Raw genomic sequence first — 288358 nt, 5'->3', positions numbered from 1 at the left:
TTACAGAGACAGAAGGAAACACTGCTGGTCTGACCTGTTCTAATCAGAGTGCATTGTGAGGAACAACCTCCAGTCCTGATTTCTGAGAAGCCAATAATAAACCACTCATTTATATTTCACATAGAGCAGTGCCATATTCCATCAGGATGCACAAAACGGTATTCTTAAGGAACAATAAGCATTTGGGATCGGATTTACAGCTGTTCAGTAGGCCTCAGTTTTGCAGGTAAACCACAATATCTGACTTGCTGGAAGGTTTAATGGCATATGATGCTGGCACTGAGGAATAAATGCCTCCTATTTTTCCCCTGTGATTTTTCCCGGTCTCTGGCATCAGGACTGAGGGAGACGGGAGCCACATCTCCACCCAGCTTCAAGAGGGACTGGGGGAACAAGCAAGATCCAGGAGAGAGGGAGAAGCCAGTGGGGAGCCAGGGCAGGACTGAGTCAGGAATTAATGAGGGTGGACAGAGAAAGGAGAGGGTGGGAAATGGCCTGGGGGAGGGATAATTGAGGGACACTGGGGCAGTTTGAAGCATGGGAAGAGAAGCAAGGACTGCTGGACAGATGCTTGGGGCAAGCAGACAACTGAAACTCAGGGAAAGCCAGGATGTAAGCTGGCAATGCTTGCGGCATCGCGGGGGGAGGGACTGACGGCCCCAGGCTGGGCTGAAATGGGGTCCTGGGCCAGGGGCAGTGTGGGGGGAGGCCCTGGGGCAAGGGAGCTGGGCAGCGTCCCCAGGGCTCTGGCAGCTCTGCTCCTTCTTTCTGCCCAGTAAACCCTTATTTTTCTCCATCCCACCTTTTGGCACCCCTTTACTTGCTTCACACCCTGCCAGACTTCCCTTATGGTCCTGCCCTTGCAGGGAGCCAGAGTGGTTGGAGTGGCCGATAAGAAGGTGAGGAAGAAGAGGGTGAAAAGTGCCTCCCTCTGCCTGAGGAGCCAGTCCAGCTGCCCTGGGCATACCTGGTCTTGGGGATAACATGGAATTTGACCACCTCAGCTGACAGGGGGTGGCTTCACCACTGCTCCAAGCATCCTGTGTGAGGTGTCGCGTGTTAAATACTCTTCTTCATTCACCATATCTGGAAAAAGTACCTCTGAGCACCCAGAAACAGCAGACATTTTGATGGAAGATGCCTGAGAAAGAATATTTTACAGAAAACAAGAAACACCTGTCTCTCTGGAAAATGAGCATTGGCGATCAAGAAATTACCAATAAAAATTTCTCATATTAGTGCTTTTTTTTCCCCTTGCTTGTCTTGGTGGAGAATCACATTTCATTTTCAAACCGCAGTTCTACATTTATCATCCCTGATTTAGTAAATTGCCTCTTGCAGAAGCAGTGCCTAACCTACCTTTATTTAAGACTTTGCAGGGTAATGTGTTTATGTTGGACTCGGAGAGGGTCACAAAAAAAGTGGCAGATGCTGCAAACATATTGAAATGGTGGTAATGTAAATGATTTTAGATTCAAAATATTCCTCCTTAAGTAACTTAACACTTTCAGAAAATATTGTATTGTCAGTGAGCCTCAAATCTAAAATCTTGAAGCAAGAGGAATTTTGTTGTCTTTCTCCTTTAATTTTTTCTTAACAGGGATCAAAATCAACCTTTCAATAAGCCTCTTTGTAGTCAAAATAGAAGGAAGTAAAGATACCTCCATAATGAGAGTTGGCTCAAGGCTTATCAGCAGGGTAGGCAAAATTTAATTTTGCAGCCCAAGGATTTTCTCTTCACCCTTGGGCAGGCAAAATTCAGCTGCGTGGCAGCAGCAGAGTGGGACCCTGCCGGGATGTGTTTCTCCTTTTGTACTCCCTTGATACCGCGCAGCTTGGGAGAGGAGCTGGACAGTTGGCCTGTGCCTGCTGCAGCTACAGCCATCCCCAGCTTTTCCTGCCCAGCCAAACCAGGCTGCTGGTTGCCCTTGGCAGGCTCCCTCTTTGGCGGCCGACAGCTTTGCTCGTGCCTCAAACCAGCCCTGTCGGTAATGAGGTAGAGAAACTCACATCTGCAAAACTGAGCCTGGAATCATTATCTTATAGCTGCAAATGTAGCCTCCCACTTAAATTAAAGGATGCAGATAATTGTGTTACCTTGTATAAAAGAAATTATTCTGCCCTATAAACTGTAGCCAGTACGCTTGGTGCATTCTCACTGTGCCAGACTGGAAAGGAGGGTGTTGGGAATGGCGGTGGCTTACTCACCCCAGGCAGGAGAGCACTCCTGTGCCCTTAGCACACACACCTAAATTTCAGTAGATCATGACATCCACACATATGACCTCTCTTCATTTGAGCTCCATGGGAATACACTCAAGGTGGTGATTTCCAATGAAACCAATAAGAAAGATAGAGGGCATCAACAAAATCATTAATAATTTCTCCCAATTATAATCTAGTTTCTTCAAATACAGCTGTTGCTGGAGCCTCCAGCCAGAATTAATGGTACAGAAAATCTGAAGGACAATAAACAGTATATTTGTGAGCTAGAGGGGTGTGAACAAACAGTAAACAAAAAGGAAAATGTCAAAGGGGTTAAATCTTTAATAAACTACTGCTCCAATATCGTTTGATAAGCTCTCCCTCAGATGTTTCACAAAAATTCTCCCTTGCTTTCAGAGTCAGCCTGGTCTTTTTCAAGCCAAACACATTTCACAAGACAAAATTGTAGAGGAACTGAAATGGGCCTTTAAAAGAGAAATAGATTGTAACCTTATTCTTACATTTTAAAGGCAATAACATGAACACAAGAGCATACATTCCTCGTAGCTGGGATTCCTCATTTCTCGTAGGTACACAGCCTGTCCTGTGCTCAGCCTGGAGCTCATTGGCGTTCAGTAATTTCTGCTGTTTATAAGGTAAATCAAGCAGGTGCATTTTGCAATTGTTAATACTAAGGGTAATAATGTACACACACATGCATCCACCCACTTAAGCACAGAAAGGTTAATATTGATCTAGATATATTTTGTATGGCAGAAAGAACACAAAAACATTGTCAGCAGAGTTGTAGGAAGACAGTAGCAGTTAATGGGACGTTTGTAGTCTTGGGCACATGAGTGCTCATCTGTCCAGCCTGGGTAAACACTGTACTTACCTCCTTTAAAGTACTTTATGAGGTGCTTTGGGATGAAAAAGGCCACAATCCCTGCATGTCTTAAATAAAGTATGCAGATGGAAAAGGCACATTTATGAAGCCAAGGAAGGAAAGGATCAGTTTTCTTAGGCCTGATTTCATGTCAGAGGTGCATATTTTTTTACTTTTGGTCTTGCCAAGAGTGACTCAAAATGCAGAATTCTAATCCCCCGAAGATACAGGGACAATCAATCACTGATGAAGGGGAAATGCTGAATTCCCAGTATCTAGCCTTCTCCAAGAAAGCTTGTCGGCTGTGTAATGCAAACTAATCTGTTCCAAGCATCAGCTTTTTTGTTTCTTGCCCTGGTTCACATATATACACACATCCAGTGGGGGGGAGAGAGAGAAAAAAAAAAAGAGAGGCGGGGGAAAAGAGAGAGGCCACATCCTCACATTTCCATGACTGTTGTAAGAAACTAGCTAATATGTGGAGCTGGAGTTGGGGAAAGGTGGGACTACTCTGCAGTTCTCTTGGTGAACTACAGTTGAGATCAGTCCAGAACTATCAGAAATAAAATACTGGGTGGAAGACAAAAATCAGGCCATGGTTTTAACTGTATGGGGGGGGAGGAATAGCTGTAGATTCTGGCTGGGAGAAGCAGATGGCAGTGAATTACGAGAACAGGGCACTGCTGCTGTTGCAGCCGTTGCTGCAACTGCCACAGATCAGCTCTTTTCCATCTGACAGAAGGGCCTCTGGGCAGCCAGAGATGACTCAGACTCCTGTGTGTCGTACAGGCATCTCTGGAGAACCCCAGTTTTTCCCTTTCATTTGTGTCATGCTGCTTCAGGGTTTGAAATGAATCACACAGCCCTTACATCCTACGAGCACCCTTTTCCCTCCCACTGTATCTTTCCTGGTAGCTGAGCTGCAGCCAGCCCCAGTGAGCACAGCAAGGCTGGGCGGCACCATGCAGGAGGCATTCCTACAGTCTCCAAGCAAGGGTGCCATTGCCATCCTCCAAGTGTTGCACTGACAGTCCTGGGCTAACACCAAGCTGAGGAGAAGCAGACATCAAGGCCACTCACATTGAAGCCACCTTGCTTGCACTCCTTAGGAAGACCTGCAGACTCCACCTGCAAACCCAACAATGTGCAGCAGTCACATTGGAAAGCTTCAGGATTTAGCAAACGCACTTAAACCTCCAGATTACACGTTATCGCTGATGAATAGTCCCCACTGGCTCTGGGAGACATCTCAGCCACTGACCAACACTGGGCCCAACCCCAACAGACAGTGGAAGCAGAAGGACAGCATTTTGAACTGGTGACTGGCCAAAACACATATAGAGTGTACCCCACCGCACAACAAACCGCCAGCTGCTTGCAGAAAATAAACTATGCCAGCAACGGCACCCTGGATTGCTCTTTTTATACAAGACTTAGCTGTTGGTTTGAAGCTGGTAAGCAGTTTCTTACCCTCAAAAGACTATTTAAAGCTCCACAGAGAGCAGTTGTTGAACAAGCTCTGCTAATTCAGAAAAGCAGCAGCAAACCTGTTTCACCTTCTTAGCTAATGCCTTCCCCTCCTAGAAAGTAGATTCTTGACGAAAGAAACAACCAGTGCTGACTCTGCCACCAAGCTCGACCTGAGCCGCCCTGCAGCAGGCTGCTTCCCCCAGTATGTGGGGAGGGGAAGGGGCACCTCTGGTGAACTGGTCTGCCCTCAAATACAGGGCTGCAGGCTGAGGGCTGTGCTAGAGGAGGGGAGATGAGCTGGATGAGGAATTATTGCTCTCTGTGCTTTGGTATCTTCTGGGAAAAAATTAGTGATACTTAGCTGCTGTCATACAAACATTTTATGCAAATCTTATCTTCATCTTCTGCATACTGGTACATAATTTGCATCTGATTATCAACTTTGGGTCTATTGTTTTATTCTAAACAGAATTCCTGCTGCTGAAAGGTGTTGGAGTGATAGTCCTGGTGAATAAAGTCATCCCTCTAACAAGAGGGTAGGAGAAAAGCTTCCCTCACAAGGCTCTGCCATTATTCCCCAGCCAGGGCCAGCAGCGAGGATGCAGCCCTTGTCCTCTTCTGAGCCTGCCAGATGATACAGAGTGGGGCTGTGAACGTGGAATCCCAGTGAACTTTCTACAAAGACAACATAAAATAATTAAAAAAGGAAGAGCTAGTCTGTTGGGTTGGATTCACATTTGTGCTACATGCGCAAAGGGTTCCAGTACCTAGCTGGCTCTGAAGTCACACCCAAGAATCATGATAAAGTTTACAAGGTGGGATCTTCACACCCAGAATGAAAGCCTTTATCCTCTTGACCTAGAAGAGAGGAGACTTTTGCTCTTTCTGGCACATGCACAAATATTGCCAGCTGGATATAGCCCCGTCTCCGGCAGCAGCAACATGCTGAGTCCTTTTCCTGACTGTAGTAGGGTGTCTTGCCTTGTGTTGCAAGGCAAAAAGATTTGTCTGGGGTTAAAGCAGCTCAAGTCCACTGGTATCAATGGCTTGACTTCAGTTTACCCTGAGTGGGAATTTGGCTCAGTTACACCACATTAGCAGAAACTTTTTGGGAAGCCCCTTGTAGAAGTCAAAGATAACCAGAGACCATGGTCTTTTATTTCTGCAACCTGTGGATCTTATCGGTTACCTCCTCTGTCTCTGGAAAGATACTTTTCTTTCATCTTGTGTGGGGGCACAGGGCCCTCCCTAGCGCTGGGGAAGCACAGGGAACTATTCATAGTAACTGCAGGATGAGATGGGGACTGAACTACCAACCTACCCTGCAACACAAGGCTGCTTCTGTCAAGCCAAAGGATGAGGACAAATGAATGTTAATCCTGATCCTTAGGCTTCAGCAGTCACAGCACTAAGCGGTATGAGTCTGTCCACTTGACTTGGGGATGGATGGCTGTTCTAGCTGTGTTTGTCCTGTCGATAAAATATTCAGCTCCAGTAATAGCTGCTTCTGTAAGAGTGCCAGATTAAGACAAATAATGCAGACTTAGTGCTCTTTACATGGATTGCATGGGCTGACCCTGCTGCAATATGCACACCCACAAATCTTCTCAGCTCATTACCTCATTGAACACGGCTGCTCTTTTGTAAGGACAGGAGCCGTGTGATACCTCAACAGAATTTGAACACAACATGCTAAGTCAGACCTGGAAACAGCTGACTGAGAGCTCTGGGCCTAGCCTGGCAGAGAGGTGGACCCCATCAGAAAAATGCAGCCTCAAGGGCACGTGGCAGGCTGGCTGGTCAGGACCCTTGGCTTTGCAGAGGAGGGTGCATAGCTTTCCTATCATTAAGCCATTCCTCATTATTTCTGCACTTTTTCTTTGCTAACAGCCCTTAGTATTTAACTTCTTTCATTCCCTGCACAGCCAGCTCTGGGATAAGAAAGCAGGAGTGTGCATTTTGTAAATAAAGTTTGTTGTTTTTCTTTGAAGTATGTGGGAGGGTTTTGAAAACCCAGCTGTAGCTGTTCCCGATAATCTCAACTTTCTGCTATATTTCTCTGGTTAACCTTGCTGACTCAAAACAACAAAAAGCATAGCCTGAAGGAAATAGTGCTCACTGCTTTCTTAACTTTCCAATGGCATTTTACCAGAGATAATTTCTTTTTGTTAAGATCTTTGAAGTCCATTCTCCTCTTTCTGTGTCAATTCCCATTGAGACCAAATGGCTCTTATCAGCCTGCTTCCCCAGGCATGGGGTAGGAAGCATGACTGCCTTCCCCAGGTTATAACAAGAAAGAAGAGTCAGTGAGGGGGCTGCTGAGATGCCAGCAGTAAACAAGTCAACACAGACACATGTTTCGTTTTCTTCCCAGAGGATGGTCAGAGCGAAGTCTTCCGTCACACGTGTGTCCCAATTACAGGGCCAAGATGTGATCTGTTAGGTCACCACTCTGTCCATCTAGTAAGACTGAACTGTTACTCCCTCCTTCATATTGCTTTGCAGTCAGCTCAAGAGGTCACCCTTGACTCAAGCAAACTTTCTTCCCCCACCCACACTTGCTTACCCCTACACCCCCACCCCCACCCCGCTGCATTTACAAAGTAAAGTAATTGCCTGGAGAAGGAAGCAATAGGAACTTTACATCAAGGCAGGCTCCTGCCAAGCTTTGCTAAGATACCTGCCTGGGTGAAGAGGGTGAAATCTACCAACAAGATCACTTGAGGAAAAGCAGACACCCTTCCTTATTCTCCTGCGATAGTACTCCTGGGCAAGAACCCATCTCTTCCCTCGTCTGGACCCAAAGGACTGTGGCGTGCTTGCCAGCCTCAAACACTTTTCTCAAGAAGGTCTTCTACACACTGGTCAGAAGCCTGTGGGACAATAATCCCATGCCTGCAAGGGTAGATATTTCTCCTGCTGAGGTACAAATCTTGAACATGAAGAATGTGGTGGAGAAGGGCATTTGTCACACTATGAAGCATGTACCACACCACCACACCATACAGCAGGCTGAAAATAGGAAAAAGGCACAGCTTGGAGATGTTGCTGCCAAGATTTTGTTGAAAGCCTATCCTATGGATAGCGCAACAGGGTTCATCCCAACCAAGTGAGCAGAATTTAATATCACTGCCCCCTGCCTGTGTCTCATCTCTAAGGAAATCTCTATTTCTTCAGGGGAAGATGAAGAAAAAAACATGTTCTGCATCCATAAACCCCAGCCCTTCCATCATAGATATGACAAATAAAGGGAGGGAGAGAGAACCCTATAAACAGGCCCCTCGAACATAATTTAAGAACCAGACTAATTTGGCTTGTCTTTATAACAGGCCAGAGCTGGGCACTAGACTTACCCACAACAGATAAAGATGATTAACTACATAATGAGGTTAAAATATTCATTAAGCTAATTGCATGTTAATTAAGTAAAGGATGCTATTAGGGATCCATTGAGCTCCATCTGTGTGTGCAAACAGGAGTGAGAATAATCACACCAGAAAGCAGGAGAAGAGATGGTGGGAGCTCTGGGGCTGCTGGCACATGGGAACCAGGGGTGGAAGGGACAACCAGTGGGGGCAGCTCCAGGTCTTGGGGGAGGTAGCAGCTGTGAAAAGGAGGGTGGTCTCATGAGAAGAGGCAGGGCTGGTACTGAGAAACTCTAGGCACTGTTGCCAGCAATCACACTGTGAATGGGCATATCATTTCCCCACACTCCATTTCCAGACAAGTAAAACAGGAACTATAGCTGTCTCCCAAGTGAGAAAATTAATGACAAAACTCAGGAAAGGGTCTAGCCAAACTCACCTTCACTATTGTATCTGTCAATCTTATCAGAATTGCTTGCAGGGGCAGAGATCCATCACCCCAGAAAGTGCTGTAGGACTCAAGCCAATATGCTGTAAGGCACTGGAAAGGTCCATTTTTGAAAATGGCCTACAAGAAGGCTAAAAATAAGGAGGCAGAAATTACTCTTTCATTTAAACTTCCTCTGTCAGCACCACGTAGGACAGTTTCTAATAAATACTTCTTCAAAAAGGAGAAAAAAATTCCATCTGACATAATTATAGCCAGTGTTCCATAAGGCAGAATAGGGAAAATGCCTACATATTTCATGTTAAAATTCATTAATAATGGAAGGCAAGGATTAAATTATATAACTGCCACCTTTAAGTTAAATAATATTTTCAGCAGAAGGAAAGGGAGATGGGACAACTCCATAACCAACACGTTTATTTCAGCACATGAATAATTTAGGCAAATAATACAACAGCTTTTTAAAGGGGAGATGATTTGACGAGGAGGTTGGGTAAGAAAGGACTTGCACTGCATTTGGAGATTTGAAGGACTGGGAGAATAATTCATATTCAATCATTCATTTGATTAATTTGTCCTTTCTTTCAGGCCATTAATGGGCAGATTGTTCCTTTCGCAAATGCACTTACAGTTTGAAGTTACTGGAATAAATCTGGTTCATGGTTCCCTTTGAGCAACCGGTTTCTTGCAAGGAGTCACTGCACAAAATGGAAGCAGGTTTGGATGGGGAGGTCATCTCCCACTGGGTTTCTGATCTCGGACCATTTCCTCAAGTACTCTTTGCAATGAATCTGAATCTAACATCTCCTTGTTCTCCTGCAATAATTGCTTAAAATTTCTGCTTCCCCAGGTAGAATTGCCAGCTCACCCTGCTCATCCTGCATGGGTACAAAACAGAGGGCAAAACTGGAGTGAACATGAATGAAGAAAATTCATTAAAAATTTCAGACCATTATTCATGAAAAATTAGTTTATTGTGTTAGCTTGTCCCCAGTGAAGCTGACATTGATCCAAACTACCCTTCTGATGAGTGGGAAGGAGAAGAACTGCCTAAGTCATTCATACTTCTGCAGTGAAACGTGATGGATGGCACTTCATCCAGGGGCTGATTATTGTCATGGGCAAAACAAAAAGTTCCCTGTAGATTCTGCTAAGTGCCCAAACATATGTGCTCGTCTCCCAGACACACTCCAGCTCATGAAAGACGCCCAGGAGAACTGGAACAGCCCTTCCCACAGGCTCCCAGATAAAACCAGCTGCAAAAATTAACCAGATGTCTCCGAGCAGCTGGAGCAGTTGACAAGAGCTCAGCGTGGGTCTTGGGATGCTGATCCCTGTGTAACAGCAGAGCACTGGCACCCAGAAATCATCGCTGTGACTGACTCAGCAGGAAGTCTTAATCCTGATAATTTTATGGCTCTTAGAGGCCTGTGCCTAATGATTTTTGTCTGTGGTGCCTGCCCATTTCCAGGTAGATAAATGTCTGCGTAGTGAAAACAGAAGTCCTGTTTGGCACTGAGGTGCCTGCCAAGCTAGGGATCTCAGCAGGCAGCCTCAGGGCTCAGTTCAGTCTCCACTCCACATCTAGAGAAGACTGTTTTACAGCAAAAGGGACAGACAGTAAAGGAAACACAAATACACATTGCCTCTGCTCTGTCTGTAGTAGGAACAAGCAAAGAACACCCGTCACAAAGGATGCTAATTAATTCTGCACCATATTCTCTTAATTTAAAGAAAAATTAGAAATAATAAAAACTTCTGAAAATATTTGCTGTAGACTTGAGATGCAAGTGAAATCCAGGGAGTTCCTATGTGTGTGTAAAAGGCAGAAGGAACAAGAATGAATGAGAGCAGGAAAGAGTGTTATTTTATCTGAACTGTTTTATGGGCTAGATGACCTAATAAGTCTTTTCCATCTCTAATTTCTCTGCTTCACCTATCCCTAGTTTATCATTAAGGAATCACTTATGCAAATTCAATTAAGTATTTAACATTTTCTTTCCTGCAACTCCCTGCCTCACTGACTCTTCATTCCATTTCAAATCTCAGCTGACAACATCTCTTACTTCTCTGGCTCCCATTTCTTTGCCCTTAGACTATTAACTCAGTAACTGTGTGATTTAATACACTGGAATATTTTGGGGTTTTGCTTTCCAACAAGGCTGTAGCATACTGCGTTAGCAAAGCCCAACTCACAGCTGCTGGGTGCACAATTGTATGCTGCAAGAACTTAGCATGCTGGCCTGGTAGCTCTGGTCACCCTAGTCCAGCACTGCATTAAGTCAGGAATGAAAATGACGTTTTCCTTTCCATTGTTTGTGTTCACTTACTAGGTATGACATACAGGCCTGATTTTAGCAGAATGCATTCATGAGCTCAGAATAGGAAGAAGCAGGCTGTGGCATAGGCCAGAAGAGGGGAAGAGCCATGTGTGAGGAGTTCAGGGCTGGAACGGCAAAAGGTGAAAGAGTTGCAGGATGTACAGCGGTGGTGTGTAAGTGCTGCACAGTCTTGGACAAGAGTTATGGCTCTTTTGGGTTTTGAGAAGGAAATTTTAACTGTTCAGCATCTTGGGTTTTATCCTCCTGTTCTTTCTGCCATTAGTCTTCTGGGTTTTTGCTCTCTTTGGCATATGCTATCCTCCCTTCCCACATACACGCTAATGTAATTGTATGTAAACTTGCTCAAGTTGAAAAGCAATGTTCTAGAAAGGCTCAGGAGCAAGTCCCAGCTAAGTGCATAATTATATAGTACTTGGAGTAATTTTCCTTTTCCTCTGAAAATGCACATTGGCTCTGATTTTCCTATCTGTAGATTGTAAGCCAAAATTAACAGTAAATTACTCACACAAGTGACAAATTTTGTGCTTTCAAGTAAACAGACAAAATACCCACAGTTTATAAATTGCCTCTTGGTGCTCCAGACACCTGGCTTTTCCTGCTCCCATCTATCCCTCTTAGAAGAGGGATATCCCTCTTCTAAGAGGGATAGATGGGATCAGAAAATGTCTCTTCAAGGAGCTTGGATGATGACATCAATTACTGAGTTACCACAAAAAGCTATAAAAGGCAACTGCTGAGTTAATTCTGGCCAGTCCCTGAGGATCGTGTGGCTTGGCTGGATGTGATCAGGAGAGCACGTGGCAGAGGAGTCTCAGGATCAGAGGGTCTCCCTGCAGTCATGTCTGCGGCCTGCCTACCCAGAGCATCTGAGGACATCAATAAACCTTGATGTAAGAACTGTAGAGGATATATCTGCCCCTCTCAAGCAAAGGGAAGCAATATGAAATAACACATGGTCTGGAAAGCTGCTGCAGAGCACTGGAGGAACGGGAACTTGCTGAGCTATTATGGAGCAAGGGCCAGGTTTAGTACTGGGGGTGGAATTAGCTTCTTAAAATCCAGTCTGGTCTTGGGCAATGCTGTATGGTGAAGCAATACCAATACAGTTTGTTAATTGCAGTTAAGCACATATTTAAATTGCACTGATAGCTGGATGTCTTGCTGGAGGGATAGCCCAGACAGAGTGGGTGGACTTCAGGACAAATGAGCCTATGATTTTCCAGTTTTGAGAGCCATCAGCTGAGAAATGGCTCCTGGAAGAAGCCCCAGAGATGGGTGCAGATGAATGGAAAATCACCTGTCCTGACTGGGCATCTGTCTGAGCCTCAGACAATGGCAATAGGCACATTCATCTGGTTAATGAGCAATATGTTTTCAGGGATCTGGCATGATGGTCATCAGTATCCCTACCACATAGCAAGAAGGTGTCCCAGAAAAAATTGCCACAGCAATTATCAGAGAGGTAGAGATGACAACAGAAAAGAATTTACTTCTGGGGTCAAAAGGTAGCTGTTTGGCAAGGTGTAAATACAAAAGAGGGATTATTGGCATGTGCAGTTAGGAGCAGAGGAACAGGAGGGAAATGTGAGGAGACAATGCTGGGTGAGGGAGATTGGTTGGGTCTAGAGTAACTTCCAAGAACCAGTGTGTGCAGTGGCAGGGTAAGCCCTGTTCCCTGAGCTGGGACACTGTATCAGATGATGCTGTGACAATGTAGGCATAAGCAAAGGCAAAAATGATGCCCTAATTTCGGCTTCATTGGAAATTTAGGGGTGGGGCCACACACACCACATAACCTACTCAGCAAGCAGAAAAGAACAAAAGAGGAAAGGAATTTAAAAAAAATTGAAATCAGAGGTTGTTGTTGGCCTAGTATCATAATCCTTTTGTTAGTACATGTCAATATATAAGGGATGTTTGCAGGGAAAAGGTAGGGTAGAACAATTAATCTACAGCATCCCTCCAAATAGAGGCAATTCTTTCCTACGTGTAATATTATGTGCATACATTAGAAACAGAACTGATCACAGAAGCATTCAGTCACATTTTTAAAATTGGACTGAAATTTTAAAAAATATAAATTTAGGAACACTCTAAGTCCTTGAGTAATAGTAGTTTGCACTTCTGTAGCAACTTCCTTCTGAAGGACTTAAATGACTTTACAAAAATGAATGAATTAAGTTTCTCCAACCTACTGTGAAGGAGATAGCTACTCTTGTGATACAAAGGGGAGGAGGGGAAACCGTAACAGAGAATAGTTAAGCGATTTGACAGAAGTTGCATAGTACATCTGATGGCCTGAATAAATTTCAGAATGAAGTTGCAAAGTTGCTACAGAAAGTACTCAGCCTGGCTGATACCAGATGTAAGGAGAATCAGGGGGTGGCAGATGTTGCAGCAGCCCTCTGAAGTAGGTGTCTGGGAAAGCAAAGCAGGGAGTGTTGGTTACCTGCGGTGGAAACAAGACTGGAATGACAAAATATCTGAAAGCTGCAGATATACAGGGACTCTGGAAGGGCATTAGCAAAGCCACTTCAATCTATTAGCACTCTTTGAATGTGTCAGCAAATATGGGACAAATGAAAATTGTCTGCCTGTTTTCAGTTGGATTTTTAAAACATTCTTGACAGGACCCAAACAAGAGGGTAGGCAATCAGGTACTCTATTAATGAGAACATCATGGCGCAGTAAGCAGACAAGCTGGCTAAGCATCTGGAAAAATAAATACGTAATTTAGCATCAAGTTTGGCATTTCCAACACAGCAAAATATTAGTAGCACTGTGTATCTAGTGCCTAGAAAGGTCTGTGTTGGTTTGTAGATTAATGGTCAATGTGGTAAATGCGAATAGTCAGTAAGGTGGCAATATTTGCAAATGATATTTTTCTTTGTCAAACCTAGACAAAGATGTGAGGAATCAACCATGGAACAATGTAAAGTTTCTTGGTAATAAATGCACCTTGGAAGGATTCATTTGAAGTATCCATATGTGTTCCCATGATCAAAATGAGAAAGATTTGATGTCCTCCTAGGCTGCAGTCTATATCCTTGTAGCACCATGCTCCTCTGCGGTCAAACAGTGCTCTCCATTTGTTGGGGATGCATATGGAATAGGGTAGAGTTTCTGACTCAGACTGGTGTGAGATCAGTATGTAAGTGCATTATGCCCAGAACATCGTGTTCAGTTGTGTATTCAAAGAAAATCATAGCAAAGATCAAAGCGGTCCAGAAATAGTCAACACAATTGTTTCAAGGCATAGCATGACTTCCATGTAGGAAGCAAATTAAATGGCAGGTGTATTTATTTTAGAAATCATATGAATAAAATAGGCATTCAAAGTAGTTAGAATAAATTATGTAGAAAAGCAAATTCAATGTTCCTATTTACCTTGTCTTTCACACTCCAGCACCAACGGCACATCTCATTAAACTGAGCGATAGGGAAAGTATTCCATCAAAGGGAATACTTTTCCTCAGGCATCCTCATTCACCTGTGGAAAACTCTGCTACAAGATATCTCTGATGTGCAGGGCATGGAAGGATTCAAATAAGGAGGAGATATTTGTGGATATTGAAATTTTCGAGATTTACAATAGAAGAAGTTAAGATACAAATGATGAATATAAAAGCTTCACACTATAGCATGTAAGCCAACCGCTAATGAGGGTGCTAGGGAAGATATTTCCCTAAGCAATGGTTGTACTTAACTGTCCAGCATGAGATCCTCTGAGTCTTCCTTTGTAGCTTCTGGTATTCGCCAGTATCAAAGACAAAATACCAAACACATGGATAATTGGCCAGATCAGACATGGTATTTCCCATGTTCTTGAACCTTCTCCTCTGTTTCTTTCTATCCTCAAGGCCACCCTTCCTGTCATCTAAAGTGCATAGAGGTAGTGCTGAATCATTTAACATTTGTATCAGTGTTTTTTTGGCTCTTTAAGCAACTGAACTCATGGTGCCCAGCTTCAGGCTCACTGCCAATTTTGACTTGACCTGGTCACAATTTCGCAAGCACTGTCAATGCCAGAGCGACAGCTGAGATAGAAATTTTAATGATGTTAATGAATAAAAGCTTAAGCTGTGCTTCCTGCACCTGGGAAGCAAAAGTGCATTTATAATTAGTTGCCAAACAAGCCTCCTGGCTGCATTCTATCTGCCCAAGGCAAGCTGTTAACTGAGGTTCTCTCCTTTCACCAAGATTATTTTTGAGTTAATATTTCTGCCAGTTAAAGCTGTTGGATTGACAGCTCTGGAGACTGAAGTCCTCTGTTACGTGACAGAAGTGAAAAAGTCTGTAACAACAGTTTTTATTAGGTCACCTAGTTCATCCCTCTGTCAACACAGGATTGTTCTCTATAATATATTCTTGAGTGTTTTTTCCCCCCATTTCCATCCCCTTACCCTCCCTGCTCTTAAATACAAATCTCTAGGTCTCTTCTGTTTTGCTGCACAGCTCTGATCCTTACTGTCCTTTCCATACTGACATTGTAGAAAAACCCCTCTGTGTGTGAAGATATGCATGTGCATCTTCCAGGCTCCAAGAGCTCATCAGAGAAGGGGCAACAGGAGAGTTTGGAAACAGCAGGGAAGATAATTTCTGTGGGCCAGTGTTTTTCCTCACAGATGCCTCCTGAAAGGAGACTCCAGATCAATCAAAGTTCTTTTCCTTGCCCTAGTGCTAATCCACTACTGGTATTGTTTGGATGGCCACCACCTTTTTACCAGCAGAACACCCTAAGAACTCATCATGGCAATATTGCCTTTGTTTAAAGGAAGAGGAAAGAGGCACAGTGGGATTAAGTGAGTTGTCCAAGGTCCCAGAGAGTGAAATGAGTCTAGATTCCTCCCTACCTTCTAGCACAATCCCTTAAAGCCTCTCTGAGGACTGGTTCGGTAAAACTCAACTACCAGTGAGTCTTTGACTGCATAACATGGTTGTGGTCCCATACCAGTACAGTAAGACTGGAGGAGCCCTGGGCTCAAAGAGTTCATCCAAGGAACACAAAGTCTCCTTTTAGCCCCTTCTCCCCTTGCATATTGCCAGAGTGCTGGATTTATTGCCCCAATATTGTAACATGATGGTATCTCTTCCAGGATAGGTCCTTCACTTGTGTCAAAGTTAAATCAACAAACAGATGAAAACTGGAGCCTGCTTAGCCTTGTGAGAAGAGCTCTGACAGCTGTTGCTATTTAGTATATGAATGGAAATGGGAGCAGAAACTACACTAGGGATGACCATTTTACAGAGATGCATTTTATCTCCATTCTGAAATCTTGTATTTACAAATCATTTCAACAACCAGCAGCAATTACCAGAAAGCCTTTCTTATCAGGCCCCCTTCCTGCTACTAGTTTTTGTGCTAGAACAGAACTTGGCTAGACAGTTTCCTCTAGAGAGGTACCCTGAGACCCCCTCAGCTTCAAAAGAGCATTATATCAATATATAAAATGGCCAAGACTACTATCTCAGACATTATCCAGTTTGATTATGATTTGGGTCCCTGCCATTTAATTTTATACATCAGGTTCATAAAAGAACCTTAGCTGGCTAGTGTTAAACAGTAACCAGGTATGCTCAGTAGGGGAATTACTACTGACTTATTCATTGCTGTGATAGTGCACATGGTTAGATCCTAGACTGTGTGCTCAAAAACACTGGGCATCTTCTGCCCTTACTTGCACTAGAGAGCATATCTCCATCATGCAGTGCAGCTCATGCAGAAATTTCCAGGCTCGCACGTCATGTGTGGTTTCACATCTCGCTCGCACATCTGTGGTTTCAAAGGCACAGGAGCTGCACTGTGTGGTGCTGGCTGTAGAGAGTTGGACCTGCTGGGAGCATTCTGCTGGCATTGCTATGCCACTTCCATGACCTGAGCTAATGTTTCCACACAGCACCCTGCTGCTGGGCTCTCTCGGTGCTCCAGCACAGCAGCGTGGTCTGCCATGTGGACTTGCCCTCAGGTCACTTGCCAAAGTTATTGAGTTTCTCCCAGCTCATGCCATGGCAACTATGCAGCATCCAGCGGCGTTTATTGAAAAAGAAGGCAATTACATGAGGATGCAACAGACAGTCTCTAGCAGCCTGAAGAGGAAAAGGGCTGGTTCAAGAAAGTCAAAGCATGAGCAGAGCTTAGAAAGAAGTCTGAGACTGGTGACAGCCTCTATGGGGATTTCACTGTGCAGGAGAAAGGTATGTGCATGGGCCAGTTTTAGCAAAGAAAGAGAGGACAGTGGCAGTGTATCTATGCTGAAAAAGAGTCAGCAAGGCACTTAAAAGAAGGTGAGAACCTGGGATGTAAATACTGGTTGTGTCAGATGTCTGGACCAAGCCTGGCCACCTGGCCTCCTTCTGTCTGATATCATTACTTTGCACTCAGCAGAACATGGGCTGGCCGGCGATGAAAAGACACCTGGAGGCTGACCTGGCCTGGAAGAGAGACACCTGGCTCCCAGCCACCCTCATGCACCACAGAGCAGCCAAGGACAGGACCTGCAAGGACCACCCTCAGGTCTTGTCCACACCATACCACAGCACTTATCCAGGATCACAGAATTTTGTGCCCTGGCACAATTCATGCCCTCCCTGAGTGAACAATTTTCAACGGAGTAACACAAGTGATTCATTCTGTCTGACAGTCTTTGACATGTAAATATTTTATATTCCTATTGAATATTTTTGGATGATTATGAATTCTTGATGTGATGAGGACCTTGCTATGTATGAGATGCAGACAGCAGCAAGGACTCAGCAAGGAGGAAAAGCGTCCAAGAATAAAAAATAAGATATCATTACAAGCTACAAATTAGACAGAGCTGGGATAAAAACATAGGCACATATCACTCTTCCTCCTTTGTCTGGACACTTTCAGAACCTGTCTGGAGCTCACATAAGGAGCTTTGCACGTGGATAGATGTGGAATTGGCTGCCTCTCTCTCCTGCCCTCCCTCTCTCTCTCACTTGATTTAGTTTTTGTTTCTTTGTTCCTGTTGAAAGATGCAATACCAACAGCCAAGGAGACCCAAGACTGAAATTACTCCAGAGTTTCTGCTCTGTCTTTTTTGACTCTGTTTCTGCAGTGCACTCAGAAACTAAGACTGTGCCTCCAAATTCACACAGTGAGTCTAGACTGGAAGTAGAGAATTTCTGCAAAATGTGAAAAGATTTGGACATGACAATGATTACTTTTATACCCCTGATATTGATAGTGGCAGTAGAAGCTTCCTGTACAAGTACCAAAATGTCTCAGAGTCAACAGGAGGGACGTTTGCTAGGTGGCAAGAGGCAAGCTTTGTCTCAATAATCCAGTTAGTCAGAAAGACTCGTACACATGCAGAATGAAGGAGTGAAAAATGGTAAGTCTCAGCCAGACTAGGATAGAGCTTCTCAGCAGAAGCATATCCTCTTGATTTGGACTGAAATAACTAAAGGTATGAAGTAAAATTAATGTTGTTTGTCCCTATGTAAGCTTTGCTTCTCTTCTAACAGTCCTCCCCATGTGCTAAGAAAAGTACTGCTACTGCCAATCCTCTTCATAGCGCCCTGACTGGCAGCAGAATGTCTATGTCTGTGGGTCACCACAAGCCAGCTGAGACCTCACCTGCTGGCCCAGATCTAAAAGTACCTGTGCCTAAGCCTATCCAAAGGGCATGCAGTTTCTGTTGTTGGTATATCTAGTGAGAATAGCAATAATAGTCTTTCCAAGGTTTCTCCAGGATCCTGTTTGCCCCTTGTCCCTGGGCCCAGCAATTGTACCTCCATAGAAGTCCAGTGACAAAGAGCCACATGGTTATCTGCAGAAGAACCATCTCTCAGAAACCTCATTTATGTGGTGACAGAAGAGAAACTAGCACTGGCTTTGCAAGAAAGGAAGCTAATTTAGACAGGTCTAAACTAAGAAATTAACACACAAAATGCTTAGCTGCCCCATGACCCATCTTCCAGACCTGTCCACCTCTGCTCATGCATCGCTAAGTAGCTGTCTGCAAGAACAGCCCCCCATGACCGTCTGCTTAACATGTTGCCTGCAAAGACAAATCATCCCTCTGTGCACCAGGGAAACATGGGCCACCAGCAAGGTGGAGGTCTCAGCTGAACAAGCCCAGATAAGGATTGCACAAAGGGCCCTAGTTATCTGTTTCGCTGGCATCAAAGTCCTGCACTGAGCATTAGGGTTTCCATGTGTCCCCAGGGTGCGGTACACAGACTTTGCTTGAAGTGCAATTTAAGATTGATGAATTCACAGGTTTTAAATCAACTGCAAGCATCCGGGCTGGCCCCTTGATGGAGGCTATTAACTTAATGAAACTGAAAGGCTGTGAAGTCAGATAACAGACATTAGAGTCTTTATTTACCTAGAGATTTAAGGAGACCTTTCTGAGGTAGCACATGACTTCTTTTTTGAAATGTGTAAGCTGCTGCCTAACAGCACTTCCCAGGCACATGTACACACACACACACACACACACACACGCGCACACACACACACTTGGGCTGCCAGGAAGGCAGTGTGTGCTGACCAGTGGTATGTTGAGACAGAAGAAGAAAGGTTTCTTTTAAAAGTACAGCTTCTGCTCCAGGTGCTGTCCAGTAGCAGAGGAAGGACACCCAGCGAGCATCATGGTCCCACATAGCCAGCCCCCCAAAAATGAAGCAGCCTGATGATTAATGGATGCTCTTGACTGGGTATATGCAAAGTCACTCATCAAGTCAGAAGCAGGGCCAAGGGCGGAGCCCAGCTCTCTCGACTGCTGCCCGGCTGTGCTGGGCACCGGGCACCACAGCTTTCCATCACGCACTTCAAAAGGATGAGCCAGAACAGGTCTCCAGCTGAGTGAGCCGAGATTTAGCAGCAGCTGGGATCCCCCTGCTCCTCACCTCCTGGTTAATGCATACAGTGTAGCATGTGCATGCTCATTCTGTGCACAAATGTTACCCATTTCAACTGCTATCCAAAGAAGTCTCCCTGATAAGCTCAAACCTTGTGTTTCCTGCCTTTCCCCCACTTCCATACACATCTACAGTGACAGGGTGCACGGTTCAAATGCCCCGGTGGCTGCGCACAAGATGGGAGAGGCTCAGCCATCTGGCTCACTGCTTTCGGGAGGGAGCGGGGAGCAGCAGAGCAAGCGCCCAGCACGTACAGCAATTCCCAGGCCCCCATTCACACAGAGGCGGTGCTGCAGCCCGCCCTGTGCAGCATCCCAGCATCATTGGCAGTACTGGGGAAAAAGCAAGGAGGACCGGAGCAGAGGACGGACAGCAAACAGATCTAGTTAACCCTCCCCAGCCCCTCACTTCCTTGGCAGTCAACTCAAGGAGGAGAGAGGGTGTTTGAAAAAAAAAAAATGCATGAGCTCCAAGACCCTTCCTTCACTGTAGCCAGCTTATGCAGGGCTGAAATCCCACCAGACTTAATGAAACACACAGGTTTGTGGTGAGAGCTGTTAGGGCTATGGAGTAGCCTCCTACAAGGCAGTAGGGATGTCCTGCTGCTTAGGTAATTTGGAAGAAAAATCTTAAGAGAACCACTGGTGGCTGGATGCGTTTGTAGTTATGCCTCCTTTGTTCAAAAACATCCCCCCGCTCACTTGCTGATGTGCAACAGGGCACATTTTTTATAGGTCACTCCAATCCTGGAAACCCCACTGCAGAGCCTGGCATATCTTGCTCAAATGTACTTGGACTTCTCCCAGCACCAGACAGAAGGACTCTCAGTAGCATGTGATAGAGGATTTAAGTGTCAAAATAACTAAGGAGTATTAGGGAATTTATCTCGGCTAAATGACATATGTTTCAATTTGCATGAGGCTGAGGACTATTCCATTTAAGCTCTTATGCAGATGATTTTTGCTCCTGTTCACCTAGATGTAATCATGTCTTTTCAGAGGAAGTGCAGAGGTCACTTTCTCAAACAGACTTTCTACTCAATTCTCTTCAGAAATAAAAAAAAAAAAGGAGCAGTTAAAGTTTACCTTTTAAACCCTTTCCTGTTTCCAGTTTTCTTCTCTTAGTGATGTAACAGCTTTTTGGATTTTCCTGTGGGCTGAATGCATTAGTTAGTCTGTAGCAAAAGGACTACATTTAAATTCCAGAATAATCTTCCATCTGCAGGAAGTTGGAATCAAATACTATACCCAAGTTCTTGTTTATGGGCACAGAGGAAACATGCACACACACATATATATATACATGCAGCCAAGAATTCGTTGTTAGTATAATTGAAATCTTAACAGTGTAATCCAAGAATAACAGTGCAGATCTGACTAACAGAAAAAGGAAGAGTACTCCTGTATAGGAAAAAAACCCTCAATAATAGTAAAACTGAATTTGAAATGGTTATGCACACACTTCGTAGTTTCCACCCCTTTTCCTGGTGTTAGGCTCACCCTTCCACTGCCCTTCTGGGTCTTGATGGTGGTGGTTTCTCTCTGATGGGAGGGGATGGGGGTTGTCGCAGTGTGTTGTCAGCATCTGAAGTTCTTCACCAGGAAGAATATGATGATGTTGATGGTTTCTTCTTCCTCACTCTGGGATCCTGTTTGGGTCTTTTTCATATGTCTGCTTTTACACTTTACTCTTTCTTCATCAGTCTGCAACTCCTCTTTACATTCGAATCTATTATGTATGGTGCATTTTACATATGCTAGATACTTGTTCTTTGTTCTCTTTGTTGCCCAGAGAAACTGTTTTTGTTCAGCTCCAGGACATTTGTCCAGCTACATTTCCTTAACTGACTGTTGCTGGGTTGTTTTATAGCCACGTGGCAATAAACTGTGCCCCATCTCTTGTCATTCCACACCTGTAGTCTCCTAAACCACATCCCATGCCCCCATTTCCCAAGACACGTTGTCAAACCAGACTTACATTTCTCTGTGCTATATGTCATGATGTTAGAGACAAAAACATGGTTATACCATGGAAAGATAAACAAAGGCAAAACAAACTAGCTGGAGCTACCTGGTCAGCTCTCAAAGCTGCTGTAACAGCTAAATCAAGTAAAACAAATCTGAAGGCAGGTCAAGAAAAGCTCAGGCAGAGCAGGCCTGACAAACCTCAGCCCTGAGGTCTCGCAGATGCAGTACAAAGCAGACTCAGCACACAGCCCGTGACCTGTTACTAGCAATGGCAATATCCTACCACAGGGCTACAGGTTTGCCCAAACTCTTTCTGGAAATTTTTATATAAAGTAACTGGACTTTCAACCAAAAGTGCAGAGCTTCATGCCTATGAAGCTGACAGAGATCCACCTGCTGCACAGCCCCGCTGGTGCCATCCGGGCATTTTTTCCTTAGTATCATACTTCACTGCCACAAAAATCTTGAAGTCTGAACACAAAGACAGGGACCTTTTTCTTTTAAATCCCTGTGTCTCTCATTCCTTCTACCTCTAATTAAAGTGCAAGGACCACGTCATGAGGATGGTGAAGCAGTATCCGGACTGCAAAATTTGTTTCCTGGCCCTGTCACCAACTTACCGGCTGACATCAGGCAAAAACACAGTCTGTACCCTTTGTTTTTCCCTTTGTAAGGAAAGGATGACATTGCTTATATATCTCTGTGGAACTTTTGGAGGAAGGACAGATAATGCATTGACCCAGATTTGCAGATGTGCTCCGACAACACAGGCAGTAGAGGATGTGGCTAAACCAGAGTAATTCTCTGACCAGTTCTTCACTGTTTGTGGTCCTGAGGTGGAGAACAGAAATCTTGGGGGTCAGCCAAGTCCTTGAGGGATTATCTCCCTGCAGAGGATGGTGAAAGCACAGTGACTACCCACTTTTCCTCCCCACATCCCTCACATGCACAGTGCCAGGGCTGGGCTGGGCTTGATGACCTAATCTGTGAGGCCTGTGCCAGCCGAGTATGGAGAACTCCTCAGCAGTCAGGTACCCATCCCCTCTGGCAGGACAACAGGACAGAGAAGGTCTGATAACCTTTCACGGAAGCAGTAATAACAGCAATAAGAGGAGCTGTCTCTCTTGCAGTCTGCCTCCCAGAGCGAGAATTTCTTGCTGAGGCTCTCACCCTAATTCACTGCTTCATGCCTCCCAGGCTGCAACTACAGAGGCATGATATTGTGCTCAAAAACATTTCTAGTGCACAACTGCTGGCTCCATTATTAGAAAATTGTGCATTATCCACTGGTGAGTGACTTGTGTGTTAAAAGTCACCCGTGGGGCCCCATCCCTTGTGCACACAGGTTGGTGCAGCCTTTGGTTACTAAGATCCAGCACTTTGCTTCAAGCCACTGCAGTCCATGTTTCCCCTCTATCACTGTATCATGCTGCCCACCGGACTCTAGGCATAACACTGTGGACTGGAGGGCTACTTCTGCTCATAGCTGTGCTGATGCAAATGGGCAGTAGTCTTGCTGGAGATTGATGGATATATTCCAGGGTGGGTGAATGCAGAATTCGGCCTTATTGTTCTCAGAAACATCTCCTGCAGCAAACGCAAAAAAAAAATATACTGTAATACAAGTAATTATGTCTCCTATGTCTTACCCTTCAGCATTAGGCATAATTAGGGACCTGGATGTAGTTCCATATCCTAAGTTAGGGTTGTAAATTTTGCCTTCTTAGCACAGCTGATAATACATTTTAGAAAAAAGAAACCCCACCACACAACAAAATTATAACCATTTCTGCCCTGATTCCCTGCTGGAGGCTTTTTCCCTTTTAGTTTTTGCAGAGCGAGAGAAATATTAGACTGACTGGCTATCACACTTATTCTTTGGCAACTGGCCCTCCAAAGGCAGCACCCTTTCCTTTTTCCTTTCTGGCTTGAGAGATTGCTCCTTCCCATGTCCTTATCAGCAGTTTTTGCCTTGCTTGGCAGAAGTAGCCAGTTGCCTGGCTACTGGAAACTGAAGGAGAACTCTGTAAAAGATAATAACCAAACTAAACCCATTATCATTTGTGAGAACAATAATCATCAAATCCACTGTGAACTACTCTAACCTACCCCTCCTTTCCCCAGTCAGCCTGGTTACGTGTCCTAGGGGCAGAAATGCAGCTGGAAACGGGCAGTCACCCCAAACTGAGATCAGCTGGAGTTACCTGCCATGTCTGTAGGAGCAGCTGGGGGGATAGCCTAGCACACAGGCAGCTGCCTTGGGACTACATCCAGCTGCTACAGAAGGTCAAGATCTTTGCCAGCTGCCCTGCCCAGATACCTTGGGCAAATTCAGCTTTTACCCTGTAATACCTGAGGCAGATTTTACAAGGTGTCACTTCTGGTTTGCCCAAGAACAAACCCAGAAAGCTAGCTACAAGTGAGCCCCAAAGAGGATCGCCTTCTCCCAGCTGTGAAGGAAAGGTCTGCACTGCCTGCTGCTCAGGCAGGCAGGGGAACAGCCACATAGGGACTGTGCAGCTACATACTCCTCAGAGCAGGGGAAGAACCCCAGCTTTTGGGTCTCTGAGCCGTTCACAGCCCTGCCCTGGCCGTGACTTCCACACCATCTCCACCCTTAGAGGGGAACTAGATAGTGCTTCTCCAGCCATGCTGGCCCTGCCCCATGTGTTTAGTCTTTTCAGACTGTCACAGCTGGATTAACCCTCCTGCTCAGCTGGACAAGCTGATTAGTTAAAGAACTTGTTTCATCCCTCTCTAGGGCTTTATTTTTCATCTGTCATTTTCTTCTTTATTACTACAGTAAGCGTCTGTCTCTTCAGCTCTTTCCACGCTTTCCGCTCACTGCCCTCTCCAATTCCCCTGCCACCAGCCCTTCCCAGCCTTTCCTAGCTGGGGTGTGGGAGTAGAGCCTTCTCATTTACCCTGGTGTGATATGCGCCCATATCCTTTCATCTCCTCCCTTCAGGCATTCCTTTTCACACAAGTTAATCTACAGTTTATTCCTCCAGCACTCTGCTTTCCTGCTCCCTTCTGTTTCACCTCCCCAGGGCCATGTTGGCCCCATGCACAGAACCATGCTTGTAGACCCTGGTGCTCCTGCAATGCAAGGGCAGTTGGAGGCAGCCCATCATCTTGGGGTCTGTCCTCACTGTGCATGGTAATCTTGGGTCAAGAGTCAAGGACGAAGGTGTATGCAGGTAGTTGCCCTATAGAAAGCTTGCACATCGGTGCTTGCTTCTGGCCACAGGTGCTTTGAATCATGAAATGGAGGCTCCAGGGCCTCACAGTCCATCAGGATGAGAGGGACTCACCCTGGCAGCCTTCCTCAGCTTTTTGCAGGGCCAGCAACATCAACCCCTTGTCTTCCTTACTCATCTCAGCAGTTTGAACATGGCCTTATTTCTCCTTCTTGGATCGGTTTGGATTGTTGGTTACCTGATCCTCACCATCACTCCCTCCTCCTGCCACCTCCTCGCTCTGCTGTTGTCCCTGCAAATGCCCCTGCACATCTTTCCCCATCTCTGAGCAATACAGACAAACTCTCCAAATGGTGGGCAAGTGAAATGTATCTTTAGAGGAAAAAAACACAAAAAGAGCCTATAATTATGCTGCCCCTGTGGTTGCCAGCAACAGCCCTGATCGTTCTGATTGTACATTGTGACCCCTTTTGCCACGCTCCATCTGTTTGTTTTTATCGTCTATGAATTTGCAGCAGCAAAAGGACATGTCTTCTTATTTGTATCTACAGGGTCCCCTGTGAAATCTGCCCCAGTTCTGACCAGGGCCTTGCTCTACAGGAGAGATAAGTAAGAATAACAATGAGGAGTGGGAGCTGCAGCCAGAGCACAGCCCTACTTTGGGAGCAGAACAAGACAATTAAGGAAAGGATTTTCAAATAATCCAAATGAAGAATACAAGGGAATAAATATTTAATACTCAGTCATGCTGCTTCATCCTCTCTAATAATCCCTTATGTTTCTACACTGTCTTTCAGAAGGATGCAGTGCATAAAGGGGAGGTAAAAAATATGGCTCCAACAGGCTAAGATTCCCCCCTCTTCCCCCAGTGGGATGGTGAGTGTGCAGAAACACAGGCGTGCAGACACGAGAGAGTCCTTTCAGTGGGCAGCCATATCCGTAACCCCATGGAGCCCTGCTGGAAGGATATATTCTGCTTAAGCAATAGTTGTGGCTATAGTTCCTAATCTTACTCCCCTTGACTCTGCGGGCAGGATCATGCAGAGATTATGGACATGTAATACAGTAATACTCTGTTTAAAATTAAATAAAACCGATTTGCACTTTTTGCAATGCAGTCCACGTTCCCCTCTGTCTGGGGGCTCAGCAAGTATTGTTAGGTGCATCCTACTCTTCATGTGGAGAGAGGCTGCACTGACCATAGCTCTCCTGCAAAAACTCTGCATCACCCAAACAATTCCTCTTCCCTCCTCTTCCCCAGGCACTTTCAGGCGCAAGGCTCCGCTCAGGAACGCCCAGCACACACCAGTGCCAGTATGATGAATATGGTGACCAGGCTGGGTCAAAGGGGCATTGAGAAGAGTGGGAAGGGACAGACAGATTGCTGGTGGGTTGACTGGCCAGAGAGAGAGAGGACAGGCAGAGAGGCTGTGTGTGCATCTTGGAGGATGCAGGAGCCAGTGCCTGGGATATGTGCAGGTGGAAGTGTTTTGTTTGTGTGTGTGGAGAAAGGAAAGGATTTTAACATTCTGTTTTTTAAACCTTTTTCCCCTTGTTTTATTATCAGTTGTGATTACAAGCCAAAATTAACAAGCCATGCTCACGCCGGGCAGGTAATATATATGCAGTAGGGAATGGACCACCTGCAGGGTGTCTACAGCCCTCTTCCCTCTCTAAGTGCAAGCTTGGTCTATTTTTCTTCTCAGTAATCTAGGGCTAACTGCAAGCAACCAGAGGCAGAGGGAAGAACTGTTACCAGCAGGCTGCATCCCTGTGTCTGAGATCACACGAGTGTATTTGGGTGAAAAGAAGTCCCAATGGCAAAGCATGGATCCAGAATAAAATCTCACTCTGGGATCTGAAATGTTTATCGGGCATGGTGTTAGCTCTCAGAGGCCTGGACAAAGAAACTGCTCTACCACATTCTCTTCACCAACTCTCTGCATTTTATAACCCTTTGCAATTGTCTGCAAAATCAAACATGCATATGGAGAAAGCACCTACTTTGTAAGGTGTTCTTAAGTTTTTTTCCACAACTCAGTTTCAGGTCCTGCATCGCAAGAGGAAGACAGGCTGGCATCTCAGAAAGGCATTTTACTTCAGCAGTTTCCATGTGACCATGAGTACAACACTGTGTAGTGGCAACCTTGGGAGGAAAAAGGAGCAAAATAAAGAATTGCTGAATAATCCAGGTTGGAAGTGACCTTCTCACTCCTGTTCATAGGATGGCTAACTTCAAAGCTGGTTGGGTTACTTAAGGCCTTGTGCAGCTAAGTTTTCAATATCTTCAAGGGTAGAGATCCCACAACCTCTCTGGGCACCTCTATCATGACCACCCTAATGGTGAAAAATTTCTTCCTTATGTCCCACTGGAATTTCCCATGCTTCAATTTGTGATGACTGCCTCGTGCTTTTTCACCTGTAGGAAGAACATCTTCACTATCAACCCTTTCAGGTACTACAAAACAGCGATTAGATCTCCCCTTTGCCATCACTACTTAAGACTAAACAGAGTTCCCTCAGCTTCTCTCTCTGCATCGTGTGCTGCAGCTCCCAACCCTCCTGGTGTCCCTGCACTGGACTCTCTCCACTTTGCCAAGTTCTTTGCTTTACTGAGAAATCGCAGACTGGACACTGAGCACCAGATTATGTCCTCATGAGTGCCAAATAGAGGGGAATAATCACTTCCCTCAGTTTGCTGGTCAGCTCAGCTTTCTGGATCTGCCCCTAATAAATCCGCATCCTGAATATGTCCTCTGCAGTTCTGTGCTATGCATTGCATACATGTCAGAAAAGGGAGAGTTTACTAGTGAATGTCAGGCAAAATTTCTTTTTATACTAAAAAAAGGAAAACATTTGAAATAATTAATGTTTGAGAATTACCAAGAGGGAAGAGATTTTAAATGTTCAGTAACATTTAAGGGCAAATTGTATGTGTATGTGTATGTGGGATGTGAGTGAGTAGGTGGCTGAGTGGGTGTCAGTGGCACTAGGAAGGAATTCTTGATGATTTTTAAAATAAAAAACATTAAGGAGCTAACAGTATGAAATAGCAATTATTATGAAGCGTGATCTCATTTCTGAATCTGGTATGAATTTCAGGCTCTGCAGTTATTACATTTTGAATAAATAGCAATTAACATCTGAGTCTTTTCTATTTCTTTCTTTTTAAAAAAAAAAGAACTCCTGGCTAACAGACAAACTTAAGCCATTCTAAAATTCAAATACCTCCAAAGAGAATGTCAAGACCCCTACATCACCACTAATGGGAAAAAAAAAATCCAAAGCATCTTGTCCAACTTTGAGTTTTTGCTGTAACTTCCTGGACTGACATGCACTGACCACTTGTGGGTTGTCACTTATTGCAGTGCAAAACCATGCAAATCTTGTACTGACTTTGCAGTTGGTTTGTATTTCAGCTTCTCATTCTAGTGCCTCACTGCCAAGTTTAGACTTTTTTTCCCTTGCTTGTACAATGAGACCTGTTTTGCAGACCATGTTCTACTCTCGGTAGCATCTGAGCAAGGGCACTTTGTGCAATCTGCTGCCAGTGACACATATGCATACACTAAGGCTCCAAATTGTGCCTGAAGCAGCAGATGTGGGATGCCCCCACCACCACTGGAACGTGCAAAAAGGCAGTGTGGAGATGAAGCATGGAGAGCTGGAGCTTCAGGTCACCCTTCCAGGGTTGTGTTGGTGCTGTAGGAAACCTAACACTGAAAACAAATGAAAATGTAGTTAGCGAGAAAAGAAACCTAACTCTCAGGTGGCAATATTCCCTTTCACTGGAAAACCCTTTCTGACCCATCTTCTTCCTCTAATGTCTCCAGTCAGGATGTCTAACAAATTCCTACAATTAGAAAAAAGCCTTGATGATGAGATGAAATGTCCACACCAATGAATGATACCATTTTTTCAGTCTTTGACCTCATTAAAAAAATTCCACTGTAAGTGTTATTTTTCTCCTGTAGAACAAATTTAAGACGACTGACCACACTCATGTTTCTTTGTTATCTGCAGGTCCTGTAGGCGCAGTCTGTGGACCCCCAGGAATCTGCAGAGCTCAGATTGAAAACCAGTGCAGTGGTGTATATGGAATAGATACACTGGCTGCAGAGCAGCAGTTGGACTGGTATTCAGCCAGGTATGAAAGCTTCCGAACAGACAAAATATTTCAGCATTAACCTCTGTTTAATAGAAAGTGCTATTGCTGGAGGACTGATACGAGTTTTACTTCTGAAGAACAAGAAGTACTACAGGCCACTTGATCCTGAAACATAATAACCTTACTAACCAAGTGGTGCAAATTGACTGAGACCATGTGCCAGCTGTTTTAAGATAAGCACAAAGGATTTCCCACCTCTTTGCTTGGGAGCTATTCCACAGCCAGAAGTATGCTCAATCAAGATTTGCCTTTAGACTGAATAATGCAGTTTGGTGTTCTTTTATCTCCCTGCTCCTGTTTTAGATATTGTCTCCATCTATACTTTTCAAACCCCCTCTGAAACATGCTGGGGTATGTGCAATACCCTCTCAGCATGATGTTAAGGCTCCAGTTGTCCCTCTTCCTGTATTCCCGCTTGACTCCCCATTACCCTCACCAGGCACAGTGGGGGATATGGACAGAAGAAGTTTCCTGGAAAGTTTCCTCTCTGCAAATGCAGGATTTTTCTCCACTGCTGCAGGGATGTACTCTCCATTGCGGTTTTCAGAGGGCAGAAGCAAGGAGGTGAGTGGCATTACTGAATCTCTAATTTGCTGCCATTAGCAGGGGTCACTTTCAAACACTTCTCCCTTAATGAAGTGCTGGCTCTTCCTTCCTGGAGTTTTATTAAAGTGCAAGCTGGAGCAAGCAAAGATGCACTGGAGTGAAAACAGGGAGAGAGGGGCCAAGCTGGAGCCCTCTGCCCTCCCTCAGCCCCTTCAACTTCCTGCAGCTGGACCCCTCCCCCAGCTCACAAAAGATTAAAGCAACTATTTTTTGTTTTGAGGGTTTTTGTTGTTGTTGTCATTGCCTTTTCCCAGTGCCGTGCCCATCGTTCCAAAGAGAGGAGTGAATATTTGATTGCAGTAATTAGTTAATCAGTAACTGGCATAATTTTTTCTCTGATTAACGCCTTGAATAATCATTGCAGCCCTATCTGTAGGCAGTCCTGTTATCAGAGTCACTTTGAAAACAGCTTTGAAAAGATAGATCTGCATCCTTACAGATAAAATTAGACAGGTCAGATACTCCACCCTCTGAAAACTGCTCCTTCACTGAAGTTGGTCAGGGGAAAAAAGAGATCAAAAATGTATTATCTTCTCCCAGCTCACTCACTTGCACTTCCCTGTAAGTACCATGCTGGAAGAACCTGGGGAATGAGTCCACATGGAAAATTTCAAGCTTACAGGGCAGATGGAGGCACAGGATGGGCCTTCCTGGAAATTAGGACCAGGAAAAATATTCATACATAGACTAATCTATCTCTGCCCCTAGAGCTGTTTTTATTGCTCCAAGGTAATGCTGAAACAGAGGAACCACATTCTCATCTCAGGGAAGGATAAGCTTAGTGTGGACCCTGTGTGTTTATATATATAGAGAGTACAAGTGTATATAGAAAATATATTGAAACTAACTATTAAAACATTAAAACAAACTATTAAAACATTAAAACTAACTTCATAGAAAGAAAAGGATGTGATCTCCTCTCTGCAGGACTAAGTCCAATTCCTAAAGCAGTGCTGAAGTTCAAAGTCAGCCTTGCTTTGGAGGGTTGAATAGCACTCACCTGGGATTGCTATAAACAGGCCCGGGTGGGAATTTTTCAACTCCAAAAATTTTTTGTAACAAATTATTAATTCCAAAAACCTGAAACTTTTCAGAAGAGCATCCCAGTCTCAGGAGCTGTCTATTTGCTCCTGGGTGGGATTTCTAAGAGAAATGTGAAAGAGATGGTACACGTGAATCTATGCAATGCTCAGAATGTTCAACAAGAGGCAGGGTTCAATGGGAAAGGTTCAATTTTCAAAACCATGGCCTCCCCAACTGTGTTTGAAAACCTGGACTCCTGTTTTACTCACCCGTGATCAGTGCTGTAGTCTCCTGCGCGTGAGCTATTCTGAGGGTCTGCTCCCTGACTGTCATCTCTCACCAAAAAAAATGAAAGACTGAAAGTTTTCACTTTTTTTCCCACTGCGAAGGGGGAATATCTCTGAAATTTGACAAACTGGGAGGATGGGATACCATTTCCTTACAGCTCCATCTGGGCCACCTTGCAGAAATTGAAACATCTGCAATGGACACATCAGTAGTTGTGTGATGGGTCCATCAGCAGCTGTGACTTTATCATCAGGTCACAAAACCCAGATCAAGAAGACAGACGGTATTTTCCCAAGGTACATTTCTGTTTATTTGACAGAATGCTATTGGTTTTTTATCAGCCACTGTAAGCTATCAACAACAGCCATGGGAGACTAGGGATCCTTGCTGGGTCTGTTACCAGTGGCTAGGTTAACAGATCATGACCTGCTGACATTTTTGCTAGAAGAAAAGAGTGCAATGTGTACAGCAGGTAGAAAAAAATGCCCCCTCTGTATCCAGGGCTATCACCACAAGGATGAGCTGGATAGGATAAAATAGAGACATACCCAAACATCCTTTCCCACATACAAGTTGAAACCCCAACTTGAGCCAGATCTCAGAAAACCACAGCATGGATATATATCAGGTGGAAATCAAAGGGATTTTTAGGTTAAAGAAAAAGAGAGAAACAGCAGATTTGTGTGTGAGGGCTGACACTATATCATTCAGAAGAGCTGGACCCAGTTACACTATGTGACCCCACAGACATTAGCAGGAAAGGGTTGAAGGAACCTCCTCTATGAGATGAGCATTTCCTGTAATATGTACAAAGTAATGTATTTACGAATCTTACGATGTGATACCACAAGTAAATCAGGAGCAATGGAATACAGTTACAATTGGACCATCTTAACTTTAGCTAAACTATGTCCTCAGTTATGTTATAACTTAAGTAATAAATTATATCTACTGGCTTCTTGGCAATAAGGCCATCTCTTCTGACCTTTTGCCCGTGGAAAGCCTCAAGTCATTTGTCTCACACCTCCAATATTTCCTGGACATTTAACTTCCACTTAGCTTACCTAATGCTGAGCTGACAAAAGCTGTCTTGGTAATGGGTACTCATATGTGCGAAACTACTACCCATACTCCTATCATATTCTGTCTCTAAAGATTATTGTATAATATTTCCTACTTTCTCTTATGCTTAATACTATACTTAGACCTACTAAAAGAGTCAGGATTAAATGACATGTGAACAGCTATCAAAACTGATAATACTATTCCCCTTGCGTCAGGAAGACTCTCAGAGTGATAGTCTGGCTGGCCAGTGCATTTGTAGTCATGAGAAACCAAACAGGCAGATGCCTCCTCATTTCTGTCTCTGGAGAAGAAAAAGCTTCTTAGATCTGCTTTCTGGCTGCTTAGCATGAATTGTCCACCTATAGGGGTGAAAAAAGTAGGACCCAGGCAGTGACTGTAGAGGAACCCTGGACACCTGTCTCATTGCTGGACTTGGAAGAGCCAGGTCGCTTTACTAGTAAAGCCAGCAAAAACTGTGAGATTCATTCTTGCTTATATGATTTCAGAAATAGCTCTCATCTTCCAAGGACTGTTTCTGCCTTAATAATTGACCTGGTCCTGCCAATATAGAGATATCTGCAGAGGGGAAAATATGATCATTTACTGATCTTTACTCACTCTCCTCCCAGTGGGGATGCACCAAAGACAGAGGTCATGGACTCCCTTGTCCATTTATTTAACTACAGCAGTTTGTGCCTGGAGCTGCCCAGCAAACCCAAGGATCCCAGACTGGGGAGAGCTAGGGCTGCTGTCCTGTGCCTGCTGGTGGCAACTCCACAGTCCCTGGAGACTTGGACTTCACTGCAAATGCAGGGAGCATAAGTGGTGTTAAATTTAGACCACATTCATTTCTGCTGTCTGAGGAAAGAGGGAGCAGCTGCCTGTGCCCACATCTCTCCCTCACGCTTGGATGCTTGGGCATGTGGAATATCTGGGAAAGGACTAGGGCTGGCAGCAGAGGCAGGAAAGCTGGAGGACCCCTACCCACTCTCATCCCCAGGGAGAATCTCCCCAGGCTTGGATGTATTTTTAATCTGTTCCATCAGCAATAACAAACACAGTCAGAAGAAGTAATAACGGGGATTTTGCTGTGTATGAACTTGTTATCACAAAATGTAATCTCCTGATCAAATTAGAGCAGTGTTCAGACATTCTCTTCACTGACCTTGGGCTCATCAAGAGAAAAATATTTCCTTCCAAAGGTGGCCTGTTCTTCACTCAGCCACCTAAGCACTTTCATCTTGTAACTATCTCTTTAATCTGTCAATGCCTAACCATACCTGCCTAACTCTGGGTGAGTCAACCAGTAAGGTCAAAGCAGCTTGAGATGTTTTCTTTAACATGAGATGTCCCATAAAAAACACAGTTGAGTCTGTTTGGTATCAGTGCTCTTGTTACTTCTGTGCCCAGGCCAAATTCCAAGCCAGAAGTGTTACAGTCCACCCCAGATTTATCCTATAGTTTAAGATGGCCAAGAGTACCTCTTCTTTTCATATTCTTAACTGAGGTGTACCTATGAACTGAAAAGCAACTGCTATAGTTCACAGTAGGACTAACTAAATTTCAGCGGTGGGCAGAGTAATACCAGTATGTATGACGTGTATTAAGTTGGTGAAGTTTGTAAGACATCTTGGGTGTTAGACATCTTGGGTGGAAGACACTCACTCATCATTTACCTAGGCATAACTCTTCAGCCAATCAGTTCAGGATGTCAGATGTCCTCCATCTCAGAGTGCCAGTGCTTAACAGCTCACAAGCAAACAGCTACTGTATCTGCTTGTTTGGCCAATGCTCCTTATGATGAACATTTCAGAGAATTCCCTCCTGACCCCTAAGGCTGATCAGACAATTCCCTGATGCAGTGTTCCAGCAGACTCATCCTACCGCACCCAGCAGAAGTTACAGGGCAGAGGTACCAAATGACCCTGTCCTATCCTTAACTTCCAGCATGCATAATTCATCATCCTCACATAACCTGCAGTCCTTCCACCCTTCTAGTGACTGTATCAGCATTTGCAATGCAGAGAACTCCTTTAATTTTATTTATTGAGGGACTGATTTGCACAGCAGGGCATCACTTCGTCTATTCTCCACTATCGTTGTTACCTTTAGTGAAGACAATGAAGAATTTAAAATAATAATTAAAAAATATATTCCCCTCAGTTACCGTGGCAACAAGCTGGAGCTTTTTAACACTGCCACATATGCCATCTGTTTCTTTCTTTTAAATGACAAAACAGCTTCTTCCCATACCAGCATTCCATGGAGAAGAGGAGGTTCTCAGGTGGAGGAAACAGAAATTCCAGCTAACAAACAGCTCACGTTACTATCCTGAAGAAAAGCCACATTCTAGTCATGAGTGTTTTCCTCCCACCAATGCTACCTAACAAGGATTTCTCTACACAAAAAGGGCACAGGTCTGTTAGCAGCCAAGCCGCCAGGACTTCTCTTACTCCTCCATCGCTGGGGCAATAGGTACAGTGGTGAATGTCTCCCTCCCTTACCTCCACCCCAAGCTAAACCAAACTATCAGCTTGGTGCAAGTCTAGACCTGGGTATGACTCAGACCAGTTTGGAAGGCAAAGAGCAAGAGCGTTCTTGTGATACTGAGAGAGATGTCACAACAAGGTTCTTTCCAATATATTTGAGGGGTGTGGTCAGGGGTAAATAAAATATCATAAAATTATTTTCTAGACTCAAAGCTTCCTTCACTACTCTCTCACCCATAGTTCCTGGGTGGACATTTTTCTCTTCCTTCTCTTTCTCAGACTCTGGTTTGGGGCTTACCCCAGCTTATCCCCATTCCCATAAATCTCTTAGATCTCTAAAATTAACTCTGGTCTTCTCTCTTCCCTTGCGCTCTTAGTTTTGCTGGCAGATAAACCCACTCCCCCTAAAGACTGGCTGTCTGCCACTGCTCAGATGTATGTCACACCTGCCTCCTGCTTAGCATCTGACTCACAGTTTAATCTGGAATCATTTGTTATATGAAGTCTCCATCTGCAAGATTTTGCTTTTGTATGGATGTAAAGCCAGAGCAATTCTCTCAGATTTAGAGGAGATATTCAACCTTTTATGCTTGCGTTACCAAGACCAGGACTATGCTCAAGTGTTCCCCTTTGTCTTGCAACTGGTGGTTCACAGAGGAACACCAATGGACAAAATGGAATGCTTAGAAAGAAAGCTTAGAAGTGACCTTACATGCACAGCAAAAGCAAGCCTTATCTTCAGAAGCATCATCAGAATCAAAGAGGCCGTGGTCTCTTTCCCTTTCTCTCCAGCTTCCAGGATTGGTGGGTTTTTTTTTCTCTATTATCTAAACATCTTCTGTAGTCTTCTGCCTTTCTTGGCAGTAGATTTTGCTTTTTTCGTCTTGTGCCCCAACGTTTCTCTCAGAGTCCAGTTTAACCACCCAGAATTTTAGTTTCAGACAGGCTGTGTAGTGTTTTGGGTTTTTGCGTCTTCTCATACAGTCAGTTTATTGGTTCCTTCTGTCCTTCCAAATAAACAGCAGATTGCAGCTGGGAGTGGAAAGCCTGTTGGCTCTTTCTCTCTGGGAAGCAATCTGAAAGCCCACCCAGTGATGGAGCAGCAACCAAGCCTGAAATGAGCATGAGCCCGAGCCCCTGGCCAGGAGAGGTTAATGCCTGTCACTTCTGTATATGTGGATCCTGGCTAGAGCACGGTTTCATCTTGATCGCCACTAATAGACACCAGAATACCACCATGACAGCAATGTCTGCTTTGGAAAGATTCAGGGCTGAACAGCAGAGAAATGGGACTGTCAATAGCAGGGGTGTAGCTGCAGAAAGCCTGGAGGTCACAGACTGGAGTAGAAGAAGGAACTGTCACCCTGAAGTTGCCTCAGGACATGACTAACAGGACAGGCACCTGGTGGAGTTGAAGGGACAACTGTATAGTGGCTGCAGTGCAGAGAACTGTGACAGAAGCAATAAGACCGGTGTGAGTGGAGAATGGATAGGAAGGTCTGGGTACGGCTATGCAAGAAAGAACAGCAGAAGAGCTATATGAACAGCAGATGTTGATGGTGCCAAAATGAGGAGGTGACGAGGATCACAGCATATCTACAGGTAGTTTCTCAAAAACCCAGAAAAACACTGGAAAAATAAAGGACAAACTAAAACAAGGGATACTTTTTTGTTGTTGTTTTGATCATCTCTGCTGTTCCAGCTCTGAAAAATGTCACTGCAGAGGCAGAAATACCATTAGCCTTCTTCTGCCACGCAGAGACTAAGGTGCTCCTACTCTCCTTCTTCTGCCCTCATCTTACCCCGCAAAAATCTCCAGAAATGCTGGAGATTCCTGGAGAAGACAGAGTTATGAGAACAGCAGGGATGTTTACCTCTAACCTTGATGAGCCATGCATCCAGGGCTGGGGAGTGGTGAAGCTTGTCTGCTGACCAGCCCAATGTGAGAAGCATGGTAGAGAGCTCCTAGGTGAAGCCAGAACTGGACACTGTTGGATGAGAACAAGAAGGGCTGTGTGGCCTTTTAACAAGGAGGATGGAAGAACTGCTCAATGAGTAGTAGAAGATGGAAAAACTGCTCATTTTGTGACACCTTGCCTTGGGATTTCGAAGGGCAACGTGCAGTCTCTGAATTATAAACTACCAGCAATGTGGTTGATATCAGCCTTAAGAGATGCTGTGATAAAATCTTTGAGGGCAGAAGGGGATCTATAACACCTTCTGTACTATCACATGTGTGAGCCAGGAGTCCTTGGGGGAGAAATGCCACCATCCTGCCTTGGGCCTGGTGTTTCACAATTGTCCATTACTGGGAATTTTACCCTTCACCCTGAGGTGTCCCTTTGTGTCCATTGCAATAAACAGGGTCCTGGAGCCAGATGGTCCCATTAGCAGTCCTGATGCTGGCAAGACAAGAGCACAGCACTTGGCGCTTTATTACCTCCTCCTTTACATTGTGTATAACTGATGGTTATGCTGCTAAAGAAGGACAAATGTGATAAATAACCATGGAAAAGAAATCTATGGAGATGGATATTCTACTGTAAACCATATGTCTCTGTCCGGGCCTACTGCACAGTCATTACTGAAAACAGCAGGGTAATAAAAAGCAAGTTTTCCTACATTTTCAATAATGTTTTCTGACTACCTGAAATATCAAGTATGGAGAGACTGGCCATAATTTCATCCCTGGAGGCCAGACAAAACCTCCTCATGTCATGCCTTCTGGGACCTTTTGCTAAGATGAGGGAACCTTTGCTGGCCAGCCCCTCCTCGTCCTGCTGGTGGTGAAGCCTCCAAAAGAAGCCAGTTTTCACTGCCATCCTGGTGATCATAAAGCTAAATGTATCAGCCCTTGGCATTAGCTGTACAAGGATGGAAAACTTACTCAGAGGAAGACTACATGCATAAATTGAGGAAAATACAGAATACTAGCCAGCAAAGAGTTAAATCCTCCATTTCCCAGGATCACTGATGACAGAACCAACCCATCAAATTCCTTTCTCACTCACTGATAAGGATGTCCTATAGGAACAGCTTCTGGACACCCATCTACCAAACTCCACTCATGGCTAGCCATATCAGTTCAGGTATTGCTTTGCAGGTCTTCCTCTAATCCCCACAAAATCACCTGGCTTCACCCTCTTAATCCAGCTAATTATTCACCACAATTAACATCCATACAGGGAGGATTTGTCATAGGCATTTCTACTCTAATAATGCCCTGACCATCATCTTTCACCTCAAAGTCTTCTGTGACAGTTGTCATTGTTAAGCTTTCAGTCTATGTTGGCTCTCTGAATTGGTTGACTTGTATCTTCTGCAGCAAATCCTTACAGGATGAAAGCTAGAAGTGCTTAGCAAAGCAGGGACTCAGACCAATGAAATCATGAGGAAACATAATATGCTCCAAGTCAGAAGCAGTGCTGTCCCTTTACCTGCATCCTGGGAGACATGGTGAGAGGGCAGTTAATTAACTGTTGCCCCCAAACACAAATGTCTCCTGCAATTCAAGAGAAATTATTTTTAATCTTGCAGATCTGAAATCCAAGGTTATAGTATTTTATTGCCTTGTCACACAGAGCACTATGTGTAGGGAACCCGTACAAATGGAAATAGTCAGAGTCATTTCCTCCTCTACCTGAGTCGATGGAATAAAGAGTCATTCCTCCATTGGAGCTCTGGCTGTTGGGCATTGGCAAGCTGGGAAGATTACCTTTTTATTAGCAACTACACATGTAATAGGGGTTTTCAGTTGGATTTCTGCCCCACTGGGTTCGTTGAAGTGAAGCATTACAGAAGAACATCTGCAGTCCCTCCTTCCAAGCCTTATAATCTTCTCCAAGCTGCTAAGAGGAGCCAAAGGATTTGTTCCCCTACCTGTCTTCCTTGAGCTATTTTTCATAGGGGACAGAGAAAGTCTCATATGTTACAGATGGCTGAAAATCTTGTGGCATCAGCATGGAATGGCTGTTTCTGTTCATGCTAATAGTCTGAAATGGACAGCAGCAGCAGCAACATGCCATTGTGAGCCTCGCTCTAGTCCCTTTAGTGTCAATCAATTGAAAAAAATGAACCAATGCACCTGATTTCAAATGGAGTCCAAGACCTTTTTGGCCCAAATTTCCCACTAAGGCTGCTTTGGCTCCCTCAGTGGTAGCAATGGAAAGTAAGAAGGCTTATCCAGACAGTTGCCAGCCTCGTTAATGCATTGTTTAGCAAAGCTGGACCTAAGTGACTGTATAAGATATTTGTGTGTTATGCATAGCAACGGAACTTTCAAAGCCTCTTATTGTGTTTGAGACTATTTGGCTACCAGGTCCCATTAACTCAGCTTTCTATGATAGCTGGAAGCCCACAGGTCAATGTCATATAACCTTTTCTTTTCTTCACTGTATGGTTTTGGAGCAGCATTAAAGGTGACTAGCATCTGACTGTCTAACTGCTTTCTGTCTGTTAACCAAAGCAGTAGATGAATGTGAAGCATCCTATACATGTGAACTTTTGGTTGGATAACTTAGTCTGGCCTTGTATAAGTCCTTCCACATACTCAGCCCGTTCATGCCCTGCCTCCTTTTTTTCTTACTTCCTCTTATAGCATGTAGCTGCCTCTGGTAGGTTGAGAAACCAGCTATATTATATGTCTGCAAAGCAAGATGATTGTTTTCATTCTCACATCAAGTAATAGCAGTAAATGCAGATACTTGGTGCAAAAGCACCTGTCACTGAAACCTATTACTGGAGCCCTCTGCTCCCCATCCTCCTCCATGCAAGATGGGTATTTGCGAGCAGACATTTGCAGCACATGTGTGTCCTCTCAAAGCCTTCTCTGTAGCAAAGTGTGTAATGAGGTGTTCAGCCAGGCCTGTGTTTGAATTGTTCATCTAACAACAGAATCACAGAAACATAGAATCATTAGTGAACATTAAAAAAACAAAAAAACAAAAAAAACAAAAAAAAACCCAACCAAACCAAACCAAACAAAAAAAGATGATCCAGTATATTAATACTTCAAGATATGCATTTATTGGAGACAGATTCCAGGGAATCCCACTGCTCCTGGGAAGTTGAGCTTGGCTAGTATTAAGTGACAGAACCTAAAACTCAGTTTCCATGTTTTTCTGCAGGTATGTTTTTAACACCAACCTTGATTATGCCTTGGACTGGCATCCTAGGAAAGCAGATGGGTTTTCCTGGCATCGGGTTTCCTGGGCTTTTGGCTGTTGGAGGCTACTGCATCCTGTTGTGAGGGGAATGTATTTTCCAGTGCCATCACGGGATTCTGTCTATTTCCAGATATAATGGTTCCCTACTAATTCTCAGGCATGAGGCACTGCCAGGCATGGTTCAGCCTGACACCATTTTACTACAATGCACATGTGAAAATAGCTTGATTTCTGCATTGAATCTCCAAGCCAGGCATTAATTGAGCCAAGAACAAATAAATAATTCCTTGTTTATTCCTCAGTTAAGTTTTGTTGCTGTTGTCAGTCCATTACAGGTTAGGGAGGAGAATTGCTCTCTGTGCCTCAAACGAAATATTACTCACTATTACAGAAAATTAATAAATGGCAGGACTCCAGAGTGGGAAAAGGGCTTGTCCTCCTCTTTGTAATTTACACTAGTGTTTAGTAATCTCTGCCCTTTAACTACAAGTGGTTGGACTATCACTACCACTTTTTAAAACTGGAAAATTTTAAGCCAGAAATCACAGAAAAGATAAGATGCAGACCTTCCCTGGAGCTTGCTCCCACCTCAGACACCACAGAAGTTCCCCCATGGAGAAGCTGTAGAGGTCACGCTCGGCTTTAAGGGCAAATCCAGGGACAACATGTATCGAAGCACTGAGCTTGTGAGCTGAACACATACATTTCTATGTGGAAACACCTGGGAGTTAGTGTTCAACAAAGCATCATTGCTTCAATAAAGCCATGGGATCCGAATCACACCCTCCTTCTGGAGCTCTTCTTCCTTTACCACCGCAGTAGGAGGCAACAGGAGTTGCTGGTAGCTGCAGCCCAATATGCTTTCTTCATTCATATATGCTTTTGAAAAGCTCCATAGCTTAGGATTCAGTTTCTGATCACCAGGAAGTTTACTCTTGGCTTTACAACTTGGATGAGAATCAATCTGAAGAGCAGGGACATTTCCTAGCAATGTGAACATGGTTTCTACATGGTGAGCCCTGAAAGGAGAGGTTTCCTGGGGGCTCAGCCTCCTCTGTTGCAGGCTTCTTTTCTCTGACAGCTGAGGAGAGTCTCCATGGTCTCTGTACATCATGGCAGAAGATGTGCAGCTTGGGAGCCTAGCTGTGTGCCACCAATGGAGACAAATGCACTTCTCGTGCCCGCCCCTGACTGGGCAGTAGTCTGTAGTTGTGTGCTTGACCTCGCTACACTACAGGGGCACTGCAAAGGTGCCTTCTTGGCTAAGATTTCTTTTAGGAACAGGCTAATTTAGAGGGGGCCCATAGGGACACACAAAAGTCCTGCTGCAGCAAGGGAGGTGCTCAGGCCACCTATCCCTCCTCAAGGATGCTCTGGATGCTCCTTTTCTTTGTGAGACAAGGGGCTGCATCTGGACTCTGCTCCATGCCTCTGCCAGCCCACCCTGCCCATAGTGTGTGGCTACTGTTACTGCAGTGGTTTTACCTTAATATTTTACATCTCTATTCTGCTTTTAGCTTTAACATTGTTTGATGAGCAATGAGACCCTTCCAGAGCAGCAGAAGGTACCACTGAAATAATTCAGAATTGGTAGAGCCTGCCTGTCTTTATGTAACACGTCATTTTCCCCCAGCCTTGAGATTAATAACTTGTGGAGAAGAACAAAGGGTTGTTTAGTGGTGTCCACTAAAATTATGCAAGAGTATAAGGCAAAAAGCAAAGTGAAAACCTGGACTCATCAGAAGTGTTAGGGAGACTTAAAGAGTAGGACTGTAATTAACCAGGCAGGAAACCCTGGTTAGTGCCCCACCCTCTTTAGGAAAGGACCTGAATTTTCTGTGAAAGTAAGGGATTTACCAGAATATTAAGAATATCCCCATCCCTATATGACAGTACATCCTTGGTACAAATAGAAAGGTATTGCTTGGCACCCATGTTCTATTGCCCTTGCTACTTAAAGACCCCAAGCACTTTGCATTTTGCCAGCCACTTAGAATATATATACTAGCTATAAAATGATACTTAAAGAGTTCCTGCACTTTGTACAAATGGCTATTTATGACCTGCCATCAATGTTGTTCTACAGAGAGGCATGGGGAGGGAGGATTGATGGAGCACTGAGCCTAATCCATCAGTCACTTTACTACAAACTCTAAACACATTTTAATTGTGAGGCCAGATTTAGTCCAGACATCCGTATAGCAAACATGTCTCCTCACTGAAATAGAGAAATACTTTATCCTGAATGCTCTTTTGCAATGTATATATTGTATCAATGTCAATAAAATATTTGTCACAGCAAAAATGTAAGCCTGTCTACTGCATAACAGAGAGCCCCAATGGAAGGCAACGCTCCCAGATTTAATACTGACTAAACTTCCCAGTTTCACAGGAAATAAATGGGGCTGGGGAAGAGCCTTGCAATTAGAGGAGCAGGGCTACAAATTCTTGCCTTGCTGTTGGCTTTATTGGAAAGATCTCAGTTATCTGAGCAGGACTGGGCTGATGGCTGGAACTGCTGGGAGCTTTTATTTCTCCTCAGAGCAAGAAAAATAAAGCCACTGGCACAACAAGCTTGCCTACGCCTCCATCTCCTGCTTTGCCAGAGCACCCCGGGTTGTTCCCCACCCAGAGCAGTGGATTTACTCCCTACAACCCCTTTAAACCATGGCATTACTGCTGAGACTGCCAACATGGGAGCCAATTAAGTAGTGCTACAAAGATGTTGATGCCTGTGGTCTGAGATCTATCAGCTCATCTCAAATATCCCCTGAACTGCCATGAAGTGGTAGCAGCTTTTAATCACTGCTGAGCTTGTCTCAGTTCAGACCATTTCCTTGAGCTATCCAGTCCTTTTGTCTGCTTCTCTTCCATGATGATTAAAACTATGTTTACTGCAAGAAGACACTTTCTTCTTTAAATTTTATTCCTTTCCTCATCACTAGCTATAACAGAATTTCTCCTGAAGATCCTTAGGTTAAGTGACTTTCATGTAACATGCCCTTCTCTAGTAGTAGACCCAGCCTGCCACCTCAGATCTCCACAGAGCCCAGCAGAGTTGCCATGCTCAAGACCTGGTATCCAGCCCTGCCACAGCTCAGCTCTCTGCTGCCTGGAGAGGCACTGAATTACGCCAGCCTTTCTGCATTACCTCAGACAGACCCCCTCTGCTGCTCACAGGTCTGCTTTAGACCAGGTAGAACAGTTTTTCTTTGCAATTCCTAATGCACCTGCTAATGACACGTAGTACAGAGTAAAACTGCCCAGCACAGCCTTGAAATCGTGTTTAGGCAGGAGAGGTTGGTCTCTGGGTCTTCTGGGAGGGCTGTGCAGGTGAGAAACACATTCCCCACAATCAACTGTCCAGTGCATGCAGGACTCACCTTTATCATCTGTGAAGGCACAAATCTTACCAGTCCCATTGCATCCACATTTGTATTTTTGTCCTGTGACATTGTGGGTACCACTCGTTCGCCTGTTGTGATTTTCAGTTATTCACACAGCTGATGGCACAGTTCTTTAGTCTAATTAACCTGAATGGATGCTGGCATGCTAAACATTGCATACTCTGATTTATAGAGGATACCTCAAACGATTATCCTTGCAAGTCTTTTCAGAATCCAATCTGCTTTTCACTTTCTGCTGTTTGCTAGTTCCTTGGAATTTCTCTCTGATGGACAATGAAAACAGATGCCTGGCTTTCACTTCAGTTTCTAGTCAGGTTTACTCTCTGAATTTTGTGCGCTAACAGAGTAACATTTGTGTTGCAAGCCTCCAAAGGGGATTTTTCCTTGTTTTTAAGAATGTTTCTTTCATGGGATTTTTTCAAATGAATTGCTGTGCAATAGTTTTATTGCTCTGTGGTATTTTTTGGGCAGGCTTATTTCCAGCAAAAGATGTACCAGGGTTAAGCCCGAGCCTTGGTGCTTCCCTTAAAATGGTGGCCCCTGGGCCATAGTTATATGAATCTAAAACATTCATCACAGGCTTCCTATGTGCATGAAGGAAAGAGCTGATATTGACAGTCTTTTATCTCTATTTCTGGCCAACCTTGCTTGGTATCAGGGCAGCTAGTTCTCAAATCACCAGACAAACCCAGACTTCTGCACCGTGTGATTCAGAAAGGTCTGCCAAAAGAAGAAAATAGTAGGTCAGCATTGGTCCTTCTGTTCTAACCTGGTGATGTTTGTTGCACAGGCAAGAGCCTCGTCTCCTGGGTGATATTGAACAACCCAGGAATGACTCCAAACTCCTCAGACTTTGCTCTCACTAGGCTGGCAGCACATTTTGCCCTTCTCCCATTAGTGGTGAAGTGAGACAAGGAATATATGGATGCAAAGATGAGAAGGGATCCCAGTGAGGCAGGCAATAGTTTGGCAGTTAAATTTACCATCAAAAACACTCTAATGTATTCTAGAGGCATTTTAAGTGCACTGCATTAAACACAACTGGTAATACAAAAACAGAGCAGAAATATGCCTTTGATTTCCTTGCCTGTGTTTTATTGCTCTAGTGTGTGCTCTGTAAACCATGTGAGCATTTGCATCCAGGATAAGGCATTAAGTGACAGTGCAATCCAGTGGGCAATGTTCCTGCCTCTAGGCAGGAAGGTTGGAGGTCTGGATTTTCCTTCAAGCTCATACCCGCTGGTACGACAGCATCAAAGGGCTGGAGGGATAAGCTACTTTTTGGCCCAAGCATTAAACACAGAAACATTGTGAGATGCAACAGGGTAAAAATGAGGATGCCCATCACTCCTTACAGAAACATTATAGCAGAGTATGTACATCTGACACATAACAAAACTTATGAAAATGACAGTACAAAGTCAAGCACTGAAAAATTAGGAAAAGGCAGGAATCTTCAGGCAACCATTAATTTGCTCCCTTATGCGTTAACTACATGGCTACACAGTGTTTTCCCTGCAGGGCCTGTTTTATTCACTGCGCAAGGTAGGCAACGCTAACTTAGTAAATAGCATTTCAGTATTTCCTTTCTCTTTGGTGTTCACTCTGCTGCCTGCACGGTTGGGTTCCTCATCTCCTGTGCCCCTCTCCCCTTTCTTGGTCCCTGTGCTCCCAGCCATGATCCCTGCCCTTGCTGGTGTCCCATGCTAGATCCTCTCCTCGGACTCAATACCGAGTCCTGCTGCCCCTTCCCATCAGTGCCTCCAAGACACCTTGTCCCATTAGTCTCAGCTCCCCAACATCCCGCTCAACCTGAATCCAAGGGTTGCCAGTGTCCCTGCAAGGTTCCACATTACCTCCCCACCCCCACCCAACCTCAGCCACTGAAGACTGGCCTTCCACAAGACCCTCACCCAAACCAGTCCCAGTCAACCACAGGGAAAGAGATGAACGGAAGGACCAAGGAGTCAGCACTGCATCCAGGGGCTGCAGGGGTTGGAGTGTGACATGGAGAGATGTCCTACAGAGGGTGGGCATGCCAGCCTGGACCCAGGGTTCTGCTATACAGGCACATCCTCAGTTCTCATCAGGCTCCTAAGGCTTAGAACACCCAGGGGATTCAACAGCTGATGTCTCTCCTGCAAGCTGTGAGCCTTGGCCCCATCTGATCAAATGCAGAGGTGTCCATCTGAGCTAATCATCTCGTGAGCCTTTTGTAGTCTAGGCAGAGAAAACACAGCAGTCCTGGGGCATGATTCATCCTAAGCAGACACTTACTATAGGTCAAATGAATCGTTCCCTATGAGTGCCACTGACTGTAAACAGAAATAGAGCATATGAAGCTATGCAAGATGAATGCCGCAATAGTGGCCAGGACGGGGAGATTACACCATCACCTAGACACAATCTCCCTCTCAACAACTGCAGTCTCAGCCTGACTCCCTGATCCCACTTCCCTCACCCAGACCATTTTCCAGGCCCAATCTCATCATGTCTCAGTCTTTCACCCTTCTCCAGAATCCAGCCCAGTTTTCCCATCCCTCTTGCTCTCACCAGCTCTCAGGTGAAGCTCCAACCCTCACCAGGCTCCTGCGCAAATCCACTCTCTGAGCATTCACTGAAATCTGGTTCCACATAGCAACAGCCCTTGTACAGCAAATTCTGTATAGCCTGGGGCAACAAACATGCCCAGGACAGAAGGACTCTTGGGGGAACATTGCTTCTGCAATCCAAGTAATGTCTAGTAGATATGTGCAAACTGCAGGTTTTAGAGGACAGATTTGGGGCAGGTTCATGAACAGATACCTCAATAGACACAACTCAGAGACCACCCAAGTGCTCAATTTCAAGTACTATTTCCACAGCGTTCAGATTACTGAACATTTAAAGAAAAAGGTCACCTTTATTTTTTAACATGGGCAAAGGTATGGTTTTTTTCTGGCTTCATTCTTGAAAACTGCTACATCATTTTGGATTAAATGGTCACAAATACATGTACCCCCAAAAGAAAGACTAAGTAACCATGAAGAATCTCTATCCAGTAAAGGCCTTACATAACTAAAAATAAGATCTTATGATGGGAAATGCTGGACAATCTTAATTACGTGTGAGGCTAACATCCTGCACATAAAGATGAGACACTCTCAGGAATTGATGTGTCAAAAGAAAAGATGCTAGAAAAAATGCATTACATTAAAGAGTTGTAAATCACCAGTCTCTGATGTCCCAGGTTAAAAAATTCTGAAGGCATCTAAGAAAGAAATTTTGAAGGAAAATACATAATTTCTTAATAAAATCAGTTAGACAGCTGCAAGATAACAAACATTGAGCCTACCATTTTCAGAAACACTAGGGTTACTCATCCCAGGAAACACAAATCAATACATCTGACTCTGATACACACGTTTTGTAATGAAAATTTAAAACATAATTACAGCGCCACTGATTGAGATACGTTAAGATCTAACAAGCAAATTTTCAACACAGCAAATCATGTTTCATTGGTTAATTGGACTCCTCTGGATAAAAAGGCAATGGAGAATTGGCTGCTACAGGCTACTGGATTCCTACTTAACTTTTGACAAAGTCTTTCTGATGACAGAATTGCATAAATTAAGTAGCCAGAGGCAAAGCAGACCCATAAACTAAGGTGAGGCTAGGAAGCAAAAGAAATTTAAGAGGAATAAATGGTCAATTTTCATTACAGTAAAACAGTAAGAGATACAGTAAGGTTTAGTATGAGGGGATCATATTATTTAACATAGTCATCGATGATCTTGAAATGGGAACAAGTAGTACGGCATCAAAAGAAGCCAATGAGGTCCTTTTATTTAGTCAAGGCTGTGTAAGACTGTGGGGCCTGATCTGGGTGCCCGGGCTACTCAAACCTCCAATTGGGCCACCACCACCAGCAGGCCAGAACTCAAGGCTATGAACCTCATTTAAAGCTGTATTTGCCTACAGTGCTTTCACAAGCCTGCAGCTGCTGTGTTGCATCTTTTCAGCTTTAATTCAAAGTAAAGCTGATCTTCAAAAACAAACACCTCCTTAAAAAATGTTTATATTACTTACAAAGCACAACATTCCCTCCCAGGAAGCTGAGCTGTCAAATACAACCCGCTCTTCACTTGCTCTGGACCGTGAGGATCAGCACTTGTACCAACAGATGTCTTTTTCTGGAAACCTTTGCTTTAAGCTCTAAAACTTCCAACACGTTTTCAAATACCATATCATTATGTATATTTATAGCATTATAAAAATTAAAGTAGTCTTTTTATTACCACCAGTCCACTTAATCAAGGGTCAAGCCAACTCAGGTCCTTTGTCCTGGCACATTTGGATAGAAGACTCCTTAAACTCCCTGCAGGGGCAGCCAAATTGAAGCCAGCTGCTCTGGAGAGTGGCTGCTTTAGTGTCTCACATGTTTCTGCTTTTGAACTCTCTGCTTAAAGTTGCTGAGGACAAGGCACTTCTAATCCCAGCAGCTGGGCATGCATCTATAGATCACAGCTCACATAGTCTTGGGCCTGAGCCCACCTTTTGCTCTGGCACAAACAAATCTCCTAGACTGTGCATATAGTGGGTAATAAACATGCCTTGTGCTCCCAGGTATGTATCACTGCTGAGTGTGGAGAGCCGATGAGGAGCCTCTGTTTCACTTGGCCTCAGAAAAGTTTCCCTGTTGTGATTTTCTTCTCTTCTCTGGTAGGTAGGAATTGCAACACCCAGGAGCTCTCAAAAGCTCTCCACCCACAGCAGCTCCCCACAGCACTGCAAAGGGGTATGTAGGGAAGGAGGGGAGGAGAAAGAGGAGACGACAAACTCATCAGGAAGCAGAGCCAGAAATGGGAATTGTTTCTAATCCCTCACCTGCAACACAATACTCAAAATGGTCAGACTAGTTTAGGTACTGTAGTTCTGTGATAAGGTTTGGAGGGTGCTTTGGATAGAGCTGGACAGTCCCCATCTTGGTCTCTCTGCAGTGTGACAGTAATATGCTCTATAGCTATTTTCCTCCAGGCAGTGCCAGCCACTGGGATGCACACTGCCTGCGCGCTCAGATGGGTCTGTGTGTTTTGGAGGTGCTGCTTTCCTCTCTCTGCACAGTCATTTCCTTCTTTGCACACAGTGTCCTACGATGCTCAAGTGGGGATTGTATGGATCTTGGTGATCTGTCTGCTCATAATAATAACTATCATTAACTGTGAGACTGCATTCACCTCCTTTCCCCCCTCTAACTCTCTTCCTTGCTGTATAAGCCACCAGTCTTTTCTCCTGTCTGTACAATCTGATACTTGAGCTCAGCTTTCCATATGGAAATTAATATTTTCCATGTTTGACTTCCACAAGGGCCCTCCCCCAATACCACCCTTTTAAGAAGTGACCATCAAATCAAGAATTTTTCCTAATCTCGGATAGCAGAAAAAAAAATATTTACTGTTCCTCCAGCTATTTACAAAGGCAGGTGGATGTTCCCCTGCCAGTGAAGGCAGGAGGTAGTTAAAACCAGACTTCAGGGGTCCTAAATAAAAGCAGCTGCGCAGAGTGGCCAGCTGAGCTGAGCTCCAGCACCACTCCTCTGTCCCCCTATTCCCTTCTCACTCCTTTCTCCAAGTCTCCAGCTGCAAAGCAGAAAGGCAGCGAATCTTCAAAGGTCAAACACTGGTGCTGTCTTGCTGGGGTGGGAGAGTTTGGTGTCTGACTTGCGATGTGAGGTCATTTTCCCTAGTGCCCAAGGCAGCATGACAGGCTGTTTTGAGGATGACAGCTCAAAAATAAGAAAGATATTTGGTGTCTGAATTGGATGACAGCTAACAGATTGAAAAGAATTGTAAGAGGATGGTCATGTGGCCCTGGCAGCCAGGGACCAGCCCCCTGATTAGTATCTTCACATGCAGGCTGGAAAGAAAGCCCTTCCCTCCTGTCCCCATATTTGACTGCCTCTGAGACTGGGGGAAGCGTTTTGTGAAACTCGTCTGGCAGAAGAGCACCCCTTTCAGCAAGGAAAAAATGGTCAAAAGCAGGGCAGCTCTGAGGCATGGTACACTCGGGTCTCCCTGGAGTGATGTGCAGAAGTGCACAGTTTAAAGAAACTCAGCTGCCTAAAAGAGAGACAGTGCGAAGAAAATAATGAAGCTTCTGTATTTGTGCCATGAGTTTTGGCAAGAGAGTCTACATCTGGCATCACATGTGCCCGTGACTTAGTACCTGCTGTAAATAGTTGAGGTACGGGGAAGAGAAAGAGGCCATCTTTCCCCATGCCAACTGAAGATTTTGCTAGCTAGACTCTACGGTAATTTGCAGGCAAGGGGAGGTGGCAGGGACTGCTGCAGCTTTCCATGCCAACCCGCTTGGCTGGATAGATGTGGGTCACGCAGCTGGCAGAGCACATCAGGATATCTGCAGTCCCCTGACAGCCAAGGCTAGGAAAAGCATCTGCGCTCTCCTGTACTTAGACCCAGGGTGGAATTGTGCCTGGCCATTGACACAGGCCTGAGGGTGTTTTGGTTCTGTGCATAAACCATCCCTGGGGGAAGGGAGGCGTTTCAAACACATTCTTGCCCAGGACAAGGGGATTAAGTTAGTGCATCTGGTGATATAAGCAGTTGAGACTGTTAGAAACTCAGGGCAATTCCCAGCACCTTTTTTTTTTTCTACTTTGTATTTTAAAAAACAGGGACTAAGAATCATTTTGGGATATTTTTGGATCTGATTTTCTGAGAGAATCACAGAATCACAGAATCCCAGGTTGGAAGGGACCTCAGGGATCATCTAGTCCAACCTTTCTAGGAAGAGCACAGACTAGACAAGATGGCCCAGCACCCTGTCCAGACGACTCTTGAAAGTGTCCAATGTGGCTGAGTCAACCACTTCCCTGGGGAGATTATTCCAGTGGTTGACTGTCCTCACTGTGAAAAATTTTCCTCTTGTGTCCAGTCAGAATCTCCCCAAGAGCAACTTGTGTCCATTCCCCCTTGTCCTCTCCATGTGACTCTGTAAAAAGGGAGTCTCCATCTCCTCTTAGCTACCCCTTAAGTACTGGTACACGGTGATGAGATCCCCTCTAAGCCTCCTTTTCTCAAGGCTGAACAAACCCAGCTCTCCCAGACTATCCTTGTATGGCAGGCTTCCCAGTCCTTTGACCATCTTGGTGGCCCTTCCCTGGACCCCTTCCAGCCTGTCCACATCCTTTTTGTAGAGCGGGGACCAGAACTGTACCCAGTACTCCAGGTGTGGCCTGACAAGTGCTGACTAGAGTAGGATAATGACTTCTTTCTCTCTGCTGGTGATGCCCTTTTTGATGCAACCCAGCATCCTGTTGGCCTTCTTGGCTGCAGCAGCCACTGTTCACTCATGTTGATCTTTCTGTCCGCCAGGACCCCCAGGTCCCTTTCCACAAAGCTGCTCTCCAGCCAGGTGGATCCCAGGCTGTGATGCACTCCCACATTATGTTTTCCCAGGTGCACGACCTTACACTTGTCCTTGTTGAACTTCATAAGGTTCTTGCTGGCCCACTCTTCCAGCCTATCCAGATCTTCCTGCAAAGCAGCTCTCCCTTCTGGAGTGCCTACTTCCCCACTCAATTTGGTGCCATCTGCAAACTTCATCAGGCTACACTTGATCCCGTTATCCAGATCACTTATGAAGATATTGAATAACATTGGGCCCAGTATTGATCCCTGGGGGAGTCCACTTGTGACAGGTTGCCAGTTTGAAAAAGAGCTATTTACCACCACCCTCTGGGTGCGGCCTGTCAGCCAGTTCCCCACCCGCTGCACAGACCACTTGTCTAGGCCATAATGCATTAATTTCTCCAGGAGGAGACTGTGGGGGACCGTATCAAAGGCCTTGGAGCAGTCCAGGTAGACAATGTCCACCACCTGCCCCATGTCAACCAGGCAAGTCCCTTTGTCATAGAAGGCCACCAGGTTTGTCAAGCACAATCTGCCCTTAATGAAGCCATGTTGGCTTTTCCCAATCACGTGCTTCATTTGACTTGTGATGGCCCCCAGGAAGATTTATTCATAACTTTCCATGGGATTGAAGTAAGGCTAATGGTTCTATAATTACCCAGATCCTCCGTCGAGCCTTTCTTGTAGATAGGGGTAACATTTGCCTTCCTCCAGTCCTCTGGGACATCCCCCATTCTCCACAACTTCTCAAAGATTATGGAGCGTGGCCTCGCAATGACATCAGCTAGCTGTCTCAACACCCTCGGGTAGATGGTGTCAGGGCCCATTGATTTGTAGGGGTCAAGCGCCTGTAATAATTCACATACTAACTCTTCCTTCACTGATGGTGGATCAGTGTTTGGATCAACCAGGAATTTCATTCCCAAAGCCTGGGACCCAACAGTGTTGGTAGGGACAGAGATGAAGAAAGTGTTGAGGACCTCTGCCTTTTCAGCATCGTTGGTGACTGACTCTCTTGTTCTGTTTAAAAGTAGGAGTATGTTTTCCTTCTGTTTCTGCTTGTGGTTGACATACCTAAAGGGCCCTTTCTTGTTATTTTTGACATCTATGACCAGTTTCAATTCAAGCTGGGCTTTTGCTTTTCTAACTGCATCTTTGCACACTCTGGCTATGCCCTTGTAGCTCTCAACGGATAATCTTCCACTTCTCCACCTCTGGTATGCTTCTCTTTTGGATTTGAGTAGACCCAGGAGTTCATGGTTGGGCCAAGGGGGCTTCTGGCTCTGCTTACTTCCCTTTCCTTTATAGGGGATAAGCTGGTTTTATGCTTCCAAGAGAGAGTTCTTGAAGAACTCCCAGCACTCACTAGCTCCTTTCTCTTCCATGGAAGCTTCCCATGGAATCCCTCCCAGCTGAGCTCTGAGTGATCTGAAGTTTGCTCTTCTAAAATCTAGGGCCCTTGTCTTAGTACTGACCTTCAGCATGCTCAGCAGGATCCCGAACTCCACCATATTATGGAAGTTCGTAAGTTTGTGGGGAAACCCAACAGCTAATGCAAAACTCCTCCAGTGCTCTGATGGGGCAAATACTGGGCCCCCACATGTGGTCAGGTAAAGATCATGAGCAGTGATTGTTTGACTTTCTTAACAGTGTCATGTGTCCCAATTAGCAACCTTGGGCATCTTTTTGAAGTGGTGGTGCACCTTTTCTTTTAGGGGTCAAGCTATCATCTTATCCTGTTTTAAGTAATACCCCAAGGGAACCGAAATAAAGTTCCAAGATAGGCTCTGTCAAGCTGCCTCCCCTTCAGCTAAGCTATTGGAGACACTCAGCCCCACAGCATAGCCACATACAACAGCTTTAGCTGGGCAAAATGTACTGAGGGGGAAGCTGTGAGGTTTATCATTTTATATACCATTTTGTCAATGGTTTTCTTTATTAGACTTTTTCTTCAATAGGAATAGTTTCCATTTAGACCCTTAGGGATAGTCTGTGCATAATTTTTCATACTGACTTAACTATATTAGCTTCAAAGCCAATGTAATTAAAGTAGTATTCCCTCCTCCTCCACAGTCACACTTTAACTGGTATAAAGGGACTTATAATGGCACCACTTACATGAAAATTAGCTGCATTAATTCTCCCTTCTCTGCACACCTGTATTACATATAGACAGCTGCAACATCACCAGGGAATGGACTGGGGTCAAAATACCGAAACCCTTCTGACGAAGTTAAATGGGTCCAAGTGTAGGCAGGCAATACGAAAAGGGCAGACCATCTTACACTCTGGTCTTATGCTTAGTGGGACAGACTATGAATCAGCATCAATGGGTGTGAGGAAACAGAATCCAAAAAGGTTTTATTTGGGGCACTATGTCCAGAAAGCTCCAGAATAAAGTGGAAATTACAGATTCTGGTCTCACACTAGCATTAGGATCTCCACTCCTGATGGCAAAGAACAACGTGGTGGTTTCAGCTATTTCCTCTATCTCCTCCTACCCACATCCCTATCAAGTCTCACGACTCCTTGTGTAGGTGCTGAAGTTTGCATCTGTCCCAATGCCCTCTCTGCCTTGCCTTTCCACCACCCCAACTCCAGGTCTCCTTCCAAAGGAACTAGCAGCACCCTGCATCAGGTGAGCACCTCTAAGTCACCGCAGTCATCTTCCTGTGCAGACGCCGAACAAAGTGCAACATAGTTTTGCATTTGTCACTTCCCCGGCAAGTCACTCCCTGATTTGTGATTTCTATTTCAGGAGCTCTGCAAAGGCGCTCCACTGATTAATCCTCCATCTATGAACTAAAAGTAGCTGTAATCCCAGGGCATGGGGGAGGGACCCTTAAACATCCCCGGTGGAAAGAGGCAGTATTAATTCTGGCATGGGAACTGCACTTAGCTTGCCTGCAGAATGACTTAATTTGTTTCTTAATGGACACGATGCTTTGCTGATAAAAGCCCTGAAGTGCCTTTTAAAAAAAATTAAGAAGATGATTGTTCATTCTATACCCATTGGAGATTTCATTTGTAATGTTTATGCTCCAGCCTGGAAAGCAGAAAAGGTTATGCTCCGGATGGGAAGTAAACACATGTGCAGGCTCAGGTACTTTGTTAACTTTGAAAGGGAAGGGAAGAGCCCACAGTTGAAGCAACTCAGAAAGCAGCTCCCTATAGGAATTGTTGTCCAGCCAGAGCTTCAAGGCAGGGCAGAAGGGATACCTAGATATCCAGAGAGATTTTTTACCTACAATTGTTCATGTTATAGGAAGAAGATAAAGGAGATTAAACCGTGCATCTAAATTTCTCTAAACTGGATAGTAAGGAAAGCCAGATACCTAAAAGCTGGCACCAAACTCCACTCCCTGGGCAGAGAGTGCTACCAGCCACTTGGCTTTTCCTTCTGATGCAGCCTTCAGGTTCTGATATTTCCTGATAATGGCTGATTTCTCAGGGAAGTGGAGGAGAAGAAATGGTAGGTCCTAGAGATGTGAAAAAGGAAGAGCTTTTTGGATTATATATGACATCAGAAAATCAACCAAATATCAGAAACTGAAAATCTTATCACTGCCCGGCTCTGGATCCTGGCCCAGCATTTTGTTTTGGCCATTTCTGCAGGCTGGATTAGTGTTGCTGACCACTGCCAGGGAGTCTAGCTCTGAGCTAGACAAACTATTTGTGTAATCTAACATGACAGTTCTTATGCTCCATAATGCATGATGTCTTTTAGATGTTTTAGGGGCCCCAGGCTTTCATCTTAGACCCAACACGCAGGTTTTGGTGCCCAGCCTCGAGCACTGGGGCTCCTGCTTGCACTCCTTGACACATTTGCCTGGAGTTGCTGGGCAAGTGCCAGCCCCAGAACTGCAATTTCTGCACACCTCCATGGCAAGCAAAGACTTTCTGGCATCCCCTTGGTATTTGCTATGTGCCAGGGATGGTGCTACAGTAGTGTTGTTTATGTTTCCTGGCAAGGTTAGTGGGTTATCCCCTTCCACGTTTACTGGTCTGGGATCCCTTATTTGGCTATTCTCACGCTGGACTTCTTGGAGATGCATGGCTGGCAGGACACTGTCTCCTCTTATGCCTGGAAGCCTCTTCTACTAGGACCAGGGAAGAGGGGAAAGGAGCCCCTCATCAGAGGTTCATCTCTCTCTCCAGGGTGAGGACAGCAGACTGGGTCAGAAATGGAGGACTTGAAGGTCAGAGCTACCCCACGCAGAGACCTTCCTCCCCGTCTAGGAGATGAGGATGGAGCAGAAGAGGTTCCAGGGATGGGGAACAAAGGAGATGAGAAGCCAGTGTAAAATGTTCCAGTTCACAGAGAAAACTTGATGATCCAGGAGTATCAGCAGGATAGGGGAAGATCTTGTAGAGATCAGCGCTATAAAGGGCAATAAAGCAAAAGAACATGACTACTAAAGAAAAACTTCTTGAGTCATACTGTATTAGCCCATTGACTTCAGCAGGAGAAAAATATCCTAAGTAATGAACAAAGCAACTAGGTACAGAAATGCTGGGCCAAAGCTGAAAGAGGGGGAAGGGGCTCAGGAGTCTCTGTTTTAGTATTGCCCTGTCATAGGCACTCAATGAGGTTCAAATACCAGTGAAAGCTGCATATCCTCCTGCCCCAGTAGGCAGAAGGGCACCCATCTGTCTGCAGAGCAGGAAGGATGAACATGAGAGAGATACAGGCAGTGGGCACCAGGAAAGGTGAAAGTCCCCTGACATTGGGCAAATCCACGCTGAAATCAGGAACCACTTTGGTCTCTTGGGCTTCCCTTCCTCTTCTTGCCTATCAGGTCAATATGCTGCTACTTGCTTGTGCAGAAGCCAGGAAAATGCCATTCCTAGATGGGATGTTCTCTGGCACTGAGCATCCAGCCCAAATCCTGATCTCACTTTTACAGGCATCAAGGCAGCATTAGCATCATCTAAACAACTTCAGACTTAGGGTGGTGTCACCATGATCAGAATCAGGCCTTCAGTCATTCTTGGCATGAGACTCTGTCTCCCTCCCCCTCTTCCGTCCCTTATTTTCTGCAGTCTGTAAGATAATTTGCTAAAAATATTGCAACGTGCTGTTTATTCTGGCTGCCTCTTCAAGACCTTCCTGTGTCTTCACCTCTTCCCCACCCCACTCTGTGAGAATTTCACAAACCACTGCAGGTTACACTCACCTAACTTGAGGACATGCATCACCTAAATACCCTCTTCACAAACTGCCTTTCACCTCAAGGACCATAAGAAAAGATGCTCCTGCTGGCTGGTCTGCTTCTTGCCTCGCAGAGAATGTGTGTGGAAAACTCCAGACGCAGCAGTATATTGATCTAAATTAAACACACACACACAATCTAATTGAACTGACAGGAAACTGGTGTTTAAAGGCAGAAAATTAAAGCTGTTAATATAATAATGAACAGTTGTGCTTACTGTCTGTGCCTCTGACATTTCATATTGTCATCTCACCAGCTAATCACCGCCTCTTCCCCTTTTGTGGGAGTTAATGTGTTTTCATCCATTCACCCAACAAGGTAGCTCTCCAATTGTTTGACAGTTACTAATATATCCTGCCTGCTAATGAGCCACTGAGCTGGAGCCGCGCAGGTGATGGAATAATAGCTGCCCACCACTCCTTAATAACCCTGGTCAGGCCACACACGGTGCATTACCTGCCCGCTTGCTGCTTGCCTCAGCCCCTGGGATGAGGTAAGCCCCCTGGTAGTCACTCTCTCCCCATCGGTGCTGGAGGAGGGCATCAGGAGTGACTCCACCTAAGCGGCGATGCTGCACTTCTGCAGGAGGGGGGGGAGAGCCACAGCTACTGCCTTTGGCCGGGGAGCTCCCTCCCCAGCTCAGGGCTGGGATGTCAGACCCTGCCCACGGATATGGACCCCAGCCCAAACTGCTGCACTGTCTGTGGCTTTGCAGGGCACTTGGCAGGTCTGCCCATGCAGCTATTCTCAGAACAAGTCCTGGAAGTTTTGGAGGCACTGTGCTGAACACTGGTTCTGGCTTCTGTAGCAGTTTGGTCCCTCTAATCTCCAACTGAGAGCTGTGAGGACTTCAGCCTGCAGCCAGTCAGGCTACTAGGATGGGCCATTTCAATCAATCTCTGCAAGTTTGCTGGCCAGCTGCCACCTGCCTGCTCGCCCACAGTTGGTGGCATGAGCACTGTGGCTTGACAGCTTTTTTCACTCAGGGAACTGCTCTCACCGGTAAGTAAATATGTCTGCTCCACAGACAGGGAGCCCAAGGGGAGGACATGAGGAAAGGCTCATTTGTGAGTCAGTGGCAGGACAGGGAATGGACCCTTTCCCTGGCTGCCAGAACTGCCAGTTTCCATTTCCAACAGTGGAAGAGGCAGAAGGAGAAAGAGGCTCATCGCCTTTAAAGATGACCCCCAAGCTGATTTCCTCTACTGATTTTCTAATAAACTTGTCTACATCGCTTGAGTGGATTCTTGACAGCCTCTTCATAACAGAAAGGTTACCTCACTCAGTGTGGTTGCCGCCACAGTAGCCGCCACGAGAGCTGCACAAGCTCAAGGCCTGTAGAATAAATGTTACATTACCTAGGCCAAATCCTGCTTTGCACTGCCCTCCAGTCATGTCCTAGGTGATGCGTAACTACCTTGTTAATGGCAGAGGGATGAGCTTGGAGTTGCCAAAGTGATTGTACCTATGGGTATTCATCATCGTGACTGGGAGATATCTTCTGCTTGCACAGCTGGTGTGTGCAGAGTCCTCTGCTCAGCTAGGATGGAGGAAGAAAGAAAGGAAAAGCCACCATTCTTCTGATCTGTCACCACGGGGCAAATGGACTATATGGGGTTAACGAGTGGGCTCTGAAGATGCTCACACTTAGGCCTCTGACTTGAAACACGGGGATGAGCAGGACCTTGAATTGGTGCTGTGGTCATGTCCTTACTGAGACTTCCAGGGGACAATGATAAAAATGCTGTAACAAATTTATAAAAGTGTGTGTCCTTTGGGGAAACTTTCTCCACCACCCATCTCATAGAAACTAGCTTCTGCCATGAAGCGTGGGGTTTTATTGTCCATCTCATAAAGATAAGGGTATTCCATTATCCATATTCATTCCTTTTTTTTTTTTTTTATTTTGGCCCCATTCTGTTTTTTGGGCACATTTATTTCCAACAGCAAGGGGTTCCACAGACCTAGAACTATGTATTACACTAAAACAATTTCCAAGCTTTTTACGTGCAGTTTTTCAATTTAATGACTCATCTCCCTGAACAAAAGTAATTAGGAGCATCCTTCTCTAACCCATCTGTTGTTTTATTCTTGTCTACCATGTTCCTTGCTATTTATCTTTTCTGTTTGATAAAGAGATCCAGTACTTTCTACCCCTTTTCCAAGGCTTTTCTGTCTGGTTACCAGTTCCTTTTACTTCTCCTACACCTAGACCTGAGTACAGCATTGCAGGTAAAAGCAAGCCATCTAGCAATATCATAGTATTGCCACATATTTGATCTCCTATCACATTTCCAGCTGTTCTTTGCTTTGCTTCACCACCTTCCCGCATGCTGGAGGGGTTTCACAGAGCCCTCTGTACTGGAAACCTTACTTTTTTCCTTCCCTTAAGTAAAGACAGAGCAATGTCATTGAATGGTTTAAATTATCTCTCCCTGCTCCTCACCCATGGCACCCACGGCACCCACGGCACCCACATCTTTAGGAAGCAATTTATTGGCTTTGTTCAGGTTAGCGGTTTCCCATTCCCCTGCATCTTTGTCCTTTTCACATCCTTTTTTATTTCTCTCTGTTTATGGGGCTGCATGAGTTGCCCTCCAGTCCCTGAGTTAGCCCCATGTATACAGACCCAGAGCAGCTGCTGGGAGCAGCGCTGGATGGAGATAGATAGAGACCTCTTCCCCTGCAGTTTGCCCTAAAATCTCCACTGAGGACCTGCAGGAAACCAGTCTCCAAGCCCAGTGTTCCCACTACCAGAGATGTGAAGACCAATATAAACCTCCATTCCCCCAAGGCGGGATCAGTACTCATGCATGACATTCAGGCTCCTGCAGGGAGCAACGAAGCAGTCAGCCCCCACTACTGCTGCTGTGCAGCTTTCCTGCAGCTCGAGCCAGGCTGGTTCGCTTCAGTGCTTGGGTTGACAAAATCCAGAGGACAGTCAGCAAAGGCCACTAAACAAGCAGGGGCAGCAGACATCTTTTTCAGAAGGAAAGGACAGCAAGGCAAAGTGGAGGGGGACTGTCCTGCTGAGCAGAGCTGACTCCACAGCCCACCACCACCACACTGCAGAGCATCAGTGCAGTGGTCCCTGGGGATTGCTGGCAATGAGGGGGATGCCTGGTGGAGATGCTTCATTTCTGGGCAGCCACGGCCGCTGGCACCACATGCTGCATGGCAGTCAGCACAGATGGGAAGTGTGGATGGGGATGATCAGAAAAGCCAAGATATGACAAGCTGTAGTGGTAAATCAGATTTTCCCCTGGCCCGGCCCAACCTCGCCCATGTGAAATGGCCAGTGGACATTGGGTGCAAATCGCAGCTACTACACCTGCCTTTCTCCACTGGGACTGAGGCTGGCCGCATCCCCCTACCAACAAACCCATCCTTTGACAGGTAGGGCACCCTAGCTTGTCCTGCAATTTGGCATTCAGAGGTTTCTCTTGGGGCATTTTGCTCCTTATCCACGCAACAGCACAACCAAGAGGAATGCAGTGTCACCTACCCCAGGGAAGGTTGTAATTTCCCATTGCCCAGGCATTAAAAGTATCTTTCCGGGTTTTATAGACACCTGCTTACAGGCTTTAAAAATAGGGGCCAATTTCCATTTTCATGGTGTTCCCTTATATAATATAAAGGAGCTTTAAATTGGAGTGATCTATATTCAACTCATGGTTTCTTTCTACTGCCAAAGTGCTGTAAAATCTGTTGTAGTGTAAATGAGAATCAGGTCCAAAGTGTTCCTCTACAGCACAGAACAGTACTGGCCCCTCCAAGGCTTTGAGCAAGGTACCTGGGAAGGGGGAGAGAAGGAGAAATCCCATAGTCAAGGAGGAAGGGAAGTAGGAGGCCAGAGAGGGAAACATGACCTTGAAAGGTACATTTGAGAAATAACCCTCTACCAGGTTGTGGCTGTGGACAGCTCTTGGGGATGTGAATGCTCAAAGAGGTCACGCATGGGTGAATTAATGTGGGTCTAGGCTTGTGAGAGAAATAGGCAACAAGTAGATAACACCTTTGATGACACTGTGTGTATGTGTCAAAATCTATATGTATATATACATGGCTATCCCTGCATTTTGGCAAATCTTTTCAAAATTGTTTCGAGTACCGCTGAGATCCAGTGGATTACTGATAAATTAGAGTTATCCTTCCTGTACAAGATAACCAGTTTCATACACAGTGTAAGCAAATATGTCAAGCAATTTCTTGGTTCACCCATCTGGAGCTGCCAGTCATGCTAGGATTTATGTATTAACTACATTGGATCAAATGTCGGCTCAAACGTTGGATAATTTGGGGAGGGAGGCCAGCATTTTTCCAACTGAAAAGAGAACCTGCTGGAAGATGAACAGGATTGTGAGCAATGGTATAGTTTTAATTTTTTAACCCCTGACAAATGCCGCAGGGAGCAAGGCTGATCGCCTCCCCTGTTAAAACTGGGAAGATGACTGTAGTTTTGGTGTATACCCAGCTTACGTGGAGGTAGCCACCGCCATGGGCAGTGCTCCCCTCTGACCTCTTCTGCTATGCCTGTGGGTGCAAAGTGATAGTTGTGACTCCTGGGCTTGGAGGAGGAGGTAGCACAGCTGCCAAGAGTCAGAGCACAGCAATTGCTCATCAACAGATTTCCCTAACAACTGCCAGCCTCCACAAAAAAACATCTTTTTCTTTCAGGGTGTCTGTTCAGCCTCTCCCCTCACTGCTCACGGATGGACAGCACAGCTAGGAGGCATTTAGATCCACAAAAGCTCCCAAGTTACTCTAGGCATTTATCCTCCAAAGAAATTGATATGGTGAGAGGAGGACAGCAGCGCCCCATCCCTTGGACCCACATTAAGCTCCAGGGAAACTTTCTGGCTTGAAGAAATTGCACTGAGTGAAGCCCTGGGACCTGCCCCAGGTCAGTGGCTGAATGTTGGCATGTCCCAAGGTCCCTCCAGAGGTGCTTTGAGGACTGCAGAAGGGACATCCTCTCTGATCCTTGTGCCTTTACTCTGACTGTGGTACCTCCTGCCCATCTAATTCCTGGAGGGACCCTGAAACTGCTGGGAAAACCAGTAGGTGGGCAAAGGGGAATCAGCTTTCACCTGATTGTCTCTCCCTTAAATCATCATGGAAAAAGTCAGGTAAGGGTTTCTGGGATATTGAAAGAGGAAGGAGGGAAGATGGGAGTTTCCCAACCCAGCAAGGGTTGTAGTTTGTGGGAGGCATCCTCCAGCCAGAAAGGAGGCTTTGTCTGAGGTTTCTGGTGCATTAAAGAGATGTGCAAAGTGCAAACACACTGGCCAATGCTTTGCAATAATGTCCTCTCACCATACAGTTACTGTCACTGGGTGACACAGCATTTGGTGTGAAAGATAGGACCATGTGAATGTCAATGGTATGGGTAACAGACCAGGAGACCCCATTAACTCTCTCTTCTCATGGATTTCTGCTCTAAAATAAATTAGAGTTTCAGGCTCCCCCTACAGAAAACAGCTTTCTGGTGTCCAGCTGGTGGTCTTCTCATTCTGTAAACATCTATTGCTCCTTACCATCTCACATTTTTCTTCAAAGAGAGTGGTCAGACATAGCCCAGAAGCTAGTGGAGCACTGCACATTTTCCAGCCAGAAAATGTGAAAACAGCTAAATGAAGTGAGTGAGTAAGAATTGGTCCAGGACACTGGTACCTTTTGTCCCAGGGAGAAAGACTGTGGCGTTTATCAGAGATCAAAGATATCACTAGCTGTACAGTTCCTCCAGGTCTTGCTGACTTTTTTGTTGAGCATGGATTCAAAGGGCAGAGCGTGGCTGTTCCCTGCAAACACAGACATACCAAAATACCAGTGCTATTTCCCTCAGCAGCTAAGTTTCCTATAGTGGGGTACTGATGCAGATTGCTGCTGCTCACCTTGCTGGACAGGCCAGAAGCAGAGCCCCAAATGACACCATGTGCTTGTCTTCTCCCTGTAACTTCCTGTTGAGACTGGACACATCTCCCTCCAGCCACCTTGGCAACATATCCCATGCAGAGAGATTGCTGTTGCCAGCTGAAGCAGACCCGACAAAAAAAAAAAAAATAAATCACAGCACTTGCCTCTTCCACAGCAAGACCTGTCCACAGCAAGCCAAGGGATGAGCAAGAGTCAAAAGTGACTCTTCCCAAACTCCCAGGCAAGGAGCTGCTCATGCCGGGTTGTGCTTCCCAGAAGACTTCTCTAGTTGGGATCGTTCCTCCAAGGCTCACTTTGCTTTTGCTATTTCCTAGCTCACATTTGACTAGTTAAAAGTTTTATCAGCCAGGGCTATAAATTACCATGACAGCTTCTAGGGAAACTCAGCCCTTTCGTCTCCTGCTCATTTCCTCTCTGTCCCTCGCCATTGATCAAACCTGCGGAGTTTTAGACTTTTCAAAAGCAGAAACAAAGAGAATTCCAACCCTGTCTAATTGAGACGTGGGTAAAGTTAAAAAGCAGCCGCCACGCATGTATTTGCCTCAATTAAATTTGCTCCTTGATATTTCTGATAATTCCTTTTTCTTGTTTCCTTATTTTTTCTTTTAAGTAGCTTTATGATTAATGGCCACTGTGATGTGCTGACATTTCAGCTTTTCGCATATCCCACGCCCCTGTTAAATGGTGGGGCCTCGAGCTCCTATTTGCAAGGATTGAGAGGACTGCAAGTTGTACTATTAATCAATGGGGTAATTCAGCTGGGGTGCAGAGGGAGAGCTCAGAGCCCAGGTCCTGACAAACATGATACCCCCCAGGAACCTTGAAAATGTTAGTATCCGATGTGCTCTGCACCTGAGAGCAAAGCGGCTTGGCTGAGTAGAGGATTCAAGGCTGTATCACTGCACTGCTTGAAGGTCATTAATTTGTGTCTGATGAGGAAGAAAAAAAGCGGTGAAAGCCAATGCTTTTCCAATGTGTGGATTGAGGGCTCTAACAGGCCCTGAAGAGCTAATGCTGGAGAGCTGGAGTTGTGTTTCAACCCATTAAGCTCTGGCCTGACTTCCAATGTCAAAAAGGAGATGGATGATGGTGCTGAGAGCACAGTTTCCTCGCACAGGAGTTTGGAGGCCATACAGTAATCCCTGAACTGGAGGGAGTGTGAGGAGTATCAGGCTTTTCTGGGGGCTGTCTCCATAATAAGTTTCAGACATTGTAACTGTCTCTGATCCTAAAGGCACTTCAACAGATATGGGTACAGGAATTGGTCGCTGTGCAGAAAAGGGAAGGGCAGCTGTTCCTGGAGGGAAATAGTCACAGCAGCATAAGACAGCACCACACACCAGGAAGGTAGAACTGATCCTTCCACTTAAAGGAAGCATCGAGAGTCCAAAAGCAATGAACTCAGGTAATGTTTAACCGTGCCCCTAAGAGTACATCCTAAGTTGCATGAGCTTGCCAAAAAGCCTCAAATTTCCATAAGGCAGGTTTCCTGGTGAGGTCTATTCTAGGCCAGTCATTCTGCAGCTGGGAAGATTGGATAAGGTCGTAGCCCAGGATAGCCGATTAGCTTCATGCACAAGCAGGGGAAAGCGCAGCTGAGGGATGGGCGATCAGGATTCTCCCTGTCTGCCCCTGGCGCAGCATTTCTGCCAGCCCAGCTTTCAGCATCTGAAGAACCATCAAAGCACTGAACACCCTTTCATCTGAACAGGAGCAGAATCAACTCCCTTGCTGTTGAAGGGGTAGTTGCACAATGTGGTGTGTTCAGCAGCAAACAAAAAGATACAGGTTAAAAATAATCCTTCCAGAAAAGGGCTGGAGAAGCTAACCTCGATCTTGTTATCAGTGCACAGCGTAGCCCTACAATCAGTGGTATCAGGACAACTGAGAAGGCTGCAAAATGAGGTACGAGGGCACGAATTTCTTAAGTCAGCTTTGCAAGCAAAGGAAATTTATGATGTAATTACACCCTGCGAGCAAGCACAGCAGCAGCAGGTCTCTATTGTTTCTGGCTTTCTGTTCCTCCCTAGATGGGTGTAGTTATAGTAAAAGTAATCCAGGCAATCCAAGCTACCCCACATAAAATAACAGCTGTGCAAACAACAGTTGAAAGCTTTGTCTGCCATGGCCATATGGGGCTTGTAATGATGTTCTCAGTCCTTGGAACAGGAAAGGCTTCTTAAGGAGATCTGGACACCTACGGTCACCATGTTGCCTAACTAGTGTGGAGATGGAGGGAGTTGTGCTTAGTCTTTGGGAAGACTCATAGAGCAGCAGCCCTCAGATAAAGCAGCAGTGCTGGTAATAAGCTGTTGCAGAGAGCACTCTGGTTCAGCACCACAACAGTAATTATCCCACACTGACTGGGAGGGGAGCAAATTCAGCAAAACAAAGAGGAGAAACCCCTGGTCTATCCTGCATCACCGCCTCTCTGAAGCACCAGAAGAGGCATACAAGAAGAGATGCAAGAGCCCATTCTTGGCCAAGGGGTGTCCAAACCCCCCATCTTTCCCGCTGCCCTGCCAAACACAACTCTGGGATGTACCAAACAAGCAGCCTCTAACCTAACTAAAACAAGGGATGAGCACCACGTGTTTTCCTGGAACTAGAGCAGCTTCCAGAACAGGTTTTGGGAGGCCTGGGAGGTCCAACAGAAAAGGATTTAAGGAGGCCTTGACAGTGCGCTCGGGGCCATGAGCTTCAGAAAGAGAAACACCAAAGGAACACATTGGCACAGCTCACCTTGCCTGGGGAGTTTCTGGTGTGGGTACATGTCTGCGGAGAGACCCAGCTCTAACTAACCCTGTTGGGGTAGGAGGATGGACCAGCAGATCTCATAAGGTCCTTTTTATTCCCATTTTCTGCAGCGTCTTTTTAATGAACTAAATCATCCTCTTAATTCTTTCACAACCAGAAAACATGCTTAAGCAGAGCAAATAGATTTAGATACAACACCCAAGAGACAGGCAGCTCCGTTGGAGGCTATAGCTTTATCCAGTAACCCCAGTCACTTCCTCCCTCCCCGCTGAATAATTGAGAGCTTCATTTTCTTATCTGCTCTGATCTGGGTTTGTACAAACCAGCCCTACTGTTAAGTAACATGCACAAGATAAAGAACAACAAGGCATCTTTGTGCAGGGAGAGCCTTAGCAGGCAAATATACCTTTTTTTCGTGCTGCCACACTCTGTGAGAGAGGATCTGGCATCTCTCCTCCACTCTGGCACATTCGCTTCCCTTCATTTTCTCTCCATGCTCCTTTCCCCACAAGGATTCAGTATGGGCCTAGGCTGGCCTCTACCTGGAGTGGGAAAAGCGAAGCAGCAATGCGGGAAAAAAAGAAACAACCCAAGCTCTGTAATAGACTTTTCATGATATTTACTAAATCTTTTAGAAGTTTTCCTCCTTTCTGCACTAAATATCAGTTGCTTAAGATAATCTGCGAACCTGTAGAACGGCCATTAGGAGCTCCCTGGTGACTAGGTTAATTCACAGTAAATTACAGTCACTGCCAGGGAGATTGCAGGGAGGTTAGGAGGAGATTGGAAGCGGCAGGCAGTAAAGCACTGTAGCATTTACGGAAAAAAGAAAATAGAACAATAATCAAAACTCTCCCTTGTAAGGAACAAGAAGGCTGGGCACTGAATGTATGTTGGAATATGGTCATTTCCAAACTCTGACAGATTCTGGTAAGTACTGGGATCAACACTGGGCAAGTTTTCTGAGTGACAGGCCAGCAGAAGCTGGTGTTACCATGCCTGGGAAGCATGAGGAGTAGCCACCAAGACCACCCTTTTTCCGACTCTTTTTTAACGCGGTAGCAACAAGAAGCGCCTTGCAAGAACCAAAAACTGGGCTACACCAGGCACAGTACTCATGGAAGGATGTTCTTCAGGCAGACAACAACCTTTTCCACCTTCCCCTCCTTTTCTCCTCACCAGCCTTCCTTCCTCTCCCATTTCGCTGTTAATATGATGGCACTGACCTTGTCACCAGCCCCATCACTGGTGTTGCAGTGAGTACCTGGGCTCTTTGATAGCCAAAATGTTTGCTAGTGTTCTGGGTGCACCACAGCTTGGAGGCAGGCAGTCTAGGTGCATGATCCTCATCCTGGTGATGACCAGGTAATTTTAAGCATTAAATGGGGGATGAGTTCCCTGGACAAGTCACATATTTCAGAGCCCACTCTGCCTCCTTTCTTCTGGCTCAGTTTGGATACCAAATCCTTCCCCTCTGTTTGGCCACCCTGATTTTAAGAATCAGTACATTTCCATAATCACACTTGAGAGGGGAAGAAGAAGGAAATGCCACAATCCAGGCAGTCCCCATATTACTGAACAGTAATTTGAGTCACATGCAACATCTAAGCTCTGTGACAAAATCATGCCTGGAGAGCTTTTGGAGAATGCCAGAGAGCAGTCTCCACTGTAGGACTGTCCCTAGCTAACTGGGGACTGCAGCTGGCCCACTGCAAACCTTCTCAGGGCTCCCAGAACAATTGTATGTATCAAGAAACTGCCAGAATTTCTTCACCATGGCTGCCAGACACAAAAGACTCCCTCAACACACTTTTACAGTGTCTGTACTGCTTCGAGACCAGTGCAGTGAGGACCAACCTGGCCCATAGCAGCAGTGTAGCCAAAAAGCAAAAGGACACGTGGCATGTGGTGCTATCCCGCTGCATCTTCTCTCCACCCTCCCACCCAAGATTCAATTCCCATCTCTTGATATTGCCAAGGTCTCTTGCTCCAGCTGCTGCTCTGGCTACTAGCCAATATTCTGATCCCTCTGATATTCTGTCTGTGGCTCTCTAGCATACAAAAGCCTGGTATTCAACAGAGTCCCACTAAGTTGGTAGTAGATCATCCTCCAAAGTACTGGGGTTTCCTGCACAATTCAGCTCAATTCCTTCCTCCACCACCTACCCCAGGAAGCTGCACCAGGCAGATGCTTTAAAAAGGTAATGCCCTGACTGCTGACAACCACCCTTTCTCTAAATTGGGCAACAAGCAACAGGCTATAGAGGCTCCAGGAAATTCAGTTATCATCTCTTCCTCCTCTCCCTTCCTCCTTTTCTTCCTCCCTCCATAGCAGCTTCTGAGATGCTGGTTCTTTTAATATGAACTTTCTGCTGCTAGGAGAATTTAACTGTACCAAAAACTAATTTGTGCCTTTTTGTTTTCTTCCTGAAAATATACATATTAACCTATTGGAAAGGCTTCCTTTCTTCTGCCAACCAGTATCAACAGTCAATCAGAATCTGTCAACATAGCAATTTTATCATCTCCAACTTGGGTAGCAATGCAGTCGTCATGGGAACGAAAATAGTAACTATGGAATAGCTGCCTTAGTAACAAAAACAACAACAAAACGTGTTGGCATAAAATTACATTTGTAGTAAATTTCAGTTAACACTTTAGAAATTAAACAGTCTCTGTGTGAATCCTGGAGTTTGTAAATCCAAGGGCCCTCTCCAGGGAAATTATGTCTTTTAAAGTTCCCCAAGACACAACCTCGTTGCTGGCCCCTTGTGTTACAAGTTGAAAGAGGAGGAACAGTGGCAAACATCTTTATTTTGATATGGGCATCCTTGTAATGTGAGATTAAGGATCCAGCAGCTTTATCCTGCTTGAAGAGGCAACATGCATTCCTTATGTACAGAGTTAAATTTGTGATGCTGGGGAGAACTACTAGCTACAGAGACTTTAAAGGCAGCTTGCTTTGGTCCATGTGAAGATCCCAAAGAACATGACCATGGGCAAACAGCAGGAAGGGAAACTTTGAAATTGCTGTACCAGAACAGACCTATGGCCCAGCACTCTGGGGCATATCCAAGTTTCAAAGGAAAATGTATATTCTCAAAATGCTTTTGGTCACATATGCACAGATATTCAGTTTTGCAGGACAGTGGGTCATTCCCTTAATCCATTTGGTGCTCACACTATAATCCCAAAAGCAAGAGAACAGAAAGGCAGAGTATGTCTAAGAGCACTTGCTGGGTTTTTCTTTCCAGAGGACAGGTTTAATACACTCAGTGCTTTTATCCCCTCCAGACCTCTGGTTTCTGTCCTATAACACCTTCAGAAATGGAAAAAGTCAATCCTAGCTTTACTTTGTACACCACCTCTAAAGATTCTGCCAGATCTCCTTGCATTGCGTAGACAAACATTCTCTCAACAGTGAAGATGAATAGCTAATTTCCAGGACAGCTTTTTTAATTCTCTGTCAAGGAGGTGACCTACTCAGCTGACCATAACACTATCCACAGCAGCAGATTCAAATCCCAGCACTGTCTTCTCTGCCCTGCATCTGCTTATGAAAGACAAATTGTATTCTCTACCACTGAAGTCAACAAGTAACTGGACAGTTGAGAGGGTTATAAAAGTCCCCAAAAGAATAATGAAGTTCCTTATGAAATGTCTTAGGGCTCTTTTTGAAATGACAGCACTATTTATTGCAGCTTGCCAACACTACCAAATATATAGAAACCACATCTGGTACTAGAAAGGTTGAGCCACAAGAGGTTGGAGGCTGGAGAAGATGCAGGAAAGTATCACTAGCTGCTTACACTGATCTTATATTCTTCCTGAAAGGTCCAATTTCTAGCTCCTGACAGATAAAAGATGCTGTGCTATATGTGTCTTTGACAGGCATGGTTTGGGTATTTTAATATTCTTCCATACGCATGCCCGGTTTGTTATTGGCCTCCACCCAAGGAACAGTTTTATTTAATCAGAGCTGTATTAAAATTGTGAAACCATTTTGACAAAAAGGGGCTGGATAGGTAGTTAATGTTTGTCTTTCTAGAATAAGAGGTTGTTTAAAAATGTGTGTAACTGTTGTGTCACAGGATTGCAGTCCATTCACTTTAGCACCAAGACACCCTTTCTTGGAAACAAGGCCATTGAGACTATCAACTTGTGACAAAGGCCAGTGACCCAACCTTCAACTTCCTGCTCCGGCAGATGATGTCCCGAAGTAAAACGCGCTCATTTAGAATGATATAAGTGGTGTACACAACTTCAGTGACCTTTTATCCAGATGAGTTTGTCCTAGTGACTAGTTACCTAGAGAAAGCATGTTCAGAAGACAGCAACGGTCAGAAAGGTCAAGAAAGCTTTCCACTCTTCCCCATTCTGAAATCTTTTTGTAAGCCAAAGAAGTGAGGATGCCTTGAGAGGCTCCAGAGAAATCAACAGGAAAACTCTGCTGGAGCAGTAACAAAATCTGCGTCATGTAAACTGAATTTAGACCTAAGGTTTAATGTCATTATCTTAAAAGGGCATCTGTCTACATTCTTCCCAGCACAGTGGAGAATAGCCAGAAAAGGTGTTTCTCAAGAGGAGATGTGAGTGCTGGCGGGTTTGGAGGATTAACCTTTCAGTTTTGGAGACAGGGCTCAAACATAGACTTTGGCATTACAGAAGTGGCTATGAGTAAGTGAGGGCTGCAAAGCTATCAGCATGGACAGAGCTGACAAGGTTACAAAACAGTTTGTGTGATTAGCCAGGAGCCACAGCAGAATCAGTGACAGAAGTGAAAACAGATTAGAAATTCTGCAGCTTTGAAGACAGAAACCAGGACATTGGCTGGAGAATAACGTTAGTTTGCTCAGAGGTGTTCTTGTGTTAATAAACAGGGACCAGGAGACTGGGGAGGGCTGTAAAGCTGCTCCAGGAGGCAGAACTGCAGATGAGAGAAGGACTGGCCTTGGAGGCATTAGCAGGTCTAGGGTGTCCCCATGCAAAAGAAGGTTGTAGCTATTATTTCCTTATTACACATATTTACCAGTTTCTCTCTATCACTTGCCCCTTCTCCCTTTCAATCTGAAATACACATCCACTTTTCCAAGCAAAGGTGGGGGTGAGGTGAGAAACCTTCACAGTCATACCACTCAGGAGAGCTGAGCACTAACTAGGGTGTTCACATGAAACTGTAAAGGACTAATGAACTTCACTGACTGTTTGCCAAACTCCTTGTGTTTTCCTGCAACTGTCAACCACACCCCTTCAGCCCCTGAAAGATGATTGCTACCATTCTTATTTCTAAAACATACAGGAGAATAATAATTCCTTTTTGCATCAGGAAGTCATGGGTTGATCCCAGTGTTAATGGTGCCTGGCTACTGCCTATACTGTTCTCATCTAATCCTTGAAAGGTTTCCGTATCCCACATATGCTAGAATTAATATATTTTATAGAGAGATTTAACTCAAAAAGAAGCAGGAATACTCCATAAACCCACTAAAATCTACTGGGATAAGGAAGGTTTTAGGAAGGGCAAAGGGAGAAAATAACGCTATTTCAGAAGACAAATGGGGCATAGCATAATATGTGCATGAAAGCCATTTTGTCACTGTCCCTCAGTGCCACCTCTGGCACAGGAGGTCCTATAGCTGCAGACCACAGGCAGCCAAGGACAGCGTACCAAGGAAGCATCATCACCTAATGGCTTATTTCTGGTGCTCTTCTCCAGGCAACAGCTGCTGCCAGAAACTGGATACTGTGCGAAGTGGCTCTTGGGTCTCACCCAGAGCAGCTGTTTGGATGGTTGCATCCTACATTCCTGGAAGGCAGCTCTGACTACCTGAGTGGAAAGGAAAGATCTCAGTCCAGGATGAAACACAGTGAGCAATTCAGAGCAGCTGTGCTCTAAAAGCATGTGCTTATCTTTCACACTTCCAAGCAAATGTTGCTGAAATCAGGTCCGCAAGTGCTGACCTATTTTTGCAGTTACAGAGCATGTGATTTTTGAGGAAAAGTGACCAATTGGTGCCAATTTTCCCTTATCTCAAAATAAGGAGCCAAAAAGGGAAGGTATCTCCAGCATGCCCTGCGTGGCTATGAGCAATATTCACTGTATTGCAGCAGCACTCAGGTGACAGAGCGGGGGGGCAAAGCCCTGCCTCAGCCACGTGCACATCCCAGCAAAGGCAAAGAGCCCAGATGCACTTGGATGAGGAGCTATCTGAATGCCACAGCAAAAGGAAACCCAGCCCTGAAATGGTCTCCCTGCCCAGCTTTGTGCAGCACCATAATTATCATTTGATGCAATTATGTCATTAACTAATTTGCAAATTTGAATAGAACCATTAATTTAATCTTTAAATAAATAGTATGGATTTAGCGTTGGTGAAAGCACTCCAGATTAACTGCTTGTCGAATGAAGCCCTCTGCTTATCTGTGAGACAGCAGCAGGACAAGCTTTATCCACACACTGCCCTGCCAGCACACTGCAACCTTGATTTGACAGATCATGCATCCCTTCATCTAAGGAGTTTGAGGAAGGAGTTCAGCTTCCCAGCTCAGGCACCTTGTAATCAGGGTCAGTCAGTGCACATCAGGGCAGAAAGTTTGCACAGAGGACAGCTGGCACTGAGACCCACCACAGTTCCTGCGCTTGATTCTCAGCATCCTTGGAGTTGAAGTGACTAGCAAGTTTTCATAGGGAGCCAGAATGGCCCCTCTACAAAATGAACCCTACATATATGTGAGCAGCCACAGAAGAATAACACTTTCACATGCTCTTCCTCTGTCTTATTGTCCTAGGCCACCCACCTCACTTAAGCTATTTATATCTTGCTCTACACAAGACGCTCACACCTCCTTAGAGACAGGGAAGACAGACAAGGCATCTGATGGTTACATTATGACAGCTCAACTGATTGGATTATCTTGACTGCCTGGAAGCTGCCCCCACAACCACTACTCTCTTGCAAGTCGCAGAGAGAGGCAGCAGTTGGGTTGAGGAGCGGCAGAAGATCCGTATGTACCTGCTTGGTTGTGGATGGAGCTGGATTCCCTCATCTGCCTGTCATAGCTGGGTGGACTGACAGATAACAGCCGTTCTCCCTTCGGCTGGAAAAAACACAGGGCCTACACTGCAAGAGGAGGATCCAGGCTCTTGCTCCACTGCCTTCGTGAAATCCCAGGACCGCAACATAACCATGACAACTACCGCTCTGCAATCAGGGGATTGAGTACTGAAAAATAGTTGTGGGCAGCCATGAGGAATGGGGGACAAAAATCAGAGGTAGAAAATTAACAGGAAGGGAGTGACTTTGCAGCATCCGATGTGAAAACAGACCCTGCTGCCTCACGCCACTGACAGGGAGGCATGCCCAGCGACCAGGCGCACCTGGACCAGCCGGTCGGCTCTCAGCTGATCTTGTTATTCTCTACAACCCTTCAGCATGACTCTTGACAGAAAAATTACCAAATGTAATGCACTTGTGACTTAGTTAATTTGCACCTGTATCTAATTTCAGACTTGCTAGAATAACAGAGCAGTTCCGTAATCAAAACAGGAGAAAAAAATAAAAAAAGCCAGATCTGCCACTCACTGTCAGCTGCAGGGGGAACTGCCCCCACTTCACACAGGGACCTGGTGCAAGAGCTTTGCACAAAGGTTGTGGCAGAATGCAGAGGTTTCCCAAAGTGAGACCCTGCATGCGGGACTCAAGAGCGAGCCCATGGCAGTTCACAGCAGCAGCTGACAGCACTACACTCCTCCCAGGTTTCCCAAGCAGGAATTGCTTCAGCTTCCTAAATACCTCCCTATTTTAATTTTGGGAGATTGTTCTGAGCAGTTTACAATTGCCTACTTGTGGCTAATGGCCATGACTTTCAGGATGCCAGAGGGTGCCACATTTCATCCTCAGAGAAAGCACTAATGAGACAAAGTCCCTCTGGCCCATGGTTGTGGCTCATTAGGGTACTAGTACGATGCCTCAGTTTCCCCTCCAGGCAGGGACCCACAGCAGTTAGAGTTCATGTGTCATTTTTAATTCTCTCCCTCAGTCTCTGCAAGGTTCTAGCTCCTTTGGGCATTCAAGTCCCAAAACAAGAGATTTAAGAAAGTTAAAAACGCTTTGCTTTTGGCAGGTCTCCCAGGAGCCTTACCCAACCTGGTGCTGGGGTGCTCAGCCCAGCCCACTCAGCACCTGGCTGCTGCATCATGCTGCCCACCAGCCCACAGACCTCTTCCGGGCTGCCCTATGGGACCTTGTGCTGGCCTCAGCCCTCCTGGCCAGGGCCAGCAGCCGCCTTTCTTTCAGTGCCCAGCACAGAACTGTGATGACAAAAATGTTCTTTCTGAAGGAAATCAACAAGGAAGAGCTTTGGTTTTCTCCTTGGACAACTTCTCTGTCCAGCCCTCCCCAAAGAGGTCCTATCTATCTGCCTTGATTTCTGCTGTCCCTTCTGTGCGTGGATCCCATTGCAGCATCTCCAGATACCCCTTGCACCCTGATATCACTTAATCCAGGTGCAACTCTACCCTGTCACACAAACCACTGTTACACTAAATCCTCTCAATCCATACACAGCCTTCTTCCTCCACCTTCTCTTGATGGCATCTGCTGTTCCTGTAGCACAATTACCCATCTCCTTCCCTGTCGAGAGTGGTGACTAACCCCAGCCATCTTCTCCCCATGGGAAGCTGGAGACAATACAGACACACATACAACACAGAGCAGCCTGCACTTTTCCCCTTTGAAAGACCATCAGTCTACGACAGAGCTGCATAGAGAAAGCAAATCAGGACAGAAAATATTTTGAGATCTTCAGATGAAAGGGGTTAGTACATCATTAATATAAATTTCTTTGGCTGAGACACATGTTAAGCACAGGACAGGGAATATGTACATCTGATGTTTTAACCTTGGCTTTCTCACTGACCCCACATCTCTAACCCTGGTCATGCATTTTAGTACCCTTGCCTCAATTTCTTGTCAACAAGGAGCCTGATCCTAACTACCCTGCCTTGCAAGGCTGCTGTCGTTCTGTAATTAGGCACAGCCTGTAGATCACTGTAAATGTAAAGAGGAATATGTAAACATTATCTGTTTATAATAGCCTCAAAACTCAGTGTCCTACAATAGCGGGTGTACCACAGCAACGCGCTTGCTGAGGAAATCTGTCCTTCCACCTCACAGCCTTGCTTCTCTCCATGTGGACGCAGGGGATGTCTACTCACTACAGCTGAAGCTGAAGGTTGAACCAAGAGGAAGGAATTTCGGATGCTGTCTCAGGATGTCCTCACACTGCAAAGGCATTTACCATGCTGTTACCCCAAAGGTCTTCTCTTCCTGAGAATACAGTCCCAGGAGGGGGTTGCTCACTCACCGAGGGAGAACAGTGCAAAGCCCAACCAATAAACCATGCTGATCTTCCCATCACTGCTGAAATTCCCTCCCAGCGATGCCCTGCAACAACACAGCTTGGAGAAAAGTCTGGGTGAAGGGTATACACATCTGCCCTCAAAGGGGCAGCTGAAGCCACCATTCTTGGCCTGCCACAGGAGAGCAAAGGTGGACCATGAGCAGACCATGTCAGGATTCACACCCGAACCACAAGAGAGAGAGACTATGGGGAGTGAGGCAAACTCAGGGCACTGGGTGGTGTCGAGGACTTTCTTCGTATAGCAATTGGTGCCAGCAAACCCCTCACTTTGGTCAGCTGAAGACCTGTTTCACATTCACTGTACCTGTGCAGAAATTCTTTCTTTTTGCTGTTTCTATGCCAAATAGCCTTTATATGATACACTTTTTACGTGTTTAGAACAAACAACTAGCTCGGAGATCCTGGAGTCCTCTCAAGCCATCGTGACTCATGAGTAGGTGATTACCTGCAGCTCTGCTCCTGTGAGACAAGCACCTACCTATCAGTTGGCATTTGTCACTCCTCTTACTTTCAGTCCCAGCAGAGAGGCCAAGCCCTGAATACACCAGGGAAGCCGAACATCTAATCCCTAGAGGTAGTGCCTCCAGGGCAAGGTTGAAGGCGTATTAGCGATACAGTGTGGGAGAGCTTTAGTTTATCTCAGGATCCAGAGCTATCAATCCAGCACTGTGGTGGGGAGATGCAAAATCTTTAATTATCTTTTGCGCGCTTGATTCCAGCACTGGTGGAGGTAGGTGGATGTGATTGTCGCTCAAGGGAGGATTCTCCCCTCCCCCTGCTTTTTAAATTCCCAGGCAATTAGTACTCTGTATAGAGCAACATAAATAGAGCTCCTCAAACCTGGAGGGTTTTGTTTGGTTTTGTTTTGCTGGGGTGGGTTTGCCCTCCTACCTGTTCTGTCAAATACCAAGCAATTTATGGACCACTTTACATGTGTTTGCACACCCTTTTTGCATCTTAACTGACAACCTACATGCTTTTTTAATTAAAATTTTATTGGCTTTTCCATAAGTGATATACCTACTATAAGTGAGCACAGTTCAGTACAGATAACGTGGTTTGTTTAGCTATCTTGCAGGAGATTATTTCTGTTATCATTGTAAGTTGATTATTGTAATTATTGAAAGAGAGAGGGCTCTGAGAGAGAGAGCATGCAGAAGGAAAATGGGGGGGGAGTTAAAAGATAATAACAAAAGATAATAACAGTCTCCTTTGTTCTTATTTCTTTCTCTTGACAACCTACTGTACATGCTAAATTCCAGTTTAATGTTAGAGTCAATCCCTCCTGTTGCTAACACACCCCCTTCAATAACACAAGGTCTTTAAACCCTAGATGCCTGCAATTAACTTCAGTACCAAAGAAAGCCAGGAATTGTCTCTCTTGTTAGTACTACCAGCACTGTGAGTATCTCAGAATGCTTCTTTTCACCTCTTTATTCTGAATTCACTTGGCATTTTTAACCCTCTTTAGAAAGTGTATGGATTAAACATATACAAAATTAAAGATAAGCATTATGTATGTGGGGGATATGTGTGTGCATAAAAAGGCTGGGGGAGAGAGATTATACACTGCACCGATAACCATGCTCTCCCGCCATTGCCTTGAGGCCGATGTGTGGGACAGGAAGGCGGAAACCCCTGAAAGCCGGTCTCGATGCTGTTGGTGATACACTGTGCTACTTGCTGTAGTTGGGAGGGACATATGCTCCAGAGGCAGTCAACATTCCCCACTTGTGTGAAGTACAAGACAATCTGCAGATGCTGGGCATTTCTGTAAGGAAAGTGCTAACCATCTGAGGTGAGGAGATTGTTTTCCACACTTCAGAGAGATACTGACCAATGCTTACAACAACAGAAGGAGGATATCAGAGAGCCACCTCTTCCCCTTCTTACTTTTTGTTGCAGTGGGAAATGGCAAGACTCTCGTATAATTCAGATGGTGCTGATAAGGTGACTTTTTCAGATACTTTGATCCAGGCTACTAAGGCTTTCAAGGACTGAGACACTGAATTGGACTACATATTCTCTTAAAACGTGAAAGGAGGGGATGGCACAGCCACCTTGAGCTCTTGAAGTGTTGTGGGCTGCATCAGTGTCTCCCAAACCCAGATGACTGTGCTCAGCTGGATCGGCAATAAAGATAAAAGCATAAGTCCTTGTGGGACAGCACCACAGCCAGGCATTAGCAGTAAGGGTGTATGCTCATGTGTCTACTCACTGGGTATGTCTCACCGAACCATTCCCACAGACTGCAACCCCCATCCTCAGTAGGGGCCAGCACGCCTTCATGTCAACAGAGTCAAACATTGCAGAGATATACAGTGGGAAATCTGTCCTCTAGCCATCAAAAGCAGAAGTGCCACTAAAGCAGTTTCATCTAATGCCCTGGCCTGACTCCAGCCAAAGCCCCGGAATGCCATTCCAGGAATACTGTGAACAGCAAACCTCGCTCAGGTTCGGGGGGTCAGTGCTGAAGCTATCCAGCTCTCGGCTATTCAGATGCTTCTCAGAAAATCCTCCCAACAGACCAATCCCCACGAAACCGACCTGAAAAATAAAACCCAAGAAATCAATGCTGTGCTCTTTACAGTTTCTTTGTGGTAAATAAATACTGCATTACCTACACCATGCTCACATTAAAGGATTTTCTTCACTATGGGTAGTTATTCACTTCAGCACATTCAGACATTCAGCATTTGCTCCCCCTCTTTGCCAGAGGACCTGATTTGTAATGTCGCATGAAACTTCAAAATGAACTGCAGCTCTCCATTTCTTCACACAGAAAAGGAGACTAACAAGCCGCATACCCTTGCCCACCTTTTCTGGGGAGGGAGAGCTACAGCCCATGTTATTGCTTTATAATGACATGACTATTTATGGTTGCAAAAGTTCTTGCCACGGTTCCTCTAGTGAGGACGAGAAAGGCCGGACTTAAGGCTTTGAAGGTGAAAACAAAATGGACAAATCAAGACAGTATTTCTTCCACTGGGGTGAGATGGGGAGAATAAGCCCCCTGAGATTATCTGTGAACACAAGAAAGCAGTAGGGATCAGAACAGGTGATTTTCATTTGAAGGGAAGAAATCTGCAGATCAGACTGAAAATATATTAAAGAATAACCAATTTTACCATGTCTTCATTATATAGCAGTGCCCATCCTGACCTGCACGTGGGGAGCAAAGAAATGAAAGGAACTGGAAGGAAAATATTTTTAAATTAACCCAGCTTTCTCAAACCACTTCAGATAAGCAAACAAACAAATAAAAAAGCCTGAACTGCCACTCACTTCTTGGATGCAAGCTCACGTCAACTTTTATTTTTCTGAATTGATTCGCTTGTTTGCACCACTTGCCATTTTTATTTTTTTGTCCCTGAAAATATTGTAAAAACAAACTAATAGGGGTACAAAATAGGAAGTTTTATGTGCATTGCAGAAACTTGTGTATGATGCAGTTTGTTAAGATCTCTGCCATTCCCCAGCTGCGCGTCAGGTTTGTCTTACCGCCGGCCCTTGAGTTACAGTTTTACGGTGCCGATTTATAGTGTTGTAAGTTTAATATAGTGGTGCATTGTAAAAGGGCTTTTTTTTTTTTTTCCCTCCCTTAATTAATATTTTAGACCGCAGGAAAACACCACAAGGGCACACAGCGGGAGCAGCGGGAAATGATTCGCGGAGAGCCAGGAGGGGAGCACGCAGGGGCGGGGCCGGGGCGGGGCCGGGGCGGGGCTCCCGCGGCGGGGCGGGGCTCCCGCGGCGGGGCGGGGCTCCCGCGGCGGTGCTGCCCCCTGCCGGCCGGCCTGCGCCCCGCGCCCGCCCCGCCCCCGCCGCCGGGCCCCGGGCGCCGCCGGGAATGGCCTGGCCCAGGATTCCGCGGGGAGCACGCCCGAGGTGGGGGCTGGGCCGTGGCGGGGAGGTGCGACAAGAGCTCCGTCTCCCACCCCCCGCCACGCCTTCGGGGTGCTGAGCGAGCATCCATAAAAAACGAATCATGACTTTAGGAAAAAATAGCACTCTCACTAACTGGGGGGGGACGGGACAACCAAACACCAACCACACCCAAGAATACGGCAACCCAAAAATAATTAAAAAATGAACAGACACAACCACTTAATTCCCTTTCATTGCTAACGTTAGCGTCAAGCTGCAGATAAGTGGCGCAAAAGATTTAGAATGGATATAAGGAAGAAATTTTTTACAATGAGGGTGGTGAAGTGCTGGAATGGGTTGCCCAGAGTGGTGGTGGAAGCCCCATCCCTAGAAATATTCAAGGTCAGGTTGGATGGGGCTCTGAGCAACCTGATCTAGCTAAAGATGTCCCTGCTCACTGCAGGGGAGTTGGACTAGATGACCTCTAAAAGTCCCTTCCAACCCACACCTTTCTATGATTCTATGAAAAGTCAAAACATGCCAGCTCTTGTGCACTGGAAGTGAAACACCAGCTCATGAGTTCTTTCCTGCACTTGTCTGATCCTCCTGGAAAGACCCTGCTGCAGCTGGGATGGTGCCACATGCCTGGGCCACCTCTTCAAGGTCTTCACCTCCCTGGAGCTCACCTGCAGCCTGACAGGTCTCCTCCAAGACACGTGGGAACGTCTGGGCAACTCAAGGAGAAGCAGCAGCATTGTTCTACATTTTAAGCCTTCGATTGCCATTCTCCAGTCATTCTTTTTCCCCACAGACTAGCCGGATCCTACAATATTGCCTGCAAAACCAAGCCATGTCTTACAACGGAGGTAGTGTTGCAAAGGGAAGTTACTTCAGGGACAGAGGAAAGAAGAGATGCTGTGGCTTTTACTGCAGCCCCTGTTCCATTGAGCCCCCTCTACTCCAAACAGCTGCTTGCCATCAGACGTGCCCATCACTGGAGCTGGCTCCTGCTTTAGTCCCAGCTCCTCTCTGTCACTCTTCTTTCATTCCCTAGAACACCAATTTGTCTGATTGTTTGCAATTAACTGTTGATTATTGTGCACAAAAGTCCAAAGAGGATAATTAAAAACAGCCAGCCAGCAGCAGTGGAAAGAGCCTGCTGCCGCAGAAGAGAGAATGGTACGCAGCAAGCACATCCCTGCTTACACTGAACTGACATGAGCTAGTGAGGACCGGCAAGGCATTTGTGCACGGTGGGCTGCAGGCAGGGCAGGGCAGGCTAGCGGCTGATGGTGATCTCAGAGAGCTAGGACAAAGCACTGCAGCTTGCTGTCCTGGCTCCAAGGGGCCCTCACGCTGCAGTAAGCACCCAGTAAGACCTGGAAGAGTGGTCCTTCCCCATCCCATTAACCAACTGGACCAGGAGTCCTGCAAGTACAACGTGCAGCCAGGCCCATGGCAGCAGCCATGAAGCCTTGAGCAAGTTCCTCAATAACTTTGCTGAATGGGCTGAAGAAACCCAGCTTTCTGCCTTCTTTAGTAGCATTTCTTTCTAGACAAATTGTCAGTTGAAAACCTTTCAAGAAACCACCTGGCTGTGAAATACACTTTTGTTGCTTGAAATAAAGGACACAGGCAAATGCTGGAGCTCATAATACAAAGTGCCCACTCAGTCCTGTGTCAACACAGATCATTTTTATACACAGCAATAGACAACATGGAGTGTTGAGGAGAAGCCCGAGCAGAAACAAAGTACAGGTGCTAAATTTAAAACTTGGATGACAAAGTGTGGGAAGTGGAGTTTTATTGAGGTTTTATTGAGGGGTTTTGCCTCCCCAGTTATACAAAAAAGAATTGCAGGTCGATTAGAATGAAGAAAAGTCTGCCCAGTTGTATGGCTAAGCTGGCTTTAAATGCAGACCTCAGACCCTCTCTCAGATGCCACCTTGTGAAAAGGAACACCCTGTGACTGTGCAAAGGGAAGGAGGGTGAATGGGAGAAAAGGGGTTTGCGGGGAGGACGGCTGTTTTTCTCTAATAGCATGTCAGAAATGAAGAAAATAGGTTTTCCACTTAAAAAAATGAACCATATATCCAGAAGGGGCCACTGAACTTGCTCCACCATGGGTGAAACCAGGTCTTGGTACATGGTCAGCTGCAGCAACACAGCTGCTTCTGCTGAAAGGAAGAGACCTTCTTCCTTTCCCCCTTGTCTGTCTTTACCTCTCCTTTCTCCTGGTCCTGTGGGCCTATCTTTTGCCTTGAGCCAGTTCTGGTTGCTCACCAAACCCTTCAGTGAACTACGTGAATCATCAACCTGGCAGGATATGATCCTATTTTCTGGGGTGGTTTTCAGCTATTTTAGTGAGTTAAAGCCACTCAGGGTATGACACATACAGGGTAGGAAGAGGCAGATGCAGCTGGCAGAAATAATAAATCTTTCTTCAAAGAGAAACAGCAGCATGTCAAAGCTGGTGAAATGGTTTGATATTTTATAAGGAATAGGCCTTGAGTAAATCCTAACCTTGAACTGCATTTGGGTAACCGTCTTCTACTCCAGATACAACCAGCAATGCAGATATAGGTAAAAATGAAGACTAAAAAGAATAATTGAACTGCTTTCATTTTCAAAGGGAGGGTCAGGACAGCCCAACTGTGAATATAATGAGCATCTTTTGTTTCCTTCATAGGAGACCTGTAGGGATACAGTTCCCATAAAGATACGGGCTCAACAAACTGATAAGACATGATTACAGGAACTGTGCCATGCTGCTACAATAAAGCATACTTTGAGACACATATAAAGTATTTTCTCTGAAAAAGGTGGAGATAATTGCAAATTCTCTTGGTTTTGCTGAAATCTGCTTCTTGGCTTCATTTCATAAAGCCTGAGCCAAGGAAATGTGAACAGCTGGGATACCAGAGGCAGAGTGGAAAGGAGCAGGAATTCTGTGCAGGAGAAAATGCAAAAATCCAACCTGAATGAGGCTTAATCCATCAGGGATGAACTTGGCTTTGACTTGTTTTTTTAATAACACCCCACAGCCTGAAGACACAATGCTAGATGCTGTAAGAAAATAGCTCTCTTCTGAAGCCTGATGTTTCAAAAGAATCAAGGCTTAAAAACCCATTAGATGTTTGTTTAAGGGCTAACACATTTAGCAGCTGTAAAACCTAACTATAATGTCTTGCTGTTTGTCCACTAAATCACATTACACTCTAGCAGTGGATGTATACTCTGTTTTGCTGACCTGCCTGTCCCCAAAATGAGGGTTTTCTCACTGAATGCGCCACTAGCATTGTATGGTTCTTGTTCTAGACCTTGTCTTTAGGTCTGGTCAAGAGGGATGTGAGAAACATCTTTGAAAGAGCTGACGTGATACCAGGCAGCTCAGGAGCAAAAAGGAAGGACTTAAGCTGAGGTAAAAAAGGAACAATTTTTCTTCTGTAAGAATTCAAGAAGCAAAGGGTAACTCCTGAAATACACAGCTGTGAGACACTCACTGATTCCAGTGACGCAGTGTCTTCCCCACAGGTTACTGCTGTCACCACCGTGGGATGATGGACAGGTCTGAGGGAATGAGGGTTCCTCTCATGGCAGGCACTGGCCTGAAACAAAGCAGGCTGCCTATGTTTCATTTACAATTTCATCAGGAGTTTTGGTCTCCTGAACCCAGCCTGCTTTGGTCCATGCATCCTTTCCAGTGAAGACTAATGCATGTTTCACAGATGCTCATCTACTCACTGAATCAGTGCTTGGGTGGACAGGTAAGTCCCAGCATCCTGGCATTTGGGCTGCTAAAATGTGACAACTTGAAGCCTCAAGTCTTCAGGTCAAGCTTCTCGTTTTTCCCAGTCACTGACAGGCTTTCATCCCATTCAGAAAAGCTGCTCTGAGTGCTTAGAAAATCATCCTTGCAGCCCAATCTAGCCTCTCCACTGAGCCTCATAGCCCATTGGCAATTTTATTGCTCTCTCCCCTGCTGTGCATGTGCCAGGCCCAGAACTGATAATCCTCAGTACTTGAATCTATAAATGGTGCCCCAAAGTCATGAGCTTTGTCCAAAGGTTGTAAGCTGAAATAGATTACTTAGGGATGGTTGAAATTTGCCTTAGTCCGTATTTCCCTATGAGTAGTTGGTTGGAGATTTGGGGGTTTTTTAGGAAGAAGGAAAGAAAAAAGGCATTAATTCCTTGTAATCACCCAGCTCCAGGAGACAGACCTGCAAGACATCAGAGATCTGGTAAAACCCTGAGCTGGCAACACCCCAACCCTGGGGCCTCTAAAGAGCCGCTGGGTGAAACCAGGCTTCATAGCTCATCAGCATGGAGCAAATACAAACTTTATTGTGTGATCATTGTCACTGGAAGAATTATCTATTCTTTATCTCAGTAAGAGCGAGAGAGATTACGTTTGGAAGCCTATTAGCCACCACTGAAATGCCATCGTTATCATTCACTGTTAATCATCACATCCAGCTCTCAGGCACTTAATCAGAGCAGCTGACACTTGGGCTCTAAATGAAAGTCTGCCAAGCAGGAGAGAGGAGGAAAACACCCATGGCTGTTGCATGGAGCTGGCATCTTCTGCTCATGGCAGCTTTTGAGTCAAATAAACACCCCAGCAGCAGGGTGGGAACTCCTGGAAGATTTTTCCCGATCCCTAACTGATTACAGCTGGTCTTGGCAATACATTTAAATGGCATGGGGAAGTTAGCAGAAAGGCCCCCTGCCTCGAAACATCCAACACAGGACAAACAGACACATTGAGGGAGCCAGTCCCTGGTCAGGGAAAATGCTTCTTGGGGTCTTTTTGGAAACTCCTGCCTGCCAGCTGTTAATGGATGGGGCTGAACAGCAGCCTGAATGTTAATGAGCCTATTATGAACAGCACTTTATCTTGTGACAAAAGGTGGATTTAATGGAGTTGAAAGGTTTCCCAGAGTAAATTTCAAAATGTCCTAATAATGCAATGAAGACTCCATTAGTGTATTTATTAATAACAATGGAAGCAAGTTTCAGCAAGGCTGTTTCAGTAACCTAGGGTGTGAATCTCCCAGCAGAGGAAGCTCACACGGACATGTCCTGCAACCTGAAGATGAGAATGTGCGGGGCCACGTCATAGAACAAAGGAGCTTATTGTGGTTCTGGGCCTTATGGAGGACTGTTATAGCAAAATATCAACTCCAAATATAGCTTGAAACATTTTGCTGCAGCAGAGCAAGCCAGAGGGTGGAAAAGCCCGCTCTATCCTACACAGACATAGAATCATAGAATCATTAAGGTTGGAAAAGACCTCTAGGATCATCAAGTCCAGCTGTCGACATGTGGAATCCAGGCCAAAAGAGACCACTGATAGGGCAGTCTGACCTTGTAGAAGTCCCTAACATGATGCTTCTTATCTCATCTTGCACCTTTACTTCCACTCTGTTTTATTTTGTGATAATTCTTGCCTTGATGTCTATCAGGAGCTCCAGGTGCTTATCATCCAAATGCTTCCAAACACCTCCTCAGCTTATCTGTCACTGATACAGTCCTGGTGCCTCTTCTGTAGGTTTGTAGGTTAGGGCCGTATCTCACTGATCCCTAGCTTTCTCTGGGCTATTTTGATGAGGCCTTTGCCTCTACCATGAATTCTCCAGCAAAAGTGACAGTCATGTCAGCTTCTCCAGTGCCTGCTTTTACAAGCTACTGTGACATGTACCAATTCTTATTCTTCACACGCCTGGGCTCAGATCTTTTAAAGTTCAGGTCAATCTCGAGGCGAAGATGAATCCCTTTGTCTCAGGATTGATGCTGTCCTTTTGACCCTGCTGGTCAGAGGCCTCTTCTGTCTTAGATGCTCTTGCCAGGTTTCCATGAAGATTGTCCAGAGGAGATAGGGACCATGTTCATTGTTTTACAGCACTGACAGATAGAGGACATCTTTCTTTGTCTTTCAGCTTATGGTTTGGCTTAATAGATAAGTGTGAAAGACTACAGGTTTTCTGTGGGTTTGCTAGAGTCAAGCTTTTGAACTCTTTCTTCTCCTAGGAACTAGCACATTCAGAGGCGAGGAAAACAAGGTATGCAATTAACATAAAATTCTGGCACAATATCATGATTCACAGTATCACCTGGGTTTTCTTTTCTGTGCTCATCACCTCTGTCTCTTATTGAATGCCCTCCGTGCACAGAATACCTATGTTGTCAAGCTGTAATCCACATCTCATTCAGCAACCATACACCTGTTAAAAAAAAACCCGCAAAAAACCAACAACTTACAACTTTTCACTGACAAGGAGAATGTGATCTTTCCTATCTCCACCGAAATCTCCAGTTGAACAACTTGCTGTGAAAGGAGCTGCACTGATCTGTAGGAGACGCTCTCCTTCACACCAATTGGCTCATTAGGCATTTTAAAGGAAGGGTTTAGAAGTCTATTTCAGTTGAAAAAGATAGTCTCCTTCAACCCAGTTTCACTCCAAGCTCTCACCTGCATTGTAATTACCTTTACTATCTCCAGCAATTGAAGAGCATCTTCAGTCAAAATAAGAAATAGTACTTCTTCTATAGTACTTTCTGTCCAAGACTGCTAATATCCCTGAATTATTTACCATATCATCCTACTGCCTATTGCCTTCTTTTTGCTATTGGAAGATTACTCAAGGTGCTATGAAGCAGCTTGTCTCTGCTGACAACTAACAATGGTGGGACAGAAAGACTCCATGTTGCTGGCCCTGACTCACTTCCCATTCCTACACACTCATGCTGTCTCATTTCAAGACACTATGAAAGAGGCCATGCTGTGTTAGCCCTATTTTGTGACAAGCACATCTCACTAAGTAATTCCAGATCCCAACAGAGGTCTAGCAAGTATTACTGCTGTATCCAGAAAAAAAAAATGGCTGCATTTTGGTCTCCTAACAGGAAGAAAGGTATGGTCATTCCATCCTTTACAGCAAAGAAGATATTGCTTTGAACATGGAAAGGGCCCTGGTCAGATCATCTGGACCACTCTCTGACTCACATGCCATAGTGCAGTCTGTGAACTTCAACATCACTGCAGAAGGGTATAATTAAAGAAAGAGATCCCGGTTAACACAGGTATCCACACACCTCTGAGAAACAAAAAGACTATGACAGATCTAGGAATCTCTGTTTTACACACTGCTCCAGGGGTAAATCGCAGGAGTCTTGGCAGACATGATGAAGGAAACTATCAGCTTCTTGATGTTTGTCATGAGTGACCAGAGCAGCACATAAAACCACAAATAAAGCCATTTGTATTGCTAAATGAGTCCTGAATATGGTGTTTTTTTCTAGTAAATGCAAATAATAGAAATTAATTTGTCAGCCCGTGTTTAGGCCTCAGCCTGTTCCACAGCAAAACATCGAGGAAAGCTGGTTGAAATAATTATTCTCGACTTATGCAATCATTCTTTTTATTTCTGAAGTCTAATGGAGTGAAAACACGTTTTCCAGACCTTTGCTAATGACAGAGTGAGAAATAATGATCAGGGACCCTTATGTTCCTCTCATAATGAGGAAAGCAACACAAAATGATAGGGATGCAAGTCCTCAACAATCACTTGTTCTTTATTTAAAAGGCAAATGGAGCATTCAGATGAGTTCTTTAGGTTAATGGAGCCACAAATAAGGTTTTGGGGCAAAGATTTTTCATTGATAATGCAACATGGGCAACACCTTCTCTGGAGGACAGAAATATTTACAGATGTTGAGATTTCACTGACACGGAGAGGCAACCTAAAAGCCAACACTGTGGGGTAAGCCAAATCCATCCTTTACTTCTCATCCCCAATAAGGTCCCAACCTGGGTTTTAGGTGCTGGAGTGGTGCAGGAAGGTCACAGGCAATGTGAGCCCCAAAACAGCTTCAGAGAAGGGGCCACAGCAGATTTGAAAACTACTCATGTGGCTGTCACCTAACCCTCATGTCCTCCTGCCATGCACTTTCCTACTCCATAGCCTTGCCGGTGGCAGCAACCCAGCCTGCACAAGACTCCCAGCAAAATGAAATGACCCAGTGACTCCTGCTCCATTGCTGTTTGCTGGGGGTTGTGTGTCTGGACAGGCCAAGGCCAGGCTGGGCCAGGAGGTTGCTCAGAGGAGCCCCAAGCAGCAGCTCAGGAAGTTTTACCCCAAGGCCAGGAGAAGACAGAGGAAGTGGTCCACAAGACATTAAGCTTCCCTGCACGCAACAGCTACAGAAGGAAGGGGCAGAGTGTGGGAAGTCCCCCAGGCACCTTGTAATGGTCAGATGCGATAAATCTGCTACAAACAACTGGAAGGAGAAGTGAGAGCCTGGGAAGACTTCTGCCCTGCGAAGTCCTTCTTGCCAAAGGAGATTTATACCTGTTGCTTTCCCACAGGCTGATGAAGGCAGCAGCAGAGTGGAGCTCCCCTAACCTTGGGATGGCCATTTAGGTCCACGTCTCTGGAGGGATCTGTTTTTTTCACCACATCACCATGTGAAGCAGGTTCGTGTTTCCCTCCTGGTTCTTGTCATACTCATCAGATCTCCGGTAAATAGATCTGACACAACAGCTGTAGGCTGTGGACTTTCAGAGAGAGGGACCTTAACTCCTTTGTCACTAGCACCACATACATTAATTTCACACCACTGCTTTCATTTCTACTGCAGCAAGAGGACAGCCAGGCTTAGGCACGATCTCTGTCATACAGACCTGAGTCACTGCTCTCTCTGTAGAAACACAGGAGGGAATACAAAGTCCCTCCTTCACTCTTAGCAAAGCCTACCCTGCAAAGGGAGGATCCTCTTAGTCCTTCTCAGGCTGCTGGTTCAGATGGTTAAAAAGAACCCAAATGCAGGTATACCCATATCATTGATTACTCAGAAGTAGGAGGCAGTACATAATCCACCAAATAAGTTCTGAAAGATGCATAATTACGACAATTAACAGTCTCTTATTCCTTTCAATATAAGACCACCACAGGGGAGAAAAATTTTCTAACGACCACTGTGATATTTATAACTTGGTATGTATCATGAAGCAGTCTCCTGGGAAGAAAGAGATAATAGTTCACAGATATGTTTGGGTTTTGTCAAAGCCTGCTCAGCATTTATACATTAGAAAAATAAATTTAAATCTGTTGATCTGTCAGGGTTAATGACAAGAGAAACAAATTTGAGAAACTGGTTCAATTCTCAGGTCCCTATTTTAATAAAGCTAACTGTTTTCCTAGGTTGTGATCTCATCAACTCTCACAAGCTTAGTGGCCAGAGCTTTGTCAACATGTTCAGTGGGAGCCCATGAGGGTGTAGAGAAGCACTTTGAAGTAATGGAGGAAATCTGCCTGGTCCTGCAAGTCAGGACTGGAGCCCAGCACCCTAGCTGATGTATGCCTGGTATAGTCATCTGTGAAAAGAGATGTAGAGACAACATCCTCAAAATCTGTGACCATCAAAGATTCCACAAAACTGTGGGTTTACATTAGGGTAAGTGTTGTTTGTTTGGCTTTGAGGGGCAAAAAAAGCTACTAAAATAGAGCATTTATCAGTGGATACATCTTCACATGTAAGTTTTTTGACGTTCACTTGAGTCAAGTGAAATCAAGATATTACTAATATTTAACTGGAAATAGACTCCCCTTCTATTGTCTTTACATCATTCTATAGAAATATGAGTGTCTGATGCTGTAAAGCAAGCACCAGCTGGAGAAATTCTGCTACTACGACTTTGTCTCCTTACTCTGACCAAGACAGTATGAGATGCTAATCACCCTTCAAATCTCACAGCATGAAGACTGACTTTTGAGATTCTATTAATGAAGACCCAGCTGTAGTAAGCTGGGCTCATGGTTTGGACAGATGGTACAAGAATGCCCAAATAATGAACTGGCAAGGGCAGTTGTCCAAGAAAGTACTTCACGTAACTTTAAATGCACATTTGACTATGTGTAATTTATCAGCCAATGCTTGAATCTTTAGTCACAAGCACAGCACCAAGCTCAGGGAAGATACAAGCCACTTTAATCAGCTTGCCCCTGGGCAGAAAAAGCACACAAGGAGAAGGGTAGTATCAGTAGCAGAGTGACACGTGCTTAGCATAGAATAGGTCTTAACAGTCACCTACACCCCCACCAAGTTTGATTCACTCACTGCTGGTACAACACTGTCACTCTCACCTGTAAGAGACTAACACTAACATACGCAACCAGCTAAAAACAGCCTGTGCTGGCAAAAACCATTGGCAAAACAGTCAGTGATAAGATCCAAATGTATTACCCTCATGTAACAGATATTTCAAGAGGAAAAAGAAAAAAAGAAAAAAAATCTGTTAGGGCTGCAATGAATAAGAGTCGACCAGATCAGAAGAGTTCCTTGTTCCTGCAATCCAGGTGAATGACTTGACATTTGGACACATTAAAAAGCATTTTATTGAAACGGGCACCGCAGACTGCACCATCCTATCTCTCTGTGTAACTACTCTGTTCCAATCATTACTGGCTACTTCGTCAGTTTGTGTGTCATCCTCAGATTTTACCAGCAGCAATTTTATGTTTATTTCCAGATCACCAATAGAGAAATTGAAATAACACCAGACACAGACTATTTTATAAAAACCTCACTCCCGTCAGTCAGCATTCCCCACCTCTTTTGACTTAAGACAAAATATTGCGTTGGGCCATGCTGAACACATTGCAAAAGCATATTATCTCTCTGCAGTTTCTGTCAACAACTAAATTTGTAATCACATACAAAATGAAAGTTGTTCTGTTTAGCAGGTTCTACCTGCTTGAAAGCTATGTTGCCTGATATTAATTATATTTCTAATTAACAACTGAATCTCATATTTCCCTGTGCATTATTTTGCCAGATATTGACTTCAGGTTGGTCAGTTTCTAATTATCTTAACTGCTCCTCACACTCGTCTGAAGTACAGGCGAAACCTAAGACCTTTGCAGTCATCTGTAATATTGCCAGCATGCCCAGGTTCATTAAAACCAGATGTTTCCTGAGCAAACTCTCTTAAGATTCTTCGGTATATGTTACCCTACTAGATGACGTTTAGAAGACTTTTCAGTTACTTCTTCCTGGAAGTAATCATCCTTATCTAAGGCCATATGCTGCAGCTTTTAAAATACAGAGTGGAAATCATGATATAATGTCTTTGATTCCCTGGTCCCATTATAATATCTCTAATTATCTCTGCCTGATAATGCCAGCATTCCTATTGATCCCAAACCTACAGAAATTCCTCATTGCCTCTACCTCCTCTCACTAAACCAGAAGGTTTATGTGGTGCATTTAGCTGTTCCCCACTCCAGCAACTCCTTTTCTGCTGCCCCTTTCCAACACTGAAGGGGTGTTGTGGACAAGGAACAGTAAGCAAGTCCTGGAGGAGGATCAGGAAGGATCTCAACAACTGCCTAGGGGTTCAGAGGCTTTCTGCAATTCATCTAAAGGTTAACAGGGCCAAAAGTCCTGCCTTCTATTAGGGGAAAATTGTGTGAGGAGGAAAATTTGCCCCCATCTTCAGGGTCTCCAGGCTGTTGTCGTACAGGGCTTCTCTCTGTCCAGAAAAGGTCAGAAAAGTAAAGTAGTAGTTGGCACAGAGCCCATAACAAAGACAGGGACAGAAGTCACTGCTCTAAACTATTAATTTTGTGTCTTTTTCCCATTCCACTCCATCTTTTTTCCAAATTACCTGCACCATCTTGTCTTCACTGCCACACGCACAACTGAACTAAAAGCTTTGCACTCAGAATAAATATCTACTACAAGGAGAAGCTTGTTATAGTAATAACACATTTACTGCACACACACTGCATTCTAATAACTGCAGTCGTGTAGAGAAATCCTCTTAAATTAAAGAAATACCGCAACGAATAATGAGAATGTTCAACAAAACTCTCTGAAGCAAACAGGGAAATAGAAAGATTGTTTGACCTTTTAATACTGTAAATACATCTGCAGTGCCCAAGGAATGGCTGCATCCCACAGCCTCCTGAACAAATAGCTGCTGCCTCTAATAATACCATTTTCCTGCACATCTCTATAACAGCTGCATGGCTCCTCTTAGCAGCAGGACAAGACAGCTGGGATTAATATGGAGCAACATTTCCCAGGTGTTTTGGGTTGTTATTTTTTAGATCCAGGAACTGTGTCCATTGAGTAGGCTAGGTCATCAAATGCAGCATCCATTTCTTCTCGATAGCGTTAGGCAGTAGCAGAATACTAGAGATCTGCACGTGTGGCCGGTCAAGGGCTGCTTTATTAGTCATGACAACCAGAAGAACCAGCTGCAATGAAACACATGTCCCACTGGACAAGCCACGCTTCACTAGGAGAAGTAGGATGAACACCTGATCTGAGCGGTCTCACAGTCCTGAAGAAGCCATGAGGGTCAGAGGGGGATTTTGATGAGTGCCTGAGGCAATGGCATCCAGCACCTCTTCAGTATCTCCCTTGGCTGACAAGGGAAACAGCCTCCATAGGTTTTGGGGTTCACCCCATGCAGAAGTGGTTGCAGGAAGAAGTCTCCTCATTGTCTGAGATTGGGGGCAAGCCTATACGTTCCCCAAAGTGCTTTCTATGAGCTTCCGAACGGCAGTGATGGGAACAAAGCATAATCTTCTCTGCTTCCTTTGCACAGGGCAAAGACCATCAAGTTAATTCTGCTCTAATTATCTCCCAAACTGGAAGAGGAATAGCTGTGAAGCTGCTTTGCTGTACAAGAGGGCTAATTTGCTGGGCATTGAAAGGTCTACTGGATCTCTAGAAGATGAGCTATTATCTGCACAGAGCCGCACTGTGCCATGAAGACTCACCAACTTGTTAAGAGGTGCTACTGCACAGCCCTGGGTCAGGTTTCCAAAAAGGTTCAGTTCAGTCTGTGTTAGGTGTGTGAAACTCTAGTCCCAGGTATGAGTACTGATCTGTTTGGAAGATCAAGCCCTAAGCTCTTGAAATCTGCCCTTTCTCATGCTCTTTCCATTACTACTGATCTCCTCATTTAAAAGCCTGGTAGTGCTGAGGGGTGGCGTGATCAGTGGGGTAATAGAAGCAGGGTTTTGGAATCTGCAGAGCTACCTCTGGTTGGAATGTTTCAGCCATTCTTCTTTGAAGGTAGCATTAAGAATGGGAGGAAAATAGTAGCAGAGTGTTTGAAATGATACCCACAGAAAGCAAAACTCTTTCACTAATCTCTTACAATTCTCTGGCCATGTCAAAGGAAAGCCATGACTTACTCAGACTGCCAAAACACTTCTGAACAAACATCTGTGATTCTGTGATGGCAAAAAAGAGAAAGTCTAGGAATTAAGACAGTATAAGGTAAAATATTTTCTGTATGAAACTTTAACAAAGAGAAAAGAAGCGAAGAAGTGAAGAATCAAATGGCCTGTTTTCACCCTGGCAAATGTCATATGCCTCAAGGCTCCACCCTGGATCCCGCGCTGTCTAATTTGCTTGTGTGTATGAAAGATCTAGAAAGGGATGGAACTAAAATAGCAAAAATGGCACCAGCCACAAATTTTTAGGTGGGTCAGTATTGGGAACAATTATGATGACATTCAGGAGGACCTTAGGCAACGAGATGACTGGCCCACGTAATCAAATTCCAGTGCTGCAACACCAAAGATATGTAATGCTGGAAAGTGGAAAAAAAAAATGCTTGCACAAAATGCAGGTGGGCAAGTTTTTCTTTACCAAGAAATTTTTGCTTTACACCCATCCCATGCTCTGTGCCCCCAGACTGCTGATGCCCCTCATTGCTGCACAGTGCATCCCCACAGCAGGCACGGGCCCAGCGCCTCTGGCACTGAATTTCACCGTGGCACTGAGTGGCAATTGCCCCTCTCCCACCATGGGAGAGACTGTGTCCCACAGCAGCCCAACACCTCCCCTGCCTGCTTCCCTCCCCCCGCTCACAGCATGGGGCGCTGCCAGTTCATGCAGGCAGGTCCTCCTCTGCCTTCTCTTGCCCACCAAACACAAATAAACACATGGGTTCCTCAGGTGCCCCTTGGCCTCTGTCTCAGCGAGGAGCACCAAGCAGGAGAGCATAGAAGGACAGAGGATGCAACAGGAAACAGAAAGAGGCTGTGATGTTATAAGGAGTAGGAGAAGAAAGGACAGAGACTGAGCGGGGAGGAGGAATGGTCAAGAGATGGAGCACTGGAGAGGGTGCTGCACTGCAGGAGGTACAAAGATACAATGCAGGTGATGCAATGAAGTAGTCCCGGAAAGCGCTGTAGATATATTCATGCAGATTCAATATGTGTATAAATGATAAGAGAGCCAAAATTAATTAGAAATTAAATGCTGAAAAATGTTTGAGTAACTTCATGTAAGCACTACAAACCCAGCTGAAATGCTATACATAACGTCTCTTTGTAGGCTCTAAAAACTTCCTCAGAGATACTGCACAAGTTAAATGGGTTATGAGATGCAACAGGGAGGAAAAATAAATAAAAAATTCCTGTTAAAGCAAGATATTACAAAGACATCCTAGGGAAAGAGCAGCAGACAAGGCTAATGGCTAGGGTTAGGGTTAAAAATGACAATAATAAAAGAGCTACAGATGGAGAGGGGCAGACAAACGGGTGCCAAAGGAGTACGGAGGCTGCAAATGCGTTCTGCACTGACAGCCTTTCCGCCTCCAGGATGCCTGAGGGTCTTGGGTAAGGCTGTGCTGACAAATAGGGCAAGCGAGGGGGTTAGGGTTAGTGTTAGGAGAGAGACAAAAGCTAATGCTCCAGCTGGAGTAGGGCAGGGATGGGGCTGCCAAGGGATAGACTGTTTGCAAATATAGCTCTCCTATGAGATCTTGCTCATCCTAGCTACAACTGGGAGATATGGGACAAAAGCCAGCCAAGGTCAGCAATTTGGACTAAGGCGTGGATTAGGGTTTATGTTGGGAGACATGCAAAGCCTATCTCTATTTTTGAGTGAGGCTGGAAACCGGCTGCAAAACCAATGCTTATGCTGCTGAAAGAATTCATCCCCTGAGACCTTTTGTACAATAATGTGATGAAGGAACATGTAATCTTTAGAGTATACTCACTGTATCCCTACTTCTTACTTTATAATGTCAGGAAAAGAGACATGCAGTGAAAAAAAATCACAGGGAAATCACCATAGATAAAAAGAAATATTAAATACCTTTTGCAAACAGGTATTTAAGCCTATGCACTCATTGCTATAGAAGACCAAGGACACAGGATGATTCAAAATGAAAAGCTATTTGTCTATGAATAACATTAGTTTCCAGAGTCATGGGAGTTAATGATAAAAACAATTTTTAGAGTCTATTAAATGCCATACTTCAAGGCTTAATCCAACCTGTAACTATTTAGGGATCAGGATGAGATCTAATGGGGCTTGAGAACAAGGTTGAAAGGATTGATTATCCTGCATCTGCCTGCTGTGAGGTTCTTACATCTTCCTCTGAAGCGTGTAGTGCTGGCCAGGGTCAGAGGCAGGGTGCTAGATGGGAAGCCACCCTGGATTAGCTTGTTTGTACTCCCTCTGCTCTGCCCTGGCTGCAAGCTATGCAAGGTTTTATGTCTGTAATCCACAGCTCTCCTTGAGGAACACAGAGGGCCTCTGAAATGCTAAACAATCCAGGAAAAGAAGCTTACCTGAAGCCATGAGTAAACCCAGCAGTCAAACCTCTGGCATAGATTTTGGCTTCTTCCTCTTCTAAATGGCTCAAGGTTTGGATGTCTTTGTTTTCAGCCCTGTATCTGAAAGATAAAGGAATTAGCAGGATTTCTTTAATCTTTGTGTTCTCCCAGATAAGTGTATTAGAGGAATTTTGTAGGTTATGGAAATATTTATTTTGAATTAAAATTAAAGCTGCACCATGCTGTGTGTTATTGTATCTTAGTGTAGGGCAAAGCTGAGCCATGCAGCCTCCTGTACCTGACTGCAGAAACATCATTCCTTTTGCCCAGACCTGGATAAATGAAACAACAATGCTCTCTTTTCAGTGAAACCCAGTTTATATCTGTTGGACACAGAACACATGGGGTCCAAAAAGTCTTCTTAAATATGTAATTTATTTTCAAAATTTCATTGGGAAATTGATTTTGGCTTTGAAAAAGCAAAGAACTAGAAGTGTAACCTAGGGCATTATGGAGCCAGTATGCCAAGTTATTGACAGAGGAAACCGATAATTGTACTTCTGTGTAAACTTCTTTTCATGAATATAAGAACCTCTCAACTGGCTTTACCTGAGCTCTCTCCAGCCAGTTTCCTCTAATTTAATGAGAGGGAAGGTTGCCACTACTGTCTAAGATAAATAAGAAAATAGAAGAAGTGATAGACAACTAACAGGCAGATATGCTTCCTCACTATGAGCAGAGTTGTTGCTGGTGTCTACAGAATTTCCTTCCCACCTCCAAAGAAAATATAGTATTCAGAAAAGATCAAGTCCAGAACACACTCTAAATCTCACAGGCAAAGGTTTGTGAACAAAGTAAATGTATTTCTCAGGCACAGTGCCTGGACAGAGGGTTATAGGGGAAGGTGGGAAGCACAGTATGAACCCTTCCCATCTCTGCAGCTATGGGCCTCTCTGTTTCCTCCTCATGACTGTGTGAAGCCCTCCCTGAATGTAGCAGCCCATCAAGCAGCATAGCTCCAGCACCAGCTGAACTACTTTCTTACCCACATCCCAGCAACTCTGTTGCAGCCTTCAGCAAACCTCCTTCACTCTTAGCCCTGGCCCAGTCAACACTCAGGGAAATGCAGTTTTATTAACCCTTTCTCACAAGAACTACATTCAAGTACAACATCCAGATGCACTAATGTTGGCTCAGATCCTATTGTCTCAGTTTCTCCTGCCACTCCTTTTTTTTCTTCCCTTCTGCCTTCAGTAAGCTCTTTAGATTCAAGCACTAACCTCAGGCCGATTTTTTATTTAAAGCTGGATTACTGCCTTAACTCCCTTTCCCTATTTTTCTACCACTTATCTCAATGCTCTCTGACTGTGAGGATGTAACACAGCAACAAAGGACCAGGAAAAAGACAAGGGATTAAAGTATAAATGGATCTAAATACTTAATAGCTGGAAGGAAGAAAAGTGTGACCTTCACTAATCAGAGGCATAATAGTGACAATAATGTTTTATTTATTTATTTTTAAGATACCAGGTAGCAAGAAAACATGCTTGAAAAAGTTTCATTCAAACGTGGATTCAGGAGTGATTTGGAAGTTTTCTATACTTTGTAAATAAACAGACAGCATTTGAGGGAAAAAAATAGAATTCACCTTTATGAGAACTGGCACTCCAGACGAGATAGTCAAGAGTTGCAGATTGAACCCTCCTGTGTGTAAATTACTGAGGTTTCTGTTTAATTTCACCATGAGGATCTTTGTGCCAGTTCTTGAAACTTATCCACATGCCTTTCAAACTGCAGCTTAAAACTCCAAGGTCCTGGAGTCAAGAAAAGATATGAGAGTCTTAGCTTCCATCACAAATAAAATTGAGGCCTGACTTGTGATTGTGAATATAATGTTGAATGTTAACAAGGTTCCAATATCAGGGGGGAAAACCCCGCCCTATTCTATCATTTTTGATTTAACATTTTTAAGGCAAACTCATAAGGATGGTGCACCAACTTGTCTTCTGAATTGCTGGAGTAAGCAGTGCAGTAAACATGGGGCTGTTGTAAGTATGCAGATCCCTCATGGCTGTTGGATGCATCCTTTATTTCTCACTCCAGCTGCCACTGGGAGAAAAGACAGACAATGCAAATGGCCAGTGCAAACAGCTAGGCTTGTGTCATCCGCTGCTTTATAGGAAGTCTGGGAAGAAGACTTGCTCTGCTGAGACCTCTTGACCTGGTCAAAACAGGGTGTGTCTTTGGGGTCCTGGAGCATGAAGCAATGAGCAGCTGAGAGTGATGCATTCATAGCTTCAACCTATACCTTATCTGCTACTCTCTTCTGAAACCCTATGGCTTGACTCGTTGACTGTACTCTTGTCTCAGCAGCCTCTCAAGCTCTGAGCTGGATTGGGTTTCCTTTAACAAATCAGCCTCCTAGCCCCCATTTTAACATTAATTGATTGGAGATGCTTTTAACTGTTCCTTCTGGGTGTATTAATTTTTTACAGATTGAATTTGGTTTGATGAGGCAGGAAACCTGAAACTATTCCTGGCATCTCCTGCATACTCAGAATAACCTCTCTAATGCATTCAGAGAAGCACACAGCAGCAGGGTGGTAACAGAGCAGGCTGGGGAGGGGGGAAGCAGAAGGAGGGTAGCAGGGGGAGCCCAGGTAGTCACCTATCCATTTCCAAAAGACATCAGTAAGTGATTGCTTACCCGTGTCATCTTTTATATTAAACATTTTTCCCAGCAATGCAGGTATTTCGATCAGGTTGGGGCTGCTGTCATTAACAGATATTAAATACACTCAGGAGAAATATGATCAAATGTTTGAAGTGTCTAGTAAATGTGCTGTAAGCCGCCCTCCCAGGGAGGCTTAGTGAAAGCTATTGTGTTTTGCTGAGTGAGAGAAAGGCTGGAATATTAGACAAGGAATCCAAAGGCAATTTTATCAGCAGTGTTATGCAGGCCTGGAACACATTGCTAAAGGATTGGAAGCTTTTCTATCACAGCCATCAAATTACTTGCTATTCTTAAACATTGAAATGCCATTTTGCATTTTAAACCCTCCAAGTTGGCACCTGTAAAGGATTGCTATGCTCAGCACAACACCTCCTTATTCTGATACTGTGGCAAGGCTCCGGGCAGGGCCGGGTTTTGACACCCTATTAGACCAGACAAAGGTTTCATCCTTCCTGCTCACCCAAACAGGAGTGGGAGGTACACTTGGCAAAGATCCTTTCTCACATAACCCTGCTCAGCTCAGCACGTTTAACCCATATATGAGGTTGACTGATTCCATTCCTAGTGAGATGTCCTGGATCATCAAATAGGCCTTATCCATCTCAAAGAGCATTCATTTCTTCCTCCAATAAGATTTGCTATCTTTTTACTTCCAGAGATGTACTACCAGCAAACCCCATCATTACAGCTCAGCTACTCTGCTTGTGGAGCAGAGAAAATAACAGATGTGAAGGCAATTGGCAGAGGAGGAAGGGGGATGGCTATACTGGAAGTTATGTGAAAGAACATCAGGAAAAAAGACTGGGAGAACATCCTCCCTGAAAGTACATTTCTGCACTGTAGCTATTTCTCCTCTGTTTTTCAGCTTTTGGTTTCATGAGAAGGACCTTGGGTCTGTCTATCCTCTTGGCCCATCAGGGATACTGTGTCTAAGCCTGTGAGACCTCTGTTAGATTGGGTAATGTAAACACTCCCTTGCAGAGTTTTCCTCATCCTTAAAACAGCCTCTTGATCCTGCAGGACTCTTGTATATGGTCATAAAAAGAAACCAAACAAAAGCTAAAGACTACTTTCTTTGGTAAAAGGTCAGGTTACCCTAGGGAAAAACCATTGTAGATCACAGAAGACAACCCTTTTATTACTAATAAGTAATTTACATTGATTAATGACATACATAGTACTTTTCTATCCTGGAAAGCATCCTCATTCCTTTAAGACTTCCCAATATATCCAAATAATCCAAATACAGCCATGTCTGGACTAGATACAACACCTCAAAATACTCCTCTCCAGCCAAAATGGCTTTCAGTTCAATTCAGCTAATCTGAAGGACGAGATTATTTTTTTTATTTATTAAAAAAAGCAAATGCCATGTTTCTAGGGTACATCCACATCTTACCTTAGGTGGTCTGTCCCAGGAGCAGGCTGAAGCCTAGGGCACTCCTAAGACCCAGGGCTACATATCCACAGCACCTTTGTAGATTATCTTAATTCAGCCTGATCTCATCCTACACACAAATATTGCTGCCTTTCCAACACGCAATGTTAGTGCCCTGCTAGGAAGGACTCGGACCATCTCATCTGTCCAAACAATTATGTGATGTTGCTACACAGCAAACAAGATACACAAGGACAGCAGGGCCATGCATCGCACACTGGGGTTTCCAGGCCCACTCACCCTTTAGCACCTGTACAGCACTGTGTCCCCTTTCTCCCTCCTCCCTATAACCTTGGGCTGAACAGCTGGATTAGCCCAGAAGTACCCCAAGGCAGTGATTCAACAGGCTAGACAGTCAGTGCAGTTGTCTTTAGTCAAAGCTTTGAGACTAGTCATTAATCAGTCATGATGGTCAAAAAGTAACTGGCCAATGCATTGCAGAGGATTTTAACCCACCGTTCATGTACTGGGTACCAAGAGGTGATGGCTTCAGTGAGCCAGGGGTCTCATTTAGCAAAGCAAGCCCCAGGCCTTCCTGTTTGTTAGAGTAGCATGGTTATTTTAAATTCAAACCTGCTGTCTTTTTTCTACTCTTCTTTTTTCTATTGCTAAAAATGGTTTTATGACAGATCTTGATGGATATGAATTGTCTGCCATATGTTGTTTCCTTTCCTGACTGTTATCTCCATATGTCAAATGTACTTGGATCTGATGATCTCCATACAAATGATAACAAAACAAACAGACAAGGAGAGGCCAGACTACAGGGGAAACAGAATCCCAATCAGAGAACTGAAATACCAGCAGACAGCCTTTCTACTTGAGACAGTACCATTTACGTGCTGTCACTCAAAAACAGTGACTAGCTACTCCTTCCAGGCACTCTCACACATTAGTTGCTCTCTGACTGCTAAGAAAGGATGTGTTTGAGGGGAAATTCCCTGGGGATCCCCCACCCTGGTTAGGATATACAGTCTAGCGAAAGACCTTGTGAGTAAGCTTTTTATATCATATTTTTTCCTGTTAAATTGGGTAAATTATCAGAAGTGCCTCAAGTGACTTCAATTTACCAGAGATTTGATCTCCTAAGTCCCTTAGACACTTACAAAAATTGGATCCCTTCTCTCTTACAGTCGTTGCTTTTCTCTTTCATTTTCTCCTTACCACATTCCCATTTTCTTCTGTATCTTTGAGGTTTCTCTCATTCTCCAAGAGATCCAAAAGCAAGGAGTAATTAACAAGCAAAAGATCATAAATATCTGATAATCCAAGACAGTGTAAGGTGGGAATCCTACCACGTTGCTACTAAGTACTTTTTCCCTATTTGTCCCAGTTTTGTTTTGCAAACCAGATATGGGAATTCCTGGTCATGCTTCAGGCCATTCCTTCCTGCAATGAGCATCTGTGAACACAGGAGTGCTTGGCCTGGCCAAACTCTCCTTTTCAAGTCTGTTGCAAAGAGGAAAGTCTACTCCCAGGGAGGGTGGTGACACTGAGGGCAGGTGAAGCTGTGCTCCACAGCACTCTCATCTCTGTGGTGGGAGCTTTCTTTGAGGCAATGCAGGTCCAAAGTCACATTGTGCAGCCCCTGTGACCACATTGCATTGCTGCAAAGGAATCATCTTTGCAATGACAAGCATATGTGCAGCCCTGCTCCCTTCCTCCTGTGCCCAAACGTTCCGCATGAGAGGAAGGCACGGTACCTTTCATCCTGGCTGAATCCATGAAGAATGAAATTCTTCCTTATGGACCAAGGTAAATTTGTGCAGTTCCTGAGAAAGAACCCACAGCAACGTAAAAGTTAAAAAACACATTTTAGGTGTGATAGTTTCTGACTTCTTTAAGTTCTACTTCTCTGAATCCTTCTTTTCCTCCTTTCCCTCACAGTTATTGCCCTGCTGAGCTGCTCAAGAAATGAAGCAAAGTGTTGGAATAGAGACATTTGCAAGGTTAAAGAAGACACCTTTCACTTTAACAAATGACGGCCTCCATCTGTTTAACATCCCTCTCATGTGTCTGTAACAGATACAGGCAGAATTGATTATCTTTACTTCAGTCCTACTAATTAAAGCCCTCCTCTGAGGTAATGGTACCAGTAAAATTTCCACTTGGGTCATCTGTGTTTTTCTGTGGATCCTATCTTTTTTTTTTAGGACAGAGAAGATAACAATTAAGGTGGTAAATTTTTTAAGGGAGACCAGACAGAGAAGAAATGAAAGGAGCTGATAAGTCAAAACAATCTACATGAAGGAGTTCTAAGAGGTAGAATAATTCAGGCTGGAAGTGATTTTAGGAGTCCGTCTAATGCAAGCACAAGCTCAAAGTCAGATTCAAAAGTAGATCAAGTTGCTGAGGGCCTTGTCTAGAAGTTTTTAAGATCCCCACAGATAGCAATGCCACAGCCTGTCTGGAGACTTGTCCCAGTGCTTGGCTGCTGAACTTGCAGGCTAACACAGAAACCTAATAAAGAGATATGGCTGGTATCTGTCTTGAGCTATCCTTTCAAGGCAAAACATGGAAAGCAGGGCTGGGTGTGGCCAGTATTTGCTTGGGGCTCAGCATCTACCCAAGAAAACTCTATGGCGCACAAAAGGAGCCAGTGATTTGGTGTTTCAAGCCTTTGTTCAGCTACAAAACACATCAAGGATGTGTATGTCCCTAGGCAAGCGTAAGTCAACTTGAACATCCATTTGGTGGGCAGTGCTGAGAGAAAAAGGTCTGTAACACAATTCCCCTTGAAGAGCCACTGATATGAGTCCAGCACTTCCCAGAGCATCCCTCATCAGGGGACTGGCCACACTGCACTTGAAAAACAAGACTCCTTTATCACCTATGATGCTACCACTGTTTTTATTAGTCTTATAGTGTCACACACACTTGATTTGCTAGAAAACACAGCTGCAGCAGATTTCCCACCATCACCACCATTATCTCTTCAGGATCTTACTGAGTGGTCCAGGTACACAATACACCCAAGGGGGCAGTCAGTTTGAGTACAAAGGCAGCAACGAGCAGCAAAGAGCAATCCAGGTCAGAGGACTACAGACCAGGTTATGCCAGCTTCAGTGCCAAAGTCAGTGTGTTGAAACTGTGGCCTGAGTGCTGAGCCACTGCTGGAAGAAATCTCACTGGAAAGAGTGCTGATGCTTATATGAGCAGTCAGGCACAGGAGAGGGACTTAACCCTTCAAAAAAGACCTCTTTCAGGAAGGCAAGTTACAACCTCCTAGTCTTGAGTGTAGTTAACGGAGGTCGGAGGTTCCCCATAACTCTCAAGGCCAGTCCCCCACTTCATAAACCTTGCTGCCATTTTGCTGGCTTTTTTGACTATGGTGGCCCCTTGGACCCTTCCCACAGAAAGAAAGAAGAGAGGCACAGGCTGCAGCAGACCTTTGAGTGTACAGGGAAAGCTGAGATTTTTCTGAGAAGTTGCAATACATGTGTAGTTTATTTGTCAAATTAGTAATGCCTGAGATAACATAAAGCTTCTGCTTCTCCAAAGAAATAAAAATTTAGCTGTTGGATCAGGCCAGTACTATAGCAGACTGGTTGGGTTGCCTCTGTTCTAAATGATGGTTCTTACTAAATATGTGTTTAGAATATTTTTTTTAAATGAATGTGATTCATCCTTCTGAGCTAACTGAAACAATGAGTTAATCCAGACAGAGTGAATAGACAGTACAACATGCTTCCACACACTGAAGTTTTTCTTTGTTCAATCAATTCTAGCACCAACCAAGCCTAAGATTTCAGTATTTAGCAGTAAAGTTCACTAGTTAAAATTCAAATCTTCTAGGTCACATGCTCATTAGCCAAAAAAGTGCCCTGCTTGGAAGTGCAATATAAATAAATAAAGAATAATGTATGTAATTCAATTTCAATTCAAGCAAAATGAACGTGGAGGGTTTTTCTTAAAGTCGTTCAGCTTTCCGGGACTCTGATCTTCTGATCATGCTTTAACAACTGCTGTTAAAGAAACAAGCAGTTTAGCAAGAGGCATTGGGATATGGGAAGCGTTGAGGACCAGGAAAAGATCAGTTTGGGTGGACTATGACCACCTCAGCATTAACACTGAAAGAAAGCAACAATTTCAGACTCTCCTCCACCACAGTTCCAGTTACCAGAAGTCTGTCTCTAAGGATTTACATAGTAAATAACTCCTAGCTTTGTCTCTTGTACATCTCTGGCCATTAAGTACCAGTGTTATTGCCCTTGGGGAGCACTTAATGTCTCCATCTACTTTAATTTCATATCATTTTGCACTGGTCCTTTAGAAATACAATTGCACGCATGGCTTTGTTTCAGTCAATACCACCTAGACAGCTTGAAGTTGGTACACAAACTCCTTAAAGATAATAATGCCCTGAAATGAAAATAAAATATTTGAATACTTCATAAATTTGAATAGGAAGGAATTGAAAGGACCACTACCAACATCAGACAAGCTCTGCATTTAATTTTATATTTTAAGAGTCAGATTACATTTTGTTGTCAAACTCGTGCAGTTCAATTCAGTACAGTTTTTACCAACATACAGAGCACTTCAAAGCTGCTAGTGCAATTGTTTCTGTTTAGGTGGTGCCCTTTAATCAACATAAGATCTAGCATTACAGACAGCACATATGTAGAACTCACAGAAAGCCTTGCCAAATCCGAGCTCATGAACCTTAACCAGCTCTAAAAAACCGGCCTATCTGTGACTGGAAAACAGTAGAAATCTTAAAGCTTCCCCAATTAGTGCATTCAGTTTTGGTGCCATCTAAAGCCTGAAGCACGTAAGTCTCCATGTTTAAAATTAATTCTACAAGACAGAGAGGAATCTCAGTAGTGCACAATCAGAGCCAGAACAGGTGACAGAGGAGGAACTGGAACAGCAAAACGACTGTGGCACTAATGATTATGGCGAATGACAAGATGTTGCAAGAACTAAATCGTCCAGAGTGAGTGAGTGTGTGCGCTCGCATGCACGTGCATGGAGCTAGAATCAAAGAGATGAACTGCTAAACCTCAGGGGAGTTGAGCAAATTATTTAATATAAATAACTTCCTGAATGAAGTTTATCTTTTAGCCTATTTACTTTTCACAAAATATATGTTCACTGATTTGAGATTTTTTTCTAAAATTAATTCAATATTTGAAATTGTATCTGGAAACCTGTTAATTAATTCAAATGATCTACAGTTCATTGATGAGGTGTTTGTTGCAAAAATTTGGTACTAAAATTGTGCTGGCTTTGTCTAGATTTCTAGATGAGTTAATATGCTTGTCTGTCCCTAATTGCTGTCCCCCATTAATTGCTAATACTGTTTTCAAAGGCAAATTCTATTACAAATTCAAAATTCACTCTCTGAAAAAAAATTCACACACCATCTAAAATTCCTGGTAAACTGTAAGCAAGGAAATTTTACCTTTTTACAAAATTTCTGCTTGCACACGTGCTCCTGGTGACTCTGGCTTCCAGCTCCTCTGGGAGGAACATTGCAGGGACAACAACCAAGTCCCACAGAAAGGGAGGGATCGCAAATGTCACAGCAAAGGACTAGAGAAATCAAAATGAAGGATACATTTGTGGGGAGAGCAGCAGTTTGAGCTTACATCTCTTAACATGGGAGACTTTTCAGATAGATGTTTTGGATAAGCTGAAGAGACAACCTGAGCAAAGACAATCCCAGTGAATTCATTTGAAACCACAAATGTTCATGGCAAGTTGATTAAAGGAATCCCTTAAATGGTTGATTTTGCTCTGGTGTTAACGACTGGACAGATCTTGAATTTCAATAGCACATTTCTTTGTAAAAGAGAAGAATGGTCAGATCCCATTCCACTAATGCAGCAAACCTTTAGAGATTTAACTGCTGATGTTGGATTTTTTTAAGTGACACCTAAGGAGGACAAAATAACTTCATGCACATATTTGTAGATCATATATAGCAGAGTTGAAAAGGGCCAGTGTAAATGGTACCTAAATATAACAATATGTCTGTATTGTGCTAAGCCAAATGAGTCAGTGAATCCAGCTGTGACACAGTGAGGACTCAGGCATGTCATACGTTTTAACTACATTACAGGTGAGTTCCCTGATTCAGCTGCTTAGATGGGCTGTAAAAATAAAGTACTGAAATCCTACAGAGGATATCTAATGTGAGGTATCATGAAAACAAAAAGCTTGTAATAGTGATATCTGCCAAGCCAAGAGAAGAATCGCAAGAGAAGGGGTAGGAAACACATTTCTAAGACACAGACATTGTTTGATAGCTGCTCTGCACAGAGCCAGCTAGAGGGATGCTGAGCTGGTCTTTTCCATGTATAGTTACGATTTTCTAGCAGCCAGTGCTAGAAAAAAAAGAAACTTCCCTTTTCCTGAGGGTAAAACAATATACTATTTTGAATTCCCTTTCTATGGCAACATTAATGACTCCCAGTGAATGGGGGAAATGTTCCCCACTCCTGTTAATGTCTCTTCCTCAGACCACCTTCCCCATGCTCAGCACCTCTTTTTGGTACTTATCTTGTCAATGATAAATGTACATCCATCACTGCTGCTACAGGTTATGGTATCAGGTTGGACTCCCAAATCCATGGAGGCAGGACTAGCAACAGGCAAAAATTTAAATTAATTGAGATTTCCCTCCTCATTCGGAAATAACTCAGGGAAAACATAAACCTTGTCACATCTGAAGGACGGCTTAATACTACACTCCTAAATGAAATGTGACTGAGTCTTAATCCCACTGAGTGAAACTTGACTAGTTCGTATTAATAGTTTATTATTATCTCTGATAGTTTCCCCCACTCCAAATCCTTTGTGCATCATTTACATGGGATTTTTAAACAGTAAAGCAAAATCCATTTGGAGAGACATTTTCCCATTTTAATAACATTTTCACACACATCAGCTAAGTCAGTCACTGTTGCAAGCTCAGCCTCCCTTTTTCTGCAGTGATCAAAATTAAATGCCAGCTGATCTCCAGGGAGGCTACAGACTGAGGCGAGCACAGCAAGCTCCTGTGGTAGATTCTGATGCTTTTGGTGAATCCCATCGCTACTTATTCATGTGTTTAGCAGTAACTCAACACCATGTTTTTGCACAAATCACAGGATCCCAGCCCAGCCATTTTTGCTGAGGGAGTTTCTCCATAACCTGAGACTGGTCTTCAAGCTGCCTCACTCCAGCCTCACCATTTCTCAGTGCCAAGTTAAACCCTGTCTCCACGCTGGGTCGGGTGAAGAAGTGGCCCTGAGGTTAACACAGGAGCTTAGAGACAAGTATGGGGGTTCTTTCAGGAACCTAGGAAGCAGGTGTCAAATTCAGGCTTTGCTGTTGTGTGGGCATACTTGATTAGAAAGCTTCTGTTTTTTCAAGAAGGAGCAGAATATAACTCCCTTTGTTTCTCCATCCCACAGAACAAATCTCTGTCTGTCTCTGCTGTGAGAAGCTGAAAGGAGAACTAGTAAAACCAGCATGCAATCTCCCTAATAGTCATAGCCAGCACCAGCTGGGGTAACCACAGCTGGCTAGGGTTCATCCAAAAAAGAAGCACTAGAAACAGTTAGCACCAACCATGTCTTTTTACAGGTAAGATCCTTCTTCCTAAATGCTGTGATCACATAGAACATGCTCATTTTCCTATGAATAATAACCGACAACAACAAACAATTCTAGAACCTCCAGATTCAAGACCTCCAGATTTGGACTGGCAGATGTCCTTCTGAGGACACCAGAGGGAGATAACCTCACTTGCAGAAGTAAGAAATATACACATTTCAGGGGTTCTTCCACAACTACTACCTCCTCTTGTCCCCCAGCAATATCTCTCTTTTTAACAATCTGAGCCCCAACCCATACGCAGTTACAACAAAGAGCACTCGCTTTGAAAGTAATTCTTAAGGGAGGGCATGCTGCTGTGCTGCAGCTGAAGTGCTGCAGCACTTTCATCACCCAGAATATTTTGCAGGACTAAAAACCATTTGGAAAAACAAAACCCACAAATGTGTAGGGCCACTGTATAATAAAAAAAAATTTCATTCCATTTGAGGTATGAAATGGATCAGATATAGCAGGTGTTCTAATTGTGGGTACATACAGAATCCTTTGCCATCCATTCTGGGCTGCAGTTATAGGTGATCATAGGACACCTGAAAATTATTGAGGGTACAAACTGGCAATGTTATCATTCCTATACAGGCTCAGATTTTGAAAAATTTAATTTTATTTGCAGGCTGCAAGTGAACAAGGCCATGGGAAGTGGTGTTTTATACCTAGTAGCTTTCTAACTTCATGCCGTTTTTGTAGGGTGCAGATTGTGCTCAGCCTCAGCGATCCTGTTTTCAGACAAGAGGAAGAAGAACTAAGGAAACGTGCTACCATGTTTTAGCATTTGCTAGTAACATTCTGTGATTGGGACTATTGTAGCATCTGAGCTAGTCTTGCTTTGCACCTTGCACAGGCATTCATGCCTGAACAAAGAACGTACAAAATGCTACTCTTCGGATTTGGCAGTGTGTTATAAGCATTTGGCACAAGCATACATTTCAGTGTAAAGTGCAAGGCAACAAAGAATCCAATCCCATTCACTTCACAAAGAAAAGAGAAAAAAATGAAGAGTATTTTGCACTTACCTAATGACAAAATTTGCCAGGTCTGAAGAGTCCTTTTTTTTAATGTTCCTATCAGCCGTGTTTTTAAAACAGGAAGAATGGTAGCTGAGGGCAACTAATAGCTTACAGGGTCAATCTCAGCATTAGGATTTGAATGAAGAGATGAAAGAGGTCTAAAGGGAATGAAATCCCCAGACACGGAACTATGATCCTTTTGGGAATCGTTCCCATGGGGCCACTTAGCAACAGGCCACCATCCAAGCACAACACCCCTGAGAGCAGAAGGAAAACTTTCTTCTTTGTATTTTGCCCTCTCTGTTGAAAATACTGTTTTCAGCTTATTCCCTGGGGAGTCAGTGCCTCATCAGGAAGAAATAAAGCTGGCCAGTCTGAGAGTGATTGTGTCTCATGCTCTGCAAAGGCACACATTTCTCTTATCCCCAGGAAGAAAATTGCCTCATTTTATATTCAGAATCAAATGTGCTGAAATTATAAGCAGTGAAATAATTACGTTCAACATGACACACTAGATCTGACCTTAATAAGACAGCCTGGTGGCCTTAACTGTTATGGGACCGGCTCCTTCCATTTGTAGACCTGGGGATCATTTCCACATTCTCCCTCCCGTAAAAATAAGCTATGTGCTTCTTGCGTCATGTCCATGTGCTCTGTGTAACCCTGGGGGCTAAAGCAGTAACTCATTCAGTTCTGCTGCACTTGGCCAGTGCCACAAACCAGAAACAAAGAAAGTAAACATTTACTTAGAGAGAGGAATAGACACAGCCGTGGAGTTATTTTTAACCTTTAATTGTTTGATATTGAATTTTAGCAATTCTAGAAGTAACTGTGGCTCCTCTGACAGAACAAATTTGCCCTGAGTGTTGATGGCTCCAATGCAGCAAGGACATATCTTTTTGACAAAGGTATTTGGTAATCAAAATCTGTCACACACCCAAATCTGCCAGCTTCTTCACTTCTGACCTCCAGGCCACATTGGTATTCCCGCGCCACCCACTCACATCTCTGCCACTGCTGCTCAGTCATGACCTACACCCCCTACTATTACAGCACTGAGCTTCCCACACGATGTAGGCAACACATTTTTCTGATGGAATAAGTAAGACACAAAACCATCACACAAGTTGGAATCATTTGCCTTTGCTCTGAAACCTCCCCGCTCTTAGAGGATGGAAAGTTGCAGGATGTGGGGGGGGCGGAAGAACAGATCTGTTCATGACATATTCTTGGGAGCCTGCAGATGTGGTTTTTAATCCCTGTTTTCCTTGGGGTCAGTTAATCAAAAGCACATAAAAGATGAAAATCAACATCCCACCTTTCTGCTGAGTAACAGCTGCAGCTGGAGAGAAACGTTTGGATATAACTGAGATCTACCAACTATGTGCAAACTCTGCTCTCCAGAGAGGTGCAAGCATGACGGTTTGGTTGAGAGTTTGCCCCCCCTCCCCTAGCAGAGGAATTATTAAGGTTTCTGCAACTAAATATCAAAAAACATATTATTACAGTGGTTTCTTCTGGAACTTATACAACTATTGCTTATTGTGAGTTCAGCTTCCTATTTAATCTCAGATTTCTTCAAACTAAAGGCATGAGACACACCTTAGACCCTGCATTGCTATTTCTTAGGTGTAGAAGAGGCACTCTAGTAGGGGTACTGGAAGGATAACAGTGCAAATGCTTGGAAGGAGTTAGAGGCTGTGGGTATAAATGTGGTACACTATAAGGACATGCAAAAAGAACTGACTCATGTCTTTATCAAGAAATTGCATGTGTAGGGGTTAGACCAGGAGACTTGGAGAAAGGAGATCTGTGTTATTTTCCCAAGTTTGTCCTTGGCCTTCTAGGTGATACTAGAAAAAGCACTTTTCTTCTCAGTACATCCATTTCCCCAGCCAGAGTATGGGAACAGTACTACTGACGTTACAACGCAGGAGATCAGGAAAGCTGAATTCACTCACATGCAGAATGCTTCACGATTTGCATCACAGATCGTGGATAAGAATTGTCATTGTCCTGGTGCAACCCCAGTGCAGCTGATTCTGAGCCTCTCATATTCCAGTGCTAAAGCAAGAAAAGCAAAAGTCATTCTTGCTTTAACCAGCCTTGAGCAAACCCTGCCTGTGTTTTCTGATACACACCTTGGAAAATGATGACATGGCATGTTGTAGCCCATGAGTCAAGGACAACTGCACAACATGCCTCTGCATTGGTGACAAGTGATAGTACCTCTTGCATGAAGCCCCATCCCTGTTCAATGAGCTCTGCAAAACAAACCATAAGCAAAAACAAAGGCTGCAAGAGAACCCGAAAACTCCATTGTACCTTTGTCCTCCAGAGCTTCCCTGGCTCACCTGGCAGAGCCTCTGATCTGCCTCTGAGAGCCTGGCAGGGCAGCAGACACCTCATGGCAGTTTGTCACTCAATGTTGCTGCTCAGGGACTTGTGTTCCCTCCCCTGCAGAAAGCCTCTGGCAGGAATTTTCCAAGATTTAGTGTATCCTTTGTCTCTGAGGAAGATCCATAATCTGAAGTCGGAGAGAGTCTCCTACATGGCAGGAACTGGTCCGTGCCTGGCTGCTTCCCAGTGACAGGGGTTCTGCTCCTTGTCTTATTTTGTATGGCCTCAGTGTTTATGGTCTGTAGCTGTCTATACACCCTGCTCTTTGCAGTGCCACCATGGAAATGTCTGTATAAATGTGAATTTCAATAGCCATTATACTCCCAGCAGCAGCAATCTGTGTTTGGTACCTCAGAGCCTGTTAATCTGTAGTAGTCATAAGGCTACTTATCTCCTGCTCTTTTCAAATACCTTGGCAGTGGATACAAAAGGGAAATGGTAGGAGTTATTCTCCAGAGTCTGAGAGGTTTTTTCTCTTTTTCTTTCTTTTTTTTTTTTTTTATTTTATGCTGTACTGTTGCTACATTACCAAATGTCACATTCAAAACCGATGGCAAAGTTTGTAAGAGAGATCAAAGATGGCAATCTCCCAAGTTTCTGCTAGTGTAAGACTCTTGGCCCAGGAAAGCAGCTAGTTGCAGGGTGACGTTGTAAGGGCCCAGAGTGCTTAGCTGTCTGTTAGCTAATTAAAGCACCATGATCTGAAAGCTTTGAAGGATTTAGTTCAGATCTTCCTTGGGGTCATTTTTCGTTCTACTACCTATTTTCTGATGAATCCTCAGCTCCAGCCTACAGGAGCTGTTGAGCTACAAAAGGATGTTTGGAGAGGGATGCTTGTATGCCATGGACATAGGCTTTGTTAAAAGACAAAGAGAGATGTGGCTCCAGAGGAACTTCTAGTGAGGATAACGAGAGCTAAAAATGTGCAAAGGAAATAAGTTATGAAAGAAAATTATCATCTGGATTGGATTTGAGCTGCTGCCTCTAGGGCTGTTACGGTGAAAAATTTGGAATGTTGATTCACTTAACCTCTACCACTGCTGACATCCAAAGCTGAAGCCATTTCAGCATCCAAAATCTGACAAGAGCTCTCCCTGAGAACCAGCCCTCATCCCTTTTTATCTCCACAGGTGGAGTGTTGCTGAGCAATAGAGCACATTGCCCAGCCCTGGGAGATCTCACCATGTGGCCAAGTGTGACTAAAACAAGGCCACAAAAAGAGCATTAAGGCACAAGCTCCACGATTAACCAGGTAGGTAAGTTGGACACACTATGTTTAATGAGTGATAGAAGAAAATTCTCTGCTGTGGGATAAAGTGTCCCAGATGAGAGCAGAGGTCTGCTAGATGCTAGCTAGGGAAATCCAGCTGTGGGGCTGGGTTTGCAAAAATAAAGGGAGGTGCTGGACTTACATGTCCAAGCACTCCTGAGCAGAGCTGGGTCCTGCAATTGGAGAATGATTGTGCCAGCTAAGGCAGGACACAGAGTATTGCAGATGTGAGGGAATGAAGAGGATGCTGAAGGTGCTTAGCAAAGAGCCCCAAAAGATGGAGGTGATCTGGTTCTTGTGAGGAGATGGTAATAATACAACTTTATTTTCTACATGTAGCGATTAAGATACTTAACAGTTCTTCCAGTTCAATTTTAATAATTTAGTAACCAAGAGACCCTCAGTCAAGACACAAAAGGCCAAGAATGAAATCTTCATATTTATTGTCCAACACCCAGTCCTTACTCTGCTTTTCTGGCTTATTATATCACAAGGTGTTGGTGAAAACAGCTGGCTCACTGGCCACAGTGGAATAAGGTTCAGGAGTGCATGCCAAGAACACCAGTACAAAGAGGGACGTGTGCAACTTTCTGCTTGGAGCTGCAGCAGTATTTCAATACTGGCAGATCACCTTCAATCTTTTTCTGCTCCTCCACTCTAGAAATAAACCCTTAGGTCTTTCTCCACCCAAATGCTTTTTCTAACTGTCATGAAGGTAAATGGATATCCCATCACCACCAGCTAAGGAGATCAACTACTAATACAGAGGGACTGGAAATCTCCTGGATCTAGAGGCTTGGAAGAGCTGATTTACTGAGGCAGAGGAAAAGAAGGGGCCAAGGACAGTCAGTTTATAGTGTAACAGCAGGCAACCTTCCTACACTGCCTGACACAAGCTCAAATGCTGCTGTCTTCTCTTGCTGCCACCCTTTACACATCCCTGAAAAACTTTCTCATCCTGGAACTTTTGCTGGAAGGTTCAGTACTAGAAATAAATCCTAGCTTAGCAAACTGGGAAGCTCTTCAAATTCTGATCATTGGAGGTTGAGGAGGTGAACCAGACAAGGCATAGGTGTTCTCTTCATACATTTACACTGAAGCATCCACCACTGCCACTCTCAGACAGACTGCAGGGCTGAATGGACTTTTGATGAGATGCATTATGGCTCTTTCCTCAGTTGTTCTTTATAGAAGTGGTCAATGAATAAATTTGTTTGAAGAGTGAATAGCTTGAACTTTAATTCAAATTTGCCTTGCTAAGGCAGCTAATAATAAATTTAGCTTTTAAGCAGGAAAGCAAGCTTGTAAGCCTCTTCTAATTAGAGGAAGCTCAAGGAACATTGTTGCTACCAACTAATCCAGTCTGCAAATCCAAACAAGAATTCTGGCTTTCATAAGCAGGGGTCCATATAGACTGATATATTCATAAAGCCTCACTGATCTTTATTTTGTTAAAGCCATCCTTCACTGCTGCCACTTCCACAACTCTACCAATGGCAGCAACAGTGGCAGGGCTAGGACAGACTGAGCAGCAGTGCTGCCTCTGTCACATTATCACAGCATTTGGGCCCTCACAAATCAATTTTAGGTCATATTGCAGTGTAAATGTCAGCAGCCAGGGATATACTGTTGGGAAATAGTCATAGTCTCTGCTTAGTCAGGCTGGCATTTTATACTAGAGTCAAGGAACAAGGGGATAGCACAGGATTTTCTCCTTTTCTGCTGCCCAGGGTCCAAGAAAATTCAGTGAAGGACAATGCTGGGCTCCTTGGAAGGTACCTTTAATTCCTATCGAATTTCTGCAGGCACAGCCATATATAACAATAATCAAGACAAGACGAAATAAAAGCAAAGAGCAAGGCCTAGCAACCTAAGATAAACCGTGCTCCTTTTGCTATTGATCACCTTGACTCTGTGCTTTTGTTCCTAGTCAAATCTGATCAACACATTGGAGGAGAAACAGCTCAAGGATTTCTGAGAAAATAGGCCAAATGCTGTATACCTGAAGAAAATCTATCTGGAAAGCTGTGGGCCAGAAGCAAAGGAATGAAGCTGAATCAAAATTTGGCTTTCTCCCCCACCCCCTACCACTTACCTCTCTTCCACAGCCCCACCAAGCTAAGTTTCCACCATCACCTGCTTGTGGAAAGGCAAAGGCTTCAGGCACCCTCCTTTCTCTGTGCTAGCATCATTGTAATTCCATGAGCAACCACCAGTGCAGTAAAGGGGTCTTGTATTTTCTTCAGCAAGTCTGCCTGTTTGTCCAACCTGGAAGGAAGGTACTTGCGGTCCCTTTCCTTGTGCATCCACATGCACAGCCCACCGCAACTTGGCTGTTATTTGCTTTTCCTGCCTCATGGGGATAGATATTCAGGAGGAAGAATGTAAATGAAAGAGTGCCCAAAGTGCCTCAAAACATGATTTGGTTTGCCTACTGAATTATTGCTGCCAGAAGCTAATGAGCATTTCTCCCCAGACTTTCTCTCACAAGGACACAAAACTCACTTGGTTTAACAAGATTTTCCACATGCCTGTTGCTGTGGGTACAGGCTATGCAAGCCAGAAATGAGAAATATTTTCTTAGTTTGGGGCAGCCGCACAAAAGCAAGAGAAGCTTTTATAGAAATCAGGAGATGCAACAAATGAGCTCAGATTTGCATTCAAACTTAATCTCAAATCCTCACAGGTAGAGAAATTTGAGGTGACTGTTTCAGCATGTTTCCTTGATGTCTGATGGAGGTTCAAGTGCATGAATCCAATTTTGCGGTGTATGTTTGGGTGTTTGTGTACCTGCTGATTATTTATGTGATCTCTGGCATGTGTGTTTATACGTTCATTCAGGGCTCACTCCAATGCATTTGGCAATATCATTAAACCTATTTTCCAGCGTTTACCTAAGCAAAGGAATAATCCTGTTGTACTTACAGCACTTTGCAGCCAGGACACTTGGGGCACTGCAGAACAACAATAGAAGCATTTCAGAACCCAATACAAACACAGTATTAAAATCATCTTACAATTCAAATAAAACATGCTGAGTTCCTGAAAGGCAGAGCAATGGAGATGTCAGAAAGGAATAAATATGTGGTTACAATGGTTTTGTTTCAAAGCACACCGTGATAAAAGTGTGGTTTAGATGGATTTAGCAGGGAAGTGGCGGTGGGATGAGTTCCTAGCACTTGAGCCCTCTCTGACAAAGACTCACTGTGAAAGCTGAGCTCTGTCTGGCGCTGACACACAGTCAATTAAATTAAGCCTGAAGGAAGCAAGTCTGGGATATTGCAAGGATCGGCACCGTAAAGGGCTTTCAACCAGCAGTATGAGCGTGTGACTGTCGGTGTGCCCCAGAGGAGGCAGCCGTCATGCTGAACGCAGGGCATGTGAAATTTAGTCAGTGCTGTTTTCACCTACTAGTGGGGATTGAGGCAGTGACCTGCTAACTGATGTGGGACCCATGTGAAGTGGAAGGGAATGACACCTGTGACTCCCAAAGGTGAGTGTTTTTTCACCAAACAGCAAAACCCGTGTTTTGTACCTGTGGTCTATCCCAGGTACAAAATAGACACCCCCACCCTCCTCTTTTATTACACTTGGCCCTTACCTTCCCACAGATTTACCCAGAGGAACACAGGTCAGCCCACTGGGAATGCCAGCTCCCCAGCTTGCCTGCTCAGCTGTGGAAGGGTCTCCAGTGAATGCTGACAGAGCTGTTGTTATTCCTCATGTGCAGTATCTCTGAGCACAGCACAGAGATATAAAGCCAACAGAAGCCTTGCAGACAAGAGCCTCATGATTTGTTGAGAGCCTTCTCCAAGGCTAGTGCTACGTAAAGGGAGCTGCATCTGGTGATAAGTGAGTAGCTCCAAGGCTACTGAAAGCTAAATAAACCGATGTTTGTTGTGTGGCAAGCAGAGCTCTAAGCTGGATGCTGCCTGGTACCTTCCCCATGTGAATCAGGGAGCTCCTGCTCAGATGCCAAATGTTAGAGCTGCCTTTGAGTGCCTGACATTGATTTCAATGGGACGCAATTGCTGGAGCTTGGTTCTCACTGAACAAAATGAAAGAACTCAAGCAAAGTCGTGCCTGGTGGATCAGAGTTTGGTGTAGCAAGAGGAAGGCTGAACACTGCCCTCTGCCTTTTCAGCTCTATGCAGTAGGCATTTTTTCACTCCCAAACTCCCATAGTATTCCAGGAAAAATGCCAGGAAGCTCTCAAGGAGTTGGGGGGTCAGGGTTGAGCCCTGCTGGTGGTGTGCACAGTGAACTTGAAATACTGGTGGGAGGGAAGAGTACTGGAGGGGGAAAGAGCGGTAACAAGGAAAGCACCAGCACTGCATTGGAACAGAGTCATTCAGTACCAGCTTGCTTGGGGAGGTACTGGGAGGCCATGGATCATGCTGGCTGTCCTGCAGAAGTCCAGAAGTCCCAGTGCCATCGCAGAAAAAGACCCCACAGCAACCTCTCTGGCTGTCTTGGCAACTATGTGTCAGAGTTCCGCAGTGTGTGAGACCTGATGTAGTGTGAAAATAAACTCAATACTCTAATATAATCCCACTGACAAAAACACAATCACGAACTTCACATGCCAATTCAATCATGAATGTGACATCCATATTTTCCTTCTAATTTAAAGAACATCAGATGATCTTGGTCCAAACTTTAATTTAATATAACCAAGTAGGGAAAGAGCCTTCAGTGTATAAACAAAATTACTTGTTTGCTTTATCAGAATAGCGTAGAATACAAACTAGTTACCAATATTTGTACAGTGCTTAGACGGTGACTGAGTGCTTGGACTCTTCGAGCATCCTCTAGAGAAAAGGAGGTAAAAGACACTGTCCTACCATCTTTCTGTTCCCTCCAGCAGCTGCCCCTGTGGGATGGGTAGGAAATCCATCTGGCTGGCAGGGGTCATACTGGAATTTCTTCTGTTCTGCAACGACCTTACCCCCAAATGTCTAATTGTTACATGAAAGTGCAGGGTGCTGTGTATCTCAGGTACAGTGCTTAGAATTGGTACTCCCAATGAAGCCATTGGTGGCTGAGAGGACAAGAACATAAGGTAGTATTGAGTCAGGAACCACAAAAGCTTAAAATGTATAGTATCGGGGTCATTATGGATCTTCTCCAGCCTGTGCTTTAGCTGGAAAAGTTTCTGTGGCAATAAAACCAGCATCCCTGCAAGACTCCGGCAAAGCCTGAGACTCCAAGCTGACCCACTCTAGTCTTAATTTATTAGGCAGGGCCACGCAAGAACAGCTACAGCAGCTCTGTCATTTCAAGGTTAAATGTTTGAAATGATCTATTATATCAAAGAAAGTGAAACATCAGGATAAATTGGGCCAATTGGTGTAATCGGCCCCCAAAGGAGGACTGAATTCCACCTGTCCAGAATCCCTTAAGTGCTGCCTTTCTCTCCAAAGACCTCCCATTATGCTGCCTCATGTATTATTAGTGACATTAGACCTGTATCTATGGCCTCTCTCCCTGTCACAGTTCCCACACATCAGATGCTGACATTGTCCTTTCCTCCTAGCTTTCATAAGGAATGACATTTTTGACATCTCCCTATGAGCAAGAAGTAAAGAAGCAGCAAAGCAGCAAGCTATTCCAGGATGAAAATGCACAGATCCACCTAGTTAGCGATCTGAGAGTTTAGCAGGCAGGTGATGTCTCCTGTAGGTTTCTTCTCTTGATAGAAGGAAAAAGGACACATGGAGGACAGAGTATCACAGTCCAGGGCTCCTGGTGAGAAAGTGACTGAGAGTGTTCAGAAACTTCCAGAGATTGTTTCATTCTTTTAGGGCACACTTATGCTTTCAGGTATTTGAATTAAACAACCTCCCGGGGCTTCCTTGCTCATTTTGAGAAACTCCTTTCTTATGTGAAACACCTCCCTTTGGGCATTTGGGCATGAGGAAATGTAGCAAATGTGCAGCCTGGGAAAGAAGCCTGGAAATGCCAGCTATTCTAGGAAGAGGCGTGAAGATGCTGAAAGAGACCATTTACGTCTCACTGCAGACACTTCTGCCTTCCTCTGCTTTTATTCTCTTCTTTCCCCTCCATTTTTCCTGAAAAGAACTAAAGGATAATAATCATCAGTAACACAAATATCACAAAATTACAGATACCTAGAAACTAATAAAGGAGATGCTCTTCTGGGATTTGTCTGGAGTCCATAACAGTGTTGCAAGTCACTGCAGAACCTGACTGCTACATTGCTCCAATCTCTCTGTGTCAGTTTCTCACTTTATCTTTCCATGGTGTCAGCATTATATCTATACAGCAGTGTTCTATGTAAAGGAACAAACAAAGCATTTAGTGCTGCCCAGTTTTCTGAGGTTGTAGCTCAGTTTTGACTCAGTCTTTCCTCAAGCTCCTTCTGGAGAAAGAGCTGAATCAGGATTTAAATAAGGAGCATGTAAACTGGAAATGGATAAACAAAGTATGAAATGTTTCTCCTGGATTTTTATTCATTCTTCAGCCATTACCCTCCATTTATGTACAAACAGGTGAAAGGATGAGTACAAGTATGTTCCAGACTAGACAAAATAAAGTTGATGGAGGCTACAGATGCCAGAGCAAATCAGATCTCTGAGGGCTTGGAAAGAAACTCGCTGACATATCCACTCAATATTCACTGAAATGAGCTCAGGGAACTTTGCTCAATTAAAGCCTGGCTGCGGGGGAAAGCGGATCCAAGCTGAACTCGGAAGAAGTGGTTATCTGGACCTGTGAGATCTAGGTCAGAAGAGATATAATTAGCCAAGGCGTGCAGTATGTTATAATGACACCTTCCAGAATCAGTGTTTTGGAGCACTCTGACTTAATGATGCTCACCTCTCATAGTTACACCAGTGATGCAGTGTTAAAACCTCTATAGCTAGCTTAGTAGCACAGCTATACCCATAAATGCAGAATCCCACAAACAAAGGGGACTTTCAACCCTGGTAGTCAGTGAATAACAATTAGGACAGATTCTGGTCCTAGTGGCAGTAATTCTGGAATAAATCCACTGAATTCATTGAAACTTTGGTAGATTTACAGTAGCAGAGACTGTTTTCATATATTCAATGTGGTACTGCAGATTTACATTGATACAATCATATATCTTGTGTCCGTTTCATTTGGAGAGAGGAAACTACAGATGACTAGAGTCAGCATTACTCATCACCTCCCCAGACTCCCCATAAAAGCTCCAGAACAGGCATGACTTCACCAATGAAGGTTAAGCAAATCTGCACTGTCGTTCTAAACAATGCCTCCCCACATGGTACTGAGCCGTATCGGTGCAGTCAATTACAATAACTTCTTACATTTCTGTAGTACCGTTCAGCCCAAAGGAACCAGTGAGTGATACAGTTTAGAGGTTTTGTTGGAATGCTTCGACCCTCCTTTGCTGCATGGGACTTTTTCAAAATCAGCACTTGCAGCCTTGTTCTGCTTTCCACTGCTGTGGAGCCCCTTCCTGCAGCCTACGCAGCTCAGTCTGAAGTTCTGGACAGCAATATCACCCACTGACCACCCAGCAAACACCTCCAACTGAAGCTGTGAATGAACATGAGAAGTCAGAGAAGTCCCACACTGTGCAGGTGACAGTCAGACAAATCTCACTGCTTGCGCTACACTGTGAGGCGTAAGGTGGGTCATGAATCTCAAAACAATGGTTAATGCTGTGACCTATCGGATATGAAATTGGAAGAAGCATACTCAGAGACCCAGCCTAAGAGAGGATCTAGGTCAGATGGAGGCCAGGCAAAAGCTGTGCATTTTCAACATGTTGCATTTTCAGATTACGCTGTGAATATCTAACATGGACAGTCAAATCTTCCATGTAGGATCTGATGCTCCTCTGCCTCCATTTTTGGTAATAGCTCTCATGGCAACGAAGGCAGAATATTATTTAAGTGAATTTGATAACTAACCCTGGAAATGAGGGAATTAGAGCCATTAGTAAATCTTTTCACCTCAGAATCTAGACAAACAACATCAAATTTCTATCTAGTGTAATCTAATTGAATTCCATGGATTTACAACCACAGACAAATTTTAGCCAATACAGAGAAGAATATAAATGTTTTATTCTGACATTTGTGACATCATAAAGTTAATATAGCTGTGCAATGAAGGGAAGATTTTCTGAGCACATTTGTCTAATTTAAGTCTCATTTATAATAGAAAGTAATTAAATACATTCCATGAAATTGGAAAGAGCAGAAAAGAATGCTGAGAAATGTCACTTCATTTGTGGGAGAGGGACATACTTTGTTGTTTCCTGCTGTTTATCTTTTGCTCTGCAAGCAGGAGTTCCCATTTATGCGCAGCTATCAGCTGCCAACCTAGAGCCCACTGGAAGATGCATGTTATTTCCAGAAGGATCTTAATAAACACCATCAGTGGAGAGACGTTTCACACTTGGAAGTTCATCTGTCAGAGCAAGAGATAACTTCAAATTATTTCCATGACCATTCTTGCAGTATTTGTGGAAGGAGGCTAACACCAATAAGATAACACTTAGGGAAGACACAAGTTAGGGAGGACTCACTGGCTTCATTAGGAGAAAGCACAGTTCACTGGGTGCAGGGAAAACACTCATCTTACTGTTGATTTGCTACAACAGGTACATCAGGCCACTTGAAGAAAATGGAAATAACAACATTAACTTGCAATGAATGGCACAGTGCTACTAATGGCATCCCATGGCTCTGGGGTGCCACTGCCAAACCTCTCTTAACCGTGTTGTGAAGGGCAGAGCATCTGCAGGGGGAGATAGGACCTAGGCTTGCATTGCCCTGAGAAGTTACGAGGGCATCCCTCAGCCTCCACAGGATCCTGCCTTTGTGGCAGTGCCAGGGTGATAGTCGTCTTCTGCTTCACTAAGAAGCTCTGGAAGTTGCTGAAGATGCTCCAGCTTATGAATAAGGCCATGTGGCATACATGAGCCAAGTGGGAAATGTGGTAGCACTCACCCAAGTGCTGCCCATGCTCCTCTGGACTGTGCTCCCACTGCATTTTTTATCAGGCAATGCTCCCCATTTTCCCATCTCTCCATCACCTTCCTCCATTTCTTGGATAAAAGGGAGAATGAGATGATAGTGAATTGGGAAAACAGGATGCCTGACTCACAAGCGGGCAGCAGAAACTGAGGTAAGTATGGGTGTCTTGCAGTCCCTTCCCAGGGGAGAGGCAAAGGAACAAGGAAAGGCATGCATACAGAGAGTCCCAGGAAAGGTGTGCATATAAGCAGTGTATCTAAGGAAAGGTGTGACTGAGAGGCTCTTTCTCCTGAAGCCATCTGGCAGAAGCTCCTGGCAGCTTTCCCTGCGGCATAGCACTCCTTCAGCAGCTTTCCCCGCAGCGTGGCAGTGCAACCTGCGCAGGCTCAGGCACGGCAGCTGCCTTCACTTGGGACCATGTACTGCAGCCCGAGGCAGCTGCTCTGAATTTTGGTTCTGGTGCTGGGGAGTAGAGATGAGAGCAGGGAGAGGAGCAGAGTGCTGGCCCAGCTTGGCTCCCCTCCCACAGTGGGTTTATTCTTTGCGTGTGTTTCTTGCATTTGAGTTTGTTTGCACATGGGGCCCAGCAGTCCTGAGTGGAGTGTCAGTGTATCTAACAGTGTTGCCCTGGTTTTAGCTAAATTAAATAAGTGAGTCCTCTCTGTCAAGGATTTGTCTTTATGAAGGACTTGATGTTGAGAATGGAAGAAAGGAGTCCACTTTTATTCTCTGCAGACACATAATTTTGGTTTGGGAAGTAGGGTGGCTGGGATGTTTTTTCACACCTTATTCTTTGCTCACAACCCTTGCCAGTGTAACTGCTCCAAGCACACCATGTCCGCTCACCCAGCTTTCTTCTCAGTGCACCCGCAGCACTGCAAGGCTGTAGCAGTTCTTGCAAAATATGAGCTCCATAATTCTGGACATATATCCCGGGGGGTTCATTCCTTCTCCCTTTGTGCCCACTGATGTCACTACATCATTACACTGAAAGTTCACCTCTCCCAGGTACTACCAGCTGGTAACTACCTGGTTACGGGCTGCTGCTGGTGTCGCTGTCAGGGAAGCTATGGCAATGGTGCTGGAAGTCCAGGGCAGGCATCTGGGTGATGCACAGGTTTCTGACAGGTTTGCACAGCTAAGCTTTCTGATTGCAGCTGATGATTCCTCCCTTACCCTCACATACTCACACACACACACACACGCACGCACATGCACACACACAGAGCAGCAGCAAGACTTCACCCAAAAAAGAAATTAAGGGCCTGGTTAATCTCTGGTGAAGGTCTGCCCATATTTATATGGTGTGACCAGCAGGGATCTAGGATGCTGGGGCCTATTTCATCTAATGACAAATGTAGCTCTTCTCACTCCAACAACACTTTGACAGCAAGGGTGTTGTGACTTTTTTCTCTTCTAAGAAAACAATCTGCCCATCAGCATCCCAGCTCATTAAACTTTTTTCCTGGGAACTTCTGTAAGACCTGCTCCATTCTACCAAGAGTTCCTGTGGAATGTGTATGAAATATGTATTTGGAAGGCTGATGAAGGTATGACAAAGCTGGAGGCTACTGACCAATATCTGCTCCTGTGAAATGTGAACCTACTGTATTTTCTGCCCCATGGCTAAAACTAGCCCCAAGCCTCACTGTCTCTTAGAAAGGTGAAGTGCAGGGTCTTTGAACATGTTACGGTCAGCAAACTGCAATAAATCATGGCTCAAAGGTGAGGGTGGTTTTGCATTCCTTCTTTAAAGCTAGGTGCTAACCTTGCTGAAATACAACATTATTATGCAGCCTGGCAAGATTTCAGTGATTTTATTGAAAGGGCATTTTGTTATGTTTATTAGATTTGTCAAAAAGGCATTTTATGATGTTTATGAGATAGCATAGAAATTTATGAAACTTCAACATTTTTGTCAAAAATAGCCTTTACTGAAAATCAAATAATGCAAGCAGTAAAACCTCCTTTCAGACAAATCCAGGCAAAATTTTCCATCAAGCAAGGCGCAGACCCATCCACAGAACAATCTGTGAAATATTGTCAATGAGACGTGCACAGTAAAGCAGTAGAATAGCTGCTGGGTGCATGCAGTAATGCTGCAATTCTCCCAGGCGGGTATAGATGTGTTTGATGTCCTTGCCTGACTACAAGTGTGAGAGTTGCAGGGCATCTGCTGGTTTTGCTGCCCTAGCTTTGCAGTAGGAAGGAAAGAACTTCTGGCTTGTGTTTTGGCAAGTGTACTGCTGGCCTTGCTCCTCTGGGCTCCAGAGCACGACTGGCTGGGGTTGACGTACTGCACAGGAATGAGCCACAGCTCTCCGCTTCTGTCTCTACTCCAGAGACACTTCTGCATGTTTTTTCCTTTGTTGCTGTTGTTGCTTTTCATTTTTGCTGTTCATTTCTGTCTTCTCTCCCCCACCATCAAGTAAAAAACTGCCTTATATTTCTGCTCAGAGATGTCCCTTCTGCTCCTCATTTTTTCCTTTGTTCATACTTTGCAATACCATCAAGATGATGTGAAACACTTGATCTGTCCCCTTTTCTTTCTTACTTAGGAGGTTAGTGTGGCACTCTGCAGTTGATACTCTTCCCCTTCTTGGAGACTATGATGTGGCAGCAAGGCAGGCTGTGTTGAGGCAGACTGTCCTTATGCTGGAGGAGTTCGCCCTGGCATGAATAAGGCCCTGAAGGGCGGAGAAGGGAGCTATTTGAAAAGCAGATGACAGACAAGGGAGATGTGGTCACTTCAAGTGTCAGAACAGTCCTCCCACAGGTGTAGCACCACTTCACCAACCTTCCTGGACCTCTCTGTCTTGCACTCTTGGTGAGAAGCTGCAGCACTGCCTTTGCTTGCTATTCTCCCTTATTTCACCAGGGGACATATTCAAAGCTCAGTGCCAAGCAGGGTGCTGCGATAACCTTACTAGACCTAAGCTCTGATGATGCCAAGAGTATGACTGTGACTGTGACCAGCAAAGGGGTATTTAATCTCCTTACATTTCCACATGTTTTGTTAGGGGAAATGTACCTCATAAAATGCCATGGGAGCTGAAAGCTGATAGTGTCCATCAAATAGCAAAGTGCCTTGTTCATTGTCCAAAATTTCCCTAGCTGAAGTATCGGTAGACTTGGATGCCTCTATTAAGTATTTACCTATTCAAAAGTGCTGCACCATCATTAGTTGGATCAGGGTGGAGGCATGTACTGCAGCAATTGGCCTCGATAGTATGAAAATGCAAAAGGCTGGAGAAAGGGGATGGTGAGTAAGTGATGGTGTGCAATTACTATGCAAATTTTAAGGGAATAATCATCACCAAACAAAACTTCCCTGGTATGATGCTGCTTTCAGCAAACATAGCATCAAAATGAGAGTTACAAGCCAAACATTGGAGAAATTTCCTAACTCTTGTTGGCCTAAAATAACACCAACTGCAGGGCTTGCAGAACACGTTTGTATGCCCTCCCTCATCATCCCTCTCTCTATAACCCCAGGATACACCTTAACATAGAGTCTGCTACCACCATCTTGAAAACCCTCTTACTGCAGTGATACAGCAAGTTTATGCTGTTTTTATGGAGCATCTTTGTCTGGGTCTGCCCTGGCTTTTGCACAGGGAAAAGATCCTGGATTTACAGGAATTTTCCATCCTCTCAGCTCTGGTTAAGTTAGGTCAAGTCTCCTCTTTGTCACCAGCACAGGCCACAGCTCACACAACACCTTATGCGTTAAGTGTGAGTCCCAAAGCTTGGGAGAAGAAATAGGTACATGGAACATTGCCAGAGACCTTGTTTAAGCCTTGGGTTTCTTTCCCTCATTTTTGCCAGAGTTTCATTCCTTCGTTGTTGCAATGAGCTATATTCTAAGTAGATCCTTCTCCACTCATTCATTTTAGTATATACTCCTATATTTCCAGGTCACTCCAGGCACACTGAACAGCCTGCTTTCCCATGGTGTATGATGACCTACAACTTCAGGATGACCCCTCATATGCTGGGCAAGGATGTTGCAAGGCATGACATAGTATATGAGATTTTGAGAATATATATTCACAGACTACTTTTGGGTACACATACCATTAGCTGAATCCCATTAGCTTGACCCTTGATCCAGTGAGAGCCTACAGGTAAGCAGATGAATCAACCCTGGCATGAAGCAATATCATATGGGACATCAGCAAGAAGCCAGCAGACAAGTTCAAAGTATGTGTCCACACAAAACTTAATACAGTATAGCTCATCCAAAGATTTTCACATAAGCCATTTTCTAAATGAATCCAGTCTATGAAAAGTGAACATTGACTTGCAGTAGTTCACTGTGTGAATTCAAAGTGTTTCAGGTTTGTAAGAAGAGGGTAGTACAAAAGGACAAATAGAATAAGCTGGCCATTAGGTAGCGTTTGTCATGTGGCTGCGAATAACTGAGGAAAGTGTGTGAGCAGCACATTCAAGAGCATCACAAAAGAAAGGAGGATCAGAAGGAATGTCTGAGCTTCTTCCTCTTAAGAATTTATTTAACCCCCTGACCTCTTGTTTGTTTAATTCAAAATAAAAGATCAGTGAAAGGCCTCCATGATTCCTGAGGATACCTTAACTCAGCACTTTGGGATGGTACCCTTTGGGCTGAATGTCGTCTTGGCATAATAACAGTACCTTTTGCCAAGATGTACCACATTGCCACAGTACTGATTTTGCCATCTCTTGTTGAGGCCACATAACTGCGCTCGGCAGTTATGAAGGAAATGCATGAAATAGAAATGAAATAGAAAGAAAGGTATGACTAAAGCTTCATTAATTTTATTCCAGTCTGAATGAACTTAGAAAGCTTGCTAGGCAAGGTTTTGAAGTGAGGGAATATTAAGCCACCATTTTTTAAAATCTATCAACACTGACCCTGATTTAATATTTTCCATATCACTTCAAACACCAGGATTCGTAGTTGGTCTGACAGGATTTTTAGAGGAGGCTGTCCAAGAACTTCAAGGTCACAAAGGTCTTGGAAACCAGATGTCCTTAATATCTGAGCATTGTTAACAGTTCAGAAGAGTTTCTGGTCTACTGGCAATCTCACTTTGTCTGTGGTAACCTGATATTGATTACCTTACCAAAAAGAATTTGCTTCAGACATTGATGTGGCTATTGCTGTAACTGGTGAAGACCTGAGATCCACCAATGTTTGGAGCATTGTTTACTGTGGGAGCAACTCTACTGCACTGTGCTTTAGGGCCCTTAGAAACAAATCAAGAGGGGTGGAGAAAAATAAATGCTCAGGAGGGGGTGTCAATCAGCCCCCCCCCCCCCAATGCATGCCTCAGGATGGGAGTATGTGTTGGCTCAGTCCCACTTTCCCCTTCCTTCTGCCTGTGCTGCCCCAGATACTTCTGCATCCTTTCTACCTAGTCTGTTGAATCCTCTGTCTTTATAACATGACACCCTTGATGGTCCTGTAAAATATGCAGAATGAGTAAGTGAGGGACTGGATGGGGTCCTAACTCCTCCCTGGACCGGCAGCTTGAAGCAGAGCAGCTTGTAGCTGAACACACAGCAGCGTTCAAAATACCTGGGCTCCCTGGAGCCAGGGGCTTAAGTCCCAGCAGGACAAATTCAGCTAGCTATACCCAGTTGCTTAACGGCAGTCCACATATCTTCCTGTCTCTAATGCTCTAGTTGAGACCTTCACATCCTGAGGCTGTGCCTGGTTAGTATGCCTGCAATAGGTTTTGTAGCACTCTTGGTGAAAGCTGGGTTTTCCCTGGTGGTTTTGGGTAATGTTTGCACCAGGAATGATCCAAGTATCTAACTGGCAGGAATCCTAGACCTTTTGGGGAGTAAATTGCCTAGGGAGGTATGCAATAGATAAGTTATTCTGCCACGTATATATCAATATTTACAATTTATAGGACCAAACCTGAAGTCTCTTAGTAAATAATTATAAGAACTCACACATATTTTGACAGTGCTAAGTAAGCACTTTGGGCCTTGATGCTAATTTATGATGTGCTTTGGGATTAAAAATGTCCTCTAAATGTAAGATTATTATTAATAACAATATCATTCCAAGTCCCAAAACAGTGAGCTAGGAACAGATACAGGGTATTCTGCATGTTTGTTAAACTAAACATAACAACTACAGGAGACCTAGTTGTTCCTGCCTTTTACTAGAATGAAGCAGAGAAGCAATATGAACAAATAAGATTAAAAAGACCCTCTGGATTAAACGTACCCCTAATTGCTCTTGCAAGCCAGATATCAAGTTTTGTGCTGTTTTCTAGAGGTTGATTTTTACTCTACAGTCTTCAACAGGTTTCACAGTCAGCATTACTTCAAGCTTATTACATTTGTAACAGGATACAAATACAGCACATTTAATTTAATTTTATTTACATTTCAGAGTTATTCAGCTGGAATAAATTGAACACAATTTGATTGAAACTGTCCTGCAGGACTGGCTTTAAGCACATTTAACAAAAGTGCATTATAAATAATGGCAGCATTTAGTACACAAAAGACACCTTCTTGGACTGAAGGATTTGCAGGAGTCATTAGCAGATGAGAGAAAAGCAACATTGCCAAGAACAGAGCTAAGCTGAACACCTCTGCTTTGGAGCCCACTTTTCACTACCTGCATCTTCAGAAGAGACCTCTGCTTGCAGAGCATGATGACCTTCCACGTACAAGCTCTGTCTGTGACCTACAGAAACCAGTGGCTCAGGTAAACTGTTCAAGTAATCCTTGATGGAAAAGGAATGAGGAATATCAGAGTTTGTTTTGCAGTGGCTCTTAGAAATCCTAGTTGATGATGGAGAAGCTGCTCTAAATACACTTCGCAAGAACAGAAAGACAATCCCTACCTTCCAGATGTGAGTAGTGGATCTACCTGGGCAGACAGGGCAGTGGATAGGATGAATGGACTCCTGTTTGTCAGTATGATGGAAAGTGGCCAAACCACTGTCAAGCTCTTCACAGGCAGTGTAGTGAAGGTGGGCTTTCAACAGAGATTTGGAAAGATAATGAGGGTCTTTCCCCAAACTTTACCAAGACTCCTCCCAGTAACAGCAAGGAAAAAAGCACAGGAACATTTCTATTAAAATGTTAACAAGTGAGAAATAGAGACTGACAGAATGATGAGAAGGGAAACAACACTGTCATAGCAAAGGAGAGCTCTTTGGCAGGGTGGGAAGGGCCTTGACAGGAAAGATAAATAGCTTGTGTTTGATGGGGTAAAGAAGAGGAATGTAGTAGAGAGGAGCAAAGAATGTGTAAAATCCCCAAGGTGATGGATTAGGAGGATGATCTTTACAGCAGTATTTTGCAGTGATGTGCACAGACTGAAATTGCACTTGGCAAGACCAGAGAGAAGGGTGTTTCAGTGTCCAAAATGCAAGACAATTGAATTTTAGTCAGGTTAGATAAGGCCTTCTGATGTTTTTAAATGGAAAGGCTAGGCTACTACCAGCATCTTTCCTATCTTGCCTGGAAAAGAAAGGAAAAGTTCTGAAGCATTTTTTTCCCTTCTGATTGTGATCATTTCATTTTTGCCTGAATGTATGTTGTTCCAACTTCTGACAGCCTGCAGCATCCATGAGAGAGTACCGTTCACATGTGTAGGAGGACGCGCCCTCAAAAGCTGTAGGCTGCGGGGTCTTCGGTGCCCTGCCACCTCTCTGTGTGTCTGTCTCCTGTAAGCTCTGTAGGAGAGTTTGAAGGTGTCACTGTTAGGACAGATAAGTGAGATTTGTTAGCGCCTATCTGGTGGTGCCTAATAGGTGGGTACTCCAGGTCAACCCCCTTACGGAGCTAGCAGAAAAAAAAAGGGATTTTGTTTCAGACCATTGGGATTTGTGTGATCTGTCACAGTGAGATGTCTGATTATGAAGAAATGGAATTGCCATGCCGTACCAAACAAATGGATCATATATTTTAATAATTCTGCTGTGATAGTGCCTGGTGAAATGCTTCAGATTAAGCACAGGGAACCTAGCAGAAGACAATTAGGGAATGACTTGCCAACAGGGGAAGTTTCTTTTTAATTCTTATCAGTTAGTAACTAGCCTAGGCCCTGAAGCAAGAGGGTTTATATCCTTTCATAACAAAAAAAAATATGTATTCTATTTAATGAGAACATCCCCAATTACATTATCCATATAAATGTCTAATCCTGTTTTTAAATCCTACTAATCTCTTAGGCTTAATGTTATCTTATGGGAATGAGCTAATTAGGCATTGTATAAAATGCATTTCCCGTTAACAGTTTTATATTTGCTGCCTTTTATTTCCATTGAACATCCCCTTGTCCTTGTATTCTGGGAGGGTGAATAGGACCATCTATTTTTCCTTCTTTCTACCACCCACATTTTCCACATCCCAGTCAGGGACCTTCTCTCTGACATACAACTTTCAGTGTTTCCAGACCTTCTCCATTAGAATGCCATATTCACATAATTTTGCAATTTCTGCCTCTTGTAGTCGAGAGCCTTATTCAGCTTCCTTACCAAAACAGGAAACCAGAGCAGGGCAAGCGATTGTGCCACTGACTTAAACAAGGCCATTACCATGACTACAGACTGATTTGCCCCATACTCCAGGAAGACTGACATTATTTGCATATTTGATCACCCCATTATGCCTTGAGCCAGAGAATCCACTGCGCTCTCCCTTGCAGCACACCGGTTGCCTTGCTGAGGAGTTACAGCTCAGGCAAAACCTGGTGAGGTGCCTGGGTGCACTCTGTCACCCCTTCTGGAGGCACTGCCCTGTGCCTGCCAGTGTGGGAACGGACCCACCGCCACCGCCTGCCATTGCTCCATCTCTTGCAGACGGGAGGAGACTCCACAGCAGTGTCATATCCACCTCTTACACCTCACTCTCCCTTCCCTTTCCCAAACAGTCAAACAGTGGCCACAGCAGGGATTGAGGAGGTATCTTGCTACTAATCTTTATCAACCTAAAAACTGATCACTTACTCCTATATTTTGTTTCCAACCCTTTTGCAGGTGTTTGATGGCTCCTCCTCTCTCCTTTTACCCACCTTGCCTTCTATCAGTGTCTTGGTAGGGGGTTTTAATATGACAAATAAAATTTGACAATTTGTTCACATCCTGTATAACCCTGCAGTGTTCCTGGAGTAATGATAGTAAAGCTTAGTTCTTGCTAGAATATAAAGAGCCTGTATGGAGCAGAATATAGAAATTGTGAAGGATTTCTATATTCTGGATTCAGTACAGCATTTCTTCTGGCTCTCATACAAGCTTCACCACATTGATTTTTTTTTTTTTTTCAGATCTTGTACAGGAAGCTAAACAACCTTTCCATTGAACCCAGAAGTAAACTGATCACAAGCCAAAGATGAGCCCCCTCTCTGCAGTTATGTGAACCATTACAGCAGCATTTGTTGAGTGTGCCTTTATTTTTCTTGTTTTAATCTGCGGTGCGCTGACAGCCCCAGAAAGATCCTTCTTAATGGACTTTAATAGCAATGCAGCACTAAACTTATATAGCACCTGCCACACCAAGGCATCCCAGTAGACTTCCCAAATAATAGAGTTTAAAGCTTCTGCTTTCACAAGCCAAAGGCAAGGCTCAAGAGAGCAAAATTAAGTTTGGGTTTTAAAATATTGGCAATCTTGACATTATTAATTTCAAGAGGGGAATTCATCACTGCTGGAATGGATTGCAGAGGAGAAACCAGAGGAGGATCAGCAGAGACAGCATTGATCAACTTACAACCACACACCTGGATGGGAACCTTTCAAACCCCAGGAATGAAAACCGTTGTTAACATGCAACAATTGCATGTTTACAGCTGCTTAACCCACTGTACTTAAAATAAGTCATCCAGAAAAGTGACAGGAAGTCTGAAGTCGGGCTCGCTGTATGTAATTTTGAGCTTTCATGCAGTACCTTCTATACAATGGTCTCAAAGCATTCTACAACTATTAATGGGTCATGCCTCCCTGGTAGCAAAAGCATTATAGCTATTGCAAACCAAGATACATGAAGATTAAATGATCTGTGCAAATGAATTCATAGTAGTACCAATTCCAGAAACCCAGGAGCTCTGGTTCTCAGATTCCTCATCTACCCCTTAGAAAATGAAGCCTTCTGAAACTCCAAGAGGCTGATGTGTCACATGCATGACCTCTTTCACTTTGGTCCTAATCCTAGAATGGTTATATATATGCTATTAAGGCTACTATAGTGTTAATAACTGTAGCCTTTAACTGGTGTGAAGCAGGTGTCATTTCCTTTCATCAATAGGATTTCATGCTTTTAAAGCCAAAGAAGCAGGAGAAGAAACAAACCTTGTGTTTCCTGAGCTGTCCAGTCTTTCAGCAATACGTGAAACAAGCTGGAAACATCTTGCAGACCACCTGAAACAAGAATACATGGGGATGGTGAAATGCTTAGAATATTTATGAACATGGTTTAACAGATCCTGGTAAGAGATTTTACCTCTTTTCAGTGAAATAGGAAACCCACATTTTAGCTATCCACGTGAGCTGATAAAGGCTGCTTCTGAAATGTGGCAGCAAAGTTCAAGACAGGTCACACTTTCCAATAGGAAATAGAGCACATGCTTTCTGAACATTACAACCAGTATATACTTTTTGGTTCCATATCTTTCAAAGTTAACTGCATCTTCAAATGATTACAGCTGTCTTCTTATTCTCAAATTACTTATCACATGTCTAATAAATCTGTGAGCACCAATCAGTGCACTAAGCTACAAGTTCCCATTTGAAACTCCTAAAATATTTTTTTTTATAATGGCAATAAATGATTTTGATTCAGACAGTATAAGTAACTGCAGCTTATAGATATTATGCAGAACTGAGCTTGGAAATAAGGCATTTTTATTTCTCTTCTGTATGATTGCCCTCCTTGATTTTCAAACCATTCTCAGGCATTTTGATGCCAGGCAAGAGGTGACGTGTAGAATAAGTTGTTGGAAGGAAAGTGTATGACTGAGCAAAAAGTATGCACAAAAAAAAGGCCAATGAGCTTTTCTCTGAAAGAGAAAGATTATAACCAAGCTTAAGCAGTGGAAAAAAACTGGTCTGGGGATTCAAACTATTCTTATCATCCAGTATATGAACTTCGCCCTTCCCAAGGTCATTCCCTCCTTCTGCCTCCTAAGAATCCCATTTACAATCCTTTAAGTGACTTTTGAAGATGTGAGGAGGGGCATAGCTCTGACTGAGCTCTGTCTGCCTGGGAACCAATTAGTGCCCTGCACCTAACCCACAAATTTGCAGCATGACTTCTTTTCACCTATGGACAGAGCATCTGACTCTGTAAACCAAAATGCTGAACCATTGCCCTTGGGCTTTGCTACGGTTGTTTGGTGTCAGGAAAATCCAGCTGGGTAAATCGGATAACAGATACCAAAGGCTCAGTTCTGTCACTTTAAGAAAATATAGGACCACAGTCAGTGGTGTCCAACGAAGAGGATACTTCTTTGGGTTAAACAGACCCAAAATATGAAGTATTAGTGCTAGTTCCTTCCAGCATTCAGATGGGGAAATGATGAAGAGATGTGTTATCCTAAATACCTAAGCACCACAGAGGCACAGCATAAAACATGAGGCACACCGCATGGCAGAGCTCCCCTTGGTTCATGCATCAGCCTGCACGAGCGATAAACAGGCAGTAAAAAAAAGCAACTGCTATCTTTTCTGTCATCACATCCAAAGCTGGTGCAAACAGCCATCAAGAACAGCTGATGCTGATACTTGGCAAAGGACGAAATCAGTCTAGGAAGGTCACGGACACCCAAAAGGATCAGACAGCAGACGGGACAAAGAAAACTCGTAGGTATTTTATAGGACTGACATGTTGAATTGGGTGGCCCTTCCTAGACATGCTGCCATCCGGGCAGGGGGTTTGGCGGGGAACTGAGAAGCAGCTTTTGCACCTCGCAGCTTGAGGGAGGAAAATGGATGCTCACAGATTCTCTGGGGAACAGTGGAGCTTTTTGTCAGGTTTTTCCCAGGGTTGGCGCAGCATGGGAGGGCAAGAGAAGGGAGAGGGAGTTTAATAAGTGGGTCCTTTATCCTGCATTTTTAGTGGTTTTATACATGTAGAGGATTTTATGTTTTTCATTCAGGAACCCAGTACTGCTAGGCACTGTCAAAACATAAAGCACCAAGGCAGTTTTGCCTTGATAAAATTACCACCCAGGAAGAGGGAGCACAGAACAGATCAATATATAATGTGGGAGTCATCAGCAAACCACCTGCTTAACCAGTGTCTAACAGCCTGTCTCCAGAAATAGACTACAAGAGACAAACATGGGTGTAAGAGACTCTGCAGTAAATAATTATGGATTAAGCTACGGCTAACTGCTGATAGTTTGTCTCTCACCTGTTTTTGTACTGCCTCACCTATAGCTGCAGTTGTCATATGTTTTACTTCAAACTTTATTTTCGTCCTCCTGAAAAAAGCTAGCCATAGACATCTTGCAGGGGTATAAATTAGAGCCTAGGTTTCAGTGTAAGCTGAACCCAAACTGCACACAGCTGAAACCTAGAGAGCAGAGTGTAATTTTAGTAGTCCTTCAATGCCACTGCAGTCTCCTAAGCCTGTATTTTCCAGCCTCTTTTGCCCCTCCTTTTCCTCCAGCTTACTAGAAGCCGCCTGCTTGTTTCTAGCAAAGCTGAAACCCAAAATATCACAACATGCTCTGTTCCGTCACCGTTCAGCTCTCTTCAACAGCCTGAAAAGATACTACCTGAATAGGCTGCTCGCTGGACTGAGTGCTCAGCCCCGGATGCTCACTGGTGAGAAAAGGGGAAAGCACATGGTTTGGGGAGACACACTGACACCTGCATGAAAACAGCCATGGGAGGCTGGCAAATGAAAGGCTCAGGCAGATAGACATCCTGTATTGGAGTAGATTAAATATAATTAGACCATCTCACTGTCTGCTTTACAAGGCGAAGTACTGCAACAGCAAGAGCAGTCACGTGGTTGTCCCACAGCAAGGTGGCTGACAAGGCACATGGTAAAGTGTTGATACGAGGTCAAAGAGAGAACAGAGTACCTTGGGAGAGACCTTGGCAACAGGAGGACCAAAAAAGCAGGAACAGACCTTGGGACAGATTGTGTGATTAAGTGGAGCTGGAGATAATTGTATTTTAAAGATCTCCTGGGGAATGGGCTCAGAATAGAAGCAGCAGCAGGGCTGGATCTGTAGCTATGTAGATAGATATCACTGCATTTGTTAGCATGGAGAAGGAAACAGAGAGCAGTGGCCTACATGGGGAAATTTCTTTTTAGCAGGTCAGTGCAGTGTTAGACACATGTGCCAATACTAGTGGTATAACACTGTCCCACACAGGCTGTTATAAGTCCATGGGCTATACTAAATGAAACTGTTGACAGGAATACTAGTCTCCAGAGGTTATTTGTTCACAGCCTGCTATTTGGGAATAATGAAGGAAGCTGGAGAAGAGATAATTTGTTAACCATCTTCTGGTATCTCAGTTCAGCACCACCTGGATGTTCACCCCAGTTATTCCTTATTCCTGACTGAATGCTTCCCATTTTTTTACAGAGGAGAGACTTTCTGCTAGCTGTGATATTCATAAGCAGGATAAATGTCCAACAGCTGCCAGCTAGCTCTCCCCATTCATTCATATGATGATCAGTCTACAGGTGCTGAAATCCCCGCTCTGAATAGGTAGATGGTTTCCTATCAAAAGCCCAAGAAAAGTTATCCACTCTCTTGTTTAGGGTTCTACACGAAAATGTAGTTCTCACAGAGTTACCCTGGGCTGGAGAACTGGTAGAACAGCAGTGGAAGTGGGCCCTACGTCTGATTGCCTTAACATTTCAAGCTACTCCGCTTGTCTTTTTCCCCTTAATTTGTTTAACAAAAATATTTGAAACCATGACAATAGCATAGGTGTGGCTACTGCTGGCAACCAGGCTACTAATATCTTTTGAACAGGCTAAGCAATTAAATAAAGGCATGTCTAGTAAGCAGAAACACTAACTTGTGGCCATGCCATGCTGTAGGGTTTAATACAGGATTTTCTTTCTCTGGACAGAAAAACAATATGCTCTTTCATTGTTTTGATAGGACTTACCACCTCAGCACAGCTAAGGCAGCTGTCCTGACCTTTTGTCAAGAGACGTGTGATGCAGGGAGAGAGATGCAAAAGAACACAGAGGGAGCAAGGTGCAAGGAAAGTCCAGCGGCTTTGTACATGTGCCTGAGTACCAGGAGGCAGAGAGGGACAGGGAGAGAGGAGACAAGAGCAGGGGGAGTGGGAACAGGCAGGTACACAGTACAAAGGGTGTGAAGAGAGGGAACACAACAGAAATGAGCAGCCAAAGTTTGAATGGCTCATCATTTAAATGGCCATCAAGTAAAAACCCCAGCTACAGCACTTGTGACAGTACACCTCCCACCGTAGCAACCAAGCAACCTCCACATCCTGTGAAGCACCTAAGAGTGGTTGATGCTTATGGTGAACTCCCCTAACATGGGCAAAAGTCCCTATTCACTGCCCTGTACACTCTCTCACAACAGGAGCAGACCAGGCACGTGCAAACCCAGTGAAACACAACTTGGTGTCGTGGGTCCTTTCACACCAGTGCACTCTTCTGCTTCATTCTTGGTGGCACATACTGCTTACTGGCTGTCATGGTTTAGCCCCAGTCAGCAACCAAACACCACGCAGCCACTTGCTCACTCCCCCCTGGTGGGATGGGGGAGAAAATCGGAAGAGTAAAAGTGAGGTAACTCATGGTTTGAGATAAAGACAGTTTAATAGGTAAAGCAGAAACTGCACGTGGAAGCAAAGCAAAACAAGGAATTCATTCACTACTTCCCACGGGCAGGCAGGTGTTCAGCCATCTCCAGGAAAGCAGGGCTCCATCACGCATAACGGTTACTTGGGAAGACAAACGCCATCACTCCCAATGTCCCCCCTTCCTTCTTTCCCCAGCTTTATATGCTGAGCATGACGTCATATGGTATGGAATATCCCATTGGCCAGTTTGGGTCAGCTGTCCTGGCTGTGTCCCCTCCCAGCTTCTTGTGCACCCGGCAGAGCACGGGGAGCTGAAGAAGTCCTTGACCAGTGTAAGAGCTACTTAGCAACAACTAAAACATCTCCACATTATCACCGCTGTTTCCAGCAAAAAATCCAAAACATAGTCCCCTACTAGCTACTACAAAGAAATTTAACTCTATCCCAGCTGAAACCAGGACACTGGCAGCTGTGAAGATTTTCAGTATCACATTTGTTATTTTAAAACTTTGTTATGCCTACATAAATTGGTTAGATTGGACAGTAGATCTGCACATATACGTGGGAGAAAGAAGCAAAAATAAGGAAGTTGTACCCAAAGCTTGTAATGAAACATCACTCTTTTATTAGTCTATAAATAAGGGTAATGTCTTCCTCTGTCCTTGACAGCTGTACGCAGCATCACATCCCCCCATCACAGAATCGCGGAGGCCACCCTGTGATGTTGATCGTGAGAACACAGGTCACCCTGTTGTCACTCTGGACCAGCCACAACATGGATGAGTGCATATGTGCAAACCAGCCACGCTTTCAAACACTCACTGGAGAGCTCTCATGATCTTCTCACAGATGTTTTCCAGATGCATTTTACTGCAGTAAATATGAGCTGCATCCAGTGGGCTTTGCAGGCAGCATGGCCATGCCTTTAGTGCATCGGACGTGTGATAGGGCCAGCTCAGCATATATAAATCGCCTGCTCCCAGTGCTTTGGTTTTGGCATTTAACTTCTTGAACCAGAGAAGTGCAGTCTGGTTTTCTTTAAAAAGGGATACTCAACTTGCTGTATATATAACACAGAGTGCCTTGCCTAGTTGCTGTAGCCCTTTTTCCTGGCACGGCCAAGGACCGGGTGAAAGACCCTGGGTTTGAAAGCAGCTATCTCCCTCTCTGCAATAAATCAGCGTGGCCAGAAAGTGCTGGGGTAGAAGCGAGAGTGTCACAGTGTGTGGCCTTCCCTCAGGGCCCGAAGTAGGAAGGTGATGTGCCTATCCCAGAATGCAGAGAGCCACCACTGAGAATGCGTAATGGCTATCAACACCTACTTCCAATCATGCTGTCTGGAGGACTTGTGTCACCTCCTGATCACACATGTGAATGAGCTCACCTTAAGGAGACCTTCCTACTAATTGCAGGTAAAAACAGTACTTCACCAATAAGCACAGTCAGTTCACACCTCAGAGCTGTTGTCTATAAATTGCCTTTGAAAGCTAGTAGAAATTCCTGGATAGGGGTTTTTCAAGCTTTTCTTTGAAATCGGGAAAGCAGAAAGCTTTCTTCCCTGGAGAACTGATTAGAAATAGGCCTACACTGACATGGTCTTAATCCAGCCTTGACTATGAATAACAGAATAGGAAAACAAAGCAGTTTGTCCCAGATCCCATTTCAAGGTGTTAAAGAGAAACTGTCGTATCACTTCAGAAATAGATGTTGTTACAGACAAAATCACTGTGCCAGCTTTTCCCTTGGCCTTCTCAAACCTCTCATGTCCCTGTTAACCACTGCTGAGGGGTTTAGTAAAGGAATGAGTAAACTCAGCAGGCAACACAAGTGACAGTCCCAGCAACAGCAACCAGCTTCAGGAGGCTAATTGAGACAGTAAGGGCTTAAAGATCCCTGCTCAGAAGTCTCTCAGCTTTTGTATTGCTTCCCAAGAACTCACTGATACCTCCTCTTTTCCTACCCTCCTGTTACTCTTCTCCATTGCTATGGTTTCCTCCTGTGGTATTTCACTGAACTATTTTCAGCTTGTTAACCATTGACCTGTCCCCATGTTCCACCTCCTCCTGTCTCCTCCTGTCAGCAGCCTTCAAGATGTACCCTGTGACCTGTCCCTCTGTTGAAAAGTTGTCTGCAAAATGCAATAATCCTCCTGAAACCCATTTGTAAACCCAAATAGTGACTCATCCTCTCTCTCCTACATGGGATAGAGGTGGTTAGACATACATGATCACCCAGTGTTTCGTTCCTGTGCCAGCACTTGGCTGCAAACCTGAGTGTGGGTATTTGTACTGGTCTTCTGGTCAGACTCTTACTCCACTCACATTCTCATTTGTCCTATGAATCCACATATTTGCAGCCCATACAGTCCAGACTTACTGCTGAAGTCAAAGATGGGTTTGGGAAGCTGCAGGGGTGATTGCACCTTAAGAAAGTGAAGTTAAGAAGCTGCAGTGAGACTGTTTCCATCTCCCCTCCCCGCTCCAGGACCTTTACACCCCCCACCCGTACTCAAACACTTGCAGCCACTTTCCCTCCCACATGCTCATAAGAATTTCTCCCTCTCACAGAAGTGACTCCCGGACCACCTTTGTACTTGGGGTGTGTGTTATATGCTATGCAATCTGGGATGGAGAGTCCCAAAGACTTTGAGACAAGGCTTGCCATGCCTGCTGCTGCGGAAAGGAAAAGGAGGGCTGCTGCTTGTGCTACGGGGAGATATCAGCCTCCCCAGCAGCAGCCCCACAACATACAGTACATCCCCCTTTCTGAACCATCAACAGAGCTGTGCAGGAACAAGATGAGGACCATCAGCTGGAGTCTCGTGGCTGCTCACACTGTGGTCGTGCAGCTCAGGAGCTGCAGCTTTTCTCTCATCCAGTCTTGCATTTTCTGTCACATCTACAAATACAATGTTGTTGTGCACCTCAATTTCTTTCTCTTGCAACTGAGCCAAGGTTTCTCCCCATGGCTGCTATCTTGCCAGAAGCTTCTCCCTAACCACTGCTTCACTTCCACATTCCTTGTCCTAACTCTCCCAGTTTCCTGGAAACTGTTCTTTCACAGCTTGCTGCTCTGGCTTCTTATCTGCTGCTTTCTCTCTAGGTTCTCCTCAAGTTTCTTGCTGGACTCTGAAACAAAATGGAGTATCCTGGTTTCAGTGGTAGCCTGCTAAAGTGAAATGCTTTGCAGCTTGACAGAGGGAGATAAAGAGATTCCCTGCTGCATTTCTAAGGAAAATTCAAGCCCTCATCATTCTCCTTACCACCTTCAAAGAGCACCATCTCCTCACCCTCCAGCACGTACCCAAGATCCTCTAAACTGGAGTTGCAGCTCCCCCCTCCAGGTAAAACACTTTCAGATCTCAGCATTTCCAGCCAGGAGAGAGGAGAGCCGAGCACACCGTAGTGGGTTTGTTACTGCACGAGGTAGGACGGCACTCTCCAGCAGCCCCTTACAGACTCGTCTCCTCTTCCTCCCCCTTCAGTGTCTGTCCAAGGCTGGTGGCTGCTGCCCTGGCCCGGGTAGGACCAAGCTGCTCAGGGCCCTCCAACCTCTCCTGCTTGCATTCTGCCATCACCTTGACGCAACAGGCAGAGTGGGAAGCACTGGGGCTCTCTGGCAGGATGGAGGTGTGGCTCCCAGGCCGGGCACAGATTTAATGGGGTGGGGCAGCAGGTTTGAGCACCACCAAAAGCACTGGTCAGCCCGGCAGATGCTCCTGCATGGCGTGACAGTTGTGGTTAGCTGCACAGCATCTCTGCCCACCAGCCTGCAAGTCCACCTGGAGTCTGCCCAGCCATTTGTAGCCAACAGCTGGGGAAACATTTCTCAGAGGAGTTGATCTGAAAGGCAAGGGAACTGAGCACAAATGTGGCAGCTCAGTTGTACGGCATAAAGGAAAGCCGTCAGCGTGCACGCAGCAGGGGAACTGTGCCATGGGTACAACTGTTAACACTTTAAACTTGTTTTATAACAGCGTCAGACAAATTTGAAACAGCTGCTCTGTATGCTCTTCATTTCCAGCGGCAATGTCTTTTTTTTTTTAACTTGCTATAAAAGAAATTGGTGCTGCTGCTGTTTACAAAATTACCCAAGCTACACTTATGACTTCTAACTTCTGATCTTGCTGTGATCACATGGATACCATAAGATTAGGGTTTTCTGAGCTGAAGTTGGTGCCACAGCCCCAAAAAAGCTAAATGATGGATACATTATGGAGGGGTGCAGGCAGGGGCAGCAAGGGAGAACTGAAGGCTCCCATTTCACATTCTCTTAAGACCTTTTGTCATTGAACTACCAAGCGCTTTCTCATGCCACTGAGCAATTAAGCCTCCCTGACACTGGAGCGTTTATGAGGGAATTACCGCTCATCTCAGCCATGCTCAGAAACACCAGGTCAGAAGTCAGAGAATTGATAAACCTATTGAGGTGCCTGGAAATACATTCAGCTGCTGAGTCCCCAGTCTGACACCTTCAGAGCAGCAGAGGAAAGAGCAGAAATAGCTTATATTCAAACAGATTGCCAGGGGCAGGCACCTTCCAGTCTAAAGAAGGCTGGACTGTTTTATATTTATACAAACGAGGGTTTTATTATGCTTGTTTATCTGTGCTGCAGTAGGACCCAGAAGACCAAGGTGCAGACAAAGTCCCTTTGCACTAGGCATCATGAAAATGCTGAAGAGAAGCCAGGTAAAGAAAACAGAGAAAACGTACTAAAATCATTGATCTTTTACCTTCCCATTTAACCATACTCTTTTGGCCTAGGCTCCTGTTTTAAATGAAAGGACATGTATAGTGATTTATTTATTTTTATCTCCTTAATTTATAAACCAAGGAGTCGCATCGGAGATGATTTGGGACACCACTGTTAAGTGAACCCTGGGGCACAGGAGGCAGGTCTTGGGGGTTGCTACAGGAGCACCCAAGGCACGAGTTCTGGAAGAGGGCACAGACCCTACACCGGTTGCTGTATTGGGAGTTGAGTGATATGAATGCTATTACTAGATCTGCAGGTGCCTTCTTGTGTGACCCCGGGGCAGCTGGTTTCACTTTTGAAGGCTGCTTTCCTCCAGGTAAAATTGCTGTAACTGTTTACCTTTTTTTAAAAAAGTGCTTGGAGATCATTTGCTAAAAAGGGCGTTCAAAGGCTAAGAACGGTCTTTGCTGAGTCTGCTATCCATCATCAGGAAATGCCTAGCACAATGTGATCATCATTACACATTCATAATTCTCACGGTTTATAATGATAATAAAAGCCTTAGCTTATATAGAACATCTGCAGGTTTATTTTTCTGTGAGTGATTTCAGTATTACTCACTGTCACCCCTGTGTGGGGTCACTACCCATTTGTTTTCTAGGCATCCTCTCTCCTTTTATTAAATCATGTGTATTGTTTTGATTTTTTAAAATTTTAAATATTTTATCTGGCAGCTTTACACTAGCCTAGAATGTTCATTTAGTTGCACTCCAATTTTTTTGCATTTGTGCATTTCTCAAAGTGCCCTGTATTATGTAAGGGACAGGAAGTGGAAGTAATACATATGTGAAATAAATAAAAGTATTATTAATAATAATTGCCTCTGGGTTAGTCATATCCATGTAAATTGCAACTGGCTGTGTTAAGAGTTTTCTCTTTCACCTTGGACCCTCCATCCAGCCATTAATTGCAAAGAAATGGCACCTGTTAGTCACAGTAATAATAACAGCAGCAATTCCTCATTTCTAAAAATGCCATCCAATAAAGATTCATTTACCAGACTGCCCATGAGATTATTATTGTTTCCATTTCAGAAAATGAAACTGAGGCACAAAGGGACTTAAAATAACCAGGAGAAGAATGTCAAAGTCCTGACTCCAAATTCTGTGCTGTAACTATTTAAACTTGTCCTTTAGTTTCAAACATATGTTTTATGTTTTAAAAAGACATAGCTATGAAAACCTTCTAATCTACATGACTCATAAACTGATAATTCACGGCTGGTTAATTTTTTGGTTGGTTGTTTTTTTTGTCAACACAAGCAAATCTTGAGGCATTCAGCTGGATCACACCCTGGTATGCCAGGTACCTACAAAAACCAGAATATGATTTTCAAATGTAGAAAATGAGATGAGCTATGCATTGAAGAGAAGGCTTTCGAAAGCCTGGCAGCCTTGGTCCCGATTCATCCAGTCTTGGGCAGGGTTCAGTCACCTTTTCTGGGGTTGCATCTGTGTTGCTGACTTGCTGTAGGTTAATGTCTTCATGGTCTGTAGCCTATGCTCCGGGCTGTAGCGAATCATTGTAATTGTTCTCCTTATCGTTAGCTATGACTATACCTCAGGCATGTCCTCTCCGCTGCCCTTTCCCACATGCTCATTTTATTTTTCAGCCTCAATACAGGGTTTAACAGGAATGATCTTCCAAAAGAAAAGATTTCACCAAGAATATCTGCCTACTGGAGAGGAATAAAAAGTGGTGATTATTTCAATCAGTTCAAGAGTCTCTAGCAGATTGGCACCACATGAGTCACTTTTATCATTTTATGATAATTTAGATCTCAGGATGAGAAGGAAGATGTACAATACTTGTGACATTATCTACCTGCTCCGCTTTAACTTGTGCACATGTCTCTCTATCAGGCAATCATATTTATACTAAAATAAACAACCCCTAAATGTACTGATTATATACAGGTACAACCTTTTCTAGTATATCTGAAAAAAAGGAGCACTTGAGAAACATGGTATTTAATTGTCACTTCTAAATCTTGTGGGGTTTTGCCTCCTGAGCCTGTGAGGTCCGTTACCTTGTCTAATCCTGCAACGGGGCCCTGCTGACAATGAGCAAGAAGCGCCTCAGTGAGAGGTAAAAATCAGACCTCACCAGTTTCCGTGTATGTCCTAAGCATTTCTCCCCTTAGAGACATCTCTTTTACATCTCTTACCAAACTCTGTGTGTCCTGCTTGCAAATACATTCCATTTTTGTATATAACTTTAAACATGAATGTGTGGTTATGATCTCTCTCCAAACGCAATTGTTCCTTGGCCAAACTGTAAACATTAGATTTTTTAAGTATTTCAGTATCTGCAGGCTGTATTTTGGTTGTTCGTCCCTGCATTCTCTCTGATTTGTCTGCAAAAAGATCCCTGAAGAAGAGCTGCAGGGCCACTAGAGTCCCATTAGGATTACCACCTTTCCCATCTATTTCATGCATCCGGATATGCAGAACTAAAATTACATCAGCTGTTTCTGTTGTCATATAGTTAAACTGTTGCTCACTAGTCCTCTTCTGGCATTACTGTTTTTCAAGTTAACTTCCCTATCACTAAGTTAGGCTTCCCCCCACCTAGCGCACGTTTACAATGCATATTTGCTTCCCCAGGTTGAAACATGCTTTGTTGTATCTGGACCAGGTGATGACTTTCTGCATATGAATATTCCCAGCCCTACCCAACTAGTATGCTGCATATCCTTGCATAAGCTTCCTCAGTGCTGTATATCCATTTGTCTCTGGATGCTTACACATTAGTTGAGAAAGCATCCAGGGCTTGGACTCTTTGGGTGAAAAAAAGGCTAGAGAAAATGTCAGTTAGCACTGAAACTCCTCAGGGAGTAAGAGGCCTGGCTCAACAGGAGATCTGCTGGAGGAAGAGCCCACACCCTCATCAGAGGTTGTGATGCCCTGTTCACGACTGCGTTCATTTTAGATCAGCTGAATCAATTTTCTCCCTGCCAGCCTCTGAAAAAGCATCGCACACTGGTACTTCCCCTTGCTGTCACGTTGCACCACAAAAAACACACTTTCTGGTGGTTGCAAATGGATGGATAGGATTAGAAGAAACATGACACGAATCAAAACATTAAAGGGTTTAGAAAAGCAGGTATAGATTAAGATTAACGCACTAAATTTTCAGGAAACAATGATGAACTGATATATCAGTAATTTAAATTTTGTGTTGTTTAAACAAAGTAGGAACTACCATGATTATATAAAACCAGTGTTGCAAAAGTCATACTTAAAAAAAACCAAACAAAACCCAATATATTATTACAAACATATGACAACATGAAAGTGCACATGCTCCTCCTGCTCCATCCCATAGTATTCAACTGTACTGTAATCCTCAAGATTTTCCCCCCACAGATTATTCCTCCTTAGGACATTAGTAGCAGGCAGAGTTACAGTCATTCAGGTGTCATCATCATCATGCTTAATGTGTACTTGCTTTGTGTAATAACATTACCCCTAAACTCATGTTTTTCTTGTGTTTAACTTTGGAGTGAATTACCACACCACTGTAGGGTTTTTAAAAATCTGAATTGCTTGGGGAACTAGAATGTTGCTATTAGCCCAACATAACTGTAAAAAATCATGGAAGTTTTATTTGAAATGACACAAGAGTACCAAGCAGAGAGAATGCTTCTCCACATTTGTAGTAGAATCAGAGAAAGGTTTGGGTTGGAAAGGACTTTTAGAGGTCATCTAGTCCAACCCCCCTCGAAGGCTATACGTGAAAGCTAACTCAACATGAGCTCACTTAATAGCAAGTAAGGACATAACTATCAAATCATCTTTAAAAGCCAGCATGTACTCCTTATCTGAGGGGAATTTACGGCCTCTAGTAGTAGTACAGGTAGCCAGTACGTAAGAGACAACTTTAATTTTCAGTTGACTTACTGGCTTAAAGGGCTGAGTTAATGAGGCCAGAGCTATTTTGCTCAGGTGCTCACTCCTTTTGATGCATTCCGCAGTGCTGCCTCAGCAGCTAGACTCCTCAGGAAGATGTGCCAAGAGGAAGCTCTCATGCTTGGGTGCACAGGGTGGCATGGACCCACAGACACTTTAAAGAGGGCTGTCAGTTGGACCAGTTAATGTGTCAATGAAAATTCTCAACACACGTCCCACCTCCATCATACATGTCAGTCGTACACTCAATAATGTTATTGCATTCAAGGTTGCAGCTGAGGAAAAGCAGCGACTGGTTGAGCTATTGAAGCATTAATGACCTGCTTGATGTATCAACAGGGAGTCAGGTAACCCCAGACTCAACAGTTAGATAAAACAACCATTACTAGTAAATTCTGTTGCAAACCAGTCTCTTCAAAAGTCGTCTGTTTATATGATTTCAATTAAATTCCAACTTTTTTAAGAAAAAGTTTTAAGCACATGTGCATATGTATTTCGATACTACTTTTTTCTCTGCCATGGATTAATTTGATAAAAAAGTCATTAAGAAGGTTAACATTCAAGTCAAAAGGTCATTGGCAGAATTAGTTAGTTGTTCACAAAGACCTAAATGCTTTGGACTTTGTTATGAATATTTATTATTTTCAATGTTAAATAACCTTGGTTTTAAGTGCAAAGCAAAAATCGAAGTATAATAGCACCTCAGGAATATATCAAAGTTCCACTTTCATTACTGTCATGCCAGTACTTTTCCACATAGCATTTCTCACTCTTATCAAAAAGCAATTTCTAGCAGGGGATCAGGAATATCTCCACAGACAAAACACAAGGTACAGCGAGTGCAAAACTTGCGCAAGGCCACCTGCTAAACCTGTACCAGGAGAACAATCTCCATTACTCAGCCCTCAGGTCTAGATGCTGGAAATTCCCCTCTCCTTTCCTGTCCCTCGAAGGGTAGCAGCTGGCCATCGCCTACGAACCCTGCCGCTGGAGGCTTCCCTGCTTGCCATGCCTGACCTCTCACAGGTCCCTTTCTCTGGGGTCAAAACACGAGGGCCAAGGCGTTTGAAGCCCTTCTCCCGGCTTCAGTCAGCCCGCAGCTTAGTATCCTCAGGCAGTGAGTGTCGTTTACCGTCGGGAAAGAAACCCCCACGTACTTCAGACACCTAAACGATTTTATCTCCTACTGAGGGAAACCGAGGACGAACGTCTACAGAACAATGAGGAAAGAGAAGACAGCACATCGTCCTCGGGGCCCTACCCCGGCCTCCCTCCGAGCTCGCGGCCGAGTCCTGGCACGGCAGCGAACAAGGCCCGGTCCACCCCACCCCCTCCATCGGGGTCCCTCAGAGGCGCCTGCCCGGGAGAGGCCCCCAGTGGGCACTGACCGCCCTCCTCCCGGCAGACCGGGCTGGCGGCGCCCCGCCCCGGCGGAGCAGCCCCTGGCCGAAAGCCCGATCCCGATCCCGATCCCAGCCCCGGCCCCGGCCCCGGTGGGCAGGGGGTGCGGGCCCGCCCGAACCCCAGCCCCGGGCGGCGCGAGGGAAGCCCCCGGGGACCCTCTCGCCGCCGACCAACTTCCGCGTCGAAAGCTCTCCGCGCATGCGCGGCCAACGCCGGCACACCCCACCCTCCCCCCACCCCCTGGTCTGCCCTGGCTGTACCACTCTGGCCCTAGCGTGTGGGTAGAGGAAAGAGAAGGCGGCAGCTCAGGGTAGATCTGCAGGCCTCAGCTCCCCTTAAGCCTCCTCGCAGAGAAACTTGTTCCCTTTTCGAGCCTATAGGTGCCTTCCAAACCTGCGTCTCTCCTCGTTACCACCCTCGATCTAACCCAGCTTCCCCCGGGGATGGGCTATGGTATATGCCACTCCCAGCTGATCCGGTGGCTTGGCGAAACCATCCCGCTCAGGACAGGGGGAGGCAAGAGGCCGGGGTGGGGGGGGGCGGGGGCGGACACAGGCATTGTTGAGTCAGGGGCCGAGCGGCGGGGGAGGGCGATCGCGCCCCACTGCGACAGCGGGGTCGTCACAGGAGCCGGCGGGCGGGAGGGGCTGCCGCAGCGAGTCCCACGCCGCCGCCCCACTTCCCTGCCGGCCCGGCCGGTAGGGCGCGGCCGCCCCCCCCCCCCCCGCGCCCTCCCCTCCATCGCCTCCCCAGTGGTCGCGCCCGGCTCCAGCTGACCGGCCTGGAATCCCGGCCGGGAGCCCCGCGCTCCCCCCCCCCTCCCCCCCCGCTGCCGCCGCCGCCCCGCGCACCGGCCCCGCCATGGGAGACGCCGGTAGCGAGCGCAGCAAGGCGCCCAGCCTGCCACCGCGCTGCCCCTGCGGCTTCTGGGGGTAAGCAGGGCCCCGGGCCGGGGAGGGGGGCTGGGCTGGAGCTCGTCCGCGCGGGGACGAGGGGGGGCGAGGTGGCGGGGGGCCACGGCCGGGCGGGGGCAGGGCCCGGGCTTGGCGGCCAGAGCGGGCAGGGCGCCGGGCCAGGTCGCAGTCCTGGGCTCGGGCCTGTCACGGGGGCCCAGCACGCAGCTAGCCCTGGGGCGGGGGTGGTCGCTGGCCCCTGCCGGGCGGCCCGGGGGGGCTGCCCGGGGGGTGAGAGGGGTGTCCCCCTGCCTACCGGCGTGAGGCGGGGTGTGCCGTGGTCTCGGGGGGCCCGGGCGGGGGGCGGCGGCTCTGGGCTTGCAGGCAGCGGGTGACCCGGGCGGGGGAGGCGGCGGCGCTGCCCCCGGGCGTGGGGGGGGAAAGGGGGGGGCCGGCCTTCCCTGCCGCCCGGGTACTGCGGAGGCCTTCCCGGCGGCTCGGCTGGGGGAGGCCTGCTCCCCTCCCCCAGACGCTCCGGTTTGGGGGCCCTGTGGGGGGGCTGCCTGTAGTTCCCGGCAGGCGCGGGTGAGCGGTGCGGGTCCCCGGCTGCCCGGCCCGGTGTCCGCGCGCCCTCGCCCCCGGGAGCGGGGCTCTCGCCGCTCTCCGCGCAGGTCGGCGCGGGGCACGGTAACGAATGAAGGAAGAAGGCTAAGGACAAAAATACACATCTTTCTCCCCCTTAGGAAGACAGGGAGGTTCATAATAGGTAAGGACCTTGTTGGCTGTTGGCCGATCCCCTTTTAGAAGAAAGGAAGTAGGGTCATTTCTGTTTGGCAGAGGTGGAAAAAAAAGTAATCCTCTTCCTTGCTGAACTCCTCTCACCTCTAGGGTCATATCTACTGAGGGTGTTTCCGTTACTGATTTTTTGTTTTTTCTTTTTTTTTTTTTAAAAGATCATATGTATCGTGGCAGATGGTATGCTGACAGATACACATGGTCATAAAGCACCTTTAATGTATATCACAGAAGCATTAGTCCCTAATGTTCTTATTTATGGAAAGTTCAAAGAATATGTGACTAAATAGACTTTTGAGGGCCCACTGGAGATTTATTCATGTCTGTGATTGTACCTTCTTGGGATTTATGTCATACAATTTAAGGTACTCTGGGGGAGTGGAGGCTGCGAGGAAGGAGATGCAATAAGGGTGATTTAGTGATGCTACTCTACATTTAGTTGGTTTATTGGAGTGGCAGGATTTTAAATGAAATCCCATTTTTGAGTTATGACAGAAGCCTGAACTGCAACAAATGCCATGGCCCTGCTGGGAGTGATCTTGCAAGACAGATTATAAATATGCAGTAAATTATTTTGTTTATTTTTGTTTTGTTAGGCTCTCATAGTTGGGCCTGATGCATTTTGTAATGTAGTGGAAGGCAAGTTGCTGCTATCTCTACTGTAGCATGCTGAGTTCTGCAACATGATATGGATGTGAAAGGAGAATTGCAGAAAGTTGGAAGTGAACTTTTTCATTGGGCTGAACTTCTTGGCTAGCTCAGTGTGTTGTGATAATGAGAAGAAAATCTGGTGCTTTGTGATCAAGGATCTACTTAACGGTGACAGGAGGCTCCCAAGAAAACTCACTCCCTTTAAAGCTGCTGCTACTTTTTTTTTTTTTAAATGTACGTTTGGCACAATGGGTTTTTTGGCCCTCCCCCCACCCTGCCCTGGGTGTCATCCGTGCAGTAGTGTTTCTTGTGAGATATTTTTGAAAAACAGCATTGTGAAAAATGAGCTCACTTTTTCCACCAATACAGTGAAGAGATTAATCTGTTTTTCAGTTTCTTTAAGTGTCTGCCAGGTACATTTCAATATACAGTGGCAAACTACAGACCTATTTTTTCACTTAAAAAACCCAAACAAAACCCAACAAAAAACAAAACTGTGCTGGCAGCTTCCAGAGTTTGGTGGTGGTTGTACTACTCAGGCTGAAGAAACTTAAGTGTCCTCTTGTCCTTATTTACCTAGGCCTTGCTAGCACTTTGAAAGATGGGTAAATCTGTGTAGATGTGCCCATCTAGTGAAGTTGGGTTGGCAGGAGCACTTAAGGAGTCACAGTATTTTACCAGTTTTCTGAAGAAAGTAAATTATGATAGCAAAAAGACTTACATGCATCTGAAGTTGGAATTCTGCTGCTCTAGATGTTGGCTAGGGTTACTACCAGCAACATGTCTTAAGACAGTCTTATCTTGTGACTTTCATGTCACTTATATATGTCTGTCAAGTCACATTTTGGAATAATGGAGCCATATTTGCCCTTTATCTGCAGGACATTCAAGGCTATGAGAAGTTCTGAAACTTGTAGTTTAATGTAGTAATTTATGTGAAATTTGTAAATAAAGTAACGTAGAGGAGTACCAATGCTTTATGTTTCCTGGTCCCCATCTGTCCAGTGATTGAGAATCCTTTCATGGTGGTTCTTCAGTGAGCCTGACCCATGTAGGTAGTAGAGCAATTCAGTGTCAGTGGGTCAAATGATAGGGTCTAGATTTTGCCAAGTATAAAAGATGGTGATTTTTTTTTGTTTGATATTATGTAATGCTTAGCCAGGACTGTTTGCAGTAAGATGCACACTTTCTGCAGTAATCCACAAGGATGGGAAACATTAAGGAAAATATTGAAAGAAGCATTAAAATTGAAGTACACTGTGGGTTTCTGGGCAAAATTTGCCTGTTGCTGAACAGTGACAGAAGGAGGTCCTGAGGTGCATGTTGATAGTGGTGGCATGCAAAGAGATTACAGGAGAAGATTCATATGTGCTGTTACATTAAAGTTGGAGGGGTTCTTCTTTTAAACTGCTCGGTTTTATATTAGAAATTCAGATCCTGTAGTTTTCAAGAATCTCTAGTGACTGGAAAACTACTGAACTCTTGATGTTTCAGGATCTAAGAGACTAAAAAATGAACAGCTGAAAGAAGGGAGTTGAGTGAGATTCTTCAGAACTTATGAAACATCTGCTTAAGGTCAATGGCTGATGTTTGCTTACCTTTTGCTGAAGATCACGGAATCCATCCTTAAATCTTCTGCAGATCTGCCCTTCTTTTTAGAATGTCCAGTCTGTCATTTCTGCTCAAATAAAGTTCAAATGGAGCACTGAGATAGATGATAATTGTATTTTACAAAATAATTTCAGTTACCCAGATAATCTTAACTGTGAAACCTCATCTGTATTCATGCTGTTTATAAAAAAATCACACAACTTATTGTTTGGAAATATTTTGCTTCCCTTTCTTCCTATTTTTATATCTTAAACTTCAGCCAGTTGCAACTATCTCACTGTTTATTGGAATAGTCTTAGTGTACAAAGGTTGGAAAGGGTGCAGTATGCAAGTTGTTGTTTTGGCTTGCTTCATCTAGAGTTTATGCTATGCCTAACGTCTCATTCTTATGATCTGGAAAAATTCCTTTTTCTCTTCCTGATTAACAGACCGTGCAATGTTGGGTTTTTTTTCTTAGATTCGTGGATTTCAGAAACCTCTTTCACTTCATGGCGTGTATAAAACCTTCAACTCTGAAGTTAATAAATACACAAAAATATTACTATGTATATATATCAGTTAAGTAACTTTGCTTATTAGCGATGAGGCATGATCCTGTAATGAACTGCATGTTGGCAGTTTCCCATTGGCTTTTAAAGGACTCCACGAAGGTTTCACTTGTGTATAGCTCATCAAAGGGCTGGGTTTTTTACTATTAAACGGTTATCTGCATAGATGAGACTTGTAAGCTAAAATACTCCTTGACTACCATGAAGCATGTACTGTGAAGAACTATGTCAGAGAGGGTAATACTTTTACAATTCTATTTGTACTGAAGTAACTCCTGCTTATTTTTCTTATGGCCCAGACTGATGCCATACCATTGCCTTCAGTGCCTTAGAACCAGAAAGAAGGAAATATGTTAATAGGCATAAAACAAATGAATTCCATTCTTGAAATGGTGGCAGCCAGCAGGAAGTTGATTGAAAACACAGTATGATTAGTTTCATCTCATCTTATTTCTGGCAACTCTAAGGTACTGTAGTCAGCTAAAACTGATGGCAGTATTGTTTGAGAACATGCCAGCAGGGGTTTTGCAGGATGTTACCATTTGTTCTGCCTTTCTCTGACACTGCATGCATCATATGTATGATGAGACATTGTGCCCCAAGCATTCTGTGCAGGCCCAATCCAGAGTTTATTTCTGAGTCTGGATTTTCCAGGCACTTATGTATCATCAGGTCCCTGCCATGCCAATCTAACTCTTTTCTCAATTTTGTTTACTAAAATTTAACATTTGATCAAATGGTGAATCATTTAACATAAGCATGATTAGTTTGTGACTGTATATCACCAAAGCTTGGTTTTAGCTTCTAAACAAATAATGACTCTTTCTGTCTCTTGTAATGTGCCATTAAGAAGCCTCTTTTCTGACTAGTCTTTTCCTTCCTGTTTTTGGTGATTACAGCTGCTCATTCCATATGAACTCTCAGTGACTGCCCTCTTAATAAATACTTTCTAACCTCATAGGTTGTGTAGGTCATTGTGAATGCATAATACTTTCATAAACCTAATTTTGCTTTAACCACTCTTGAAACCTGACATAGATGTTCCTAAATGAGGCTTGAGTAAGATGTTGAAACTGTACTTTTCCCACTGAGAATTAGCTTTCCCTGGGCCTTGTGTCAAGCAGTTCCTGAACTAGCCTTTCACTTATTGGAGCTTGGGATCAGATGCTGGAATAAGCAATGAATTTGTCAGTTTATGCAAGACAAGGTATGTGCTACCAAATAGGTTATTGTGTATTAGAACTCAGTATTAACTGAGGTCTTTCAGTGAATAGTGAGTGGTGAGGATCGAATAAGGTGCTTTGGGGTAGTTGTGTATGGGTAGTTCTGTGTGAGGGGCAGGGTTCCTCTGTAGTTGTTGATGATCAGAAATATGAGTTCTTACTTCTAGAGTGATAAATTGATTTAAATCAATACATTAATGACGCTTGTGTTTTAGGAAGTAATTCTTACTACCTTGTGCAAGACCTAAACAATTTGTAAGATAAAAGCTTGTTTGCTTTTATTTATTACAAAAGTTTATAGGCCATCTATCACAAGAAACTGTAGGTGGTTGGAATCCAGTAATTAATTTGCGTGCCATGGTCCTCATACTCTGTTTTGGTGTTAGATTAAGACTAAAAATATTTGAATATTGTATTTTTTTCCTTATGCGTGAACTTATTTAATGCTCTGTCAAATCCTTGGGTAAAAGAACTTGAAGCAGTTTGTAGTTAAAGCCATTGTTAAACACAACTACTGGTGTGTTATACAAATAGAAGCGACAAATTATTTAACTGACAGAAACAGTCTGATGAGGACTTCATTTGTTTACAAGTTTTCCCGGGAAGTGCTGCAGAGGATGATAACAGCAATTGGAGAGAGACTGAAATTCTTTGCTTGGATCTTAATTTTAGAAGATATTGAGAATTATGAGACATAGAGAAGTATCTGTCTGAGAGAGCAGTGATGGGGGTGGGGGAATTGAACTTTGTTGTCTTCCCTGCTTGAATAAGAATATGCAGAATAAAGAATGATAAACTGTGAGGTTCTTTTGACTTCCCTCAGTCACAATACAACTAGAAGAACATCTCAGCTGAAGTCGAGAGAGGCTTTTTCCCCCCACTTTTTTATGCAGTGAGCAACTGACTTGTGCAACCACAGTTGCAAGGTACCACGTTTTGGATCAGGGCTAAATTTTCTATTTGCTGCAGAAGCTTACCTTTAGGAATAGGTGTTATTGGCACTCAAAGTAAAAGCAGATGAACTGGATTTAATACTTTAACTGTAATATGCTCTTTTCTAGGAATGTGAAAACAATGTTTTCTTTTGCAGTACTTAATAGAATAGACAAAACAGAAAGGAGATTTAGTTATTTAATGAAAAACAGCTGTTCTGGATCAGACCAAAGATGCATCCAGCCCTGTTTCTGATTTGAGTGATAAGTGATGCTGAGGGAATAAGCGTAAGGACAGAGCAAGCATGCAGTAATGCTTACCTTGGTATACCTCTTTTGCTTCTGGCATTCTGTCGTAGGGTTGTCCTCTGTTTTATAGGTTTATGGCTTAGTAAGTCTTCGCTATTTTTTTATGAATTTGCGTAATGACTTGGTGAATCCATATGTACTCTTGACCCTCACAACATCCTGCAGCAAGTAGTTCCATAATTTAACCTTTCTCTTTATAGAGGAAAAAGAATAGGTAATTGAGTTTGTTTCCTTTAATCTTGTTGTGTGATAATTCTAAGGAGTGAATAAATTCAAACAGCTGGTGTATGAGGGCGTTTCATTTAAGAAGATCCAAAAATAGTCCTGCTTGATTAAAAATGTCTGTTCACTTCTTCAGTGAAGCCAGAATTTGAGAAAGCAAACACTTGCCTAAACCATTAATTTATTCAAAATCTTTATATCAAATGTTTTAGAAATATTTTCTAATTGTGGAGGGATGCAGTGCTAATTATAGACAGATGTATCCAGCACCTTTTAATCGAACCATAACTTCCTCAGCAGTCAGAATGAAATTCAGTGTCACAGCTGCTGTTCCTACAAGTGGAACAAACAAGAAAGTAGATTGTGTCCTGCTTTTTGAAGCACGGAGGAGTTAGAAGTTACTGTGTCTAGGTCACCTCCCAGGTTCCTTTCTGTCTTCCTGTCAGTCAGTACCTTCTTCATGTCTTCTGTAAACTGATTAGTTGAAGGTATTGTGATTTGGGCAATGCTAATGATTATTCCATATTTAGTGCTGCAAAATATCTGTCTTAACGCTAATTAGTAAAATGTTCAACTGTTGTATGGTAGCATAGGTACGTTGTTTTGTATATTGCTTCATTTTATTGAACATGCTTTAGGTTCTCAAAAGTTTCTCATGGCTAAGTCCAGTCTGTTAGAGGGTTATAACATAGGTGTCCGTTTTAAGGAAATAGTTCTGGTTTTAAATGTGTAAATTTTAACTACTTCAACATCAAACTTCCATAAATAGTGGTAATGCTGTTGCTGCATGTTGGGCTTGGAGAGCTGCTGAAGTCTCGAATTGATGGAAGCATCACAACCCAGTATTTAATTTAAGGTGTTTAAATCAGTGATGCAAAGCATTAACTTGAGAGAATGAGCCTTGATTGATATATTCATTGGAGATGTTTGGTTTTGACTTGAATATTTTCACCAACATGCTATGCCAATTATTACTGGATTTTAAAGTTATTTTAAATTAGAAGTTTGTGCATATAAATAGACAGGCTTCTTTAGAGGCAGTTTGTAGGAATGATGAATATGATATATTTTCTCAGCAAAATATTAGTTATATTCTTTGAGGTTTAAGATGTTACTGTGTTCCTGTATCTCCTCAAATATGCAACCTTGACTGACGCACTTTGTATCATAAAGTGTTATCACAAGTGTCTTGTGAAAGTTTTTGGGCAGTGTTTGACCTTGATTATGTTGAAATCCTTATTTGGGTCTCAGAGATAAACTTAATTTTCAGTGTAGGCCGGTAAATTACATTGACCTGTTTTTTTTCTCTCTTCTTTTGTTCAAATGGCAAAAAGCCTTCCTGTTAATTCAGTATAGTCAGGGCTTACTAGCATGGAGTCCCTTCTCTGGTTTTGGAAGAAGAATTAAAAATCAAGCAATAGCTGCAGCATGTATTGACTTCTTTAGACATCAGATTTCTGAAGGAGCTTCGCAAATGAGTCAGAGTAGTTGCAGATATTAGAAAGGCATCTTCTCGGGACACTTAGAAGGCCACTTAAGAAGGTCCTGTTGAGGACATTATATGCAGCAAATGCAAAATTATTCTGAAAAACCCTTTCTGAAAATGAAACCTTTGTGTGGATGACTACGATCAATGGTTTCAGACCACAGAGATGACGTTAACATACAGTTAGAAGTGGGTTGGTATTTTCAGGTTCTGCAAAAATGTTCATCCATTATTTTCCAATTTAAGATTTTGATGTAACACAGTTTTGGTTGTTTTTTTGTGTGTGTGTTTAATAATAAGGATGGATCTTTTATTCAAATTGGTGAGAATTTTATATGCTTAAGGAGTGTGGTGTTTTTTCTCCAAACACATATTTTGAAATCTTGTAACTTGGAAGTCTAGCAGTGTATCGTAATACATAGCTCCATTCACGCTAAATTATTCTTTACCCAAACTCAGAAAAATGTATTAATTGAAGAGTTACAGTATTCCATGAGCTGGAGAAGGAAGACATTTGCATTTGTGTGTTCAATTTCTCTGTTAATAGCATCTGAGTAGTAGCATTGCGTAAGTACAGTACTTGCTGGTACAGAGAAGTTGTATTAGGAAATTGTTGATGGATTTTTACATTTAATCTGTTCTCTGGGGTCTTCCCTGCAGCGGGGACCGCTGCCCTACGTTATTTATGAAAGAATTGTAGGCATCCTGTTCACTTCCTGCTGTTTAACCTGGCCACCATATGCATGCTCTGAACTTGAACAATGTAGGTCAATGGGAGGAAGATAAATTTCAGTTTCTAAATGTTGTAGTATTTTTAGTAGTGGTTTAAGGGAATTTGTTTTTTAAATGGCTTTCATTGGCATTATGTCCTTTAATATACTTTGGCTACTGCTGGATTTCCAATGTTTATTTGGTGTAAATTTAAGAGAGTAACTGAAAGTAATGAAAATTTTTGAATGGGGATAAAAATTGGTTTTCCTAAAACATTTTTAATAAGGAGTCAGATAAACTGATACAAGAATAGGAGATTGATTGATTACTCTTTAGTTTCTAGCTTTTTAGTGTGTCTATTATCTGATGCTGTGTGAGTTGTTAAATTTGAGGGTCTGTTAACTTCTGCTTGTTTGAATGTAGAAGTTCTATTTAATTCCTAAGCACCTAAGGAAGGGGGAGAAGTAGGGGGTGCAACACTAGGTTGGAAGCAATGTTTTAAAAAAATAAAAAAAGGCAGGCTGGTTCCATGATAACCTCCGAATTGTGCACTTAGAAAAGCAGAATCCAAAGTCGTGTCCTCATTGACTTAATTGCTAAAACACAACCGGCCTTCACAGTATGACTGTTACTGAGATCAGCCCTGTCGCCATAACAGCAGGATTTTGATCTCTAATTATATGTTGTTAGAGGTGTCTCAGAGGAAGTTGCGTATGTAAAGTAGGGAAAATACTGTCATTTAGCAAGAGTCCCTCACTATTGGAAATAGTATTGTCATTCTAACTGTTGATTAGATGCTATTTTGGTCCAAGATACTGTCAATAATAAAGAGTCTAGGTTTTTTGATAAATAGATTCGTCATTGAAACTTTTCTTTAACAAATATCCAATATTGCTCAATGAAATGCATTTTTAGCTGGAGAAAGGTGAATCTTCGGTCAGGTATTGCTGCCACCAGTTTGCAAGAAGAGGCATTCGTGTCAGATGCAGTAATGCTTGTTCATTGCTTAATGTCCTAGTATTGCCCTTTTTTTTTTTTTGTAGTAATCTCCTTCAGTGAACTAATGGACAATAATGGTTTCTAAAATTGTCCATGTGTTAACAAATGTTTGCTTATTCACACAATAGGTTTCAAGTGTTCCTCTGAATTGTTAACTTATTAAGCAATTTAAAATTAATAATTTTTATTTTTAGAATCAACTTTTGCCTGTGTACTTCTGTACAGTAAAGTACAGGGTGAGTGCAAGCATTTTTAACATTGGATGTTTCCATAACAAATGTGCTCTCCAATTTTATTTTGCAAGCAAGTTAGTGTAATAATTCAGTTTTAACAGGAAAAAAAATTGATAGGAAAGCATCTCAATTTGACTTTTAAAAATGCTCAAAATTTTAGAAGATTTAAAGTACAGTAGTTCTTTGAAGCAGCTGAAATATTTTTTTATTTTTACACAGATGTGTGGATGAACAGTCAGCTGTGCTATAACTGATAAACAGCTTTTAGGGTTAATCCATATATACTCAGTAACTTCTCTAGGTGTAAACTCATTTTTGAGCTTTCAAAAGAAAGCAATTAACAATAGCATTTGAACGTTTGAGATATATTTTCTTGGCATTGGGTGTTTGATTAATACTTAATTGTAAAGTAACATAAATTAAACTTGCCTGGGAAATAATAGTTAACTTAAGATGGAGCAAGTTGATTCCTCATTTGATTTAAGGAAGTGGACCAACTCTGCAGCTTGTAACTCCTGGTGTTGTCAAATATATGGGGTGTTTGTGATACATCTAACATGCTTATTTTAGTATATTATTTTTTTTCCGGAATTAGAGATTAGAAATGCAAGTGCTGAATGTCACTATATATTCTTCTCTTCTTTTGCCTGTAGCTTGTTAGCAGTTGGCTTTATTTTGGACACTGGGCACGCTCCTGTTTGAACTTTCTGCTTGGGTACTGCGATTCCAAATACATAGTTGTTGTTCCTCCAAGGCTGATTTTTTATTTTATACATCTTATATTTATTACAAGAGTTTAGAGACCATAAACCCATAAAGAGAAGGATAGTAGAATGTTCCTTTTTTTAATAAAAGTCCCCTTCTTGGCATTTAACTTTGGAAAGGATTTATTATTACTTCTGCCACTGATGCACTGTGTGGCAGCTGGTCCATGCTTTTCCCTTTGCATGTTTTGCTTCATTAGCAAATCATATCTCACTCTTAATTTAATTCCACAGTGCTTTAGGAGCTTGAACGAGAGACTTGGTAGCAAGTAGTATTTACAGCTTATCCAGCTCTGTCCTCTTTTAGAGGTGTTTGTTTTAAATCGGAACTTGCTCTAGGACAATATTGACCCATTGACATGTTGTTTCCAAGGATGTTCATGTAGAAGGAAGTGTTTGTGGTGGGTGGAGGAAGTTCCTTTCAATCAGAAAGGTTGCTATGCAATTAGAAGAGCAAGAACCACCTGCATTACACATCTGCAAGTCTCAGGTGGTTTTGCAGCACTCTCTTGATGAAGATAGGACCCCATTATTATCCATTACTCCGTGATGCAGTCTCTCCTTTGACTATTAATGTTCTCATGTGACTAATTCAGGAAAGACCAGAAATCTTTCTGGTGAATAATTAACACTTCCTGTCCTGCTGAAGTGGCTTGTAAAGACAGATTCAAAAGGTAAAAGAAAAACAGTCATGTATATCATTACACCGTAAACTAAACTGATGTGTTATATTGTTCTTTCAAAATAAACTAAAATACTGGAAATTCCACCACTTATTGGCATAATGAGAACTCTAGCATTACAGGTCAGAATTCATTTGCTTGAGCTGACATGTCTTCTGAAGTGTATCTGAAATTCAGATAACTGAAATTACTGGTTGCTTTTGAAACTGCTGTAATTGGAAACCCAAACTAAACAGAACTAGGCCAGGGCTTTGAGAAACTTAAGCCTATAGCTGTCAGAGGCTGCTATAATTTTCAGTTTCTTTTTTTTGTTTCCTTCCAACCCCCCCCTTCAGATCAGGTTCCCAGCACATTGCTACATGCTGTTCAGATGGAAAGTGATTTAGCTGCTTTCCTATTTGCATTCTTTCTGTCCTTATTTCAGTTTGCTGATTTAGTAGCGGGTTTCTGACTTCCATGAGCAACATGTTTGTTGCAAACTTTAACACAGAGGTGCTTTTAAGTAGTCTTTATATTGTGGTTGGAAATGTTGAAATTGTGTGAGGATTTTTTTCTCTATATATACACTCACATAACTTTAATTTCTTTGCAACTTTTGATATAAAATTATAGAAACTGGAATGGCTTCTTCTGAAGCACTCATGTAGATGGATTGTGTAGCTAATGACTTACTGTAGCACAGAAGAATAGTCATGTGTTTATCAATTTTCAGGATGAAAACAGCTGTAAAAGAAACATTTTCTGTTTAAACACAACTTTTGACTATTCTTAATAGTATTTTTCCTGATATGAATGTCATAAAAATAAAATTAGAGATTATCTTTTTTTATTATTTTTTGAGGACTACTTAAGGCCACTCAACCAGTGAATGCTTTAGTCAATTTATAGTCCATGTGGGTTTGTACTCTTAAGGTTATATAGTAAGATTATGACACAAACGGGAGCTCCAAAGACTTGTATTCTTTGGGTGTCTGTGAAGGCAGTTAGAGAAAGGGGGTAAGGGAAACGGTGTAGATGATCCTCATCTTGGGATTTATTACTAGCTGGTTACTCTTCTGCTTAACTTCTTGTCCCTCACCATCTATGCAGGAGAAATTCTGAAGTTAGATGTTATATTTTTAGTATCATAACTGAGTACCTGGTTTGGAAAAGTAGGCCATCTTTTGGAGACTTGGGCTTTAATATATGGGGAAGCTAATCTACTTTTTCTAAGTATATACCTACATAGAACCTCTGCCCTCAAAATTAATCTTGCCTATATCCTTAGGTCATCACGGCTGCAACAAAACTAGTACTAGGACATGAAAGACCAGTGTCTTCTACCAGCTAGCTGGACAGGTGGCCTGAGTTAATGTTTCTGCATGTTTGTTTTCAGCTGTTTACTTGTGCATATTGTTCAGAAACCACTGTTTCTGCTAAAATCATGTAGCATGATATGCTGCAAACATGGAATGTGGTATTATCCTTACCACAAAAGATCCAAGCTACTAGTTCAATTTGTACCACCTAAAGATAGCTACAGATGTGTTTAATTCACTTTGATTCTGGTTGAATTAGTGTAAACATTTTCTTTGAAAGGGTATAAATAGCATTTTAACTTCCTGTAACAGAACAAAAACATCTATATAAATTGACTTGAGAAAAACGATGCTTAGAGTTAAAAATCCAAAGTTTTCATCTGCCAGTCTATTGTTTGCGGGGAGTAGGGTGTTAGTAAAAGTATTGGGAAGTAAGAGGACAACAAAACAATGTACATGAAGTTCATAGTTTACTTACTTGCTATTCATTAGATTCATAGTTGGAGACACCATCTTTTTAAAATTCTTTTTACCTGCCACTTAATTTCCCAGACTGCTGTGGTGCTTTGGTGAAAGTGGAGAGAAAGAGAGAGAGAAGGTTGTGTGGTCTCCTTTGAGAAGGGGCCTTCCATGAGTAAAGGATGCAGCTGAAGAAGTTGCAGAGATGTGTGATTAAAAGCTTAAAGTCAAGCAGAAGAATTGAAACATTAATTTTTCTTTTTTTTATTTTTCTTGGAGACTAGAGATGATGGAGGAGTTATGGGCTGATACTGCTGCTTGCTTAATTTTTAAAACTGAGTTTAACTCCTGCTTCTGTTGAGGATTCAACATCACTTTGACATAGTTAATGAAGCAGTAGAGTTGCATTTTGCAGCTGCAGCCCGTCATAGTGGTTAGGTAGTTAAAACTTGCTTGTTTTCCTTGTGTACTGAGAAGGCTACACATAGCTTGGATGAGAGTTCAGGATGAGGTACTGTTACAGTGCTCGTTTTTATTACCTACTGGTAATGATCACTTTGTGCTTGGTTACCATGCCTTTGCCTGATATTGCCTTCAGAAATGCATAAAAAGCTGACCTACTGAAAGAGCCTTTGCTGTTTGCTTTGTACACATGCGAATGAAATACGTAACTTGGCCCTGATTTCCCACTGTCTAAATTAGGTTAAATAAGTATACTGATGGTGATTTATCCCTTCAGTCTTGATTAGTAGAGGAAAAATAAGTTGAGGCTTGCTCCCACACTTTCTCCATGTTATTTCAAAATAGGAAAATGAGAGGAGAACATAATGGTTTCTGCGAGTGCTGTGATACCCTTGTTTTTGTTTATGTAAATAAATCTAGGCTGTCTACTTTAAACACTTACAAAATAGTAAAAGCTACCTCATGAAAATGACAACTGTGAAGATTACAGTTGGTGTTTGCATTAATCTGGATCACCTAAGATGGAAAAGCCAAAATACCAGTCTGTGTAAAGGGTTCCTTATCCTGTCATGGGGTGAAGGATGTGGAATGAAGGATTGTTTTTTCACTAGATGTTTAAAACCCTTGAACTTTAAAGCAAAATGTGCACGCTGAATTCTTTCTACCCTGGTAATTGAAATGCAATTGCCTGAGACTAGGGAATTGTGCTGTGTGAAACAGAAGGGCACAATGCGTTATGTAGGGGGTCTCATCCCAACCTTGCATCTGGCACCCTTTCTGGAAAGTGCTGTTCCCTGCTGTCATCCACTGAAGGGCACGTGCAGCAGCTCATTGCTCATGGCTTGATGACCAGTACTAACTTGGTGGAGAAGAGTGAGCTATCTTTACAGCTGGTCCTTGTTGCAGTCTTCCTTAGGGGTCTTTCATCTCAACAGCGGTGGAATAAGAGCCCTCGACAGTGAGCTTTCAAGGCAGAGCATGAGAAGGGCTATCACAGATGTCTGTACTTAGGAATTAATTTAGACTGTGACAAAACTTTGAAGGGGGGGAGGGTAAAGCATGTTCACATTTTGATTATTCCTTTAGTTTCCTTGTTACCTTTTTTCCAAGTCCCCACAAGTAGAAAAGAAAAATTAGGTATTTTTATTTTTGTCAGAGAACGAAACTTAACAGTTTTGGGTGACCTTATTCTCTCTGTCCTCCAGCCATTAGATTTTAGATCTGCTGTACTTGCATAAAGGCTTTAGTTATAAATTTGTAAGGAAAATGTCAAGTGGCTAGGTACAAAATTTGATCTAGCTTGTTAATTATACTGCAAACCTCTAAACGTACTGCTTAAAACTCTGTCTCTTTAGGAAAAAAACCTCACTGCTTATGTGCAATTGTATTATGACAAAGCAAGGTACACATTATAGAATGATAAATACCAATGCTCTCTACAATTTTACTTTAGATGTTGAGGGAGTAGACAGCATATTGAAGGGTAATGTTTAAGATGTTTGAGAGATCCTGATAATTTATTTACTTAAAACAGGCTGCTAATGGGCTTTATGTAGTTCAGAAGAGTAAGATAGTGCTTGTGTTGAATTAATTGTAAGAATTAACAGAACTTGCATGTTTAAAATGCAGAAGCGGACCGATGTAGATCAAGCTAGTTAAATTTGGGAGCTTAGCTTTGTGGGTCACTGATTAACTCAACAGATTGGTTATGTCAAAGTTGTTTCCAAACAAGACTTACTGCTGTTGATAGCATGTTTGATTATTAAGCTAAACACTTAACTAACCCCCTTGTGATTTAGCATGCATAGTGTTTACTTAGTTGCATTTCTCATTAGTTAGATGCTGAGAGGAGATGAGATTAGCAGGTTTTATTTATGTTTTGGCAGATTATTACATAACACTTTCTTGTACTGCTGCGCTGCTAGGACTATAAAATGAATAGGAAATGCCTTTTTTTAAAAAAAAAACCTTTCTACTTGTTTCTTCGAGCTTTACATGATTTATTATTTCTAAGTGCTAGCCATGTGTACCCTGCTTTGCAGAGCTGCCACAGGGAGACTGAAGCATAAGATAAATACATTTTTCATTAAGACTTTGATTTTACTACACATTTGGAACAGCAATCATATGAAAATATTTATTTGTACTTTAGAGACACAAAGAGCACCCTAAACTGGAAAAAATAATGTATCAAGTTGACATTATGTGAAATTGTCAACTGTTAAAAAGATCAGTTTTCTGTGCTAGAATAGTTTGAAATCCTAAAATGGAATTGCTTCCCAAAGTAATTGGGTAAAAGAGGAGCAGTGTGATGCAACATAGACCAGGAAATACCTGAGGTCAGTAGATGTAACAATGAGTTCAGCTACAAAAGTGTAGTTATAAAGTTGAGGAAAGTACGTAGGAGATTGAAAACCCAGTTATTTATCTTACTGCAAACATAAAGGGAGTTATACGAATGGAAGGTGTATATGGGGAATGCTGAATGCTCTGCCCTGGGTATGTCACTTGCTACTTACAAGAGTAAAATTTGAACGGTGACTGGGTGAGAGCAGAGGGCAGGGTTGCTTATACACTGTCCAACTCATGGGTAGTCATTTGAACTGAATTCCAGAGGAAGCGCAGCTTTTTGTTGCAGTGGATTGGGTACTATCTAGCTAGCTAACTACGAGTACTATCAAACTCCAGCTTTGGGGGACAAACAGCAAGAAAGGAATCTAACTTGATTTTACCTATCATATGTAATTAAGAGGAGTGCGGATGATAGTGGAATGCATAAGTCTGAAAGAGATATGTGAGAAAAATAACTAAAACTTGTTTCTACACCTTGGAGCATGAAAATGAAAAAAATTAAGTTACATCGGTACAGATCATGAATCAATGGACATTTTCAGCCTGGAGGGTATTACAATCTCAGCTTGCTGGGTTTCTTTTGCTGAGATTGTTTAGCCTTTTTGTACACTTTCAAATATTGAAAAACTTAATACCGAGATAAACCTACCTGAATTCTGATCATGTGACATAGTCTAATGTGTTTTTTTTCCTTGTGAAAGTTGAGTTTGGATTCATATACCCTAGTTAGAGAAGCCCTGAAAGTAACACAATTGGGTTAAAACCAAAAAGAACGCTTTATCTTTCACGGGTAACAAGGCAAACATAGTTCTTGTAACCGAGTGTCCTTCACTGAAAGTCCAAATATAATAAATGATTTCAAAGCATCTAAATGACTTGTGTGTCAAATCCCATTGACACTCAGGAGCCTTTGAAAATGTTATGTTACCATCCATACTTACACGGTGTGATCAAACAGTGATTGTAGGCTTGTAGGACTGAATCCAGAGCCAAAAATGTGGTGAATATCTTAGCGGGTGATATGGTTCAGTAGTGGAGTCAGCATTTGATAGGCTTGTGCATGGCTGCTTAAGTGCATTTAAAATGTAGTTGTGTAGTCCTTTTATAAAGCATGTATACGTTTAATATTGGAGCAGTTTTTAACACCTTTGAGTTGTTACATGTTGGAATAAATATTAGAGTTTTACATTCTAATGTTTTCCCCAACTGGCAGGATAACAGCAAAAACTGTTTGATCTTTAATCTGCATTCAGTCTTGTAGTAAAATTTGAGAACATTCAAATGAAGGAATGCCATAAAACAGGGTAACTAACCATAGCTCTGTCCATAGTTTGCACATGTGAAAATAAGTCATAAATACGTGGTGACTTATTAGTGTTTTAATATGAAATGTTTTTCTATGGCTGTGGACAGAAATGTAATTATTTTCATTGTAGATGTACAATATTTAATTTCATAAGGGTATTTCTTGGACTTCTGGTTACTCTTTTGTGTGTTTAATTACTGGCAGAAATCATCCTGTATGTTTATTGGGGAAAAAATATGTTTTAATAAGATGCATTGCTCCACGGTAATTTATTATCATTTCTGCTCACAAACCGCTTTGCGAGAAATACGTTTGCAGCATTATGCTCACATTCCGTTTTTGACTATTTCTTCAACAGACTGTGTAGCAGTATATCTGATTTTTGTGTCATTTGACCTATTTCTAAGCAGTTTTGAGTTGGAAATGACTTGAGGTAGTTGTGCTGCAGATTTGTTGTATGAGTCTCTTTAGAGCCTGCAAAATGGTCTACAAATTTGAGGGAAAAATTTGGAAATCCTAAATTGAGTAGGTCTTTTCTCCTGTTGCATTTTAACTCCTGTACAAGTTTCTCTGCAGCCTCATTGTACAATATGTTTAAGTATCTCATGGAAACTTTCTCCTATCCTTAACCCCTTCCATTGTGCCTCAGACTGCAGACTGTAACAGCGTGTGGGTAGCAATAGTCTTTTTTCCTGAACAGGGGAATCAAGTAAATTGCTTGAAGTAGGGAACAAGACAGGATTACTGAACACATTGACTAGTGTAGGGGGAACAATTTAGTTGATAGTAAGAGGGGAAAAGTGTCTGAAATACAACTGAAGTTCAGGTATCCTGAATCGGCAGGTTCTCAAATTCACATACTTCCCTGTTAAAATTAGAGAAGACGTGGCAGGGCAAAGAGGGAAGGGCAATAGCTGTCATTAGTGTGGATGGCTAACATTTGATGCTATGAATCTAAAAGTAGTTTGGAATATTTATATTTTGACCACAAGTCTTTGCCATGATAAACAGTTGATACATGCACCCAGAAAAGCCCGTTTAGTTTCAGTGAGATGCGGATGCCTGCAGAGTGAGAAATAGTCCCTTAGTCCAGACAAGCTGGAAGCTCTAACATTCCAGGGTGTGATGTTTGATACAGTACACTTTCAATGGAAGATGAGTCAGTGATGACGAAAAAACATTATTGCAGCCACAGAAATTCTGCTTTTGTAATTACATGCAATATTGATAGAATATAAAGCTTTCATACAACATAGCTTTTTTAGAGGAAGTTGATGTTTTTAGGTGTTCTGCTTTCCCTTAACCAACCTTTGAATTATTTGAGGCACTTCTGTAAAATCATACAGCTTTTTTTTTTTTTTATTGTATACTATAAATGCCAGAGATACAACCACAATCACTGACCTTCAGCTGTATAATGGTAAGATAAACATTTTCAAAACCTTTGGGTCTGGTATATAAAGGGCATCACTTTGTACATCAGGGAAACCTCACTTAAGAGTGAAGACCAGAGTATTCATCTGGTTAGTCCAATTCATAGGTGCTTTTTTTTTATTAAACCATGTAATACTTTTTTGTTCCAACTGAAAGTAATGACTCAAAATAAGATGCTCACCTTCAAGGAACAGGAGGTAGTACAAAGACAGACAGATATGACAGTCTGTCTCATTGGTAGCTGAGAGGAAAGAGGCAGTTTGTTCAAATACTCTTCTTTTTTTTTCTTTGGACCATTCTGGCACTGTTATTGAGGAGGCATCTGGACCTTCTCATGTGCTCTGGGATGAAATGTTCACGGGGTATTACAGAAACAAACCCTGCCTGCATTGTGTGACCAGTTTTAGTATAGGTGTTACACTGCAGTAGCTTTCATTTTTCCTTTATACCTGTGGTTCTTTTGCATGGTAGGAAAAATACAAGAATTAACATTTGTTCCTCTGAAACTGCTAACTGCTATTGCTGCAGCTAGTGGGTAAGCTGTGATAGGTGAATTAGTTAAATGCAAGCTATAATTGTATTTGTGTCTTTAAGCTTTTGGAAAGTGTTGGCCACTGATTTGCAACTAGTAAGAAAATATGCTTTTAATAGCAATGGTAGTGTGAAATTGCTGGAGAGATGGAGGGATTTGGGTTTTTTCCTTTGTTTTCATTTTTCCCCAGAAAGTGTTTTGTAACAGGAAAGAAATTTGTTTCATGATGCTAAGGCATTTAATTGCAAATGTGAGGGTTTAAAGAACCATGTGGTTCTTGAGCGTGTTTAGAAAGTTGTCGAGAGAAAGTTACTATTAAGCAATATATCTTTACAGTATTTTGTACTCTCATGTTACTAAAACCAAGAGCTGACTGGGTGAGCTTGACTGCTGCAGTGTGATATCTCTTGTACCATTTCTAGTCAGTTTAGGGTTTCCAGAGAACCTGTTTCACAAGCCATAAATTGATACGAACAATATCCTGTAATCTATAAATATACTTTATATAGATCACTTACATTGAAGTAATGGGCCTTAATACTTTCTTATTAACTCAAACTTTTAATCTGTAGAGTTCACGGCACTAAAGAAGCTGTGTTATCTTTTTCAAACTTTGGGATACAGGGAAACAAAATTTGGTCATTTCTTGTGTGATGTATAGAAAATTAAAAGCTTTATCAGTGTTTAACAATTCAGATAATTCTAATTTTCAGATGACCCATGAATTAAATGTTGAGGAAAATTTAATCCTGAAGTCTGAAGCTAGTTGAAAAGTCTGAGGTCTTCACTTCATGATTTTATAAAGGGGCTGCTAAAAGAAAGTGTCTCTTGCCTTTTTTTTAATTTTCCTGCTGTTGTTTTAACCTTTATAGAGACACTTAAAGGCGTTTAAATTTGTTCTATCATTAGCGCTGCTGGGACTGTCAAAAGACTTCTTTGCTTCTGTTGAATTTAATGAAGTCACAAGAGCAGAAGTGGGAGCTCTTGCAAACCTTTACGGAGGGAGCAGGAAGTGAGTTGAAATATACGGTATTGTTCACTTCAGCATTGCTCAAGCATTTTGTGAATGCCTTTCTTATTCTATTTAAATAGACTAAATATTCATGTTCGGTTTCCTGGATATTTTTTTTTTGTGATAAAACCTCCCAATGTGTTCGTTCTCCCACCTTCTGATTTGCTAGTTCTTATGCTGAAAAGAGAAGCAGGAAAAAATAGCCGACAACTCTTGTAACGTAGTGTAGAAAGGAGGCAAACGTACATTTTTGTGTAGATTACTCATATTTTATTTACTGGAGAAATTTTCTGGATTGTTTTGCGTATGTGATACTGAATCCTGTAATAAATTACAAGATTTATCCTGTTTCTCTTAATATAGTATTCAGCATTTCCCCTTCTATGAATAATGTACAAGGCCACCACATCACTAAATGTATTTGGTTGCTATGTACTACTGATAGGCTCTTAATAGCACAGTCCAATTTCTGTGAGTGGTATTTGTTCCCTACAGATTTATTTGCAGGCTGAATTATCATATAGTAGTGCCCACTGCAGCTGGCATTCACTGCAGCCTTGCAATACAAATGTAAGCAGGCTGTGATTTAACTGGGATTTTGCAGAGGTGAGGGGCAATCTTCTGAACTTTGTGTAAGTCCTACTGTGACTCATCTATTGGTACTAAAGTGTGGTAACCTGTTTCTGTAATACATTTCCTTTATGCAGTAAATTCTCATTAGTGTTTCTAGTAGTTCAGCTGATTCAGTGTTTACAACAGCAGGAACCCTTTTGTGCTGATAGTTTGAGGTATAAAATGTTTCACAGATGTTAGAGTACCTAGAGAATTATAAATACTCAGTGCAAACTGGCAGAGACGCACAGAGTGCAGATTTTGTAAAAGAGCAGAAAGGCAGTATGCTAAATTCTGTCCTGGGTGGGTACTTTTCTGTGATGCCCCATCATCTTAGGGGTCATGGGTACAACCTGTAGGTAGGTGATTAATACCTATGGTGTATTTGAAAGTGTATTGCGTCATCAGAGTTCTTTATTGAATAAACAGTCAATTTTCTGACTGGCTATGTGTGAAGGCCAAGGGGAAGTGAGCACCACGTAATATAAGATGAGCAGTCTCTCCCCTGACTTTTTTTGCCACTTTTGTATTGCCATGTCTGATTATTTTTTTTAAAGTGTTCTGCAGACTTTTTAAGCCAAGAGCTAAACTGAGATTTGGAGTCCAGGCCGCTTTCTCTGAGACGGTCAATTTGACATTGGAACAATTTGCCAGTTCTTCATAGGATGTGCTCAAAAAATGACAGGTGGAAAATTTGCTATTAAATAACCTCCTGTATTAGTGAAGAACATTGTGGGACACAGATGGTCCATCTTAGAAACCCTTTCAGTTTAACCCGTACGTAGCTCTTCATCCTGTTTTTGAAGCAGCTATACTAATACTTAGTTGTTCTGTACTTGAACTAAATTGTATTGTTACAATTACAGAAAGACAAGTAGCTAGACCTGTGGGCTAACTGTAGTTGCTGAGAAGATTGAAGATATTAACTTAGTATTTGCTGTTAGATTGGAGATTAGCAGGTTTGAAATCTGTATTTTGCAAGTAACTCTCCCCCCCCAAATTGGGGTGGAGCGTTTAAGATGCTTTTTCTTCCTGAAAAAAAACTTGAGTACTACTACTTCTACTCTATTTGATCTTGGAGATCAAGGCATTTGCATTCAGAATGCTTAAAAAAGTAAGATGTTGACACTATGGAGCATTACATAATTTTAAAGGTGCTTCTTATTTTATGCCACATACATTCTGGTTACTATGGCTGAAGTGATTTGGGCTCAGGATGTTTATTACAGTGATGCTATACTTTAATGTATAGCGATTAAATGTATTTGAAGCCTTTTTGTATTCAAAGTAAAATTGAGAAGAGTTTTGAAATAACTTATCTGGACAAAGTACAAAGTTGAGGCAGCTGTTCCTCTTGGGCACATGAGTCATAGGGTTTGAGGGAAGCAGCACATTTACTTGCAGTCCAGTTGCTGAACTCTACCACATCATTGAGTCATTAACTTTCCAGCATCCTGTACTCAGAGAGAGAATGGAGTTGACCAGTGTACTCCGAGTCAAGCTTAGGCCTCAGAAATCACACTGAAAATGCAGGGGGCAATTGAGGTTTTCAGACATTAAAATCCTTTGAACACTTTAATCATGGCCTAACCCCTTCCACACACCCCCACCCCCCCACCCCCACCCCAAAAAAACCCAAACAAACAAAACAACAACAAAAAAACCCCCAATCAAAACCCAGACGCCCCAAACCCTAAAGAAAAATATCCTTTCAGTATCATGAAGAATATGTTGAGTGTATGGTTCACAAGTGATAGGGGAGGCAGCGATTCTTCTCAGGAGTAGCTGGAAGAGAAAAAAGCATAATGATGTACTGCATGCGCTCTTGTGAAATGGTTCAAAACTTATGTGGTTTGCAATGTTTCCTCTGATACTCGGTCTTTCAAGCACTTATATTTCATTCTGGATTTCTTAACTGTGCAGACTTTTGTTACCCCCCACTTTGGCATTTGTCTTTTAATAGGATGGTTTGGGATGGTTTATAGAGCATGTCACTCGTAACAAGTGAAGGGTCTGAGGGCTGAAGGTAGTTCGTATGGCCAGCATCCACTGTGTCTTAGAGGCTTCTTAGAAAGCAACTTTACACCGTACACTTACCTGAAAAGAAGATGCTGCTCTGATATAAGCTATCAATGGAGCTGTGGTTAACAACTTATCCTAAGTCATCTTTCACTGACCTGATGATGCTTAGCGTATAGCTTCTTTTGTATTTCTTTACTTGTGTTTGTGCCTAGGTGCACATTCGTGGGGAGAAAAAAAATTCCCACCCTCTTCTAAGTTCAGATTAATACCTTGCTTTGTGTAAGTCTTTGTTTGCTATTATCAGCCTAACTCTTGCTTGTAGGGTTGGGTTTTTTGTTTGGTTAGTTTTTTTTTTTGAGGGCTTGTTGCTTTTTTTTAAAGCAGTGTTGCCAAACGTTTATTTGTATTGTTTTTTTCCATTGAACTCTTCTTATAAATTTTACCTGACTTATTTAATCTTTTTCAGACACTTCAGAAGTTGAATGTTTAACACAAACATCTTGAGGGAATTGTTTATAAGCAGTTTTATGCTGGTAGAAATGCTATGTTCCTTGGAATTATGCAGAGCTCTGGCTTTGTTACGTAACAGAAGTACGTATGAGAGATCTCAAGTTTAAATATCCAAGGTGGTGTTCTGGGCAAAAACTTTGTGTAAGATGTTAGTGGAAATATTATTTTATAACATCGCTGAAGTATAGCAAGCGAGTCACACTCTGGGTGTTTTTTTGAGGCTGGGAGTCTCTGCTCATTGCCTGAGAGATGCAAAAATCTAGTACAGACTTCTGCCTGAGGGCTATTAGGAAGTTGACCAAAATTTCTGGGTGACTAAGATAAGCATTCAACCCTGCTTGTGCTACCAGCAGGATAGTTCTGCATCATTGAAATACAGCTGACAGAATTCTGCCACAAAGAACCTTACTGTTTTTTCACATGGATTATCATGAGTTAATCATGGTTTATTTTGCTTCTAAAAGTGACTTTCTCTGTATTTTTTTTCTATTTTTCCTTACGCTCTTTTTTTTTTCCTCCCTCATTGTACCACCAGGGTTAAAATGCTTTCTGTCAATATAGGAGGATCTGCTTTTAGGGATGTTTTGTTTAAATAGTTAACTGGCACATTGCTCCTAGTGCAGACATACCCCTGATGTGATTAATTTCAAATTACTGAAGAAAGAGCTGAAGTACTCGTGTTCTCTAGAAACAGTATTATGAGATGTGGCTACAATTTCCCACCTGGGAACAGAAAATGACTGTGTGTCGTCAGGCGTAAAAGCAGCACTGACCGAAGTAAGAGCCGTGTTGCTTCCTGACTGTACAATTGGGTACAAGGGTAGCTGGAATAGAAGAAACTGAATTTTCCACATCTTCCAGCTCGCCTTTTGAAGACTTTAAAACAAGTTTCAGTAAAAGAGGAAGAAAAAATGCCTACTAACTTACATGCTGGTAGCTTTTTAGATGTGTGCTTGTGAATAGTGTAATAAGATAGGATTGCAGGCACCTTGTCAAAATTCTTCAACTGCTTTTCAAGAAGTGCTACAATTATACCATGCCATGTGATTCCAGATGGGTTTGATAAGCAAGGAATGCAAAGGACTCTAAAACTGAGATTGTCACTCATTCACGCAAATACACTGTTATTTTGCTGCTTTTTGGGGTGGCTTAGTGAGGTCTAGATAAGTGAGGTATCCTGCTGGACAACCTGCTCATTACTGAGTAGGATGTAGCTGCTTACTAGTCCTGGAGCAGTGATGCTTTTGTGCTTTGTCCAAGGGATACTCTTTCCTCTTCTTTCTGGCTGCTTTATTTCTGAACCTAGCTTTCTGTGCTTTAACTCATAGAAATGAATATTCAAAATTTATAATTCTCAGGGTTCCGACTCCTCCTGTCACATCTGTGTTTACTGCACCTTCAAGTGCTTTATCTGTCCGTAGTCGGGTTGGTCAACACTTTAAACTCCTTTTTGTAATGTTTGACCTGTTAGACATTAAAAATAGATCTTTACAACAAAGGAGTTTATCTTACAATTTTGATATCTTGCTAGCTTTTGGGTGAATTCTTATGGTACAGTACTTAATCAAGTCTTTGTTAGTGCGTTTTGTTAATGTTTGCAACAGCATTTTTTTTTTTAACTGGTTTATATAAGTTGTCCCTGTAGATGTTGTTTAACATGCAACAGGCAAGGTCTTTGAAATACTTTGAAAGGCTGCCTCTTTTTTTTGTTTATTTGTTTTGTGTCATTCAAAAGTTCTAACCCTTCCAGGCCATTAGCATGCCAGGCATTTTAAAGTATTTGTTTTTGCCCGATTTTGATTAAAAAAAGAAATGCTTTTCTCTGCTTTTGCATAGAGAAGAGACAAACTGAGCTTAAATTGAGAATTAAAGCTTTTCCTGTTTTCTAAGGTAAACCTAGTTGTTCAGGTCAGGAAGTGTTAGAATAGGTTTCCTAGGGAGATTTGAGATGAAGCTAGCCATGCCTTTAAGTCAGGGGACAAAATGGATACTTTCTTGAGGTTTCTTCCAGCTTCTTTTTTCTTAGAATGTTTTACTATTTAGTATCTATTACTGACCTGTGGTAAAAGGAATAACACAAATGGAACAGGCTTTTGAACGCTGATCTGAAGCAAAATATAAGGTTGATATGATTTCATATTGTAAATCTGAAGATGATGATTGTGTTGTCATAGGGCAATGTTCATTATTACCTGCAATGCATATAAATAATAATGTCCTTGAGGAATTGGTGGAAGGGTGGTAGAGCAGAACTTTCACATTTTATTCCTACTTTTCTATTAAAGGCCTCTTGGACTCTATTAATACTTTGTATTTCAACCTTTTTAGTGTCCTTTAAATAGTAGGCTACATATCTCTGTGAAAAAAAATTTTGAAGACTTGCAGAGGAATATTTGGTGTACAATTTCGCTGCTGATATTTCTTTTTTAAGAAAGTGTAGAGGCATGTATTTATGGGAGTATGAAGCATTCAGCTTTGACTGGAGGACAACTACTTTATAAGCTCAGCTAGAAGCCCAATTGAATCTGATCTAAGTTCTTACAGCCTGTCTTACCTGGTTTAGAGGCACTGGATTCTTTGCAGTTTATTGTATGAATTGTTGGAGAAGGCTTTAAATTGAAACTATCAGTGCTTTTGTGTCAGAGCACATGGTATGCTTTGTAAGAGTAAGGAGATACTTTGTTGCTCTGTATTCTCCCCATTTCCCCCTCTTGCTCTTGTGTATTTGTGCTCTTCTCTGGCCTTATTGTCAACAAAGCACTTCAGTGTCTTTATATATTTACAATATAAAAAGTGCTTCAGCCATAGAGATTTAAAAGAATGCTTTAGTGTAGCCATTGAAAAAAAAAAATCAGGGTACAGCTACTTCATTGGGATGCATCAGCATATCTTCTGAGTGTGGAAAGCTGCCAGAAAGGCATTGCACTAGTACACTGTGCATAAAGTTTACCCTCCCTTTCATTTCAAATTGAGGTCAGAATGATGAGGTCCTTATGAATGTGTGATTCACTAACTGAAGCATCATTTTCAGCAGCTTACCAAAAATCTTGAAATGATAAGCAACACTTAAATTGTTTGTGGTGAAAATGAGGAGTCCAAAACCAGAACACACATGTATTTTCCAAGCAAAAAACCATGTAGTAGTAGCAATAATAATAAATTCTTGTTGTTAACACTTTTTAAATTGAACTAGAGTTCTTATCACTGAGTGTGTGGATATAGAACACCATGATGAATAAGATGACATTGACTGCGTTTGTGGGATATTTCATTTCGGATTTTATTTCACTTAAAAATCTGTTCCTGAGCGTATGTGAATATTTCTGGTTGCCAAGTTCTCTGTAGGTCCACCTGCATTTGACATGCTCCACTTGTGTTCTTTTATTTGAAAATAATTTGGCATACATAATTCTTGAAGAATAACTGAGCTGCCCTAGTCTAAAAATATGAATAATTGTTTAAACTGTTCAAAAAACCTTGCCTGTATCCCATTAGCAAGACCATAAATTAAGAAGGAACTATAAATATCAAATATGCAGCATATATGAAATCAATGAGGTGACTTCTGATTTAGAAGAGTAAAATGGCTTTCTTCAGAAGCTAGTGTACAGGATATATAGAACTTTCAAAGGACGACTGAGGGTCTTATTAACACAATCTAATTAACCTGCTTCCTGTACAAGGTGAAGTGTTATACGCCCTGAGCAAATGTTGAAAGTGAATGTTGAGAAGTGTAAGAGAAATACAGAACTGGATCAATTTTCTTTTAATGATAAATAATCATTCTAGTCTGGTTGGATGAAAGTAAACATATGTGGGCTATGGTTTTGCTTTTTGCTGTGTGCCAGGACTCAGCTCGGAGTGATTTCTTCGGTAGAGTTATAAACCTTTGAAAATTGCTTTATAATGGAAATGGTGACAGGCCATTAACTACAGTAGCATAAATGCACTGATGTAACATATGTGTAGTTGTCCTGAGTTGCCAAATACATGAAACAGTATGAGCTGAATGTATGGGGAGGAAGCTTCTTTGTTGTTTCAACAAATTAATGACATGATTCATATTATGTTAATGTTTCTCAAACATACGGCTGCCCCTGACAATATTGGACAGGTATCATTCAGGGGCTAAGATATATTTGTACTGTACTGACACTGTGATCCCAGTCTAATTGCTCTACTGGAAGGGGACCAAGAAGCATTTAACATGATGCATTTAATCACCAAAGCAATTGTAGTGCCACTGAAGCAGACAGCTTTTCCTACTACCAAGTAATAGGAACTTCTGAATCATAAAGAATCATTACTAGATATGCTGGAAAACCTTGTTCCCAACAAAAATGCAGAATCTGGGATTTTGCAATCATTTAATTGGCATCTCTGGCCTAAATATCTTTAAAATTAAATACCTTTTGCATACATGCTATATGAAAGCATTTTTTTCCAAATTCCTTATTCTTCCATCCTCAAAAGACAACCGAACAAAAATTATTTTCAAGAATGACTGTTATTCTGGTGTTATTTTTCAAGCATTGAGAAGATACACATATGCTAGAATCGTTGTTTATTTTTACTCTGGTACAGCTGCATGATTCTTGCTATTGGTGGGCACTTGCATGATTAACGCTAGTTCACTATTAACTTAAAGTGTAGGAGACCTAATATTGATGAAAATGAGCATTTCGTATTGCCCTTTGGTGCTTGTGTGGATTTAAGCTAGCATTAGTTTTTAACATTTCTGGGTTGGTTTGTTTGTTTGCTTGTTTATTTTTTTTTTATCTTAAAGATGGGAACAGAGAAGCTAGGAAGTGCCTGACAATCTGCTGGAAATTGTAGGCTTTTGTTACCAAACCTTCGGCATTTATTAGGTATGCCTACATAAATTTCTTGGCAGAAAATTGTTTTAATTAGGGAGGCTGAGATGAGACAAATTTCTGTGTACCTCTCTCTAACTCTCTTCAAATGTGCAAAATTTCCACACGTAATTTGTTCCTGAACCATCAGATTGACCTTTGTCTTTTTTAGATTCTGGCTATTCTGATCAACTACTGTACATCTAACAGTCTTTTCTTGAGATTTATGGCTAGGATATCAGCCTCATTCTCTAGATGTGGTTTCGAACTGATAAAATAATTTACTGGGAGAGGGGGAAGTAAAAACAAACTTTTGGCAAAGACAGAATAGAATGCGCATTGATTTGAATGGTACCTCGCAATGGTGTACTGCCAAATGGCAAGAAAGAAAAGGAAGAATTAGTAGAATAGGGCATAAATTTGAGTAAATAATTTTTATTGCTTTTAGGGGAGTAGATAAGGCCACACCTTCAGAAGAATGTATTGGAAGTAATGTATGAAAATGGAGTCAGGGAAGCAAGCAAAGGGGCTGAATAAGAATCTTAATTTCATTTATAAGTTATGTATCAATACACAGGATTTGATGTTTGTTATTTTTGATACTTAGAGCCTCTTATTGGGCCTTACTGTATTTTATTAATCTTTAACCGGAGATGCAGATGTTGATCTTACTGAAGCTAAGAACCTACAGTGGTCTGGATGTGAATCTGGAGGCTCAAATAGTTGCTTTTGCTAGGGAGATTTGTAGGCACAACAGTGCAAGTAGGGGATGCTGGTTTGAATAGCCTCAGAAGGGCTCTCTCTTTTTGTCCTACATGTGATATTATTTATTGCTTAAAGTATAAATATGTTATACGTTCCAGGATTCCCCACTTCTGTAAATTTCTTCCTCTTTCAAATTCCCTGTGTCATTATTACTACTTTCATGGCTGTGTTGTTAAGGGAGTGTTGTTGGTTGGTTTTTTTTAATACCTACACTCGTTTCAGACCAAGTCCTGGGGAGTTGTTGCATGCAATCGTTCTGTAGCCTCTGGGGTTTTCCAGCTGGCTTGAAGTATCCTCTGCCTTTAACTTGCTCTGTCATCTGACCTTCCGAGCTTGCTTCACCTTGTGGTTTCCAATCTACATAATAATTTGTGTCACCCTTTAGTTAAATGGTTTCTTTTTGACAGATGGAAGTACCTTGAAGTAGGGTTTAACTTTATGTTCTGCCTCGGAGATAATACCATTCTATTTGACTTGATTTATTCATAAATATGGATGTCTTTCTGAATACCAGCTTAAATTATGTAAAAGCGGAGATTGTAAATTACCAGTATAGAACTGGCTTTCTTGATATTGTACATATAAAATGTATACGGCAGTAATGCTGGATTAGGTGCTGTTAAGCATGACGCTGACTTCTGTGTGGGAAATCTGGGAATTACCTTAATATGCCCAGCTGAAAACTGTGGTGATTTGATAACTGGTTCACAAGCATGTAGAATATCCCTGACCTAACTGCAACAGAAGGATATAGAAATGTTGGATGTCGGCCTAAAAACTTGCAGTCTAAAACATGCGATTCTCATTGCCAGGACTGACTTTGAATTTTAGCTTCACTGTGCCTTATTCAGCTTTACGCTCATGATTTTACTGTACATCCCTACAAATTTGAAATGTATTGCATTCTCTACAAATCACCTGCTCTAAGTAGAGTTGGCCACTGTGACCATCTCTTTCCTGTGAAGTGGAAGGAAAGGAGGCTGTGCTGTGGCCAGGATTGTTCGATGCTTTAGAGCTTTGAGTGTTTCAAATGAAATTACCTCAAGAAATAACAGATATTACAGATGTACGATATATTAGAAAAGGCTATCAGGAGCAAAGAAAACTTATAATTTGTTGTTCCTGACTGGCAGTATGAGTTTCTGGTGAATGCTGGAGTCACTGGGAAGTATTTAATGTGAAACAGTGATGTGGTTAACAGGATTTACTTCATAGAGAAAACAGCAATGTGCAGGTTTGCTCAATTTTAAGAGTCTGGTAAGAGAGCCCTTGCCTGCTGTAAAGAGGAAATCCTAGCAATGAGAGGAGGGATTTGCAGTGTAACAAAGAGCTGTCAAACATATATTTTACTTGACAGGCATTGACATGACTCTCAGATAATACCTAGTAAGTTTGATGTACATAAACTGCTTAACGCATTTTCTTTGTAAAGGTTTTGGTCTAGTTAAATATTGCACTTTCAAAAAGGGGCTCATTGTTGGTCAACACTGTTACTCTGTCTCTAATAAAAAATGCCATTTTCTTAGTTCTAGTTTAATGTTGATGGATCTGGAGTGACATAAGTTATTGTGTAAAAGAAACTAAAAGACAGAAAAAAACCACTCAAAATTTAGGTTCTCATCTTACGTAACAGCCTCAGACAGACTTGCATGCCTTAAAAAGCATATCAAAGGATCAGAGAGAAAGTGATCCTTGGAACTGTAACAGTGAACTGAAGTTATTTAGCTCACAAGGTCACTTGTCCAATAGCATCGTCCTTTCAGAAAATCTGTTTTCTTTTGTGTGAGAATAAATGGCAGCCTTTTTTCACTTAGCTGTATGTTGTGTGTGCGTGTTTTCCATTGTTGGTGTGCTGATAAGTAAATATTATATGAGGCTTTGGATTGATATTTAACAGCTGAGATGGTTGACTATACCACTGAAAACATTTGTCGTTGCCCGTTCCAATGTCATCAATATGAACCATCTGAACTCTGCCTTTCTTTTTCTTTGCTGCCCCTGGGGTTTAATGGCTTTGCAGAGAAGCTCCTGCCTGGCATATTGAGCTGCTCCAGAAGGTCTAACCCATAAGCAGTGAGTACTGAACTGCAGCACACTAATGCTGTAGGTGTTGACTCACCATGCTGTTTTTAATTGCAGTTCTTCTGAAGGTAGATAATCTGTTCAGACTGTCAACATAGATATTGAATCTTTGGGTATATACCAATTTGATGATGTATTTGTATGGCTACAAATGCTGTTCCGCTTTTCTTTTCCTGGGAATTAACTCTTCTCCTGTGCACATACTGTTTGCATTTAAAACTAGCTTTCATGTGTCTGTGGCTCTTGCTATAGCTGGCAAATGCTTATGTCTCATATCTGCAGTGAACTGTGTTCTAGAATTCTTGAGCCTGATGTAAACCAGCTTTCAAATGTGCATGAATTGAAAAGCATCTGTAATGTTTTGATGTGACTAATACTAAGATATGATTGACCAAGTCTGGATTTACTTTGTTACTGGAAAGTCATTCAAAATATCCGTCTGCAAACTTGGGGTGGGAGAATTCTATAATTCTTGTAGGTGTGTTCTTTTGTGATATAATTGCTTTGAAAAAACTGTCAATATTTTTGTCTTGAGATGATCAGTTTTGATTTTTGTGATTTGTATGTTGTAAGATGCAGATCTCATCTCAAAATTCCATCCACGTTCGGCTGGAAATAGAAAACAACTGTCTTGGTAGTCTTGGTTGGTTTTGTGTATGCATTTTTCTGAAGATCAAGGTGCAATTCTATGAATTAATTTGGCTAAATGACATGTTCCAGCTAGAGGCTGCCCTGAGGAGGCAAAGAAGCCTTGTGGGCATGGACAGTTTTGGCACAACCTTGCCTGTCAGTACATACATTCAGACCTGCTCAAAACTGTGTTAATGCTTATACATAATGACAGAGCTGATTCAGGAATACTGAACAAATCAAGTATTGGGCAGTGTGCACAGAAACTGGCTTGCTCTTACCTAAAGACACTTAAATATGTGGAGAGCTTTTGATAGTGTGTTCCAGCTCACTTTGTAAAAGAGTAGTTGTGACGTTAGAAAAGAACTTTTTGCAAACTGGGAGAAACTTTGTTCTCCCATAGTATATTGCTTTGGGTAGTTTCATGGTAGCACTAGAGAGGTCTATAGCCTCTTTTTTTTTTTTTTTTTTTTTTGGCCTACTGACTTCCTGTATGAGGGTGAACACTTGCAGCATAATTGCACAAACTCTTCGGAGACATCTGGAAAGCTTAAGATGTTGCTGTCATTCTCCAGCTGTTTTTCTTTCAGCTGAAGGTTACTGCCCTTGAAGTTGAGCCATGCTAATGGATCCTAGTCCATGTCAGTGCAAAGTCAGCCAGGTTATTTTAAATTACTGCTGGATGCAGCTGAGGGTAGTAATGAACAGCTTGAGGTAATAACTTCTTAAGCTATTCCAGCTAGGCTTCCAAGAGCACATCTGTATGTGTCCTTATAAGTGCAATACTTTAAACTCTCTTTTGCTGTGCTGTAGTCAGGATTTGTCAGGACTGCAAAGCTGTGGCCAAGGAGAGTCTAATATTCAAGTGGAATGTATTGGCTCTTCCTGTCTATCATTATTATCATATTGTGATAGAAAGTTTTGAATGATGAGTGTATATACATTGAATGGTAAAGTAAGCTTATTTTTAAATATGAGGTAAATGTGTGGAAATCATGTTTTGGAAGCTCTTGAAATTGGAAAGAGGTTGCCATATGAAGTATCTTCCCCCTGTCCCTAGTTCAGCCACTTATCTTTGATTCCTAGTCATTTAAGTTCCTACCCTCTCTGTACCATTGCTTCATTCCCAAAAAAACCTTCCCTGGATTGATTAGAATGATAATGAATTTTTTAGCTCTATTTTTTTTTTTTATTTTTGCCCCAGGTCCAGCAAGACTATGAATCTCTGTTCCAAATGCTTTGCTGGTAAGTGCAGTAAAAGGTTTTGTGTTTTTGTTAGATTATGGAAACCACACTGTTGGCATCTCCTTCAGGATTTGTGCATGGGTTTTTCTTCCTTCAGTGTGCATATGTAATCAGATTTTCCTCACTTTGGTGCTTCATTTATTTGCTAATTGAGAACTTCTTGTGTAAATGTACCAATGAATCCTTGTTCCTGAATTTTATGGAATTCTGGAAAACCCTTGAACTAGAGAGCTCTGCTGTCAGCACAGATCCTATATGGATGACAGCTTTCAAAATGCATAAGTCTGAATTGTAATTTGGAATTGTGTAGGGTTTATTTTGTAATCTCTGAAATACAGTATGGATAAAAAATGAAACGGGAAAGTTGGTATAGAAAACTTCTTGTTCCATTTCTTTTTAACTTGCAGGCCTTGAACGTTAAATCATCAGAAGCTCATCAGTAGGCTAACTCTAATTGCTACGTATTATTTTCTTATTGCAAGGTCATTTCTATTGTGTAAAATGTTAGGAATTGCTGTTGAACCTTTCCTGTTAGTGTTTTCTAGCTTTGCCTTTCTGAATTTTTTTTGGTGGTACTTAGTATTGTGAACTTATTTTTAATTGTAATAAGAGTGCTGTCATAGTTCATTATTTTTAATTTCTCTTGGGGGAACAGATACAATATTAAAAAGTTAAGAATTTTTTTAAAACTTTCAGTTATTGGCTGGTCTATGAAACATTAATATTGAGCTTGCAGAAATTTTATTAAGGTCATTGGTTTCCAAGGCGAAATCTAGAATATTTGAAAATTACGGCAAAATGGATGAGGAAAAAAAAATTTTTAAAGCTTTTTCTGAGTTTTTTTTACAAAAAATAAATTTTGACTTGTAGATCTCACATCTTGGATTCAGCAACAAACACAAGGGAAAGAAAGGTTGTCAAAGGCTGTTCAGCAAAATGATACATATATTTCCCTGGTTGTTTTCCAAAGCCATGGATCACTGGAAGAGGGTATAGTGAAGGATGCAGTAGTCCCTTCTTGTACTCTTTCCCTACTGACGGCTGTCAGAAACAAGCTACTAAGTCTTTGATTTGACTCAGTACAACTGTTATGTTCCTGTTAGCACTGTAAACAACTTCTGTTTGCATACCTCAGAAATGTGTATTTTCTGATTCTAAGATATCAAAATGGCTTATCCTTCGTATTCTGCATTTAACAGAGTACCCAAAACTTCACAGCCAGCAGGCCAGGCATTAAGTAAAGCATCTTTTATTTTGGTTTTACTGTGTTTTTTTTATTTTGTTTTGATTTGTGTGTTTTTAATAAGAAGGAAGAGTCTTGGATTCTGTTCTGTAATTCTCCTGAAAAGCCATTGCCTCTGGTCAAATTCATTTTTCTGTTGTTGAGATATGATCTTGTAATTTTACATCTGTGTGATTTGGGGGGGGGGGGGGGGGGTGGTGGGGGAGGGGTAGAAGCTTACCTTTTAAAGTTTTCAAGACTTTCTTTACAGCCTGTTTATTTTAATGAAATAAGACTTGAAGAGTTTGAGTAACTTAAAAAGCTACTGCTAGTTGGAACACGACCAAGTATTGTAGATAAATGCAAATTTACTCTATCTTCTAGATTTTTTTTAAACTATGATTTCTTCAACAAGTAGCATTGAAATAAGCAGTCCTGTTTTAGTAATTCAAAACTGTCAATGTCATCAGTCCCACATAACACTCTTTTTTTTCTTTTTTTTTTAATATTAGTGAAACATTTTTAGGGTTGTGGTTTTTTATTCTCTGTTTCCAACCACAGTATTAAAATAGAAAGATGTATACTTCTGTTTCTGTAAATTTAACCATCACAGATAACAAGGTTTTAGGCAAGTAAGCTGTTGAGGATGTTTTTCACTATTCCAGGCACTCCAAAGATACAATGTGAAAAAAGTTCCTCTTGTTTCTATGGCAAGTTATTAACTCAAATGTACTGAAGCCGATGTATATGCAAGGGAAAATTGGGAATTATTATTTCACTTGACCATCATTTCCTTTCTCTTCTGTTTTAGAAAAAAGAAATCCACACAACGAAAAAGGTTAGTAACTTTGTTAAATGGAGTTTGTTTGGTTGTTTGTGGGGTTTTTTGGTTTATGTTTTTTTTTTTAGGGAATCCAGTCTTCCTGTTATTTTAACTTATTTCCGTACACAGAGCAGCAAAGCCCTTTGCATTTATATAAGCGCTTATCTTTTTATATAAATCAGGGTAGATGGGCAACAAGTCAGCAAAAGATGAAAACATTGTTGCGTTTACATTGCAATATGAATTATTACGTGGAACCTTCCTATCTTTACTGGTCTTTTAGACCTTCTAAACTATGTACAAGTTTGTATAGTACATGATCATGAGCTCTTCTTTGCTTCTGCCCTTCCTCTCCTCTGCGTCCCTGGTCATAGTTTGATGTCTGTGATGGTTAATTAGCACAGAAATCACAGAATCACAGGTTGGAAGGGACCTCAGGGATCATCTAGTCCAACCTTTCTAGGAAGAGCAAAGGGCAATGGTCGGGGGCTGTAAGTTTGCCTTCTTGTTTGACCAAATACTTGTGATTTCTAAATTTATTATCAAGATAAACTCACTGAATTTTCACTCCCATTTGTCCCCAGATTAAACAAACAGCAAAAGCAGCAAGATTATATAGCAAGGAGAGTGGAATTCCTTGTTTTGGCTATCTTTGTACAGTTTTTTAATATTAAACACAGGAATACTTTTCACAGATTATTATAGAGATTAGGCTGTTCAGCTGTTTACGGCAAGAGTGAGCTGGATACTGCACAGATATGTGCAACCCTCTGCCTTGAAGAGCCCAGTGTGTTGACCTAAATCTAGGAGGCTCACTAAGCTCTTCTGTACAACCACAAATCTGGTGTTCATTTGCCACAGACTAGTTCTTGGCTTGCACATAAATGTTGATAAATACTGGAGAGAAACTTGAAGTTAGCTATCCTCTTCACCCCTCTTTGCCTCCTCTTCACCCCATCTGTCTGTTCCAAGAAGGAATATCTGACTCCTTTTATTTAAGTCCTGTAGAAGCAGCAGACTCTGAAATGTTCAAGAGCCTCTCTGAAATGATTTCAAGTTAATTGTACTTCTGAAAACTACTTTACAACATTCTGTCTCCAATTCAGTGCTGACCACGTGCTATCAATGCCTCAAAGTCTCCAGATACAGTACAAGTGTAATCCTACGTATTAAATTGCTTCAAATAAATTTGCTCTTCAGATGGTTAAAGCATAGCTGCTTCAGACATCTTGCGCATCCAGAATACAAATGCAAACAATTGTGGGTTTTTTCTTAATCAGAATATAGGCTGGTAAGTGAAAAAATGCAAATTACGGCCAGAGTATCTCCCTTAGTGACACCACATCTTTTGCTAATACTGCAACCTCTCTTCTTTCACTATGGTAAACTGAGAAATCTGAATGGTTAAAATACAGGACAGTGATGAGTGAAATTTTTCAGAAGTATCCTCTATTAATCTATCTTTGCTCCCATTAGGTTTATGGAAGTTTTAATATGAATTTCAGGAAGAGACATTATTTGAGTACTTTTCAAAAGCCACTTTTGCAAAGTAGGGTCTTTCAGGCACAAGTTCTACAAACATTCATGAAAACAACACCTGGTACCTGAAGAACTCAATTTTAATTGGAACCTCTGGGAACAGTCACAGAACAAACTATTACAGAGTAAGAACAAATATTTAAATACAGAAAACTATAAAACTAGATTTTCTACTTAAATCGCCCCAAAAATGCAGGCTGCCTTTAATCCGTTTGACTGTGAGTCTAGCAAGTTTGTGTTATGTCGCATTCGTCATTGGAAGGAGGGGTGCAGGCAGTGGATTTCAGCTTGTTCAGTAGTATGTGATGCTAAAGGTAAGTGCAGCATTAGATGGTTTGGTGGAGAGATGCGCTTGGAAAATTGGAAGAAGAAATGATGATTAGAGTATTAATGGATTTGTGAATCAATTTCATAGCCCTTCTGTCTGAAGGTGTAATTGAAATTGAAACTTCTAGAGGTGGGTGTCCATTTCTTTTCTTAATCCAGCTATGCGATGTTAGTGTGTTCTGTGAAGTGCGAGATCAGCATCACTGAATTTGAGAAAATACTTCAGCCATATAACACAAGAATTCTGACTTTTAAGCAGCTTGAATCTCAGATCCATTTTATTTTTGATTTGAAACATTTTTTTTTTACATACTGGTATCTTGATGAATGAAAATTATAGATTTTTAATCTCAGTCTATCAAGTAAGAAATTGGTATTGCTGGAACCACACAGGTATTGCCAATACATATGCTTGGCTCTATGCCAGTTTTGATTATGAAATTTTGCAACTTCAGTAGTATATCTTATTCTTCTGAATGTGAAAGATCTGATAAGAGGGGGAAGAATAAAAATAGACACTAACATCTTGTATGTATCATCCAATTCTAGTACTATCAGATTATTTGCTATTCTTTATTTCCTGAACTCACTCAAACGTCTGACTGTGTAGAGTTATTTCTTGGCTTTGTGCATCTTAACCCTTCTGCTTTGTTGAGCAGACCTTTATCTTGTCGTGCTTAAGTCACACACAATTTTTGGAGCTTACAAAATTGCAGGTTTTATGTGACTCAGTCACTTGAATAACACAGTTTTCTCTCAGTCTTTGTAAATCCTGGGAGCTATTTAGAATGCTTCCTTGTCTGGCAGTAATAACACCTACTGTAAGTATGAGCTGGCAAAAGTCAGCGTTCCTGCCTAAATAGATTTTGCTGTTAATCAGCTGCTAACCTGATCCTCAGTCAGGCTTTGAGCTTGCTTACTGGAAACCTTTTCAACAGGTGCCTCTTGCATGTCGCTAGCTCAAATTTTATCTTTGCTGTATCATGTTGTATGATAAAGTATGCTTTACTCAGCCTTTTTCTTATTCATAAAGTTTTCATCCCTAAATGAATGATTAAAAATCTGTTCTGTTTGCATTTTCCAGATCCTTGTAATTTCTGATGTGTATCCACATGTTTTAGTACTTTGCTGGAAAAGCAGCAAGCATTTTCAGAAATTTACAACAGTGCTAAGTACTAGTTTTGTTTACCTGTACACGAAACATTTCTTTAGCAGTATGGCGTTCCCTTTGTTGGCTCTTACTGGAAACCGGTGCCTCAATTTGTTGCTTCATTAGGCTAGAATTTGTTGTTCCATTCATGTCTGTCTTTGTATTTTGAAGTACATGGACTGCTCACTACAAAAAACAGCGCTTTCTGGCTGGCACATGAGAGTGGTCAAGTTTGATCTTCAACTTCTATTACACAATCAGGCTGGAAGCTAAACAATACTTTGGAAAATTGTATATATGGTTACAGTGGCACCACAGATACTTCTGATTTCTAGAGCACCTACTAAAAACTAATTATAACATTCCATATATAAGCATAGATTATTTTTTTTGGCATACATTTAATTTCTTTTACTCTATACCCAAATAATTTTTAAAAGGGGGAAGCTGGTAGGGAAAAGATGCCTAGCATGATTAGTAAATTTGTGAGATGTATACTAAACTTGAGAAAGACATCACCATGAGATAGAATTATGAAAAAGATTTGGATAAATTACTTCAGTTGGGCTTCACCTATTTATAAGCTTAATTTGCACTGCTGACCCTGAAGATTTTTTTTTTTTTTTACTCTGTTAGTATGGATTATTCTGTGACTTCAAAGAAATGTAAAGATCTGAGTAATAGCTCTTTTTGGGTTGTTAGAACAGTGAAATATTTTGTGGAAGGATTGGGAAAGGATTTATATGTTTTCAGTTTACTCCTTTTCCCCTAACCTGTCTTAAAGTTGTGGAGGGGAAATATAAGTTAATAGAAAATTAGTTTGTTCAAGTATAGTTGTTATCTGAGCTTAGAATTAATAGTTTTACTTCTGTTAAAAATAGTACCATCATGCAAATTATCCAGCATATTTATTCCACATGAAATGTTGCTAGTCCTCAATATATACAGGAGAACTGGAAATATGGGAAAGAAGGATACTTGAAGCTTTCTATGCTTGCTGGAGTTTTAACAGTTAAATAGAGATCACATTTTGAGTGAAGTTAGTATAACATTACTTGAGAGGTCCACTTTTTTCCCCGTGTCTCTACTATCATGCCATGGAAATTGTGGAGTACAGGGCTCCTATGTTGCTTTGTGGCAATGTGGATATGATTTTGCTATCCATTATATAGAATGGCGTTAAAGATGCTGTGTGGGAGAGACAACCCTCGTCTGCCTGGGACCTGGCTATGTGAAGGCGTTGCGTGCACAATAGGGCCAATGGCTCAGCTGCTGGTTTGATTTGCTCAATTATTTTCTCCTTTTTCCTCCTCTTCCATCTTCTCCCATATAAAATAACGGGAAGGGGCAAGCACTGATGGAGAACAGACCCATGAAGTATTTCTATTTCTGCACAATTGTCACTGGAAGAAAGAGAATTTCTTCCACAGCTGGCACTTGAATGTTGTGTGTTTGGACAGGTTTGTAGGACAGGTTTTCTTTTTCTCTTTTCTTCTTTCTGGTTACTGCTAACTTCAAGTTAGTAGGGCTTTTTCCAGTCATTTGAAAGTATCTTTTCACCTACACAGTCAGGGAAAATTGAATACCTTTTAATTAAGGACTGCAACATTATACAGTCAATCAATCCTATCAGAGAACTACCCTGTAGGACTTTAGTGGCTGTTTCATTGGATTGCATCTTGCTAAATTCACAGTCTAGTAATCTGGGACTCATTTGTTAAAAATATAAATTACACTTAAACCAAAATACATCCTCCTCTCAGTACTGGCTACCTAAATTAAGACTATTTGGCAGTCTTTTCAATTTTTCCCTCTGTCTTGACAAGACATCACTGACATTTTCCATGTGTTATCTTTTTCTTATCTCAGGCGATTGCCAGTCCCATCGTACAGGTTGATCTATGAGCAGAGAAAAGAGCTCAGCCCTTTTTCTTCAGACTTGCATTATTTTTAGTTTTTCATAGCTCTGGTTACTAGTATGTTTTCTTCTTTACAGTAAAGCGAGCTTTTTCTATTTTGTTAATATCTTGTTCACCTTCTAACTTGTAACCTTTCAAAATGACTCGTTGAAACACTAGCTGTAATTTAGTCTCTTGTGTATAGGTTCTCTGCTGTTAAAAAAAAAAAGTTTAGAAATATGACTTAATTGCCGTGATGTTTGCACATTGCCAGCATGAAAGCAGAGTTACCGATTTAGACTGTGCAACCCACAGGTTTAATTTATTAAACTTTCTTGTAACTCTATTCTCCTATAAATGCGTGCATAAGGCAGGAGAGGGAATGCTTTTCTCTTTTTTCCCCCCATTTAGCAATTTGCTTGAGTTATAGAAAAGTCTGTGCTCTGTTTTGTGTATTTGCGTGTTTGGAAACCTTCTATAGTTTATAGAGACACTAGTGATTTGTTCCTTAGCCTCCCTGTGGAGTTTGTTCCATATTACAATCTAATTCCATGTCCGTGTTGTGCACTCCTGAGCTGTTAATTTGTACATTTCGATGCAGTTTGTTTCATCGTGTTTTTGTAATCCAAACTGAATGTAATGAGCTATGTGCTTTGGGGACCCAGCCTTGCCTTGCCAATTAGAACAAGTGGTTACTGAGAGAGAGCATGTTTTAAATAAAACATGGCACCTCTGCCTGGAACCAGCAGCCTTTGGGGAATAAAAGAGGATATTTAACTCTTTCCCTCTGAGAAGAGAGGTCAGTATCAGTGAGCACATTTTAGGAACATTTAACTCATTCCTTTGAAAAGTATGATGCAGATTCATGTTTCATCTTGCAAATAAAATTTAGTTTGTCATTGGAGAGGTGTTATACAGTACTGCATGCTGAGTATTTTGGAACGCACAAGGATGGTGGCTGAGTTGACTGCATGTTTTCTAGGATTCTAATTGCTAGTGTCACACAAACACTGTACAGGACTAGCAGTCAACCTTTCCCTTTCCCCTTGTACTGCTACCCAAGAGGCTGAGGTAGGACAGGAGGGGTGCCAGGTAAAGAGCTAGTTTCAAAACACATTTTATAGGTGGAGGAATCTAGAAGTACTCCTTAGTACTCCTAAGTGTTGTTCTTAGGATATGTGCTAGGTGACCCTGAGGAAGGGATCATTTATTCTACCATTTCGAGGTAACTGGCAAAGGGTATCTCTATGACTGGATTGTTGTAGAAATTATCCAGCATTCTACTGGTCTTTAAATAAACTTCCTGGTGAATTCAAACAAGACACAACAGCAGTTTTAAAACTTAACTCTACTTTGCAATTATTTTATGCATTCCAGCCCCAACACTTCCTTTCCTCTCTCTTCACTCTAACTTGCGTGTGTTTGTGCATCTTTAAAGGGAAGAAATTACTGTCCACCAACAACTTTTAGCTAAGGACACGGAGAAAGAATGTAGGTGAACAGTCATAGCAATTGACTCAGGCAACATTTCAACAGTCCTTGCATACAAAAGCAAGGTAAGACCAAGAAAAACCTCCCTTGTGAAAACCTTTTAGCTCAGCGTGTAGGTATAAGGGAACTATAGCTGTTCAGCAGGTGATTTAAGCTGTTAAGTAAGCAGGTGTACAGGACAAATGTGATCTGGATAACAGAACAAAATGTAACATGACTTTTCAATTGTCTATCCATTTTATATGAAAGTAATGTGGTCTAGCAGCTAGACAGCTGGCTAGGAACTTGTGATCTTATTTCCTTCGCACCGTCAATGAGCATTTCTTTGTGACATTAGACAAGTCACTGTTTTGGTCTTCCACTTCTGTTCCGCATTAGTAACTAAGAGATGATAATGTTATTTCCCTGCTTCACTGGAATGTTTGTGAAGATAAAATATATATGAAGTTCAGTAGAGTAACGGTGGTCATCTGAGGAGCTGAGATAAATCTAGAGCTCTGTCTTCAGAAACAAAAGGTCATTTTGAGGAACAGTATCTGTATCTTCCAAATCAGCTTGAAGTAAGCATGGCATTAGCACATATTAGATTAAAACGCAAACTGGCTGTCTTCAAAGTCAGTCAAGTCCCTCAGGCTGAGTAAATTACCAAACTCGGGGGTAGAAGCTTGATCCTTTATATGTGTGTATATATATGTATGTATTTATATGTGTATATATATGTATATATCCTTTATATGTATATATATGTATATGTATGTTATGTAATGCAGATTCACACCCACCTCAACTCTAGCATGGTGTTAGTGATAGTGCAGGAAATTAGTGTAATAAGTTAGTGTCAGATATTATGGAGGAGGGAGGCAATTTTCTCTAACAAAATCTGTAATTAGGTTGGTTTTGTCTGTTTATGCTTTCACACCCGTATACACACAAGCCCCAAGATGCATGTCCAAGTAGTCTGGCCAACATCACCTGTGTGCAACACAGAGAACAAGGAGTTCTGGCTGTTGAGCCCTCACTATGACAACAAGCTGATTTTGGACTTACATTCTATACCCTTGACGAATGGACCCTGTGAGGGACCTTTTGCTTCTTTATTTTGTCTTAGCCCTTGTAAGTCTTAGGCAAAATTCTGGAATTTCAGTTGTCATCTTTCCCATATGTGGTTATTCTACAGTTGCAGTTCTTTTCTTCCTCTTCTTGACACTTTATCTTCAGTTTGTTTCTCTTCTTAATTTGAATGAAATCATACTGTGCTTTGCAATTAATGCATACCATTTCTTTTAACCCTTTTAATGCTATTTCTTGTGGAGCCTGCAAACATTCCAGTCATTCTTTATTCATACCAGTATATGCCTATTACAAATCTTGTATGTTCTCATGAAGTTAGTCACCAGAGGGCAAACTGCTCATGCAGATTTAGTCAATACAACTACAACTATGCCTTTTTTTTTTTAAATTGTCTATGAATGAGTTTACATGTAGTATTAGATGGAAAGTGAAAAGTATAATAACTATCTTCAGAGATGTAGAAATTAGTGTTGTATGTTGAATGGAGAGAATTTTAAAAAGTTAACATTCAAACTGTTGGACTAATTTGCATACTTTGGGGAAAAATATCCCCCTTTAGATGAAATTTTTTCTTGTGATCACATTAAAATATCACCTAATTATTAGTCAGGGAGAATAATAGTAGGTTAAAACAGTTTTCGGCAGGAATCCGGCTTTAACCTGAATTATGAGTAGATGAATCTCCATAAAGAGGGGGGGCGGAATCTTATGCTGGAGATCTCTAAACCTGCAGGACTGTAGATAAGGCCTTTCTTGAAAAGGTAGCTGAAATACTGCATTTCTAGTAACTGAATGTGTAAGATTTTGTTCCGTACTTTGTAGGAAGCATAGACTGACTGAATCTGGCACTGAAGATTTAGGAAATGACGAGACAGGTTATAGTGCCATAATAATTAATCTAACCTGTGTGTATGCATTATAACTGTCTTTAATTATGCTAAAAGGATCAAAGAGTATAAGAAAGCATAAGATTACTGGCCTAATCTCCTGGTTTAAATCGCAGGATATTAAATATCATCTAGGTAAGCTTTGTTTGCTGAAAATAACTCCGTTAAACAGATAACCTGTCATGATGTGAAGACACTGGGAGTTCGCATGCTGCACAGGCACTAGTATTTCTAATGAGTAACCTCCCTAACTATTAAGTAAGAAAAGGTACACATTTTTAATTGCAACACTATAGGGATACTTCCACAGAATTGTACTGTCATTTACTGTACTGAATAGGTGCAATATAAGACATTCTGCCGTGCTCTGTATCTTCTTATTATAGCATTTGCACATTGACCTGAATGGAGAATAATTATTTTCTTTATAGAATTTCTTTAGAGAACTAATTAACCCCCTAGTACTTCAAGTAAATAAGTAATTCACCATCTTGACATTTCTGTGAGTCGAGCTGGTGGTATTCTTCACTATACATATATAAGAATCTAAAGCAGAGATATCAAACATCCACAGATATTGGACATCAACTTGAGAAGCCTTGGGACTGTAGTTCTTTCTTAATCTCCCTCCCCCAAACATACAATTTTATGATGCTTTAAACATTGAAAGTACAGATCTTCCTACCTTTATAGAACTGCAAGGGTATTGAATACTTCTACTAGTGGGGACCCAAGAATACTTACCTGAACATCCTGAATATAAATGAGTAGGAAAAGCTTACCGAAGTCACATAGGAGTTTTGTGGCAGAGACAGTGAGTAGATTTAGTTCTCTGATTTATCTCCAGAATTTTCATGGGGGTTAAAAAGAAGTCAAGAGTCTAGCAGAAAGGAGCTTTGCTTTCTGTAAAATTCTGATTGCATGTTTTGACCTTCTTTCATTCCCAGTAAGCAAGTTAAGGGTCCTCTAAAAGAGAGGAGTTATGTGATTGTTTGCATGCGTTATAAAAATAATTTAAAATTAAATGAAGAGGTCAGATCACAAGTGTACAAAAGTTATTAGTTCAGACACTTCTCGATATCAGACTGCTTGACTTTTCAAGCTTAATGTAGGATTTTGCTGTCCTGTAATGCCACCTCCCATCCTTCTGCTTAAAGAAATTCGGTTATGTGGAGCTGTGGCTGTTACTGGGCCAAAGCACTTGGAAACCATGAGTCACGAGCATTGACACCATTGATTCTGAGCTGTTGGGCTGCAATCAGGTTACAAGTTGGACCCAAATGTTCTGTCTCACTTGTAATCGGAAGTGCTGAAGCTGCATGAGCAGCCTAGTGGTAGTCTTCTATAGAGACCACCTTCTAAGGCTGCTGTTTTCTTGTTGCAGCAAGAAAAGAGCAAAATAACTCTAGTAATAGTGTTCAGAGCATAATGCAAGATTTTTCCCTCTCCTTTGCATTAAGACTTGTCATGGGACAAATTTGGAGGGAGACTGTGGTTTGTATATTTTTAAATGCTAATGTTACCCACAGCATAGCTGTTTCTTACTTGAATAAGTGAACACAAATTTTGTGTTGAACCAAGGTCAATGAACTTAGTGTATAAGGGGGAGATCTTGGAGCTTTCTAAACTTTTTGTATTTATGTACATTTATATACATTATTAGTTCAGCAAAAATGGTAGCATTTTTATTTGATCTCCATTCTTAAATAACAGGAATTTTTATATTTTGGGATTGGGGTATTTCTGTCCAACTCTGTGGGAAAGGTTCTATGTAAATGGAGATCAAGTTACAAACAGCCAACGGATGTCTTGGGGGGTTGTAAGCATTAGAAATGACCAAAATTAGACTTGTATATCTCAAATACTCTAGGATTACTCGAAGTCGGTTTGGTATTCACTTCCTTCTGCTTAAATTCTCTTTATCTGAGGTGAAAGTTGTTTGCAGTAGGCTAAATCAGCAATAAAGGATGCACTTCTTTGTTGGTAATTGTATAAGTTACAGGCTTTGCTCTCTTAACAGAAGATGGTGGTTTTTTGCCTTCTGTTTTTTTGCTTCAGACTAGGAAGAAAAACCTCCAACTCTTTAGATGGTGTCTGTGGAGGTAGATACCAGAGTCTGGCTCATTCCTAAGCTGAAAATGAAACATGTGCTATCTACCATTGTGCATTAGCAATGTTTAGTATAGTGTTACTGTTTTAAGAGACAAGCTTTTGTTCACCTCTGACATGTCCTGCTCTGAAATGTATGAAGAAATAGAAAGATGATCACTCTTACACTATGATATTTTCTGTGCATCAGCAAAGTCTGTGCGTTGCTTCAAGTCCTCAGTGGAACTGCTGTCTGCTGAAGAGCTTTAAGCAGCAATTTAAAAGCTAGTATTTTGACAATGTGGGCTGCTTTTTTTAATGAGACCCACTAGTATCTAGAGAACTCTGATAGATGTAAATAATCGTAGAAATGCAGAAGCCTGTAATGGATGTTCACATCTACCCAGTTGACAAAGGTAAGTTAATGTTTAGAAATACCTCAAATATTAATTTTTATTCTGCATGGTTTCTGTTATTGACTGTAATTATTACTATTTTAAAAGAGTTAAAAGAGTTAAAATTATTGTATAACTGGAAACTTTTAACTCTAAGCGTTTAAGATAGTCATAGCAGTTCCTTGTTTTGATAAATCGGCACATGAAGATCAAGGCTGATGCATGACTGCTGCTAGTCAGAAGTAACTGGACAGGTTCCAATATAAATAACTTATTTTAATTTGGATCTTGAATCTATGAACAACTGAAGTGAAAAAAAGAGTGTCTCTGAATCCAAAATCAAGGTGGCTGCCAATATTCTCCAAATGAATATATCTGGTAGCTGTGGATCGCAGTAGGTCTCCAGTGCATTTCAGTCTTTCAGTCCATTTTTTTTTCTTACTTTTCTTTCATTGAAAGGGTCTTGGTGTGCCTCAGTTGGGGGAAAATATATAGCAATATTCATCAAACAGGTTTAGAAATGCAGAGCGCTGGAATCTTTTGTAACAGAACCTGCTTTTCTTGGTGGTAACCAAAAGAGCTTTTTTGATATAAAGGTCAGATTTCATGTATTTGTTCCCACTTGAACTCCTTTTGACAGAATGGAAGCTATTTTGCTCTTGATTTATAAGATATATTTACTGAGAGTTAGTACTGCATAAACATCTGACATGAGCAGCTCTACGTTTTGCTGACCATGCCCTAGTAAATGGTGAAAGGAATTTTAAGATACTTATTGGGGCCTTTTTTGTAGGTACTGTAGCAAAGTACAGAATGCCCATTTACAGGAGAAGTAATTGTTTTGTTTTTAACTTGAAACAGTTTTCCCTTCTGCACAGCAAGCTTCAATGGGTAACTCCCTGTAGAGAGAGAATGAAGAGTTGATACTCTTTCCATATACACACCTGAGCCTGAGAAATTAAATCGTGCCTTAACCTACAGGAAAGGAAAACTTACAGCTCACTCAACTTCTGAAGGTGGTGTCAGTGGTACTTGAGTGTATCTCCTTTTAAGGGACCTCAGAAAATAATCAAAGTACTAAAGCTTGTATGCTATTATGGCAGCTTGTTCTATAGTTAGCTTACCAAGGTATTAAAATAAAGTCTAGCTGCTTTAAATAAAAAAAAAAATAAAATAAGCAGATAATCTTATTGGTGTGATGACACATAGTTTATACAAATGCAAGTTAAAGATAATTTCTGTGAAGATCAAGAACAGTTTGTATCCCTTTCTGCACTTCAGTAAAATTGTTCAGATTCCATTTAATGGATTTTAGAAGGGTTTAGTTAAGAAGAAAACTTTGAAACCATTCTAGAGGCTTCAAAATTTGAAACAAACTTTTAATATGTGTACCCATAAAAATGTGTGTGGTGTGAGGGTGGCATTTCAAGGCTTGTGTTATCAAGCAGAAGTCTTGCATCTTCTTTAGATTATGCTTGAGTAACGGCAGATTAACTGTTCCTGTCTGCATAGGTTTTTCAATATTCTTCAGTGCATAGAAAAATATTGAAGTTCTTTACCATGTTCTGTACCATGTTGTTCCATGACAGTCAGGAATAAAGTCCAGATTAAGAGATCTTTACCATATTTTTTGTGTCTAAATATTTAGTGGGGAAACGAGCTGAAATGTTGGTCTGTGTTTATATAAACTTATACACCTGTACATACACATTCTTTATTTTTATAACCATAAACATTCTTTTTAGATATGAGCTCTATATTTTATGTAAATGCTCTGAAGTGGCTTTTTACTCCAAACTGCATGTTCTGCTCCATGACCTTTCCTGGCACTGAGGTCAGGCAAGTTATGTTCAAATGTGACAGTGACTTAGAATCAGTCTTTAAACTCTGATCATGAATTTATGAAACATTTTGGTTGAAATCAGTCTTTTGTAAAACAGGATTAGAATAACACTAGGTTTAAAATCTGACAGTTCTTTCTAGAGCTGCCAGTTTAGAACCAGTTTCTTCTGTTTCCTTTCCTAGTGAAATTCTGAGAAATTTGGGATCTGAAAACTGAAGAAAAGTATGAACTAGTGTGAGATGGTATTATTGAGGTGAAGAAATCCCGTGTTTTGTTCCACATTCTTCACCAAGTCTGAGGCTGAATAGCTGTAGAACCTGTGTCAGCATCTAACTGCAAGGGTTGAGTTGTTTGCTGGTTTCTACCCAACCTTCCTTCTTTTTGCTTAGCCGTCAGGAATTCACTGTGCCCTTGGCTTTGAGACTCTCAGCGGAAGCCCTTTAGCATGCAGCTTGGCATAAGCCTGGGTCATCTTCTGCCGCCTTTGGTTCCCTGTTCTCTGAAAGGGTAAGGTGTGGGGAGAAGTTAGAGTGGCGAGGCGTTTACTGTGTCCAAGACCTTGACCTTTTTTTTCTGCCTTGTGTCGGGAAACTCTTCCCTTTTACATTGTGCTTTATATTGCATACAGCAAAAGGCTGTACTCCAATAAGGATGTGGGCACCTTTACTAAACACTAATTCATGCATAACTGAGTTAATGAAGGGAAAGTTTCCTGAGTTCTGACTGTACTGCAGCTTCCAGTTGGAGGGTGGTTAAGTGAAACTAGTAGCGAATTACTGTCATGGCTTTTTTTGGCCTGGGCTGTTTTGGCTCACTACTTGGAACTTTTTTTGCTAAAACCTTTCTATGGTCCTACTTAGTATCATTTATTAAATAGGGGCTTGATATGGAGTTGAATTTGTGGTTAACTAAAACCGATTTTCTGCCATTTGCTCAAGGGAAAGCAAGTAGGAGGCTTCCTGCCTTCCTTCTCCCAGTTTTACTTCTTGCTCTTCTCCCAGTTTTACTGATGATTAGGGAAACTGAGACTACAAAAGTTGGCTTTTTTCCTGCTATATAAGTTTGTGCAGCAAAGTATTAACAATCTTTCAGTTGCGCCCTGGTCTATTAGCAGGATTATACAGTGGTACAAGAATGAATTTGAAAATTTTATGCCTCCATGACCTATTGTAGAACAGTACCCCCCTGCTGCAGTGTTGTGTCATTTTTCATCTCCTCTTATATTAACATTGATGTTCTATTACTAGATTTGTTCTTGTCTTCAGATTGGAACATAAAGGAAAAATCTTGATGCTGCAATATGAAAATTAATTTTGTTAAGCAGTACCTTGCTTGAAGCAGAATTCTGGAAAGATTATAATGTAAGATCAATCTCTGCTTTAGATTTGCTTTCATATATGAAAATGTGGGTTTGGAGCATTCAGAGCATCAGGAGAATGCAGGAGATAAGGATGAGCTGAAATCACCATGAGAAAGGGCAAACTGCAGAAGAAGAGATAACAGTGTCCATCCTTGCTGGTATTGCAAGGAATAGTAACTCTTCGGAGAGTTCTGCCTTTAGTAAGCATTATAATGCCTTTTCAATAACTGCCTTGTGACACTGTTTGCTATTTGCTGATGTGAATTTCATGTGATGTACAGAGAGGTGGGAAGGCTGTTTGAAATTAAATGTCAGTCTTGGTAGTTGTGTTTGTGGGTTTTCTGTTTGTTTGCTTTGAAAAGAGCCTTTTTGCAAAACCAGGGTGCAAGGTTTGGAACTGGCATTTTACAAATGCTTTCCATATAGATTTTTCCCTCTGATTCAACTTGGGTCAACCCTAACTAGCAGGTGTTGATAAAGAACTCCTGTTTGCCTGTGGAAGACAAACTGCCTTTATAATCCAATTTCCATTTAATACTTTTATCAAAAATTCAGAATACTCCAGATGAAGTGTTTGCTTTTAACTTTAGCAAAGAAGTAGATCCATAGAGATAGAACTAGGTTGCTCAGCATAACCAGTAAGATGTTGCAGTTGGGGAAGTAGAAATAATTTTTTTTTTTTCTTAAGAGAATTTTACCAACCTACTTGGAAACTTAGTCCTTCAGACAAAGCTTTGGCATAAATGTAGGTGACCTGGTATTTGACAGAAGTGGTGTAGTAAAGATTTCTGCCAAGAGGGATGACTCGTGCAAGGAAAACAGTCAACACTTTCACAACAAACAAAAAGTGAGTGGCAAATAATTAACTAACAGCCCTGGACAGAGCATTCAGTTTTCTGAGAGAGAACCTGTTATATTCATTAGGCAAGTGATTATTTTTTTTCCTGGTGGGATGGCCAGTCACATGTGATAGCTGAGGAAGAAGAAAATTATCTTCAGTTTGTTTTGTGGGACAACTGTGTCTTCCCAGGAGTTTTTCTAGTGTCTTATCTTCTACTTGTTGCCTTGCAGAGTGGCAGCAGAATGTAATAGGGTATATATTTTTAACACATTGGGGTAAATTTAATGTCTTCAAATTATGTTCATCTGGATCAGATATAAAACCAATGTAAAGTAAACTTCAATAGTATTATGCCTAAAACATTTTAAATTGCTGTGAATTGGAGTCATGCACTGGCTGGAAAGGTACGTTGAGGTATGAAAGTTAGGGTTAGAGTTAGCCTCTTTCTTCTGACCCATGTTGCTGAAATTTAGGTCATGAAAGGGATAGTTGGAAACTTCTCTGCCAGAAGTCAGAATTGTGTGGTCATCTGGTGGGACTGACTACTGCTGTAATGGCATTTATGAAGGAGAAATCTTTGGTTTGTCGGAGGCCATAAACTAGTGAAGTAAAACCAGGTTGATCACCTAGTCCATCTGCAGACAATACAGCATTTCCGATCTACCTTTGACATGTGATGTGGGCTGCAGAAATTGCTTTGAGAATAAAAGGCAAATAGGGCAATGGAATTGCTTCATGGTTACAAAGAACAAAGAAAATGCTCATTTCCCCAGTGTCTACCAAATGAGATACCAAGAGAGAGGACTTGAAATACGTATACTTAAAATCTGAATGTTGCTCTGCAAGAAAATAGCATTTTTCCTTTATTTTCATGTCAAACACCATGATATTTTTGCACTTGAGCTAGATTTGGTCCTAGAGGCTTTTAGAGAGTTTATAAAATAAAAACGTTAGATTTGTATATATGTTAGTGTACCAAAAAGTACAAGACACGAGTGAGAGATTTGTAGAGTTAAAATAAGTGAGGGTAACACTGATTTGTTTTTTTTCTTTAAATCTTCCTTCTGTCCTTCTGAGAAGTGAAACTAAAGAATCTAATGTGCACCTTACTTTGGAGCTGCCTTTTTTCAAATATTCTTATAGCGCTGTCCATCTAACTTAGCTTTTTCTGACTTGGCCTCATAAGCTACAGCTCCTGCTGTAGGCAGAGCGTACTCATGATTAGTCCTAACTCAGAATGGATCATTGTTGGTTTTTGTTATTTCTTTTAAGATTTGTATGAAAGTTTAAATTATTCAGTCTGATGTACAGAAATGCTCAGAAGAAAATGGCGGATGTACTTAAACAGAACATTCATTAAATGAGGGGCTGAGTTTGGGATCTCTGTGTTCCAGATGCTAGTGGTTTCTGCTGCCACCCACCAGGTCTACATGTGTCTGCTGGAAACAGCTCCCTTATGCTAGATGGTTCTTGTCATGTCCCTGTTCCCCACATTTTTTTGTTTTCTGGTTGCATTCAGATGATGAGTGAAAGATATGCATCTGTTAGTGTTGTAATACCTTACAGAATGTAGTACAGAAGGTTAAGGGAAAGCATCTGTATCTCTGATAGCTTTCTGAGAAGCAGTTTTAATCCCTAGGGTGATACATTGCCTGTCTTTTGTGATCAGTGGTAAGTGTTCCTTACAAATCAGGTGTTCCGTGGCAAATTCTTGAAATCAAACCGAAAGTGTTCCAGAATTGTAAAACCAATATTATGAAGCTTCTCTAAGAAGCAGATATGCATTAAAATGTTAAGCAGCATGCTCCTAGTGTTTTTCACTGAGATAAAATAGTGAAACATAAACAGTTTTTGTTATTTGTTAACAGGATAAGTAATTTGTGATAATTTTTCTCCCTTCCCCTGTCACCTTCTCTGTAGGTATAAATGGTAAATGTGAGCTGCATTTTTGAAGGTGTTTTCTGCATCTGTGGTGTCTGGTGTTTAAATTGATTGGGCCTTTTAACTGTTATAATGAGGTTTTAAAGCTGTTTTAGTTTCTGATCAGGGCTTTCGGATATGTTCATGCTTGAAATGTACTGGGCAATGAGTAGAGTAAGTATTTTTTCTGCACGTATGCTTATTACTTTTCCAAAGGAATTGAAAATTAGTCTTAACCCTAACCTGGCAATATTGTATGTGTGTGATATTGGACTCTTCCATGATTAAAAATTTAGGGTAAGGTTAAGTTACTAGCTACTGGCAGGCAAATTGTAAAAGGTGTAGTAGCTAACTGGAAGAGAATCTATGGAGAAACTATGCTTAGTTTGGAAAATTTTTAATACTTAATTTTTCTTTTGTTCAGTAGCTTGTATCTGGCTCCTGGTACAGTTCATAAAATCATAGAAACATTAAGGTTGGAAAAGACCTATAAGATCATCAAGTCCAACCATCAACCCAGTGCCATGCTGCCATGCCTCCTAAACCATGTCCCAAAGTGCCACATCTACATGGTTTTTTTTTTTTTAAACACCTCCAGGGATGGTGACTCCGCCACCTCTCTGGGCAGCCTCTTCCAGTCCTTGACCACTCTTTCAGTAAAGAGACTTTTTCCTAATATCCAATCTAAACCTCCCCTGACGCAGCTTGAGGCCATTTCTTCTTGTCCTATCGCTAGTGACTTGGGGGAATCACAGCTGTAGCTACTCTTCTGCCAGTAGCTGGTGAAATGGATATGCAGAGCTCCATCTGTAGGGCAGAAGAGATGAGAAAAGTGGGTAAAATAAAAATAAGTTTGAGAATTCATATTGAATCTTAGGATTCAGTCTAAACATCCTAACAAAAATCTGAGTTGCTGTTTATTTCTAGTATGCCAGTATGTCACGCCACTACTGTCAAATTTCTTGAAAGCACTAAACAATAGTGCTACACTCACTTATGTAGGGTTGGCAGCTGGGTTGGAAAATCACACTATTCTGGAACCCATCAAAGCTATTCAGTAATTAGTAAATTTATAGATAATTGAGTCTGCATGAGTTGGTGGTACCATGTGATGCCACTGGCGATGAAAAGTTACTAGCAAGCCTGAAAAAATTCTTTACTCCCTAGTGCTCTAGTCACCATAATAAATCTTCTAGATGATCTTCAGTAAAAACAATAAAAACTGGATGCTAAATTAAATTTCATTTTACAACAACAGTAGTGCTTGTGGAATTGTGTTGTGTGGATTTTCTACTATTTAGACGACTGACTTTGTAATTTTCATGTGGTTCAGTTAAATATAGAACTGTGTACTGCACAAATAAAAGTGGTGATTCAAAGTCTGAGCTCAAGTGCAACAGCTAGGAGGAGATGGACAGTGTGCTGGGGAGGGAGAGGCCACTGGTAGGAGGAACACAGAAACAGGGTTCTTACAGTGGGAAAAGTCCTGTACTTTTTGAAATCCTTTGTTCAATGTTAGTGGGAAAAAATTCCATGCATAATAAATTGTGATGCGCTTTGAGTTGAACTTTTAAATTTTTTAGTTAATATATTTAAATAACTAATAAATCAAAGCTACATTTACATTTTTGGTGGAAAACATTTGTGTAAGAAATTTTTCCCTAGCCCTTGTCTGCTGTGGAACCTAAGTAACTGAATTATGTTTGCTTTTGGGATTCAGAGGCACAAAGTAGGTCTCCTCAACATTGAAAGGGGGAGAGGGGACGAGTGCAGAGCTCAGTCTGTGGAGTCACCTTGCTTACAGACTGTTCTTTTCATTGGCATATTTCAGCAACCATTGATCTTCTCGTAGGCTGTGATCCTGAACAAGTAGCATGGGGAAGGCACGTGCATAACTGAATAGACTGTGTGGAAAGAGAAGATTTTTGATGGGGGTTTTTTGGTTTCGTTTGTTGAAGGATGAGTTCTGTTTCTTCCTCTCAAGGTGGAGAGTTTATGTGGGCTTTTAAGGGGAATTTCCTGCATGGTGCAGGAGAGCACGATGAGTTTTGATCACAAATGCATGCTTGGTTTGGAATACCACCTTACAGAGAACTGCCTCTTTATAAATGGAGGTAGCATTTTCTTTCATCCTTTTCAACTTCTGCTGGCATACAGAGGAAAAGTCTACAAAAAATGTGAGTGCAGGTTAAGGCAAAGCACAGAACTCATTGCAGACTTTGTAATGGACACAGGATTTTTACTCATGAGGCAAAACCTGGCATCTTGTGAGAACAAGAAGTCGGCTAATGTTCCTGAAGTATATAGGCATGTACACATCAGATTTTTTTCTTTTTCTTGATCAGATGTCCCCATATATAGTATATTTTAGATTCATTAAAGTAAGCTGCTTTAAAAAGAAATGTTCCTTTACTTGCTTTCTGAAGAGTAGGTCTTTTGGTAAGTGTTCAGATTTTCTTACATTCACCAAAGCAAAGAATTGTCAGAGAAGTGGAAATGCAGGATGCAGTATAGGTGGCACTGGGGAAGGGTGCTCTGCCTGAGGCTGTAGAAGCCATGCTTGTCCTGTGAAATTATGTGGATTGTAATAGCTTCCATAATAGTTTCCATAGAAATAAGTGACAATTATTCCAGTTTCAGTAGAAAGAGGAAATATTCCTCACTTCACGTTTAATTTCTTCATTGAAGACACTCTTCTTCCTAGGAGTAAGTACTGGAATATTTTCTTCTTGTTACCTATCATTGTGCTTTGCAGTAATGAGAATGTTTTATCAGTAAAATAATTTTAATCTGCTTTCTAACTTTTGTCATATATGTGTTGGAAATAATTGACAAAATAACGTGATGTATTTATACTTCAACTATTAATGGAATTCTGGATGGACTTTTGCAAGAGGATGTGCTCTAATTTATGCATATTTCATGCCATACAAAAATACAATTTTTTTCCCCTGGGAAAAGTCTCATCAAACATGTTTGTATGTCATGCAGCCCTTTAAAAAGGGAGGGGAAAATGTGTTGAGCATAGCCTGAAATGTGTCCTCTACTACTACAACAGTTCTAAGTAAAAAATGTCTCTCTTGCTGTTAGAGAAATAAGAATTGATCAGCTACATTGGATGTGACAGTGAATGAATGGGAGAATGAGAGGTGAAAACAGAAAAGCGAAGGTGACAACATCATAATGCTGGAGATATTTGTAAAAGAATATTAGGTCTATCGATACACTGTCCTGTGTCAGGGCCGTAGTGGAAGCTATTGACTCTTGCACAGATTCCATTAACCAGATTTTTCTCAATTTAGGAAGCTTCTTAACAAATTAAATTTCTACTAACCTGACACAGACCTTTCCCTTTGCCTCTGTTGAATTGGTGTAAGGAAATTAATTAGTATCAGATGCTTCATTCAGAGTTTTAGTTCAAGTTCTTGGAAATAAATCTCCATTTCAATTGCCTTAGGCAAATAAAACTAAAAATTTCTGCAGTGAGTTCTGTTTGGTGCTATCTCTAGCATGCATTTATTCTGCTGTGTGTGAATGTACATCCTACCTGCTAACAGGTTTTCTCTTCTGGAAGGCATGATTCAGATGTGGAATGGAGAAAATGTAGCTTCCAGAATTGTTTAGTGAAACAGTAAAGAGAAGAAAAAAACCCAATTCCTATTTGCATAAGAATGTCAACCTAAAATATTAAGTTGGACTTCCTTTCTCCTTTAGGAAAAATTACTCTCTGCATACATAAATAGGCACAGTTCACAGCAGTTTTCCTATTATGATAGTATTACAATTAAAACTGTACATTTTATTTTTTGTTTTTGAGCAGCAGATTAAAAGATAAACTTACACTACTTTCATAGCATTTAAATCTATTTCATAATACTTAAATATTCTCATATACACAGTATCCATTTGTTTTTTTGCATCCTCCTTTTACTCTGCCATGAATTTCTCATTAAAATCATCTATCATTTTTTCTTCAGTTCACATATGGCACTTGTCTTTGCTATACTGATTGCACAATACAAAAATTTTAACAGATAGAATTGGTAAAAGAAGCTAAGAATTACTAAAACTGTATGGTTATAAAGTGTTTTTCCAAAAGTGAAATTTTCATTAGTGGAAAGATGAGAATAGTGGTGAGGAAGATGGTATCGGCCATTGTCATCACAGGTGCAATAAAACCCAAAGCAAGACAGTAGCTCCAAAGAATATAATGGAGTTGAGCCTTGCTATTAGGTGTGCTAAACAAAATGAATGTGTGGGTAATGTTAGGTATATCTATGAAATATTTTCTATGTGAAGAGACAAAAAAAAAGTTTTTCTTCCTTTTTGAAGACCAGAGATTCTCATACATACATCTGCTTTAATTTTTCAGTTGCCGTACCCTAGTATTGAATATAGAATATGGGATAGAATACCTTTTGTTGTGAAGTGTAAAGATGCAAATAATTCGGTTTGGTGAAAGCCTTAGAATCTGACACACTCCACATACTTTTAGTGCTTGTCAATATTACAAAACAAAAATGAGAGTTATTTTTTGGTATAATGGATGTGAAACAAAAAAACCCAACAAAAAATTCTGTTTTAACAGGGGAATGTTTGTAAACAAAAGCTGAACAAGTTAAAATTCATGAGAGAGAGATTAAACAATATTACATGGTGTCTGAGAAAAAAATCAGACATTCTTTGAACTCTGTCAATACTGAATTATTTGGATTTTTTTTTTGGTGCTGTCATCTTTTATTATGGAATATTGTAAGAATTACAAACGCTCTCACCTGAAGTGTTTAAAGTGTGTCTATCTGTAAATATCTACAGAATAGTTCTTCCAAGTCATTGGCAGCCCATCATGTTAATGTTCTATACAGCAAGAGCACAGGTTCTCTCTTAATTCTCTGTAGCATTGCATGATCTTTTTGAGGATATTGTGCTCCAGCATAGCTACTTGTCTGCCTCAAACATAGTGTTTTCATACTGTCCTGGACTGCTGATTGTGTTGGCTCAAATGTGGCATTTTTCTAATCAATTTACCTCCTTGGTATGTGTTTTTCTTTCATATATAGTTCTTATTGTAATGCCTGAAACTAATTGAGAAATGTGATTAACATCTGTTAGGAGTGGTTTCTTTGTTCTTTTCCCAAGGTAAATCCTGTAGGGCTGTTATTAAATATGTTATTTTATTCTCTGTTCTATATTTATGTTAGTCAAAGCCAGATCACCGATGTATACCTTGCCTTTAGAGAAGATAGTGATAATATTTGCAGTGGTTTTAGTTTCTATGGGAATTCATTGACTGTGGGAAGAGTCTGTGCTATGCAGGTGAGTTTCACCCTTGCTTTAGGCAATTTGTGGTGTGTTGGTTCACTGCAGAGTTCTCTTCAGATGCCTTCTAGTACCATGTTGGCAGAAAATTGGGTTTCACAAAGATAAGATCTGAGATTCCACCTGAATCTCCCCTCCGAGAAGCCAGTATGGAGGTATGGACAGGTTTCACGTGCTCTCTCAGTGTGATGACGACTGCTATATTCAGTGCTAGTTGTAGTTCCCTGAAGGGGTTTGGGCTATCAGCGTTGCTGTAGAGTATCCAGGGTATAGAACGCTAAATGAAGTTGAGGGCAGATCATCACAATCAGGTGGGATGCAGCTTCCCCTAATGGAGCCATTTCTTAGAGATCGTATTTACTTGTAGGTGCTGGTATATAGATCATCGTCTCCTGTAAGTTGGTAATAAGAGATTATCCATGATTTTCATGGGTGCTGTTGATTTGATGTTCTACATGCTGTCCAAATCTTTTCTTTCTATTCTCAAACAGTAGCATCAGGAATACAGCCTTAATACTGCCAGATAGGTCTTTCAGCAATTAATGAGAACTGCTTTGCACAGAGAGGGATTCTTTGGTCAGACTGCTGCATATTTCACAGAATCTCAGGAAGGTTGAGGTTGGAAGGGACCTCTGGAGGTCACCTGATCCAACCCCTTCTGCTCAGGTGGGGCCACCTAGAGCTGGTTGCCCAGGACTGCGTCCAGACAACTTTTGAATATCTCCAGGGATGGAGACTTTGCAACCTGCCTGGGCAACCTGTGCCAGTGCTCGGTCATCGTCACAGTGAAAAAGTGTTTCCTGATATTCAGATGGAGCCTCCTGTGTTTCAGTTTGTGCCTGTTGCCTGTTTTTGAAGGAATGTGGTTGTCAGGTAAGGAACAGGACGCACAAATGGTCTAAGTAAGTATACTTGCTATTCCAGAATAAATATTTGTGAAGAAGAAGGAAGAGTATAGTTAGATTTTTAATCATTCAGGTGTTGTTTCGCGGAATATTTATTGCCTCCTTGTGCTGTTGTACGTTGAAGCCATTACATGGAAAGAACAATGTTTTAAGAGGTCTGTTTGCTTTGACACGGTCGTATGTCTAAATGCATAATGTATACCAACGAAATACATCCCTGAATCTTCTTTCTATTCTGCATAGCAGTATTCTTTTTCACCTAGCTTTCTGTGTCTTAGACCTCAGTCAACCAAAAGTATAGTTCCTGGTTGGTGAAAAGTTTGTAATTTCTTGAGCGTTCAGGTATTAAAGGCCACATGATAGGAAGCACAGGAGAGTTTGTCTTCATACCTCCCAAAATGCAGTGATTTGATGCAGGAGTAGTTTTACTTGAGGTTTTAATAATGAACAGCTTTTCATCCTCTATACAATTTACAGGGTTCTGAATACATTAAATCAAATAATTAGGCTAGCTGTAATGATAGATTTCAGAAGTCACCTTAATTTACGTACCGTTATTGTGATATACATAGTTAATAAGTTGTAGCTTGCCATAAGGCAAGCGATTACTTTGGGTAAAATCAGTATTTGATCAAGTTCTCAGTATTAATTTTCCCAGGCAGAGGATTAAAACCAGTGGCCCACCATTGTGTATTGCAATTTCCAGGAACTATTGAAGCATGTTTATAAGAAGACACAGAAGTTCTGTAAATTGCTTACAACAGGCACAGACGGCAACAGTGGAAAACAGTACTTCAGCCTTTTTCTCTCTTCCTTGTGCTGACCAGGACTTTCAATTCCTGGCTTCACACGACTGTTTTATAGTACCTTAATCTGTCACTGTGCTTTTTCCTAGTACCCATTAACGCCATGGTGTTTGTCATAAAGAAACAATAAGGTGTATGACTGGCACTCTCCAGCTCACCTACTAAAGATGTAACTGTAAAATTTGACACTAGAAGAACAGCTAATAGCGTTTTAGCTTTGTTTTTGAATCGCTTTGAGCAGGAATGTATCATGCCTTCGAGAAAGGTCAAGTTAATCCTCTGCGTTGTGGGTACTAAGTAATTTATATAGTGTTTCCAGTAGAAAAGCAGTTTAATGGACCTGCAGGTAATGTTTAATAACTGAGAATGTAAGTTAAATTGACCATCTGTTACATGTCTCTGCACTTGCTGAAACGGCATGTGAGATGGTGGAGAAATTTCACACTCCTTTTAGTTCAGATTGTTCTAATTGTTTCTTTTTCATGCAAAGCATGAAAAGGCTCTTGCAATTAAGAGAATGCCCTCTCCAAATTAAATTTAAACCCAGAGATTTAATCGAACTAATTTCCAAAGTACATTCACTCCTCTTCAGTGATATGCCTTGAAGGGACGGTATGTAACTTCATAACTGAGTTGAAACAGGCCTTCATCGCAAATGGTGCCTCTGAGGTGCCTACTGAGTTGCCTCTCTCTCATTTTATGACTGATTTGCATTGGTTAGCAGACTAGTTTGTCCTGGATTGTTTTACTTTGGATAGTTTTATAATCACTTGCATAGTTTTTCAAAATCCTTTAAATGTGAATTTTGGTCCTGTGTTTGAAGTCACAGGGCTAGCTAGAGATTCTCAGGAAGAAAGCACCAGGAAATGGAATTCAGAAGAATTTTGTCCTTATACAAAATATGGTGATGAAGGTGTTCATTTTGGGGAGTCTAAATAATTATGAAGTGGTACCATCCCTTGGTAACTCTTGTATTCCTCAGTGGACAGCGGAAAGGCTGCACTGTATGCTAATGGAATAAATAGCGCTTTCTCATTGTGAGGTGTAGCATCTCAGGGTCAGCTAATTTGAAAAATGGCCAGAATGAAGTCATGCACCATAAATGAGGGCCCTCTTGAGAAGGTGATTGCTAACTGTAACACAAGAACACTTTTTAAAAATCAAAGTTACTTCAGGGATCAACATGTTGGTTGAAAAGTGCCCTCAAGCTGACTAGTATTGGAGGGGAAATCAATGTTTTAGCTGCAAAGTCTCTTTGGAAGTATTACAATCAAAATAGTGTTCATTTCCTCAGTGTACCTAGAATTAAATGGAAACCTGTCCATATATATATATGCTGTGGGCATAGTTTGTCTTATCCAGCGTTGAACCTGAGCTATTAATGGTTCAAACGCATGCAAGTGAACTATATAAGGGATTGGTATGTACAGAAACTAGCCTTGACATAAATGTGAATTGAATTTTCAGTAATGAGGTTTTTTAAACTATCCACATGGTTTTAAGTGCTTTGTAACTGAGAAAATAATGTTTTCTTAGGCACTAAGCATATATTCTGTGTTTTTCTATATCAAGGAATTAGGAGGGGGAAAACAACAAAAAATCAAAGTCTACATTCTTGGTTGAAGTATTAAATAATTCTTATGACTTCTTTTAACCTAGTGGTAAGTTGGTCAGATGAGTGAACTGGCTGTATGATACAGAAAACTGCTCCCAGATCAGTCAGATGTCATCAGTATTTGGTTCAGAAACACTGACATTGCAAGAAGGAAATATTTTTAAAGCATCTTCCTGGTTTTGGGTAAGGAAAATAAAGGTACTCTTCATTTAAACACATGTAGTGATTGACATCCTTAAAAAGCATAATTTTATTGTCATCTCTCCTTCCCTGACCCCCACCACAACAGCCTATCCACATGATGAGAGGCTGAAGTCATAATCTTTTGCTACCTTGATATGTAGCTTCAAAAACATTAAATTCTGGCTACTGTGCCTTACATACTGCGAGGTACTTCAAGCAGTGCAGGGTAGCTGTGCCACTAAATGACCACTGATTGTAGGTGGTGTGAAGTATTAGCCTTGTCTGTTTGTAATGGAAAGCTGACACGGAGTTGGCTGTTTTCCAGAGGAGCTGATGATTGGATTAAGAATAATAAAATCACCTTCTTCCTGTAGGAGGAATAGCGAGTGTTTCTGCTGGTTCAAAGGATGTGCCAAGTTCTGTGAGTGGGGAAGCCCATACTACATTTATTAAGCTGGACTCTGATGGTGTATTTGTTCAGTTGCCTACTTTGTCTTCTGACTTAGCAGGATTATAGCACAAAAGCATCTTTCATTTATTGGACTTAAATACTTCCATTCTTTAAATATTTTATCAAGAAGTTCAAATAACATCTGTCAATCCTTTATTTTGAATTTTCTTTTTTGTGGAAAGTGATAGGAACAAATTCTCAGATGTGTCTGCATTTTTTTTTTTGCCCTTATGGAAGATAATTAAGTGCTCCAAGAGCTGCCTTTTACAGGTTTCTATAAGAATGAAGCGTTGCTTATACTGCTTGATTTACTAGAGCAAAAATTATCAGGCCCTTAGGTAAATTGCTATTGTTTCACACTTGTTATTGGAAGTTTTCTTCACTGTACATTAATGCCATACTAACAGAAATGAGTGGAAAAGTAGCTGCAACTGTGCCTTCCAGAACAATGAACAACCATCACAGGCTATGGCAATTCTTATTGGTCATTTGAAGGTCTCTTATATAATGCCATAGGAAAAATACTTGCTAATGTCCAGTGTGCAAATGACAGAAGCAGCATCCTATGTAATCTCTCTTGGACACATTAGTATTTGTTAGTTATAGGTGAAATTTCACAATCCATCTCTGTGGAGTGGTATCCTTTCCAAAACACAGCCATGTATCTGTTAAGAATGGTATTTATCTCCCAGCTCACCAAATGCAACACAAATACACTGCAATTTATAATAACAGGTGAAACAATATACCATTTTAAAATCTCTATTTTCTATCTGTTGATTTTGCAGCAACCTGCCAAAGCAGGTTTCTATGCTTTGGGACCTCTGTTGTGGTCCCATAAAGTTGTAATTCCATTTAGGAAACCCCAGCTTTCTCATCCGTCACCATGCTTCCTACTACTAATGTGTTAAATATTTGGACGGTTAATAAAGGCTTGTAAGCTGCACTGCTTTCCTTACCTGAATTTTTAATTTTGCATTGTGCTGGTTGCCAATACATTACACCAACTATGAATAACAACGAATCCTAGAACTGCTATCACTGATATTTATTGAACATACATAAACTTATACACGTTCTTTTTCAAACATGTGTCCTGTGTACTTTCTGTCCCAAAGTTTTTTCCTAGAAACATAGTTTGTAACTTGAGAGACAGCCAGGACTAGTCTTTGTTCTAGTATACTAATTAGTATGCATATGGTCAAGAGATTATCCTGTTGTTTTCACAATTAGCTGCTAATTCTCTTCTCTTCTGTCTTCTCATGGCTTTTTCTTGCTCTTGGACGCTGTGGGAGCCACAATGACTTTCCAGTTAAGGAGCTGAGATGGGTATCTTGGGTTCTGCTGTAGTCTGCACAGTGTTACACCTCTTAATTCCCACTACTCTGCCATAGTGGTTTAAAAATGCTTTTTGTTGGCCATATTTGTTAGACTTTTCATTGATACTTGGAAGCATGGTTTGAGTCTTTCCATTCTGACTTGCAACAGCCAGGGTTGTTTGTTGAGCTCAGATGAAAACAATAATTGTAATAACAGAAGTACTGCACCATACCCAGTGAGGACATGCCTGGGTATCCCAGGTTACTCTTCAGACAATTAAATGAGGACTGCAGCTGTGGCTTATAGCTCATGTGGACATGGGAAAAACAGGAGGAGGTCGTTCTCGCTGCTCTGGATATAAGGAAAATAAAAAGCAAATGTTTGCTATAGTGCTCCTAAATCTAAAGAAATATGTTTTATTCAGGTTCAGAACAGTTCAACAATTGTGACTTTATTTTTAGGACAGTGGGTAACACTTTCTAAAGCAACCAAAACAATAGGGTACTTTTTGAGAAATACAATCCACATCATTGGCTTCGTAGATGAAATAATTCTGGAGCTTCACTTATGCAAGTTTGTGTATATTAGCTTTCAATATGATAAATTAGAGGGCAAATAGAGACTTCTGTTGTGGGTTTTGTGGACAAGCAAATAGGAGTAATGGGAAAATAAGCTGTTTTTCCCACTCAGCATTCATTTAGTTAGGCTGTCTTTCCATTATAGAGCTACTTCAGCTGGTATGTGAAGTTAGTTATTAGTGTGCCCAGCCAGCCATGTATTCAGTGCTTTTAAAATACGGCCTGAAAGCTTGATCTGCTTAGTTCCACTATATCAGATTCCTGTTTTTGAAAACACTGACCTGCCTCTCTTGACTTTGTGCATACAGGGATTCCAGATAAATTCTGAAATGTATATTTATTCTTAAAGCTTTTTCTACTGTCTCTTAAAAATGTGGAAGCAGTAAGAGGAAAATAAAATTCCACATCTTTGTAGCTATCGCCTAACCTGAAGGGAAGAACAGAAAATCACATAACCTTTCAGAAGCTGTGGAGTTCACTGCTCAGATTTCTCCTAGTGTTGTCCTTTGAGTTGTAGAGATGATGGGATACAGATTTCTCAGCAGACAAAGTGACACTATGATGTGTTCAATTTTTTTATCTCAAAGATAAACCCATCCCCTAGAGATCTAATGTTATGTTTTAGGTTACTGCTTTTTCTGTAAGTCACTTTTAGAAGGCCTATACTGTCTACTGATTTAATACTGCTTTTATCTAGTACCTTTCCACTCTAAACTTAATTTGTCTAATTTTGTTTTCATTTTGGACTTCATCTTATGTGTCATGTAGAATTAAAGATGGTTGTCTAGAGTGCTTTGTTAGACTTTATGTATTTCATTGCTCTTTCCCATTCTTACATGCTGAACAGTAAGTGTTTCAGTTATTCTGTCTGAGTCCTGACGCAAAGAAGTGCTTAAGCTATTGAGTTGTCCAGTTTGCCAGATTTGTCAGCCTTGTTCTTATTTTGTCAAGTTTGTCTATATTTGAACCAGTCTTGCTCCCCATCTCAGCCTGGTTCCAGGCTCAGTGTTGGGAAGTTTCAGTGAAGCTGCACATGATTAAGCTTTCTGTGTTTAGGTGATTGAAGTCAGGCTAGCTCAAATTAAACTGAAAATTTAAGTTACACTTTATAGAGTTTCACGAGCAATATGAACTGGTATAGGTAAACCAAATTAGCAAGCCTGACTCACTGTTTCCCTCTGCTGGTGTGGCTGTTTTGCCGCACAGCAGACTGAGCTAGGGGAAAAACAATCCGTCAAAATGCAAACACCTGGATAAGTTCTGTATTTCAGTATATTTTACCACCTCACAAACAGCTCTGAGACCACAAGGGAGAGGGCAATTACACGTGAGTCAGAATGGATGGGTAGTAGAAATTAATAAGCTAATTACAAACTAAGGATATATTGTGAAATCGTCTGAAAGTCAATTTAGGGATAACTAGAGATGTCTTGATTTTGTCATCTCTGCATCCTAGAAAATAGGAATCGGCACTAATGACATGTTCTAACATGGTTCCTTCGTTATTGATGAGAGAAATACAGGAATATAATGTAAAATACTCCATTGACTTGGATTGCATTCAGAACCTTGTCTGCAGTAGGAGGTATCCAGGACTTTTACTAAGAAAAGGAGAAATTATTTAGAGCACAAAATGTACAACCATCTAATAACTGATAGCAAAGGGAGACTTATTTCTGACCCTTGCTGGCAACTGATTTCCCTCTGGAGCAGGAGAGTTTCATTTTTAATTTATTTATTCTTTGAGATAGAAGCATTGACAATGTTGGCTCTTTTAAATCTTTCTAAAATGCTGGCTCCCATGATACGTCTGCCAAAGACATTCATGGTTACAAAGAAAGGAATTTTGTCCTTTAGTTAAAAAAAATGGAGGAAGAGGTATTTGTGGAAGACATGTGGCTGATTTTTAGACTGCTTGGTACAAATAATTAACTGTCAGTGAGACAGTAATACTTGCTTATGGTTTGTAGAGTTACTTCTACATGAAAAGTACATTGAAAGTCTTATTTGAGACTGTCATGCCAAAGCATAAAGGCTTTCTCAGGTTTTGCTATTAGAAAGTTGACTGAGCTGCATGGAGGGGGGGAAGGTGAAGAGTAGTGACATAGTATCTCCAAGTTATAGCACTGCTCATGGATATTAAAATGTGTATGCCTCTACATGAATAGGGTTTAATTTAAGAAAACTTTCCCATAAAGCTACTGAAGCAAAGATAACTAGTTACTGTATTTCACAAACAGCTTCAAACACTCAGAACATGACTGCTGTGAAAATTGTGGCAGTGCTTACTCTACAGATACATGAAACTAAAACCAGGGTTTCAAGTATGTTTGTTATGCGATTGATAGTTTCAAGGACTCTCTGTTGTTTGTTCCCTCCTCAGTGTTGCCTCCCGCCCTGGTACTGTTGTGTAACTGGGCTGGGAACTACATGATGCTGACCAGAGGAAAAAAAAAATTGTCAATGAAAATTCCCTTGTTGTGGTGTGTGAGGCTCTGTGGAATGAGAGGAGGTGGTGTACTTTTTCCAAATTCAGATCAGTTTTCTGGTGTGGTTCATCACACCGTAATACCAGCACAGCTGAGGGCATGGTGTCGGGCAGTCAACTGAGGAACGTGCAGGGAAAGCTGCTTAAAATGCCGCAGCTGTTAGAAGAAATGTTTTCTGTACTGTGGTGTGTTTCTCTCTTCAAGATGAGATTTTTAAATGATGCAGTCATCTTGTTTTGGACACATTTTGGTTGGAAAGTGCTTAGGGTATTTTTTGCACTGGACAAAATTTCAGACTTTTGGCTCATACAGATAATTGGGTGGGATAGGTTTAGGGGTGGTTTGGGTTTTTTTTTCTCCAGTTTGATGAATAAAATAATCCTCAATTAGAGATGAGATGAACTGTATTTGAAAAATGACTTTTAAAAAGCAAAGGGAGGTTTATTTTTGCTAATGGTAAAAACTTTTTTTATTATTGCAGCATGTAAAATGTTCGGGGGGTTCCCCCCTCCCTTAAAGTTATGTAAGAAGGGAGGACGGCAAGGCTTACCATCAACTGCGTAATTCTAAAACTTCAGGGAATGCTGGCTATTTATACCATTATAATATTTGAGGGTTTATACACTTTTCTAGGTCTTGCTATACAGATAGCTCAAAGAGAAGATCTGGAGGAAGAGAGTGAGTAGTGGATTTACAGGTCACTTCAGGATTGTGTTTTGTGTTGGGAAGTCTCAGATCCCAGAACACAGAGGCCTGATATTTTTCTCATTTCTAATTATTGCAGAGGATTCACGGACTTGAAATTTCATTACTCTGCAATAACAAGCATGCTCTCAGTGCCACAGAAAGTTGCTTAAAAATACTAATTAACAGGATGATTACCCTTTATACTAGATCATAAACTAATGTAGTTTGATCTTTTATCTTAGTCACCACAAAGGGGGAATCCCACAGAAGTGTTACAGAAGACTTTGAACTTGTAATTTCACTACAATATTTGAAGTACACTGTAATATCCCAAATATACTTTCTGCGGTCTTGCCTCTGGATGTTTGCTTTTGTTTACATTGTACCCTGTATGGTAGAGCAGCAGCCCTGCCCTGTTTGAGCTGCTGGTTATTACTGCAGCATGAATAGTTAAAAAATTGTTTTTTTTCTTATTTAAGCATGATGTACGGGTTTTGGTTTTGGTGTTTTTAATCATTGTTGGTAGGCCTTTCACAGTATTTCCCAATGCTAGTAGTTGGCATAAGTCAATATACTGGTTTTCTTTTCTGTCAGTAATTGCAATAGGTTTGACAGTGGTTGGGGTTTGAGTTTTTGAAATAGTCATAATCTAAGAGAGAGAGACTATCATTTCTATTACTGCCACGTTCTGAAGTGTCTGAAGAAAACATGATATGGTGGCAGTGTTATTAACATTAAAACCTCCTTTTAACTCAAGCAAGTCTGTGACATGCTCTATCCAGGGAGCTTACAGATCTGTACAAAAGCATTTGCTTTGCAAAGCAGAGGCGAGGGTTTGTGCACTGAAGCAACAAGGCTGAATAAAATGACATGTGAAATTAAAGACTGCCATCTCTTTGAAGAAATGTGTCTTCTCGTTTTCCCTCTCCCAACCTTTACACACTCTTATATTGTCCAGATTGCTGTGGGTCGGTTTCTTAAATGAGCTTTGTATCTCTCAGTTAATTTTCTGCCAGTACCATTTTAGGCTGACGACTGTGGATGTTTGTGTATCCATTAAGCACACTGCCAGGACATCCACCACTTGCCACCTCTCCCATTAAATGGTTGTCAGCAGGTTTACAGAGCTGCTTTTTGCTTTGCATTAATTGCTGCAACTCACTAGTTGCAGTCAAAAGCAGCTATAAAGAGAGAACTCAGTTTGCCTTGAAATTTCTGATGGTAAATGGAAATGCCATGAGCAGTTAAGTCAGATTTCATATATAGTCATACCGTTATGATTAGCAGGAAAGAAGTGTCACTTCTTTTTAAATTTTCTTTTTCAACTAACCTTTCTCCTTGAGCTCCCACCCCCATAAGGAAAATACTGCAAATCTAAGCAAGTGCATGTCAGCAGATTCTTAGATGACACTGTTTCATTGAACTTGTATATAATCCCATGCTGAGATTTACAATTGGTTCTGAAATGAAAATCTGTTAGAATTAGATCAAATGTTACCCTAGCTGAGGTAAGCAGTGTGGGGAAGATTAATGATTTGTTCATGAAAGTCACTATATAGTAGGGTTATTGGTGTAAGGCTTTCCAAGAGCTGTACTAAAATGGAGGAGCGCTAGGTGAATTTGATGGGCTGTAGCTAGTTCGCTGCATATTAATATGGTCTATCTTTGCAGAACAGGAAATTCTGATTCTAGTTCTTAAGAGAAAGAAGCTTTTCTTGAATGGAAATGTCTTTGTACTGCTTGAAGCAGTAAAAGCAATAATAAATAGTTAAGTAGTAAAGCAGTAATGTTGGATATCTAGGCTTTTATTAAAGCATTCAGTTTAGAAATCTACTAGTGAACTTGTATAGAAAGGCAATGCAAGGCATGGGAAAACATAAGTGTTGACTGGAGGTGTGAAGTTGAACTGTAAGATGTGATCTCTGAGATATTTATGTGAGGCTTTACTACACTTGGATTTAATGCTGTCTGACTTCAGACTTAATTAATTTTCATTTGAGTTAGCTTTCCTGAGCATCCTTCATAGGTGAATTCTGGGAGCAAATCATTGTGCTTATGAGTTTGCAAGCTGATTTGATGAGCCCAGCATACAGAAGAAGTGGAAAGAGACTCAGCCAAAGTAGTTTTTGCAAGAGCACCCAGAAAGACAGTGTTGGAGAGCAGAATAGCTCCTAAGTGCTTTGAAACAGATACGTATCCTATACACTGGATGCTGCACTTTTCTAAAAATTACGGCAATAAAAATTCTTCTATTCACTCTTCTATTCATTTACCTTTTCTCTGCCTTCTCACACTCTGCAGGACCATGTATTTTTCACCCAGTAGTGTTCTCTTCAGAATCTGTGTTCTTTATACTCCTTGCTGAGTATCATTGAATTGGTCTTTTGAGGGCTGTTCAGTGTTGCTTTTCAAATGGCCAGCTTAAGGGTACTGTTGAATCATCAGACACTTACCTCTCCTGCCAAACCTGCTGGGGGTAAGCTTTCTAATTCCATTGGTCACAGCGTATTGGTGAAATAAGCAATTTTAAAAGATGATTAAGATCTTCAGTACCTTTTCTAACAGTCATTTGTGTGTTCTGTGGTTTATCCCTATGGAGTATTTCTCTCTACCCGACATCTCCAGGCTGCATACAAATGCAGATATATAAACCTAATCCTGGTGTAGGGATAAAACCAGCTTTGTCATCAGGCATGTTCTAGTCTTAATAGTTTCTAGGCCTCTTGGAGATACCAGTATAAAGTCCACTAGGATATTTTCAAGTGACATTTAGATTTCTTTATATTAAAAATGGTAGGGTGCACAGATTTGTAGTCACTTAGGGTCTCTCATTTTAACTTTTTTAACTTTTAATGTAGAGATAGATATATAGACACGAGCACCCACTAATTAGGGTATTTTGTAGGTACCTAAGTCTGTAAAGTGACGTTAAACTCAGTAGAAGAAAGAAAAGCAAGTGGGAAAAGGAAAGAATAGAAAGATGTGGGATTAGTTTGGAATTTCCCACAAATGACTTTACTACTCTGAACAAAATTACCTATTTTTTCTACTTGTCTCACTTGTAAAATGTGTATTGTGAAGAATCGGTGCCATTTAAATACCTGAGAGAGAAATTCAGGTCTGAGTACCATGTAGAAAAAAATGAAATGGTCTTTGCACTAAACAGTATGCCATCTCAGCAAGCAGGAAGAAATAGTTTTAATACTTTCCTGTATTCCAAACCTGTACTCCTGGCCTTGTACGCTGAAGATTGATATATATTCGGCAATGTGGAGATTACATCATATGTTCAGAATGTCATTGGGGCTTGAGAAAAATTCTGAAAGCTTTAAGCAGGAGGGGTTAAGACTTTCTAACACTTAAATATAAATAGCAAACCATCAAATTACAAATATATTAATCAAAGACCTTTGAGACTCCAGCGCTGGGAAGCAAGATACTTCACAAGTACAAGGGCTTGTTCCATAGTTGAAAGGTACTAATTCAAGTTAAACCTGTCTTTGTTTAGGCGCTTGTAACTGAAATCTGATGAATGTTTAACTGATGTTTGATACAGATCCATGTATTTACTGATTGTAACTTGGAAATCGATGGTCAGATCTTAAAGCAAAGTATTGACTCTGAATGTCAGACACTTTCAGTAACTTGTAAGTTCTGAGAGTTTTATTGGTATAATTGTAATACTTGGAGGGTTTTCCAAATTTCTTTTCTTCCCCTTTCCTCCTTTTTCATCAGACCAAGTGCTCACCAAGTGCTGTGAATGTGTTATGGCTGTGTTAAATGTAAATGTCAGAAGATGTTCTGAATAGTTAAGCTGCTCTCAAATTCCAAAAATCTGCAAGTAAATGGCCTAAGTCATGAAACAATGAGTGGCAAGAAGAAGTTACTTTCTTCTTTTGAGTCTGCTGCAATGAAGAGGAGAAAGTAAAATTCACTTCGGAGGCATGTTTTCCCTCAACGTCTCAGTATGTCGCTGCAGAGTTCTTTGCCACACAGGATCTCCTAAAGCATAACTTTTGTACACAGAAACACTTGGAATGCATATTTTTTTTACCTTATAATTAAGTATGTAAAATATCAATGAACATATAAAAGATTAAAATCCCAGTGGAATCCTGTAGCTAACTCAATTTATTCAATATTAGGTCAAGCCACAGAAAATTGAAATAAAGTTTTGAAGAAAAACTTTTTTACAGCTGACTGCCTTTGTAGGTGTAAAACATTAATATTTATAAAAAAGACTGCTCTTTTCAGTAGAGACCATACAACCAGTATGGATACCTGAGGGGAAAGGTTCTTAATCAGTAAAAGTAAGATGTCATGAAGTCAGCAAAAGCAATGCAAATAGTAGAAGCTTCTGAAGCCAAACATAAGTTGCTGCTCTTTTGCACTTCTTCATTTCTCTGGCTTCTTTTCACTTCTGTGGAAAAAATAGTTATGCATTTGCGTATGGACTTGGATTTTAAAAAGGGCAGAGTAGTATCTCTTGTAATTCTAGGTCATGTATTTATTAAGAGTATGGTTTGACAGTATAGTGTGTATCACAGTCTCTGATAATAACTGCCTGTCATGGCACTGGATTAAAATAATTTGATGGTTTTTGGGTTTCCATCTGTTTTTTTGGTTTGTTTTTTTGTTTTTTTGGGGGGCTGGTGGTGGTTGCTGTTGTGAGGGTTTGGGTTTTTTGTCATTTTACAGCACACTGATTAGAAGAAGCAATGTTATACTAGCTAGGAAGCCCAGTAACTGTTACCTTCTTGCTTAGTAAAGCCCTAATTAGTGTGAATGAGCATGGAAAATAAATACTGAAATATGGTAGATAAAGGTAATTCTGTGCCACAAGAGCAAAGCTTTCTTCACTGTGACCAAATTCTGGCATATCTGAAATATTAAGAGGATTAAATGGGCAAATTAAATAATTCTGCTCTCTTGCACCATTTACATTTGCAAAGCAGGACTGTATGGTAGAGTTTATATGAGGAGACATGTCCCAGTCTGCTCAAAACCTCCACAGGGACAACAGAGAAGAGAGTGGTCCTACTGGATTTCCTCACAAAATTTTTGTTTGCCAAATCATTTTTAGGAGAGCAGCAGATATGCATAAACTCCATTAAATTTAAGAGATCTATTGATGCATTTTGCTTTAAAGTGAATTAACCAAACTAACTGGCCTTTCTTGGGTAGTTTAGTGAGTGCTTGGTGTGTATATATGTACTTCTCTCATAATTTTGAACCTTAATTAACCTAGGGCTATTTAGTGCTATCTTAAAGATGACAACTTTTTTTTTAATAAAAGCAGTATAGAAATTGCATGCTGTTATTACAGTGTTTCATAGTGAGGGCCATTCTGATTTTTCTTTTTTTGATAAAATTACTTTCAGGTGCATGATGGCTCAGGAGCATCTTGTCTCTCCTGGTATAGCTAATTACTCTCTATTTATTCTCTCTGCTCTCATTATATTTAGCTGTCGAACAGCATTTTAAATAAATATAATATTTAGGTTGCACGTACAGTTTTAGTTGGAAAAAATACTTGAAGTTGCTATCATGTGGCTGCTTTTACATTTGCATCTACAGATTTCTAATAGATTAATAATTGAACTATGGAGTAATCTGGTGTTCTTTTTAAAGAAACTGCATAAGATTTTGGTACATACTCCAGATATTTTCAAGAAATAGTGACTGTTCTTAAGCTGATATATACATATTTCTAGTGTTCTTTATTTTTCTGATGTGACTTCTAGTTCTTTAGCTCAGATAGTATTTCCAAAAATCTATTGTTTTGCAGCTGTATACAGAGTAGATGTTGTCTTTTGCCTAAACAGGGCATGTAGCCTCTTTAAAAATTTCAGAAATTCCCGGTTGTGGACTCCCTACTTCCGACTCCTCCTGGAAAACTGAGCAAGTGTAGGTCCCAAGTAAAGGAGCTTGGAGGAGCTTCTGGGCATCATTGATAGTGGGTGATGTCACGGACCTATAGATAATTCTTCTCTTCTTGCGAAGCCACTCTATCACTCCCTTCCTCAGCTGGACAGGGGAGAGAAAAATATCATGAAAGTTTTGTGGGTCAAGATAAGGACAGGGGAGAGGTCGTTCACTAATTACTGACTGTCACAGACAAAACAGACTTGACTGGGGGAAATGAGCTTAATTTATTAACGATCAAATCAGAGTAGGATAATGAGAAATAAAACCAAGTCTTAACACACCTTCCTCCCCCCACACCCAGCCTCTGGTCTTCGCAGGCTTAGCTTCCCTCCCAATTTCTCTACCTCCTCTACCCCAGAGGTGCAGGGAGATGGGGAACGGGGGTTGTGGTCAGTTCATCACATGCTGTCTTTACCACTCCTTCCTCCTCAAGGGGAGGACTCCTCACATTCTTCCCCCACTCCTTTGTGGGGTCCCTCCCCAGGGAGACAGTGCTCCATGAACTTCTCCAGTGTGAGTACTTCCCATGGGCTGCAGTTCTTCACAAATTGCTCCAGTGTAGGTCCCCCCCCACGGGGTGCAGTCCTTCAGGAACAGACTGTTCCAGTGTGGGTCCCCTGTGGGGTCAGAAGTCCTGCCAGCAAACCTGCTCCAGCATGGGCTCCTCAATCCACAGGTCTTGCCAGGAGCCTGCTCCAGTGTGGGCTTCTCACGGGGTCATATCCTCCAGGCATCCACCAGATATGATGCAGGGTCCTCCATGGGCTGCAAGTGGATGTCTGCTCCACTAATCTCCATGGGCTGCAGGGGATGGCCTGCCTCACCATGGTCTTTACCACAGGTGGCAGGGGGATCTCTGCTCAGGTGCCTGGAGCACCTCCTTCCCCTCCTTCACTGACCTTGGTGTCTGCAGAGTTGTTCCTCTCCCATATTCTCACTCTTCTTTTCAGCTGCAGTTCTGCAGGTTTTTTTTCCTCTTCTTAAATACGTTGTCCCAGAAGTGCTACCACCATCGCTGATGGGCTCGGCCTTGGCCAGCAGTAGATCCATCTTGGAGCTGACTGGCATTGGCTCTGTTGGACACAGGTGAAGCTTCTAGCAGATTCTCACAGAAGCCACCCCTATAGCCCCCAGACTACCAAAACCTTGCCATGCAAACCCAATAGAGAGATGTAAAAATAGCTTTCAACTTTGTCAGTAAGACAAAAATCTGCAAAGTAGTTGTAGCTTGGCAGTTTTGGATCAGTTTCATTTGAACTTCAATTAGACAGTCATTTTGTATTAACATGTGCTTCCATTTTCTATTTTTAAAGCAGATGTTTTTGAAGATATTTTAGGACTAATCAGGCATCCAGGTGGAAAGCTACAGCTTTCTGTTCTTAGCCACATAAGATTTGATGAAAGCCTTTCAGTCCGCTGCCATTGAACAGGTAATGAAGATAATAGAAACTCCACTTCCTCAGCATCAGAATAGCAGGTTAAGATTTGTTTCCTTAAAGAAACTACGAAAGTGAGTTCAGAATAGCAGAGGAGTAGCTCTGTGCCTCTACTGAACTTCCAGATCTTCCTAAACATGATACTGTCGGCATGCTCTGCTTCTGACAGGATTCAGGTGCATTGGGACTGCCTTGCATTTGCCTAATGTTAGCATGTTTTGCTAACACAGCATGTTAAGAATGAAGTCACTCTTACTCATTTCTAGCCTTGTTTTTTTTTCCTTGTGCTTGATAGCAGAAGTAAGAGAATGACTAAAGAAATAAGAAGTAGAGCTATGCAGAATGTATAAATAACAATAGTTGTAACTTCCTTTTTGTAGAATATCTTTAAGATATCATTTACTTGCAGATATTGTCAAAACGGAGGGAAAAAATAAAAGTTGCAGGAAGTGTCCATCAATGTAAGATCTGATTCTGTCTCCCTAAAAATAGGTGATGAACAGAAGACATCTATTGCTAGGATAAAATACCTTTTACAGCACTGAAAGAAGTCTGGCAAGCAGGTAATGCAGAAAATCATAAATGTGAGTCTTGAATCTAGAAGCTGGTGACACATTATTCATGGGTGTGTACAGCTACCACTCTCTACTGACCAGTGCCTGCCTCAATCTTTAGCATGCATTAAACAGAAAGTGTTAGAATCTAGCTTTGCAATGAATTTGACAGACAAGCCTGTTCGTAGCAGTCTTTGTGACTGTAACACTTTTAAAAAATCATTACTTTTCTGTTACTGAATTTTGATGTGAAAACTAGTCTGAAAATTCTTAAGAGTAGTGCCATGCCCTCAACATGAAGGACTGCTGCAGATTTTCAGACTGATGCAGTCATTCTGATGGCATTGCAAATCAATATCATTTTGCAGTTTTCTTGTAGAGCAAGTTTGATGGGAAATACAGGGTGTGTAAATCACCTTTAAATTGACCAGAGAATATCAGTTTCATGTTTCTAAAACTACTTTTTTGAGGGAGTGTGGAGAAGGGAAGAAATTTCAGGTTTGGTGAGCAGGAATAAGAGAAAGAAGCTCTAGAACCAGAAAACGGTAATTTTTTTCATACATCACGATGAGCTACTTCAGGGTCCTCTGGAAAAGGAGAGCAAAGGTCAGGGACTGAAAAGATCTTGATATCAGCTGTGGCATTACTTTATTTGAATTTACACTAGTTGCTTTGCCTTTTGCAAAATAACAGGCCATTTAGGTATTGTCTAATGTTTATAAAGATATTATAAATGCCGTTTCTTTTCAGAAGGACTGGGTGAGCTCTTTTTCAGAAAAAAAAAAAACCAGTTTTTTTTTGTCTAGAAGGGTCAGTGTGATTAAGCAAGATATAAAAGGCAAACCATACAATTTGCAAGCAAAATGGCTAACATCAGAACATTCATATTGATTTGTGGCATTGAGTTCTTCACATGGTGTACTCCTAACTATTCTTTCTGTGCTGATTTCTGCTCTTTCCTCAGCACCTTCTTATTACAGCGTTGCTTGCTCTCTTCAAACTGTTTCCTGTGCACAAGTGAACAATTCCTAAATAATTCATGAAATAGAATAAAAGAATGTCTGTACAGGGCCAGCCAAAGCTATGACTAGCCAGCACCCTGTCATCAGTAGTGGCCAAGAGCGCCAGACTAAGAAAACAGGGCAAACTGTTCTCAAAACTTCTAAAAATACTCACCAAAAAAACCTTCCTAAATTTGAAATGAATGTAGGTTTCTTGGCCTTGTCATGCATCTCCAGCATGAAATTGAGCGAGTGGCTTAATTTTCTTCATACAAAGCTTTCCCATATCTCTGAAGGCAGTTGGATACCCTTGCAAACTGGTTATGAAAACGTAGCTAACAGCATTGAAAATGTATTTGCAAATACCAACAAGATCACTCAACAATAAACACAGACTTTACCTTCAGACGCGTAACATTGGATATTTTTCACTCTGAACAGTGTACAGGTCAATATAAATAGCTTGAAGTAATCCAACTGAATGTACTACAGAAGCTTGGATTTCATCTCTCACCCCTGTCACCATGGTCTCTCTTGGGGCACTGATTTATTTGTCTTTGCTTTTCAAAAATTCTTTTAAATGTGCAAATTTAAATTACTATTTCAAGCAGCATCACAACCAGAACTCGGTTTGGTGGTAATTTAATAAACCAAGAATTTGACTCGGGGCAGACTAGGCAAAGTAGAAGTAGCACAGCTGTTAGTGTAAATGTCTGCAAAATATAAAAATGAGTGTTCCTAAAATTAAATATGAGGTATTGAAATCCTGTAATTGAAAGTTGAGCTTCTGTAATCACACTGTTTATCCCAGATGCAGCTGACATGTTCTAATATAGTCTGGGGAATTGGAAATGAAGGAAGAAGCAGGAAGCCAGACCAGTGTTGCAGTCAAGATTGAATTATGTTCTGAACCGGGAACTGAAGGAGATTGTAGATTGAAGTCCCAGAGTGTGTTGCAGAGGTCCCAAATTAATTAGCAAGGGAGTATGTTGATGGAACTGAATATGTGGGTTTCGTATCAGAGTGTTTGTAGTGCTAATGTCTTCTTAGTCATTGCTGACTTTGGCAGGAAGAAGATGGGGCATAACCGGGAATACTCTTGGGTCTTTGTGAAATCAAGTGGAGGAGATTTGCAGGAGACTTGCCTTTGTGAAACAAGATTTAAGATTAAAATTTTAAGTTCTTGTGGAGTATCAGTGCAGTTAACGTGCAAGTCTACAAATTAATTTCTTAGTTAAAATCTTGGAGAAAACGTGCATCAACTTGGAATTTAGTCCTAGGGAAAAAATCCTCAAACAATAGGCTGTCGATTGATGTAAGCACCTGAAATACCTTCATTTTACTCCTGTTTTCAGTTGAGCTGCCACTGTTATTTGACAGGAATCTTAATGTACTAACGTTTACAGACACCTTGGACAAGTAAGACAAAAAGAAATGTTCCATGGAGTTAACTTTTAGAATATCTTGTGCAGCCCAATTTTTTTTATTTAAATAAACATATAAAACACTTTTGTGTGTCTAAGACTTGCAGCCTTTAATTAGTAATGGCCAATGCAATGGATGACAAGTTTCTTTTCCTGAAGACTGGAGTTGGTGTACTCTGTATTTGAAGCGATATGCACAGGAAAACCCAATGCTCTCTTCATCCGTATTTCTATTTGCTGTTGTTTCAAGTCTTGCAGGTATTAGCTGTTTACCTCTGTAGCATAGGAAGCATATAACTCTCCTTTTTCAAACACAAGGGGATTGTTTTTATTGGTTACATGTGCAGAATAGGTGGAATCATTGTAAAGCAAGATGGCTGCGTTGTGGGATATTTTTTTTTCCCCCACAACTGCATCACCCGCTGTAGTCAACAGAGACTTTATATTGCAGTAGTTTTTCTCCTCATGTCAGCACTCTGAATCTTTTTCCAGAGGTGTCTGCTTCTGTCTGCTCACACTTGTGCACACATTAAATGTCTGCAGTTAGACACTGCTCGCACCACTCCTTTGTCTTTTAGGAAACCGTACTACTGGTTATTCCCACAATTTTATACAGCAGAATTTACCAAAGATAAAATTATATCAGTCATGCTTCTGCAACGCTCTTTCTCCTTTTTAATTTATATATCTTTCAAGTCTGATTTGCTGAACTGATTCATGTAAGATAACAAGGTGATAACAAGGTGATGCCACTTCACCCCTTCCCCACCCCCACCCTCTTCTCCCCACTGAAGAAAGCAGGAGTAGGTTCAGTTTTGGAAAAAGCTGTAATGGTCCCTGGTCATAAGGAGGATGAGTACTTCTGCTTCTGTGTTTATGGATAGGAAAGAGAGGCTAAAAGGCAGGGGTTTTGTTGATTGTTTGGGATGGAAATGATGGATTAGTTACTAGGTTGCTTCTGTTAAATAGAAAATCACATTTGCCATGGCCATAATTAGTCTAAAGGGGATATATATAACAAGAGACTCCTCAAAGTGTCTCTACAGAAAGAAGGAAGCTTGTTCCCTCCTGATGATGATTAAATAGAATTGAAATCAATGTGCAGGGATTAATATTTTGGAAAATGCAATGTAATAGAACACCTCCCTCTGGTGGTAGACGTTGCATCGTTTAACCTGCTGAATCACCCGTTGAACTGGAAACCTCATAGTGGGGGGTGCCTCTTAGGCTGCTCCTGAAGAAAAAGCAGAACGTTTTTTTGGAGGGAATTAAACTGCATTTGGGGTCTCCTGCCACTCTAGTTCTTTGAGTATGATGGGGGAGAGTTGGGCTGCTTGACCCAGTTTATTCTGAGTTTCAGTTAATTATGTTTTTCTGCAACCCTCCCCTCTTGCTGCTGGAACCGGTTGCATTTTGCCATTTTCGCTGTGCTGTAAGATAGGCTCTGTGGAGGTTTGCGCTTTAAGCAGGGAATCAGAACAGCATGCATGGAACAGCTAATAGCTTCTAGCAATCATTTGTCTCTTTCTGAAAATTTATTCATCTTTTAGTTTATTCGTATTTAGTTGTTTGATCTGAATTTCATGTGCCAGCCCTGAGTTAGTTTCCAAAGTAATGCCTGTAATTACTTGTAACACAACTAGCCACCCTAAGTGGACGAGAGGTTTTTTGTTAACTGTTTATCTTGTAGTTTGTTAATGCCAAAAAGCAGATAACTTCTAAGATTTTCTCTATAAGCTTTTCAGGGATGGGTTCTGTGTATTGATCTGTAGAAGGCAAGCCCCTGAAGAGGCCATGTAATATACTTGTTATTTCTATCTCTGTTTTGGCATAACAAAAAATGCTTGAAAGAATGCTTTCAAGAAGCGTTTGAAAGCATATTTTAGTTCCGTGCTTTTCATGGCCATTGCACTTCAGAGAGTGCGACAAACTAGCTGAATGTGTGAGAATAACATTGTTCATCCTTGTTTTCTGTTCTGTTTAGGAAGCATTTTAGGGTGATTTTTCCTGTTGTTCTTTCAGAGCATAACAAAAACTGCTCTTCTCTGCCCCTCAGGTTGAACACTCAAAATAGTTTTTGCTTTTTTCGTATGTCATTAATAGAAGAACCTGTAAAACCTTGTGAATTTTCTCTAAGGCTCTAGATGCAAAATGAAACAGCTAGGGCCTTTCTATGAGTAGGAGTCCTAATTCCATGGCTGTGACACTTAAATTTGTAGAAACAACACTTTGAACATGGAGGACTGGCCACAGAATCTGTTTTCCTGTGCAGGATCCTGACGTTACAAGCATTTAATTAATGTAGTGTTCAAGGTCAGCACATCACTGCTTTGATTTAGAGATTTATGCTTTGCTAGTGAAGACTCCTATTTAAGGGATTCCAGATTGGTTATGCCCAATAACAACCATTTGCAACCTAGAGTTTTGGAAACAGCGCTGTTGAAAGGCTAATTTTCTCAGCTCTAGTAATTAGGAAGTGGTAGCACAAGAAGTCAGATCACTTCAAACTACAAATCATGGATATGAGAATCAACAGGATCATTTTCTTCTCTTGCCTTTTTTGTTTATTGTACTTTCTCTGTATTTCTGTATGAAGAAATGGACAAGAGTGTGTTTTAGGCAGTTTCAGCAGTGATCCTCCAGCACTGACAGGCAGAGGGATCACTTCATCACAAGAGATGCTTTAAGTTCACATGTATTTGCTATATAAAAATAAGTGAATTGAGAATTGTATTTATCTGTCTCTTCCACTGGGGGGACAGGAATGCATCATTCTGGGAGAGTAGTTTTTCCATTCCTTTTTCCTTTTCTACACTTCTTTTAACGTAACGAAACTTGTGGGGCATCTGAATATTGAAATAGTCGGCATTTGTAAGAAAAAAATATTTTAAAAATCCATAAGCTTTACATATGAACTCACTAGATGGCTTATTTTTGCAGCCATTTTATACTGATTTCAAATTTTGAGACATGCTCCAGCTATTTCCTTTGGCTAATAATAGAAATGTGTGTTGTGATTGACTTGAATTCAGCATTTTTACTGTGTTCTTCTAGAAGACAATTTTAATCAGTAGGAATAAAAAAAAGTTTTTATTAACTCAAAACTTCATAAAATCTGTTTGCTCACAGAAAAGCCTAGGAATTGTTTATTTTATGCAGGTAGTTCTTTGATATCTGTGCATATTCATATTTTTGTTCCTAAAAGACTGGAAAAGAAATATATGTAACTTCAAGTCTGCTGAAAATAAGCAAGGGATGCTTAAGCTGTCGTTGGGTTTCTGAGACCTAGTGTTCTGTAGTCAGAATTTAATGTAGGACAGTGGTTTGGAGCAACCATACCTAGTGAGAGTTCACTGTTCTTGACCTTTTGTATTCGTAAATCTAGATCAACTTTCCTTTCCTTGGTCCTTGAACTTCTGCAGATTTTTGTCGGCAGGTTGAATGCTGCTCTTGTGCGTTTCTGTATGATTACAGAATAGGATGGAGGGGATGGTGAGTGGGAGACTACAGCTACTCCCTTAAGCTCCTGGACTCCTCTGGGAAGTTAGTAAAACGTGGAGCTTGAAGCTAAGGCACAGAGGTGTCAGATGAGTTTCCAGTGAGCTTTCTCACCTGCATGATTAAAACATGACCTGGGGTTTTTTTGTGTGTTGTAGATTATTGCCATCACAAATTTCTCAGATAAACTCCAACCATTGCAAAGCTTTTGTCCCCGCAGCTGAGCACTGCCAGACTTGGAGTTTCCTCTCCACACGTTTCTCTAGCTACTGCATAAGAAAAGCAGATATTTATTACAAGAGGAACCAGATTCCAGTAAGGTTGAGAAGCAGCTCACCCCTTATACTTCACCTCGCCATTCATTGCTTTGGTGATAAAACCCTAAACCATGACAAAATACTAAATGTTCCTCACAGACACACATTTCAAAGGATTGGGTTGGCTGTGGGGAAGTGAGGCCAGGAAATGAGAGTGCCTGCTCTCCCTTCTCTTCCAGAACCATCTTTAGCTCTGCCTCTGGACTGTTCAAAGGAGTTTGGGGAAAAGAGTCTGACAAATGAGTAATTCTGAGGGATGTTTTGAGAGTTTCAGTAACGGCAGTTATTAAGGTGCCTTAACTGGAGATGAGGCAGTTGGAATGAATGAGGGGTTTGTGGGTTAGCACTAGGAGGGTTTAACTTACTGTAGAGGCCTTTTCCCCTTTGAAAAACCTGACAATTTATAGAACAGTCAAATATTTGGGAATGCTTGAACTATAAACGTAACTATTACAGACAGAAAATGAGACGAACATTCATTTTAATTGGAACCTCATAAAATAGACTGGAGGAATTAGTTGAAAAAGATAGACATGTTTTGAAATTGGAGGGTTCTCTCTAGGTATTGGAAGGGGCATGATAAGGTGAATTAAAAGATAGCTCCAGTACAAAAGTTAATTGAAACATTTCTTTTATTAAAACAAGATTAGTGCCTATGTGTCTGGTGAATGAAGTGTCCAGAATAAATAAGAATGGCAATTAAATTCTACTTCTGTCAGTTAACAGTCCCATTTTCAAGATCTCTCATTTATTACAAAAGTACCTCGAGAAGTTCACTTCATTAGTTTACTTCTTATGACTCACTGCTTTTGCAAAGTGTTTGGTTTATGAAACAGGTTCTTCTAATCAAAACGAATGTTTCTCCCCCTTTAGGAGCACAGATTTTGATGTATCGTCACTCTGAATTTAATTTGAAATGGGACATTTCTTACTAATTTGTTTAGTCTCATAAAGGGATACTAGTAATAAAAGAATTCTAGAAATAAAGATACAGAAGTTCAGGGGAGTGATAGAGCTGTGTTTTTTGGTAGGCTGTGTGCTACTCCTAGTCAATTCTGAACTTAGGGTTTTGAGTATTTTCTAGAATGTTGTCTTGTCTGTTCTTAAATGCTCATGTTACACATTTTCCAAGTGTTCTTTGAGAATAAATTCTGTAGATCACAGCTGCTCAGATGTTTTCCCCAGGTGTCTTTAAAAAAAAAAAAAGCCACACAAAAATTCTCCTATATTTAATTCTATTACATCTCCGCTGTTGTATTACCCTCAGATAATGTTAAATGATTGTTTTCCTTAAGTACCAAATGGATCCTTCAAAATGGCTGCAGCCAGTTAGATTTACAGACTAATACCGTAACCTAATATCAGTTTACTTTTTTTGGCTGTTCCATACCGGAGTGCCTTTTCTTGTTTCTCGCTAGAATTGGTCAAATTATTGTCATTGCCATCTTTTGTATTGGCAGCATGTAAGAGTACATGGCAAGCTGCCTCCTTGGTTGGTGTTTTACTAGTAGTCCATTTTAGTGATGTTCTTCCTAAGGAATTCCCACTCTACAGATCATTGAAAAATAAAATATTTCTTGAAGTCATGATCAAGGGGTGGTCGCTTTGTTTTCCACAGCTTGTTTAAAGTTCATGCTTTCCCCTAGGGTTGGATTATTACCAGTATTCTTTGATATGGATTCAAGAATCCATACAGTCTCAATTAGCTGGGTAATAAATTGTCTTAATTTCCTAGTTCTACTGTCAGATGCAGGTGCTATATAGCTAGCCCCTCACTGGTTTTAGGTTTTGCAATGTCATACTACCTTTATATAGTACTTTCTCACCATACATGCTCTGTAATGAATTAAAGTATGAATGCTGACCAGGGACCTGAGGGATTCTGTAACAGGAGATTTAAAGTGGATTGTTAAAATAGTAGTTTATGCTTCGTAACTTCAGTACTTTGGATCCTTTGATGACAGACAATAATATTTATTCCTCTTTATGTTGGTGAGTTTTATGAAATAATCAGGTTTTAGGTGAAATAATGTAAGCATGCTGCTTTAAGTAGCAATAGGAAATGTGACACAAAGCTTTTTAAAATGTTATTTACAGGGCTTTTCAGTGACCTTGATCCTGGTCAGAACCAAAATAGCTACGGTAACAAAGTTGTTATTAGCAGGCAGAGCAAGAAGTGTTTGTTCTGTGGGAAGCTGGTCTCAGGAGATACTTTTGTAGATGATAATGAAATTCCATTTTCATCTATTCAGAATTTTGCAGCTACTTTGGAGATGGTGGGATCATGTGCTGTAAAAATGGCAGGTTTTTTCATGGCAGTCAAGTAAGGTGTTGTAAGCCTGGTTAATATGGTTACTGTAGATTCTTCTACTCAGGTTTATATAAAAATGCATCTCTCTTCCTTAAGATGATGTCTGCATATATATTTATTAATGATCTGGATCTTAAGTAGAAGGTAATCTCTAATAATGTTACGCTTGTTGCCTTGCTAGCCTTTGTTTATTAGCTATTCATGAATTTTCTTTCTAAATAATAGCAAAATTTGGTAGTCGTACCTGCAGCTTCCTGCATAGCTTTGGGGGAGAATCATTTTATAGAGTCAGGAGAAAGGAGACTTACTACAAAGTGTCACCTTTAAGCAAGGGGTGTCTTCAAAACACAATGTCATCAGAAGCTTGTCATCAAGCTTCCCCCCCTAAGAAAACCAAATTTGGTCATGTTATACATCCCCATATTTTTACAAATGTGGCAGTCTTACTGTATAACTCAATTTTAATTCCTGAATGATAAATACATGTAATTGCAGCCATGTTCTCACTGTCTACCACCCTTGCAGATCCATCTTTTTAATTTTTTTTGTTTATTTTTCTAGTATTTTTTGTGCTTATTTGAAAAGAAAACAAGGTGTATATGCAAAGCTCAGTATATGCAACATACAAATCACAATATTATTTGAAGCTCTTAATAATGTGTTGTAATTTTAAAAAGAATAGCAATCAGGAAGCATAACTAAGCATAAAGAACTTATTTCTGGTTTTCTTCATGAAGGAACGTGGGGGAAAAAAAGAAAGTCTTATTTATGAATAAAAACCCTAAAAGCTGAATGGCTTTTCTGTACCACATGTGCTCACAATTCTAAATAAAGTTCAGTTGTATAGAAAACCATCTTTCTAAAATTTTGCTGGTTTGTTAATTTTCCCTGTACTTTGTGCTTATCTGTGAAAATGATGAGCTCTGCTGACAGCTCATACAAGAATATACTGTGGTAGTTATTTTGTATTCTCCAGTCTAATTTTCAATTCATCCACCTATTGTTGCTATTATTGTGGATGTATTAAGAAATATCTTTTTATATATGTGTATATGTTACATATCGTTTATATATTTATAAATACAATTTTGTACAGTACTTACCTCTGATTCCATTTTACGACTTTGGTTGTCATCTTCTAATACAAATGCTTGTGCACATTTTACAGTGCGTTCCCCTGAGGGCAGGATATCTGTGTTTATTCTGCAAGTGGGCTAGTGCATCTTTCTGTCTGTGTGTTATTTGAAAACAAACAAAAAATCATCTCTGCCCAAGTGGAGTTTTATTGCCAATCCATTATTGGAGCTTTAGATTGCATTCAGATATCTACTTAAAGGGAAGGTTTATCCATTCCACGGTAATCTATTATGCAAAATGTAGTTATGTATGAATAAAACTTGAAATGCCTTCAGTAAGCTATGGACAAGAGTCCTCAATAAATAAGTAAACAAAATCTTTAGGACTTGTACTACTATTCCATGGTCATATATGAACAAGTTTTCCAGGCATGTGAAGAAAAAAGAAAATAATGCAAAAGTTAAAGTGAATATTTCACTGTAGCAGTTTCAATGTCATAATATTTGTGTTACTTCCCCTAGAGTGCTTCCAAAATGCAATTTAAGTGCGGAACTGTTTTCTGATTAGATAAGGTAAAAGTCTGTTGTGTACACTGGGATACTGATGGACTAGTAGACATTTGATGTGACACTGACATGTTAATTTATACTCTGTAAAAGAACAAGATGCTCTGGTAATAAAAAATGTGCAGATTGCACATTTAATGCAGTGTAAGAAGTGTGCACTTTTTTGTTAGTTTACGCTGCTAAGTTATGGGAGCAGTAGGACTGAAGAATAAGGAAGTGGTGTAATACTGCCTATCAACCAAAATAATTACTTTAAAGACTCTAATTTTCTGCTCTTACCATGCTGTTTACTCTGATGCTTCTTGCAACATCCATAATTTATTTGAATGAACCCATTTCTTATTAATGAAAACATCTGTTATAGGCCAGAGAATAGGAAGTATTTGTAACCTTGACCCTTAAAATAAGCTGAAAGGAGACCTTAAGTTTAAGACCCTTTGGGAGTTTCATAAATGTTGTAATTTCTTATACCGTAGCATGAGTGCAAATGAGAGCGAGCTTTGGCTTCGTATTAAATCATTCCACGTAATATTTTGACATGCCTGTCTTTTTCAGCGTAAGAAGCTTTATGACATGCTAATATTGTTTGTATTCGCCTTTACCTCAAGTTTCAACTGATTGTAATCACATAAATTACTTACCAGAAGCTGAAGGGTTGTTTCCTGCTTAGTTACAGACCCCTTATAGTTAAGCAAAGTTGAGGACTCAATATTTCCTTAGGTATTTTGTTGACTATTGATGGCTAAAGTAAACTAAATACTGGAAGTGGGACTGTCTGATTTTTTTGGTGTTACAGAATCGGGAGTATTTTAGGTGATGGAAGGGGTTGGATATTCTAAATATTTGCTAGTTTGATCTTGAGGTAATGGGTGAAATGACTATATTCAGAAGATGGGTTGCTTATCCTAACCTGGTAACAATAACTGGACAAATGTATGAGGGAGTTTTAGTCCTCTGCATAAGACGTGATTTCGTGTGACACCTCTGGCTTTATGTGTTAGAATCAGAAGCTATAAAGGTAATGGCTTTCATTATCAATGTTATTCTATGAAAACAAATGGACAAAAGAGTGTCTTGCAAAAGAACTTGTCTTCTGAAGTCTGGTAACAAATCTGGCTTCTTGCCTTTCTTTTTGTCTAAACTATTTTAATTCATTGCATTTATAAAATATGAAATGTTTGTTTCATGTCTACATATGCACATAGTCATTGTTTTTTACAAAGAAATCCTAAGTAGTAGAACAGAAAAAACACTTACTATTAACATCCCATGCATGAGAGCCCTGCCTAAGATTTTTCTGCTCCTGCTCAGCTACTTGAGGTGCTGGGTGCAACCCCTAAACTCAACAAAGCAAAAGGATTTTGGAGCAGACGACCAGCAGTGTTGCTGCTTACTACTAGTGGCTTCTCTACCATGCAGCAATAGTTTATTGGATGTATTCCATGCATTTTATTGATAGATCTTTCATTCCCTTATTGCCCCATGCAGGAACTGGCTAATTTTCACATCTTATTTTGGTGCTGGCTCCATCTTGTAACTAACACCAGGATATCTTGCACTTTAAAAAAAAACCCCGATCACCACAACCACCAAAAAAAAAAACCCAAACCCAAATGTGAAGGCAGTGGAGGAAAGGAGACAATGTTGAAAAGAAAAAGAAAACATTTTTTCTGACAAATGGAGAAAGCTTGTTTCCGCTAAACCTGTGTACCAGCTGAAGTTTCTGTAAAAACTTAAAGTTGCATTTCATTACATGGGACAGGGGAGTGTGGATTTGATGGATTTTGTTGGTCAGTCATTGTGCATTTTGGCACAGATTTTGCTAGCATAGTGAAAGTCTCAGTAAAAACAAAAGAAAAAAATTTAAAGAAGTGTTTTGCATGCATCTCTAGTTATATAGAAATTTCTGGAAATGATGATTAATGTCTTGCCAACTCTTAACTCTTGTTCTGTTTTTTCCTTGTTGAGACTATAAGGAGAGGTCATTCTTCTGTCAACAGAATTACGTTCTGTTTTTAATCAGAATAAAGCCTCCCCTTCAGAGCTTGCCAGGGTCTTGCCTGTATTGTGTGTGTGTGTATTTTTGTTTTGTTTTATTTGTTAAGCAGTTAAGGCTTCACTGGGTTTATTCAGATGGAGCTCTCCTGTAATCGTTGCCAGCTTTTATTGTGCTTGAGGGGAGATCAAGGTGATGTGTAAGTTATTTGTGTTAATGAGAGTCCTGGTTAACAGAAGCCAAATGCCATCCACGGATACACAGAAGAAATATAATACAGCTCATCCAGTATTTCATTAGAGATGTATTTGTACCAGGTAAATACAGACCACAAATAATAAAGCAATATTTCTGAAATCCCTTGATAATCTAGGTCAAATTTATTACATAATAACTATGTTAGTGAATGTGTCCTGTGTTGCTGTTGAGACCCCATTACGAAGGCAGCTGTTAATAATTTGCTGTAGTGTAAGTAAGCAGTACAACTTCAGTTACAGTTAGTATGTCTCAGGCGCTTTGAGATCAGCAGTCTCAACACTTTCCTCAAGTACTCTTGTCTGTGGTGAAAAAGTGGTTAAAAGCGGGGGATGGAAGATGTTCTCATGTTCCAGACAACTCAGCAGGCTAAGACTTTTTTGAAAGTTAATTGATTTGCAGCCTGAGTAAAAGTTGTGAACACGAGGTCCTGGATTCATGAAGGCAAAGAGCATTTAACTGCCATGGTGGGTTTTGCTGCTGTGTGACAGCTCTGAACTGTTTCATTAGTAAGCTTGTTGGGAGATGCTGTCACTGAATGTCTATTTTTGACAGCCTTTTATGCTCTCTTTGAAGTTGGAGAATTTATCAGTAGGTTGTAAAATTGAATAGTTTTTCAGGGGGGGAAAAAAACCACCCACCTTGGTTAATGTGCTCTTGAACTTGCAGCTTTGGGAGAGACAGTGTAGCACTAATACTTACCATACTATCATTAGAGGACTATCAGGACTTTTATTATATAGGCCATTTTGTAAAAATGTTTTACGTTTCTCTGTAAATGCGTTTTGGGGATGACACTGAGCTAGTGCAACCTGAGTAAAGTATTTGCAGCTATCTAGGAAAAAAAATATACTGGCTGAGAATTTTTAATTTTCTGAATTTTAATATCTTTCATAGTATCTATTGCTGTTCTGTAACTCTACACTTTCTTTTTTAATGCACTTTATAGATCACTCACGGTGTATAAGATTGAGCATAACCATTATTTTTGCTCTGCTCCTTGAAGGTGGAGGAATTCCAGCTTCTGATATGTGCACGCAACACAGCTTTACTTCTGAGCACTGTCCTGGATACAATCTCACATACCACACATACAATCTTTGTAGCCACCTTATATCTGCAGGCAACATGTGAGATTTTAATTTATTTTCTGTAATGGTAATTTATAGACCAGTGGTTCCCAAAACATCTTCAGCTGTGAGTTCCCCTTCTGACAGGACTGTGGCCTCAGAGGTGTGAAGAGTTGGGTATCTTCTGGGGTGGTGACTCCAGTTAAAACTGCTGCAGCTGGCTGATTGTGGCTGGTACAGAATCCCAAGTGCTTGAAGCTTCTTGATGGCACAAACACACTAATAATATCCAGGAGCCCAACTTGGGTGTAACTTTGTTGATAACTAGCGAGGCCTGAGTAGGACGTTTTCCTGGGCCCAGTAACTCACCCCTGACCAAAACCATCCCACTGTTTTTTTCTGAGCTGTGTTGTGGAGGTGGGTGATTTCCTGTCTGCTGCCTCCTTCCTTCCCCTCCCTGGCTTTGAGCTTGTTCTTCTCCAAGCTGGACTTCTGGCTGACTCTTCCACAGTGGAAGTTACAGCTTAATTTCTCTGGCAAATCACTTAAATCCTAAATCAGCATTTAGGACTCTTTGACTGTAGTACTTCCCAATCCCCGTGAGTCATGTTGGCAGCTCATGTTTCTAACATGTAGTCATCTGCAAATATATATGGACTGCTCCATTTTCCTCTCTGACGTGACATAATAATGAGCAACTGTTATTGATTTTATCTATGTGTTTGAGTAATGAAAAAATTCTGTCTTTGTAATTTTTAAAAAGATGTGTTTAGGAATACCAAAAGAAATGATGCACTTCATCTTCAGCTTCTCTGTACAAGGAGAAGGTGCCTTTGCCTTGTGAGAGTAACTGGATGTTAAGCAAACCAATATCCACTTGGCTGGGAGGGTGTTCCCTGGGGGCATCCAGTGGCAGAGCTGTGCCAGACTGAATTCCCATAGCATCGGTGACAGGAACTAAGACTAATGCTGTAGTTAATCAGGTATCAGGACTGTGGGTCTGGGAAGGCTTTCGAGGGAGGATTTGCACTTAAAGAAGAGAGTATTTCCCCTCAAACCTGAATCTGGTTTGGAGGCAAGGTAAGCCTGAGGTTGGCATTTGTCAAAGACATGGAGTTTGGACTATGGGGGCAGTTCGGAGACTTAGTGTGACTTGGCGTCTGCTGACTGAAAAGAAAACAAAAGGAAGACTTTGAGGCCACACAATTTGTCCATAGCTTTATTGTACTGTAGTGATTTCCTTCCCATATCTAACTCTGTGGTCATAGATCAATGAGCAACTTCTAATACCAATGTTGGAGTAAGTAAAGGAAAGAGGAAGGAGGAAAAAAAACCCACACATGCGGAACCGCCCCCCCCAAATCCCCAACAAACAAGGGCTCCAAATCCCTCACCAGCTCCTCCATGCTAACCTGGAACCATAGCTGTCTACGCTAGGTTCACCAAAACTGTTACAGGTGGGATTTTGTAAAAGATCAGTGAGAAGTATTGTTTTTACAGAAGTGTAACATTTCATTATACTTGTATTACATGCGTTAGTTCTTCACCCATCAGATGTTTGCTCCTTTACGCTTTCGTACATGCTTTGTGTGAACTAGTTTTAAAATGATGCTGTGTGCTGTATACTGATAAACACAGTGGTAAGCTTTGGATGCTCCTGAACAGCTGTGGAAACAAGAACTTTGTGTAGTCCTGAAATTGTTGGTTTTTCAACAACTAATAACTTCTAAGATACTTTAAACCTGAAATAAAAACTTGAAGGTTACTCAACCTTTGTGTTGCATGAAATAGACAAATTATCAGAATGATAATACCTCTGGCAGTGTTTTGGGTTACTTTGGTTATGCTTGGGTTTTTTGCATAACATCAGATGATTAGGCTGAGCAAGTAGGATGACATATGAAATCTTGGTTTTGATAGATTTCCAGAAGAAGCAGCCAGACGATGACTCTACTCCCAGCACAAGCAACAGCCAGTCAGATTTGTTCTCTGGAGAAACGAACAGTGACAACAGCAATACCTCTCTAACCACGCAGGCCGCTAACTCCAACCAGCAACTTTTGACAGAACTGAATGTAACTTCACCGAGCAAAGAGGAATGTAAGTGCACAAGTCCTAAGTAACAGCAAAGGAGGCATAAACATTTTGTTTTCAGGCTTATGTTTTACTGACTCCCTTTGGAAGTAAATGGCCTGTCTTTTGGGGCAAAGGGAAAGGTGAGAAGTTATTAATAAAATAGACATTGATGGCTTTAACCAAAGAACAAGGTAAAAGGGGTCGCAGGAGTTTCTAACTAACTTCACAGCTGTTTGAGTGCAGTATATGATTGAATTACAATTTTGAGGCATTCTCATTTTGAGAAACTTTCTCGCATTGCTGGTAAATTAACATATATAAAATAGGATAAACAGTCATCTGAATTTTTACTTCAAAACCTTTTGTTTTTTAATAATTGCAATTGCACAAAGCATTGGCTGTAATGCATGTTTGTGTAGACTGCTGCTGAGTTACTTGCGTAGACCTTACGTTTCATGTGGTAATCCATCTCTTCTTTCACGACCCATCTTTCTTTTTATTGAACTCAGTAAGGCGAAAAATCTCCCTGAAGGTAAGCTAAAGATTAGCAAACACAGTGAGGTAAAGTTGTCTTTTAAGTTATTCTAAACCTATATATATATATTCTGTGTCTAATATATGGAGTTTCAAAATCTGCATTCTACATCTTAAGGTCGACTGTGTAATTTGTAGTTTCATTTTCCTCCAACTGTAACTTTATTTTGGAAGATTCTTTATGGAGACAGTCCTTGAGCTGAATTTGCTTGTCCCTCTGTACTGGTAAATAGATGTACACATTGCAAGAAAAACATGCTCTTTTTTTAGTAGGGAATCTGCTAGAGCTGCTCTTGAACATTGAGGCAACTGCTGGAAATAACAATGCTGACAAAGCATAGGACTAAAAAAAAAATCTTTGATATGCTACACTTGTTTTCAGTTGTGCTAACTATTTGCATAGGATGGTTTTACTGAGTTGCTGAAGTATTTATTCTGTTTACAGGTAAGTAGACTTTGCGTATATAGTCTTTTAACTTCTTCAGATTGGTTGTGGACAAAGCACAAAGTGTCATTTTGCATTGTGATAGTTTATTAGACAAAAATTTTAAATTGAATTACTGTTTTCTGTCTGTATGTGGGAATATTGTCAGAAGTACAGCAGGGTTCAAATGTGGGCGTTCTGATACCAGTTCTTGTAATAAGAGTAAACTTGCCATGTAACTCTTGTCTCTCCTTCGCATACACAGTTGCTGCTGACCGCCCATCATCTTTGTTCTGTCCAGCGCTTCTTCAGGGGAAACCTGTAGTCTGCTGTTAAAACAAGGCCTTAAAAGAACCTTCCTAGAGAATTCAGCAAAACATTATGCTTCAGAACACATTTGGGCCTTCAGAGGGCAGGGGGCTTCAGCATCTCTGCTAGCTTATTAGCTAGAATCTACTATTTGGTGTCACAGGGTGCTTCTCCAGTGCTTACTGGGTCAGGTTTTCTGCAAATTTATTCAGTTAGGAATTCAAATGTGCTACAACAAGGTGTTTCTGTTGTGGCTGAGAAGGACTTGGGGGTAAGTGGGAAGGTGATTACAGGGATGGGAAGGAGGGAAGGAAATTAGTGTCCTTCATCCTGAATTGCTGTAAGCTTGTGAACATATGCTGAAGGTGATGGATATTAGGCAGCACAGATTGAAGCATATTTGAAAATATTACCTATTAAAAAAATCCTTTATGACTTCCTGCTGGGGTGATTTTAAGTGAAATACACTGGAGAGACTTATTTACAGCTTGAACTCTCTCTGTCTTCTCTCACATCCCCACTATCTCTTCAGTAAAGCTAAATATCATTTATCAGAAATAATTACACACAGATGGAGCTTTTTCTGATGGCTAATGGCCTCAGTGTGGAAGATCCTTTCCTGTAATGAAGAATGCCCAAACATAAAATAAAAAAGAAATTTAAATTTGAGGATGTCTTTTTCTGTGCAATATTTATTTTGCAGCAAGTTCTATAAAGCGTGCACTGCTCTCATTATATCTGTGTTCTTCAAAGTTTGATATTTTGCAGTGCCGTGTTACGATGTACATCTATGTGCTGTTCTGAATAGAATTGTGGTAATTCACCAGAAATCAGTGTATGGGATCATTATGGTAATTCTTATCAAAGTGTGGAAAGACTGGAGTACTCAGGAAGGATTCTCATGGTACATTCCACTCCCCTTTCTTCCCTTTCAAGCTATGAGATGAGTCTCACATCCAGGCATTTGCCATAGTACTTGAGTCTACAGGATAAACAGATTGGACAGAATTGCAGCAAGTCATTTAGGCAATTAAAGAATTCCATTCACGTTACAACAACTGAAGGGAACCATAGAAATCTTATGTGGTAAGATTCATGTTCTGTGTCAGAGAAAGTGAAGGTTTATTTGTACTTGTTTTTAAGTATCCATTTCCTTTTCTAACACACAATGAATGATACAGGAGAAAAGCTACTGGATTTTGCAGGAATTCAGCTTGATAATATGCAAGTATTTCTGCCTTTTTTTTGTTACTGTTTTGATTTTCTGTGAGAGTTGCATTTGTATTCCCAAGTGTCTTATATACACAACCAGGTTGTAGTGACTTTCCATCTCCTGCCACCCTTGGTTCTGAACACCTACCCCAGTGCTTTGCAGATTAATATCTCTCCCCCTAGTTGACGCAAGGTCGTTCTCAGTCTTACAGTTACAGCCAACAAAAATGTGTTAAAAATTTATGCCCAGAGATGGTGACACAAGCTTCAGGACTTATTATTCCTCCTTCACATATGTTTTGTTTTGAAGTATTTTGAATATGAAGTATTACCTATCACTAATTTAAAAAAAATTCTGTTGCAGTTGGGGGGGCGGAATATTCTAAGAATTTCCACACATACCCACCCCACACCCCCCCCACACACACCCTCTACCCCCCAAAAATGCTTCTCGAGTTGCCTTTTTCTATCCAGAACCTTCAGGTTTCATCAGTTGCAGTAACTTTTCTTAAATTAACTTGTGCAGGCAAGGAGTATATTGATATTGGTATAACTTTACTAAGTATAGATTTGTATGGATTTTAATAATCTGCTTCTTAACAGATGGTTAAATCAGTCTAACCTTTGTTCTGCTGCTGCTTTGTACGCAGACAAGTTTCCCTGTTCAAGTTCTTGTATAGTTTTCGTCTATTCTCATTTTTCCCTTCCATCTCCTCCCTTCACTTAGGAGGTCCTAATGGTAGTTATTTCAGCGTCAGTCACCGTACAAGCTGGTTGCTCTGTCAAAGATTTCCTTTTCTTAGTGTGTGGGCAGGGTTGGTTTTTTTATTTTTAAGAGACAGGCCCTCACTTCTCTCGCTCCCTACCTGCAGCCGCCAGCACTCTTTAAAAATATAGCATATTAAAGGAAGGTTCTATGTATTTTGGTAAAGAAAAGGTCACACTGCACATGGAATACTTTTGCTTAGTTTCAGGCCTTCATTACTTTTTTTGGGGCTGCGGCGTTATTTTTCTGTCACTATGAGTAGACCTAAAGCTGACACTGTACAGGTTTAAAAGTAACTGTGTGCTTATGTGACAGGAGAAATGTCAATGTGAACAACTCTGTCTCTGGCAGCTGGATCAGATGTGATATTTCAGTAGTTCTTAGCTTCAGTTGGCATGACTTTATTTTAATTATGTGCTTAACTCTTCCTGGCCTCCTTGAATTAGCAAGAACCACAATTGAAAAAGGACGAAAGGAATATCTGACATTTCTAGAATAATCAGGCGCTCTACATTTCTGCATTGAAGACTTTATAACAAGATACACAAAGATCTGAGGTATTGCTGTAAATGTCAAAAAATACACTGGAGATTTCAGCCCAGAAAGAAGGTGATGATCACTGATTACACCTTACCTCTGTGTGTGCTGAATTTTAGATGCCTAACGATGAATTTTTGGGATTGAATGTCTGTAGATTTTGGCTGGTAACTGCATACCCTCAAGAGTTAGAACTGTTGCATGTCAAGCTAAGTGTTTAAAACATTTAGTTTCTCTCAAACATTTACATTTGCAAGACAAGTTTGAAAATGCTTTAAAACTGTGTATTTTATTAAGCTTTTGCATGTGCTGCAAGCACTGAAATACCCCCGATTATGAAGTTATTTTGGTGGAGTTATTTTATGTACAGAAAGTGTACTATATCTGACAGAGATGCACCAGGCTTCTGTAAAAGATCTCTGGCAGAAAGGTGAGAGATTGTTTTTTCTACTGCACCTATTGGATGCTTATACTCCGAATTTCATGGCTTGTTGAAGCATGAGTGTGTAAAAAGCCGCATAGGCTATAGTACTAGGAAAAAAATTTTTTTTTTTTTAGAAAAAACTACTCACATAATTTTTTTTTCAACATAACCTTATGAAAAGATGGATAAACAGGTGCATCCTTTCTTTTCTTTCTTTCTTTTCTGTTGAATGGCTTTGTCTCTGACTCTGTGCAAGAGGTTTCTACCAATATATAACGACTTTACAGTTTTTGCATTTTGCCTGAGTTTGTAAGCAGAGTCAGAGATGACAGTTTTCCTATGTATACTCTGAAAAGACTTCATATTTTGAATTGTTATTGTGATATCCTTAATTGTGTTTTGTGCCTTTTAAGTAAGGACAGTGATTTTTAAAACGACAGTTGCTCTCAGATGCTACCCACCGTGTGCTTTTCCAAATGCCCTGGCTTTGACAATTCAGCCGCTCGTTGCAGGAGGAGTCAGTTTTGTACATCCTGTCTTTTTTTTTTTTTTTTTTCCTACTTCTGGCTGTGAGGAACTTTTGGGTTTTGGGTCATATCTGACTGAAAGTTATGTGCATACCCGCTTCTGTAAAGTATCCGATGTATAAACAGACCAAGCTAGCTGCCTAGTTTTGTTGTGCTTGTCACAGATGGTTGTAGAAAATAATTTGCTTTGTTGCTAACCAGATCTATTCTGATACAGATTTGTACATTTGTCTCTGATCCAAAAGAATGCAGTAACTGTTAAAATTATGCTGAGCTCCAAAACTAGCCTACCTGACCCATATGATCTAATATTGCAATTAAACTTGTACTGGAGCATAACTGAGAAAGCTGCAGCTAGGTGATGGTGATGATGAATAATTCTAATTTTCCTTATCAACTCACATGATTGTCATGTGTTCTTTCTTCTTGTACTCCGTTTTGTGCGTCTTGTGTCAGAGCAAGAGGGGACACACCTCTAATATCAAAAACCAGACAGGTGCATATTCTGGATTACAGTCATTTTTGGATTTTTATGCCACAGAATAAGAACTAGCTGTTTTCTCAGGCTCTTTCTTTTCTTAAGTTAGATGATAACAAAAGGTGTTTTACCTATTAAGGGATTTTTTTTTTTAGCCTGGTTTTCATTAGATGTTATGTACAAATAGCCTTTTGGTACAGTTGTTAATGTTAAAATTAACAGTAATTCAGTTTTTCATTTGGATTGTCATCAAACCTGGATTTTCTTGAATATTCATCACAAAAGACATACTTCTTTCATATCAGTGCAAACACTTTCTCTGGAAATTTGCAAGAATGCTTTCAAATACAAAACCAGATTGAGTTGTGGGCTGTTTGAGTTGTCTTTTGAGAAATGCCGCTAGCATTAGGTGCCAGTGCAGAAAATAAGGGCAGTTAGAAATCTGAACAAAACAGTGTCTAGTAGAAGTGTCACTTCCATCATCCTTTCATGGTGTGAGGAGCTTTCTGTAAGTTTCAATCTAATCCCTACAGTCCCAGTTTCATTTAAAGAACATTTCTGCCTCTTCTAACATCTTAAGCAAAGTTCTGGCACACAAATTTGTGGAATGAACACTTCTTTCCACACCTGTGGCATGATAATTTTGAAACATAACGAAGACCAGCAGAGTAGTACCACTGTTAATTGTTCCCTCTGATTTCTAGTCGCTTCACACTGCATAGTAGACAGTGTATCCTAGGGTCCCATTTATTAAATTGAAAGGACCCCATGGAACATGAAACAGAAACACAGTCACATAAGAAAAATGTGGGTTAGAGCTGCACAGCTATCAAAGTTACTTAAAAATTATCTATAAAAAGTATAATTTAACTGGTGGTTTCAAAATCACGTTTTTACACTTCAGTTTATACCTGTAAAGTAGGAAAGTATCATGTCTGTTTTACGAGTGAGGAAACTGAGGAAGAGCAAGTAACAGAGTGAGACAATAGAAGGGGGAAAAAGTGGAATCTGAATCGTGTCTCCTTTTATTTTGTTGTTAATTTTACCAGCTGTTCAACAGCGCAAAGCAGTCCGGGTTTCACTTCCTTCTCCAGAAGCTGCATGTAGATAAAAGTCCACAAAAATAAATAATGGCAGATTTGTAAAACTAGAATTTAAAAACTATGTGTTTGTATGTGGTATAATCCCCTTAGCTGTTCAGTAATAACATAATTTAAATTATCATGCAGTTTACCCATTCTGCAGCAAACAGTGCTGTAGAGAGAGTTATTTTGCCTTTTTCCCTTAAGGAGTGTATTCTGTCTGCACAAACTGAATATAGAGATTTATGTTCCTGTTGGTTTATGTATTGGTGTTTGTAATCGATGACTGTTGTCAAAATTGTGTAGATTAATTAGATTATGTCTGTACAAATTCAGGAAATGCAGTACTAGATCACTGGTTTGGACAGGTTTCCAGAGGTGGATTCTTTCCTGTATTGCAAATAGCCATGAAAATTCTCCCTGTCCTGGCTGTAACGCTGCCATCCAAGGAAATTCGGCTCTTGGTACTCTCTTCCAGCCCGTTGCTTGCAGGGAGTTGCTGTGCTTTTTTGGGAGAGGAACCGTCACAGTACCAAAAGCTCAAAGTGGTGTTCAGACGTGCTTATGTCCCTCTGATAAGTGTTGCTGAGCTTAAGGCTCCTTCACTTACTTTTCATGTTTGTTCATTAGCTGGCTTGCAGTTTTTGTGTAATCTGTAATTGTTTCAGTGTATTAGTGTAATCTTAGACTTTGTACTCGTGTACAAGCTTGGTTTTGCTCCATTCTGCATCTCTTCCTCTGCTCAGTAAGTGCTTCCAAGTGCTGTTCAAATATACCTGACACACATATTCTTGGTTCAAACTCAGCACTTCCTTGAACAGCAAAAAGAGGGGAGTTACTCTAGTATTTCACTTTTTCCTGCACAGGAAGTTCTGAGTGAGGTCACTTCACTTTCTAAGGACTTCAGGAAGGAGAAATTAGAAGCTACCCTGGCTCAGGGTAGGTCCTGCCAGGCAGGTGCTGCTTGGCAATTGTTACTGTCTTTCAGGAAGGGAGATGGACAATGCACAAAGATATTCTAAAGGTCAATTTAAACATATACAAATTATAATAGTAAACAATAAAAAATTAACATATATATAGAAAGATAAGTACTACATAAAAAAGCTGCATTTACAGGACCTTTTGATTTAATGTATGATAATGTTCTTTTTTAATTCTTTTGTCCTTTATTAATTTTGTGCTTGAATTTGCAAACTTGGCGATTTCTCACAATTCTCCTTATGTCTTCAGTAGCTTTTAGTATTTTTGCATTTTTAATCATCTTCTCTTGGGATTACATTATTGCTGGGCAGCGGCTGCTTTTGTTTGGAAGAGGAGTTGCAAATGCCAGAAACCGTACACTGCAAAAAATAGGAGCAGAAGGTATTGTTTAATCTCTTAATTGGATATAGTGTAGAAAGATATCTTTATTCTTTAATTTTAAACTTCTGTTTGTACTGAGAAAAAATAGCAGTCTGCAGGCCCGTGGGTTATGTTAGAAGCTAGATGTGTGTGGTCTTTCACTGTGCACTGAAGTGTTTTATGTAGCACAGTTGAATTCCCTTGAAGCACTTCTTTTTTGGGGGAATGAAGGTGCAGATATATCCTGAATCATGCTTAGCAATAAGCCTACCTTTGTGTATAGCCAAGAAGGACTGGTGTTCTACTGATATGTGACTTCCCTTTTCTTTCATGCAGAATTTTTATTAAAGCTGTGGGAAATAATACTGCCCTGTGTTGAATAATACAAAGATGCCTACATTAACCATATGTATACCAAAAGACTCAACATACTGACATCCACGTAGAATTGCACAGTCGAGCCCATACTACGTACTATTGAATTATGCATGATGTTTTTAATGGTGGAACAAAAACAGTAGCAGAAGGAAGTGCTGCAGAGGACATGCAGCTTTCGCTGGTTATTAGGCACTGGTGTACGTGCATGCAAATCCCAATATATTCTTTGTTGAAACTCTGGTGCTTTGCTATACAAATCAAAGCTACTCGAAAGTAATACCTAATGAGGGAAGACTAAATGAAAGAAGAGCTCTGACCCAGGGAAGAGCAGAATACATACCAACTTACTGTACTTTAAAGAGTGAGAAATAAAGGTCTTATATTTAATTGGATCCTGAAAGTATCAACTAGTGTAAATATTTACTGTACAATAATTGCAAGGATTAGTCTTATTTGATAGTCCACAGTGATGACGCTTGTCAATGTCTATTCAGTGAAAACTGGGAGAATGTAACTAAAATTATTTAAGGAAGAGCTGCTGCATTTCAAGAGGCAGCTGTGGTCTAAAGTCAGTTCATTGAAATTCCAGACCCTGTGGTATATATTTGATATATTCCCCATCCTGTTTTGTTTACCCAAATTCTGTATGGAAACCAAATACTATATACGTGGTCTTTGAAAGTTGAGACTGACTTAAAGACCTGCTGTGTAGTTTTTTGAAAATCCAAAAGGTTTCAATGGAAAAATTGGTAAGAGTTCTGTTGCAGTGTTCATATTCTTACCAAATGCACCTAACCCTACACTATGCATTTTTTTGAGCCTTTTGCGATAGTATAACTAACATACATCAAGATGATATTTTCTTTTTTTTTTTTGTATTCTCGCCTAGAAAAAGATAAGTTGTAAAAAAATTATTTAAGCATACTTGACCATTTCTGGTTGTTGCAAAGCAGTTGCTGCTTGCAAATGCTGTTAAGTCTGGAGTGGGCACCAACATGGTGATGCCAGGATGCTTGATCCATCCATCCAGGATGTTTTCCTGTTGGCCAGGGAAGGCACCCAGCCGAGGCCTCCCAGTCTTCCACACTGCAGAAGCAAACTTGGCTCTTGTCACATGCAGACTTGACTCTGCAGAGAGGTCGCCACCGCTCCCTTCCACTTACCACTGGAGTTCAGCAATTTCTCACCAGTTCCCTGCTTACCAGCCAGCACAACCCAGCCGTGCCTCATGGCACTTTCTGTGACTTGTGCCAGCTGCTTGCGCTGCTGCCTGTCACACAGAGCCATTTCCTAGGTCGTGTTCAGTAGATTCCCATGTCTTGTTCACCTTAACCTCAGGCCAGGCCCTGATGAGTGGCCTTGGTGCTTGCCTGCAGGCCAAACGCTGGCTTGTTGGGCTTTGTAACCACCCCTTTAAAGATGACCTGTTGCATGGTTATGGAATGTTGTATATTGCCGGAGGGACTTTTTGGGAGAACAGAAATAGCAAGAAGTTTCAGTCCTTCTCTGGAATTCTGATAGTGTAAAACTTGTGAGGTCTTTGGTCCCAAGTGCATTTCATTAAAATCCAGTGCACCGAAATAATTTCCTCACATTGTTTCCTACAAGTTTTACAGGTTAGACAAAGTTACCTAAGACTTGATACTTACTAAAACTTGAAGGGAGATCATCTTGGAGGAAGGAAAAGGAGCAGTCTACTACAAGGTCAGACTTGAAAATATTTGAGAAGAAAAAACCATTGCCAAAGCCACAGTGCTGCTTTCCAGATATGCAGAGACTGAAAAAAAATTAAGGGGAAAAGTATTTTTCACAGCGTGAAGACTTCTGTTAAAGGTTATCCTGTCACGCTAAGCTCTGTTGTATTGCCAGCATCGAACTACTATATCACCAGCAGTCCAGTGCAAACTTGATTATAGGTATTTTGATAGCCAAACTCTACCAGGTCTAACTTAATTTCAGGCTTTCTAGCATCATCCAATTTATAATATCTAATTATCGAAGCTATGATGTGTTATTACCACTGGTAGTGCTACTGTCAATTTGTCATGGATTCACTGTATGGGGTTTTTATTTATTTATGTATGTGTTTGTTCATTTTTACCGCAAGTCGCTGAGTGCACTCAATTGGTTGCTATTTTAACAAGTTTTCTGGAGAACTCTTCAACAATGATGAACGTTAAGAGAAAAGCCAGAAAGCAATTTACTACCAAGCAGATACCAGATGAGTGGGCAAGAGTCCAGAGTTCAACAAAAAAACCTTCAATATGGAAAGAGTTCGTTAGCATATGCTTGTGCCACGCTTTGAAAACATAATTAGAACAGGATAAGAGTCAAAGTTGTTATCTCGCTGTAGTCAGTGGCAAGGTCTCTGTTGACATCAGGGTAGTGACCGCTTCATCCGTTGTGTTACTTGTGGGTTAGTTAGATACATTTCTAGGTTTGTTCCGACATAAACAGAACCTTTGTCAATGCTGTAAAAATTGCAGTTACAGTGTGCATTTTCCTAAAACTGACTCTTGAAATATTTATAAAGTATAACATAACTTGTCTTTTTGTCCCAACTTCTCATCTATTTTTTCAGTGCAAGACATACTCGGATTTGACTGGGAAAGAAATACTGAGAATAGTAGACTGCTTCCGTATGTGCTTTCCAAAGACAAGTGCTCCTCAGCGCTTTATATTCCTAAGTATAATCTTGATGTGGTTGTAAATGTTAAATATAGGTGGTATTTTGAGACATATGATCTTCTCTGTTTCCAGGTGGGCCATGCACAGGTACAGCTCATGCCTCGTTAACCACACCAACCAAAAGATCTTGCGACTCAGGTATGTGTTTTGTGGGGGTTGAAGATTTAGATTGTGCATGATATATAGCCCTATGATTATAGTTTAATAGTCGAGTGTAGTAACTATATCTGATGAATGCCAAATGAAAATAAATGTTGTTGCTTTGCTGTCAGAAATGTGTATATATAAGGGGATTTGTATGGCAGATAGTCCACCTCGGAGTCCTGTTAAACATAATTCCATAAATATGCTAGGTTTTCAGTTAATCTTTGTAAACATAAGACATACAGGAGTAATCAGTTTGATTTAAGTCTAATGTAGCATTCTGGAAACCCCCCCTTTAGATGCAAAGTATTGAGTAGAAAACTATTTGGAGTATATTGACTTTACTTTCCCTGATTGAAGAGGCAGTATAGACAGCTGATGCTTGCATTGAGACTCAATTTTATCCGCTTTGGGTCCTTTTGATGACTATTTCTACATGGAGGGTATAGATGGATAATCTGTCACAGAGCTAGTGTTAGTAGTGACATGTTAGGTGATTTTCAGGCTGAAGCTCTGCTGCTTCTGCAGCAGATCTGTCATGAAGAATCGTGTGCGCGTACACTCAGGCAGGCAGCCAAGTTACCCGCATGGGCTCAGATCTTTTTCAGACTTTGGTTTTGCATGGGTTAAGGAGAGCTCATACGATCCTTTCCACCAGCACCACTGTGGGAAGTCAGAACCTCCTGTGGAGTGGCAATGACAGGCTTGTAAGTAGTGGTAATGTTCTAGCAGTCTGTTTCCAAGATAATTTTTGCCTGCATTTGCATTTATGTACCAATGGAGCTGTATTGAGTGTGCAGAAAGGAAGGGTGTTCCTGTTTGGTTAAGGGCTCTTATTCTTTCCAGAGTTCAAGGTAAATTTCCTCTGAAGTCATTCTTTCAAAAAGTTTCAAGTTACTGTGCGTTTAGCTGAACTGTAGTTACTCCATATATGCATGTTGTTAGCTTGCAGTGAATGCGTGATGATGCAGGTTGGCTTGGTCTGCAGTGATGGACGGGTAAAGAGAAGCTCCGTTACCTTCCATGTGGTGCAGGTGCAGATCTCCCAAGTAATGTGTGGATTTCCCTCTCTCTTCTTCAGAGGGAAATTTTTCACAGTGAGGGCAGTCAACCACTGGAATAATCTCCCCAGGGAAATGGTTGACTCGGCCACGTTGGACACTTTTAAGATTCGGCTGGACAGGGAGCTGGCCGTGGCCCTGCACCTCCCAGCCTCCTGCCGACACGCGGGAAGCTGGAAAGGTCCCCGACCACCACAGGCATTACAGTGAAGAGAATTAACCCCTTCTCAGCCAAAACCAGCACAACCATCTTCTCTAGACAATGCTCTTCACAGAAAGGTTGGACTAGATGATCCCTGAGGTCCCTTCCAACCTGGGATTCTGTGATTCTAGGTGGCCGTGGAGGTGTTCAAGATGGAATGATTGCCACTGTACCCCTTGCAAACTAATCTGCTTTGCTCCTGGTATTACTAAACTGTATTTTCTTTATACATTAGCCGTTGTAATGTTTAACTCTGGTCTTCATTGCAGCGTAATTTAAAAGCTTTCTATGATACTGAAAACTGAGTACTATATGAGTATTGAAAAAAATGTGCTTGTGATTAGCAACAAGGCAAGTAGGTCCGCTATTCGGAGTGTCAAATGGCACAGTAAAAGCTCCTTAGAATAAAGCAGATGAAGCTACTAGACATGTTAAAAAATATCCATTAAATGGTTGGCTAACTTTGCCCAGTAGTTCTCTTATTTTCAGTTTATGCTAATGTTTGGTCCCTACATGCCAGTATGTTAATCATTTGGTGTGTTTAGCAAGAAAATAAGGCTTTTTAATTTGATGCCACAAGTTTCATCTTCAGTCGACTAAACCTAATGATTTTACATTACCTCATTTTCCCCCCAGTGCTTTTTACATTATTTGCTCAGTGATCTGCATATTTTGTTTGTAGGCCCTTACCTAATAAACCTGTTACCAGGAGTTACAGTTTTCTTCTCCAGAGCTTGAATTTTCAGCAAACTTCCATTTTTAAAACAAATTACTATGTTTTCAAAGTCTGCATGTGGGAATCCAGATAAATATGGGAATTGACCAGAAAACATTGGCTACAAAATATTACCCAGAAATGATGTGACGTATTCAGGCGGAAGCAGCAGACTACATAGGGGAATATTTCACACTACATTCACTTCAGCTTAGTGTCCCTTCCTAGGAAGCTATTTAAGTGATACAAGCAATACTTGTCAATACTACACATTGTGTATAAGCCTCTTTTCTCTAAGTATTCTACATCTCTTCTGCTTGGAAGAGCTATGAAGGAGGAATGTTTTGGTGGAATTCATCTGTATTTTTCTTCCCCCTTCAAGTATAGTTTTTCCCTAAACTCTGCCATATATCAGCCTTTGAGACAGAAAATTAGAAGTTTGACCTAGTTATCTTGTATGCAGGTTCCCATCAGGAGGATATTAAGGAAAGCATAAACCTTTCATATTTTATTAGCCTTAATGTAACCATTGAAGAAAGATCAAAACAATAAATCTGCCAAGACACAGGAAAAGCTGTCTTGAAAAAAAGAAGAGTTTTTACCTCATTCACTTGTCACCTTGCATGCTGGAGGAGATATTGAGAAAAAATATTGTTATGACACCAAATAGTAGGGTTTTTCCTCCTCCTGTTTGCCAGAATCACCACTGTGGTAAAAAGTATTTCTATTCTGAAGTGTCCCTGTAGGACAAGGATTATAATGAAAAGAATGAAAAAAGCCTTGCAATCATTAGTTTGGATGATGCCTCAAAGTTTTTTGAGAGCCAGCGGTCTGAAGATTTTGTAGGAAAAAGGATGGGACTGTGTGGCCTGGTGTATAGCATCTTACGTATTTTGATTTGTTTTTAATGGTTAGGTACTGTTACGATTAATGGCAGATACTTTGAGCCTTGCTCTAGCCAGTAGGGCATCCAGATCCCATTTGTATTGGGTGCCCGTGTCTTGAAAGTGCAGTACTGAGTGGCACATTACTCTTCTGCTTCTGCTGTACAAGTTAAAGATGATTTAATATGCAGTTCTAAACAGCCAGATTTTAAAACATTTTCATGCAGCTTAAAGAAACCTGGAAAAAATTGGTGGGCCTGTGTGAGTGCGCTCAGTTAATCTTTAATTGTGTGATAGAGACGGTAGCAGAAACGGGCAGGTAAAATGCAGTAATGACACAATTCATACATTATATCCATGAAGTCTGTGAGTTTTTAAGTACTTTATTTCTCAGTAGCAGTTCACGAGAAACGCGCGTCTTTAATATTCTGTATAGTTATAAGTGCAGATAGCTCACGTTTTATGAGGATATCTGTCCTAGACGGGTGTGGTGGTATTTATATTGTGTGAGATTACAGTGTCTGTCTCATTGCTCTGTGCTTTTTCTAGTGTAAAATTTGAGTCTAGAAGATGCAAATAATTCTTCCACTGCTCGAGCAAAGCAGTTAAGCAGGTGTATGCTCCTTTTCAAAGTTTTGGGTTTATTGGTGTTCTTATACTAAGTCATGTGCTTGATTGTAGCAGTGCCAGAATCTAAACACTTTGAGGCTGAAGTTGTGCAACTGGAAGGACAACCTGTTAGGAGTTACAGAAGGGGCAGGTTGCGGAAATAGAACTACACAAATATTCAGCTAGAGCCAAAACCAAGAAACCACTACTTTTGTATGATCATTTCTTATCAGTTGTTACATGTTGACTAAGGGCAAAAACACCTGGTACACCACTGATCTTTTTTTTTTTTTTTTAATTGCTCTGAAGTGGTAAGTTCCTGAGCAAAATATATACAAAAGACCATTGAAGGGGATTTATAACAGTAAAACAACTCTGAAGGTATGGGTTTTTTATCAGTGTTCCAAGGGACTTCTAAGGTGTTCTTTAGTGTTTGACTTCTGGAGGGCATTGTGCTGGAAATCCAACCTTCTTGGAGCTCTCGCACCAACAGGAAAGTGATGGTAGAACAGCCTTCGAGCAGCATAATAAATCACCCAGCCCTGGCTATAATAGTGCCCATTAAGGAGGCTCTTTTTTTCCTTCCCCCCCCCCCCCCCCCCCCCCCCCAGTTTCCAGCTGTACTAATAGAACAGTGCATCAGGCAAGGCTGTAAATAAGTTATAACCCAATAGGTGGGCGCTGAGGTGGAACGGACGGGAGCTGAGGCATGGAGGCGTTATTACTGCTCATCAGCAATTATAAACAGGATAAAGTGTCTGGGACTTGCACTGATGCAGCAAGAGCTAATAGAGGCTGGGAGATGACGCTGTACCGTGATCAGATGATGTATGTTGATGGGTTTTTTCTACCTCTTCTTATTGCCTGTTTCTGTGATGTGTTGTATTATCTGTTCTGTGCTTCTGTATCTATTTGGACGGACAGATTGGTTTCCTCTCCTGCTCAGAGGAGCTCAAGCACATATATGTGCAAAAAAGCAAGCTTCAGTATACTTTGCAGTAGTTGCCAGTACTGGTTAACTGAGCCTTCGCAAAGTGTTATGATTATTGTAGATTAAAATCTTCCTAATGGTAAAGAACATAATAGTCATATCTGTAAACAAATTTAAGGACTTGCTGCAATTGTAGGATTTATTCTTACTCTCACCTTGTTCAGCTTTACAAAATCACTCTCATTCATTAAAAACAGTGGATACAGGCACCCGAGGTGTCTTTTACACTGGGTGCATCCTGTGTGTTTTAGACTAAATGTGTAATAACCAGCGTGGCTGCGGAATCCAGAGAGATGGGCCTGGGGTCAGTATATCAAAAAGTTTGTTAAAAGTCAGCTATAGCTGTGGTGATCCTTGCTTCTGAGTTACAAAAACTTCAGCGGTTCCTGGGAAGGTTTTTAAGAGCTTGTTAGCACACAATAATTGGTAATATTCACCAAAAAAGTCTCTCTTCATCTTTTATCTATCACAAGAGTGTCTAGCACATTTTTGTGCTAGACACCTAAATCATCTCTCTACTAAACCATAGTGAAAAAATGCCTTGAAATTTAGCCTGTACTTGCTTTAATCTAAAGGAATTTTTGCAACTCTCTTCATAGTTCATACATTAATCACTCACGCTGTTTACTTCTGAAGAGAATTTCCTTCTGAGTGGTGGAAAAAATACAACATTCCGAAATGAAAAGGTGTGCAGCAGCATGGCAGCATGTGAAAACCGTGACTCTTGTCCGTCTCTATTCAGTACAGGCAGGATAAAATAAATAGATTATTTTTCTATCATCTTACGATATTAGGAGAGGAATACTTACATCTGCCTGTGTTAAAGAATGCTAAACTGAGGTGAATGGAAGCTCATTCTTTTCATAGTCGGTATTTCTTTGAAATTAACTTTCATACTTACTGGTTCCCAGGTGTTCTTTTCCTTTGCATTGGTCATAAAGTGAGGAAGCTAGATGGGTGAAGTGGCCAGAGGGAAAAAGAATATAATGTGACTGTGGAAGCCCTGTTTCACATGCTGTACAGATGAATTAGAAATACCTACGGAGACAACGTTTTGAAGAGGTTTATAAAATGTGCTAGTAATTCCTCCTTAGGAATAACTCCTTTTTCTAACCAGTCTGTTGAAGCCGTTCATGAAAGGATTTCTGGCCCTAAGAAATAAAATTACTGCTATGGAATAGGATAAGTAGGTGAATATAATCATTTATATGCTTATTCTTTTTTCTAATTTTATAACATTGTATTCCCCAAAATTGTACTAACTGAGATTAATGCCCTTAAGAGCATGTAAGGCAGTCGCATATGATCTCCATGTTACTGATGCATCCTTTCTAAAGACAAGAGGAAGACCTCAGAAGCAGAGGATTGCCGTTTTCCACTGTGTGGCCTGTCAGTGTATTCGTGTGGTCTCTCCGTGCACCTTTGTAGTTGGCTCCCTCGTGCAGAAAGCGGGACTCAGTGTGTGCTAGCGTGAGTGGCAGAAATGTGTACTAATTTAAATAGATTTTGATTATACGAGGGTGCATAGGTTAGGAGAAACAAGGTTTTTCTCCATTGTGAGGAGGGGGAAAAAAAAGTACAGTAGAATTAAAAAATAATACTCAAAATGTATACGTGGATGGGGAGTAAGGGTCTCCTGGCCTGTATAACCTCCCAGCAGGTGCTGAGACACTGACCTCTGTGTGCCTTGCAATACTCCCAGCTTTCTGAGATCAGTACCACGTTGTCAGTTCATTCTGGGTCTAGGTTTTCAAGTCCAGCATCCTAACAGAGAACAGCCTCCAGGTACTTAAAACAGTTACTCCTGCTACCTTTATTTATCTTCTTAAATCACCCAAATTAATTTTTTATCCTTAGTGCTGCTTGGATACGCCCTTTAACCTTCCTTTTTCATTCTTTCTTCACCAGTTTAAGGCTTCTTTTGATTAATTCTAAGTCCATTCCTCAGCTTTCACTTCTCTTTATCTCTCTCTGCTGCTCTTGATTCAAATTTTTTCATCTGTTTTCATTTCTATATCCTGAATCCCATTATGAAATAACCACATCCGAAGTAGAACAACTTTGAGGAAAAGGTGCTTAAGTCAAGAGGCCAGGATGATCTCTTGAGAGGACTTCACATTGAACTGTAAGCCAGTAGGAAAACTTGTTTTGAATGTCAAATTAAAAGTAGTACCAGATAAGAGAACAGTAAGGACTGTCTCTGGGTTAGCTGTGTCAGGAAGAGTAGGGCTGGCAGATTAAGGGAAGAGGTTTTTCCCCCCTAATTGGCACTGGGACAGGTACCCACAGAGGCTGTGAAATCTTAGTCCCTGAAAATTTTTGAACACGGGCTGGACCAGCCTCTGAGCAACCTGATCCAGCTTTGATGTTTACTCTGCATCAAGCAGGAGGCTGGACTAGGTGACCCCCAGAAATCCCTTCCAATCTCATTTTTTCAATAACACTGACAGAAAGCAAATATGATCTGAGGGATTAAAGGTATTTAGTCTAACCTCAGTCGCATTCATAGCACTTAGTGAGAGCTGAGGCAGGTAGGCTCTAGAAGTACAGGCATGCGTTTAGTGCCTCAAGCATTGCAGAGAAGAGCCAGGAGAGAGACTGTTGGAAGGGTGGGAGAGTTGGGATGGTCAGTGCCAAGCAAAGAGCTGGGGAACGGTCCTTGCAGCAGTGTTCTCAGTGGCCATGAGCAGGATAAGCAAAGTGCGCTTCAGTAAATAGGACACACTCATGTCCTGGCTTTCTCACCACTTGCCGTCTGTGTCTGATGGGTGGTTTTCAATCTGCTTGGTGAAATTCTTGCCAAATACAAAATTTTATGGTTTTAAGATCATTAGCTTTTAAAATTCAGATATGACGCCATCTTGGTATTAAAGTCTCAGGGAATTATGACAAAGGATTTGTCCTCAAATTTGTTGAAACAGAAGAATAAATATTTTATTCTGTGTATATTTTGATTAAAATGAAACAACTTTACCTTGAATATTTTTTCATGTTTTCATGCCATGTCTAGTTTTCAGAACTATCAGGATCTCTTCGATAAGTTGACTGACCTTCACATTAGGTACATAATTATTATTAGCAAATATACATCTATTAAGCTTATTTGGCATTATACTCCCGACGGCTCTGAATTCCTTGTTTCATTACCAGCATCCGCCTACAGACTGCTGCAAAGCCGTTCCCTAAGAACAAAATTGCATCTCATAACTTTAAATAAACCACATCTCCATTCATTTCAGTTCAGAAGAAATCGGGGTTACATGTCGTGCACTTCCACCTACAGCCCCTTCCTAAAACTTAATAAAAAGAGATATTGGGGCAGGATTGGGGAAGCTTAGTGTTTGCTTTAATTTTGATTGGGCTTGCCCAACAGCAAGACAATGTGGAGAATGTCGCAAAGAATAGTTGAGATCATTAACTTGTGAGGAACTCTGCTCCTGTCAGCCTGAAGAATTGATTTTACCTCAGTGTGTTGCAGTCAGCACCTTGATCTGATCTGTACTGATCAGACAGCTTTCATACCAGTATGCTTTAGCAAACGAGACACAGCTATTAATCGTTTTACATTTGTTATTTTATTGCACTGGAGGTTTTTTCCAACAAGTTCAGCATTAAATAACTGGCCTGAAATATATCTAAAAACACATCGCTGCTTGTATTTGCTTTTTAATTTTGTTTTTACTGTATTAAAGTAGAACACATGTAACATGCAGGGAGCCGGTCCATGAATGCGTTACTGCTGTACTTCTGATGTGAGGGCAGTGCCCCAAAGGTTTCATCTGACTCTTGGTGAAGGCCTATATTCTGACTCATTATTTCAGTGAGCATCAGACAGCTTTTAAGTACACGTTTTCACATTTTTCCATTTAGATACTAATTTTCATGAGGTTCTTAAAAATATATGGAAGTCATTTTAGTGTCACTTGGAAGTATGCTTAAGTCTGTTGAGCATACGCAGGGGAAAGTGTATCTTCCTGCAAAGTGAGGGTTTTATAAATATTTGTATGTTCTCTGAATTGTCATGCCAAAGAGTTACCACCTCCTTCCTAGTCCTCTTCCAAATTTTTTTCCATAACACAAACTTCAGGGAATAACTAATGTGACAAACATCTTGGGGCAGAAGAGGGTTGAAAAATCACTGGATGTAAGGAACAAGATACAAGACAGAGCACGTACTGTTGCATCCTCTCAGTTTCATTGACCTGTTCTACCTCTCCCTGTGTAGATCTGCTCTGGTTCAGGTTAGTGTAGATGCTTCCCAAATACCTCCTTTCAAAACAGTAAGGACTGCCCAGTAAACCAGCCTGGCTCCTGATGTCTTGTAGACAGCAATCAGGCATACAGAAATTTTCTTCAGTGCCAGGGCTGGTTGTTTTTTCCCCACAAAAATTGCTAGAAAAAGTAACACCATCAAAAAATAAACTGATTTCTAACCTTTATTTAAAATAACTGAATCAAAACTGAGTGGTTTTTGAAGATAGATCAGCTGTACATTTCAGAATCTACTCCTAATGCATTCAGTAAAATTTTTATCAAAATACAAGAGCTCTTAGGTTTTTTCCTTAACATTAATCAGTTACAGTCCTTGGAATTATAGTCTCTCATTGCAAGATTTCTGTTGCTAACGGCATCGCTGAGATTCTGCAGTTAATGACAAATAAGTTTTTTGAAAGATAAATATTGAAAATATTTTTTTTTCCACTGCTAGCAGGTGAGAGCTCTTCACAATTCCTCTTCTGAATTTGTGTCTTAGCCTTGGAAAACCCTCATTACACCCATGGGGGGAAGGGTGTACTAAGAAAAACTCAGTGTATGAATGAAAAATAACAGAGCAAGTAGTTTCTCTATAGAACTGGTTTTAGGCTATTAGTTTGAAGAATTACCTTCCTGAATACTGTGTACCATCTGATTGATGAGGACATAGCTGGAGTATACTACGAGGGTTTTGAAGCAGAGCAGCACTGCTTATTTATGTGCTCTTGAGCTGACTAGCAAATATGCAATATTTATAGCATTATCTATTCTTGTTAATCCAGTATTAGAGAATTTCACAAAGCATAAGAGGGCTGTCATTGAAATCGGCAAAGCCAAAACTGATATTGCTGAATGCTTTTGAATTTCCCATTTTGTCAGAACCAGTGTAAGCTTATTTGTATGTCTTTGTACGTGCATATTCATATATGTAAATACATGTATTTGAATACTAGTAAGTAGTCTTCAGGTGCTGTGGAATGGCCAGGATGTTCATGATTTGCCTTCATAACTTTTTCATCATGTATATTCCTGTGTTGCAGCTTTTTTTCTTCCTTCGTTTGTTTCTGTTCTTCCACCTAGCTTATCTGTATTTGTGCATTAATTCCTTCACTTAATAATTCAGTTCTGGTTATTCAGGCCACTTATAATCTCATTTGTTCTCCAACTTTAACTGTCACCAGAATCTGCCTTCATCCGTCTCCCAAGCCTAACCCTATGCTGCTAAAATACATAATTTAATAAGGAGAAAATATGTTCAAAATGACCCCTGCAAAATTTTCTTTTGAAAACTAGCGAGTTTAGCATTCTGGCCTTTTTTGCTCTTCTAGCCTTTTCAAGGCTTGTTCTTTATAATAGTCTGAATATATGAAGGGCTTGAGATGCTGTTTGTCAGCCATTAAAAACTCCAACAACCCAAACCAGCTTCCCTTAACATCCTTAGAATAGCATCAAGGTTCTACACTGCATGAATTGCCCCCGGTGATCAAGACAACAGGAATTCAGTCTTGTGCCTTCACACACTAGTGGTCACTATCTGTGTGATTTTGCTGTCCGCAGCTGGTTTTAAACATGTTCTGTAGCTGTTTACCCTTGTAGCAAGAGATGGACAGTGAGGACCAGGCTGAGTGCTCAGCAGGACTGTCCAACCTGCTCCCCCTCCACAAACTCTTCCGTCATCATCGTCTGGAGGTTTACAGGCGTGGCCTCTTGGCATGATTCAGGCAAGGAGCCCCAATCGCTTAGTCTTCTGAAAAAACAAGGTCTTTCTTTCAGTCAGCAGCAATAGGGATGGCCATTGCCTTGAGAAAGGTTTCAGCTAATTGAAATACCCTAAGTTAAGCCATTAAAGGAACTGTACAGTACAGGTGCCTGAATACATTTAAATACATACTTGTTTGAATCAATTGGGTATATAAGGAAAAATGTTTGAGAAATAAGTCTATGTTTCCATTAACTAAAGGCATGCTGACATCAGAGTATAGGGAGAGCAATGCAAGAATCTAACTATAAAACAGATGTAGTACAGGAGCCTAAATATGAGATGAAAAATAATTAGCTTTTCACTTAATTTAGCAATTATTAAATTTATTGACAAGAAAGGATAATAGGCATTCTCACACTTTTTTTTTCTAATTATAATTTAGCTAAAATCTATGCTGTATCCTATATGGCTCAATATTTGTCATGCACTTTTCAACATGCATTTATCATAGAATGCTTTGGGTTGGAAGGGACCTTTAGAGGTTATCTAGTCCAACCCCCCCTGCAGTGAGCAGGGACATCTTCAACTAGACCAGGTTGCTCAGAGCCCCATCCAACCTGGCCTTGAATGTTTCCAGGGATGGGGCACCTACCACCTCTCTGGGCAACCTGCTCCAGTGTTTCACCACCCTCACTCTAAAAAAACTTTCTTCCTTCTATCTACTCTAAATCTAACCTCTATTAGTTTAAAACCATTACCCCTTGTCCTATTGCAATAGGCCCTGATAAAAAGATGTAAATGCTAAAATGATTTCATTTATCTGGGTTACTGGTGCTACACTAGTCTCTAATATTCCATTAGAGATGGTAGTTAATAGCCTTATTAAGTTACACTGCAGTAAAAGATATTTCCTTTTTGACAGATGACAGTACCAACAATACAGGTTCAGAGGAAAACAAAAAAATGTGAGTGTAGGAAGGTATTAGTATTCCCTCCCACCCCACCATGAACCTGAGGATTACAGAATGGCTGAGGGTGGATGGGGCCTCTGGCGACCACCTGGTCCAACCTCCTTCCTCAGAGCAGGGTCACCTAGATCAGGCTGGATGCTGTGTCCGGTCAGGTTTTGAGCACCTCCAAGGATGGAGCCCCCACAACCCCCCCATTAACATGTGCCAGTGTCAGGTCTCCCCTACAGTAAAAACATGTTTTCTTAATGTATAAATAGTATGTTATTAAATTATATTGTTATTCTCCCACATTTTTCTGAAGTCATACACCAGCAGTAATACATGCATTAATACTCATTCACACACATAGATAAATTTTAACTAGGGACTAAGTTTTAAAGTTTGGCGATAAGAAACACAAATTAGGTTGATGCATGCAAACCTCGGGGGGGTGTGGGGTGTGCAGTTGCCGGTTTCCTAAGGAAATAAGGCCCCCATAGTTTGTTCTGCAATAACTTCTGAACCTCTTGGTTTATTTTAATCAAATTTCACAAAGGCATCAAGGTCTTGAGCCCACATGATGGAGGTTTTGTGAAAACTGGCAGCTTAGTACTTGGCGGGGGCACACGTGTGACACAGCGCACAGCGGTGTCCCTACTGAAGTAACCTTTAGCTGTGGCTGACCTCCCCTCTGCCTCAGGCCAGGCTGCTTTCTGGGGGGTGGCCAGGGGCCCACCTTGCTGTGCCTGTGGTTCAGGCTGCCTGGACTGAAGTCAGCTAGGCTGCGTTAGTTGCATGAGCTCAGCCGCAGCCCTGTGCTGTTATGCAGCATATTTGCTTAAGCATAGCACTGTACTTGTGGCTGTAAGACACGCTGTCAGTTCCACGTACACAAGTTTTGTCACACTCCGGGGTGTTCATCTTTCTGTTTTACCAACACCTGTTCTTGCTGTGCTAGCAAAGTGCTTGGTACTGGACCAGTTTGATTCTCCTCTTCTTCCTTTGCAACACATGCATCATGTGTGCCAGCTCTCATTTTGGGCAAATTAAGCCCCCAAAAATATCGGTGAAATGATGATGCTATGGGAACTGCATTGATACTAGAAAACAGATTGTGTGGTTAAATGTTACCAAAGGATTTACCTAAGAATTTCTGAGATACGTCTGCAGTGTTTTAAGAAAAATTGAGGTGAATTCAGAAAAGAACTTAATTGTTTATGAGCACGAGTGCTTCCAAAGAGGTGCGTGCTTAAGTTTGACACAGTTTTGAGATGGAGCCTTGATCGCGTGAGGGGACGAGACGTTCATCTCAATGTAATGCCAGATTTTCAAAATAACTGTTTCCACAGCATTATACAGCAACAGGGAGGAACCGAGATGGTCACAGCTGTCAAACTTGGCTCAGAAGGTGTTAATCTTGAATTTCTGTCTCTTCATTAGTAGTCAACAAGCACATGGAGTTTGGAACAACTGTGTTAATTTTAGGTTCATTTGAAGTAGAGCAGATGATTTTAAATGATGATTCTGGTAAATGTTGTAGGAAAGATTTGTAAAAGAGGCAGTTCCTCTAGATGAAATTTCTAATGCATAGTCAACATGCCAGGGAATTAAGTAATCCTTCATCTAAAAATGGAATAATGAAGGGGGGGAGGGACGCAATCCTAGAAACTGGCAAAAAGATATTGCTCAAACTTTAGTTAATCCCTGTTATACAGTTATTGTCTGTGACTGTGCAAGTTTCTTCATGGACAGAGGTTTTAACAGCTCAAGCTTCTTTTAAAATAGTTTCAGAGGAGATGGCAGTGATGTTTGAGGGTTCATTAATTATTGCTCTTACTGGTGTTTGCACAGGCAGCTGAGATCATAAATGTCAGTCTGTCAATGTGATGGGTTCTTTATGAAAAGAAAAAAAAAAAAACCTGAGTGCCTCAAAAGCTGTCATCAAACCAGAGATTAAACAGATTCATCTCATTTTTGAAGCAAGCAGCAGCAGAGGAGGGCTCATCTTTCTCTTACTACTCTCCCATCTCTTCCTTCCTTTCTCCTTCCCTGTTAACATTTTCTCAGCCCACGTCTCTGCTGGGCTCCCCAAAATGCCATGTAAGACCCATCGTGATTATTAGCGAAGCCGTGTGCATGCAGCCTGCAGACTCCCCATGGCAGGAGAGTAAGAGAGTGGGATTCAGCTCTGACAGTTGTAACACCATTTATTTGGAAAATTTTGAGGGGAGAATGTGAGTAATGAAGACAAGAACAGTGACAGTAAGGAACAAATGTGAGTTTCCATCCAAGACGTAACATTATTTTTAAGAACGCTGCTCTGCTTGTTGTTTCCAGACAAGCCTCCAGTTTCAGTCTTGCTTAGCTGAATTACTTCGTTCTCTCATTTCAAACGGGAGTTTGACAGAGTCACCGCAATTAGAAAAATCTTCATGATCAGATGTAGGTTAGAAGAATCCTTATTTCTCAACTCCAAATTAAAACTGTGATGGGAGAGTGTCAATGGCAGTTACCTCAGCCAAGCAGTTTCTTTGTGAAATTTTGAGGATGTCTCATCTCCATTGTTTTTTATTCATTTTTATAGAAAAGTTTTTTATTATTTTTGACATCTGCAGGTAAAAGGAAAGGAGTCTTTTCCTTTTTCCCCTCCCTCAGACCGGGTATTTATTGGTTTAGGTGTAATGCTAAAATGCAAGTTGAGCATGGAAAATGTTTCTGAAAAGAAAAGCAAGAAGTCTCGTTGCACAAACTGTCCTTCTAAGGAAAGCCACTGTCAGTCACTGGCTGAAAGAATCCTCTTCTCTGTAGCCATCTTTGATTGTTTAATAGTTCAGACTGAGAATTTACTCTTGAGTCTAGTTGCAGCACTTCACCCTGCTCCTGGGTTTGTTGTTTTTTGGGTTGGTTTTTTTTTCTGCAATTGAGGTAGTAAAGCTATGCATGACAATTTCTGTTTGCTATCAGATCTTTGAAATTTAATGTTGTAAGATTTCAGGTGCCAGAAGATGTATTTTGTGTCCCCTATTGCTTGTGTCAGTCTTGCGGAAGGCAACGTGGTCTGGAGAAATGCATGCGGGACTGAATCTAAAAGTTCTGATTTCTAATCTGTGCTCTCTCCTCACTCTTTGTACTTGCCCATGAGAAGATGTAAGCATGTGCACTGTTGGTCTGTTTTGTAATGAGTATTAGCTGGTGCTTGTGTGTTCACATGTTCAAGATGCTGTGCCATCAGCGATCAGATAGCTGGTGCTGTCCCTGAGAGTCAGGCCAAGTCTACCTCGGTGTTAACACTGTTTAATTTATGGCAAAAAGATATGCATTTTTAAAAATGAGATACCTAAATTTTAATTTCTATCATCATACCCAACTGATGTTAATATTCAATTAGTCATTACCAATTAACAGGAAATGTATAATTAAATATTTTAATTATAGGACTACTAGCCTGACTTAGAGTAGCTATTTTTCTTATTAAGGCACATGGCTTCATTAACTGATTAGACGCTGGTTGACTCATGCACATGAATCCCTTATTTGGACTTTGTTGCAAGCAGACCACTATGGTTTCCATTGGCTTAATTCAGAATGCCAGGTTCACTTCTGAGAAGCACCAGAATGCTTATGTTTCCAGAAGCAAAGATGTGTGGGAGGTAGCTATTTCAAAATAGCAGTGTGTCTGATTCTCTGTGTAATAAATAAAGTACAAATCATATATTTCCTCATCTTTGGCAACAAGGTGGGCTGGAACAGATCTCTACTGAACCCCGAATCAGCCTGGTTACAGTACACAGGCTGCCTGTTGAAGGGTGCACCCTGCTGCGTTCATGGCTAGGCTGCTCTTCTAGGCACTCCGGAAACAAGTGTCTGTGTGATAGGACTGTTGCCTTGGAGTATGAGTCAGGATCTCTGCAGTCTGTTGAGAGGATCATCTTTCTCTTGGATCATGTTCTGCAGAGGCTTAGTTTAAGATAGGACTAGATGCTCCATGACTGTATTCATTCATTATATGCTACTTTTCCTTGCCGAGGCTCCTGCACGGCCAGACATGCAGAGGTGGAGCACGTTACGTACTGAATGTTGGTTTAGGCCTAATGGATGTATTTTGTAAGGTGTAAATTGTAATCTACAACATTGATCAAAAAGAAGCCTGTATTGAGGCACACATCAGGTAAAATTATTGCATCTTCATAAAAACTTATCACTTGTATACTGTGCAGAAAGCAGCTCACTTTTCTATTAAACGTGAGATGAGGGGACTTTGTACTTACTGAAAAGCCAGGTGCATTTTCAGAATATCTTTAGAGCAGTATGACAGAGATAAAGGAGACCCAAGTGAGCTAAATTACATATTTGCAACGGCTGTAATATTGGAGTCTAACAACTGGAACAGCACTGTGAGACAAGGTCTGAAATACAGGTAGGAAAAGTGGGTTAGTATGTACTGCATGTGAGGAGCCAGGGAAAGTTAATAGAGCACACCCCGGAGGGGGAGGCTAGCAGGTATTCTTATTCCAACTTCATCAGATATTTGGTCAAGGAAAGGCATGATGTTGATAAGAAGTGGATCAGGTAAGATCACTGAAATAACAAGGATGTGGTCAATGTTTTAGCCAAGGCAGTTATGTTTTCCTGACTAATGCAGGACAGCTAACACAAAGTAGACATGCTTTCCATAAGCATGGGACACTATGCAATGGAAACTTAAAAAAAGGTGAAAACATGTTCAGCAGGCTACTGTCCTGCCAAAAAGATACAGCTGTCTCTTTATTTATTGGATTAATGCCCTTTTAAAATGGACTAAACTGAACTAATGTTTCTTTTTTTCTTCCTTGATCACCATCTTGCACTAGAACACTGACTGATTGCAGAAATGGCTTTCAGCAGTTAATCTCCTTGCAACACTAGCACAAAGAACTTAAGTTTTAGTACAGTTTGGATTAAATTTATTTGCAGCTTCTATTAAAAAGAAGTACAGAACTGATTCCACTATGCACAATTTGGGAAGGGAAATTGTCTTTTCTAGCATGACTTGACTCAGATTGCAGAGCAGCAGATCTACTGAACTCCACTGCCTCCGACAGAGCACAGAAATAAGGCTTGTGCATCCCACATTCCAGACAGTAACATGCATTTCACGTGCTACTCTAGAGCCCTGGTCAACAGCCTTTCCATGGTAAAAGAGAAAAAAAGAGGAAAAGGGGAAAAAAATAAGAGGAACTACACTACCTGAAGTAACAGTTGCCTGAACTTTAACTACTTAAGATTTTCCACACACTATTTTCTTAAGCTGAAATTTATAAAGTTATTAATGCAAATAGTATTCTGACTAATTCTTTAAAAATGTCTGAGCACTTTGAATTTATAGCATGCATGTACAGTTTGGGCTCATTTTGTTTGGACTTGTATCGTTGGTGTATACTAATTTACATTTAAATTGTTATCCATGTGGAAAGAGGGAAGCACGGTATGGTGCTTTCATGTACCGCCTTCAGTCGTGAAAGATATAGTTTACATACTGTGCCTTAAAAATCTCCCTCCTGCCCAGGGAGGGAAATAGGTTGAACCCATGTTCAGTAGTTTCTCATCAGCAGCCTACTTCAGTAAGTTTGTGCAGGGAGAATGAGGGAGGTGCACAGGAGAAACTAAATGAGATGACAGATGAAGGCTGCAATTGTTCAGGAGGGTGTGTACTCTGCGTGTAACTGTCTATGGCCCAGCCATGGCTGGAAGGAAGCTAATCGCTTTATTTTCTATTCAGTATTGCCAGTAGAAGGGGTTCTTATAGGGAACAAAGATAATTTGTCCTTTACTTGATGCTCATTTTGATTGCTAAGAAAATGTGTATGCAGTAGAATGGGAAGTATCATGCTGCTTGGCAGTGATCCCAGCTGAAAGCAATATACCTTCAATCTCCCCAAAGGGATGCCTCAGAAGGAAGTTCTAATATTTTTCCTAAAATATTTATTGTGAATACAACAGATTCACAGTCGGAGAGTGAGGCTTCTCCTGTGAAACGGCCACGGCTACTGGATGACAGTAATGACAGGCCTGAAGAAACCAGTCGATCCAAACAGAAGAGTAGACGCCGATGCTTCCAGTGCCAAACAAAACTGGAGCTAGTACAGCAGGAATTGGGATCGTGTCGCTGTGGTGAGTACTGTTTGTCAGTAGTGTCCAGCTTTCTAACGCAGCTGTGCTCAGGTCCGTATCAGAGCTGGAAACACAGAGAACACGTGTTTTGTGTATTTCAAAGATACTTTAAAGAGAAGCTATAGCTTCCGCTGGTGGCAAAAAGTTATAATTAGTTCCTGCCTAATTTCCCATTTAAAACTTTGGCCTTGATGTACCGCCTTGTCTCAAGAGATCTTAGATGTTAATGAATTTAGCTTCAGAAGTCCCTGTAAGGCGGGAGAGCGCTGTACCCACTTGACAGGAGAAGAAACACAAAGCGCATCAGTAAATATGCAAAGATGACAAGGTTTTTACAGAACTCAAAGGAACATAGGTCAGCATCTACATTCTGCATTTTATAATTACATTATTATTAAAAAGTTGAAACCGAAAAAACCTCTACCTGAAAATGTTTTCATTCTCACAGTTAGCTGTTGAGGAGGAAGACTTGTTCACCAGTCAGTTAAAATCATCCAACCTGGTGCTTCTGAAGCTGATGGCACTGTTCGGCTAATTGAACTGAGGGTGATAATCTCATGCGGACAGCTAATTTGGGGTTTCATGTTGCATGCAAATAATCTTTCTGAAATAATAATTAATGTAACTAGATTTCAGAGGAGATGCTCTCTCCTTCATGGAACAATTGTGCTCATAACTGGTTTAAATGTGCTCATCAGACATAGTGATAATGTACATGGTAGTTTTACCTGCTAATTATTTTTTCATATAATCATGTATTGAAAGCTTACGCTTGCGCTCTCAGACCATGCTTGTATTGATATGTTTGGAGAAGTTTGTTATTTTATTGTGTCTCAGCAGGGGGATAATTTCCAAAGGATTTTCATAGGCAATAGGTGCAATTCACATTGCACCTGTGAAATGCAGAACCTTGTTTTCTGGCTAGAAGGCATGTCCTTCTGGGCAGCCCTGGGGAGAGAAAGGATTGGCTAAGCTAGTTACAAGACCAAGTTAATGAATTCTATATTGAATACCTAACATGAAGTGGACAAAAGTGATAGAAAGCCGCAAAGATTCCATGTTATCCTTTGTTATTTTCTTCAGCATCTGTCTGTCTTCGACCCTTAGCGATTACTGTTGCGTTGTGCTCTTTTGGACTTGAGACAGGCTTTGTTTCAGATATCGGAGCACTGCCATAGAACTAACGCGCATTATCTGTAAAGCACCAAACATGGAATCAGAAGCTGTAATGTTGAAGTTCTTGTTATGGAAATCATGTGTCTGGATACTGTGAAGCATCCAGTGAGATTTTTATCAAACTGAAGAAATTCAGCACGATCAATGACACAGTTTGGTCTGGCTCTTTCTGCTCAGCATGGTAGAGGCAGGAGTTTCTGCTCTTGGTCTGCTGCTGTCACATATCAGATGACTTAGGCTGCTCACAGGTACCTGACTGAAATAGAAGAATCCTCCCTAATATTTGGAGCAAGGGAGTTTTACAAGTTAGGGGAGAGCTAGAGAAAAGAGGACTTAAGGATTATGTTACACCATTGATCTTCCCTGTGTTCTGCAAAACTGGAGCTATGTAAGAGCAATGAAGTTGAAAGTAACTTTTTAAAAGTCCTTCCATTGATCAGTAATGTTTTTAAAATCATGAAATAAGACCTGCCTCTTTTTTTGTAAACTGGATGACACATATGTCTAGTTGGTTCCTCTCAAGTTTTCTTGAAGTAGTTCCATAATTCAACATCGTTGCAATATAAATGTTGTAGGAATTATTCTTTAAATTGTTTCTACTGCATATATACAGCTTTATGGAAATAAGTCTGCTAAAGTTCATGAAATGTCTTAGTAAAACACAAATATGAAACACAAAATTCTGAGTTCCTCAGCAATAAGTAAGGAAATGAAAATTTCCATTCCTATGTTACGTATTACATCCTATGTAGTTTAAAGGACATGTGATAAACATTTAGGCTCCTGCCTCCCACTTCTCTCATTAAATGTGTAGAATATATTTCCATGTTTACAACACAGCTGAAAAGGCTGGAGGTCTTTAGCTGTGCTGCTATCATGTTTCATTGATACTGTATTCAGTATTTGTGTGTTACCTGTAACAAAACGCCCTCATGTGACGTGAAAGTAGGCATACCCTGCACTACGTACTTTTAATAGTAATATTAATAAGAAGCAAACAAAACCCCACCACTGAGCAACATAGGTCATCTCAGCTTCACATCACCTACGCTGCTTCACCAATCCTTACCAGTGTGTAACTTTTATTTTTAAAGAAGCTGCCTTAGAAACCATTCTCACTAACCTTGCCCTACTATCTAAAAGTAGGTTGCTTAAGGTCGTGACTGACAAGCAAGATCAAAAACCCTGGGGAAGGGGTGATGGGAAACGGGACAGAATAAATATGTTAAAATTCTTGTTCACTTGAAATGTATTCTAAATCCAGGTGTGATGAGGTTATCCTTTTAGTCATAATGTGAAGCACAGGTAATGATGCGTGTTTCACTGGAGGTGTTGGAAGTATAATCAACTGGTGTAAAATAAGCATGTGTGTTCTTCGAAAGTAATGGTCAAGGTAGAACATTGTTTGATCAGCACTCTGGATGGCTGCTGTTAAATTCTTGGCATCTTAATCCTTAACTGAAGCAATAGGAAAAAACATGGGAAAGCCTTAACATTAAACGTTAAAAGAAATTCCGATGGTCAGAATCAATAAAAAGGCAGACACGATCTTTAGAAGGACAAATGTGTGTGTTTGCTTGGATGTAAGGGAAAAAGATTAACCACATAAATATTATGTTGTTCCAAATCTGTGTCTGAAACACCGTTGTTAACTCTTTAAGACTGCACAGAATAGCAATTTTGTTTGCTGTCACACATCTTTTTGTCCTAATGTTAAAAGTACTGGAAATCCTCTCCTTTGCTGATGTGTCCTGGTGACTATACCAGTGAGATTTTTAGTGAGACGTAGTGGAAAGAAAACTCTGTGCACACTGGACAGTGTTTTAAAATACCTGCAGATGTTAATCCAGCGTAACTGGCACTAGTCCAACGGGGCACAACCCTTTTAAGAAGGGGACAGAGAGTGAGCAGCTGCTTCAAGCCAAACGCAGAGATGTTTGAGAAACTGCTGTATTGGCTCTGTCTCCTGTAAGACCTGGCCAGAGAGAGGTGATGCTGCTGAGCTCGTTCCCTTGACACTACAAGGAATTTTAGTCAGATTTGACAGTGCTGCAGGGCTTTGCCATGAAGCAAAACATTTCACTGCTAAGGAAGGAGTTCCAGTAAGGGTTCTTCAAATTCAAACACAATATTTTTCAGCTGTAGAAAGATTTGTTTGTTTTCATACACGCTTACACGCAAGCTTACACTCAAAATCTTTTTTCATTCTGCGTCTACTCTGTACAAGTTATTAACTGCTGACAAGAGATTCACATCTCATAAATAATGCTTAAGAGCCATTGCTATATAAATTGAATATGTTATGAATTGTGATGGGTCTTTTTGTAGTGTTCTGTGCCCGGAGCAGGAAGAACAGAGGATGTAATTTTCATTAATTTCTAATGAGGTGCCAATTAAAGGCAAGGAAGGAACTCAGAAGGGAAGAGTCACAGAGCTCCCCAGAATCCTGTACCCTGGGGCTGTCAAATGAGCGTGCTGCCAAGCCTCCTCTGAAAGTTCCAGTAAATTACAAACTCATCCACAGCACACACAGACAAATTCGGCTTCCCTTTGATCTTCAAAAGAGCAATTTGTAAGACGAGTTCTGAGCCTTTTCACATGGTGAACTGGGAGAAGTGATAGGAATGGTTAATTGCTGATGCACTTTGCAAGTTTCAGTGAGAAAGAAAAATTTGAAAACAAATTCTCATTTTATGCCTCTCTGACTGGATAACCTTTAAATCAACACTTCCAGAACAAAACCAGCTTCCTAGGAAAGGTTTCTAGATGACAGCTACTCTAGGCATGTTTTCCAGACAGCGATGTTCTCTGGTTTTAGGTGGGCTTTTCAATAGTTTACTATTTTATGATGGATAACGATTGTATTGAAATAATGTATTTATTTGATATCAGATTTAGTGGGCAGTTATATCATCAAGGTGATAAGCAGGGGGTTACCACAGACTTGCTCTAAAACTAGGGGCAGCAAATTTGTAAGTTAAAGTAACTACATAACACAGAGTTCTGGAAATGTATTTTTAGAAGAAGACAGGTTCATTATTTGCAAATTACACTACAAATTTATGGGCCTTGTCTTAATTACTTGACAGGATGTATATATCACTACGAAATAAAGTTGTGTACATTTTTAAAAGATATTGAGCTGTAAAGCCATAGAAATTATTTGCACAGAAAGCATAGCTTAATTTTACAGTAGAGGTTTAATATTTTAAAGCAAAAAGTAGTTCTAGTATCACTTGTTGTGCAAAACCAACACACAGAAATCTGTAGTGGTCTTTAATATTAGTTGGAATTGCATAAGTCAGACAAAGATATTCTAGATGATCAGTTAAGGGATTTCACATCTGTCATGTTAGATCCAGTCCTAGTCAGCAGTTAAAGAAAAATTCGTACAGTGCGCCAGCTCTGCAGCAGCTTTTGTGTAGAATGGTTTGCTGTCTGTGGGCCACATCCTAATGGACACGTTTGTAGCTCAGGCTCCACCTGTACAGAACTATTGGCAATCAATGGGGTGGCCAAGATAATGGCCCCTGGAACGTAAGCCTGGCTTTAGCTTCCAGTCACAGTGCCATAGATGTTGCCGATTTGTTTGTGCGCTCCCCAGGTAGGAATCTCAAGGTTTTCGTGTTCTTTGGCCAGAGTGGATGCTTAATAGGATGGGAAGATGTTGAAACCTTTCAGATTTATCAGACTGTATTAAAAAATAACTGCTCAGTTGTGGTGCAATCTGATGAAACAGTTGTTAGCAGTATTTCTTGCCTGTGTGAACAGAAAATATTTTCATGGAGTTTTACTGGCCTAGGTTATGTTGTAACGAGTTATAATTTCCCAGAATGAGGTCACACCTGAACAGTTATATATTCTTTGCTGCTTTTGATGGAGACTCTGCAGTAAGTGTTAACCTTGGGCGTGGATGAAGGCAAAACGTGTTGTTTTGCAGTTTTTACTTGAGATGTTGGCAAGTACTGATGTCTGTTGCTTGATTTGAAGGGATGCACATTCACAAGTGGCCTCTACAGCGGACGACTCTGAATCAGGAAGGGAGAGTCTAACTTTGCCAGTTAGCCTGCGTGCCACCTCGCTGTGCTGAATGCGTGGAACGAAGGCATAGCACGTTGCTGGAGCACGCCACAGACCGCGCCTTTATAAGGGCATAACAACTACTAAAGCATGTCTCTAGAAAGAGGACCCAGATTTTAGTGTTGGCACTACAGTGTGCTGGGCTTGTTGGAGGTGGTGCTGAACCTGAGTTTCATGCAAACTGAAAAAATGTCATGAATTTTTTTTATTAGAAGTTGGTGAAATACCTTATCAAGATGTGATCAAAATGGGTAAGATTGTCTTGATAAAATGATTTCTAGTTCTAACAAGTTTAATAGCAAGCTGCTTGCTATAGCTTAGCAACACTGAAAATCAACATGTCTGAATAGTTGATAACACAATTTGTACCCAACTACTTTGTGGCTTGTTTCTTGTAAGGTTAATGCATAAAACCACTTAAAATTCTGCATACTTTGCTTAGATTAGAGGAGTGGACAGGAAGAATAGAAAATAAAGAGAAAAGGCCATGGTACTACAAGATGTACATGTTGCCTGGTACAGTTGGCTCAGATGACAAATTCATTCCTATAGGGAAATGAAAGGAAGGAAGGACAAGCTGAACTGTGAAAGTGTATAAATAGGGAGGTAAAGCAACAAACTAAGTACTTGAGTAATCTTACGATTACTTGCCTGGAGGGATAAAAAATACTTAAATGAATCTTTAACTACATTAAAAACGAACAGAAAAAATAGGGGCAATGGGGCAGGCAATTATAAATGGCTGTTAAGTAGATGAAGGGAATAATTGACAGAAACAGAGGTACTCTGATTATTAAAATAAGAGGAAAAAAACTTAAGACAGCTCATCAAAAAACATATGTCTGAAAAATGCATGTGAAGTCTTCAGATTAATTTCTTTACAGGTATCAGTGCACCACATTCGAACAATCTGTGAACAGTGAACATGAGGGAGGTTACTCATGGGAACAAATTTACAAATTTGAGAAGTAATTTGAAAAAAGCAGCTTAAAGGAAAGTTGACCTTAAGGTGATGAGAGAATAAACCTGTGGGGAACACACTCATCTTGCACTAGCACAATGTTAAAAGCAAACTGGCATCTCTGTTACAAAATATCCTACATCATAAACAATCTCCTGACTCAGGTCTGGTACATTCTAAAGAGAGTTTGGTGCTTGCCAAATTTTATTTTTATATATATATATAAAAATATTAACAATAGAAAGGACTTTAAAACATTAATGAGTAAATGCAGATTAAAGGAGATCCAACCATCATGAGAAAGCATTATAAGCAAGTTGTAAAAATCTGTAATCTTGGCGGGGCAAGAACAAAACTTCTTAAAAATATTTGGCAAACATACTATTTCATAAACCCATCTGATATCACGTGTGTGTATATATATATGCATCTATACATACACACAAACACATAAGCATAGTTAGTAAGTATAAAAGAGAGAGTTCTGGTATGTTACCATGCTTATTTATCCACATCCCTGCTGGTAATTTGGTTCTGTATGAATTTCTTATAACCGGGTGGAATTCTTTTCTTGGGATTATTTAAAAGTGTCCGTTGCTTCACTTCTGTTTTGGCCTTCCATTAAGCAGAGGGGTAAGAGGAAGAAAAGGACAGACTCTGGTCAAGCACTGACCATTTCTGGTAACCATCAGAAACAAAATTTGTCCACACAGAAGAGACTGTACCTTTATTACAGATACTGTGGCAGCAAGTCTCACTGTGAATCAGTCATAAAACAGGTGGAAGAAAAACAGCTGCAGATTCTTAACTTGTGTAACGGAGCTGCTCGCTCATAAACACAGGAGATGAGGCGCTTGTTTGGATTGTGCCAGAATAAATTTGGAATTATTTTATTTACTCAGTTAATTTTGAAATTATCTTCAAAAGGACAGGAAGAAAGAAACAAACTTGAATAGATAAGCAAAAAAAAAAAAACACACCACCCAAAACCAACCTCTGACAACTTTTTCATCATTGTACAAAGTAGAGTAGTCCAACATGTATTAAAACTGATGTTTCTCTTAAAACTTGATTAAAATATTAAATCATGGTTCCATTTCCATGGAACCTTTTTCTGTGGAGAAGGATTTGTAATGGCACTGGTAAATTCACTCTCTAGATGGATAAGGTTTATCTGGTACAAACCAGAACGGCTTCAGGACACGATTATGTATTGGTATAACAGATGTACTTCCATTGATTAAAATTAAACATGCAGACTGCTCTGGATTTTATGAGTCACCCAGTTCAATAAGAAGTATTAAAGGAAAAATAAATCTTGTTAGTAACTGGTTACATACTATAATTTGGGCAAGTCTTCCTGCCAGGCCTTAAAATGTACCATATTCAGCTGTCTTCTGTTGACTGGTCTCTTAAGATAGTCTCTCCCAAAATAGTACTTTTGCCTCAGCCATTCCAGTAATGCCTAGCATCTTAGCTGCAAGTATTTAAAAGAAAGGAAAACTATTGGAAGTTTGAATTCAAACTCAAAGGGTTTTTTTTCTGTTTTATTTTACAGAGGTTTTATCCCAATACTGTAATTTAATTGATAGGGAATAGGATCTGTTAACTAATGTCGGTGCCTGAGTAATATGTATTCTGAAAATACTAGAAATTAAACAGTTAAAGCTGTTGACTAATTGCTCTATGACGGGTTCCAAGGATAGGACCCAGAAAAACCCTGTAGTGTCTTGGCTTTAGAAAAGCCCTCCACAGCTTTAAAACTGTAAATGGAGTTCATAGGCTGCTTATAATTAGGAATCATGAAATACAGCTCTAGTACATTCCCCCAGCTTGTTCAACTAATGTGGGTTTCTTACACACGTACTGGTATTGATTTCTTCCACTGGGCTACCTAAAGTTCTGCAACAGGCAACTCTCTTGATTTAGTAACGTATGCCAAGCCTTTTAGTTACCTCCCTGTAGTCCCCACCAATACATGTAATTGAAATGGGTCAGTCAGTGTCTCAAGTCCTCGAGTTCTACTTAAATAAAACAAGCTAGCATGTTCCTTTTAAAATTAAACAAAAAAATAGGTTTTATTTTGACACAACTGATGTGGTAAGTCCTTCAGTATATAACCTTCAGGTGGTTTTTGCAGGGATACTACAGTATGAGGGAAAAACAATTATTTTGTTGGTGTGCCACATTAGGTCTCTTCTTCCATACATACCTGTACTGTGGGTACAGAAGAAGCATATGCATAAAGCAAAAGAAGGCGCAATTTTTAATTGTCCTGTATGCACAAGAGACACATGGCCTAGTGACCTTGAACATTAAAATGTAGCTGAGACATTCTTATTTGTAATTCCATCTCTTTCAGTACCTTTAGGGAAGTAATTTGCTCAGTTTTTGACTCATTTTTTTCTTATCAGAAAAATGAAGATAATAGCCACCTACCCACCAGATGTTAAAAGAAACATTTTTGAAGGTTAAAGTGCTCTGTCATTTCTAATCAAAATTCTTTCTTTAAGTGTTCTTACTTATCCAGAGTCTCACAGGCTATGTTACAGCTTCACCAGGACGGTGCACTTAGCTTCTGCTGGTCAGCAAGAGGCTGCTGCAGTCTGTTCTTAAAGAGAAAGATCTTGCCTAGAAAGCATCCCCCTCAGAGTAAATCAAACAAACAGCTGTGCACATAAGTACTGATTTTACTAAAGTGCTTGGTATCTGAAGTAAAACTTAGAAGGCCCAAAACTATCCCATAATCATCCGACAAATCCCGAAGCAACATTACCAGCTAGGTCAACTGACCCATGATGTAAGGCTTAGGTAGGGAGGAATGATGCCCCCTGAATTTTGTTGGTGAAAGTCTAAATTCTTCATAGGAAGAAGTGGGGGAAAAACCATCACACCAATTGCTGCATCAGAGATGGAAGGAGAAAAAGGATATTAAATGTTGTTGTCAAACTGCCTGAAAAGATTCTTTCCAGGAACTAGAGGGGATTTTTCCCCCCTTACAAACTAAGTAAATAAAATATTACCTAAAGGAAAATGCCACCTGTAGTCTGAAATACCATATCTAAGGTGTAAGAAAGTGTTAAAGCTAGGTACTGGGACTTGAGACTACCTGGTTCTCTGCTAGAGTTCTCTACTAGGTTGCTGTGGGCCTTCTAAGGAAATAGCATAGAGATCAGTGTGCATCAGTTTTCAGAAAAGTTAAAAGAATTATATTAGTCTGTGTCAGGGGCTTTTGATATTAAGTATTTCTGGCCTTGGAGGAAAGTTTCAAGAGCTGAAAAACTATATTTATGGATATTCTAATCACTAAGGTATAGTATTTTCTTCAGTAGGATTTTAAAAGGAATACGTTTATTTAAGTGTATCTTTATATGTATTGAAATGAAAATGTTTACCTGCAGAGGTGTTCAGGGCTGTTAAATGTTCCTGAGTTGCTGAAAGCTGCTCAACTCTGTGCATAAGTGGTGTATGGGGGGTCCGGCCATGTTGTGAATAAGCTGGAACAGGGAATGTCGTGTAAGTCTTTGAACCCCCAAAAAAGGGGAAGGGTAGAAGTGTACGTCCCTCGAAGTGATTGTTTTCCTTTATGGTATAAATACAGCTTCTGAATTGAGCTCTATTTCCCTTTGGTTAGAAGAAGAATTACTCTTGACATAGATAGCAAGCGGCTACAGGAATAGACGACTTGCATGGAGCAGAATGTGTAATTTAAGAGACCTTGGACATAAGGTGTAAATGGCAGATAAAGACATAAATTTCATTTAGGTTTAAAAGAAATAGAGCTGCTTCTTTCCAGTGATTTGGCCAGCAAGTCTAGCTGCTGTCAGACTGTGGATCAATATGGCGCAACCTCTAGAAAGCTATTTAAACCCAAGGCATAAATAATATAATTCCAGCCAAACCTGGAATCATATTCAGCATGTGATGATTTGAAGTCAAAATACGTGCAGGATCCAGGAGAACAGTTAGTATTAATACAACATGTACAGTATGTTAGTATAGACCCTTTCATTATTCTTTCCAGTTCTTTATTAGTAGCCTTATCTTTCCTGCGTTTTCATTGGGCTAAACAAAATGATACACATACATTATTGAATAACTCGGCATTGCTTGCTATTTTAATTAAATTACTGGGTACACTTTGGCTTTTAATTAAATCCTCAGCTTCTGGGAGACGTGTAATAGCTCAGGTGGGCTTGGTGTAGAGAGAATTCTAGAAGTATTAATACCTATCTAGCTCCTTTGAAAACGCCAGGCACACTGCACCAAGGCCATGAATGGATGCTAGGATAGCTGTCATCCACCTGCCCTCTCTCAGGAGACTTTCTTTTTTTAAAGATTTTACACTACTCTCAAATCTAAATGTTCTGGGCAGGAAATATATAAATCCTTACATGCTGGTATAGCCTATGGAAAATCTTGCAAGAGTGCTACCATTTGCAAGTGTTACCTTTATGGTTTACCTCTACTTTATTAGGTGTCTACTCTTAGATACTAGGATGCCTTTTTGGCATAATTCTACGGGTTTTTTTACTGCATGCCCTGTTCTTTGGATTCATTCTCCCGCACCCTACAGGATATAACCTTGTGAAACCAGGAATGTGATATGGGAGATGCAGTGTTGTTTCCGTGTGTTCTCGGCCCTGCAAACACGGCAGTGAATGTTCCTTTGACAAGTGTAGTGGCAGTATTAATTGCTCCTGAATATATCATTGCAAAATCGCATGATTATTCCAAAAAGCAAACTCTCTTCACCTACCTAAAGGCTAAACTTTTAATTTTGAACCTAGCTTTTCCTCTCCCTCAAGTTAGTTCATACATTGGTGTTCACTGTCTGGCACTGCTGATGATGATGCAAGTTGTTGGGAGCAAAACGGTTCCTTTGAAAATTCTCGTATTACACTTTACCTGGTTTGCCTTTGTGCTTCAACAATTGCAACAAGTCTTTTGGAGAAAAATGTTTCTTTCAGTTATAAAGTATGTGACAAATTAGAATGCTAATTTCTGTGAAGTTGCATCTATCACCGTATATGAACCGGGATGATACCCCAGTTCTGTACACATTCCACAGCAGTAGTAACCCACCGCTTGTGCTAGCCGGTAAGTCAGCTTGTGGGGTCACAGCTACTGCTTGTCCCTGACTGCTGTGGATTGCAACTTAGGCAAAAAATTGAGGACAGTGTATAAGGTTGGAAGGGGAGCCTATAGGTGAAATGTGTAGTCAGTGACTTCAGAGGTATAAAGCAGTTTAGAAATTAGTGTTGCATGCTGTATCCGTGGGAGTAATCACGTACCGTTAGACTGTCTCCAATAGATGTTGGTTTGCCTTAACTCATGAATCCACAGTGGGGTAAAGAAGTTATAATGTGAAAGGAGTTACTCCAATATGCATGTGTTCTGTAGAGCAAGGAAAATATTTGGTCCAAACCAAAAGATTTAACAACCGTTATTTTGTGGTATATGGCAGAACTGAGAGATGATCCTGACTGAGACCTGCAGCATGTAGGAAGACCTGACTTACAGCAAACTTTCTTTAATTGCGGTTAACTGTTACAAAGCAGGTATGCTGTATTTATTGCTTTGATTCATTGAGGATTCTTGGAAATTCAGAAATAATTTCCTGAAGACCTCAGTTCTGTTCCTGAAGGTGCTCCATACTTCAATGGAGTTGGTATTCACTAGAGCAAAAGCATGATTTGAATCTAGGAGAGTGCCATATCTTAATTTTTCTGACTCCAAATACACTGTCTTCAGAGAAACAGGAGGAAACTTTCTTCATTATGAGAATGGTGAGGCACTGGAACAGGTTTCCCAGAGAAACTGTGGATGCCCCCTCCCTGGAAGTGTTCAAGGCCAGGTTGGGTGGGACTTCGAGCAACCTGGTCTAGCAGAAGGTGTCCCTGATCGTGGCAGGGGGGTTGGAACTAGATGACCTTTAAAGTTCCTTCCAATGCAAAAGCATTCTATAATTCTATGAGACTGTTTCTTCTGAGTTCTTCTTCTTAGTTCCAAAGTCAAGGAGTAGAATAATGTCTTACGTAGAACCTCCTTAAGAATTGTTGATTCAAAGAATTTATTAACAAAAAAAAAACCCTAAAAAATCATCATGTGCTCTGTCCTCAAGTGATATAAATTCTCTGTTCAAAATTTGTCACACTTACCATAGGAAAAAATAGTTTGACAGCCTTTTGTGTAAGTAGTGCGATAAATAGAGAGTGAATTTGAAATAGGCACAAACTGGGATAAAAGGTAGTTTGTTTGCAGAGTCTCCACAGTGCAAAACTGCATTTCTTGTGTGGTCCCTAAAGCAGCTTCCCAGGCTTACGATCTTCAGGAAGATGGAGAGAAGACACCTGGAAACACAGGTTTTACGTGACAAAACTTGGAAATAACAATTATTTGCCTTGTAGTCTAAAGAATTCTTGCAGAGTCATTAACCATACCTGTCCAGCGGCTGTTACAAGATTATGATGATGTCATCTTTCTCTTGTATATGTTTTCTTCCATTCATTTCCTGGGCAGGTTTTTTTCACTAATTGCTTTTTTGTCTCTAATGCATGCTCACACACGTTCCTTTACTGTCTTTGTGGTAGACAGCAAAACAGAGCAAGAAGGGGCAGGGCAGGGATCTTTGTTCCCTTATTTTCTCCTGAGCATAAACCCAGCAGTAGAAATACAAAACAAATCTGCAGCATCTCATAAGCATTCTGAGTCTCAGACATAAAGTTTTATGTAGCATCACAGATGTCATGGAGCTGTGTGCTTCCAGCGTGAAACCTGAGATTCTGACTGACTTAAGAGCAGGGTGGAAGTCCCAGGTGCACATCCAGTCCCGGGGACAGATTGGCAGATTAAAAGAATTTTTAAGGTGTCTTATACCCTCTTCTCTTTTCCTCTTTTTGATTCAGTTATTCATCGTTTTGGCAGTCATGAGTAAGTATAGATGATCTACATAAAGAAGAAAATATTGAAAGACAAGTTGCAGTGACCATAGCAAATGATTGGAAAAATAAGTTCATAAGATATGTATACTTATTCCTACTGTGTTTTTCCTGAATCTTTTGCAGCTATGCTGTTTGTTGAGGAATGTGGAGTTGAAATGCCTCAAAAAGTCAATTTTTAAGATAGTGTGCATTAATATGCAGAGATTTCTAACTTTGAGGACTTAGAAGTTCATGTTCCCTATCCGCTTTTCTTGGAGTGGAAATGATAGAAAGGGTTGCCTCAAGCTTTGTTTTGTGGAGCTTTAATAAATGCATCTATTTGGTTAAAAAGCTTCACCATGGTGTGGCTTACTCCCTTTTTCCCTTGGGAAGGAATGACAAGATTCCTAGCAAAGTTATTCTGAGCTACTTAGCACTTCATCGAAGTTCATGACATCTTGCAAAGCTGGGAAAGGGAAACAGGAGAAGAGTTTAGCTTGCTCATTTCCAAAAGCCTGTTGGGATTTGGTTTAGTTTGGTTTTGTGAAACGTCAGTAAAATTGGATGTTCCTTGAGTTGTGTAATGAAAGCTGGCAATGCCAATGCAGAGCACTCCCCACAGAAGACAAAGGAGAGATAATTAGAGTATATGCAAGAATGGAGCGGTCTAGAAGAAGGATAATACAAGGTATCAGCACCCTTGAATATTTTTACACTGTAACATAGCAGTGCATACAAGTGAACTAGAAGTTTTGCTAGGCTGGACTATAGGACACTTTTACTTCCTTCCATTGCTGGATGTTCTTTTTGAACAATTGCCAAAATATATGGGGAACAAGCTAGATTATATTGAAATCCAGAGAGCAAGTGTTTTCTGAGGTACTTGATGCCTTTAGGTCTTTAGGATCTTGGCTTTGTATTTTAGTAGCTATTTGTTTTACATTCATTTCTTACTTCTTCCATGTCTCGAAAAAAGAAAAAAAAGATTTCCTTCCCACGCTTATTTTAAAATAGCTTTATTGTTAGTATCATTTACACCACATTAAGTCATATTTCCAGTTGGAAGGGATGGGGGAGATGCATAAATGTTATTTTGGGGATTACTAGACTCCTTTGGGGAATGGTGTCCAATTATCCTGAACAGTGCTGCAACAGCATGTATCGCTGCATGAGCTAATCTTCTCTGCGGGTTAATCTGCCTGGTTTTGCTGTGTTGCATGATATCCTGAAGATCTGTTTGCCTTTTAACGATATGTTAAAAACTGTTCTTGCACAGAAATCTGCATATAGACTCACACATACCTCGCTAGATAATACACCTTCGGTAAAGAATTTTTGCAGCACCTTCATCTCTTAAGGTTGCAAGGTATTTTTAAGTTCTCTTTGAACCTCTTGCTGATTAGAATTTCAAATTAACAAGAAAGGTAAAATTTCTTGTGAAGCATGTGAAGAAGCCAAAGCATACAGCACAGAATTCTTCATAGGAAAAAAACTACGCCATTATTAAGACTACTTTTGAATAGGTGTTGTAGGGGGGATCCATACAAGTTGTTTATTAAATAAAATTTGGAAATGGCTGCAAATTATGGCAGTTTTGAACTTCTACCTTTTGACTTGGGAATGAAAATTATAAATAGCAGTACTAGTGGGCAGGTAAGATGCTGTTAAAGTGTCAGAAAGCTCTGATTTTATATGGTAATTGTGGCAGCATGCAACTACTTTTTAGGTAATACCCATCAAGATGTTTTAAATAGGGATGCTTTTAAATGTGTTTTAAGCCATTTTTTAAATGTGTAAGCTGTATAAATATTTAATAAGCTTGTTTGGCACTTTCACCACTTTTCAAAACATGCTCACAAACAAAACAAAACAAACAAATCTGTCTTCCTTTCACAGCTTTCTGAATGTCTTGTCAGTGAGACTGGGACCAGAATCGGGGGGGGGGGGGGGGGGGGGGGAGAAAAAGGAACTTCCTTTCTATTAAGATGCTATTTGTGTAACAGGAGTTGTTACATTTATTGTATATCTTACATAATAGCATGAGGTTCTCCAGCAGTACATCAGAAAAGTCTGGAACTACTCCATGCCTCGCCAAGGACATCCACTAAAGTAGTCCCACCACTGTGCTGTGCTTCTCCGTTGGTGGTTTGTAGTAGTCCAGTTATTGGGCATTTGAGCTGTGTTCTAGAAAGTCTGACCGCCTTCTGTTGAGTTACCAAAGAGAAAAAAGAAACTTAAAATCAGGGATGCTCCAAAATTATAATTTGGCTTTTGTGTTGTGGATTATTATGCCATTTAGTTGAATTGTTTCTGATGCTTCACATATTTTGTTGGTATTTTAGCAGCTTACTGCTTTCGGAATTTGAAGACAGAAAGTTAACAATTAAACGTAGGTTTTAGTTGAAATATTTTCTTATTGTTACTCCATACTCCCATCAAGCCAGTGCTCTTGAAGGTAACAATAAGGAAAATGCAGTCATTTTTCATCAGCATCCACACAGAGGGAACTGTAGGTCTTTGGTATTCTCTGGCCTTGAATATGGAAGATTCTTTTGTTTTCTGTCCTCTCCAATTGCCTTTTCCCAGCAGATTCCTCAGGAATGATGAAATCAACTTTACAGTTGCTTGTGTGTAATCTTAAACTTCCTTTGAATGATGCTGAGGGTTTTTTCTGCATGTCCTATGCAAAAGACTCATCAGTATGGGTACAGGTAAGGCAGAGATGATACACTGCTTTATGGCTTTAGCCATTTGTGCTCTGGTAATGAAAGGGAAGTAAATTTTTGATGATACATTGTGAAGTAGTTGCTGGGGTGCTTGGAGCAGCTCAAAGGTTTTGAGGCACTACATAATGTTTTTCCAAGACATCAGAGGCATTAGAGGCCTGAGGAGTAGGTCATAGTTTACTTCTAACATCAGAAAACAATTGCAATGCTATGAGATGTATTATTACATTTACTAGACTGAAGTCTTCTCTGCTTGGAGTGGAAGTCTGGCATCTTTCTGGGTGATGACTAGGGTAAGCTAACTGTAGCTGGCAGATGGATTCCCTTTTCCAATGCTCTTTCCCTTAGTAGAAAGTTACTTATTTTGCCTTTTAGTTACAGTGTGCTAGAAGACGCATTTCTGCAGTGAAATCCTTTAGGGGAGACAACCTGTATTTGATATCTTCCCATAATGAACTTAACAGTAAATACACCACAAGAGTTCATTAATCTACCTTGCTTTATAATCATAAAAGCAGAGATCTCAGGAGAAAAGGTTTCACCTCTAAATCTGGATTGGTTTTAAGGATCAAAATAGAAGTACATATATTGGCCTTCCGCCCCAGTGCACATAAGTTAAGAATGGAACTGTTGTACAAACTACTGGTCTTTATACAACATGAAGCATTTATGCACATGCAGACCACAGAATGTCCACTCCGATTTCCAGACTGGTGAAGAAACAAGGAGTGAACACAGCAGTAATAACTTGATTTAATATATCCACTCTGAACTAATGAAAAAATGTTCAGAACTACTGTTACTCCACTAGCTACTATATAACAGTATTCAAGTATTTCAAATTTTAAATAAAACCTACAAAAATACAACTTCCGATCTTTGAAGTGACTTTTGCATGTGGATCAATGGGACTAAAGATCTTGAGTCTCTTTTGGAAGTGAGACTTCCAGAAGATCCCTATTGCTAATTCAACAAGAATAAACCCCTTCCATAAGAACAGCCAATATATGAAACTATATTTAGTAATGTTCAAAATGTGCTTGGGCATTCTTTTGTTAGGTACTGTCAGTTCTAATTAGCAGTGTGTATTTAGATAGATATATGAATAACAGGTTTAGATCATTTAGTTGCTGAAATTAGAAATTATTTTCCCATAGTCTGGGAAAATGAAAATCATCTGCCATTCTCTGTGGACAGTTATTGAAATTATGTTCAAGAATGCATGAGGAAATACTTGACAAACAGAAAAAATAAATAATACATTTCATCTGGGTTAAAAATAGCATACAGTACAGCTCTTTCTGCATGAAAGCAGGTGCTCTAAAAAGCACTAAAAGGTGTTCAAAAAATAAAGATATGGCAAAGCACAGAACAGATTGTTTTGTGGGGTGGCAAAGTAGAAAGGAACATCATGAAGTTACACTGGTCTAAAAAGGCAGGAGGCTTTGTCGAAGGTGAGGAGATGGGGCAATTGGAAGGTCATGTTCAAAAGTGATAAATCATGTTGTATATGTATTTTCTTAGTTTTATAGAATTGTCAAAAGGGTCTTGCTGAAGCTGTTTAGAAGACTGTATACATGTTCAAGATCTCTTTCAGATAACATTAAATAGCATTTCTACATATGCTTGTTAACCATGTGGAGAGAGGATCTGTAAAACCATCAGGGTTTAAAACCATTTTTTACCTACAAGGGACTGAAACGACTTCAGCCCAGTCCATATCTGCAGGGTTTCTTGAATCTGCTTCTTACACATCTATTGCAGATAAGAAGACAAACTTGATTTTTGAGCTCATCTAGTCAGATATTTAAATATATTCTTGTGCCTACTGTGGATGTTGGTTCAGTAATTTGAAGTCTTATTTCAAGAAATAAGGGAAGCTTCCAGTCCCATGCTTTCTGTAAGAGAGAACTGAGTGAAAAGCCGGTTCAGTATTGGAACTATAGTCCAATGATGTTTTCATTTTAACAATCAGACCTTGAATTTTTGGTACCTAAAGAAAGATATTTGTCACACTTGAGTGTGGTATGACCCAGATTGACATTGAAGTAGAGGCAGTGATCACAAGGGGCGAGATATATATCAGTTCAATCTGCATCTTTCCATCCATATTTCTGAACCACATATACCAATACAGAAAACTTGTCTTTTCCGCTTTGTTCCTAGAACTGGGTTTCAAAGCCAGCCACAATAATAGAGATATCTTTTCATAGCTGGTGCTATTGAAACAAAGAGCAAAGATAAATCAGTTTCTCTTCACGCTGTTTTTTTTTAAGAAATTCCATGTGTGATACTTTTTCCCTTTCTGTTTTCTTAACAATCACTAACATAAAGGTAGCCTGTTGTTGTCTCCTACAATTGGTACAATTTATAGTCTAGGAGCTTGATATACTTGACATTTTTGTGTGTGTATACACACACGCACATGCATGCACAAACACACGCTCTCTCAATTATTTACTCATTTTTATCCTTCTCTCTCTCAAATATCATTTTGTGGTTTTAATATCTTTTGAGCATTCAAGGAGCAGCAGTAATGTAAAACATTCAGTGAGAGGCAGGGTGATCCTCTTTCCACCATCAGTCAGGAAAAATACTGCAGCATAGGCGATATCATACCTTGTTTCATATACGGTGGACTACATAAACCCTGTAACTGTGTGACTCATTTCGCTGTTATATCATCCGAATACTACTTATATCACTATGTAACATTCATTTTAGAGGTAGGAAGTGTGAGGTAATTTCTTTACTGTTATAAAGTCTTAAGGCCAAATCAGAAAAAACTCATTTTCTTTGTAGACTAGAAAGAGGTGGCTACTGAAGATGCCCTCCTCACCTGTAGGAAGAAGTATTGCCATGTGTTTCTGAATCACATGCTCCCCGGAAAACTGAATAACACAGAGACAAATGACACCAAGCTGAGCGGTGCGGTTGACATGCCTGAGGGATGGGATGCCATCTGGCATGATGGGAACTGGACAAGCTTGAGAAGTGGGCCTGTGAGAACCTCATGAGGTTCAACAAGGCCAAGTTGCAGGGTCCTGCAGCTTGGTCGGGACAACCCCCGGTATCAATATAGGCTGGGGGATGAAGGGACTGAGAGCAGCCATGCCGAGGACGATGTGATGGTGCTGGTGGATGAAAAGCTGGACCTGACCTGACAATGTGCACTCGCAGTCCAGAAAGCCAACTATGTCTGGGCTGCATGAAAAGAAGCATGGCCAGCAGGTCGGGGGAGGTGATTCTGCCGCTCTGCTCTGGTGAGACCCCACCTGGAGTGCTGCGTCCAGCTCTGGAGCCCCCAGCACAGGAATGACATGGACCTGTTGGTCCAGAGTGGGTCCAGTGATCTGAGGGCTGGAGCAACTCTCCTATGAGGACAGTCTGAGAGAGTTAGGGTTGTTCAGCCTTGAGAAGAGAAGGCTCTGGGGACACCTTATTGCAGCCTTTCAGTACTTGAAGGGGCTTATTGGAAAGATGGGGACAAACTTTTTATCAGGGCCTGTAGCAATAGGACAAGGGGTAATGGTTTTAAACTGGAGGGTAGATTTAGACTAGATATAAGGAAGGAATTTTTTATAGTGAGGGTGGTGAAACACTGGAGCAGGTTGCCCAGAGAGGTGGTAGATGCCCCATCCCTGGAAAAATTCAAGGTCACGTTGGACAGGGCTCTGAGCAACCTGATCTAGTTGAAGATGTCCCTGCTCACTGCAGGGGGGCTAGACTAGATGACCTCTAAAGGTCCCTTCCAACCCAAGGCATTCTATGATTCTGTGAAAGCCTCTAAGGCAGGGCAATAACCTACATCTTTTCAGCTACAGTGCAAGATGATGCCCATGTCCCCGTGACAAATACCTGTTCATCTTCCATGCTTAGCATCAGAACAGTTCATGAGGAGAAGCTTCTGAAAACTTGGAATAGTAGTGGAGCAGTGAGCTCTCCCACAGTTGCTGCCAACTTGGGGGCTGGCAGTAAGGAGGAAGCAAGGTGCTTAGACTTAACAGTTCTGACTTGAATGCCTGCTTGGGAGCTAAAACCACAGGCATGATTTTTGGAAGTGACAACCAACTCCACATAAAATAGCAAAGATTTCAGTGAAGGTGATGAGCTTTTTTTCAAATGTTACTTTTGTTACTGTCTGGACATACCTACTTTAGACGATTTTGGGGTCTTCCTCTGTAATATGAGAGGATGCAAAAAAAGCCCCAAAACCTAATGACTTGAGCTCTGATACTGTGTTGATAAATACTTGAGAAAATGTGGTAAATAATTAGTTATTTATTAATACCTTTAAGGAAGATAAGTAAAAACTTAAAGCTGGCATTAATTGTTGGGAACTGAGTAATCGCCCAGTAAGTGACATTTCACTTCTGATTCAGGTAAGATTCTGCCACTTTAACCAAGTCCCTAACTATATGGTTTTTTTTCTCCCTTTCCGCGGCAGGTTATGTGTTCTGTATGTTACATCGCCTGCCTGAACAACATGACTGCACATTTGACCACATGGGACGTGGGCGTGAGGAAGCCATTATGAAAATGGTGAAACTGGATCGGAAAGTAGGGAGATCTTGCCAACGCATTGGCGAAGGATGTTCCTGAGTGCAAGACTGCAACCAAATGCTGTTCTCTTAGTTCACTAATGTTAGCCTTATTTAGGACAAAGTCAGCCAGACACCTTGTACTAGGCAAGTTTCAGACTACAGCCAATCAGTTTCCTTTCTTTAGCCAGCCGTCCTGGTACTGTAGTTTAGGGGTTGATGGTGGTTGAAATTGATTTCTGGCTGGTTACTAAGGTGCCTGCTAGCCACCGTATAAAAATAAAACATGAAGAAATATTATTTTTGAGCATGGCTAGTGGATTTAAACAAAACAAGAAAAATCCAAAGGCTTCTGTTATTGCTGGAGTCACTCTAAAAGCCTTACGCTGGAAACATTCCAGCTGCAGAGTTAAAACAAATAGTTGTATAGAACCTGGTGTAAAAGTTTGCTATGCACATGGCTTTTGGACAAACTGTTTAATGTGCAGCCTTTCACCTCTTCACTGCTAGTGAATCCTGAGGAGGTGAAATACTACTAAGAGCAGCAACTGCAGCTGCTTTAAGCCCCGAAGACCTGACTGGTCACTCGTGCCTTCATTGCGTGTGGCTTTTGAGTTAGGCAGTGTCACCAGCATCAGGGATTCTGCTGGGGTAGGAACATCTTTCTGGTTCTTCCCAGGAAGCAAAAAAGAAAGGGGGGACAGAGATTCTTATGAAAAATTTTTATATCTATCGTACTATAAAGAACCTATCAGGGTTTGGTTTTATTTTTCTTTCTTCTCAGTTAAATTATGATCTCACTTTAGAGCCAACTCCATCCCAGAGCAGTAAATGGTGCATACTTTTTACATGGCATCCAGAGAGATTCTACGAGTTGCGTGAACAGATTCCACATACCTTGAGCAGTGCAGCCATTCCCACCGGCCGAAACCTGATTGGCTCTTGTTTGCCTTTTGCTAAGTGCAGGTATCTGATAATTGATCAAATAAGGCTAATTCACAGCACAGTAGCCATGGCTGGATTCTACAGACTGACTTCCTGTAGCTAGACTTATATATTGGGGAAAAAAAAGGACATTTTGTAGCAAACGGAATTCAGTAACAGTATTGGGGAACAACCAGTAAAAACACCCTTTATCAGATTGAGTTTGTGTTCCTCGTTTCCGGAGTGTCAATGAGATAATCAAACGGGCTATATCAGCCCTCTTTCTATGCAGCTGAACGCTCTCATGAAAATCTCTGCCCGCATCTATTGCAAAGCAAGTATAGCAAGTGAATGTGAAAAGCATTATGTGGAGTAGAATGTTTTGGATCTGTTTAGACCTATGGTTCTGCATTACGGTATGTCATGTTGAGCTGAGCGGAACTGAATTGCACCAGTCTTGTCAGTTTGGAAACAAAAAAGCAAACATAATAATCGGCATGTCTCCTGCTGCACACAGGGTTCATGCAGGTAAAAAGGATTTGTACCGATGTGGCCCAGCTTAATCCTGAGTGAATTTAGCTTCTCAGTCTATTAGTAAGGTCTTAACAATCAGGTGAATTTGTAAGAAAACCTGAGGGAGGGAAAGATTTTGTCTCGTCTTCAAATACTGGGCAGATACAAAACATCAGAGGGGTGAAGTAACGTGTCTCTTGAAAAACCCCAGCGTTTGGGAGTAAGCTTGTGTGAGTCATCCTTCATTCTGCTTGTTACAGGTAACTAACTCCTTAGAGGCCAAGTTATATTGTTACTTTGTAGACAGCTATAGGAGCATTTAACAAGGGGACAACTAATTAAAAAAAAAAAAAAAAGAGAAGAATATATATATATGTCTCTCCACACACATACTCAGCATCTGACTGTATTAGTGTTAATTAACCACAAAGCAAATCAGAAATGTCCATCATTATAAAAATGCAAGTTATCCAAAAGGCAAGCTGTTCTTTTTATTATCGTTATTATTCAAAATTATTAAACCAGCAGCAAAATCTTCTGTAACATGCTGCATTTTCAGGAAATGGTCCTGGTGATAGGGACTGTCCAAGGATATTATTTATGTTTGCCGTGAGGAGTTCAAAAAAAAATACATGGATTTTGGCAGCTGCTGTGATATGCACTTTCTTTTCCTACAAAATCCTGTCATACTATTTGATGGGCATTCTGATTGATACACAAGACTATTCTGCATTAATCCTGAAGATGCTATTTTGTTCCTCCTTAAAATTCTCCTTAATCTCGTTACAAGTGCACAGATGGTTTCAAGGTGGCTCTTGAGAGAACACTACTTAAAGTTGATGTGAATTATGGACAATGTTCACTTTAAACAAAAAAGTTGGGGAGGGGGTTGTTCCTTTGCAGTATCTGTTCTGTGAAGTTTGTTAAACGTAAAGAAAGCTTAAGTTCTTGTATCTTAAAAGAAGATCTTATTTAACCCTTTTGTGTTCTAGATTTACTTACACATGTAGCCTAGAGCTCAGTTTTAGTTTAACATTGTGAAAATATTAAAAGAATCTTGTAACTTTATTCTTTTTCCTCCTGCTAAAAAAAATTAAACCGATCAGATTAAAGTTTGAATTCCTTTCTGCCTATTCCAACAGGTCTTGCTATTTTGCACCATTTCTGCTGCAAGTTCATATAAGAAATATGAATGGGGACAATACCAACATTAGGCCAGTAACTTCAAGCTGAATTTACAATTGGCGGAAGGTGGAGAGTATTTTTTGCCCGTTTGGATGGGGAGGATAATATTTCTGCTGGGTTCAAGTTCAGTGATTTATTTTGTAAGCAAATCTGGCTAAATCTACTGCAGCCTGAGTGTTGGTCAATTTAATTTTTAGGTTAGATACAGTAATTAAATGAACAAGATGTTCATACTCTGAAGTCAGATGCGTATGTGCCTATGTGCACTGTATCATTGGCCTCAAAGTTTTAAAATATCTTAAATGTTCTTTAATGGATTTTGGCAACTTCTGCACGTAGAGTAGCTATATTCCAAATCATAATGGGCTGTAGTCATAATGGATATGTAGAGGAATAACTATTGTTTCTTAATCATTTAGATGCTAGAAACACAAGGCTAATTAAAAACAATGGCCTGTATTAAAGGGAGAGAGAATATCAAGGTGATTATTTAAAAATAATTTTGAAGATTATTTGGAATTGAAATTGTGCCTGATTCATGGGACGTACACACCTATTTTTTCCTGAAATTACTATGGTACTTTCAGTTATAAAACTGTGCATGATTCTTGAACAAGATGGCTGTGTTATAGTAAAGGTAAGTTAAGTAAAACAGCCCTGCCTTTTCATCAAGTTTCAAACCTATAGCCAGGTGCAAGCCAAGGCTTCAAGGACAAATAAGAATTGCCCCTGAAGGTTGCTGTGCCGGAGCCTGTCCTTAATTGCACTGGTTTCTGTTTTGAAGCATTTTAATGTTTTGAGTGGAAGCAATGTAACTGTAAAATGAGGTGCTTGAGAACATGAACTACTCTTCAGTAGTGCACAGGGAACACCCTGAAAAGAGTCCTGGTAGAATTATAGTGGTCCAAAAGTAATATTATCTGCATGAAAGGTGATGAATACGTTCAAAACTTGAATTTTGCACGACTTTCTTCTTTGAACAAATAGCGATCCCCTGGCCTCTTGAACAAAATGCCCTGTTTATATTTAACTTTGTACTCATTGTGGTATTCAGTTCATTCTACAATCATAGCAGTTCCTTCTGTGACTGTGCTACAACTTATATATAAATCTCTAAGGGATAAAAGCTTTTTTTAAAAAAATCTTAAAATGACTATTTCAGTACAAAGACTCACCAGGGAAGAAAACTGATACTAATGATGTCATAAAAATACAGGCCTTATAATAGATTCCAAGATATGTATCAGTGGAATAATTGACAGCACCTATGCTCAGAGTTGATGTGTACACAGTTAAGTGCCCAGACAAATGAATTAAAATTTCTTTGTTGTAGTATAGTTACTGAAATTGTCAGTCATCAGTGGAACAGCAAAGAGAAGGTCTAATTGAAGTAATCCCTTAATGTCACAAAGAGATTGTAGCCAATTCACACTGGAAATAATTTTGTATGCTCCTGGGAACTTTTATACCTAGAAAACAAATGGCAACATTTAAGACAACACTAGTTAAATTGAACTGTATTTATTGGCACCAGATGTTTATTTCATCACTCAAATACCTGATTAGAATTCTGCACACAGAACAAGACCAACGTAAGCAGTAGTAAGCTGTGGTTCACAAAAGCTGATGTGGCAGGAGCTGCTATATAAGGATACAGTTCTAGTGTAACCAGTTCATAATCTTACACTTAGCTGAGGCTGTGCCTATACATACTTTGCTACACAAAGACCACACTGGAAAAAAAATGCATAAGATTAAACTGTTCAAAAGTATTCACAGTGCACATTTTACATGGCGAACTTGTGCAATAGCAGGCTTTCTCTCTCACTATCCGCAGCTTTTCCAGGAGAACAAACTTCAATGCTGCTGGAAAGAGCCACTCTTAAATAACAGTTCTCAAAGACATCAGTGAGAAGGACATATTTTTCTTTCTCTTCCTAGTCTTCCTTCATTTTTCCTTTTTGTTGAGGCAGTCAGCATGTGCAGCTGGGCAATTGAAAGTAATTCTGCTTGAATGTTGCTCTTTTTGGCTTTTCAGCACTCGCCACAGGGAAAAAAAAAGTACTTTGTTCTTCTTGCAAGCCTCTGCACGTTAGTTTAAGCAGATTAAAATATGGATGTTGGTCTATATCTGCGATGATAACCTTGTGTATTTTACTACAGTGAGGGGCTGTTTCATCAACTAACTAAAACTTAATGCAGACATGATTTACTCATTCTGGATGTTAGGCTATGGGTTTTTTGAACTTCAATTCTGTGTTGTTCATATACACCTTCCTATTATAAATTCTGCATGCCTCATCTTCCACTCTGAAGTTGAGTCAGGAGGAAAGATGGCATGAAAGCAGGAGGCAGAGGATGCAAACTGACAAGTGCTTAGGGATCACATCCACCTTCCTCTTCAATAGCTCAGATCATAAAATGGTAAAGAGGCAAATACTCACTTGCCAAACAGCACCCCCTTTCTGGACTTGGTATTACAGAAGACTGTTTCCTTTATCTTTGAGAATATACCTGTGTAGAGTTTGTCTGAATCAATTTTGCAACATATATTATATGCAAAGAAATTAAGCAGGACTGTCATAATGAGAAGACTTTTTGATGGATTATTTAGTAATAACTACATATTTTGCTACAGGACCTTCCTGTTTTGCAATATGCTGGTATTTTCTTTGGAAGAAAAACAAGCAGAACTTTATAAGACTAACTGTAAACAATTTCAAATTCAATACATGCATCTGAAGCATTAGGAAAACATTACTGAAATTATATACAGTTTTTAAAGATGATGACTACATCCTCTAACAAAAGGGTTTAGTTCTTCAGATAGTAGCAAGTGTTGATGACAATGGTTTAACCATAAGCAGAATGTTCCTTTCTGCTAGATTTGTGCAAAGCTAATAACATGCAATAGGATGCTGTGAGTTAATAACTTGTAGCATGGTACAGTGACTGTGTAAATACTGACAATAAAATTACAGAGACCTACTCATGTCTGTCGGCTCTCCCTTCACACGGAAGGACAGAAGATGGCACCCACTATTTCTTTGTTTAGTCCCTTTCAACTATTTTCTGAATTGCAGAAGACACTTTCCTCCCCTTTACCAAGCATGCTCAGGGAGGATGGGAAACCACATTGTAAACAG

The 288358-nt window shown here is 41.4% G+C and overlaps 1 protein-coding gene and 1 long non-coding RNA gene across 2 annotated transcripts; one reads left to right on the top strand and one right to left on the bottom strand.

The window, feature by feature from the left end:
• Positions 1–124926: 124926 nt before the first annotated feature.
• On the bottom strand, positions 124927–144783 carry LOC142055337 (uncharacterized). The gene is made up of 3 exons (XR_012659901.1): positions 144677–144783; positions 128939–129007; positions 124927–126325 (listed from the first exon to the last, which is right to left on the bottom strand). It is a non-coding gene; the product is annotated as an uncharacterized LOC142055337 (long non-coding RNA).
• Positions 143896–285166, top strand: ZFAND3 (zinc finger AN1-type containing 3). Its single transcript, XM_075089146.1, is given in 8 exon segments — positions 143896–144183; positions 144185–144399; positions 177061–177101; positions 179135–179161; positions 233663–233842; positions 244594–244659; positions 262013–262183; positions 282497–285166. Coding segments are annotated over 8 exon segments (1128 nt in total). The 5' UTR covers positions 143896–143910; the 3' UTR covers positions 282652–285166.
• Positions 285167–288358: the final 3192 nt, after the last annotated feature.

The sequence above is a fragment of the Phalacrocorax aristotelis genome, chromosome 3 (genome assembly GCF_949628215.1).
Source record: "Phalacrocorax aristotelis chromosome 3, bGulAri2.1, whole genome shotgun sequence".
NCBI classification, from domain to species: Eukaryota; Metazoa; Chordata; class Aves; order Suliformes; family Phalacrocoracidae; genus Phalacrocorax; species Phalacrocorax aristotelis.
Note: the sequence above shows the minus strand (reverse complement) of the source record. Positions and strands in the feature narration are given on the sequence as shown.